At 39.6% G+C, this 288,358-nt stretch overlaps 2 protein-coding genes and 1 long non-coding RNA gene across 7 annotated transcripts; 1 reads left to right on the top strand and 2 right to left on the bottom strand.

Moving 5' to 3' along the window:
• Window positions 1-15,078: 15,078 nt before the first annotated feature.
• LOC138757538 (uncharacterized) lies at window positions 15,079-16,715 on the top strand. The gene is made up of 3 exons (XM_069925052.1): window positions 15,079-15,107; window positions 15,683-15,848; window positions 15,946-16,715. The coding sequence occupies exon 3, from the start codon at window positions 16,005-16,007 to the stop codon at window positions 16,623-16,625; it is 621 nt and encodes a 206-aa protein (XP_069781153.1). The 5' UTR covers window positions 15,079-15,107; window positions 15,683-15,848; window positions 15,946-16,004; the 3' UTR covers window positions 16,626-16,715.
• A 30,286-nt stretch (window positions 16,716-47,001) lies between these two features.
• On the bottom strand, window positions 47,002-49,066 carry LOC138756222 (uncharacterized). Its single transcript, XR_011352879.1, has 3 exons — window positions 48,890-49,066; window positions 48,452-48,694; window positions 47,002-48,034 (listed from the first exon to the last, which is right to left on the bottom strand). It is a non-coding gene; the product is annotated as an uncharacterized lncRNA (long non-coding RNA).
• A 33,304-nt stretch (window positions 49,067-82,370) lies between these two features.
• Window positions 82,371-238,723, bottom strand: dhx15 (DEAH (Asp-Glu-Ala-His) box helicase 15). Of its 5 annotated transcripts, none has more exons than XM_069925047.1 (14): window positions 238,686-238,723; window positions 204,358-204,727; window positions 200,258-200,451; window positions 194,411-194,570; window positions 191,989-192,207; window positions 164,760-164,927; window positions 128,270-128,356; window positions 121,573-121,722; window positions 120,619-120,727; window positions 118,969-119,160; window positions 117,628-117,750; window positions 98,916-99,106; window positions 90,923-91,092; window positions 82,371-83,043 (listed from the first exon to the last, which is right to left on the bottom strand). In XM_069925047.1, the coding sequence occupies exons 1-14, from the start codon at window positions 238,706-238,708 to the stop codon at window positions 82,926-82,928; spliced, it is 2,274 nt and encodes a 757-aa protein (XP_069781148.1). In that variant the 5' UTR covers window positions 238,709-238,723; the 3' UTR covers window positions 82,371-82,925. The 5 variants fall into 5 exon arrangements, with proteins under 5 accessions (XP_069781148.1, XP_069781147.1, XP_069781150.1 ...); XM_069925046.1 differs by lacking the exon at window positions 238,686-238,723 and adding an exon at window positions 238,131-238,403; XM_069925049.1 differs by lacking the exon at window positions 238,686-238,723 and adding an exon at window positions 237,793-237,959.
• Window positions 238,724-288,358: the final 49,635 nt, after the last annotated feature.

The following is a 288,358-nucleotide window of genomic DNA, read 5'->3' as shown; positions in this document are numbered from 1 at the left end:
AAAGTTGGCTATAAACCAAAAAAAATAGAATTTAGGCAAAATATTCATTTTGATAGGGTTACTTCAGCCCACTAAAGATGTGGACAAGGGTGACCACTGCGTTAAGTGCTGTTTCAACATGTTCTAACAGGGTAGGGAAATTTTCTTTCAAAAGACAATTAGGTTTTCTTGTAACTGTAAAACCTAAATAAGTATATTGATCTTTCACAACCTTAAAAGGAAAGTTAGCATATTCACAGGGAAATGTTTACTTTTATGCAAATTTAGTTTGTACCCTGAAAACTGACTAAATTGAGTAACATAGAAGGTAGGGAGGTCCCAGGACTTGATATAAAAAGCAAAAGATCATCGGTATAAAGGGAAACTTTATGTTGCACTCCCTCCCTCCAGATCCCGAAGATGTCCTCACAGCTTTGAAATGCAATTGGTAATGGCTCCACATCTAAACAAAAGACACCTTCAGGAACTTCACCTGAGGGTGAGTATAATATGTGTAATGATTTTTTTTTAAATAGTTTGATCCTCAGATAGTAAAATATTCTCCAATTTACAGGCCAAAATTTTAATATCAACATTTAATGAAGAAATTGGCCTGTAGGAGAAGCACTCTGTAGGATCTTTACCTTTCTTTGCAATAAGAGTAATACCAGCTTCATTTAATGATGCTGTAAGTTTCCCTTCCTTAAATGAATTAGACAACACAGAACTTAAGTAAGGTGAGAACAAAGAAGAAACTGATTTTAAAAATTCCGCAGGAAACCCGTAGGATGATTTTCCAGGTTGCAAAGAAGAGATAGCTGCAGTTATCTCTGTTTGTTATGTAGGTTCATCTCATCTAATTTTATTATCTGGAGAAAGTGTGGGAATATTTAAACAATTTTTAAAATTCCCATCGAACTATTATCATTTTGAAATTCAAAAGAATAAAGTCAGGAATAAAATTTCCTGAATGTGTCATTAACCTTGGAGTGATCTGGTACCATTAACATCCTCCATTTTAATTTGTATAATTTGCTGTCTTGCTTCAAATCCCCTCAACTGATTAGCTTACAATTTACCAGATTTATCACCAAAGTTGACATTCAATTGTATGTGTTGAAAGGAGATCAAATTTAGTTTGACATTCCACTCACTTTTTATATAGTTCTGGATTTCTAACTTGAGCATATTGATGACCCATTTCTTTAATTTTATGAACTAATTCCAAATGTTCTTTATTAACCCTTCTTTTCATATTCACAGTATAGGTGATAATTTTCCCCCTGAGGTAGCCTTACAATGCATCCCAGACAATCAGACTGAAGGTTTCTGAAAAACTATTTGTATTAAAGAAAAAAGGTTATCTGCTCCTCCATAAATTTCACAAAATCACTATCAGGCAGTAAAGTCAAATTGAAATGCCAGTGTCTATTTATTTTAGGAAAGTCAAGAAGGGTCATGAATAGTACAATGGGGGCATGATCAGATATCAGTATACAGTATATTCCTGTAATCACAAGAGTGAGTCAATGGAATTCATTGATTATCAATAAGAAAACAATCAATCGTAGGAAAAGTGTGACGAACATGTGAAAAGAAAGAATACTCTGCTATTTGGATAAAGAACATGCCATACATCAGAAATACCATAATTTGATAGGAAGGATTGAATAAATGAGGCAGACTTACTTACTACTGCAGGGTTGGAAGAATATCAATCCAACAGTTAAAATCTCTACCAAGCGCCAGAGAGTATGAATCCAGATCAGTAAGGAAGAAGAAAAAAGTTCAAAACACCCCATCGTCTAACATAACTGTTAGTAAGGCCACCAATTTATTATACAATTTCACTGAAACAATAATATAATGACTGTTAGTATCTGATATTACATTGTGGTGAACAAAAGGAATATTTTTGTTTATAAGAAATAAGGCCCCTCTTACTTTTGCCTGAAAAGTGGACTGAAAATGTTGTCCCCTCCACTGTGCCATGAGATGCGAACTATCAGGGCTATGAATAGGTGTTTCTTGTTTAAAAAAAAAGCAATCACTGTTTTAAGTTGCTTGAGATGATTTTTTAAAAATACTGTTTCTTTTAACAGGATGGTTCAACCCTCTAACATTCCATCTAGCAAAATTTTAAAAGCTACCCATTATCCATAGTTAGAGAAGTAGGATGAAAAACTCACATATTGCCAAAACTCCAGGTTCCAGTCTTAAAACAATAACAGGACATACCACAGATAATACATTGTTTTCAAAATACAAAGTCAGTTTGTGTAAATTCCTAACATAATAAGAACATTGAAAAAAACCATTCCCACCCTCCCTCTCACCTGAAAACCAGAGAGTTGCCAAAGACCGCAGCAAGAAACTCATCAAAATAAACATTTCTCACCCCAAAAAAACTTTCCTGTCCCACATAATAATATATTGGCTCCAATATTGATATTAAAACTAAACTCTACACTCCAAAAACATGCAATTTGGAGAGGAATACATCCTTATATTAAAAAAAAGCAACATTTAAAATTTCTTCTACAATTCTAAATAGTACATTTCAGAATAGAAGAATAAATTGCTACTTTGAAAAAAACTAAGTATAAACTTTCCCCAATGTTCTTCCCACAAAGACTGAATAAATACCAGAATTTAAAGCAAAGATAATACTCACAAAATAACAGCCCAAATGGGTATATTATCCCATAATGTGTTACCAAAACAGAGAGGACCAGACGGTCCTCATCACTAAATACTGTATGGCAAAACATATAAGGCTTCAAAATATTAATAGTCAAATAGCCTCAATCCTCAAGCAGACATTTATGATGGCTGTGAAGTGGAAGGAAAACTATTTACATAATACTGAGCTTCAACAACCGAACGCAGCTACTTCTTGTGTCCGCTGGAGAGTGTGATACGGAGTCGTTCCAGGTATAGCAGGGAAGGCTTAAACCCTCAGTTGTATAATTCCAATATTACTTTCCTGTACTCAGCTCACTTATTCATAACTTCAAGAGTATAATCTTTCACCACTCAGATCTGCTGACCATGATATTCCAAATTCCCTCTCCACCATACCTCTCAGATCAGAGTGTCCTTTATCTGATAATTATGTAAACGAATGATAAGCAAGCCCTGTCTCTGTCCCAGAGCTGGTTTAGGAACTAAAAAACGGTGAGCTCTATTGATCTCCAGCGGGGATGGGAGCATCTCCTTCCCAAAAACCTCAGATAACAAATAAGAGAAGAATTGGTAGGTTTCTCTCCTTCGATAGATTCTGCCAAGCCCAAGATACACAGATTTTAGTCTGCTCCGGCTCTCCAGGACAACAGCTTTAGTCATTAACTTCAAGTTATTTTCACGTAGGCTGGAGCAGACATCTTCAAATTCAATAACATGTTGGTTTAAGTATTCTGAAGTGAGCTGGCCGTGTTCCTCCACTGATGACAGGATTTGATCAACTTTAACTTCTAACAAACTAAAAAGAAGTTTTGAAGTAAGCAAACAGCACCTGTCTCTGTCAATCCTGTAGGGTAGAAATAGCCTCTAATGTTGGGCTAGCAGTTGCTTCTCTTTTTTTCCCCAGATTTTTCACTTCTTGAAGTCATTCTGAGGCTAACAAGAGTTAAAGAAGGGAAAGTAACACTTTGGTTGTAAACTGAAAAGGTAAGAAATGAAAAGAATAGAAAGTAGACAGGAGCTCTTGATAGTTGCGTCTTCACCATATCACAGCAGCCCAGAAGTCCCATATGTTTTAAAGGGTGGGAGGAAACCCAAGTACCAAGAGGAAACCACATAGACGTGGGGAGAATGTACAAACCCCTGACAGGCAGCGCCGGATTTGAATCCAGATCAATGCTGCTGTAACAGCATTCTGCTAACCACTATGGTAACCATTTAATGTATATTATAATCAGGTCAATGAAAACTATGCAGTATTTACCAAAAATCACTGCTTTTGCCCAGAGGTTTTCCACCAGTGTTACACATGACATAGTTATGATTTTTTTTTCCCCCACTTAGAAGCACTAGTAAACCAACAATGCAAAAATTGATAAAAATAGATAACTATTTCTTTAGATAAGAGGCCTTCTTAAAATCAATATTTTAAGATTCTTGGCATCATTTCATAAATAATTTGACTACAATAAAAAGATAGTATTTGTTTCAAAATATATTGGGGCAAATATAAACATTGTAAGAAATTGTCAGAAGACTGCCAGTGCTATTCTCTCCATTAATTTTAATGGGTCAATAGCCATGAGTTGTTTATAAATGATCAGATTGCTCTCTCCTCACGAACAGAAATTTGAGATTTAAAAGTTGTATTAAAAATTATGAGGGTTTAACAATAGATTTAGAGAAACATTTATCTATTACTGAGCAAATTGATAGCTAGCAGACTCAGATTTACGATAACCAAGAAAAAGACGAGGGATGCTGAGGAGAATTTTTTTTAATAGTAGGAAGCCTTTATGATCTTGTTGCCTGAAGGAATGATGATCGCCAATACAAAAATAACTTCAGAGATTATTATAAATACATTTAAAATATTGTACAATAGACAAAAGAAAAAGAACAACAAATGCCTTCTTCAGTGTCATCCAGCTCTACCATCTCCTGCAAAGTCCTGTATCCAAGCACCAATATTTGCATGTAAGAGAGTATTGTTCTCTAATCAATTTGGTATAATAATGTCACGTCTGTGTAAGATAAATTAAGTGAAGGCATGCAATCGAGACACAATTTTTTTTTTAAATATCAGATACATTAGTCATCACATCCAATTACAAGAGCCTGGGAAATTGGAAGCACTAGAATGGAGATAAACAATGATCTATAAATACAATTCTCAACTCTTGCCATTCATTTAATTTGTGAAAATAGCTGGTCATGGGAATGAACTGAACACTTCAAATTATAATTGCAGTAGGCAGTAAACTGAAATTGGAACAATAAATCACAAGAGTAAACTTGTGAAGCATCTTTGCAGAATACTTTAAATGATAAACACACAATATAATGTAAATATCATTTTGTACATTTATAATACTGTATACAAGTTTGGGAATGAAAGCCAATTTGCTCTACTATCTATTCAAGTATGAGAATGTTGATTTTAGCAGGAAAAATAAGATCACCTATTCAATGAGAGTAGAGAACCAAACAGAGGTGGAGAGGGTAAGCAAATTTGGGAGTCACTATCTCAGAGGATCATTCCTGAATCCAATAAACTAATGGTATTGTGAAGGAAGCACGCCAGCGCCTCTACTTCCTCAGGAGTTTGTGGGGGTTTGGTTTGACATCGGAAACTCTGGCAAATTTCTGCAGGAAAGTGTGCTGATTGGTTACATCACAGTCTGGTTTGGGGCAACAATATCCCTGAGCACAAAGTCCTCCAAAAGATCACAGGCAAAACTTTCCCCACCCTCGAGAACATTTACAATGAATATTGCTATTGGAAAGCAGCAGCAATCATCAACCAGAACATGCTATGTTCTCACTGCTGCCATCAGGAAAGAGGTATGAGCGCCACAAGATTTGTACTATAAAGATCAGGAACAGCTGCTACCCCTCCACCATCAGACTCCTCGACAAAACAACTCAATTAGGGACTCATTTAAGGACTCATACTATTGCAGTTTATTGATTTAATTATCTCTGTATTGCATAGTCAGTTTGTTTACATTTATTTATTTACATGTGTTCATTGAGTAGTTATTTTTGCATGACTAATAAGTGGTAATTCTGTCTCACACATGTATTTGATGTCATGCATGTACTCTGACAATAAATCTGAAATCTTGGCAATAAAAATGCATTATTTGTTAAAAGCAGCAAAACTAGTTGAAAATCCAAAGTATGGGATCGATTTTTGGAGGAACAGAGAATAAAAGCCTAAAAAAAAAGCGATCTTAAAATTAATACAAAAATTGATAAAATTGAACTTCAAGAAAAGTGAAGTCAAGTTTACTGATATCTGATTGCACAAGTACAGCCTGACGAAACAACATTCTCTGGTCCTTGGTGCAAAACACACAGACACACAACCAGCCATTACACACACACCGACAAACAATTCATATGCAGGACAAGTATTAATCTTTACAAATAAATAAATAAATAGATTGCTTCATTAATATGAGACCCTCAGATAGTTACTGTGAGCAGTTCATTTGGTCGTTCAGCATTCTCACTGCCCAAGGGAGGAGGAGGAAGAGAAAGAGGATAAGAGAAAACCTTCAAGTACTATCTACTGTACATTTCTGTTGCAAACTCAAAAAGGATACTGTAGGACTTGAGATATTGCAAATAAAATTTACAAATTGGTCAAAAAATATTCCATTCCAAACACTGATATTCTTTCAGCATCTTTCAGACGAAAGCAAAAATTGTACATTCATTAACAACCACCAATCATTCTAGCTTCTGTAATCAATATCTGATATCCATGTACCCCATTCAAGCATTTTGTAAGTCACACATCATCAGATTTAAAACTGGCACATCAGATCTTTGTAAAAGTATAATTATAATTTGTTATGAAACTTATTGCAAACAATAACTCTGTAAATATGTGATGTTTTAACTGATTTTGTACAGATGAATCCTGATGTGATTTCATACTTCCAACAATCATTGCTGTAATCTGCTTTCTCTTGGATCTTTCTCACTAAAACATCATATCCAGCTGTGGAACTGGGCTGGCAACCAGGAAAAAGCCTGTGCCAATGCAAACATTAGGAAATGCACAAAGGATTTGGATTATCTCTCACTCCAAATTTTTGTTCACTAAGTGACCTCCATTCAATATGTTCTCTGGAATTCTTGGTCATATAACATTATCCTACAACACTATAATACAACATAGCCATCAAAAATGCCACCTGCCTCAGTATATTTTAATGAGTTGACAGACTATCTGTACAAATTTATAATTATTACAGATAGACAATAAACACCATGTTTAATAAATTAAGGCAAAGGTGAGAAGCCTTCAGTTAAGCTTAAAATAGATTGTCACAGAATGATTTAATAACAAACCATTTATATTATAATTTGATAGAAAAATATTTAAATAGGATATTTAAATAAATATAATACTAGGAATTTAGTGTAGACAGATCCCTTTTAAAATAATTTTACAACACCAATAAAATAACTAAAATATCAAAATCTCACATCAGAATTAAATGCAAGTACTCTACTATTTGTTATGGCTTAAGAAAAATATTATAATTGCAATTTTCACTTGGTTTAATATCTTTAATTTAAATATTTTTAATTTATATGGTTCCTTCCATGACCTTCAGATGCCTAACAATAAAAACTTCAATTTATACAAAATCAAGCTTACTCTATTTATCGTCAAGCTACATAATCTTAGCAAGTACTTGGTCAAGGAAATAGAATCATCTTTTAAAAAAAAGAAAGGTAGAGGTGGAGGTTTTGCAAGGAAATTCTGGAGCAAAGAAGATGAGTGCCAATGGTAGAGATAATAAATGTTTTAAAAATTAAGGAGTACAAATATCTTAGAAGCAATATATATGAGAAGAGATCTTACAATTTGAGAGGAGCAAGACCAATGAAGGGTCAGAAAGCAAAGATAAAAATTTTCAAGTTAAGCCAATCCTTAACTGGGAATTAGTATGTGCATGCAAGCAGATAAAAGATAAGTCAATGGGGCTTAAAACAAAAGTAAATTAGGGCATGGACGACTTCAGGCTCTGTTGAGAGTAAATTTAAAAAAAACAACTAGGAAGTGTATCAGAACAAACTAATCTGGAGGTGGCTAAGGCATGAATGAGAGTTTTAGCTGAAGCATGGTAACATTATTAAGGTAGAATTAAAAGGGAAGGACCAAAATACAACCTGGGGCCAAGTATAATAGGCAATGGATTATCAGAGCTAGTTTAAAATATTTTCCAGAAAAAGATATACAGGGGCCAAAGTTCCTGGATTGTAGACGGAAAATATTAGTTGCAAAAGGTGCATGTGAAATTGAAGCCATATTTTTGAGTGATATTAGAGGAGCTTCACAAAAATAGAAAATCAGATGGGTCCAAGGATAGATCCCTTTACAATGCCAAAGATGATGGTATGGGAAGAGATGGCATTTGTTGAGGGTTGGTTTGATATAATCAGGCAGACAGAAGATAACAATATTAAGCTAATATAGGTGCCAGAAAAGGAAATCCATAACTAGTAAAATACATCTGAAATGCAGTCTCTGTTATACTTACAGAATAGATTCACAGAGAGCTGATAGCATGGAAGGAAGCCATTGATCCATTAAATCCATGCTGGTTGCATAAAGAGCAATTTAGCCACATCTCCAGTCCAAGCCAACTTCCCTGCCATCTCTCCTTTGCCTTGGAAATAGTTTCCATCCAGGAATTTATCAAATTTCCTATTGAATGCCACATGTAACATGATAAAGGAATAAAAATGACAGGTGCAAGAGCATATTTTATTGTATTTGTACATTGTTCTTGTCTATAAGACAATAAACTTTCATTCATTCATTCATTCAAGTCATGCATGGCATTCCAATAGCTAATTTGTACTCATCTAATTTGAGGCATAATGTTGTTTATAACCTAAAGAAATGTTACACCTCAGTTCAACAAATTTGTCCCCAGCAAGCAGTGCTCATTCAGTCCTACACTGGAATGGCGTCCACAGGTAGACATGGCACTGCTCTACTAGCAGAGCTGCTGTCTCACTCTGCCAGATACTGAGGTTTAAACTTGATTTTGATTGCTGTCTGTGCACATTCTCCCTGTAACTCCATTGGTTTCATATGGGCACCATTTTCATTCCACATCCCAAAGATATACAGATCAGTAGATTAATTGGCCACTGCTAATTATGGGTAAACAAAAGAATCTTGAGGGGCAGGGGGAAACAGGAGATGACAGAACAGGAATATTGGATTAATTCAAATCGGAGGTTAATAGTCAGTGCAGACGGTGAGCTGAATGAGTTGTTTCTGTGCTGTATCTCTCAGTGACTGCATGCTTCAGTCCTGGAAGAAGGCTTGAATTAAAACATTCTAATAGAAATGTACTGTGCCACTGTGTCAATACCTCATGAAGAAAGAATGTGTGTGAAACACCCTTAGTTCATTATTATACTCAGAAGGTACCAAGAAACATGATTGCAAAATACAAAGAAGGTGTGAAGTAAACGTATGGGTATTGGATGCGTATGCGTTTTACAGTGAATAACTGTAGACTCTGGTATAGCATGGCAAAGAATGGGCTGTAATGTTTTTACAAAGAGATGGGTTATTGTACATACCATATAGCTATGGATGTAGAAGCTGCTTAGATGTTTTTGAAAAACATCAAGCACAAACTTAGACATTTCCAACATTACCACTTCACCCACAATCATGTTATTCGTTGAATTATAGTTTTAAAACAGACAAACAGGGTATAATACAAATCAAATATTACTCCCAGAATGTCCACAAACTTCCAGTACAATAATATTTTAAAGTATTATTTGTTAGAACAGTGTGCATTCTTGGGAGACGAAGAGATAATCCGCTTGTTAATAAATGAGTCAAGATGGACATAGCCTTGGGATATTTTATTTTCTGGATACTGAAATGTCTTGAATCTTCTAACCTGACAATACAAGCCGATTTCCATCACTGTGCGATCAGGCCCGTGAGTAATCACCCGACTTTTTACAATATTATGCCAGTCTATATGGGTTTTTTTTAAATTTCGATGTCGCTACTATCAGCTACGTTAATGCTTTAATGATCAGCTTCTCATTCAGTGTCTGGCCTTCCGCAGCACCAATGGCAGTTCTCCACCTGCTGTCTTACAGTAAGAAAAAATTCAAACTCCTCAACCTTTGCTGGACTTCAGCTAATAATTTTCAGTTCAAATTTACACCCTGCCACCTTCTGTAAATTTACATCGTCTCTTTTCCGCATCTAAGTGCTTCCAATAACGCTTGACATTTCACGTTCCTGCACGCCGCCTTCTCTCCCACAAGCGCTGAGGACGCCAATCAAATATTGAAACAATTTAATTTCAACTCGACTGAAACCACGTTTGATCGCTATCATGGAGCGTGAAATGGATTCAATGACTCAGCCCTTCAGGCTGAAGTGTTAACCTCGGTGGTCGAGTTTATCGAAGTTCTGGCTCGATGGACAGTGTGAGAGAAGCCAATCTCTTCATGACAGCGCTTTCCGCTCCCGATGAGAGCCAGAATTAACAACATCCAACCGGTGCGTAAAATACTCCAGTAGTTCCAAAATAATAAGCGGTTAAAACTGCTTTTATTTCACTTCCGACGAGACTGAGCGACAGCAATGCCCTAAATTTTAACCTAAATTATCCACCAGTCCCTTTCAATTCCCCGTCTCCACATTCCCAATCAAGCAGCTCCTTTCTGTGTCAACGCTTGGAAATTCCCCAGGTTTATCCCGACATGACATCCCTGAGCGCTATGTAATTAGAACAATGACCGTCCACAGGGACAACGTTTCCTGGTTACATCAGGCAGTGGTTTGCCTGAGTGTGAAATGATCAGATGCTTCAAGCCCCGCCTCTCCTCTCGAGAGCAACACACGAAGTAACGTGGTTGGCTGAGAACTTTACATTATTGTTTCAACCTTTGGTTACAGCCCCGAATAATGAGGGGGTTCCCCCCCCCCCCCCCCGGTCTCGTGATATTTTATACAGGGCTTATTAGTCCTGTTGGAGTGTTCCTCTCTCGTTGAGCAGAGAGGTCTGCTGCTTGAAATAGACGATCGTGGAGTTCGAACCGAAGACTTGTCCGAGTCAGGACCATATTTTGCCCCACAGATCCTGGCGCCTCTATTCCTTGTGTTTAAATACATGAATGTTTTATTAACCTAGCCTGTTTCTCGATCGGTTGCTAATCAGTAACACTACACTGGCAACGGGAAGTTTCGTCTCGAGTCTCCTGGAGACGGTGACTCTCTGCTTTTCCATGAGATCAGCTCGGGGCCACACGGGGAATCTGCACCGATCATACTGTTGAGTTGTTAACCCAGCCAGCTCTGGGGGAGAACCTTCCCACGTTCCAGGGTTTGTGAATTTGAAATCACTCCAAACTGAAGCTACTGCACATGGAATGGTCACCTGCCAGCGTCCCCGATGCACTTTCCACAGTTCTCGACTACGCAGTTACTGTAACATATACTGTCCATGCATTATTCACATAAATAACACGTTTCCAATGTTGTTTGGGCAAAATAGCCATGGTAATGCACACATGATGAGCATTTCCACGGACAAGTTAATTTTGCTGCTAGGATGTAGGTGAACTAGGGTGCACTCCCCCTTTTTTTGCATTTTCTCATTTTCGGTCCCTGTGGAGGGGGGGGGGGGGGAAGAATGAACCCAACGGGCAGCAGCGGCACGTGAAGTGGAAAAAGCGAGCTCACCGAGCACTCCGGTCGCCCGCTTTATCTTCCCTTACCTGCTGAGGGAACGGGCTCTCCTTGATGTAGCTGAAGAGAAACGAGGAGAAGAGGAGGTCTTCGTTTAGTCCACAGCCCGCCATCCTCAATGGTCGATGGGATGGGGAGGAGGGAGATCGGGGATGAGCGCGGGAGCGAGCGCTCAGTCGCTGTCCGAGCCGCAGTCACGTGAACGAGCGCTTGCTCCCGGTCCAGAGTCCAGTTCGCGCGCCTTGACCCACGCCGCTGAACCGCGCCAAGCCGAGCCTCAGGCCACCTGTTGCACCCCCCACCCCCTCCCCCGTGCGAATCGCAGCTCGCTGTGCACCGCAGGCACACAGGCTCGGCTGCTGATTGGCTTTGCTGAGCGAAGCCCACCGGGCTCTTGCAACCCGCAGTCACGCACAGGCAGCAAGCGTGACACAAGTCTCCTCCGAGCGTGACACAAGTCCCGGGAGCGAGAGCCTGCTCCGAGGGGGGAGGGTTCAAATGCCGCCAAGTCAGAATCAGAGGTCGGCGATAAGAGGCTTCAAACCGTGCTCCGAAGCGCTAATGCAGCAAAATGACAATAGTGAGACTTTCTTTTCTCTCTCCCGTAATTTCTCCTCGGGGGAAATAAGGCAAAAGTGTCACGTGCGTGCGCGGTCCCGGCTTCCTGACAAGTCCAGCAGAGGGGGCTGGGAATTCCAGGTAGACCTGGTTTCAATTGGGCACCTATTCCTGTCACAGACCCTGGAGGTTCCTGGGTGGGAAAGCGTCAGGATTTATTTCCCTTGCCAGGTTGACGAGTGTGTCGTCTTCGCGCTGGTCACGAATCCAATGGTCAGAGGTGGGATTTAATCCCCGATTAAGTGCGGTCAGCTCCTGAGATCTCAGTTGTCCTTTTAACTTTCACTTTTAGTCCAGGGAGAATGTGCCCCCCCCCCCAATCGCACTTCCAACGATGCAGATCACCAGGACCGATTATTAAATGAATCAATTCCCTCCAGGGGCCATGTTTATACAGTGTATCGAAGATGATCACTTAATTCTCTGCGGAACTGCTTTCACAGTCTTCGCACGAGTCCAAACGGAGGGAGCCCGTGGTGGAGACGAAGCCGGTGGTTTAAAACGTGCCGAGCTCGCACTAAAATCGACGCTTTGATCCCAGCCGGCTGCAGGAAGTTTTCCAGATGAAGAACATCAGTGCCTTTAGCCTGAACCCATTCTTTGATGTCCCGAATGGACATTAAACTTGCGCTAGGCAGGCTGTACACTTGTAACCTCGGTCTTTTCCTTGATGGGAAATAACGTCCCCTTCCTCTGATTCGCCACTTGAACCTGACAGGGGGCTCCAGATCATTAACTCATTGCCCGGGCGAGTTAGGGAGCTGCCATGGGGTTTTAGTCCAAGGAATCTCACCATCCCGTTTCTCTCATCGAGCTCCCGAGAGGGTTCTTCCGACCAACACTTTCGCTCAGACCAGAGGTGGAGATTGTTTATAAAACGTTGAAAGTCCACACCCCTTTCTCTCAGTCGACAACCTGGTTTCCGAGAGCGGAGATCAAGCTGAAAAGGTGTCTGCTCGCAAGATGCTTTTTTAACGTCTCGCTCTCATGTAACGTCTTCCAAAAGATTTCCTCCGAGCTGCACAGGTTGATATAAAAAGCGTGTTTCCAGGTCATGTGAGGAGGATGAGCCGAGTGTCAATGCAGGTGCCGAATACGTAATGGAAACGTCTGAAACCTTGGAGAGTTCCGTTGCTATCGACCGATACTCTATCGTGCAGCCGACTAATGCGCGCAAATATTCCGCTGCGGTCTCCCTCAAAGGGTTCGAACAGCAGGAAAGCCATCCGAGGATCCGGTGAAAAGACGATTCCGAGTAATCCTACTTCGCAGAGTTCGTCTTCTGAGAGAGACCGGGGTGGGAGGGGAGTGGGGGGGTGGGGGGGGATTCGTTTGCTGAGCAGGCAGTAAAAGTTTAGGTTCGCAATAAATAAACACGCACGGTATTCAGTGGGATGGCCCCCACTTCACACAACCCAGCGAGTCCACTGTGGGAAAAGGCAACGCTGCTTTCTGGAGTTAACCGCAGAAGGCACTGCGTCCCATGCAAAGTCTGGCGGCAGCGGTTTAAACTCGTGCACGAAATAAGGAACACTTATTCCAATACATGCAGGGTCGGCGACAAAAACGTGATCTCTCTCTCTCTATTTACAGTAAGTCCTGCTTTAAATTTGCTCCATGTTTGCGGTGCTTAGATTTTTGCAGCGGCGACGTTTGTACCTTGTGTATTTTGGCTTCAGTTCAATACAGAGGCTTCGAAAAGTTTTGGGAAGCCAGCGATGTGAGTGGAAAATCACTTCCATTGCACATGGAACATTCAAAGCCTTTGCTCACATGGAACCTTGTGAGCATCAGGTTGTGTTTCGAAGTGTTTGTGCGCATGGGGGGGGGGGTCAGGTTGCGTCCCGAACTGCACTGCTTGCCGAGTTGACATCTGCTTTGGGTCATCATGAGATCCTCTGTGGGATCATGTGATTGATGCCGTTCTCCCCGCGCCGTGATGTATGGACGGAACTTTTGGAAGCGACGGTGTGCTGGATTTGGGTGTGGGATTCAGTGGTGCGTTTGCGCGGACATAACCCGAGTCAAGCGCGACGCAGACGTGTTCCTTTCTAAATATAAACTGCTTGTGATCCTGGAAATTGTGGGATTAGCTCATGAATGATGTTCTTGAAAGTCAGAGCGAGAAGCGGTTACATTTGAGAGATTTCGTCTGCGGTTACAGTCGTACTTTTTAATTTGCTCGACTAGCAAAAGGATAGTGTATTACCTAAAGTTCAAATAAAAGCTGAGTTCAACAGATGCAGTCGCATCATTCAATCACTTTTTTTTTAAGAGATTGATTAATCTTGTTTAGTGTTATTCTCTACGACGCTCTTATATCATCATGGTTTGGGCATCTAAAATTGTGTATTTTATGAATGCATTGGAGAGTTGCTAAGTGAGTCTAACTCAGTGGTTTTCAAACGGCCTCTCTAAACTTACACACCAATTTAAGCATTCCCAATGCCAACCGTGCCCTGTGATAAGTAAGGGATTACTTAAAGTGGTATGTGAGTGGGAAGTGAAGGTTGAGAACCACTGCTCCAGACCTAAATGTTACTGAAATAGTTTGCTTGAGAAAAATTGTCATTGGCCCATTTCCTTTGGAGTTATGAAACTGTGCACATAACAAGTCAACTAAATAGAATTAAAACAGTGGTTTTCAAAACTTTTTTTCTTTCCACCCACATGCCACTTTATGTAATCCATTACTAGTCATAGAGCACATATGGCATAGGGATTACTTAAAGTGGAATGTTTTGGAAACCACTGGTCTAACTAATCCTTGATAGCATGTTCTTCAGAGTGCCCTTTGTGTCTGGAGAAACACACCTCAGCAAAGCCAGACACCTCCACTGGGCCTGCACAGTCTGAAGCCCCTTTCACACTTGCAAGTGATCCCAGGAATCAAACACCATTCAGCCTTTAAAGTGGCAAATGTGAAACCAAAATCAGCTCAACACCAGCGTCAGATGACATCATCTCAGGCTGGGGATGTGAAATGGGCAATTGCTTTGTGGGATTGAAATGTCATCACTTCAGGGTCTGGGTGGAAGTGAGCTGCAGCCATGCTGGAGTGAAGGTAATCCAGACTCTCCTCTGAAGTTAGCAGGTGCATTGCCTGGACTTGTTAAGTGCTGTGAGTCATAAGATCAGAATTTATTTGGGTTAACTTTAAAGAAGGTCAAAACAGTGAAAAGGGTTAAAATAGAATAAAAATAATGGCTTCTGCAAACTGGGGTGGTAGGGAGGTGCAGCAGCTTCTAACACTAAGGTTGGAGGAGGCATCAGGTTATGAGTTAACGGGCACAATTAAGGATGGCTGATTTTATGAAGGAATGGTCACAAAGTTCAGGGAACTGGGTATAAAAGGAACAAGAGACAAGTTAGCAACAAATTAAAAACCCTCAGGTGGAGGATGCACCAGGTTATGGACCATAATGGGAGGAGTGGCTCAGTCCGCTGGGACTGGCCTTATTTTAATCTTGCTTATGACATCAGGTTCAAGCAAGCAAGCGACACCACTCACCCTTGTGGGCAACTTTCAGGCTTTGAGAGGGGCTGATGAACGATCCCCTCAACCCAGTATGCAATCTGAGGCAGATGAGGAGGGTGAGGTGCACAAACAGTATGCCCCTTGTGTCTCATCTCGAACAGACCCATCAACCACCACTGGTCCCTCATCTGGTCCCGGTGCCCTCCCCTCCTCCAGTACCTCAACCTCTACCACTGCCCCATCTCCTGTCACAACCTTGGCTGATCAGCAGCTGGCAACTGACCCGACTTCAACTGGTGATAACACCTCCTGCAGTATCAGGAGCTGGTAAGACTCATAATTAATCCGTTCAAAGAAAAATTTTGTTTGAAATAAAGGTGAGGGCATGGCATTTAATTCACATACTTGTCTCACCAATATCTAGGTGCAAGATGGAGGCTGAGATGCAAGAACCCCACGAAGCGGCAGGAGGTGACAAATGAGATGCGCGTGCTCTTAACTGAAATAGACCAGATGGACTATGAAAGAGAGCGAGACAGAAGGGAAAGGCATATTGAGACAATGCAGAGGCTGATGCAGGAGCATAGGATGGGACTGCAACAAGCGCACCAGGCTGAAAACCAAGGATTGGCACGCCTGATAACAGACATTCAACAGGAGATGCAGGCACAGATAGCAGTTATAAGTAGACTGGCTTCATCAATCAAAGTGATTGGGCAAGTCAAACCTTGGCCCTTCACCATTCAGTCTCTTTCTACCCTTGGAAGGCCTCCTGCATCCCCTGCCCACCAGCCTCCCCATTATTTCAACCAATCTCTGCCACCTGATGCCACATGCCTCTTTGCATACCCCTCCTGCTGTGCACCGCCATCAGCCGCCTCCCTCCTTCCATTCTCCTACCTCTTGCCGACCTACACAGCCTTTCCCTTCCCATGGCCATCTTCAGTGGTGCATCCAGCCTACATCCCAACCCTTATCAACCCCTCAGGTGAGGCACTCTCATCACCGGTAGGTGCTGAGGGTGTAGTCGATCAAGCCATTATTGGCCTTAATCTCAGTTCCTACATTCACCTGCTAATAGATGAGGATGAGAATGTTGAATAATCAGTTTACATCCTTCGTTCTTCACCGAAATTGTAAAGTTTACAATTCTGTAGTATGTTGAAGTCAAGTTGAAGGTCAATATGAATGAAGTTGGCAACTATGTGTTTTACAGATGTTAAAGTTTTATTCAAGAAAGTTTTTGCACTGCCTTTATTGCAATTGTTGTCCATGTTTACATTGATACATAAAGTTCCAATAGTTATTACACAGTTGTTATTTTAACATTCAGATGTAACAGTTGCACTATATTCAAGGACAAACAATACAATTTTATATACTTCTATAGGATTATACTCAGTCATTATCCTCATTTACACACAGGACTCTCATTATAGTCTCATGTATGGCCTGCAGACCATGGCCTGTGGCACCTCTGTAAGGGACACTTTCTGGAGGAAGGAGATCGGAGACCAGCCCACCGCCCTTCCAGGAAGTGCTCTTTGTTAAGCTCACAGATATTATGCAAGGCAAGCAGGCAACAACTACATCTGATAATAAAGGCAATATTAATATCTATTCACTTGGACAGGTATCTCCAGTGACCTTTGAGACGACCAAATGTATTCTCCACAATCATTCACAATGGGTAGGCAGGATCCCCAATCAAATGCGCAGGTATTTCCACATCATTCACATTTCTGGAGACCTGTGATACAATCAAATAGTGTGTGGGTAAGAAGGAGCAGAAGGGAACAGTGGCAAAGCTGGGGTTTAATCACACACTTCACAGGGTCACATTCACTTGTTAAGGTATCATAACACTGTCAGAAATCACTTGCATCACTAGGGATGCAGACCACCCACATCTTCAGCAATTATGTAAATAGGAGAGTTAACAAGAATGTGAGAATCATGGGTGCGACCTGGCCAGCCCGCATAGACATCAGTGAAGCTGCAAACACAGAGGGTGACAGCTGGAACCACTTAATGCTTGTATTTTCAAGCAAGGATAAATGCTCATGATGGAAATAATCAACTTTACCAGCAGTTGTGGTCAACAACAGCTTGCAGAATGATGGAATGCCATTCTTTTCGATTGTGGTAGGATGCTGGATCATCCTGTAGGGCAATGATGGGAATATGTGTACCATCTATGGTTCCGGCACACATTGGATACCCACCCCTTCTTTCAAATGCCTCGATGGTGTCTTGAAGAAGCTCCCCAATGGGCAGCCCAATGATATGTGGCATGAGGTACTTTTTCACCACTGCAGTTACCTGCCTCACTTCCTGAATACAGTGGAGATACCAACACCAAAAAGCACACTGATGGAATGATTCTCTCCAGGAGTGACATACCACCACAATGCTCGTGCAAGTCTGACCCGAAGTTCCAGAGGTCTTTGGCATTTTGTGTTCTTATGCCTTAGATATGGCCCCAGTATCCCAAAAGTGAAATCAAGTGTGGCACGAGACATTCGTAGATTCTTACACCACTGGGTATCATCATATTTTTCAAAACCTTGATCCAAGAATACAGGTCCATGAGATCTCTCCCCCTTCCAGATCCTTCTGTTATGCACCCGTTCAAGATACTTCATTAAAACCAAGCATTTTTTTACGATGGACTCTCATTTCAGCCACCCTCAAACATTTCACAGGTTATACTCAAGAGATCATTAAAAATATGGCACACGAGAGCAGGAGTTCCCTGGCCTGTAAGACCAGTCTCTCTTTGCACCAACTAGCAGATAAGACTTGATTGTATGGTGATGGATTCATATATCTCCTGGATGTCTGAGGCGATCTGTCCAAGGTCGGCCATTATATAGAATGAGATGACATCACTTCCATCTTTTGCATGCCGCATCATGCAAGGACTTCTGACTAAAGATAGAACAGACCAAACACCAGGGATAAACCCTTGCAAGTGTGAAAGCATCCAATGTCCCAGTTAGGAGTGGTCTAGTGCGAAAGGCCAAACCCCCATTCCTATCCTGGGACACTGAACAGCCGTTTCAGTGGGATGCAAACATGAAAAGGGCTTGACTGAGAAAACGAATGAAGATTAAAATCTTCAACAAGCCCCTTTCACACTTGCATCCCACTAAATCGAGTGCAGAGAAGATTTACTAGACTTCATAAACTGGGTTACAAGGAGAGGTTAAACAGGTTAGGACTTTATTCTCTGGAAAGTAGAAAAATGAAGGGATATGATAGATGTATTTAAAATTATGAAGGGAGGGCTTGTGGGGAGACATTTTGAGTTTGAGTGATGTGGGACTGGTACTAGTGAATTAATGTTTGGCCTGGAAGTCAGCCTGAAGAAAACTGAAGTCCTCCATCAGCCAGCTCCCCACCATGACTACCAGCCCCCCCACATCTCCATCGGGCACACAAAACTCAAAATGGTCAACCAGTTTACCTATCTCGGCTGCACCATTTCATCAGATGCAAGGATCGACAATGAGATAGACAACAGACTCGCCAAGGCAAATAGTGCCTTTGGAAGACTACACAAAAGAGTCTGGAAAAACAACCAACTGAAAAACCTCACAAAGATAAGCGTATACAGAGCCGTTGTCATACCCACACTCCTGTTCGGCTCCGAATCATGGGTCCTCTACCAGCATCACCTACGGCTCCTAGAACGCTTCCACCAGCGTTGTCTCCGCTCCATCCTCAACATCCATTGGAGCGCTTTCATCCCTAACGTCGAAGTACTCGAGATGGTAGAGGTCGACAGCATCGAGTCCACGCTGCTGAAGATCCAGCTGCGCTGGGTGGGTCACGTCTCCAGAATGGAGGACCATCGCCTTCCCAAGATCGTGTTATATGGCGAGCTCTCCACTGGCCACCGTGACAGAGGTGCACCAAAGAAAAGGTACAAGGACTGCCTAAAGAAATCTCTTGGTGCCTGCCACATTGACCACCGCCAGTGGGCTGATATCGCCTCAAACCGTGCATCTTGGCGCCTCACAGTTTGGCGGGCAGAAACCTCCTTTGAAGAAGACCGCAGAGCCCACCTCACTGACAAAAGGCAAAGGAGGAAAAACCCAACACCCAACCCCAACCAACCAATTTTCCCCTGCAGCCGCTGCAACCGTGTCTGCCTGTCCCGCATCGGACTTGTCAGCCACAAACGAGCCTGCAGCTGACGTGGACTTTTACCCCCTCCATAAATCTTCGTCCGCGAAGCCAAGCCAAAGAGAGAAGAGAATGCTTCCACTTGAAGCAGAACAGTAGGAAAAAAAACAGCCACCAGTTGCAACTGCAGACATTTTTAATTTGCCAATCTCCAGGTGTTCAAATAATTTCTCCTGCAGATCATTTAAGGTTAGAGGGAGAAGGAGGATTTTGTTGGAAAGGCTGATAATAAGGAAAATGATCTCTCTAATTATATTCATTGCTACTCAATTTTTCAGTTTAGGGTTGCATTTATCCGGATTATCATGCTTAATCACCTGTCTCCTACAAAATTATGAGCCTACGTTTCCTTGACTAAGACAGGTCTTTTAACTGAAAAGAAAACAAAATTAAGAAAGATATTTTGCAATAAAATGTTGGCATTGCAAGAAACTAATGCTGGCAAAATGATAGAGAACCATTGAATGGAAATGTACAAATATTTTGAATTTCATTTATGGATATTCTTTGAAGGAGTTCCCAGATCCCCAAGTGAAATGAAGTAATAATAGTTTTCTAATCTTGCCTGCCCTCATCAGGTCACTTAACAAGTTTTCCAGCAGAGCTCATTCATCTTGCATTTATGAGAGGTGGTTGCATAATGCCAAATCCCAGGGTCTTTAGCCATTAAGTTGTTCATCTCTGTGGAAATACAGCATTTATTTTTAATTTACCCTGTAATGGTTCACTTATTCTGACCTGAAATACTGCACCTTTTACTTAAGATGACTTAATGATATCAGTATTCAGTCTATTGTTTCATCTCAACAAAAATCTTCTGCATGATATGAAAGTAGCCTTTAATAAGCTTGGAAATAGAAATAATATTGTGTAATAAACATAAAACTTTGAGGGAAATATACTTGTTGATAAGCAAAAAAGTTCCATCACCTTCTTGATATGACATCTTGATGGTTACAAAATTATTGCAAGGTGAGTAACTTCCCACAGATCATACAAAGCCTAATCTGACCTTTTAGCACAGTGTGTGTGAGGTTATTCCAGGGACGCTTTTGGTTGCAAAAAAACTCCCACAATATTGTTTGAGGATTCACTAATTTGAATGCCAAAGGGCATTCAAGACTTTGGACTGTTTAATGTTGTAATGTTGTAAATGAGACATGGAAACAATTAAACATTTTATGCTACATGTGAACAGGGCAAATATCTATGTTTTTATTAAGCTAATTGGCTGAAGGATTTAGATTCATTATCTCAGGAAATATGAATGACTGAATAGGTGTAATCATTGGTAATATCCCCACCTTTGATCTTACAATCTAGGTGTTTGATCAGTGATTGGCACAGTGAAGGTCAGCTGAACTGTTTAGGCCCAGGAGACAGACCCAAGTTTTGGACTTAGTGAGTTGAATAATCATTCCATGGCATGCATTTTTGCATTTGCAGGAATCCAAAGCATGATTCTTAATTATCCAATGCATTTAAGATGAGGGTTTAAGGGAGATGTGCAGGGAATTTTTTTTTAATATACACAGATTGGTGGGTGCCTGAAATGGGCTACCGGAAGTACTGGTGGAAGAAGATACTATGGAAAGTGCTTAAGAGAGTTCTACGCAGACACATGAACATGAAGGGATAGTTATCGTGGCAACAGCTGAGTTTGTTTGATTCGGACATTATCTCTGGCACAGACATGGGCTGAAGTGCCTGTTCTAGTGCTGTAGTATTCTATAACACTAGACAACATTTTTTTCCCCAAAAAGATTTGCTTCCTGAAAAAAGGGGAGGGGAGTTATGATAGACAACTTCAAGCTGAACACAAGGATAATTTCAGAATTGTTGCATCACATAGGAAGTTGGAGAAACATTTGATTAACTTTTATTGAATTTGGCATGTTTAATTGCATAATGATGCTGACACGTTGCATTCAGTCAACTGACCTACAAATGTTTTGCCACTTATTTTCATTTGTATTCAGCATCTGATGCCTCTCAAGCCCAACAATAGTTGGCTAGCATTGATGGATCCAGTTGCTCTGATACTTCTTTTCCATATTCACAATATCTGGTGAAATCTTTCACCAGGTTCGTCACTGACTGCACTAAGATCAGCAGGGAAGAAGTCCAAATGTGAATGCAGAAAATGAATTTTCAATGACATGCTGCACTTTATGGTTGTATGCTTGAAGTAGACTTATTTTTCTGATTTCCTGTTATATTTTATGTCTAGAAACAGTACGTGATAGGAAATTTTTAAGGTGATTTTCAAGATCAGCAGTCCAAAATCCATAAAATTCACCTAAAAGTGTTCAGGAAGAAATATTTTTGTGGTCCAGTGTAATTAATTTTATTCAGCTGTGCAATTGCTTAAGAATATTAGGAATTAGAATAAGGCATCTGGGCTATCAAGCCCGCTCTGCCATTCATTAAGATAATGGCTGACCTGACCATAGAATCATCTCCACTTATACTCCACAACCTTTAATTCCCCTATTATTCAAAAATCTGTATGTGCCTTAAGTTAAATTAGTTTGGTAGCCTCTACTGCTTCCTTGGGCAGAGAATTCCATAGATTCCCATTCTCTGGGAGCAGCAGCTTCTCCTCATCTCTGTCTTAAATCCACTCCCCTAAATCTTGAGGTTATCTCCCCTCACTCTGGTATGTAGTTGAAACAAACTCTTTGCTAACTTCTTAATTTTATGAGTTTCTATCAGATCCCCCTCATCCTTTTAAACCCCAGGCTCCGAAATCTCTCAACTTAATCTAATCACCTTATTTCCAAACTCAAACTGCTAAACCTCCTCTATGCTCCCTCTAAAGCCAGTTTACCATTTTCAAGTAGGAAAATTAGAAATGCACCTCCTTGCTTTGAAAGGTAATCCCTCTTGCAACAAAGGCTAACATCTCATTTACCTGCTGCTTCTGTAAACTAGGTTTGCGATTCATGTATAAACACTCCCAGATTTATCTAATTAATAACACACTGCAATTTTTTTACCATTTAAATAATAGTCTGATTTACTATTTTTCCTTCCAAAGTGGATAACCTCACATTTATGGACGTCGCGTTCTATTTGTCCAAACCTTGCCCACTCACTTTACCCATCGATGTACATGTCCCTGCAGACTCTGTGTTCTCCACACAATTTGCTTTACCACTCAACGTTGTGTCATCAGCAAACATAGATAGGTTGCAAGCAACTTTATCATTTGGCACTCTTCTCGAGTACATCGGAAGCTTCTCCAGACATGTTATTCTATACTTCTTATCAAACCAGGTTTAAAAGAGTGAGTTGATAGGTCATGCATGGTGTTGCGGGTTGTGGTGGAATCCAATTCTGCTGCTGTTGATGCCCCACAATTCCTCACAGAGAATAACATAGATTTAGAGAGATTCTTATCTCACCCAAAATAGTCTCAAATTTCATGCATTTTTTTTAGATCACTTTACTGGAAGCAGAATGAAAGAAATGAAAATTACAATTTTCAAAACAGAGTAATAGCAGAAGCACTAGGTGTATAATGAGTGGAGACAAATCTTCACAATCCCTGCTATAAGACTCCCCATGAAGTCCAATAACAGGAACCAGTTTTCCTGAGATCTTAGAATGAGTGGAGACAAATCTTCACAATCCCTGCTATAAGACTCCCCATGAAGTCCAATAACAGGGACCAGTATTCCTGAGATCTTAGAATGAGTGGAGACAAATCTTCACAATCCCTGCTATAAGACTCCCCATGAAGTCCAATAACAGGGACCAGTATTCCTGAGATCTTAGAATCCTACTGAAATCCATAAAATGTGGATCACGTGTCTTGGAAGACAAAGGAGGAAGGACGAGAGGGGTGTGGAGGGTCATAGGCCAAGTGCGGGTCAATGAGACTAGGTAGAAGATGTTTGGCATGGCCTAGAAAGGCTGAACTGGCCTGTTACTGTGCTGTAATTGTTATATGGATTTAGTTTATTGACTTTAATTCAAAACCATTTTGGTTATTTCGTTATTTCCTTCTTAATTTTTTTATTTAGTGTCTTTGAATGGAAACATTTGTTAGAAGGATTTCAGAGGAGAATTTCTGCCAATGAGCAAGAGCAGAGAGCCTCATGTTGGGTCAAACATGCTGATTCTAAAACATGAGCCCAATTCAGATTGATCAAACCCAAGAAATTCCACATTGTGTACAAACCTCCATAAACTTCTTTCTCCCCTGGCTTTGATGCATTTTTAAAAGTTACAGTTTACCATCAAATTATTGTACTGTTTAGTACTTCCTCATGACAGTATTCATTCAAACCTGACCATTGGTATTTAGGAGTAACACAAGGATACTGAGCAGCAGTAAATTTTGTAGAATCTTAACCACTGGATGAGGGGATGTCAGAATGATCCCCGAGGATTCTTTTTGTATTTGACTTGTAGCATATTACTTCTGTGGCACCGCTAGGTATCTTGCGTTTAATGTGTTCCTTTGCCCATTTTAAATAAGGAATTAAAATTTACATGCAAGTAATGTGTCACATTTGCATCTGATTAAGTGAAATGTCACATTCATGAGTCGACCACAAATTACAATGAAGTAGGCACAGGACAAACCAAAAAGCAAGTTTGAAGAGCAGCAAACCAATTTGAAAAGCTGTGGACAAAAAAAAAAACGAACAACCAGTATACCATTGCCATATGTAAACATAAAATCTTGCAAATAATTTTGGAAAATTATTTGGACCAAAGTAAAAATTTGCAAAAAATTGCAAATAAGGTTCTTTCATTTACAGTATAAATCTCTTAAAGAGATTGCACGAATTACAAGGAATCAGTTAATCTTACCTAAAACACAATTTTTAATTTTCATCCCCATATCTAAAACTAGCTCAAGAAATTATAGTTAGTAAAATTTAATATTTTTTAATTAAAATTGGGTGAAGCAAAAATGTGAACTTTTACATTTTACTAATTTAATATTGGTTTAAAAAATGGTCAAAGAATTTATTGAGTAACAAAAATAATTGTAATTGACTATTCCTACCCATCTCCCTTTCACCTTCAGCTGTAACATTATCCATCATTCCATATCCTTCAATAACATCATCACTCATCTTCACTTTGCTGCACTATTACAATATATGGATTCCTTTGCTCTTCAAAATCTACTGATCAGACTTTGAGTACACCAATATATACAATACATCAAGATAGAGAATTCCAAAGATTCACAGTTCTAAAGTTTTATCATCACTGAGGCAAATGGATTTACAGTATTCTTATCTGAGCATGAACCACTTGTTCTAGATTTTCTAGCAGGAGTGGACAACATCTCAGCATCTATCATATCAAATGCTCAAGGAGATTTCCTCATATCCTTCTAAGACCCAAGGGCAGATATTTCAATGACCTCTCATTCTTCTGAACTCCAAAGGATATGGGCCCATTCTACATAGAGATGGCCCACACGTCCCAGGAATCAATTTTGTCAACATTCATTACAGTTCATGTACAGCAATTTTATCTTGCATGTTAAGAAAACCAAATCTCAACACAATATTTCAAGTGTGCCCTGTATAATAGCTGCAAATTTCCTTACTCCTACAGACCACTGGTCTTGCAAAATAGGCTAACCTACTATAATGTTCCGATTGCTTGCTTCAGTTGTCTATTAACTTTATGATTTCAGTTCAGGGTTGCTGAAATCCCCCAGAAAACTTCTCTTACCAAGGTGAATAATTTTGCATTATATCTCATTTACCATTCACTGAAACTGCATTCCTCCCTCTGTAGCTTCTTTGCACCTCTCTCTTAGCTACCTTGAAATGTGGCATCATAGCATCAGGTAACAAAGAAAGTATCATCCTGGAAGCAGAATCTCCAAAACAGAATCTCCCACAAGCCTCCACATTGAGCAGTTCCTGCCCTACCCATGATGGAATCTGCGCAACCAGCGTAAGACTTAACCACCTCAGAACTGAAGTGGAGGCAAGTCATCATTGATCAATACACAAAAAGAAAAAAAAATTAGACCTCATTGGAAATCTGATAATGATACTTACATTGGAATATAATCATGGAGTTAAACAAGATCCTCTAAGCACAGTCTTTAATACATTTTAATTGGTGAAATCCAAACACGTTATTTATAGCCACCTGCTGACCCATGTATTCATAATTTTCATTCTCTTTCCATGAACCAACCTACAATCCAATCAGGGCCAAAACCTTTTGAGTAACATCTTGTCAGGTATTTCCAATGATCCTTTGAAGATAGAGGATGTGAGTCTTTTTCCTGAACTATAAAGAAACACAATGACAGCAGATTTTTTTTTAATTAGACATACAGCATGGCAACAAGCCATTTTGGCCCATGAGCCCCATGCCACCCAATTTATGCCCAATTAACCTATACTCTCAGCAGGTTTCAAATGGTGGGAGGAAACTGGAGAACCCAGGAAAAACCCATGCAGACGCTGGGAGAACATACAAACTCTTTACAGACAGGATGGGATTTGAACCTCAGTCCTAATCGCTGGCACTGTAAAGATGTTGCACTAACCGCTACACTAACTGTGCCACTCAAGATGTTGTACTCTTGATCAGCAAGGAATTGCTTGAGGATAGAAATGGCAAGTCACCTTTCATATCTGGACGATTATTGAGACTAAAGAGAAAAAGTAGTATTATGCATATAAAGGGGGAAAGAACTGGGGGAGGGACAAATAGATAATAAGGTATAGGACAGAATGTATAAGAGATGGAAAGAGAGTTAGAAGAAGAGATCACTGGGGAGGGGGGGAAGAAGAAAAAGTATAGTAGGTAAAGAAGAGTTAGAAACAGTGCAACTAGATGGGGGTAGGGTTCACATTATTCATCTGCATAGATGTACCAGTGTGGCCTCCTTCGCATCAGTGAGACTAAATATTTGGGTGACCACTTACACAAACACCTTAATTTTGTTTATGAGCCTAAAGGTTAGTATAGAAGTTAGCACAACACTGTTACAGCACCAGCTACCCAAATTCAAAACCAGTACTGTCTGTAAATTCTCCACATGTCTGCATGGGTTTCCTTCCATCCCTCAAAAAAAAGGTACACGGGGATTGTACGTCAATTGCATGTAATTGGGTGGCACAGGCCCATGGGTTAGAAGGGCCTTTAGGAAAAAAAAACTAATTATTTGTAAATTTACTACTCACTGCTGCATGTACTGTGTGGAACTTCAGTTAATAGTATCCCAAATTCACCAGACTGCTAAGTTGAAGTGAATTGAAGTCACTTGATTTCTATTGCCCAATCAGCTCCCTGCTGATCTGAGCTTTTCAACTCCAACTGCCTGAGTCACCTGACTCCAATTGCCAGCTGTAGCCTTCAGATAATATCCCTGTTGAAGTCTGCTACAGACCTGTTACCATGCTGTATGTCTAAAATTAACTTTTTTTTTTACATTTATCACAGTAAGGATTTACATCTGAGTAGATATGCGATAATTTAACTTTAGGCATATGAACAAATTTGAATTGTAATAAACTATGATGGGCACATATTAATCATCTTAAAAATTAGATTCCAAACTTCCTCTATTAATGTAAGATTTAAATCCTGTTCCCAGGCATTTTTAATTCTAACTGGAGGGGCATATCTCAAACCCACCAGCTTATCATAAATAACAGATATTAAACTTGTGTGAGAATGTTGTAGCCTAAATAGCATGGCAACATTGTTCACATCAGGTGCTCAAGGAAAATCCGGTATCTGAGATTTAAGAGAATGGCTGATTTGCAAATATCTGAAACAGTGAGTATTTGGTAAATTGAAATTCTTAGAAAGCTGTTCAAATGATGCCAAACTATTATCAATGAAAAGATCTTTCAAATGTTCAATACCTAATCTAAATCAATCATGAAAAACAGGATCTTGTAAAGAAGGTTGAAAAAGACAATGGGATAAAATAGGACTTCAAAAAGAAAAACCATGAAGTCAAAAATATTTTCTAAATTGCACCCAAACTCTAACAGCCTGCTTGACAATAGGATTATTAATTGATTTATTTAAATCCTTACTGCAATAAATGTAGAAAAGGAGGTTTCTTTAATTCATATGTTCTGGACATGTTCTAGCCTTGAAAAATACTGGAGGGAGGTATTTCAAACTCTATCTTTAATTCTAAACATAAATTTAGAGCCTCATCCTCTGGCTGCTCATTTTTGTACAACTGGAGAAGATGATTTTCTTCCAACTCCAATAAAATGCCATATTCTGTCTTGCATCTCTCCTGGCTTGACGTGCAATTTTGTTTAGATGGAAGGATACAGCCCCGCCTGCTCATGCTCATGGTTGAGGGACATTATGTCCTGTTTAAATTTAGAAAAGATACATTATTTAATTAATAATTCAAATATAATGTTTCAAATGGACCATTCTTGAATTACTTTCATAATCTCTAGACATAATGTTATTTTAAATTTTTTATATTTGTCATTTTATTTCATGAACAAAGTACATATTTTCTTTAGTTATACATCTTGGGCTATGTGATAGGGTTTCAAATCACTCTATACATGAAAAAAGAATTCTTGATGTAATTTTGAATTATGGTTATACAGGTATGATCCTTTATCCAGAACCCTTGGGGGACAGTGGATTTTTCCAGATTTTGGAAAGCCAGATTTAAGCCCACCCAAATTGTGCTGCTATATCCACCTGCACCCACTTCCAGGTTGTTTCAGTCTCTATATACATAATATCATCACCCCTTTTCTCTTTAGTCTTGTTAAAGGGTCCACATCCAAAACTCCTTGACCATTTCTGCCCAGAGATTCTGTATGACCTGCTGAGTTCTTCCACAATCCTTTGGTTTGCCTCTTCCAGAACTACATTAGTATATTTGTTCAAAGTACACATTATTGCTGTTATATGAGGAGCTTTAAGATTTAGATTCAGTAACAATGAAGCAAGATTATAGTTCCAAGTCAGGTTAATGTGTTTCTTGGAGGAGAAATTGCAGATGATATGCAAATTGAAGCCAGAATGCTGCTGTGGTAGAAAGATGATGGATTCAATGCCAATCAAGTGGTCTGCTCTGCTGTGCATGGTGTTCAGCTTCTCGAATGTATCGGATTTGCTGTGTCCAGACAAGTAGAAATTATTGCACCCTATTCATGATTGCAGACAAATGGAAAGACTTAAAGAATCAGGAAATGAGATTCTAATTTTGTCTAGTAGATATTTTGCTGATCTGCATAATCCATTTGTTTCTTGTCATAATATCAGAAAATGCTGGAAATGTTCAGAAGGTCAGGCAGGATTTGTGGGAAAAAAAGTTAAAGTTTCAGATTAAAGAACATTCATTTTCAGCTAAGTAAAACACAAAAGTCTGGCGACCCTGTAATTGAAGTAAAACACAAAGCTTTTATTAACCTTGATGTTAGCTTATGTTGCCTAGGTTTCTTAATTTGATGAACGGCTCAAGCCCAAAACATTGGTCTCTTATCTTTATCTTTGTTACATAAAGGACACTGCTTGGTTTGCTGAGTTTCACCAGCATTTGCATTTTTAATTCATTTACAACTGAAGCATGAGATTTGTTTAATTCTGTTTATCTCGCCTGACCTGCTGAGTTATTCCAGGATTCTCTCCTTTTATTTCAGACCCAGCATCTTCAGGTTATCATTTTCAAGCTTCAAGCCATTTGAGATCTACAGGATATAGATGATGGGAGATTTGGCCAATGTGCTACAATTAGAAGTTAAATTTTTGGAAAATGATCATAACTTGTTATTTATGTGTCATAGATGTTAACTGGCTCTATTAGCCATTGAATTGGCACTATTAGCCTGTATGCAAACAATGTCCACTTAATTTTCTAAGTGGTTTCAAGTGAAATGAAACAATGTGGTCTTTAATGAATTTTCCATCTATTTCAGGGAGAGAAGTGATGAAGGAGTTGAAAATAGTTGGATGCAGGAAACTGCCTTGAGCAATTCCTGCAGTGATTTCCTGGTTGAAATGAATGCTCTCTGATGATCTCAATTATTTTTCTTTCTGCTAGTCTTTTGAGAGTTTAATCGTACTGCTGCCTTTGCATTGGGTCGAATCACTCTCACCTCACCCCAGGATTCAAATTCTCTGTCTAGGTTTGGTCAAGCTCTGTAATGGAGCGGAGAATTCCTGGTGAAACTCAAACTTAACATTGGTGTGAACATAGCACTTGAGAGCACTGTTGATGACACCTCCTGTCTTGCTGTTAATAATAGATAAGTGGGGAGTGGCGGATGTAATTAGCTATGATAGATTATTTTGTCTTTGGTGAATAGAAAAATATAGATAACTTTGAATATTATTACACAGATGAGCCAGTGTTGTAATTCTGCTGGAACAGTCTGACCAGTACAACCAGTTAGTTTGGAGCATAACTCTGAAGTTAGAATGGTGCTTAGTTCTTCAGCCTATGATGTATATTTATTTTGTCATCAGTCAGGACAGAGTAAAGTTGGGACTTAGTGTACAAAATGTTAGTGAGGCTGCACTCAGAGTACTGTGCCATTCTGGTTGTCTCACTCTGTGAACAATGTCATTAAACTGGAATGGATTCAGGAAAGGTTAATAAGGATGTTACTAGAACTGGAGGGCTTGAATTATAAGGAGATATTGGATAGGCTAGAGCTTTTTTCTCTGGAGCAAAGAAGGCTGTGGATGACTGTATAGAGATTCATAATAAGAGGCATAGATTAAATGAATATTCACAGAGTAGGGGAGTATAAAATTAAAGGGCATAGACTTAAGGTGAAGGTAGAATAATTTAAATGGGACCTGAAAGCAACCTTTTCCATACAAAGAGGATTAAGTCTGTGGAACAAATTGCCATCTGAAGTAGAGAGGGTACAATTACAATATTTAAAAGACATTTAGTCAAGTGCACAGATAGTCAATGTTTAGAGGGATATGGCCAAATGCAGACAAACGGGACAAGCTGAGGGAGACAACTTGGTTGGCAAGGACATAGTGGGTCAAAAGGCCTGTTTGCATAATTTTATTTTTTGATAACCTTGGAGTGAATTGCTTTGAAGGAGAACTGGTTTGTGTAATGAGGATTGTCCTGGCTGAAGACGGCTGACATTTTCTTCGGGGCTCAGATTCTGAGTTCCGCCATTGTTCACAGAGACTCCCCATCCTTCCCCATTTAATTTACTTACAATCATTCATGTCTGGATATGGCAGGACTGCAAAGTTTTTAATCTGGTCTGTTGATTGTGGAATTGGTTGTCTCCATTTACAGCATCCTACCTTCACTGTTTACCATGTATTTAGTCCTGCGTTTTATTATCACCAGGTTGGCACTTCATCTTTATTTCTGCCTGGTACTTCTCCTGACATGCTCATTTATGCTCATCTTTGAATCAGGCTTCACAGGAGTGGCAAAATAAGAGAAATACTGATCATGAATCACAGTTGTAGAATAACATTTTATGCTAATTGCCCACAGCAACATATTGATTTCCAGTTATGAGTTTCTGAATCCATTCTAAATACTATATATAGCATTTTGCACGATATAAGGAAGGATTTGTGATGAATCTACAGACAATTGCATCTGCAAGTGGATGGTTGGAATGGCCATGGTGAAGGGAGATAGCTTTAACAATACACATTAGCAATGATAAAGTGTTTCATTGAAAGTAAAATCAAATGATAAGTGAATATTAAATCACAATCAACCCAATGAAAATATAACTACTGTACTTTCAAGTAGCAAGAAAATGAGTGAATGGTGCCAAATTATTTTGAGAAATTAATTACTATTTAATTAATTAATTAATATTTCAATATGCATAAATAATGGGAAAAAAAGAAATAGAAACATTATCACCTTTTGAAGAGCCACTTTGACAATTAATTCACTTGACTGTTCCAGAAAGGTGAATCTTTCTCATTAATTTTAATGACCTCTTCTCAGGACACATTCATTTTCACACCAATAAAATTTATGAATGCTATAAACATGGTCTTTTTTGAATGGGCAAAACATTTCAGTGTCAGTAGGCCAAAGTTGAAACCGATAATGTTCAGGTTTTTTTTCTTATAGCAAAAAAGTGTTATGAAATTATTTGAGCTTGAAGAAATGTTCATGATGTTCAAGATTTCAAGTCCTTCATAAAATATGTTGAGATATTTACTAGATTGCATCTCTTGTTGCATTATGAAGCAATATGATGACAGGTGATTTATGACAGCATAAAACAATGTAATGATGGTACCACACTTTCTTGAGACAATATAGCAGTCTTTTCCAAAATGATACATAATAATTGTCATGGTTTAGATCCAACTATATTAGTATTCAACACATCCTTGAAAGCCAGCATTGTAATTTCAGCTGATATGGTCTCAATAAGATCATTTCACATTTCTGCATAAATATCATCTAATTTTAACCATTAACACATTACTGATGTTGTACTCAAAACCATATAAACTGCACCAGTAATCATGAAATTACTGGAATGTCATAAAGCCAAAATGGTTTACTAATATTATTTCAGTAGGGCTGATAAGTGGACTCCATATCAACCAAAATGGTTGACTGTAAGTTGGGATGAAGAATACATGGCAACTACCAGTGATTTGAACAAATAAAATGCCACCCCAATTTCTCTTGGACAGCTATTAGGGCAAATATTGCATCAATTAAATTGAACGGAGTGGGCTAGCTATTTAAGGCAAGCACATACTAGCTCACGCCTTGGGTAAAGCTCAATTATCTCTCATTAAGTACAAAACTATCATGGCCTCTAACTCCTACTGCAGGCATTTCCTGCCTGCTTGCTGAGCTGGACATCTTCTGGTTTCATTTTAAAATGTATGTGACAGCCTGACTGAATCTTGAATAAATTCAGTCTTTAATGTATTTTTTTTGATTTGAGGTACAGCTGAATCTTATTGTCCCATGTGCTGTTCCTAATTCTGGTGCCTCTAACAATTACTCATTATACTGTATCTGGGGAGTCTTCTGCTTTACTATTTTTGTGTGGTGCATCCAGTAGAGTCATGCAACAAAGCTGTCTGTGAATAATCATGTACATTTACAACTATCACCACTTACCTCAGGAACGGATAATTAGGAAATATTGTAAAAGAATGTAAAAGAATGTCAAACCAGAAGGTCAGACATTAAGGGAAGGGGCCTCTACTCTATATTTGTAGACTTACAAAGATTTGCTAGCCTTGCAGACAAAGATTCACATTTAGACAATAGAGTTGAGCAAAGTTTATTAAGTTGCTTGATATGTCTGGAAACAAAAACAAGATATGGCTCAACAAGATAAATACAGAATGACCAAAGTTGAGCAAAATTAACCTTTCGAAAGTTGCATGTCGAGAGAAACTACAAGGACAGATGTTAATGAAAAACAGGAACAATCCGCTGCAAGAAACCTGTGCAAATAACTTATGAAACTACACCTAAATGCTACCTAAATGCTGAATGAATTGAGTGAGGCTCAGTGCAGGGAATGAGTGACACTGTCTACTCATTCTTAGTACCCCTTACTCCTGCTAGTGTTATCAAGGCTGAATAAGTAAACCTTAACTGGTTCTGCTGTATTCTATTGTTTGACTTATTACAGCGTAGGCTGACTTCCACAATCTAGGAACAATTGATTCTATATATAGCAATACTTTCCATTTAAAGTATTTTAATGCCATAGGAGCTCTGTGATTAGTAAAGGATTGCTTAAGGTGGTATGTGGGTGGAAAGAAAACCACTGTTTTAATTGTACCTAATTGACTCATTATGTGCATGATTTCATAACTCTAAAGGAAATGGGCTAATGACAATTTTTCTCAAGCAAAATATTTCAGTAACAATTAGGTCTAGAGCAGTGATTCTCAACCTTCCCTTCCCACTCACATGCCACCTTAAGCAATCCCTTACTAATCACAAAGCACTGATAGCATAGTGTGAGTGGGAAGAAAAAGGTTGAGAACCACTGCTCTAGGCAATGTTTAGACACCCTATATCATATTATAAAGGAAGGACACAGTCTGTTTCTTCACAGTTGCTACAGTGGTTCTTGCTGAAGTGGAAAGATTAATTTTAAAAAAAGAATTAACCATGTAATAAAATGAACGACTACTTATTGCTCTCATCATCATATATGCTGGAATAACTTATTCTTTTAAGTGAAACACAGAAGTCTGACGATGCTAAGATTGTAGTAAAAACAGAGATTCTGGAGGAATTCAGCCAATCTCACTGCGTCCATAGGAGGTAAAGATAAAGGGCCTGAGCCCTTTATCAAGGTATGAGTTGAAAAAAAATGAGGCTGGCGTCTGTATAGAAGGCAGGGGAGAAGGGGAAGAATGGAAGGGGGAAAAGTACAGACCAACAGACAAAAGGTATTGACTGGATATCATAAGACAGGAGAGAGGAAAGGTGAGAATTGATTTTTGGCTCTGTGAAAGGAGACAGGGAAAAGGGAGGGGGGAAAGAGAGAGAGAAAAGACATGTGGAAAGATGGAGAGAGAGGTTCTAATAGAAACCAGAGAAGTCAATGTTAATGCCATCCAGTTGGGGAGTGCCCAAACAGGGTTACAGGTGCTCCTGTTGTGGGTCACATTGGTCTCTACATCAGAGAGACTGGACACCAACTGGGAGATCATTTCGTAGAGCACCTCGGCTCTGTCTGTTGCAATAGCATAGATCTCCCAGTGACCATCCATTTCAATTCCCTGTCCCATTCCTTTGCTGATCTGTCTGTCAGTGGTATTATGCACTGCCAGACTGAGACCACCCACAAATTGGAAGAGCACCATCTCATATTCTGTCTGGGCACCCACCAACTGGATAGCATTAATATCGACTTCTCCACTTTTCTTTTAAAAGTGTCTAAGTCAGCAGTTTACCTATCAATCAATATTGCTCACACAAGTGAAAATAGAAATTGTTGGAAATACTCAACAGATCAGACAGCATCAGTAAAGAGAAAAATACTTGATATTTTTTAAAAATCAGAACTCGTATAGACTTTGTCATATTTGCACTCCAGAACATTTGGAGCTAAGAATTGTTATCAATCTGATGAAACATCATTGATATAAAACATTGATTCTTGTTCATCTGTATTGAAGCGTTAATTAACACTGAAGAAAGGAAATTGACCTGAAACATTAACTCCACAAATGTTGTAGAATTACAGCTTTCCAACACCTGAAAGTTTCGGCTTTTCAATCCCTAATGCAAATATTATGATAGTTTCATTGATTTGGTTGAACCTTGTTGTGTACAAATTGCCTACTGTGATTTCTTTCCTCACAACAAAGTGCACTCCCGATGGAAGCTGCAGAGCATTTTGAGACATCCTGAAATTGTGAAAAGTAGGACACAAATGCAAAATTCTTTGAATGATTGAAGTTGCTCCTGTTCATTACACGGTGCTGGCATTGATGACCCATCACTTTATTTTCTCAAATCTATAAAATCATGTCCTTGTAGTGGATTTAGATTCTATCTTCTCACCTCTTGAAGTTTAGAATCACACTTGACTGATAGGAGGATGATCTCACTTTGATAATTGTATGAGTTTCTGTTGAAATAGGCTTCAACATTGCTAACCTCATCCCTCGTGGACACACAATGTAGCACTAATGCAGACACTGAATCAGCAAATGCACTCAGATAGGCTGATATGCATTACTGGTGTGGGAAATAGAAAGGTCTCATTGATGCTAAATAAATTGTTACTCTGAGATGGAATTTAAAACACATCGTTGAAGTAATGCAAAGTTAGTCAATATACATATGTATATATCTCAGCCAACTATTATAATGAATGCACTTATGTCCTTGGAAAGAGCTGGACCAATTAAAACCTTTGGCATAATCATGTTCATTTTCCTCTAAATTACAATCTACACCCCTACTTTTCACTATCCCAAGTATTGTGATTATTTAAATAATTTAAATTCCTTTTCCTATGTTGTAAACATACAAATAACTCCAATGTCATTAAAAATTGACAAGTATATTTGAAAAATAATTCCGTGCATAACACCATTGTGCTGGTTATAAAAAAACACCCCCATATTCTCCCATACAGTGCTGTCGGAGAACAGCAAAAATTATCAAGGTTCTACAACAGCCAGGGCATGCTCAGTTCTCATAGTTGTCATCAGGCGGGGGTACAGGTGCCACAGGATTTGTACCTCCAGGTTCAGGAATAGTTGCTACCCCTTTACCACTCCACTATCAGACTCCTGAAAAACAGACTCATTCAGAGCCTGAAACGTGAAAGTCTGCAGACACCGTGATTGCAGTCAAAACACAAAAGTGCTGGAGGAACTTAGCCAGTCTTGAAGCATCCATTGGAGGTAAAGATATACTGCATTACCTTCCTCAAGGTTTGAGACTCATTTAAGGACTCTTATTTTGCACATTATTTATTGCTGTATGTTTCTTTATTTGCACAGTTTGTTTACAGTTCTTTCTTCAAGTCCAGATCACAGTTACTGGTAATTAGAAATTCTGCCTGGCCTGCAGAAAAAGAATCTCAGGATTGTATGGTGAATGTCATGTATGTACTCAGACAATCAGTTTGAACTTGGAACTTTCACACCCACCTGGGTTTCCTCTCCCTTTGTTCACCTTTCCCACCCAGTTCTATCAACTGCTCATTCCCGCACACTCCCCCCCCTACAAAATCTAGTTCCAACTATCAGCCTTTGTCCAGCTCCTTGCGCTTCTTTTCACAGGGAATCTTTACTCTTCCTTGTAGTCCTGATGCAGGGTCCTGAATCAAAATGTCAAAAACCTCTTCCCTTCATTGATACTGCTTGACCCACTGAGTAGTTCCATTATTTTGTTTTTTATTCCAGGTTCAAGCATGTATGGCATCTTTTGTCTTCATCAAGAATTATCATGATGCGTTGAATCATTTGGATCTGTTTGCTGGTCTGGCCTTCCAGGGTGTCCGTGCCACTGTACTTGTATTGTCCAGGTTCATGCGGCCTAATAAGCTGATCCTTTGATCCAGTAAGGCAAATCAGACTCTGAGCAACAAGTGGAGTTCTGAGACTGTATTGCAAGCCTAACACTGGAATTCTCTAATTTCTTAGCTTGACGGCTGCAAAGGAAGGAAAAGACTTTACATCTGCTTACAGTCAGATGCATTTAAAAACAATTAAATGCATTTAAATTATATTGGAAAAAACTGATCCAATAAGTACAAACATTAAGATATGAACAAATAAAATTATCAAAGTTAAGTGTCTTTTCCCAGAGGATTAGATGACAGCTGTTACCGGTCTAAAGCTGACTGCCGAGCCCTTTGTTGAGGGAATCACCATCCTACCGTTAGACTCAATAGTGAAACAGCGATAGAGGTGAGAGTCTGATGGACTGGAATTTGGCCTTCAGAAAATTTTGTAATTGTGTGTTTGACCACACAACCACAAAGGTCAAGGACTTCCTCAGGCAGTTGGTGTTTCCTTTGGTATCACTGACGTATCTGGCAGTATGATTTGGCCCATTGTTCTTCAGAAACTATAAAGCTGCAGAATGAGCAATGAATATCCTGCTATATAGCCATTGAAGGTATTGAGTGACTATTATAAAATATTTTAACTTAGCCACTGATGCACACAATAAAAGGCAGAAGCTATGTCACCATTCAGACTTGGACTAGATGTGCATGTAGATTAAAATATAATTTTATTTTACTGAAATAGAATGGGAATTGAGTGGGTGAATGTGATTACTTCTATTTGCTCATATGCTGGCAACATCTGATTCAGACAAATGACCTGTTCCTGTGCAGTCATTTTCATGCATCCTGCTGCTTCTTGGATAATTGCCACCAATATGGTTCTGAAGTCAAGCACCACCATAGTTATTATTAAATGCAAATCCACATTTTATTAAGGCTATAATGTAGATCTGAAGATTCTTTCTTAGAACATAGAACACTACAGCACAGTACAGGCCCTTTGGCCCTCATGTTGTGCCAACCGATATATTCCTAATATAAAAGTGCTAAATCTTCCCTCCTCCATAACCCTCCATTTTTCCTCCATCCATGTGCCTGCCCAAGAGTCTCTTAAATGACCCTAATGTTTCAGTCTCCACCACCATCCCTAGCAAGGCATTCCAGGCACTCACAGCTCTCTGCATAAAAAAAAACATGCCCCTGATGTCTCCCCTAAACTTCCATCCCTTCACTTTGTATATACTGTATGTCCTCTGGTGTATGCTATTCCTGCCCTGGGAAACACGTGTTGGCTGTCTACCCTATCTATGCCTCTCATAATCTTGTAGACCTCTATTAAGTCTCCTCTCATGCTGCTATGTTCCAAAGAGAAAAGTGCCAGCTCTTCTAACCTTGCCTCATAAGACTTGTTTTCCAATTCAGACAACATCCTGGTAAATCTCCTCTGCACCCTCTTCATAGCTTCCACATCCTTTCTATAATGAGGTGACCAGAACTGAACACAATATTCTAAGTATGGTCTTACCAGAAATTTGTAGAGTTGTAACAGGACCTCTCTACTCCTGAACTCAATCCCTTTATTAATGAAGCCCAGCATCCCATAGGCCTTCTTAACTATCCTATCAACCTGGGGAGCGACCTTGAGGGATGTATGGATTTGAACCCCAAGGTCCCTGTCTTCATCCACACTCTTAAGTAACCAACCATTAACCATTACTCAGCTTTCAGGTTTGACCTTCCAAAATGCACTACATCACGCTTATCCAGATTGAACTCCATCTGTCACTTTTCCACCTATTTCTGCATTCTGTCTTTATCCTTTTATAAACTACAACAGCCTTCAGCTCCATACACACCTCCAACCTTCATGTCATCTGCACACTTACTGATCCATCCTTCTGTGTCTTCATCCAAGCCATTTATAAAAATCACGAAGAGCACGGGTCCCAGAACAAATCCTTGCGGCACACACTATGACTTTCTTCTAACAAGTCAATTTTTTATTCACGCAGTCAAGGTTCCACTGAACCCATGCCTCATGACTTTATGGAATCTCTCATTGGGGACCTTGTCAAATGCCTTACTAAAATCCATATAAATCACATCTACGACCCTACCCTCATCAATTTCTTTTGTTACGTCCTCAAAAAACTCATACTCATGTGGCATGACCTTCCCTTCACAAAGCCACGCTGACTATACTTGAGTAGACTGTACTTCTCCAAATGCTCATAGATACTATCCTTAAGAATCCTTCCCAATATTTTAAACACCATTGACATAAGACTCAGCAGTCTATAATTCCCAGAATTCTTTTTATTTTTTTTTAAACAAAGGGACTACATTTTCCATTCTCCAGTCCTCCAGCACCTCCCCTGTGCCCAAAGACGACTCAAAGATCATAGCTACTGCTCCAGCTATCTCTTCCCTCACTTCCCACAGCAACCTGGGGTATATCACATCTGGCCCCAGGGACTTATGAATCTTATCTTAAGAAGATCCAACACTTCCTCTTCCTTAATCTCCACATTGTCCAGCACACAAGCCTGTTCTATCTGGCCTCACCCTGATCAAGGTCCTTTTCTCTTGTGAACACTGAAGCAAAGTATTAATTTAGGACCTCCCCAACTTCATTCACCTCCAGGCACTTGTTGCCTTCTTTATTCTTTAGCAGCCCCACCTTCATTCTCACGATCCTTCTGTTCTTCACATATGTATAGAACGCCTTGGGGTTCTCCTTAATCCTACATACCAAGGCCTTCTCATGCCTTCTAAGCCCTTTCTTAAGCTCCTTCCTGGTTACCATATACTTCTCATGAGGCCTTCCTGTTTCCTTCTTCCTATATCTAACATGTGCTTCCTTCTTCCTCATGACTAGTTGCCTCACTTGTTTTGTCAGCCCCGTTTCCCTTTTCCCACCATCTTTTCCTTGTCCCAATGGGACAAACCTATCCTGAACCCAGCACGTGATCCCTAAACTTCCTCCACCTTACCTCTGTGCTTTCACCCTTGAACATCTGTTTCCAATTTACCTTTGCTAGTTCCTGCCTCATCCCTTTTTAATAAGCCCTTCCCTAACTAAACACTTTCTCATTTTGTCTGTTTTTATCCTTTTCATTTGCTATGCTGAAGCTAAGGGAGTTGTGGTCACTCTCACCACAATGCTCCCCCACTAAGAGGTCCACCACCCGACCAGATTCATTACACAGAACTAGATCCAGTATGACCTCCTCTCATTGGCCAGTCCATGTACTGTTTCAGGAATCCTTCTTGAACACACCTGACAAATTCAGCCCCATCGATCCCTCATGTAGTCAGGAGGTGCTAGGCAATATTTGAGAGGTTGAAATCACCCACAATTACAACCCTGCATTTCCTGCACCATTCCAAAATCTTCCTACTTATCTGCTCAGTTCCTGGGGGCTATTTGGGGGCCTATAGACTACTCCCAGCATAGTGATTGCTCCCTTCCTATTTCTGACTTCCACCTACACTGACACAGTGCACACTCCCTCTGCAGCATCCTCCCTTTCTATAGCCGTGATACTATCCCTGACCAATAATGCTACTTGCCCACCTCCCACCTTTTCTACCTCCCATCCTATTCCTTTCAAAACTCCTAAAGCCCAATACCTGTATCAGTCAATCCTGCCCTTCCTCCAGCCAAGTTTCTGTAAAGGCTTCAACATTGTACTGATCCATGTTCTAAATTCATCCCTTTTATTTCAACCCCACCCACCCCAAATTACTACCTTTATGTTTTGTCCCCTACCTGTCCTTCCTTACCAACTCAGAACAGATAGCATCATGCTTTTACACTTCTATCCTAATCTCTGCACGCAGATTCTGATTCCCCCCTCCCCCCCCCCCCCCCGCCAAAATAGTTTAAACCCATCCCAACAGCTCTAGCAAACCTTCCTGCCAGGATTTTGGTTCCCCTCCCATTCAGATGCAGCCCATCCTTTTTGTACAGGTCAGACCTATCCCAGAAGAGATCCCAATGATCCACAAATCTGAACCCCTGTTGCACTCTTCAACTACACATTCATCTGCCACCCTCTCTGGCACATGCCACAGGCAGCAATCTTATGATTACCACCCTTGAGGTCCTGCTTTTAAACTCTTTCCTATATTCCCTCTTCAGGACCTCATCCCTATTCCTATCTATGACATTGATCCCCATGTGAACCATGACATCTCGTTGCTCACCCTCCAGAATGCTGTGAAATCAATCAGAGACATCCCTGACCCTGGCACCTGGGAGGCAATATACCATCCGGGAGCCTTGACTTTGTTCACAAAACCTCCTATCTGCTCTCCTCACCAACCAGTCCCCAACTACCATAGCTCTCCTCCCCTCTTCCCTTCTGAGCCGAGGGGCCAGCATCTGTGCCCAAGATATGACCACCATGGCTTGTCCCTGGTAGATCAATACACAACAACAGTATCCAAAACAGTCTGCTTGTTGTTGAGGGGAACAGCCACAGTGGTGCTCTGCACTGTCTGCCTATTCCACTTCCCTTGCCTAACAGTCACCTAGTTACCTGCCTCCTGAATTTTGGGGGTGACTGTCTCCCAGAAGCTCCTTTCTATCACTGCCTCTGCCTCCTGAATGATCTGGAGTTCATCCTACTCCAGCTCTAGTTCCCTAACTTGGTCTCCCAATAGCTGCAGCTGGATGCACCTCTTGCAGGTGTAGTCATCAGGGACAATTGTCCTGTCCCAGATTTCCCACATCCTGCAATCAGAGCATTTCACTGGTTTCGCTGCTGTGTCCAATAACTCTTCCTAATTTAAATTCAAAGATCTTATCTTACTGGAATTAAGCTCGTCGTCAGCCTCTGTTCATCAAAGCCTCGTGAGCCAAAGCCTTTAAGTCCCACTCACACACTGGCCACTCCTCTTGAGCTACCCCTCTTTTTATTTGTCACTGCCCCTTAGGTTAATTACTTCTCTCTCCACTCACCGTTCTGTTTAACCCACAACTTGCCTTCCGTTTGCTTTATAAAGCCACTCACATCAAGCTAGATCCCCACACTCCCAGTGACTCTTGAGTCCCATGCTCCTCCTCCTTCAGTGACGGTCCCGAGATGTCTCCTTGTTGTTACAAATATCATTTACATGGCAAATTAGCTTCATCAAATGAAAACTGCACTCTATGCATTTGATGCCTTTCACAAAAAAATTACCTAATTTGTGAACATTTTTGTTCTGAATTGATCCAGGATTTTGAGGGTATAGTCATCTACCATGGTGAGATGACATGTTTTCATGATAGTTCCATTCTGTGCTTATAATACACTGGGAAGAGCCACGAATTATTACAGAGATTTTGTTTTAACTAGGGATACAGCATGGTAACAGGCTCTTCCTGGCCATGATTCATGCTGCCCATATACAACAATGAACCTACAAACCGTCTACATTTTGGAGGATGGCAGGAAACCTGAGCACCCAGAAGAAACCACACAGGTCACAGGAAGAACATAGAAACTCCTTACAAACAGTGCTGGGTCAAAAACTGGGTCACTGGCATTGTAATCTTTTTCTTTTTTTTCTTTTCTTCTCTTTGGCTTGGCTTCGTGGACGAAGATTTATGGAAGGGTAATGTCCACGTCAGCTGCAGGCTCGCTTGTGGCTGACAAGTCCGATGTGGGACAGGCAGACACGGTTGCAGCGGTTGCAAAGGAAAATTGGTTGGTTGGGGTTGGGTGTTGGGTTTTTCCTCCTTTGCCTTTTGTCAGTGAGGTGGGCTCTGCGGTCTTCTTCAAAGGAGGTTGCTGCCCGCCGAACAGTGAGGCGCCAAGATGCACGGTTTGAGGCGATATCAGCCCACTGGCGGTGGTCAATGTGGCAGGCACCAAGAGATTTCTTGTAATAGTGTTGCATTAACCAGAGCGACTATTCTTGAGAAGCAGGGGCATTGAAGTTAAGCTGAGGGAGGCATGGCAAGCTCTTGAAACACAGCCAGTATAATCAAATAATCTGCTTATAGTTATAAAGTACCAAGAGGGTTGATTAACAATGAAAACATCATCAGGTGACAAAACTTGCTCAACTTTGGCTGATCCCAAGAAAAATGTTAAAGCCCAACTTCAAACTATTTATGAGAAATTCTGCATGGGAAATTATCCTCAAATTTTGTTGCAGCGCATGAAGAATCCTATCAAGAACATTAATAAGACAGCTCTCATAAGAAAGCATTAAGCCTCTAGGTTGACTATTTAAGAAAACATGCTTAATATCAAGTCAATAAAATTAACCACTTTTTGTCTCATATTTTTCCTTATTTTATTCCTCAGGGCATTTACCAGTAGTTACAATTTTTAAAAGCATATCCTGGCACATGCTTCATTGTACAATTGTTGAATCCATCTTTTATAAACAAAGGACATAAAAATTAGGAGTAGACCACTCAAGAATTTATCTCTCTGCCTTTAATTTAACATTAATTACTGCTTCGAATATCTTTGTGAAAGTGAATCCTAAAGATCTACAAACCTTTGGTACATTTCCATCTTATCTCTTTCATAATTATTTTTAAACAGTTCCCCCTAATTCCAGATTTTTCAGCATAGCTCACCTTACCTATCTAATCAAGACCCTGAGGATCAATCATCCTTACTCCATCTTCTAAAGTCCAGCAGATACTGACATGTTATGTCCTTCATGGGTGAATCCTTACCCCTTCTACAGGTGCACCTCAGAGCTGTGTGCTCAGCCCACTCCAGTTCACACTAGTGACCCACGACTGCTTTGCAAGATCTATCTCCAACAGTGTTATCAAGTTTGCAGATGACACAAGAGTAGTTGGCCTCATCAGCAAGCACTGCAGAAAAGAGGTGGAAAATCTCATGAAATAGTGCAAAAGTAACAACCTAAGTCTCAATGAGGACAAGACAAAGGAGGATGATCATGTTCTTTAGGAGGACCTGGAACAACCACCCTCCATTATAGGGTAGTAGAAAGAGTGGAGAGCACCTTGAAGTTCACTTAACTTTTAACATCATCTCACTAGTCAGGAAGATGCAACACCCTCTCCCTCCCCCACAACTGAGATCATTGTCTGAAGAGGGCATGCAAATCCTTTCCACCCTGCACACAGCATCTTTTAGCTTCTCCTATCAGGAAAAGATACAGGTGTGTCAGAACCCGCACCACCAAGCTGAGGAAGACTTTCTTCCTCCAGGCAGTGAGAATGCTGAACTGCTCACACTCACCATCCGAGAATCTCATATTCACAAAACAATATTTATTTATTTGTATATAATCATATAACAATTACAGCACAGAAACTGTCAGTTCAGCCCTTCTAGTCCATGCCAGCCACCTTCTCCCACCTAGTCCCATTGACCTGCACCCATAGATGAAATACTTGTCCTGCATATGTCTGTGTGTTATCTCTAGTTGTGTGTCTGCATGTTTTGCACTGAGGACCAGAGAACACTGTTTCATCAAATTGTACTTGTATAATCAGATAACAATAAACTTAACTTGACTTCCATTCTAAGTATGGGTCTTCATTGAACAGTTTCCATTGCATTTACATGCTTCATTAAATAAAGAGATCAATAGCATACACAATACTGCAGATGTAGCCACTTCAAACAACCCAAGTACCTATAGCATAACCTCTATTGTTAATTTTATTAATAATTTGCAATATCTGTATCCCAGTCTTTTGCACATCATGTCCTACAACCCCCTTATCCCAGTCCATCGCTGACTTTTGAAATCCCTCAGCATTCAGGTAATATACATTTTTTTTGCTTCAAAAAGGACAATTGCAACTTTATCCACATAATTAACATGTAAAGTTTTGGCCTATACTTAATCCATCCATATTTACCCATATTTGACTTTCTATATATTTTAGTGTCATCAGCTAATTTCGCAACCATGCTTACAGTGGTTACAATCTGAGTCATCTATATAAATACTAAAATGTTGCAGCCTCAGCACTGACCTCTGACACGCAACCCACATCCCAGCAAACATAAAAGGACCCATTCATTTCCATTGTTTTCTATAGTCGACCAATCTTCTATTCACACTAATATGTTAGTTTCCACACTGTGAGCTTTTATTTTTCTCCAGAAATCTTTGGAGAAACATCTGATCAAAAGACCGAGATATGCAAGAACAGTACATTCGTTAGGAGTTTTTATACTCAAAACCCATGTATCACCTGCTCAAGTTTAAAATAAGGTGAATTTACCTTTTATGCTAACAACTGAAAATGCGGATCACATGGGGTGATTTGCGAGCCAGCTTTCGAAGCTGAAGGAGCAGACCGACCAGTGCAGTAGCACCACCCACCACTGTAAAGTGGTATAGGCCAGGAAGGGAAAGCGGCCTATACTCAAAATGGCGACTGAAGAGCAGGTACGAGCACTAGTGGAGATCTGTGCAAGCAGTCTTAGAACTCAGGCAGATCTTATGCACAATATAATCACCTTTTTTTGATCATGTAATGCCACAATCGTGTGAAGATTATATTTTTGCTTTCAGGAAAACGTTCCTGCAGAAGTTGTGGAGAAGCAGGCAGCAGTTTGAGGCAGAAAAGCGCGCCGGCCTGAGGCATATGATACTTCTTAGTCAAATCACTCTTGTATCCAATAGGACCATGTGCAGGCAAGACAGACCACAAGGGGCTGTGTTTTGGAGTCATGTCCTCAATGATTTTGATGATGATGAGTGGCGGAGACACTTTTATATGTCACCCAGTACCTTTGATTTTGTGCTGGAACTCATTGAGCATTACCTGAGGTGCAAGGGAATAAACTGGCAGTAGCCTCTGGAATCTCAATTTAGACTTGCTGTTGCTTTGTGGTGGTATGCCATCCCATGTAAATATCTTTCCATGAAGGGGCTGATGAAGGGTTTCACATACAAACGGCAGAGAACCTTTAACCAAGAATTAAGCATGGCAAGGATGGTGGTGGAAAATGTTTTTGGCTGTCTGAAAGGCCAATTCCTATGTGTAACCGCTCAAATGATTACGAAGTTAATGCTATAAAATGAATGTTAAAATAGATCTTGTCCACTCTGTCATCATAAGCTTATGAAGCAAAGAAAGGCATCAATCATGAAATGGTGTAGGCATGTGCCAGAAGTTTATTACTTTTTGACTTTCATGACACATGTATAGAGCAATAAAAATTTCAGTAAAAAGTCTAAAACAATAAAGAGTGCAAATTACAGACAAAGTGACGAATGACTTGTTTCTGCAATACCTTAATTCAATGCCCAAGTATGGAATAATCTTATATCAGTTCAGCAAGTGGAGGAGGGTGGAGGAGGAGGAGGAAAATGGATTAAACAACTCCGAGGCCTCATCCATCTGGATGTAGCTGCTATCAATTTGTGCCGATGTGAAATGATGGGGCCTCTGAGATGCAGGGGAGTGGTACAGAGCTTGGGGGGTTACATACTGTTGTGAGTAGGGTTGGCGCCAATGGGAAGGGTCATGGATGTGTGAGACCAGGTCTTGTAGCATCTTTTCCTCGAGGCCCTGGAGCATGGGGGTGAAACCAGCCTTGTGTTGCGCATACTGCACTCTACCAACCTGCCATGTCGTATCCTCCACCTCCTGCATTTTCGTAAGCATCTCCACCTCCTGCTTGGGGGAACCAGGATCCTCCATTATGCTTTGCAGAGTAGGTAGTTCCCCATATGGAATAGCAGAGGTCGAAACATGGCCATTCCAGACACCCCCTGCCACTCTTGTCGCTGTGATCAATCACTTTGTGCAATTTTTGTGGAGACTTTTTAACGTAGTTATAATCTGCCCTTTAGTAGATTGAAAGCCATGCTCACCAAGTCGAGTGGCCAGCCTCTCGAATTTTGGACCATCCTAACAGTTCCAGTGAATTGGCAATCAATTTCCTCCTGAGCCCTGAGGGCCAGAAGCTCACATGCCTCACCGTCACCAAAGTTAGCACACATTCTGGCTGAGACTTTATCGATGACCATTGATCCATATGTTCCTGAGCTCGTGATGGGTTCACTGCCGAGTGCGTAGGTGGGAACGTGGAACAAGTTGTACTAGCAAATCCTCCTTTGGACCTTTTATGGAGGTAAGTGGAGTGATTTAAAGGCAGAGGAAACCTGTCTTTAAGATTTTTTTAATTTTTTCACTATAAAAGAGCCTATTGATTCATGCAGCACATATTGATCAATATTGATAGGACTACAGAAAGGTTAGTTTGAGCTCTTGTATTTACAGGAGCTAAGAAATGTTTTATTCAAGATCAATAATGATTCTTACTACATCCCCAACTTTAAAAATCATTGAAAAACATTTTAAAGTTGACATATATTTAACTCTTCAATTATTGTTTAATTGATTCTGTTTCACATACATTTGTATGGTTTCCTTATTCAATGCATTATGTATACTTAAGCCATTGCTATTATTATAAGCTCCCATTTCATTTAGTGTGAATATTACTTTAAGGGCTAGTACTGGCTACAACCATTCACAGCTGTGGAGTGATTGGGTGGCAACAACTAGTACAGACTGTACCCAACTTCGCTACTTTGGAGAGGAGCAGGAACATTTGTTGCTTTATCCAGGAATACAGGTGGTGAGAGGGTAATGTGGGTGAAACACTGAAGACATTATTGACCACTAGCCATCTTATGGAACACTGAGGTGGCATGTCTCTGTGTGAAATGGACTATTTGGTTGATTCTCCCTGTCAAGGGAATTATTAAACCACTGTGACCAAAGGAAGTCACTTTGATTGACCCATACCTGGGTTTTGGAAGCATCGTGGAAGTCATTCGTTTAGTTTCCCCCTACACAAGGAAAGGGGGAGGAGTGACAACTGTTTGCACAAAAGGATCTTTTCTCTGGAAGAAACTCGACAAGGATTCATGAGTTTTTAGCAGTCCAGTCACTCAATCTCTCCCACCTCCTTCGTGATCACTTCTGTGCAATAGTTTAAAAGCCTGCATTTCGATAAGGGATTTCTAAGACTGAACTTTGGAATAACTTTCTAGAATTATGCCTAAGCTGTAATGGTTTGGGTATCCCTCCCTCCCACACACACACACACACACACACACACACACACACGCATTCGTGCTTAGTTGAGGTTGATTTGACTAATGTTAGAAGTTATTAATAAAAATAGTGTTTTAAAAAGACAAATATAACATTGCCTTTGTGAACTTCTATTGCTGCTGGCCTGTGACATAGCATTATATTACGTTTGAGCTGACAATAATGCTCAAATGAGTACAATCTTTGCCATTTATTCTTAAGTATTCTAAGTAACCAAGAGCTACACACTGCTTCACTTCATGGCATGGAAATTACTTTCTGTCTTCTTTTCAAGTCTTGTCACAATTCTGTAAAATACAATAGTTGTAGTTAGGGCACTGCCACAGATAGTTGAAACTGCAAATATTCAACCAAAAAGCCATGATTTCATCACAACTCTGCTTTAGTTCTATACCATTTCCTTCCTTAACTTTGAAGTTAAAAAAATTAGCTGTATGGCAGACTTAAAATACACCGTAACATTTATTTTGAGACTATGTATAATACCTATTTAAAATTATGGAATTAATCAATTTTGTAAGTGAACATACTTAATAAAAAGTAAAAATAACATTTATCTAAAACAGTTTTCATGCTTCTAGCATTTACTCTCTGTTTTGGTTGGCCAAATATTTGAAATAGCTGGAGATTCGTCAATGCTTTTCAAATTAATCAGAGATCACTATAGATATTTTGTTTGAATGATATGGAATTGACACACTTACCCTTGTTCAAAGCTGAGGTGGAGATTGGCAGAACTGAGAGAGCAATGCTGCTAGAATCTAAACATTATCATATACCAAGGCACTGCCAATGTCCCCAGTCTTTGTCCAGTTGTGCATTGAATCACTGGTGTGCTGGGTTATCTGGAGGTATTCAATTGGAGCTCCAGTTTGACAATGATTCTACCATTCTTGAAAAACTGAAAGTCAGAGAAAGGAGCCCTCAGGTAAGGATCTGAACGAGCCCTTTAAAATAATGTAGATGATGCAATTCATGGTTAATACAAAAGATTTTTTTTAAATTAAAATCTCTGATAGAGATCTTTAAAAAGTATTAAATGAATATAAATTATTAAAAACTAAATAAAATTATTAGAATGCAGGTGAATAATGTTACTAAAAAATAAATAAAAATGTTAATGGGATCACTCATATGCAAACCTCCTTGCTGTAAAGCTGAAGTGGATGCAAAGTGCCTCCTGATCCTTCCTTCAAGAAAAGATAAAGGATCCATTATTGTCACATAATACTACTTTAGAATGTAACATACATGAAATTCTTTTACGTTGTCTACTGTAAGGAAGACAGAGAGTCACCACTTTGTCCAGCGCCCTCACAGAAATGAGGCCATAGCGAGGAATAAACTCATGATCCCTGGTTTACAAGACCAGTGCTCGAACCAGAGTTTTCAGAGCCTCTCAAGTCACTGCTTTCTCATTGGGAAGTCCAGCAGTGATGCAGGCAATCATTTACATATTGAACCTGCCCACAATATTAACAGTTCAATCAGAATAAAATATAAAATCCAATATTTAGCAAAAACTTAATCCAAAATCACAATCTTGCCCAATACATATTCTGGAGCATTAACACAAGGCAACAAATGCAGGGCAGCATTTAGGCTTCAGGTGTCTAATTCATTCACTGGCAGCTACCAATTATTTTACTTTTCTATTCTCCTTTGGGTTTATTTGGTTTCCCATCAAATGAATCAAATAAATCCTTCATTCAAGACATTAACAAGAGATGGATGATATAAAATATGTGATATAGCTTACACAACCGTCCATTCCCTTGATGGTTGATAGAAAGATATCTTGATGGTTGAGATGCTGGTGTATGAATGACAGATAAACAAACTAATTAAATTTAATTTGGAAAACTTTGAATCTCGTCTTCAAAATAATTTCCTCATAATTATATTTTCCTGCAGTTAGTTATTTAGACTTGAATCATTGATTTAATTGGAAATTTTTACCATTTTAATATTCAGCAGCGTTGTAACTCACAGGTAAGAGATCCAGGTCTACAAAGATTTAATCAAGCTGAGTTCAGTGATGTAGAGCATTACTACTTTTCATCATTAATCAGAAGTTGTCATTTACAGCCATTCTATTTCCCTCGCAATAATTCATTGTCTCATTTATCCTGCCCATTTGATGACAAGAAGTGGAAGGAAACTTTATCAAAATTGTTTACTGAATTTAAATGTAACTATTCCAATGGGAATCTAATTGTCAGCTCATTTCATGTGAAATCAAAGAATTGTCATGGCCCAGAATGCAGCATTTGGCCCATCAAGTGATGTCAGCTCCTAATCAAGTAATCTCAACAGTCCCATTTCCTCAACGTTTCCCCATAAGCCTAGAAAATATTCAATTTCAAGCACCATCAAATTTTTTTCTAAGGGCTTCGATTAATTTTGTTTCCCCTAACATTACTGGCAGTAAATTCAAGATTCCAAGAACGCCTTTTCTTCACGTACCCTTTAAATCTTGCCCACAATTTTAAATGTGTCACCTTCAATCATCTGCTAATGGGAACAGCTATTTCACCCTATTTCAACCAATCAAGGTCTTGTACACATCTGGAAAATCTCCCTTAAATCTCTTTATTTCCTCATAAATTAATTCTCTCAACCTAGGATCCATTTAAATAAATTTTTCTGCATCTTCTTCACGACCTTTGCATACCTCTGAAAGTTGTGGCCAAAAATAGAGACAACATTCCAATAGCGGCCTTATCACTGCTTTTTTTCTTTCAGGTTCAACACATCTTCTCTGCTTTTTGTATTGTGTGCCTATTTGTGAATTCGAGGATCCCATGTGATTTACTGAGCCCTCGCTTAGCGTATCCTCCCACTTTCAGATTCCTTTGTATGCCTACATCAAGGTGCCCCTCTGCCTGTAAACTCTTTTTAAAAACCCCCACTAATTCATTTATATTCTCTCTTATTCTTTCTTCCAACATATATGAGAGTTTTCTGTCTTATACAAGTAAAATATGCAAATACATCAAAATTCTTACCTGCTCCAACTGCACAATTACATAAGATACACCAGCTATAATAGTATAGATTAAATTACTACAATATGCCAGGAGAGAAAAAGAGATCATAAATAATAAAAATATAGATATTTAAATAAATATTCTCATTTACAGTTCGTTCAAGAAAGAAAACTGATGCTCCAATAATGCAGACAGATTTTTTTGGTGGTCTCAGAATTGTTTATGTTTCAGGTTAGGTGAGTACGGGGCGGTTCAAGAGCCTGTTTACAAATGGGCAACAATTGTTCCTGAGCCAAGTCGTGTTGGACCTTAGGCTTCTGTACTTTCTGCCTGAGGTGTTCCAAGTACAGATTGTGCCCAGTGTGCTGACACTCTCTTATGATGCTGGCTGTCTTCTTAAGGAGTATTTCACTAAATGTCTCAAGTGGTTGGGAAGTTGGTGCCAGTGATTGATTTGGCTAGGTTTACCACTTTTTGCCACCTTTTGCATTTGAATTTCCCAATCTGACTGTGAGGCAGCTGGTTATGTACTTTCCACAGTACACCCATGGAAGTTTGATATCTGATGACATGTCAAATCTCCTCAGACTTCTTACAAAGTAGAGGCATTTGTGTTCCTTTGTCAAGGTTGCCTCAAAATACAGGCTCAAGGAGAGGGCCTTGGATACATGGACTCCCAGAAAATTGATTGCCACTGCCACCCTGCTAAAGACAGACAGATGCGTGCTCCCTTGGCCTCCCAGAAAATTGATCGCCACTGCCACCCTGCTAAAGACAGACAGATGCATGCTCCCTTGGCCTCCCTCCCTAAAGTCGATAATAAGCTCATTAGACTTGCTGATGTTGAGAGCAAGATAGCTGTTCTGGCACCACACAACCAGATTCTCGATCTCCATTCTATATCCTGATTCATCAGGACCTATTATTCAGCCAACAACATTGGTGTCATTAATTCATGGGCTGCATTGGAGCTGAACATAACAATCATAAGTCTAGAGAGTATAAAGCAGAGAATTAAGTACAAACCTTGTAGTACTGTGTGCTGGTGAGTGATGAAGGGGTGATGTTGCCAATCCAAATTGCCAATGAGCAACTCAAATTGCAAAGGGGTAAACAAAATCACATATTGCTGAGTTTGATTATTGGTTTTACTGGTATGGTGGTGTTAAAATATTGAGGTGTAGTCAAGGAACAACCAACCACCTGATGTAGGTGTTCTTGATCTAATCCAAATGGAAGGACAGTCAGATGGCACCCACTGTTCACCTGTTGTGACTGTAGGTGAATTGAAGAGGATCTGTTTATCTGGGACAGGAGTTATTTGATAATCAACCTCTGAAAGTTGACCAGGAGGATAAAAAAACTTGTCCTGGATATGTATTGTTTGCCTGTATGTGTGTTATGTCTGGTTGTGTGTCTGCATGTTTTGCACCAAGGACCAGAGAACACTATTTCATTGGGTTGTACTTACACAATCAGATGATAATAAACTTGACTTAAAGGACTTCATCATGGTGGACGTTAGTGCCACCAGCCAATAGCTGTTGAAACAGTTTATCAAATGAATGTGTATGACTTTTCTATCACTTGTCGTCCACCCAACCAGCCCATGTTTTCGTAAAGCATATTAATCTCCTCCTGTTTCTGGGAGCATATCTAAACTTGATGTCCACAAGTTGGTAAATGTTACCATGCACCACTTTCAGTAGGTCCCAGCAGTGACCCTTGGGAAATATCATCGTCAACCATTAACCACTCAGAAAAGTAACCATTTAGCACAGGGACAAAAGTCTCCTCATCCAAACAAAGGTACATTTCTATTTTTGGATAATAGTTACAGGCATTACAATGTAGCAGCTGTTCACAAATCAATCTAACTAAAGCAATAAGTTATAATTGATTAATACACCAAATAGATTTTTTTATAGAACAACTAACTCAAAAATCGGCGAGAATGGAACTGTTCATACAACAAAAACAACTCCACTGAAGGTGATTTCTTGTATTCCAATTTTCTTTTGGATAGATAGATTCAAGGGAAACCTAGATCAAAGTATTTTCACAATTTTCTTGATTTATTTTATTAGTTATGCTGTAAATAGTGAAAAATGGAAATGAAAAATTCTACTAGTTGAAAATATAGATTTCTGTATATTTAGCTCTGACAAGGGATGTGAATATCCATTAAATCAAGTAGAAGACATACCAGGGTTCTAAAAACATGTCAGAAAGAAGAGCAATTTCACAATATAAACTAAACCCTGCAGTTAGTTAACAAAAATGTCAATGTTTTGTATATGATGATACAGGGTACCATATTTAATCTGGCTGTTTTTGTTCAGTACACTCATTCAGGCACCCACCTAAATAATAGGACACATTTTTTAAAAATTGCAGATGATGTGCAGACAAATTGCAGAAAAGTAATATTTTCTTGTGATAATTCATACATTTGAGCAATTATCTTTGATTTTGTTAAGAAGACAGATTAAATTAAAGCAGTGTGAAACACAGAAGTCTGCAGATGCTGTGATTGTAGTAAAAATACAGAAAAATGTTGGAGGAACTTAGCATCAAAAGGAGGTAAAGATGTATTACTGACATTTCAGGCCTGACCCCTTCTTCATACCTTGATACATCTTTACCTATGGACGCTGCGAGACCAGCTGAGTTCCTCCAAGATTTCTAACTGTTTTTAAATTCAAGCAGACCCCAAAACAAATTTTACTGGAAACATTCAGCTGATGAGGCAGAAACTATGGCAAAGGAGAGAAACAGAAGTTCACGTTGAACCTTTGATCACAATCAGTTTCATTTCAGTTTTTTTGTTTTTAAGCTACACAACACTTTTTCTATATGTTTAAATCATGTAAGATATGCCATTAACATCTCTGTAGAGCTTTTCTTTAATTCAATGTTTAAGTTTGCTCGAAGCAGTTCATTGTTCAACCTGGAAACATGATTCATTTTGGTTTTCAGCCTACTGCAGACACAGCAAGTCTGGCACTGGGCGAGCAGATAACAATCCTGGGGAATGATCAAGAGTAACTTCAGAGACCTGGGATAAGATGAAGAGTAGAGTACTCAAGAGGAACCAATATCCTGGCAGGTAGATTTGCAAGAGCAACTGGGGAGAGTTTAAACTAGTTTGGCAAGTGGGTGGGAACCAAAGGGTGAGTGCAGAGATTAGATTAGAAGGTAGAAAGGATGATGCAATATGTTGTGCGTTTGTAAGTAAGGATAGGCAGGGGAGGAAGCATAAATGTAGTCTGTTGGAAGGTTTGAAATGTGTCTATTTCAATGCAAGGAGTATTAAGAAAAAAGGGGATGAATTAGAGCATGGATCAGGACATGGAATTGTGATTTGTGGCCATTACAGAGTCTTGGCTGATGGAAGTGTAGGATAGGTACTGGGGTTTAGGTGATTTAAATGGGAAGTAAAAGATGAGGGGGAGGTAAAAGGATTGCTGTCAGGGATAGTATCTCAGGTGTAGAAAGGGAGGGCACTATAGAGGGAGCGTCGACTGCAGTGGTTCTCAACCTTTTTCTTTCCACTCATATATCACTTTAAGTATTCCCTATGCCATCGGTGGCCTATGATTAGTAAGGTGGTATGTGGGTGATTAAAAAAAAATTTGAAAACCACTGTTTTAATTGGACCTAATTGATTTGTTATATGCACAGTTTCATAACTCCAAGGGAAATGGGCCAATGACAATTTTTCTCAATTTCATTTACAATTGGGTCAGAGCAATGATTCTCAACCTTCCCTTCCCACTTGCTAATCACAGAACACTTATAGCATGGTGATTATTTAAAGTGGTATGTAAGTGGAAAGAAAAAGGCTAAGAACCACTGGTCTATGGAGTCAGTGTGGTTGGAAATCAGAAATTGGAAGGGAGCAATCAGGACAGAGAGGTCCAAATCGCTGGCGCTGTAAAGGCATTGCGCTAACCGCTACATCAACCATGCTGGAAGATTGGAGAATGGCAAATGTGGTTCCCTTATTTTAAAAAAATAAGAGGGAATCTTGGGAATTATAGGCTAGCGAGTCTTAAATCAGTGGTGTGCAAACTATTGGAGGTGATTCGTAAGGACAGGATTTCTGAGCATTTGGAGAATATGGTCTTCTCAGGGATAGTCAGCATGGCTTTGTGAAGTGAAGGTCATGCCTCATGAACCTAATTGAGTATTTTTAGGTCACAAAATAAATTGATGAAGAGAGAACAGTAGATGTGGTGTTTCTGGATTTTAGCAAATCATTTGACAAGGTCCCCCATGAGTAGCTCGTTCAGAAAGTCTTGAGGCATTGGATCCATGGAACCTTGGCTGTGTCCATTCAGAGACTGTAGAAAGCAGAAAGCAGTAGTGAACAGAACTAGACCATAGAAGGGTAGAGAACTAGACCATAGAGGGTAGAGAAGTCTACAAGATACTGAGAGGCATAGATGATGTATAGGGCTAGTGCCTTTCTCCCCAGGGCAGGAGTAGCAAACAATTGAGAAGATCTGTACAAAATGAAGAGAGAAAAGATTAAGGGAGACATCAGGAGTAAGTTTTTTTTTAAAAGCTCAGAGATTGTGGGTGCCTAGAATGCCTTCCCAGAACTGGTGGTGGAGGCTGAAACATTAGGGGCATTTAAGAATCTATTAGACAGGCACATGGATGGAAGTAAAATAGAGCAATTTGAGGTTGGAAGAGTTTTTTTTTCTGTGAGAATATATAGGACGACGTAAAAATAGGCATTTTCACACCGCTGCAGCTGGATGACCTTCCTAGGATCCAGGTGAAGTCCCAGGCCTTTTACATCACGCCCTTATTTCCCTGCAAAATTGCCTAGTGGGCATTTGAGGGGGTCCCACCCACAGTGATGATGTTGTGAGTGATGAATTACTCACTCACAGAAAGTACCACTAGGAATTCCCTCACTACTCCAGGTCCACAGTCCTGTCACCTTATGAGATCTGTCGGTAAGTTTCTTATCTTAAAGCACAAGGGCTGCTAGAGGTAGATGTCCTCAACAGTACACTACGGACTTTATTTGTTAATGGGAACATCTTGGCTGCGCCCCCGGCTGTCTGTCATCCCACCCCTGGTCATCTGTTGCTTTCCCCTCCCTATCTAACTCCCAACGTGGCAGCAGGGGTGGAGTGCTGCCAGAGTTCACCAGAGTACCACCCCGGCAGCTCGGAGTGGTGGACGGGGGTGGGGAAAGAGACAGATAGCTGGGGGCTATCAAAATAATTGTTTCTCATTTTGGAGACGCATGAACGCAAGTGCTGAGGTCATTAAGCTTACCCGGGCAAGCCATTTGTCTCTTCACACTGCCAGAATGGGATCGGCTGGTGAACTTGGCTGGGCTCTGAGACTACCTAGGTCTTGGAGCCCAGTCGATTTTGACTAGCCCTGCCCGGTCTGACCTTTTCACATTGCGGGATTCCCAGGTAGGTAACAGGTCAAATTGCCTGGTTTACCTACTTGTTCATCATCGTGTGAAAAGGTGAGAATCATAGTGTGAGAACCAAAGGGCCTGTACTGTGCTGTAATGTTCTATATTCGATGTTCTAAGACAGAGAACCTGGCAGTGGGATCTATGGATGATCTAACCCATGGAAGGTCATTAAGAATAACCCAAATCCCCAAGAGCAAAACCCTTATTTTATAGTATGCACATGTTACACCAACCTGTCTACATTGTCTTTAAGGATGTTCAATGGTTTTGGAAGGTTAACCAAGTCCACTGTTGTTGCATTGCACTCCAAAAATTAATATGAATTGATCAGATTCAGTAGCACTCAGCTATAACTTAATTCCTTCATATTCAAATTGCATTGATGGTGATCTCGCAAAGGTGGTGCATAAATCTGGTTTGTGGAGAACTCTTTGATCATATCCACAGGATTATTTCCTGCTGGTTGGTTAAAAAGGTGTATAATTCCTTTGCCTGACTAATAAACCATCTTTTAGTGCCAAGATCAAGTTTCAAGCAGAACAACAGGATGGATTTCAGACAGTTTATTCAATCTACCTGCTCCTTTTAATTCATACAAAATTAACATTCAGCTTCATTTTTCTTACGTAACAGAAAACATGTTACACCATATTTTCATTAATATCAATGGAAGAAACAAAGTTTTCAAAAGGAATGTAGCTTGCTTCCTTTGAGTAAATTTTATTTGAATAAAATAAAGTGATAGAATTATAAACAAATTAACAAGTTATAAAACACATGCAATTAGGGTATTTATTGACCCCAGCAAAGCCTTCCATAGAGTCGCTGAAAATATGAAAATCTACACTCTCCAGTAGTTCAGTCTCAGTACGTAGTAAAGATATCCAGATTATTCCAATCACTCAAAACTGCAATTGCTTAAAACTGGCCAGATCTCAGAAACTGGACTTGCAGGAGATTCTTTGGCATCATGAGATGATTCTTACTCACTGACAAATACAAGTAATATCACTGAGTCATCAAAGTGCTTAGAGGTTTTCTCCCCAAGCTGACGTGCTGAACTAATTCTATCATTTTAATCCTCTCAACACTACTGACAGTCTGCACATTAAATATGTGCCAACTTCTGATTATAAAATATGAGAGTTCAAAAGTTGGAGACAATGCAAAAAGAAAAGTAGGTCTGAGTGATGAGGAAAGATTGGAAATGTGATTTTGAAAAACAGTAATAAAAGCTATAAAATGGAACCAAGATTGGAAATTTTATTGTAAGGGTAAATTCTAACATTGACACAAAGTAGGATAAAACACATTTCTATTGCACCATGGATTTGTATTGTAAGGGTAAATTCTAACATTGACACAAAGTAGGATAAAACACATTTCTATTGCACCATGGATTTGAAAACTCAAATCGCAAAAGAATAGATACTCAAGACCTTCTGGATGGATATATTTGTACAAATAATTGGCTTGCCTTGTTCATAACTAACTTGAATTTTGCAAACCTGATTTATGTCTATACTTTACAACAATTTCAGGTATGGAAAGAAATCTTTTGGATCAAACTTGGTAGGAAAATTCAACTACAAAGACAGATATATAATTTGGAAAAAAATGGAGTTGTGGGTGCATTGTATCTGAAATTATTGATTTTATCAAGGATCAAGTTTATTATCATTCATCGAGGAAGTAGGTGCACAAGTATAAAGGCATGTATGCTGTCACAGAGTACAAAGCAAAGTTGGACTGCAAAGCATGCATCAGTGCAACACTCTTTAATGAGCTAAACATGTTCTGTGCTCGATTTGCCCAGGAGGCCAGCAGGGAGGTGGCATCCACACCAACTGTTATATACACTCTTGCACCCATGGTTACTGCTGCTGAAGTCAGCTTGGCCTTCCAGAGAGTGAACTATGGAAATTGCCTGACCCAAATGGAGTCCCAAGATGTGGGCCGACATTATATGCAGATTTATTGGCGGGCATATACACAGCTATCTTTGATCCCTCCCTGCAACATGTCAAAGCTCCTATTTGTTTCAAGAATGTTGTCATCATACCAATAACAATAGAAGAGTATAATATTTGATATGAAGGTCAACTGACTGGTGGCTCCGACATCCACCATTATGAAGTGCTTTGAGTGGTTGGTCATGGCTCACATAAATTCTAGCCTACCAGCGAGCCTTGACACAGGTCATTTTGCCTCCTGTCCATGCAGATTAATAGTAGACACCATCTCACAGAGTTTCCACTCATCCGAGAAACACCTGGACACGAGGATCAACCATCGACTATGCACCACCTGGACTATGGTCCCCAGCAAACTCACCCCAAACATTGGGATATTGGCCTCAGTGCAGCCCTGCTGCTGCAATTGGATCCTTGACCTTCTGTTTAACAAGTCAATTGGTGAAGATGGGTAGCAACATCTCCTGCTCAATCATACTCAAAAGCAGCAATGCTTGAGAATGTACTATACTCCCTCCATCCCCATGACTGTTCCAAATCTGCTGGTATCAGAAAATGATGAGGTAGACTGCAGATGAGATTGGAAATCTTGTGTTATGGTGACAAGTTAACAATCTCTCCTCCAACGTCAATAAGGTGAAGGAGATGATCGTTGATATAAGAGGACTGAGATCACATCTTCTCCACATCAATGGGACTGAAGTGGAGTAAATAGCTTCAAGTTCATGGAAATAAACATTTCCAGTAACCTAACCTGGACCAGCTAATTCAAGAAAGTACAGAAATGCTTTCATTCTCTGCGAAGACTACAGAAGTTCAGCATGTTGACCTTGTGCCTCAACAACAACTTCTGGTGGACTACTGAAAGTATACTTGCTGGATGCATCACAGTGTGGCATAGGAACTCCTGTGCTCAAATTGGAAGAGGCTGCAGAAGGTAATGAATGCAGCTCAGAACATCAGGCAAACCTTCTTCTCCTCCATGGACTCCATTTACAAAGGGAGCCATCATACTGAAGGGCATATTATACTCTGGACACACTTCCTTTTTCTTCCTCCCATCAGGAAGAAGGCTCAAAAATGCAAAGTCAGGTATCAACAGATTTAAAGACAGGTTCTTCCCCATAGCCATCAAGCTCCTGAATGAACCCCACATCAGAATCAGAATTTATTGTCATGAAAAAGCCATGAAGTTCTGTGTTTTGAGGTAGCATCACAGAGCAAACATTCATAGTATAACTATCTTACAAGATTACTATAAATAAAAAAATAGTAGTATATGAAAAGTAAGGCAGATTATTCAGGAATCTGATGGCAGCGAGGAAGAAGCTGTCCTTGTACCATTGAGAGTATCAGTGCTTTCGTCCTGCCCCTGTTTTCCACTATTTATTTTTCCATTGCAACTCTTCTCTGTAATTATGCTTTTTCTCTTCTACAAGAGATGGCTGTGTTAATGCGAAGAGTTGACCAGTTAGATTATATGCAGAAAAACTCTCACTGTACAAGGTATCGTGTGACAAATAAATCTAAACAATTCAAAGATAACTTTAAAAATATCGCGATTTAAAAAATCCCTTCCATTGAGGCCAACAAAATTAGATTCCATTTATGGATGGGGTATTTCAATTTCAACCAACTGCATAAACAAAATCATCTGGTTTGTGCATTTATCTAGCCAATAGGAATTTCTCCTCATAAACATTTTCTTTGGATGCAAAGTTTGAGATTTTCAAAGTTTGAAAGAAGGCCATAGAATATCTCTTGCATTGTCATATAACTTAGTACCTCAATTGTCCTCAATTCTATAAATAACCTAAAATGTTCTGAGCAATAGCATTGCAAAGCTATCAAGGCATTCTCACCAATACAAATTAACAATGAGCAATCCAGATATCAGAGTTCACATTCCAATACAAAAACAGTGGAATTTAATTTCTGTTTATAATCTGAAAATGGACTTCTGCTGGTGGCCAGATGCTATGAAGTCGTGTAGTTGTGAGCTCCGTGTATTTTTCAAATATTTCCCAGCCTTACAATCTTTCTTAATTAACCAAACTCTCTGCAGCTTATCTTTACGTCGGCTTTCAAGAGTGGATTTTTTTTAGGTATTAATAGTTTTAAAGATCTTTTTATACAACATTTTAATTGGGGATGATATTTAAACTATCAAATAGACATTATTTCAGATACTATCAAATGTGACATTTTGTTTGCTCTAAGCTTTTAACATTTCCTACTCTTCCTGACCCAAATTTTATCAATGAAGAATTCAAGTTACAATTTACTCATAAAAGCATGATATCTGCTTTATATTATAAACTATTGAAAGCAATTTCTTTAAGTGGAATTAAAGCTGAATGGGAGAATGATCTGAATATCTCTATTTCTCAGAGGAAGAATTGACTTCAATTTTGGGCCTGATTTACGATTCATCATTGTGTGCTGGGCAGACTCTTATTCAATTCAAAGTGCTACATCATGTACTTTTCTCCAAAGTCAAACTTAAGCAGATTTATTCTGATATTAGTTCACTTTGTGACAAATGTAAAATATTTGATGCCTCTTTGTTATATATGTTTTGGACTTACCCTAATTTGCAAAAATACTGCAAAAATGTAGAACTTTTTCAACCATATTTAGGATCACTTTAGATCCATGTCCGGTAATTGCACTATTTGTTTTTTCTAAAGATATAAATATTATTTTATCTTCTAATCGAAGACAAGTTAGAGCACTTGCCACTTTATTAGCAAGAATAGGAATTCTGTTAAAATGGAAAGATGAGTTCCTTTTTAAATCTGGAGAAAATTAAGATTTATTTTGATAAGACCTGGGGCCCATTTCTAGCTCACTTCCACAATTTGACTAATTGGGTGAGATGATGAATGTCGCTGGGCCTGCTTGTTTGGATCCCCTGAGGACACTTGTGCAGATTTAACACTACATTCAATATGAATTTTAACTTTGATTGCTATGGGTTTAATTTTTTTTTCTTTTCATTTTTTCTTACTTATCTCTTATAATATTGTGTATTACCATTTATTGGATTTAGAATTAAGTGGTATTGCTAATGTAAGGTATGTTATTATTTGTAAAAATGCTTTTTTTGTTTTTTAAAAAAAATAATCTGGAAATGTAGGGGTAAAAAATGTCATCTTCTCTCAGAATACTGACCATGAAAATTACTGGATTAATGCAACAACTCACCCTTCATCATCTTTATTGAGTCTTGCCTACATGTTACTCCAAATGCACCTCATGTAGTTTATTCTCAAGTGCCCACTGCAGTGACACAGCAAGCTGGTCAGAAAATATAAGAGTGCACACCAGAACAGGCCCTTTGGCACACAATGCCTGCACTGACCATGATGCTAATTTAAACTGCACATTTCAAAACATATGAGGGTTAATTGGGCAACATGGGCTAAATTTAAATTTAATATATCTGGTGGCCAGATGCTATGAAGTCGTGTAGTTGTGAGCTCCGTGTATTTTTCAAATATTTCCCAGCCTTACAATCTTTCTTAATTAACCAAACTCTCTGCAGCTTATCTTTACGTCGGCTTTCAAGAGTGGATTTTTTTTAGGTATTAATAGTTTTAAAGATCTTTTTATACAACATTTTAATTGGGGATGATATTTAAACTATCAAATAGACATTATTTCAGATACTATCAAATGTGACATTTTGTTTGCTCTAAGCTTTTAACATCTGCAAGATGTATAACTCTCCATTCCCTGCTGTTCATATGTGTGTCTAATGCCTCTTAATGCTGCTCTTATTTGCATTCACCATTTTCTGTTGGCAGCATATTCCAGCCACCTACAATCTCTTAAAAAAAACTATGCCTCACAAATTTCCTTTAAACTTTCTCCCTCTTGCATTAGTTATGCCCTTTAGCATTTGCCATTTCCACCCTGGGAAAAGGCCAATGACCATTTAACTTGTCTGTGCTGCTCAACGTTATACACTTCACCCCATTAACCTCCAAGGAAAGCAATCCATGTTTGCCCAAACTTTCCTTATAACTAATACTCTCTAATTCAAGCAACATCCAAGCGAGAAACACAAAACCTGCAATCTTAAGCAGAGAACAGCTGGAAAAACGCAGCAGGTCACACAACACACATGTGTAGAAATGGTCAATCAAGGTTTTGGATAAAAAACTCTTATCAAGTCCAAGATGTTGAACTTACATTTGAATTTTTAGACAGGTAGAGGGAGAAACCATAAGGAAGGGCCAGGGAAAGAAAAGTTGGAGAGAGAAAAAAATTGAGCGAAGAAGGCATGGAATCAGTGGGGTGAGATGGTGAGAGGGTTACCTAAAATTAGAAAATTCAACATTCAGGCTGATAGGTTAAAGACTATGTGGGTGTAATATGATGTGTTGTTCCTCATGTTTATGTTTAACACAATCCCACTACCAGCCACTTCTTCCCCTCTCTATCTGCTTCTTGCAGGGACCAATCTCCCTCAGACTCCCTAATTTGCTCTTCCTCCAACTTTCCACTCCCTTAGACACTTCCTGTTGAAAGTGCAAATCTTATCCCTACATTTCCTCCCTCACCTCCATCCAGGCCATAAACAGACCTTCCAGGTGAGGCAAAGCTTCACATGTACGTCGACCAACCTAATCTACTGCTTTTGGTGTGCTCATTGTGGCCACCTCTATAATCAGCGAGACCAAACACAGATTGGGTGACACTTCCACTCTGTGGGTCTATACTTGAACTTGCTGAAGCCACCCATTTTAACCACGTTCAACCATCCATTTGACCTCCTCCATTGTCATAGTGAGGCTAAACACAAACTTGAGGAACAACACATCATATTCCACCAGACAGCCTTAAACCTAACAGCATGAACATTAAATTTTCTAAATTTAGGTAAACCCCACGTCCCCACCCCATCTGGTTCCATTGAACAAAAGTGCTGGGGAAACTCAGGTCACATGGCATCTATAGAAAGCAAAAGCCAGTTGTTGTTTCAGGGCCAAGCCTTTCTTCAAGAGTGCTGAAAATCAAGCAGACACTCAAATATGAAATTTGGAGGGGTGGGGGGGGGGAGGGGGAGAAGAGCATATGTTATCTTGTGCATATAGGGGGGAAGGGGAAGAAGAGAAAGAACCTGAGAAGTGATGAGTGAGAGGGTAAGAAAGATATCTCTGTCAGGAGAGGGGAAGGGCTTAGGGAGTTGGAGGGATGAGGGAAAGAGAAACCACAAGATGGGGTTAACAGAAATTGGAGAAACTGATATTTATGCCATCTGTTTGGCGATGGAAAATGAGGTATTGTTCCTCCAATTTATTGGTGGCCTCAACCTGACAGTACACAAGGCCATGGACAGACATAGCAGTGTGGCAATGGGGTGTGGAATTGAAGTGGGAAGTCATTGCTGTTGCAGCAGAGAGTGAAGGTGGTCAACAAAGCAATCCCCCAATCTGTGACATGCTCCCCGACGTGGAGTAGACTACCTTGGGAGAACCATCTGCACAAAATGAGCCTTTCAGATTCACAGTGTTGGGTCCCAGAATAGTGGTAAGGGAGGAGGTGTACGTGCAAGTGTAGCATTTCTTGGGGTCACATGAGCAAGAATCAGTGTGGGTAGTGTAAGGTAAAACATCATGAGATGGGAATGTGTAAGGAGTTACCCTGTACAGGGCTGTAACAAGAAGGGGAGGTGTCCTTGTACTCCTGTTAGGTAAAACATCATGAGATGGGAATGTGCAGGGCTGTAACAAGATGTGAATGCATCCTTGTACTTACAAGATAAGAGAGACATTGATGGATTGAGAGGCAGGAAGCTAGCAGGGAAAGGATAGCAACAGTTTTAGTCATTGGACAAGTAATGATATGATGATGTTCTAAGCACATATCCAAGGGTATAAAAAATCACCATTTTGCTGATAACGGCAGAATGCATTCTCCGACTAACATGGTTAGTCGCAAGTGTTACAATCCGGTAATAAAGAACAAAGAACCCTGATTTCGACTCAGCCTGGTGTTTGTCTCACTCATTCATGAACAAAGCAGACCTAACAGTAGTTAGTGGGACGGGATGAGATGGTAAGGGAGTCATGGAGGTAGCAATCCCAATGGAAAGCAGAGATGGTAGGGAAGGGAAAAATGTGTCTGGTGCTGGGATTCCATTGTAGGTGGCAAAAATTGCAGAGAATGAAGTGTTGGATGTAAAGACTGGTGGGGTGCTCAGTATGGATAAGGGGAACCCATGTGGAATCTGTGGGAGGAAGAGGCCAGGGCAGATTCGCAGGAGATTGAGAAGATGCAGGTAAAGGCTGAGTTAATATCAATAGAAAGGAATCCACAATATCTGAAGGAGGAAGACATTACAGATATCCTGGAATGGAAGATCATCATGAGAGCAGATGTGGCAGACTAAGGAATTGAGAGAAAGGAAGGGGCGAAATGTAATGCGACAAAAGGTGGGAGGGATGCAGTATCACTGGCTCTCCACTCAGCTCTGGATCACCTTAAAAATAGCTGCTCTTCACTGACTACAGCTCAGCCTTCAATAGCATTATTCCCTCAGTGCTGGTCAAGAAGCTAAAAACTCTAAGCCTCTGTACCCCCATCTGCAGCTAGACCCTTGACTTTCTCACCAGATGATCACAGTCAGTGTGAGTTGGAGACAACATCTCCTCCCTGATCATCAACACAGGCGCACCCCAAGGATGTGTGCTTAGCCCGCTGCTCTACTCATTATACACCCATGATGGTGTGGCCAGGCAGTTTGCTGATGACACTACAGTTGTCAGCAGAATTACAAACGGTAATGAGGAAGCATTCAGGAGGGAGATAGATCAGCTCGTTGAATGGTACAACGACAACAACCTTGTGCTCAACGTCAGCAAAACCCAGGAGATGATTGTGAACATCAGGAAGTCAGGGGAACACGACCCAGTCCCCTGAGAAGGTGGTGATGATCTCCCTTCATGAACAACTGCAGTTCTTCTGGTGAAGAACACCAAATTCCTGAGTGTCAACATCTCCAAGGATCTGTCCTGGAGCCTCCATGTTGATGCAATCACAAAGAAGGTTCGCCAGTGGCTATACTTTGTAAGGTGTCTGAGGAGATTCAGTATGTCACTGAAGAATCACATAACCTCTACAGGTATACTGTGGAGAGCATTCTGGCTGGTTGTATTATTGCCTGGTTTGGAGGCACCAACTCTCAGGACAAGAATAAACTCCAGAGGGGTGTTAACTCACCTGCGCCATTACAGGTATCAGACTTCACTCCATCAAGGACATCTACATGACGCGGTGTCTTAAAAAACCAGCCTCAAGCTTTAAAGACCCCCACCACGCAGCCCATGCCCTCTTTACTCTGCCCCCATCAAGTAAGAGGTACAGGAACCTAAAGATGAGCACTCAGTGGCACAAGGACAGCTTCTTCCCCGCTGCCATCAGGTTCCTGAATAATGAATGAACCAAAGTCACTGCCTTACTTTTTGTGCACCGTTATTTTTTTTATAGTAATGTTGTAAGATGGTCATAATATCAATGTTTGTTTGATGATGCTGCTGTGAAACATCAAATTTCCTGACTTGTTCATGACAATAAATTCTGATTCTAAGATGGAGACTGGTATAGGGAGAAACTATTATTAGGAAAGGGGAGGGAAAGAAAAGTTAGAGAGAAAAATATTGTGATGATAAATAAGAGATGGAAACAGTGGAATCAGATGGGGTTAAAAAAAAAAATTTGCAGATGCTGGAGTCTAGTTCAGTACATAAAAGTACTGAAGGAACTTAGGTCATGTAGCATCCATAGAAAGCAAAATGATTCCTGACTGAAGATCCCTTCTCCCACCTTAACCCTTCTTCCTCCTCCTCCTCTTGGACACCCTGTTCTGGCCTTTTGCCTAATCTGGGTAATTTTTTAAATTTCCAAATGCCACCGAGGCATCAACTATCTCAACTTTACTAATCCACACACCTATTCTAATCTTACCACCTCCATTTTCTCTGCACCAATCCCAACCTCACCATCAAACCCACAGACAAGGGTGCTGTTTTTGTTGCCTGGTGCACACTGATTTTTCTCTTAGAGGCCAGACAATAGGTCTGACACAGTGGTGGATTAACTACCACCCGGACCCCTAGGTTGAGCTTTAGTAAGGCCCCCTCAGGGTCGGCGTCATGGGCGGGGGGGTGGAGGGAGGGGGGTGGGCATTCACGGGTCATGTCCACCCACCCACCCACACCACTAAAGCAACTACCCATTTTATTATGTTTTGGATTCCTGTCTCAAATTTAATGTCTCCATCAATGCTTGAAGTTCACATTTCTTCATTATTCAACCACAAAGTGTTTTGCAATGCCAGATTAAAATTTAGAATTGTCGTGTTTGCTTTGTGACACGGTTTTATTTTTACTTTGTAGTTACACAATATTATACCCTGTACTACAGGGTCGCAAAGTAAGCGATCACACTGGTAATCAGCACGTTGTCAAGTCACAACTGATCAAAAACATAGGTTCTTCTGTTCACACACTGATTGGAATCGAGACATTTACTTTGGCCTCATATAACGTGCCACCTCTGTTCAATCTGATAATGCAGCTCAACATTAATTTTAGCAGACAATTTTGCTACCTTCATATAATGACAGGATTTTTTTTTCTTCAGAATTGGCAATTACAGCTTGTGCTGAGATAAAAACACCTATTGTTCATCTCCATGGAGGTGATCACCTACAGTTAGATGAAATGTTCCTTCAACAATTATGAAAGTATCTTGCAAAAAATTCCACTCTCTGCCCCATTATTACTTCATTTATGAACTTCAAATTAAAAAGCACAAATAATCGGATGAAAATTACATTTTATTAAAAGTCCATTGGAAATAGACTTCACTAAAGTCCACACTAATTTGTATGAATATTACCAATTTAGATTTTGTTTTGGTCTCAACATCACATTTGATCAGTGGTTGCTTTGTGACTGTCAAATATTGCTTCGTTTTTCAGCCTGCAACACATTGCCCTTAATTTAATTTCTGAGGAAGCCGACAGGGAACACCACATCAATAATCCACTGCCATTTCAGAGAATACATTCGCATAGCGCTTTCATTTGCATGCACAGAGAGGAGCTTGGTCATGTTCAAGTTCTTGGACCATGTATTAAGAGTGGATTTTATCTTATATTTATTTCAAAGAAGCACAATATAAGGCTAAATCAGATCAAACAATTATATTAACATTAGTTTTCCAGTACTCCCATGTCCCACCCCATGCAACTGTATTTGAATAGAAAATAAATTTCCTGAAGGGTATGGGTTATCGTTACAATTGTTGGAATTAACACCATAACAACAATTGGGGACATAGTTTCGGATAAAAGACAGGCATGCACGTTTCCCTGGTGATGGCATAGGCAGTGCGGTTCCAGGTGCATGGGGGATTATGGGTAATGAAGACAACCATTGATCCCGCATTGAGAAGCCGCCACCCTGCGAGGTGCTGGAGTAGCCCAGTGAGGTGCCAGAATGGTACTCTGGTGAACTCCAGCAGCACTGCACCCCTGGTTGTATCTCCTATTTCTATTGTTTTACAGACCCCCTTACCTTTCTGGCCTCTAGGCTTCAGCCTACTCAGTTAATCCACCACAGCTCAGACATCTCCTCTTAACCCTCGAACAGGACCTCACCAAGAAACATCAGGCCATCTGCACTGTCACCGACTTCGTCACAGCCTCTAACCTCATTGTTTCCCAATGCCACATTACTGGGTTCTAGCTCCTACACAAGATCCACAAACCCAACTGCTTGAGCAGCTCCACCGCTCTTGCCTCACCAAACTGGGACACTGCGCCTCAACTCCATTTTGTCCCCCTAGGTCCAATCATTTCCCACCTCTGTTTAGGACACCTCACTTGCTCTCCATTCCTTTATCATCTTTCAGTTCCCTGGGCTGGACTCTCATTTTCACCAGGGATGTCCAGTGAGCTGAAGAGTCTGTTTCAGCATTGTGCAAGTCTATGACAGAAAAGTGCAAAGGGAAGCAAAGATTATGTGAAGTGAGAAGAAAATTCAAGCACATTAAATTTGGAACCTGAACGTCATAAAGATGCATGTTCAAGAATGGATTTTCAGAAAGATAGCAAGTGCTATTTAATGTGTGCAAATAAGGTATCATGCAATCTGAATGGAACAACAAAGTAGGGGGTTGAGGAGATGGAATTTGGATCCTTCAAGCTCAGGTTCGCCGCTGAACAACAGGCTAAGCAGGTACAGAATTTGGAACGTGCCAAACGTGACAGCGAGATCCACAGTTAGTTGATTTCTCTGAAGGGACTTGCTCTTTTGCTTTTCGTTTTAATAGTCTTTGGCTTGGCTTCGCGGACGAAGATTTATGGAGGGGGTAAAAGTCCACGTCAGCTGCAGGCTCGTTTGTGGCTGACAAGTCCGATGCGGGACAGGCAGACACGGTTGCAGCGGCTGCAGGGGAAAATTGGTTGGTTGGGGTTGGGTGTTGGGTTTTTCCTCCTTTGCCTTTTGTCAGTGAGGTGGGCTCTGCGGTCTTCTTCAAAGGAGGCTGCTGCCCGCCAAACTGTGAGGCGCCAAGATGCACGGTTTGAGGCGATATCAGCCCACTGGCGGTGGTCAATGTGGCAGGCACCAAGAGATTTCTTTAGGCAGTCCTTGTACCTCTTCTTTGGTGCACCTCTGTCACGGTGGCCAGTGGAGAGCTCGCCATATAACACGATCTTGGGAAGGCGATGGTCCTCCATTCTGGAGACGTGACCCACCCAGCGCAGCTGGATCTTCAGCAGTGTGGACTCGATGCTGTCGACCTCTGCCATCTCGAGTACTTCGACGTTAGGGATGAAAGCGCTCCAATGGATGTTGAGGATGGAGCGGAGACAACACTAGTGGAAGCGTTCTAGGAGCCGTAGGTGATGCCGGTAGAGGACCCATGATTCGGAGCCGAACAGGAGTGATGAATTAGATGGTGCCTTTTTTTGCCATCACAAGGCAAAGGAAGAAGTTGAAGTGCCAGTTGATGAAATAGACAAAGACGATGTGGTCAAACAATAATCATGGCTTTTATTAGCAGAAACTCATGGTACAATAATGAAAGATAATAGATGCATATACACTCCAAGGGGAGTGTCCTTAACAGTAAACATAATGCACAGCCAATGTTAGTACAGCAAGGCTCGCCAGAGGGGAGACAGGCAACTTTCAGACATTCACCACAGAAGTTTTGGTATTTTGTGTAGCTGACAATAAGTAGAATCCTGTGAGTGAAAACTTGTGATCAGTGATGCTCCACAGGGGTTGGTGTTTCATGCATATAACAATGATGGATGTGAATGAAGGACACGATTAGTGAATTTGAGAAGACATGATATTTGCAGTTTAACAGAGAGAAACAAGAAATCTGCAGATGTTGGACAACTGGAGCAACACCCAAAGTGCTGGAGAATCTCCAGCAGTTTGGGCAGTTTCCTAACGAAGGGTTTTTGGCCCAAACTGTTGTTGATCCATTGCTTTCTGTGGAAGCTGTCTGACCTGCTGAGTTCCTCAAGCATTGTGTGTTGGTAAATTTGCAGCTTGTTAGCTTTTCGAGACTGGCCCTGGCAAGGAGGAAAGGCAGCATGGGAAGATTTAAAATGCAGGTAATAGCTGGTTGGTTTCACTTGAGACAGCCCCTATCAGCAAATAAAAGGTAGGCTATAGTGCAGTGATGAGCTGCTTGGTGGTAGAAGAGCTGCTGATTGTATTGCATGCTTTGGTCATCACTGTGCTTCAGTGAGGAAGACCAAGGTAAGTTTTATCTGAGGTCAGATAGTTTTCGCCACCCTCCCCACCCCCAGATGTGAGTCAGTGAAGTGGAATACTCCTCTTGGGGATTAACTCACATGAGGAAATTGGGGACAAGTCAAATGACCATCACAATCATATATGCAGGATATGTGTCTGGATGCATCTCCTCTCAGGCCACGTGGATTAACTGGAGCAGTAGTTGGACTCTCTGAATGTGCAGGAATCAGAGTGTCACAAACTGGAGTTTCTGGGAGGTCTTCAAACCACAGGTTCAGTAAGGTTGCTGGGTGACCACCAGGAGAGGACAGTCAAATACGTACTTAAACAAAGGAACAAGTGCTCCCTTATGAATATTGTTGTGGTCCAGGAGATAGGGTGGAGGATAGCCTGTTGGGAGGAAAATGGCAGCAGTGGCCAGATTAGTAGCACCATCACTGGCTGTGTTGTAAAGCAGGGTTGGTCAAAGACCAGATACGCAATAGTGATTGTGGACTCATTAATCAAGAGCATGGACAGATGTTTCTGTGGCCAAGATATGTTCTCTCCCTGGAGCCAGGGGTGAAGGATGCATCAGAGTGAGCTCAGGGCATTCTGAAAGGTGAGTATGGGCAGCCGTGGTCATGGTTCATATTGGTACCAATTATATCGGCAGGAAGAGAGAATCCTACAGCGTTTATTTCAGGAGCTCAGAAGTTAGGACAGGACCTCGTGCTGTAATCTTACAATTACTCTCTGTGCCATGAGCTAGCCAGACAAAGAATAGGAGGGAAGCAGTTTGATGCATGGCAAAGGGATGCTGCAGGAGGGATGGTTTCAGGTACTTGGACCATTGGCCTCTCTTCCATGGAAGAAGGGACCTGTATAAGTGGGATGGTCTGACCTGAATGGAAGGGGCAAAAATAATGTGACAGAAAAATGTGCTGTTGCTGCTCAGGAGCATTTAAGCCAATTTGGTCAGGAAGATGGGGCTCAAATCATCAGTAGAGCAGAGGGGAGCAGTTGAGACAAATTTAGATGTTAAAGTCTGTGTAAGAGCAAGGATTTGCACAGTAAATGGTCAGACCTTGGCTACAAGTACATTGGACCCTGAAAATGCCAACACAGGTAGATGTTAAGGTGAACAAGGCACTAGGTCAAATAGTGAAGTACGGGAGTTGGGATGTTATGTTACAACTGTAGAAAACATTTGGAAGGCCACATTCAGAATAATGTGTATATTTCTGTTCCAGGATACAAAAAGTGCTGGAAAAACTCAACAGGTCATGCAGCATTTGCAGAAAGCAAAAGGTAGTTTATGTTTCTGATCTGAGTCCACCTTCAGAAGTGTCAAACATCAGGCAGCCAACCAAATACCCAAATAAGGGGTGGGTGTGTGTGTTGGGGAGGAGCACAGATTTGTTGGGAATGACTGGATATAGGTGGGGGAAGGAGAGGAGCAGAGGTGCTAGGAGGAGATAGAGGGTTGATAAAAGGATGGGAAGGGGCTAGGAAGCTGAAGGGAGAGAGCGAGAGAGAGAGAGAGATGAAGAAAAGAGAGAGACCTGGGTGGGGGTTTTAAAAATAAATTGTGGGCGACATTCATGGTGTCTGGTTGGAGATTGCCTAGATAGAATACAAGGTATTATTTTGTCCTGCCAGTTTAAGAGTTTCCTTAACTTGGCAGTACGAGGCCAAGTTGATGTGGCAATGGGATTGTAGAATTGAAGTGGCTGGCCACTGGGAGGTCCTTGCTGTTGCCACAGACAGAGCGAAGGTGCCCCATGAAGCAATTACAATTTTCTTTGGTGATTATAAGAAAAATGTAATTAAACTGGAAAAGGGTGTAAAAAAAGAACATTGAATAGGATATTACTGGCATTGGAGGGTTTGAGTTACAAGGATATTCAGGATAAGACGGGATCTTTTTCTCCCTGCAGTGTCAGAAACCAAGGTGTGATCTTATAAAAGTGTACAAAATCCAGAAGAGCATAGATATGGTGAATAATTGCAGTATTTTTGTCAGGGTAGAGGAGTTCAAAATTAGAGGACATAGGTTAGAGGAGGGAAACATTTAAAAGGGATCCAAGAAGCAACTTCATCAACAGAGGATGGTAAGTATATGGAACAAGGTGCTAGAGGAGGCTGTAGATGCAGGTACAGTTAAACTAATGAAAAGATTTGGGAAGATACATGGATGGGAAATTGTTAGAAAGATTTAGGTCAAGCACAGGCAAATGGGACTTGCTCAGAGTCAACTTGGGTATCAGTGAATTGGGCTGAAAGATCTGTTTCCTTGCCATATGGCTCTGACTGAATATTGTTGCAGTTGTTCAAAGTCAGGAGGATAGCATTGGTTTACATAATACTGTCCAGCTGGCAAACCAGGCACAACCATGGTAGATGGAATTTAATCCTGACAAGTTTGAGGTAATGAGTTTTGGAACATCTAATAAGGGGAGGGCATACACTGAACAAATGGGTTCTGGGGAAATATTGAGGAACACAGGGACCTTGCTGCAGAATCCTTGAAGTGACAAGACAGATAAATGAGGTGGTGATGAAATCATATGGGATGCCAGCCTTCGTTATCTAAGATAGGATATGATTGCACTGAAGAGCGTGCAGTGATTTATCAGGAAATTATCTGGGGTTATTCAATTATGTGCGATTTAATAAGTTGGGTTTATTTACCTTGAAGCAGAGGCAACTGAGCTGGGGTGGGGTCAGTGGTATGCAGAACTATAAAGGGGCAGGTTAGATAGTAAAAATCTTTTCCCCTTGGTAGAGGTACCTGTCAAAAGAAGGTACAGGGCAAGAGGTTTAGAAGGAATCAGAAGAAGAATTTTTTCTCACCCAGTCAATGGTTGAAAAATGAAATTGACCACCTACAGGGTTATGGAGGAAGAGACTGTCACAATATATGACAATTTGAATTGCTACAGCACATAAGGCTACATGCCAACTGCTGGTAGGTGGGCTTAATTAGTTGGGCAATTGATGGTGCGCATAGAGCTATAGGCTGAAGGGCCTGGTCTGAACAAAATGATGACTTAATTAATATTGAAGATGAGGCCAATGAATAAAAAAGCATGGAAGGAAATCACTGATTAATTCTGAAGTGAGGCATTTCAAACAATTTTTGTACTGTATTATTTCTGGAAATATGGCCTTGAAGAGGAAACAGTTGATACTATTATTGAAGAACTTCAGAATCATTGATAGATTTTGAAGCCAGGATTGTTTCCCTTAATAGCGGGGGAAAATAAATCAGATTTTATTTAGCAAGCAGTTGGAAATTATTCCTCCAGCAATTAAAATGATAATTGAGGTTGTGAGTTTTAAAATAATTAGGAAAGGAAGTAGACGGAAAAATAAAATGACAGTATTTTCTGATGAGAGTTAAGATCAGAAAAGCACTACCCAAAACGGTAGTAGAAGCTGAAAATAATTGGTCACATACTTGGAGGACAAATTTGCAGAGTAATGGGGGAACAAACTCAACCGTGAGACTAAAATAAGCAACTATTTCAAGGATATGCCACAGGCAGTTGAATTTGTGTTGTAACATGATGAACGTAACATTTTTCATATAAATACATGTAGTTTTATCTTCAGAGCAGAACTGCAAACCTCTTCCACTCTTCCAATGGTATGTATATTAGGTAGCAGTAAAAAAAAATGTTGTCTCAGCTGCTCTCAATTAGACAAGCTTTCAAACCCTTGGCCAGTTGATCCAAAGGACTTTTTTGGCCTCACCTCAAAGATTTCACAATAAAGCCTCTCCTGGCTCAGATCTGAAAGTCCAGCCAAGAATACTGGCTGGATGTCTTGTAGTTAGCAAAACATTTTAAAAGCCCAAGTTTTATACAAAATGTAAAAGCAAAGTAAATAATCAGCAGACTGCCATGAAACACTAAGTGCTGCCTTGGAAATAAAGTAACAGCACAATCAAATGGAAGATAGATTAGTAGGGGAGGAGATGCAGCAGAGAACAAAAGTTTATATGCACAGTACAAATTTCAAGCCTCACCTTGAAATAGCAACTGTGGAAGGTCTGGGAGAAGCTCGCACAAGTGGGAAGATCAGAGGTACCAACCGGCTAAAGGACTTCACTCACTGGGAAGGAGGAGCAGCAGAGGAAATCCAGGAGTATTGTGGTTGGGTGGGGGGGTTACAAAAAGGCAAGTTGATAAGCTGCTGGTGAGCATAGAAATTGGGCATAGTCAACGTGTTGTAGGTGCAGCATGTAGGAGTTTGTGGAAAACAACTTGAAACAGAGCTTTTTACATTTGCAACAAGAGGCTGCAATAAATGAAAACCAAAAAAGCTGCAGATGGTGGAAATCTGAAATATAAACTGAAATACAGTATAGAGGTAGCAGGCCAGGCAGCAGTTGGAGAGGGATGATGGAAGAGAAAACAAAAATGATTAATCATTCAGATGCAGAAAGACTCATTAGTATAATCTAATAACCCTTCTGGAACAGAGATAAATATTCCAAGATGGATGCTCCCTTTGAAAAACGTAAGTGGAATTGGGAGGGGTTGCTTTGACAATAAAAATGGGTGCGAGGAAAAATGAGAAAAGTTCAGGTCGGGAAATACACGGCCAAGTTAATGATAAGAAAAAATAAAACATAGACTCCAAAGATATCTACCAACTAGTAAACAGTTATTTTAGATTTGGTCATGGACAATCAGGCAGGATTTAATTGTAATCTCATAGTATGAGATTCTTTGAAGAATCATAACGTGACAGGATTATACAACCAGTTTGAGTGACAAGAAACAACTCTGAAACTAAAATCATAAATTCTAGTACAGACAATTGGATAAATGAGCAAATGTCAAGAAATATTGCAAATTCCAAATAAATGTCATTAGAAATTCTATTTAAAAAACAATTAATTAACAACTTACTATGAAATTTAGAAGAGTACTAGACTGAATGATTTAAAGTTGCAAATAAAGAACATTGAACATTCCAGCTCAGTGCAGGCCCTTCAGCCCACCATGTTGTGCCAACTTGTAAAAACCTACTCAACAACCTCATTTTTCCCATCCTCGCAGCCATAACCAGTTTTTTTCTTACATCCATAGGCCCAAGTCTTTTGAATGTCCCTATTGTACCAATCTCCACTACCAACCCTGGCAATGCATTCCAGGCATCCACCACTCTGTGCAAAAAGTACTTACCTCCAACATTTCCCTTAAACTTTCTTTCATCTATTCACCTTAAACAGAGAACCTCTGATATTTGCTATTTTCACCGGTGATAATTATAGATATGTTTTTGAGAGATAAATTGGGGCAGGGTTTTTAGTGGTCACATGCAAACACTTTAAAACAGATCTCATTTAAAATACTGGAGCTCTGCTCATGCTAGATAGTCCAACTCCAAGAACCTTTGCAAAAGCTTTGGGGAGTGCCCAAGAGACTTATCTAATGCATTGTTGTTTACAAAAGGGCAATAGATGAAAGATCTTGTTGGAGCCGCAGATTATCTGGAGTGGAACTTGCTGTTCTAAGAGGATTGTGTGGTTTGGTAAGCAGAGAGAGAAAAACATGGATTTTTTTTCTCAGAGAGAAAGAGAGTGTGAGAGAGAAAGCTCAAGAATTCATTCTTTAGTGCTACAGTCAGCAGCAGCAGCTGGGACTGGAACAGGCCAAGCTGGCAAGCTTGTGGAAAAATCCCATATGGAAGATGGGTTGCGAGTTCTTAGTTCAGCCGAGTCAAGGCCATTGTGGTCCATACAAGGGGAGAGGACTGGCTGCCTAATGTTTCACTTGAAATAAGAGAAACAAAAAGGAACGCTGGTGACCTGAAAGAAAAGAGGTTATCATCTGGAAAACCCTGATGGGGCAAGTTTCTTCTGCAAGACACTGATGTGGTTGATTAAAAGGGATCAGTTTGTGTCCAGGAACAACAAATCTCTCTGAAAACCAACAAGAACCTTCCTGACTGGTAACCATTTACCTTTCAAGCACCAAAGCCTGGTGAACTCCATAAATGTTAAATTCTGTGCACAGCATAAGAATTGCCTGCAACCAGTGAACTTGGAGGAATGAGGTGAGATGGACTGTGAATTAAAGAACTAACTTACACACACATTACATACACGTGCGCTTAGAATTAGAAGGGGGTTAAGTTAGTTAAGTTAATAGTGATAAGTTAAAGTGTGATTCTGTTTTCATGTTTAATGATTATTAAAAGCAACTTTTGTTTCAAGCAACCATTTGTCTTGGTGAATATCCATTGCTGCATGGTTTATGGGTCCTCTGGGCTCGTAACATTTTTGGGGGCTCGTCCGAGATCCTAGCCGCTTGCTGCTACGTCCTCACGTCTCTCTCATCCAGGTACAATTTAATCTTATTTGGAACACACCTTTTAATTTCCTCAATTAATATCAATTCTCTCAATCTGTCAAAATCATTATTTATTCCTTTCGAGGCAGACCAACGGTCAAAACATACAGATTTTCCCAGAGCAAAATCCATATAAGATTGGTTCCATGTTTTTACCAAACTCCTGAAATTTTGTCTATATGCTTCTAGAACCAACTCATAAGCTTTCAAATCTGCTTGTTTAACAGTATCATAATTTGCTACTTGCTCGGCTGTCAAACTAGAATATGCAATTTACACTTTTACCTTCAATACACTTTGGATCATAAGAGGGCCATTTTTCTTTTGGCCATCTAAGTTCTCAGCAACTTTTTCAAAAAGCTAAACATATGTATGTATATCTCCCTCATCAAAAGGAGGAACCAGATTTACTTTTCTACCAGCTAAAAACCTCTCCCCAAGAGTTACAGCCTTAGTTCTCTTACCTCCCTCCATCTCAATTTTTTACTTCTCTAATTGAAACCATCTGTCCCTTTCAATCTTTTCTGCCATATTTTCTTTGTCTTTCATCATCCTCCCTCCATTTTTCAGCTATCTCTAACTCAAATGTCCTCCATTTTCTCTGCCTCATATATCCTGTTTTTCAGCCTTTTCTGCCTCTCTGCAACTCAAAGTTCCATTTCTCTCTTTCTTCCAACACCCTCCATTTCTCTTTCCTTTTAAACCCTCAGTTTCTCCAACTCCAATTCAACAGATCTATCCTCCGGAAAATTATCTAAGCCTTTCTCAACAAATTTTCCCTCACCTATATATTTCACTATAATCCTCTGTATTTGTATTTTCCTCATCCAATGCTCGACTTCAAATGCTTTAGAAATAACCATCAGTTCCTCTTTTCTCTTGCTCTGCAGTTGATGGTTGTAACAAAAATGTTTTTCCACACACAAGGTTTAAATTAGCTTAAAAAACCTCAATTAACTAATAAATCAAAACTCCAATTTTAATTCCTAAAGGACGATCCCCCAAAAAATGTTACGAGCCCAGAGGACCCATAAACCCAGCAAGAATAGATATTCACCAAGACAAATGGTTACTTAAATAAAAGTTGCTTTTAATTATCTTTAAACATGAAAACAGAATCACACTTTAACTTATCAATATTAACTTAACTAACCTAACCCTCTTCTAATTCTAAGTGCATGTGTAGGTAATGTGTGAGTAACACACCTCAGAGGAAAAAAGGTGCTGGCTGCCCACCCTATCTATGCCCCTGAATCTTGTATACCTCTATTACCATCTCTTATCCTTTGTCACACCAAAGAGAAAAACTCTAGCTCTGCCAACCTTGGTCCATTACGTATTTCCAATCCAGGCATCTTTCTAGATCTCCTCTGCGCCCTCCCCAAAATAGTACGAGCAGAGGATAGGAAGATTTCATTGAAATAACTGACAATGATACAAGAAAATAGAATTAAATCATCTGCAAATATAAAATCAAATTGGGATAATTGCTGCAAAGCATAAAGGAAGAGCTGCAAATTTAAAGTTGGCCCCTTAAAAGGGAGAATTGATAATAGGGAATTAGGAATGATATGTTCATGACAAATTCTGATTCTGCAAAGATGCTAAACAAATATTATGTGCAGTTTTACACGAAAAGCACAGAGAGATTAACCAGGGAACAAAGGAGTATCCAAAATAAAGCATGTAAATAAGTAAACTTAAAATAATCAAACTCACCAGAGAAAACTGATTGGTCAAAAGGTTCACATATCTCTAAAACCTGACTGCATTGGCTGCAAAGTTCATGGATACATTTGTTGAGATTTTCCAAAATCCTCTAAATTCTGGAAAGGTTTCAACAGTTCAAGAAACACCAATTTAAAAAAGGCAGAAAGGAAGGAAGCAGTTGTTGTCATATATATTCCCAGCAAAATATGCTGGCACATTAGAGTAAAAAGAACAAGGCACTAAATGGGTTCTGTGATGGTCCAATGAGCAAAGTACATAGAGGAGATTTAGTGAATGTAATAAGTACAGTATTCAATGTGTGGAAAAGTTTACTGCACAAGCATTCATAATGCTGATTAGCTCGATTGGCGTAGCGCAGTGGTTCTCAACCTTTTTCTTTCCACTCACATACCATTTTTAAGTATTCCCGATGGCCATTGGTTCTCTGCGATTAGTAAGGGATTACTTAAGGAAAAGTTTGAAAACCACTTTTAATCGTACCTAATTGACTTGTTATGTGCACTGTTTCATAACTCCAAAGGAAATGGGCCAATGACAATTTTTCTCAAGCAAAATATTTCAGTAACAATTGGGTCTAGAGCAGTGATTCTCAACCTTCCCTTCCCACTCTTACTAAGCCCTTACTAATCACAAAGTACCTATGGCATAGGGATAACTTAAAGTGGTATATGAATGGAAAGAGAAAGGTTGAGAACCACTGGCATAAGCAGTTAGTGCAACACATTTACAGTGTCTGCAATAGGGACCAAACCTGGGTTAAAATCCAATGCTGTCTGTAAGGAGTTCGTATTTTTCTTAATGTCCGCGTGGTTTCCTCCCACCCTTCAAAAATATACTGGGGGGTGGAGGTTAATGGGGGATAAATTGGATGGCAGAGTTGTAGAGACAAATTGGCCCATTACAGTGCTGTATAACTAATTTTTTTTTTAAAGCATGAGAGCAAATATGTTAATTAATACCAAGAATAAGATGAATGAGCCACTTTGGGATTGGGATGCTGTAGATGGAGTTCCTCAGGTTGCTGAGGCCTCAGGAATTTTCAATCAATATTAGTAAATTGGATGAAGGGAAAATGTATTACAGGTACACGATCCTTTATCCGGACATCTAAGCTCCAAAATCTGGCAAGGGGGTACCAGCGGTCGGGGGAGGCGACCGGGCGACTAGAAGGGGGTGGAGGTGGATACAGCAGCCAAATTCATGTGGGCTTACCGAAATCCGGAAAAATCTGAAATTTGGAACACACTGTCCCCCAAGGGTTCCGGATAAAGGATCGTGTACCTGTATAGCTGAAGCTGCTTTCAGGTGGCCAGAATACTCCAATGATAAGCTACCTAAAATACCCGAATGCGGCTGTTGGGAGCCCACCTGAAAGAGGAGAATCCTGACACGAGGAGTACTTACCCAACCCTTCTTCGGTTTCGAGCACTCCCCCAGGCAACTGAAAGCAAGCGGGACTACGGCCTGTCGACAGGAGCCGGCGTTTGCTCCGCAGCACCTCTCCCTGCTGCGGACCTTTCAGGTGCCAGAAGTGTCTCAGCGCTGCCACCTGAATGTTGTTTCACACACACCCATAGCCAGCTCCAGAGTTGCATTCTCCCAGCTATTCCACCTGAAAGTGGCTTAAATTTGTTTTCAATGTAGGCAAGAAAGTATTGAGGATAATAATCTATGAGGGAAAATACAGGATAAGTGAGTGGGCAAAGTAGACCAGGTACAGTAAAATGTGTATTAGTGAGGTTATTCACCTTGGCAGATGGAAAAGTTGAAAACTAAAAATGTGAAAGGTGTTTAAAAACTAAATGTTGGCACTCAGAATAATCTGGGTGCCCTTGCACAATAAATATTAATGTGAAAGGGAGTCATTAGGAAGACAAATTGAATGTTGGCCTTTATTGCAAGGGGCATTGAGTACAAAAATAGGGAAGTTTTACAACGTGCACTGTGCTTTGTGAACACATCTGAAATACAATTTTGATCCCCTTATTTAAGAATATGCTCATCTTAGAGTTAGTGCAAAGGTTGAGTCAATGTACTTGTAGGATGGGATAGATGTCTTGCAAGGAAATATGATGGATAAATTATAACGGGTAACAAAGAGATGGCAGAGGAACTAAATGAGTATTTTGCATCAGTCTTCACTGTGGAAGACAGTAGCCATATAGCTGATAGACGGAGGTCTCAGGGAATAGAATTAAGTACAGTCAAGATACCAGACAGAAAGTGCTTGGTAAGATAAATGGACTAAAGTTAGACAAGTCTCCCAGTCCAGATGAGGTGCACTCACGGGGTTCTGAAGGAGGTGGCTTTGGAAATTATGTAGGTATTGGAAATGATTTTCCAGAAATCAATATACTCTGGCATGGTTCCAGAGGACTGGAAGGTCGCAAATGTGGTTCTGCTATTTAGGAAAGAAGGGAAGCAGGAAAAAAAATTACAGGCCTATTAATTAGTCTGACTTCGGTAGTTGGAAAGTTATTGGAGTCGATCCTCAAGGACAAAGTTATGAAATACCTCGAGGTGCATAACATGTTAAGTCCAAGCCAACATGGTTCATGAAGGGAAGAATGTGCCTGACCAACCTATTGGAATTTTTTGACGTAATCTCAAGTAGGATGGACAATGGAGAGACTGGATGTTGTGTATTTGGATTTTCAAAAAGCCTTCAATAAAGTGCTGCATAAGAGGCTGCTTAATAAGACGAGAGCCCATGGAATTACAGGAAAGATATTAGATTGGGTTGAGCATTGGATGAAAGGCGGAAGGCAAAGAGTGGGAATAAAGGGATCCTGTTCTGGTTGGTTGCTGGTTACAAGTAGTGTTCTACAGGGGTCTATGTTGGGGCCACTTCTTTTTACAATGTATATTGATGATTTAGATTATGGATTAAATAGTTTGTGGCTAAATTTTCAGATGACACCAAGATGGGTGGAGGAGCTGGTAGTGTTGAAGAAACCAAAAGGTTGCAGAGACTTGGTCAGTTTAGGAGAATGGGCAAAGGAATGTACAGTTCTACATTTTGGGAGAGGAAATAAACAGGCAGATAAATATTTATGTGGGGAGAAAATTCAAAATTTGGAAGTGCATAGGTTTTGGGGGTGTCCACATGCAGGATACCCTAAATGTTAACCACCAGGTTGGATCGGCAGTAAAGGAAGTGAATGCTATGTTGGCATTCATTTCAAAGGGAATAGTTTAAGGAGGTGTTGATGAGGCTCTATGGGGAACAGGTGAGACCTCATTTGGAGTACATTGTGCAGATGTGGGCCCTTCATCTTAGAAGGGATGTCCTGATGTTGAAGATTTACCATGATTATTCCTGAAATTCATGGGCTATCATATGAGAAGCATTGAACTGTATTCATTGGAGTACAAAAGAATGAGAGGGGATCTCATAGAGACATTTTGAACGCTGAAAGGATTGGACAGAGGTGATGCGAATAAGATGTTTCCCTTGGTGGGTGAGTCCAGGACAAGGCAGTCTTAGAATTACAGGGTACCCATTTAAAACAGAGGAAAAATTTCTTTAGCCAGAGGGTTGTGGATTTGTGGTATTTGTTGCTACATACAGCTGTGGAGGCCCAAAAATTGGGGGAGTTTAAGGGGAAGATTGATACGTATCTAATTAGTCAGGGTATCAAGGCATATGGAGAAAAGGCTAGAACTTGGAACTAGATGAGAGAATAGTTTTAGCTCATGGTGGAGCAGACTCGATGGGTCAAATGGCCTACTTCTGTTCCTTTATTTTTTGATCTTGTGATGTGACACTGTAGACCAAGGAATCATCCATTTGTCAGAGGAGGAATTTCTCCCCAGAAGTTGTCTGTGCAGCCAATAGATCAAGAGTTTAATGGCCTCTGGGTGGAGTATGCACTATGAGCACCACAAGTTGTCTCTCACATTCTAAAGGTTTATTGGTCATTATAAATGGCTTCTGGTGTGCAATTGAGTGGTTAAATCAAGGGTGAGATAATGGGAACATAGGAAGAATGGGTTATTGGTGAAAAAGGCAAAATGAGCCAGCATAGAATCAATGGCCAAATGGCCTCCTTTATGACATAGGAAAACAAACATCCTTGTGCATATTTGAAACAGAAATGGGTTACTGACCTGTGGGGGGGGGAGATGATCAAGCAGCAAAGTTAAAGTCAAGGCATAAAATCAGTCAATTTTATTTGAATGGCACAGCAGGCTCAAGAAGCTGCAGAACCTTTTCCAGCTCTTATTTTTACTGTAGCTATGTACAGTTGTCTTTCCCTACAGTGGGCTAAAATTTATCAATTAATTTCCTTTAAAAAAAAATCACCTCCTCCAAAAAAATCACTATTTACACAAAAATCTTGTCATTATACCTTTATTTAAGTCAAAAATTTGTGTTGGGAAAATTCAGAAGTGCCTACATATGCAAATTTTCCATGTTCCTTGAATCGCTACAACTTTCTATTAAGAATGTCAACATGAGCAGAATCATGCAGTATGCGGTTGAGAAGCACATACTTTAATTGCCAACTCTGAATCACTATGAGAAATTCAGACAACGTCGTAATAATGATGAAACTTTAAAAATTAACAGTTACTGCATTATTCTGAAACTTTTGCCCACCCAACCCTTCAAAACCCAACAGGGTCTACGACAAAAGTTAACGTAACAATTAAAAAAAAGCCACATAACACCAGCAACATCCTATGTTGCTCAACAGAGTGTTACACAACCTGCCATAAACAAAGATTTTTAAAAAATAAAAGTGAGGAATTGTCCAGCCATTTGAAAGAAAACATCCAGAGGTTTTCTTCGATAGACGAATCAAATTTGTTATATTTGGGCAGAATATGAAGTCCACATTTCTTCAATATGAAATTTGCTTTCTTTTTGCCTCCTACATCAACATAACTTCAATATTGAGAATATTCTTTCGACTGAAGTTTGCCAATAATGCGTTCCAGTTGTCGTTTGGCTTCACACTGAGGAAAGTTGCCCATTTCATAATATTGAGGAGCTATCTTCACTAACCTATTAAAAAAAAACACATGTTACAATTCTTGATCACTTATACACCTGAACTTTTTTTTTATATAAGAATTTGAATTGATATTGAAAATTTTGCCATTTGATATAAATATGGAAGACATCCCCAAATTCTGCAATAGCTCCTTGCTATATTTATAGGAGGAAATGTACTAAAAAGCAACATGAGCAAACTATGGAAATAAATAAATAGGAATGCAATAAAATTGCTGGTGTAAAATAGCAGAGAAAAATAAAACACATTATTTTACAGAAAAGGCCTTAAACACATTTGAATTTTTTCCCCCATTGTGTAAAATTGTCTAAAAAGAGGGCAATTACATAATAAAAAGAGGGGCAGGTGTAGCCACAAGGTCAGCATATCTCTTCTGTTCAAGTTCTCTAAAACATTCAATTCCTTGATTTTAAATCTATCTGTACCGGCCCCTTATTTTGCAGCTATGTACCTTTGTTTCTTACTCTCCCACGAATGAAACATCTTAATGTACACAGTCATGCTCTTTTAGAATCTTGTGTATTTGAACTGGTACTCAAACATCAAGTAATTAATGAGTAGTGAGTCAAATTTATTGTCATATACCCAAGTTCAACATACAGATGCACCAAAATTCTTACATGCTGCATCCTAACTGGCACACAACATACACCTACTATAACAGAAAACAATAAATCACCACAATATGCCAAGACAGAAAAAGAGACAATAAAAGGATAGATCGATAGATTTATTATTTTATTCTGAATATAAAGTTTGAGTGAATTTCAATAAAGTGACTTCAATAGTGCAGATTTTTTTGGTGGTTCACACACCATGGACAAGCTTATGGTTAGGGTTCTACTGGAAGGTTCAATAGCTGTTGGACAAAAACAGTACTTTAGGTAAAATCAAGATGACGTTATGACCAGGGTGATGGGGTCCTTTCTAATGCTGGGTAACTGCCCGAGGCATTGCCTCACAATGATGTCTTCAATGGATGAGAAGTCAGGGTCATGGACTTGACTAGGTTTGTCACTTTCTGCAGTTTTCTGTGTTCCTGGGCACTTGAGTTACCAAACCAGAGCATAATGCAATCAATCAGTACACCTTTCCAAGGTTGAGAGTGTTTGATGACATACCAAATTTCCTCATACTTCTCAGAAAGTACCAGATCCAGAAAACCTGCCTCACTTTTTAAAAAATACATTAGCAAACACATCCATAGACTCAACCTGATTCAAAAATTACACCCTAAATTCTTTAAAATGGCTGATCAGAAAAAAAAATGCATTCTCCAGTTTTCATCACAGGGACACTCTGAATTATGAAGTTGAATTGGGGTTCATTCTGCCTAAACATTTTACAGACGGTCTATAACACAAGGATGTGGTCGGGCCTTGAGGAACTGAGTTACAGGGAAAGGTTAGGACTTTATTCCCTGGAGCATCAGAGAATAAAGGGAGATTTAATAGAGGTATGAAAATTCTGAATGGTATTATAAGTTGATTCTCCCACAGAGGTGAAGTGAGACAACAACTAGAAGACATGGGTTATGGGTAAAAGGTGGAATGTTTGTAGGGAACACAAGGGGCGACTGCTTCATGCAGAGAGTGGTGGGATTATGGATGAGTTGCCAGGCTCAATTTTGACATTTAATAAAAATTTGGATAGATATATGGATGGGAGGACTATGAAGGGCTATATGGTCCAGGTGGCAGAATAACAAGACACAGACGAGATGGGCCAAAAGTCCCGCTTCTGTGCTCTAGTGTTCTATGCTTCTGTATACACAGAAATCAGGGGTTTCAACCCACTGGTCAATGCTGATGGAGAACTTCTTTGAATCAAAGCACAATTTTTTGCTCCCTAGGAACTTAACCTTAAATACATCTACACTATTCATCTCAAGCCTTGCATTCCACGTACAAAACATTTGGGTAAACAAGTTTCCAGTTTTATTCTCGTCTACACTTCAAAATGCATTCTCTTCATTTATTTTGGCCAAAACTCTTGATGACATCTCATCAGATTATCTTGGAGTCTTTTCTAGAGTGCACAGTTTCTGACTGTTCAATCTTTCTGGTAAATGTTAACCTTTCAATTCTAGTTATTATCCTTGTTAATCTTTCTTGCATCATCTATGATGTTTCCATTTTATTATACAGAGATTGAACAGCGCACAGAATGAGATAGGGACTAATCAAGGTTTACCAACTTTTCAATTCAGTGTCTTAATCACAGAATGTAAAATAAATGAATGCAATAATTATTTTGTATATTTCATCTCCCCTGGATAAATTGGCAGAGCGGAAGAAAATGGGAATGACAGTTTTTTTGTGCATTTAGACCTCCTTTTTTTATCCAGTGTGCAAGAAATTTAACGAGAAATTAATTTAGAATTAAATAGATTTATAAATCTGGAGCGAATCAGATTTGATAGAGGTTTTGAGGCAATAGTGATGATTACTTAAGATTTAGAATAATGATTGAAAAATATAATCTAAATTTGAAGGTAATGAGAGAACTGGCAGGAAGCTAATACATTTCACATATTTAAAAATTGAGATGGAACAAGTCCAAAGAAATAAGCCCAGCGTATTTAAAAAAAATTCATTAATCTTAGTCATCATTTTTTCTGGTTTGTAGTCAGCATGCTATAAATTCTGCCACCTGTCCTCTCAGTCCACATGCTTTAAACAGAGTCATTAGTTGACCTCATGAAAATCAAACATACTACATTCATTGCATTAAACCTGTTTATTCCAATACTTTAAAAATGTTCATAGAGGTACCCACACTACATTTCCCTTTCAATATTTTTTGATATCTTTCCTGTAAAATTTTTGAATAAAATTTTTTACCTTCTCTCTCTCCATTATTAAAACCACCTCGTCTCTCGAAAGCCGGACAATTTCCACCTTCCATTTTTAAATACATAAACTGACGTGAAAACTTGGATCCTTCCCCTCAATCATCATTCTAAGTTTTACAAAATCGCCTGAAGTTCCTTCATTCTCCACTCCAAATCTAGCAACAATATCCATTTTTATTTCTCTCCCACACTAAAGGGTCCTGAAACACACCAAGAAAATTCTCTTATCTCTCTCTCCTCCTGCCAATTGATCCAGAGTAAATGAAATTGTCCAGATGATTATTCTAATTATTTTGTATTTTGAATACCTATCGAAAGAATATGCATGCAGAATCTGGTAAAAATGTGAAACTTGGGAGATTCAGGCAAATCAACAAGTACAAAGTCAACTACACATTTATTCAGTTACCCAAGAAAGGGGAAATGGCATTTATGGATGAATACTGACACAGCTGTACAATTATGCCCCCACCACCATAGCTGCTTTTGTCAAAGCTAGCATGGAAAGCAGGTGTTCCTCCCAAAACTGAAGTGAGAGATTGTGCTTTTAATTCAATTACAGAAAAGTTACAGAATGAAATAGTCCAATGAAGAATCTTCCTTTGATGAAGATATGAAGGTTGGAGGAATGGCAGATAGCGTTGAAGGTTGTCATAGGTTACAAAAGGATATAGACAGGATTCAGAGCAGAAAACTGGCAGATGGTGTTTAATCCAGATAAGTGTGGGGTAATGTATTTTGGAAGATCAAAGGCTGAGTACAGGGTTAATAGTTGGATACTTAAACAGTGTGGAGGAACAGGGGAACCTTGGGGTCATGGTTGCCTCGGAGATTGATAGGATTAAGTTCAAGAGTTCATGTTGAAACTCTATAAATCTCTGGTGAGACCATTGTGTTTAGTTCTGGTAACCTCATTACAGGAAGGATGTGGAAGCTATGGAGAGGGTACAGAGGAGATTTGCCTGGATTGGAAAATATGTATTATGAAGCAAGGTTAGCAGAGGTAGGACTTCTCTCTTTGGAGAGAAGGAGAATGAGAGATGACTTAATGGAGGTCTAAAAAATTCTGAGAGGCATTAATAAAGTAGACAGCCAGCGCCTTTTTCCTATGACAGGAGCAGCAAACACCTGAAGATACCTGTACAAAGTGAAAGAAGGAAGGATTATGAGAGACATCAGGGGCAAGGTTTTCTTTATTTATACACACACCCACACACAGGTAGTGGAGGCTGAAATAGTAGAGGTATTTAAGAGACACTTAGAACTGTTGCACGTTTCAAACTTGCCACCTAAAATACACATCTTGCAAACATAAAAGCAAGAGACCACAGGAAAAATATACCAAACTTAAGTCCTCAAACCTGCTGAACCATTCAATCCAATTATGGCTGATCTATTTGTCACTCCCATTTTTAATCAACATTCGTTCCACTTTCCCCTCATGTTCTTTCATCACAAAAGGTTTATCAACCTCTCATGATGGGGTAGGGGAGAATTAGGAAACAATTACCATTTCTATTACACTTCATAGGGGAAAAAATTAATTTCTTTGCTTCATTCTTAACCGATTTTGTTTTTTGATGTCCCTTTGTTTTGCATTCAGCCACAAGAAGCAATAGTCTCTACATCATTACTTTTGATTATTTTAAACAAATTAATTCGCTCAAAGTTTATGCAACCAATCCTCTAATACTATACATGGGATTAACAGAGAAGGGTTCCCATTGATCAGCATGGAGGAGTTGGGCCAAATGGATTGATTCTTTGCTATATAATTCTACGACTTCTACAATTATTGCCTTTTTAAAATTTCAATAAATCTATCCTGCCCCTCTTCTGCAGGTATAATATTTTCCAAGAGATGAAGTAACCAAAACCAAAGGCCATACTTCAGATGTTAGAGGCAGTGAAATTGCCATTATATCAGATCCTTCAAAACAAATAGAAACATAACTCCTTCTTTTAATGCCTTATGCATTCTTATATGAAATTATTTCATACCTTGTCCAAGTTTAGACATATTAAGCGATGACTGCAGAGTCCTACAATTGTACAACACTGTTATGAGCCACTTGGGTTATCATATCCATATTTGTCCATCTATACTAATCCCGTTTTCTTGCATTAATACCATTTCCTTCTGAACCTTGCCTATTTAAGTGTCTAAATGCCTCATAGTAATTATATCTTGATTCCACTACTTCCTATAACAACTGTTCCATTTAAATAAAAAAACAGCACCATTGTACCTCTCATCTTAAACCTATGCCTTCTTGTTGATTACTCTTCCCTATCCCATTTCTCTCAATCTTTCATTCTATCAACTGACTCCACAGCCGTCTTTGTTGGAAGGAAAACAAGCCCAGCCTATCCAAACTCCCCACAAATCAAGTCTTCCAATCCAAGAATTATTCTGGTAAATGTGCTCAGCACCATCCTGTAGTGTAGAGACCAGAACTGCTCAGAATACTCCAAATGCAGCCGAACCAACTTATTTTTCTAAGTCTGGAATAATAATGTTCCAACTCTTATATTCCATGTGCCAATACATGACAAACATGTCATATAATTTCACCCTATCCTCTTGAAATGCTCCATATGGCTAGTAAACAATAGCTCCTTAAATTACTTCTGACAAGCATCCTACTTCTAAGCTTCTGTTCAGATGTTTTATTTACACTTCTTTTCTCATCTCTTATTAGCTGTGGCATCCATTTAAATTCACTCTGTCCACCTGCCCTTTGTAAATGCCAAATGATTTCTACTTCAAGTATAATAAGACCAAGGTAATTAACCTGCTGTACATTCAGGATTCAAAATATAGTTTTAGCACTGTATCAACATTATATTCTACATCAAGCGTAAGTTGCAAAATGATTTGGTTCATCCTGCAAAGCAATCATACAAAGCCCAAAGTTATGATTTCTGCATTGCACTTTTAGAGGGTGATATTAAAATTTATACATGCATAGTTTTTGCTACCAAGGGAGGATGTCGAACAAGTCAACACATGCAAGAAAAACAAAATCCACCAAATCCAATTCACATTTTCTGGGCTCTGGAATACATGTTCAGGAAGATCAAAAGTCAACACTCAGCAACCATCAATAGTGCCACACAAGTTGAATATACAGAAGTAATTCAATTATTCTTCATTTAAATGTGATTTGTTATGCTACCTACTGTCTGATTATACAGGCTCCTCAACTCTTACTCTGTTACAATGACTACCACAATAGTGTTGCCTCTTGAACCCACAATTAACCACTTTGCACCCTGACCTCAAATTCACTTGGTCCATTTCTGGACACTCTACGACTTTCTTGATCTCTCGGTGTTCATTTCAGGAGACAATATGCAAACATCTATAAATTCACGAGCTTCCACAACTATCTTGACTACAGCTCTTCCCTCCCTGCCTCCTTTAAGGATTCTATTTTATTCCTTTCTTTCAATTCCACCACATCTACTTCCAGGACAAGGCCTTCCATTCTCAGACATCTAAGATATCCTCCTTCAAAAATAAAGGGGGCCTCCCAACTACATCCATTATCTCAGCCCGGTCTTGCACCTTGTGTATTTCCTACACATCTGACCTGGTCACTTCCACTACAAATCTAACAAGGACAGGGTACCCTTCATACCCACAAACCACCACAACAGATTCTGCATCCAACGCATTCTCCACAATTTCTACGAAAACTTCATTGGGATCTCTCCAGTAGACATATCCTCTCCTCCCCTTCCCGTTTTTCAGAGGGATTGCTCCATCCACTAGTCCCTCGTCGATTTAGCAGCCCCTTGATACCTATTATTGTGACTGCAATAAGTGCTACATTTGCACTCACATCACCTCCCTCAATCCCATTCGGGGCCTCAAACAGCCTTTCTAAATGAAGCAGCACTTCACTTGTGAACTTGTAGAAGTCGTTTACGATTGCATTGAGTAGGATTGCAGCCTCCTCAACATTGGGAAGTCTGAATGAAAACAGAGAGATGGTTTTGTTGAGCATCTTCTCCCAACCAACTGCAACAGCAAGAACTTTCCAGTGGCCAACCAGTTTAATTTCACACATCTTTGCCAGACTGTCATGTGAGCCCAATGCCTCATGTACAGTTAAATTGAGGCTATAAACTGGATGGATAATCCATCATATTCAGACTCGGCTGTCTCCAACCAGATGTCATCAATGTAGACCTCCAATTTCCATGAACCCCCCCCCCCTCCCCCGGACTCTCTATCTCTCCATATCCCTTCTTCCAGTTTCCGACCCATTTTTTCTTTTATCATAGCTATCCTTCTTAGCCCTCTATCCTCATCTCCCCCATCACCTCAGCCTCTTTCTCTTCTACATACCCACCTATATCTTTCACTTACCTGTTAGCCTGTGCTTTCCCCTTTACACTCCCTCCCCATTACCTTTAAATTCAGGTACCTGCCTGATTTTTGACATTACCAATGAAGTGCTCAGTTCCAAAAAGTCAACTGCCTTTTAAATCCTGTGGATGCTGTGTGACCAGTTGAGTTTCTCCAATACTTTTGTGCATTACACTAGACCCCAGCATCTGCAGATTTTCTAATTTACCTCCAGCCTACTTACAAGTATCAAAAATGGATTGCTTGAAAGACCATTTCAAGACAACAGCAATCATTACTGTCCTAGCTGTGAGCTGCGCCAACTGAAACGTTGGTGTAACATTATGCAAGAACTGTGCATCAAAGTGTTGGCTAACCACTTTAGCCCTATCTTTTGCCACATTAAATGCCTGCTATAGACTTTTGTCTTAACAAAATTGAAAGGTTGAGACCAAAAGTAATGAGATTACTCAACTGTGTTTGAAGCTAAGTAAATGTAATTATATTTGGTAATTCTTCATCTGCTGTAAATGATTTTAATTCATAAGTATACAAACTGAAATTGCAGACTGGACCTTCAAAATTAGAATATAACTATTATGCACAATTTATGGCAAACAGAGACAAATAGTTCAAAACTCATTTCTCAGTACATTACCATTCAGGTTTGATATCTGTACAGGTCCGGATGTAGTTTTTAGTGGTAAGTACAAATTCATTGTAGAGCACCCACTCAGGTTTATGGTCAAGGACAGTAGAAGGATGAAGCTGCACAACCTGGTTATCTTTCACTGTCAAATAATGGCCTGTGCGTTCTAAATGAGCCACCTAAAATGGAAGTGGTAGTCATAAAGTACCAATCAAGTCATCACAATACATTGCAATTGACATTTAGGGAGAGGGCAGACAGGGGCAAGAGGAGGAAAGAAACAGTAATCATTGCTTCAAATATTTCATTTTATGAAGTCAATAAAACTTGCCAAAGATAAGCCTAATGCTTTTAAGGTATTCCACTGCCTTGGTGTTCTATCATTTTTCTTTGCTTGTATGATGAAGCAAACATCTCGCCTATTACATTTTGGATGAAATGTGTGCCAACATGTTTTTTTTTTAAATTGAAGTATTCAAAAAAACCATGATCTGGAATGAAGCATCAATATTTCCAAAGTGGAGAAGGAAATTAAACATCAAAATGTCAAAGAGCAAAATTTAACACTAAAATGGAAGTAATCCATGTTAGAATATGTAATCACTTTCACACCAACAAATGGATCATTGAAACACATTAATGCTATTATCAAGCTGGGCACAAAGAAAACTTTCTTAAGGCACATAAGTATTAATTTGCAATGCTAGTCAACATTTTGAACAAATAAAATTTGCATTCTGAAGACCAATGATGCACGAAAAACCTTCTGCAGCAAAAAAAAACCTGCTGGAATAACTCAGCAGGTTGAACAACATCAGTGGAAAGAAGAATTGTTGACATTTTGGGTCGTAATTTTTCAAATCTTCCACAAGTCTTGATGCTATTCCCCTGATAGGTACTGCTCAATAGATTTTTTTTAATCAATCCATCGTCCTATTGTATTCGATATCTCCTCTATTCTTTCAATTGGGTTAAGTTTAAGTTGATAAAGATGAGTACAGGCATTAAAAAAAATTGTGATGCGGTATTAAAAAAAACACACTGAAGTCCTCAATCAGCACTAAATATAAAGAGCAAGTTTATGTCTGTTCTGATGGTTCAAACATGTGTAGAATCATTTCTATGTATTGCCAAAATTTTCCGAAAGGTCACATGAACATATTAGTGCACTGTAAAAAGCATCCCACTAAAATATCAGTATCTGTCATTCCACTGAAGAGCATGCCTCATAATAGAATAATCCACATTTATAATTCAGGGCTTTTTGATTTGTAATGTGATGTCACAAACTGATCAATTTCCATTACTCATTCCAGAACATATCCAGTGTTTGGCAACACAAAATTACTTATGAGTAGACAATTACCCTATTAAAACAGTCCCATTGATTTAAGGTCAAATAATTAAAAATCTTCACAGAACATACCGACCTGATTATATCAGTACTCTTTTAAGATGCATTCAATGGGCATTGCATGCTATTGTATTGTCAGAGATGTGACCCATAACTGATGACACATTTCACCCCCATTTCAAAGAGATCTTTTCAAAATGGCATTAGTTTGTTGAAACCAACAAAATGCTGTTCTGAAATTCTCAAATGATAAGCAATACCATTAGCATTTTCAACCTTGCACAATCTAATTCTGTCAACACCAGGTTTATTTTCTCATCTCAAATAAGAAAGTAAATATGTTGCTGAAGATAGTAAAACTTTAAAAAGTAACAAGCGATAAATGCCAAGATTGTTTCCTCTCCACAAATTAGCACCCTTGATTACCTTTCTACCTAATAGCATGTTGATCCTGGATAAAACTCAAATTGGTCAACATTACACATCTCAAAACATTCCCCTGGCACCACATCAGATTTTGGGCAATAAATTTGGTTTTCGGGACACAAATGTTATCAAGTCACACTGCCCTGTCATCCTGTCAACCACTAATGTTTATGGGATCACATGCCAATGCAAACAAATATCATTTCCAAACACCATGGGAAAAAAGATTTCATGCATGGAAACAAAACTAGAAAAACAAAATCTCCTTTGGGTGTGAAGCTTGAGCTGATTTTTTTTTTAAGACAAAAAAGTATGAAAAAATCATGTTTTAAAAAAGATAAGAAGCCAAAAGGAAGAAATCCTAAACACAATGGGACAGGCTTTCTGACTTACTAAGTGGAATGCCATGAGATACAAAACTGCAGCATTTCAATCAGGAAAGTAAATAGCAAGGTTTTGAAGAGAGTCTACGTTATAGAAAAGGAGATGCTGAAGCCTTAAAGGTAGATGAAGCTTTAAAGGTAGACGAATCCTTGGGACTTGATCAAAGGTGCCCTGGGATATCATAGGAAGCTAGGGAAGAAATTGCAGAAGCCCTGGCAGAGATATTTGCATCTTTGTTAGCTTTGGGTGAGGTACCAGTACACCAGAAGATGGCTAACGTTGTGTCTATTAAAAAAATGACTGCAAGAACAAACCAAAGAATCATTTGGCTGAACAGCTTATGTGAAGGGACGCAGGACAAAATGGCGAGTCTCTGTCTGCCTTACAGTAGACAAAAATAAAGAATTTCATGTATGTTGCATTTTAAATTCAGTATTAGCGACAATAATGGAACCTTTACAGCAGTGATTCGCAACCTTTTTCCACTCACATACCACTTTAACTAATCTCTATGCCATTGGTGCTCTGTGATTAGTAAGGGATTACTTAAGGTGGTAGGTGAGTGGGAAGGTTTAGAATCACTGCTCAAGATCCAATTGTTACTGAAATATTTTGGTTTTCAAACTTTTTCCTTTCCACTCACCTACCATGTTAAGCAATCCCTTACTAATCACAGAGCACCTATGGCATAGGGAATACTTAAAAGTAGTATGTGAGTGGAAAGAAAAAGGTTGAGAACCACTGCTTTACAGACTGTTGCAGGCAAGTTAAAAATCAAGGATCAGATTTATTGTCAGAATACATACATAACATCACATACAAACTGGAGATTCTGTTTCCTGCAGGCATGGTAGAATTTCTATTTATCGGTAGTGCAAAAAACTATACTAAAAAATATACAAGAGAAATGAAAAACATAAATAAAGTGCAAAGTAAGAGTTCTTCAATAAGGCTCTGATTGTTGTATAGGAGCCTGATGGTGGAGGGGTAGCAGCTGCTCCTGAAGCTGGTGGTACGAGTCATGACATCTACTCTTCTTTCCTGATGGCAGCACAGTGTGGATCCTTAATAATTGCTGCTGCTCTCTAATGGCAGTGTTTAATGTAGATTTTCTCGAAGCTGGGGAGAGTTTTTCCTGTGATGTACTGCATTGTGTCCACTACAGTTTGCAGGGCTTTCTGCTCAGCGATAATGGAGACCCCATAACAGGCCATGATGCAGCCAACAAGCACACTATCCACAACAATTTTGCAGATGTTTGTCCTGGTTTCGGTTGTCAAACTTCAGCAAACTCCTGAGGAAGTAGAGGCAGTGACGCGTTTTCTTCATGATGACGTGTGTCAAGTCCAGAAATGGTCCTCTGGGATAGTAACTCACAGGAATTTAAATTTGCTCATCCTTTCTACCTCTGATCCCACAATGATCACTGGATTGTATACCTCTGGTTTTCCCTTCTGCAAGTTCACAATCAACTCCTTGCTTTTGGTGACAATGAATATGAGGCTGTTGTTAGACCATTCAGCCAAGTTTTCAGCCTCCCTCATGTATGCTGATTCATGGCCCTCTTTTTATACAACCCACTACCATGGTGTTGTCAGCAAATTTGTCAATGGTGGTGTCATACTGCGCCTGTCATTGGTGCAAATTAAGTACGTAGCCCTGTGGTGCTCCAATGCTTATGGAGACATATTTAACAATCTTCACTGATTGAGGTCTGGAGGTGAGAAAATGAGGAGAGTACTGAGGCCCAGGTCTTGGGAGTTTGCTGATCAATTTCAAGGGGATGATGTTGTTGAATGCCAAACTATAGTCAATGAAGATGTATGCATCTTTGATGTCCAGGTGTTCCAGGACTTTTTATGAAGTCAGTAAGATGGCATCTGCCGTAAATTTATTGCTGTAGGAGGCAAATTGGAATGGATCCATGCCGTTAATCAGACAGGAGCTGATATACATCAACGCCAGCCTCTCCAAACATTTATTCACTGTGGATGTGAGCACTTGGTTGGTAGTCATTTAGGCAGGTTACCACACTCTTCCAGGGTACCAGTATATGATTGAGGCCTTTAGTACCACACCCTACCAGAGTGAGATGTTGAATAGATTGGCCATCACAGGTTTTTAGTACTTGGCCGGGTACTCCGTCCAGATGCTTTCCTTGGATTCACTCTCCTGAAGTCAGTACGTTGTCTTCAGATACTGACAGTAAAGGATCATCAGGGAACTTGGGGATGCACAGTGGTTTCTCCTTGTTCTGGTGGTCAAAAATCAGCATAGAAGGCATTTAATTAATCTGGGAGTGAAGTTTTGCTGTCTCCTCCTGAAGCAGATTTGATTTTGTAGCAGGTTATGTCATTTAGGCCTTGCCACTGCTGTCCTGTATCCTTCTGGATTCCATTCTTGTCTGGGATCTCCATTTCATCCAGGAGATGGCTTTTCCTAAGTCATATCTGCTCCTTGTGTAGTGTTCTGGATCGCTGGAATGCCTGTGATCTGGGTCTCAGCAAGGACTGGATTTCATTGGTTATCCAGGGCTTTTGGTTGGAGAAACCCCTGAATTATTTGAAGGGAACACACTTGTCCACAGCTGTTTTGATAAAGTGTGTCATGGCCCTGGTGTAATCTATCAGATCCTTAGCTGAGTTCTTGAACACTGCCTAATCCACCAACTCAAGTCCTGTAACTTCTTCAGCCTCCTGCGATCACTTTCTGACTGTTCTGATCTCTGGAGCCTCCCTTTTTTTTAGGCTCTGTCATTATGCAGGCAGAAGGAGCACCAACTTGCCAACACGTAGTCTCGGGAAAGAGAAACTGGATACATTAGGAAAGGCAAGGATCGATCAGAGATAGCCAACATGGATTTAGGAGTAGGAAATACTGTCTCATGTATTTGACATTATTTTGAAGAGGCGATCAAGAAGATTGATGAAGGAAGGGCACAAGCCATCAGCAATACAAACTTTAGCAAGACGTTTGATGAAGTCCTGCATGGTAAGCTGGTCTGTACGGAAGGGTACAACAGATGGCATCTAGGCTCCCCTGGCCAAATGGACACAGACTTGGCTTGATGGTAGGAGACAGTGGTTGGCAGTGGAGACTGTAACTCAGATTGGTGCCCTATGACCAGTGGTGTGCTGTAGGGATTAATGTTGGGCCCACTGCAGTTTATCATCTATTTCAACAATTTAGATGACAAATAGTTAGTATGGAGAGTAAGTTAGTGGATGACAAGAAAATTGGTGGTATAGTGAACAGTGAAGGCATCTGAGATTACAGGGCCAAAAAAATAGCAGATGGAATTTAATTCTGACAAGTGTGAAGTGTTTCACTTTGGTAGGTTAGACCAGCGCTGAAAATGCAGTAAATGGTAGAGCGCTGGACACAGATGAAGGTGGTGACATGGGTCACAGGTGGTGAAGTGGTTTGGCATGCTTGCTGTCAATTAGTGCACTGAACATCATATTACAATGGTACAGGACATTGATGAGATATCACTTCAAGTATTCAGTACAGTTTTGATTACCAAGCTAGAAAAAAAAAAGATATTGTTAAGCTGTAAAGGATTCAGAATAGATTCATGAGAATATTACTAGGACAGGTAGGCTCGAATTGCAAGGAGAGGCTGGATAGGGTGATACTCAGCTCTCTGGAGTGTAACAGGCTAGGGGGGGGGGGGGTTTACCACACACACACACACACACCCCTAACCCCCAAACAGTTGGGGAGTCTAAAATTAGAAGGCACAGATTTGAGGTAGGAGAAACAGATTTGAAACGGGTGCATGGTATGCGGAACACACTATCAACAAAAGCACTAAAGGCTGGGGCATTTGTAACTTTTGAAAGGCATTTGGATGGATACATGGACAAATACATGGACATACAGGCAAATATGACTAGCTTAGACAGCATGGACAACTTGAACTTAAGGGCATTTTCATGCTGCAGAACACCGAGGACTCGTTTTCATCATGCAATTAAAAGTTATTGGGGAAAAAAACTAGCGGCATGGTGCATTATTAACATATAATGATACTTTCATTTTCTATAAATGTAGCATTTCCAACATTTTCCTTAATTTTTAGCAATCTGTCACTTATTTATGAAGGCAAAGGAAGAAAAACCCAACACCCAACCCCAACCAACCAATTTTCCCTTGCAACCGCTGCAATCGTGTCTGCCTGTCCCGCATCGGACTTGTCAGCCACAAACGAGCCTGCAGCTGACGTGGACTTTTTACCCCCTCCATAAATCTTCGTCCGCGAAGCCAAGCCAAAGAGAATTTACTGGAACTTTGATACAAATTCAAGAGACTAAACTAAGAAATACAATTTCCTCAAAAAATTAGGAGATAAAATTTCTTAAGAATCTGTTTAAAATGATCTATGTAAAGAAAACCAGCTATTCTCAGTGGGGGGCCTCTGCCCCCATCTGGAAGCCACAGCACATTAAAGTGAAAGCCCCGTTTTATTTTCACCTCATGCAACATTAATTTTTTTAATGCAGTTGGTTGGTGAGAAGTATGAAAGAAAACAAAACATGACTGCTTCACAGGTAAGGCAGGCACACACTGCGCAGAGTCCTAAGGAAGCCATAGCCAAAAAAGGTTGAGAATGACCGAATTAGATCATACACTTTGATGATACATGCAAAACTGGAGTGTTTGGAACTTCCCCCTTGCTGTTCCCCTAGTGCAACGATTGTTAACAAAATGAATGACAACAACGGAAAGAGAGAAAAGTCACCTGTGAATAATGGGTTGGGGGCATTTGAGACTGCAGACCAGTCTTAAAGCTTCTCACAGCTACACAAACATCTTAAATTTCACCACCAACTTGGATTATCGAAACTCTTAATCTGGTGAAATATTAGGATACTCACAATTTAAATTTGTATATCAATTCAAAGCTCTCAGACGGCAGATGAATAAATATCAAGGTTGAACATGGGAATATTATTTTCCTTTAAAAATAATAGGGCATGCAGTTACTACAGGCACACAATCCTTAATCTAGACATCTAAAATCTGGAAAGCTCCAATAACTGGCATTTTTTTCCCCCTGGTACTGGTTCAGCAGAGGGTGGGGGGGGGGGGGGAGAGAAGAGAGAGAGAGAGAAAGTGAGAGAGATGGCAGCGCAACTCAGGTGGGCGAGGGGGAGAGAGACGCCAGCGCGAGAGGAAAGGAGTGGATATGGCAGCACAATTTGGGTGGGCTTAAATCTGGGGCAGCTTGCTTTTGTTCTGAAATCCAGAAAAATCCAAAATTTGGAACACACTGTCCCCCAAGGGTTCCAGATAAAGGATTGTGTACCTGTACTTCATTTAGGCATTTGAGACTGGGATCAAGAAACTCAAGAGTTAAATGATCTTTGTAAGTCTCAGAAGGCTGTTGAGAACAAGGCAGAGACCCACAAAATTTCAGCTGCTGGGATTTCTGCATAACAAGTGACTGCCATATTCAACCAAAATCTTAGAAAACACCCAAGCTTGAGAATCGGCTCACTCATTTTCCTTCTATATTTGCTGGTATCATCCACTTCTTCAACATTTTTTCTGCCTTTCAGTTTAATTCCACGCTTATTGATCTGTAACACTTTGATTTAGTTTCCTTTGACTCACTCCTATTCCTGTATTTTTTTGTTAATTTTTCTGATTACCCCTTTATTCATAACCCCCTTTTAAAGTGCCCTGTGAAAACCTCCAAGAGTAATCCACTTCTACTACACTTGACAAATAAACACATTGGCACATTACTTTAATTTGTACTCTCAGATTTAAAGCTGAAAATAAACGAGTATGTCATTCACAAACAAAGATCAGCAATAATTTTTACTGTACCTGCATAAAGTATCCAGAAACCAATGCCTTTCTTATGTTTATGTAATAATCTCGACTTGTGAATTCTGTACTCCTCCGAGGCAGGTTGAACCTGTCCATGATTCGTGACAGCTGTTGACGTACATTGTCAGCAGACATCAAGGATCTGTAGTTAATAAAGTTGTCATAGCACCACTGAACCGACTCATGATCTAGAAGTAAAAAGTGCATCAGGGTTAGTTTAAAAAAAAAATTTTTTTAAATAATTTGAATACATCTCTACAATAAAAAAAGATAATTTTATTGAAATGTCCCCACCAATGTAAAATTTGAGAGCCCATCCTGAATCTCAGTCCTGAAGACTATTTGATGATGTGAGGCATCAAGTAGAAAAGTATCTGATTCAAAAGAATCTGTTTTGGTCGCCTTCAGGCTGTTCTGACATCAGTTTTCAAAATGGCGTATTTACCAAATACAAAACACCCATTCAGTTAGAACGGTATAGGAGTGAGTACAACCCATGACATTGAATGGAAAAACTAGACACATTTATACACTGCTAATAATGACATCACATGCAATTCGAACAACAATTTTAGATTGTCTGACAGCAGCTGCAATATCCACCAGAAATAGTTTTAAAAAATTAACATTCTAGAATGTTCCCAACCCTTTGGAAGCCTTTCAAACTGTAAACCATTGGAAGCAACATGACTGCCACATTTAGCCCATTCTTGTTGTCACTACATTACATATTAAATTAAATATTATTTATTACATATATTAATTACAGCACATCTTTATTGAAATGTCGGTAAAGTCAATGAAAGGAATAATATTACTCAGAATTTAAAGCCACTGTTCTAGCTACTTTAATTTTGGCAGTTGATGCCTATTTCACTATGCCACCTGCATAATTTGTATTATCATATATTTTGGTGTACAAGTTGACCCCCCCCCCCCCCCGCCCCGTCCTATTTTCAGCCTCATTTTAAGGGTTTTATGGTATATCTGACATACAAGTTGACTCCGATTTTCGGGATGCTTGAGTTGCCTGTTGACCAGCGTATAAGTCGGCCCCCAAAGATCACGATGCCTGAGATGGGTCATTGAGCAGTGTATATGTCAACTCCCAAAGATCACGTGGATTGATCTGCTGGGCATTGCCTGGAGGTAATTACTATCATGGAGGGTCCATCAACACAATGCACCTCACAACCAAAGCATGAAGCAGTTTAAAATTGACAATATAACAATGGCCAAGAAAGCCAACTGTGCTGCCACAAGAAAACGATGTATATGAGAAGCTGGTAAGAGGTTGGAGGAAGAAAGAAGAAACTAACTTTAAGAAAATATATCAAAAAGGAAATGTTCTTTGAGAAAAGGAATAATTTGTTGGCCAGAATTGGAAAATCATGTCGCAGAATGGGTAGTGAACAGGGGCAAGATTGCTGCAGTCACCAAAAATAAAATAAAACATTTGCACTGCAGTGGGCAAAATCTCACCCAGACCTCAGCAAAGATTTTGAGGCTACAGTAGGCTTTGAACAAGAAAAATCTGGTATTACAACAAAAAACAAAAGTTGCTCAGAAAGTAGCAAAAGATCATGATCATAAGTTTTCACCAGTTTAATTATACATAACTGGCAGAAACACAAGTTTGCAGTGGCAAATATCGTAAACATGAATGAAACACCCATGACTTTTGACATGATAGGCAATAGAACAGTAGAATGGAAAGGTGTTAAAGCTGTGCAAACCAGAATTATAGGCCATGAAAGGACCAGGTTTTCTGTGATGCTATCGTGCATGACTGACGGGACGAAGACCTATGGCAATCTTCAAATGCAAAATTAATCCTAAAATAGAATTCCCTGCGAGCATTTTTATGAAAAATGATAAATGGATGAAAATGGTGCAAAACTATGGATAGACAATGTGTGGAACAAGTGGCCAGGTGATTTATGCAAAGAACAGTTTGCTGGTCTGGGATATGCTTTGTAGCCACTTAAATGAGAAGACTAAAAGTAGATTAGCACTACATAATACTTATCCTGGATGGTTTGACATCTATATTGCAACCTCTCAATGTCTGCTTGAACAAGCCATTCAAAGACCGTGTGAGTGAGGAATGTCTAGTCTAGTGCAGAAAAGTCATTTAGAAAAGGCAGGCAATGTGTGCTGCATCACTTGATGTGCGGTGTGACTTCCTGCTCAAGGCATGGGACCAAGTTAAAGTAAAAACTAATAAAATTGTTCAAAAAGTGCAGTATCTCTTGTGCAATTGATACTGAAAATAATTTGTTATGGGACACTGATGATGAAGTGGAAACCACCTCATCAGATGCAGACTGGGACCCAAATGATAACTGTTTAATCAGTGAGAGGATGGATGTGCTTGCCACCATCTTTGCTTCAGATGATGATAGTGAGAGGGATTTTGAAGGGTTCTAATTGTGTTATTTTCAATAAAAATCTCCACAGCATGTCCAATTAATTAATACCTACTTGTGAAGTCCTTATAAGCATTCTTCAAAGTTTTTGCAAAGGCACCCAGAACCTGGCCTGCCTGGCTTGAGCAGAACTCTTGGCATTTTGAGTGACATCTGTTTTGAAGATTTTTAACTGTGTGTGACCTACACTAAAAAAAACCTGCCACAATTTATCTCTTTTAAAAAATATCTATCTATAATATAAAATATAATCTGGCCAACCAACTCAGCAGAACCTTCCTGAATGGTAGAAATGAATACTGCACAGCACTCAAACCATCAGAAAGCTTACAGTGTCTCAATACTTGTTAGCCCAACCACTTAAAAATTTGCTTTAAAAGATTCCAAATCACTGTCATGTCTATTTATTGCCCACCTTCCATTTCAAGATTAGACAGTCAGAGACTGCAGGTAAGGATCCTTTGTTAATTCATGGATATTCATAGGAAGAAAGTTGTTTTATTGTGTTCCTATGCAGTTATTTTTATCTGGGGCACAAATATAATAAACATTAAAGGTCTAAATGAAAATCAAAACTCTAAAAGCATGAATTACAAATAGGTTGCACTGAACTGAACAGGTGATCATTGAGCAATTCAAATGCTAATGAACTATGAAATACAAGTGAACATAGCTGAATGCTAAATAAAACAAGGATTTAATCATAGATTGCTGAATGTCCTCAAATATGCAGGAAGACAAAATGGTTAACTTATGCGCACTTTCATCCTTGTGCATTTTATATGTTAAAGACATTATCTTTCAAACTTGTGTTGATATGCAACATCACCTACTTATTACCCAGAGGTAGGACCTGTTAACAGAATTGCATCTGATAGGAGCCCAATACACATTGGATTTGGACTGGATGGATATATTAATAAAGCTTTGGTTTGAATTGGGATAGAGTTGGGCTGTGCCATCTCAGCATTTCATCCAGTCCAGCATAATTCATTTGCTTAGTTGTTCCTACTATTTTGATCATTTTTGTTGCTTCTATCTGTGTGTGACCTACACTAAAAAATAAACCTGACACAATTTATCTCTTTTAAAAAATGGCATGTGTTAGCTCAGCTATTTCAAGCAATGATCTGGTTGGGCCACCAATTTGATCAGTTTGAAACTGTGGCTGGATCAATACTGGCCAATTTTTAACTTGTACATCTGTGCAGATGTTAAGAGTGTTACTTCATCTAGACCAGTGGTTTTCAACCTTTTTCTTTCCACTCACATACCACTTTGCTGGTGTAATCCCTCACTAATCTGAGCATCTATGGCATAGGGACCAGCACATGCTCTGTTCTCACTGATGCCATCAGGAAAAATATCAGTGTCACAAAACCCGCATCACTAGGTTCAGGAACAGCTGCTACCCCTCCAACATCAGACTCCTCAACAACAAATTTAGAGACTCATTCAAGGATTCTTACTTGTGCACTTGGTTGATTTTTTTTAAAATTCCCTCTGTATTACACAGCCAGTTTGTTTACATTTGTTATCTGTTTACAGTTCTTTACTTGTTGTGCAAGTTTTTTTTGCACTATCAGTAAGTGGAACTTCTGTCTCGCCTGCAGGAAAAAGAATCTCGCGGTTGTGTGTGATGTCATGTATGTACTGACAATAAATCTAAAAATTGAATTAAAATAACATGCAACATTTACAGCATTTGAAAAGATAGGATGCAGTTTAATATGCAACAACCAGTTTATTCTAAGGAGTGCAAAAGTTTCTGTGATCATTCTGCAAGGGATGGAAATGGCAACATTTGCTTTTTCTAATAGATGAATGAAATTAGGCATACTGCTGACAAGACCAACAGTTGTTACTGATCTTACTTACTCGGATTGAATGTCTTACTGAGCCTTTGCAGAAGTCAGTTAAATATCAATTTTATTGCTGGGGACTTGGTGATGCACGGAGGCTATATTGGGTAAGATGGCAGATGCATGTTAAAACTAAAGTCTGGGTGGGTCCCTTAGGAGCATAGAGTATATACTTTAAATGTATAGTTTATTTCTTTTAGAGGTTAATTCTACCTGCATGTTTCACCCCTCACATCATTGCTTACTCCTTTGTGATGAAAGGCATTGATTGGAAATGTTAACCCTGCTCTGTCTCCCTACTGCATGAACTCCAGAAATTTGCTCATGTAATACATTTCAGGGACACTTTCAGCACATAGATTTGAAAAAAATAATTAATCCAGATTAGCCTCTCAACTAATATAGACAACATTACATGAAATAATAATTTCAAAATATGTTTTTCAAATCATGTTGTACTACAATATCAATGGTGAAAGTTAGACCCTGAAGCAACACTAATCCATGTCAAAGAAAAAAAATGTACAACGTTACACTATGCTGGTGTTAAAATAAAATTGATGGGCAATAAATCAGCTCAAATTTTAAAAAATGCTATCTTTAATTTACCCATTTATGAAACAGAAATGAGTACATATTAAATGTTGCTGAAATGGAGAAAAATCACAAGATTACTTTTCTGAAGAATGACTTTCTATACAAGTATCTTACTCAGATATCTGTTTTTGGGTATCAACTATCTCACTACATTTATTAAGTACTTGGTTGATGGAATTGCAAGCCACAAATTCAAGTGTACCAATAACAATGATAAATGGTGTGGTAAACAGTGCAGATGAAAGTATGGAAATTGAAAGATATTAATAGAATTAAACAAATGAACAAAATTTCAGCAAATGTAGCAAGATGAAAAGACATCTACTTTGAACCAAAAAAAGTCACGTATTATTTAAATACAAAATCTGATGACAACTGTATTCAAGGAAGGTCTTGGATGACATTAAAATAGATAAACTGCCCACACTAGGGGATTTATAGATGAACTCGTAATTTTTTTGGGTCTACTGGATGATATTCCTGCTACACCCCAACATACTTATTCACTTTAAGATGTTACACAATGAGGTGATAAATTATTCCCTGGAAATGACCAAGAATACAATAGTAGAATTTCAAATTCTATTGGAGGCCAAGAAACCTGGGTCTGAAACATGAATCCTTAACTTGTTACAATAGTAAAAAGATTGAATTGGCAAAAGTGGACAAGTAAATAGATTAAAGGGCAAAATTGTACATCAACAGTAACAGGTATTTCAGGAGATACAGCCTGTATTAATTGATTATGAAATGATCAGATAACACTGTGACCTCAGGATTTGAGTGCTCAGCCAGTAGATTTCTGAACCATTAAATATTATTCTTATTAATAACTCAGCATTTTTTAAAAAATTCTAATATTCGTGTTTTACAGCAGTATAATACATTTTCCAAGAATTCAAACTACCAGATACAGGAAAACTGGAGTTTCCTCCAACTTCATTAATTCCAAAGGCATATTCTGGTGAAAAAGGAACCTTCAATGAGAAGGATACACCACCCATCACTTATTAAGAATGTCGGAGTGAAAGAATGTTGCACAGATGAGAAGGAGGCTTTAAGAAATCACCAGAGATAGAAAAAAAAGGAAGATAAAGTACAAGAATAAATTAGCTCATAACAAAAAGGTAAACGGTAAAAACCAATAGGGATTTAAAAGGAAAACAATAGATATACCACACATTGGTTCCCTATGACAAGAATGGCGAATTAATATTGGAAAACAGAAAGACTACATAATTTACTTTAATTTAGCCTTTACAAATCATGTATAACATTCCAATGAGCGATTATTAAAGAACTACAGGGAAGATTGAACTTAAAACAATCTTTAATCACTGGGGGAAAAATGTACCAGATAGTCTAATGGGGTTTAAAGACCAATCATCCACCAAAACAGAGAAAATTGGAAATATAAAAACAAAGGAGAAAGTATAGTGCAGTTAGTCTGGCATTCGAATTCATAATAAGGAAAGAGACATCAAGACATTTAGAAAAGTAGAAGACAATCAAGCAGAGTCAACATGGTTTTATGAAATGGTAATAGCGTTTGATAAATTTGCTAGATTTCATTGGGGATATAACAAAGCGGATAAACGAGAACCAATGACCGTGTATTTAGAAATCCTAAAGGGATCTGATAAGAATCCACAAAAAGTGTTATTGCGTAGGAATGTAAGGCAATAGGGTAATACATTTGTATGGATAAGGATCATCAGAAAATTGGGATAAAATAGAACATTCTAAAATTGACCATCAGTAACTAGTGCAGTGTTACATAAACCAATGAAGATGTTTCAATTATTTATTACTTCTATTGATAACTTGGTGGTAGGGATCAAGTATACTGTAATCAAGTTTGATGAAGATACAAAGACTGTTGGTTTGGAGGACAAGGGATGAGGATAAACTGAATGAATAGGAAAGTGGTTGATAAGAGTAAAACATGGAAAAATTTGAGCTTATCCACTTGGGAACAATGAAAAAGCAGATAATTACTTTAAATGCTCGACCTGGGGGTTCTGCTACATGAAAAAAAATGGCATGCAAATATAGCAAGAAATTAGGAATGCAAAATGATTTGTTCTTTGTTGCAAGTATAAAGTTTAGAAGTGGGAAAAGTTCTGGTGCAACTTTACTTAAGTGCTAGCAAGATCATATCCAGAGTATTGGCATCCATGTTTGAGGAAGCATATTGTTGAACTTGAGACAATAAATTGATTCCTGGGATGAAGGGGGATGAAAAAAGATGGTGCAGGTTCAGCATAACACATTATGCTGACAAACTTTGAGGTCATCTTATGGTAACAAAAATTCTGAGGGAGACTAACAAGGTGAATGGTGATATACATTTCCCGAAAATGGAAATTAAAATGGATGGGTGGGGGAAGGGTATGAAAGTGTGACAGAATAAAGGGCTTACTAATTTAAAAAGGAATGGCAAAGGAATTTTCTTCAAGGGCTGTGAATTCTCTACCAAGAGCTGCAGAGATAAATTGAATAAATATATTCAAGACGAAGATTTAAACTACAAGTTTAAGAATAGGCAAGCAAGAAAGTAACAGAGGCTATGATTAGATCAGCCACAAATTTGTTGAATGGTGGAGCAGGCTTGAGGAAACAAATGGCATACTCTTATTCCTTATGCTCCATATATGCTTTTAATGAATGATACTTGGGTTGCAAGGATTAAAGAAAGTGTGGAAAAACTAGTATTGTATTCCTGGAACTTATTCAAGATTCAGTTTATTATCATAGTAATAAAAGTGTTATATTACACAAAATTTCTTTTTCCCTGCTACAAGGAAGACAAATTTGCCGCCAGCAGGAATTGCCTAAGTGCCTCTCACAGTGAGAGAGACAGAGAGAAGCAAAAGAGGGCCCCTTCCTCTCCCCCCCTCCTCAATTCACCGAATGTCCATGGATTCACCTTCAGCACTTCTGCAGCCACAAAGAGTCCAGTCCAAACCACTGGGAACCTGAGTTCCAGATCAAAACCTCCAAAACGGTCAGGAACCCTTTACAGCCCTCAGCATCTCCTTGCATCCCAGTTCCGATACCAGGTACCCTTCTAGCCAGTTTTCCCCGGTCTCCAGCAGTCAACAGCCCAGTGCGAGTCTCCTGACAGCTGTCTCCAGCTTCCACGGGTTCCTTGCCTTGAGTTGTCAGCAACCCGCCACATGCACTGGTGCCTCAGCTACAGAGCCGCTGTAGTCACCATCCCCTCACAAGGTGTCCTCCGCTTCTCACTCTCAGTCAGTGCGTGATCTTCCCATCCTCTGGTGTGCTCCTCCACTCCTCCACTTCTCTGGAGTCTGCAACCCCTTGTGGCTGCTGCTGATTAGTACATGTCACCATTTTGGGCACCGTCTCCAATCACAGGACTTCAACTGAAACCACCGTCGGCTCCCTCAACGGACTGTTCAAAGCCCACGTGGAGCTGACAGCAGTCAACTGGGCGGCAGGACCCCGCGGGAGCGCTGCATCGCCACTCCCCATGGGTCCACAACAGCGGAAGCTGGCAAAGGGAACCCAAATTCTTTTTAAATATCAAGAGGGATTGCAAGGCTGAATAGATAGTGAGAAATTATTTCCTCTGGCTTGGTCGAATAAACAGGGGATTGAGTCTAAAAATAGTCAAGTCTTGTGAGTGTGATGTTTAAGAAACATTTCTGTAAATTGTGATGGGCGGCAGTAAAATGGCATTCTACAAATGAAAATCAACTGATTGACATAAAATTATACAACCATAACAGTACAGAGGACAGCAAATTAGAACACTGAGTTTATGTTGGTTCCAACTAAAGCAATCGAAAACAACCTATTCCCTCACTCTATAGCCATGAAAATTATTCTTGCTCAAATACCTATCCAATTCTGCTTTCCCTACTTTTACAGTTGGTGACTTACAGATATTAATTTCTGGGAATTAACTGTAAATCTGAGGCCAGCAGCCAACCATAGGCACTGAGAAACAAACATTGGTTTGTCAGACCATGAGATTCCAATTAATCTCCTGGTATAGAACATCTATCGCTCTCCTTCTGACAAGTAGGTAGTGACCATAATTCAACAGAGAGAGAAGAAATGCATCCCTGCCTGTATCTAAAAGCAGAATACAAATCTGGTAAAGACAGAGAAATTAAAGTGTGCTGAATAATCCCACAACCCAGTATCATTTAAAACAAATTGAAAAAAGTCGTACAAGCATTCTTAAATGACAATACTGTACACATGCAAGAGACAAGCTCAAACATCTTTAGCCAGGAAAACCAACTCAACTGTGGCCTCCTCCCAATGTTTCTGCCATCACAGCTACCAGCACTGGATTCAGCATTTGTTGGCAGTCTCTGCAACATCCTTGCCTTGCAGGTGAAGGAGCACTCCAAAACTCCCTGAACCTCTAGCTACCTTATTCCCAACATCTGCCCAAAAAGGAAACCTGCCCAAGTGTTTGCAATTCACAAAAAGCAGGAAAAATCCAATGCAGTAAATTGACACCCTCACCTCCCCTAGTACAAACTCAATCATCAACAAAATGATGGAAGGTAACCTTTGGTGATGCTACCAGAGCTTAGTTTAGATTCTGTCTGGACACTACCACTACCAACCTCGAGAATTAATTACACCAGGGCTTTCCTACTTTTTAAGCTCACAGAACTCTTTTGGGGAGTACTTGGAAATCAATTACAGCTTAAAAGACCTGGTATATACACAAGCATCGTAAGAAAGTAAATAAATTCACTATTCTCCACTTTAAAATAATTTGCAGCTGTTAATTGACAGGCGAGTAGGCGGGAGTCTACAATGGGATGGCACCTTCATCCGGTGATGATTGGCTGCACACGGTCAAGCAAGCCACTAGTTAACAGGCAAGGATGGGGACAACTCCCACTGATGGGCTGCAAGGCGGTGGTTATGTCACCCTCCATTACCAGTTGATTTGACAAGCATTGAATCCACAGGAGTAAGCTTTCTTGCCTTTTGTTTTGGCACCCCATTGCACTGCCTTTCTGACATTTCCTACTTTAAAAAAAACAAAGCTTAACAGAGGCCTGAGCAACTGGTCTTCACTTTCGCCTGGGCACGTCACTGTGTCTGCACTCAATAATGAATGCCCAGACTTTAGGTTACTCTATATCTCTGCCTCTGAAGTAATATTGCTCAATATTTTTCTTTTCATCTGTACTAACTCTGCAGTATGATAGTTATGCTCTTTTCTTTATAAAACATTGTTTTATTCTTTATTTTGATTCTTCCTACAGGGACATTTTGAAAGGAGACATGTTCTCCGCAGCTGATTGTTGAACTTGAATCAATTGATGACGTAATTCATTCCCTCGGCAATGCTAACATTCCACTCTCTGATGCTGTTGGTTAGTTCTCTGCAGTCCACTCCACTCAATCTGCCACACAAGATTAATGTCGTCCTCTCATTCCCCGGTTTGATCAAGTGCCATTAACATGCAACATTAACACTATTTTTTGTTCCATAGTTTCAGCCTGGCATGCAGCATGCTGACTCTATCGAGCTCTTTCTGCATATTTTGTTTTATTTTTCTAGAGACTTGTGGACAACCAACTGAGTCCTTTGCACCCATTTTCACCCACAGAACACATATCAATGTCTTAGTCAGATCTTCATCCAGACTTGGTCCATACCCCCCACCACCCCGCTCGAGTCTCACCGATGTCACAATAGGCCGCGGCTCAATGATTGGCTGTGCGGTTGGGGAGAAGAGACGTCACAACCCCCCCCCCCCATCATTCTGCCTACTAATTGTTCTGGAACCCCAATGCCAAAACCTTTGACGGACAGGTTAAGACCAGGCATTGATTGGAACAGGAGCAGGTATTATACAATTGAACGGCCAAGGTGAGTATGCCTCCCCCTCCCCCGTAGCTGCCATCTTGTCTCCCCCCCAACCAAATCAAAGAGAGAGATAAGAAGTAATTTAATTCTACTCCCTGTCATTCCTTCTGCAGAACCCAATTTTGCACATTATAGCATTGGTCAAAATATTGACAAGGGCTATTTTCAGCAGAAATCTGGTAAGTTATTAGCCTTATTAGCCAACTCAATTGAAAGGAATTTCAGCTTAAAAAAAATTAAAAGGGTACGTTTTCCCGATGATACAACTACTGATTACTTTAAATAAATGTTTTTAAGAATTCTATATTAAACTTTATTCCTCTGAGTTTGAATTTACCTACTCTTTCTCATGAAAACCAGGAAAGTTAGAGGAATTGCAAAAGCCAATTATCTTCTTTACAATCTCCGGGGCCTGATGGGTTTCTGGTTGAGCTTTATAAATTATTTTGTCAAGAACTTGCTCCACAATTAAGTTTACTATTGAATGAGTCATTTTAAGAAGCAAAGTTACCTCCTTCATTTAGTGAGACTTCAATTTCAGTGATCTTTAAAAAAAAAGGAAGGATCCAGAGGATTGTGCATCCTATAGATCTATCTCCTTTCTTTGATAAGACAAAGATCTTATCAAAGATCTTAGCTCAAAGATTAGAGAAAATTCTGCCTGGAATAATTAACATAGATCAAAGTGGATTGATGAAAAATAGATAGTCTAATTATAACATTCATAGAGTATTGAATATTATACACATTCCTTCCACTCATTCTAACAAATGCATTCTCTCTTTAGATGCTGAAAAGGCATTTGATAGGGTAGAATGGGAATATCTGTTTGCTCCCTTAGCAAAATTTAATTTTGGCCCAGTTTTTATTCAATAGATAAAAAATTTATATGCATGACTAATACTGTAGTTTCAATTCATACTAATTTCTAACTAAGTTTTTAAAAATTATATCGAAGTACGAGACAGGGTTGCCCTCTAAGCCCACTGCTTTTTGATCTAATAGTGGAACTGCTAGCTGTTGCTTTACATTCAAATGAAGATTTTAAGGGGTTATTTAGAGGGACAACACAAGAGTGAATTGTTACCATTGAAGAGCTCTCTTACTTTATACTCTAATTTCCCTTTCAAGACAGTGAAAGAACAATTTAGATATCTAGGTATCATGATAACGAAGAACATTAAAAACCTCTAAAGAAAATTTTGCTGCTTTATTTAATCAAACTAAGATAATATTATCCGGATGGTCACCACTTTCTCCAACTATAACCAGTTTTATTTATTCAGTCAAAATGAGTATCTTACCAAAATTTTTATATTTATTTCAGCCATTACCAATATTTATTCCTAAATCTTTTTTTATATATATTGGAATCATTTATTATGCCATATATACATGGCAAGGGAAGAAAATGCGATTAAATAAAATTCATCTTCAAAATATAAGAAATGACAGAGGTTTGTCATTAACCAATTTTATATTCTATTATTGGGAAATAAATACAAGAAATATGCCATTGTTGTTACAATTTGATAAAATAGATGACCACCCTAACTGGGTTGAAATGGAGTTGAAATCTTAAAAAATACTATTACGTGGGCAGTTTTCAGCTCATCCTTACCTTTTTCTATTTCAAAATTAAGAAAGAATTCAATACTGAGACAGAAACTTAGGTTCAATTCAGGAAATCGTTTTCATTTTTGGGATTTTTGTTCACTAGTCCAAGTCTGACTAATAATTTTTTCCAGCCCTCCATTTTAGATGCAGGTTATAAACAGTGGAATTGGTTAGGGATTAAAGCTTTTATTCAACAAAATTTTGCATCTTTATAACAATTGATGGCAGAATTTAATTTATCAAATAGACATTTTTTTTTAGGTATTACCAAATTAGACATTTTATTCGATCTAAACTTCCAGAACTTCCAAGTCTTCCTGATCTGAATTTCACAGACAAACTTTTTGAACTACATTTTGTACATAAAGGTATAATATCTACTTAATTTTATAAAACTTGAATAGGAGAATGATCTTAATTTATCCTTCTCACTGGAAGACTGGTTCACAATGCTAGGCCTTATCAATAATTCTCTATGTGCTAGACAGTTTGATTCAATTTAAAGTGGTACATAGAGTACACTTTTCTAAAGTTAATCTGTCTCAAATTTATCCTGATAGCAATCCGACTTCTGATAAATGTAAAATTTTTGAAGCCTTTTTGGTCATGTCCTAAATTAGGAAAATGTTGGATAGATATTTTTAAAACCTTTTCAGATATCTTAATGACCAATCTTGAACCCTATCTGTTAATAGCAATATTTGGTTTCTCCAAGAATAAGAATACAAGTTTAACAGCAGATCAAAGACAAGTTTTTAGCATTTTCTACATTGTTGACTAGAAGAGAAATCCTGTTGAAATGGAAAGATCATTTTCCACCTACTCATTTGCAATGGTTACAGAATATCGTCTCCTTTTTGAGTCTTGAGAAAATTAGACATAATGTCAGGAAAATTAAGGTCACATTTGATAAGACAAGGGGTCCATTTATGGTTTATTATCACAATTTGAATAATTAAGGTATATGGATGCAGTAGATTTGATGTTTTTCTGGATCTCTGGAGGTTGCTGCTCAATTCCAAGGCTGCTAATATTATTAATTTAATCTTGTTTAATAGGAGAGGTTAGAGCAACTGATTTTTTTTCCCCCATTTGGTTTTTTTCCCTCTTTTTTTTGGGGGGGGGGCAATAGTTATGGGTTGTCATTTCATGTACTATTAATGTACAAAGGAGGAAAAACCCAACTCCCAACCCCAACCAATCAATTCTCCCCTGCAACCGTGTCTGCCTGTCCCGCATTGGACTTGTCAGCCACAAACGAGCCTGCAGCTGACGTGGACATTTACCTCTCCATAAATCTTCGTTTGCGAAGCCAAGTCAAAGAAAAGAATGATAATGATAATCAATATAAAAATATATTTATATATATAAATATATATTGTATTTGGTTCTTTAGGAACCTATGACATATAGGTTTTTGATTAAACTCAATAAAAAATGTTTTAAACAGACAAGGGCTAAATTCTGGGGGGCAGCACGGTAATGTCTGATCCTTGTGTCAAGGTGGCATTCGATCAAGTACTATACAGCATCAAGAGGCAATGAAAAGCATGGGAAAAAAATATGCCCCCAACTGCTGTCATCACAATGAAAAACAGTTATGTATGTTGCAAAATCAACCTTTCCAAAACAATGACATAATTGTTCTTCAGGGCAGTGGCCAAGGCATTTTCAGCTGTTTCATCAACAATTTCATCCATTATAACATCACCCCTGTCCAAAGCCAGGGCACATTTGCTGACAATTGCAATGTTCAGTTCTATTCATAACTTCCCAGATGATGCAGCAGTTTCAAATCTATATGTAGCAAGATCATTACAGACCTTGACCAGCAAATGCCAAGCAACTCCCATACCAGGCACCAGGAGATTATAACTAATTTTTGGCACTTAGTAACATCACCAGATTACCTACTTTTTACAATTAGACAAAAACAAAGGAACTGAACCAGTATATCAAAGCTACTTTGGCAACAAGAGTAGATCAAATACTGAGTATTCTCTGATGAACTGCTCATTGCTGGCATTCCAAACTCATTCCATCATTCACATGAAAGTTTCATTGAAAAATCTTCATTGCCTGGATCAGTGCATCTCAAAGGACAAGACATGAATCACCACCCAAGATTAGGCAAACTATCTTAAATAACACCCAGTCCACTTCTCCCTCCATCATATTTGCCCATTCGCAAATCAAAGACTTTAAAAAATATATATTTAGAGACGCAGCATGGAGACAGGCCTTTCCGGCCAAGGAGCCCGAGCTGCCAAAACATGACCATGTGATAAACTAATCTACTAATCCTGTACATCTTTGGAATGTGGGAGAAAATCAAAGCACTGAGAGGAAACCAACACAGACACCGGAAGAATATACAAACTCCTAACAGACAGCCACGGATTTGAACACGGGTCTCTGGCGCTGTAGCAGTGTTGTGCAAAATGCTACACTAACCTTGCTATATTTAACCTCTCTAAAGGGGCTCTTCAACCTCTTCATAAGCTTATCCATTCAATCATGTGAATGGACCTCTCTAATGTTCCTTCATTGCTTTTGGGTCAAAGGAATTTCACGGCTGAAGACTGCAATGAGGTGATATGGTTCAATTTGTTTTTATTTTAAATGAAGTTGAAAAATGAATACCGACACCAACAAAAGTTTTGTTACAGAAATGAAATGAACAAAATGATATGCCTATATATAAACTAAATACTGAAAATGCACAATTTTAAACTGGAATTCATATTTTGGAATTTTGGGGGGTGGGGGAGAAAAAGAGAAGGATCCATGCAATGGGATTTAACAGTTACCTTTTAAAATTGATACCTTTGCAGCTAAAGTTTGGCCAGAACCCTACAAAAAAAACTTCAAGTTGTTTAATGCTCCGTAACTGCTACCTCAGCTAAAGAGCAATCTTAACATCTTTTATTTCAAATTTTCAGCATCTGCAGTGCTTTCCTTCAGTTCTCTACCCTTGTCCCTTTTCACTATTACTCTTTTAAATGCAACATTTCCAGCAATATCTTCTGACGTCAGGAATTTCCTCATTAAAACTGAATGATCCACCACAATCCAGATTTCCATGATTAAAATGCGTGCCTTTGGCATCAGTATCATAAGACTACATTAGCTACCGTTTGTATATTGACCTCATCATCATTCCTTCAAGCCGAATGATCCTTAAGCTATTCCATGGTCTGGAATTCCCTTACTAATGTTGCTCTTACATGTCCTGGTCCTTTGCTCAACCCTCCCAATGTCAGCTTCTCGAGTCACAATTTTATACGATTATATATGTAAAATTGTGAGAATGATAGTCAGACGAGGTTTTCTGGAGAAAGTTATATTTTCCATCTATTTATAAGTGAATGCACTGAGAAAAAAATCAGATACGATAGGCCCATCATCTGTATGGCCTTGTCCTGCTTCTATTCCTTAGGCCCCCAAGCTTCACAAAAAAATCTGCTTTCAGCAAATTACCGATGCCCTAGTTACCACAAAATTGAATTCACATTATAAATTAGAACACAGGAATGTTATGCTACTTGTAGATTTCTGCCCATTTAATGAGAATTCTAAGACAATGCTGAAAACAGATCTAAATTTATTAATGCCCTAGAGTTACAACACTATCCTCTAAAGCAAAGTTAAAGTAGAGAACTTGCAAATACAAGAGCTTTGGGTAGGTTGCAGAATTGTGTACAATTCTTGTAGTTCCTTAATGGATGCAGAGTTTTGAAAAGAATGCAGAAGATATTTACCAAGATGCTGCTAGGATTACAAGGTATGAGTGATAATAAGAAGCTGGACAAACTCAAATTGATTTCTCTGCGGTGGAGGAGGCTGAGGGGAGATTTTATAGAGCCTATAAGTGGCAATAGCTCGGGTAGACAGATTATTTTTACACCAGGGTAAAAATATCAAATACAGTAAAACCCCTGGTATAAGGCACCTACAAGGACTAGTAGATGCTGGATATGTGCATTTTCCGGTTGCTTAAGATTGTGTGTTGCATGCATTGGTGAACTAATGGTGAGGCTCACCAATTTTAAACTTCCGTATATTTTACCTATTTAAATTCCTCTAGGTTTTTGCCAGAATAACAAGGCTTTTACAGTACTAGAAGATGTACATTTAGGCTGAGAAGGGGGGAAAAGTTAAAAGGAGATGCACACGAATATTTTTCATCCAAAAAAATAGGTGCCTGGAATGAGCTGTCAGGGGAGTGGTAGAAGCAGATACGATAGGAACATTTAAGAGACTTTTAGACAGACACCTGAATATCCAGGATACGAATTGCACAGGCGGAAAAGATTTAGTTTGATTTGGCCTGGTGTTTGGTGTAGACGTGGGTCAAAGGGCCTGCACCCATGCAACCGATAGGCCTTTTCACATTGGCAAACTGCTAAATTGGCACATGAACCTATTTTGAAATACCAGTAGGGCCATTCACACTAGACCATTGTTTCTCAACTGGTGTTCCCCAGAACCCTAGGGTTCCGCAAGAGGTCGCAAGGGATTCCGCGAGAAACAGTGATAATGCATTTTTGTTTAATTTTATATTCATAATTTTACTGTACAAGGACAGCATATTGTTGGAAAATCCTTGATTATTATAATAAAGGCTTCAAACTCATTATTTAAAATTATAATAATCATAGGGAATGTATTTAGCAAAGCCTATATGGTGCCAGTGTGAAACCGCCTTCACTGGTAGTGGACAGGACCTGAACGTGGCAATGAGTTAATGTAATAGTTATCTGCTTTCGTTTTGTTTATGTGTTATATGCATGTGATATTGGTTACTTATGTTTACTTTTTGTGTGTTTAGATTTTTTTGGTGAATGAAAATCTCGGTGTGAGGTCTCAAACGAGCAGTATGAGTTTTTTGCATTGCCAATAAATTTGACAAAAAGGGGTCATTTTTTCCTTAAACAAGTTATCTGAAAAAATATAATGCTTACCACGTGAACTATGACAAAAAAATAAAAGAGATAGATATTAATAATGGTATATAATTTTTATGCAGGGGTTCCAGGAGACATGTAAACTATTTCAAGGGTTCCAATAAAAACAAGATCTGTGCGCCCTTTCACATTACCAACCCAGTATTGCGGAGCTAAGGGGAGCCCAACTTCCAGCGGTGACATCCTGAGTCACGTATTATATACTCCCAGGCAGTGAATGTTTTGTTCTGTAACATTACTCACACTTCAGTCCACCCCAACTCTCGTGGTGGTGGGGGGGGGGGTAGTGCATGAGTGCGCGCTGTGTTTTCCCATATTTCTTTACACACTGAGTGCTTATGTCTTATTAAATTGTACACATATTTTCTTGTGCTCGTTTATACATGGGGCACATATGTGTTTTATTCCTATGATTTTCCCATGCTCTTCTATTAAATGTTGTGTTCATAAAAGTAACATTTGATAGCTATCCCTTGTGTCCAGATTCATCTTTCACAGACCTGACATTTTCTCAGCACAACAATGACCGGTGCGGGGACCAACAGCATTACTGTCAGCATTACCCACCAATATCACCCTGATTTCAACCTGGCAAGCAAGACCAGGGGAATATTTTTAAACCATTTTTTGGGAGAAACAAATGGATCTAACATGTTGTCAAATACAATTTGAAGTGTAAAAGATGCACTGACCCAGAAAAATGCCGGCTTTGTTCGTTTCAGTGCGAACAACCAATGCCAGCATATCGGAGGCTCTTCATAACGAAAAACACATGAATGTTAAAACAAAACATTTTTTGCCCTTTCCATTCCTTGCCCCTTGAAGAACCTACAACGCAAGCAAGAACGTCATCAGCCCATCGCTAATGGGACTGGGCATACAGGGTCACCCTGGTCACATTGGAGCCAATTTGAAATGGATTTGCAATGATACATCCTCCTGAGGCAGTTCATTCCCGGGTACATTTGGAGACCCCATACTGGTTTGGGAGCATTCACACTGGTACATGAACCGGTAAATTACCAGTGTGAAAGGGACTGTACCTGTGCAACCATTGCTCCATCAAAATGTTTGCTGATTCTTCCATATGCATAATGAAATTATGTGGCAATTTGGATATGCATTGAAATGTTTGATGCTTCTAAAACAAGGAGCTCTGGGAACAATACGAGGGAGTCAATTTAGAAAAAAATGACCAAAAACAGTTTCATGGATGCACTGTCCTTAAATAATTTGTGCACAGAAGGCAGCTGCAAAACAACATTGATGAACAATTTTAAGGTGTGCCAACTTTTCAGAATTCATTAAAATTACTGCTTAGCAAATGCTTATCTATGGAAAGAAAAAGTAGTTTGGTTCACTCACTCTGCTTGAATGCATGGTAAACGTTGAGCAGGGTCAGGTGATCTCCATCTATATGTGCGAACCGCATCTTGGCTTCGTCAGCTGCTTTCTTAGCTTCCGTTGGGCGAACAAAACACTGTGGGACTAAACAATGTTGGTATGGGCCCAACACAGACGCCCATATGGATGAGTCACTCATTCACAGACACAGGAACAAGGCCTAGCTAGGTCAGTTCAGAGAGCATTGGGCAGGGCATGATGGGATATGGTCACCAACTGCATCTTGGATTGTCTACTACCTTGGCTTGGTACCAAACATCAACACCTACTCACATCTGCAAGACAAGAGTGTTTCAGAAGCTACACAATTACCAATTTTTAGTGAAAAAGGCGGTGCACAGGGCAATACAGAGCTATAATAATGTATTAAATGAATGCCTTCAGCAAGCATTTTCTGAACCTACCGAAAAAGTGATACGTAACTGCCAAACATTTAAAGTACGTGATGCTGTTAACAACAGATGACTTTAATCTCATCCTTGCATGCAGGTTAAACACCCAGTAAGAACAAAGGAAGCAAGGGTGAAATTGTGCCCTGCCCAGCTGCTCTGAATCTGATTTAATCTGCAGTTCCCTACTGTTGCCTTGCTAAATATCACTTACAAAATGTAATCAGGCTATTATTGGTTTTGTACAAGCCTTATACAGCAGAGAATCAGCATTAATGGAATACAAAACCAGAATTGCTAAGTAAGTGACCAAAGTTCAAGTTAAAATGAACTTTGCAGTGTTGTCCACATCCAAAGGGATTTCCTAAGACAACCACAAACCATGTTATTCTTGTATCTTAATTAAATACTTCAATCTAATTACTTAATCTAATGCCTGTTGCCTATATCCCCACTAGATTTTAGAATTTTTTTGTTTGCCTATACCACAGAAGTGCAAAATTACTCTATGGTAAAAATTCTAAGACAGGAGAACTTTTTGCCCACAAAACATTAAAATTTACTTCACTGAGGAATCTCAATATTCATCAACACCTCTCCTTCATTAAGCTCTTACACTCTTCTGGACATATACTTCAAAAAAGTGATTTACAGCCAGGGCAAATGGTTAAAAATGAATAAAAAATACCTGAAGCATCAAACCTGAAAAATTGTAATCACAATTGATTGTACTTGTAAATTCTCAAAGTAACTGAAAACTTCATCAGCACATTAAAATATACAATTATCATTGTTTTTGATGGCTATCCAAAGCATAATCTTCCAAAAGATCAATCTTAACTGGAAATATTTTTTAATAATTTGTTTCATTTAATTGCAAGTCACATTTTGACAATTTCATCCCTGCTATTACCTGACAACATTGCAGTGATGGAAAGAATCTCATTTGAACAGTTGTGTTCACAGCTGGCAATAACCATCTTGGCCAACTGTGGATCTAATGGGAATTCTGCCATCATGGACCCAAGCTCAGTCAGATCACCATCATCATTCAGTGCAGCCAGGTAATTCAAAAGTTCCAAGGCCCTCATGAGTGTCTCAGGTGCTGAAAAGTAATACACAATATTATTCAAGATAAAACCTCTGATAACATCACATTTCTCATCATTCTCAGTCTGTAATTTTTTTTTTAATGTGCACCTCAAAGTAGTCTTGGAATGAGGCAAGACATTTTATAACTAAATTACACCAACACTTTTATAGTGTTATGAACTCCAAACCATTCATGCACATGGAAATTATGCAGTACATCTGTCCAAAGCTATGCAGCAATCACTTGCAGGTGTTCTAACCTCTCAAGTCCAAATAATTATCTCAAAAGTAGCAGGGGAATTGTCAATGAGTTGCAAAGTCACAAATAATCATCACTTATAACAAAGAGAGCAAAACCTACTGTCAAATAATTTTTTTTATTGGGCAGGAAACAGCTTCACTTTTACATGAAAACACCTTGCTAGATTTTTCTTCACCATTTACAAAGCATACGGAAGCACGGTTACAATAGTGGTTAACAGCACCAGCAGACTGGGTTTGAATCTGGAGTTATCTATCAGGAATTTGTACATTCTCCCCGTGCCTGCGTGGGTTTCCTCCCACCCTCTAAAAACATATGGGATTTGCAGGTCAATTGGTATATTTGGGTTGCATGGGGTTGTGGAGGTCAGAAGGGCATGTTAGTGTGCTGTCTGTCAACATTTAAATGAACATTTCAACATTTTCAAAATTTGGTCAATCTGAAAAGCAAGCACTAAATTCCCAGTTTCCAAACAAATATCAATGCTTTTATCATTTTCCTGCAGCTTGTCTTGTTGGCCTGAAGTCCTGGCATGGTGGAAGAATTGTGTACCTTCAAGGAACCAAAAGGTTGAGGGACTATGTCCCTTCAGGGCTTCAACATGTTAATTTGTCTGTATCTTCTTAAAGAGATGAGACAGAGCCCAAATGACTATGCAGTCCCACAGACAGTGAGATTACTGAATGACTGCTAAAGCTCTGTGACTATTTATTAAGAATATTTATTTGTATATGTGTCGTGTGTTTATATATAGGTTGAATTGTGTGCAGGTTTTGCATGCACTGACCTGCACCATGGACCGGAGAACACAGGTTGTACTGGTACAACTGGATGACAAATAAACCTGAACTTGACATGCATGCAAAAGATTTCTACTGCTACTCAGGAGGTATGCGATGCAAGATGCAACTAAATTCTAATGTTATGAAAGTATTCCTCAGTCAAAAGAGAATGACCACAAATGGTACATTTCACCTTTTTTATGCTCATTAATGAGTTGATTAGGTGCGACAAAGGTGAACAGGATTTCAGTACCAGAAAGAAACACAAGATATCCCTTGCGCCTTCCAACAGGTCCAATGTATTTTTTAAAACCATTGCGGACAGAGCCAAACCAATTCTGAAGGATTCTGAACAATTATTTGATGAATAAGGGATAAAGTTGATTTACGTGTTTCCAAAAGCAAGAGCCCAAGGAGAGACACTTACCTGGTGGATCCATGAAGTCAAAATGTACCAAGTCATCAATGCCAAGTTTCTTCAGTTGAAGAACTACAGAACCCAGATTGGACCTCAAAATTTCAGGGTAAGTATTGTCCTGGATTTTTTTTCCAAAAATAAAAAGCAAACATCTCAAATAAAAATATTCTGAAAGGACAAATAGTATAAAATAAAAACTACTACATACTGACATTCCTTGCTTTCCATTCTATTAGCTGAACATACGAAAACAAAAATTTATGATGTAAAGCATCAAAAAACTTCAGCATTACTGATGCACGGAATGTCAGCATCAGGCTTAGAAAACAGCAACCATCAAAATGTTATTAACGAAAATTACCTATCTGGGAGGGCTGTCTTCACAAGCGTGAAGTAAAACAATATTATCTTAGGAACTCGATGATGGACATGGTCTTTTAACAATGACATACTGTAACCTTGCCTGAAATCAGTTTCGCTCACATTTTATAAAAGTACTCCAAATATAACTGACAGCAAATCTCTTTTCAGAGGAAAATAAAGTATAAAAAAGGCCCAGGAGCCAGAGAAGTGAAATACATGGATAATTTTTCAAACTTGAAAGAACCTAAAGAATTTGCATTGGTTTCAATATTTGGAAAACAGCAAGGACTGAACTAAGAATGAAGTTGCATCAAGCCAACTTCATCTGGCTGCCCAACATCATGAAAAATTAAGATTCAATGAAACTGAGAACATTTGACCCACCTCAAAAATTACTACAAATGTGACCTCAGTGCACCATCCTCGTTTGAGACAAGTTTTCAGTTCTGAAGTCTTGGGGTTCAATACCAAATCAAATGGAGAAACAAATTCAGCCTAATAGTCTACCAGCAGCTTGACTGGGCTGCCCAGGCAGGTGCAGGCTACCAGGGTTGCCCAGTCATGCTACTGATAAGTCTACTGGGTTCATTGAAAGCTCACCTGCATTTCGGTTTTGTAAGCCTTTTCGGTGTAAAGTCTAAAGCATTTTCCTGGTCTGGTACGACCAGCACGGCCAGCTCTTTGTTGTGCAGATGCTTTACTGATGGCAGTCACCAATAAAGATTCGACTCTGATCCTTGGGTTATATACCTATTAATAGTGGAAAGATCAGATAAATCATTCTACCAACTTCAACAAAAGCAACCTTTTGTTTGGAGAACTAGGAGTTCAAATGACAATTACATCTTGCTCTTCATGGAGTCACAATGAATGAGTTATATAAAGATAGTGTCTTGGAGAGATACAAATAACAAAGGAAGCATGCAAGTGATGTGAAAAAAGTTTTTAAAAAATTAGAAAAAACATTATGAAGCCCTTTCAAATTTACAATACCAGATTAACTCAAATAAACAATTAGTATTTACAATAGAATTAGATAATGTGACTAAGAAAACTATTAATGGATTGAATCAGAAACTAGCTGCATCAAAAATAGTAATGACAAAAGTAATGTCATGAAAGAGTGATAAATCCTCTGAAAAAGATGTTTTTTTAATCCCAGGATTTAAAATCATATGGTGTTGCAGACAGGTTTAACCCTAATCTTTGTAAATTTTCCCAATTTGAGAACTTTTCCTTTAGAATTATACACTGTGGCAGCCCGTCGCCACAGCAATCAAACTGGCGCTATAGGCGGCGAGCGCACCAAAAAGCCAGCAAACTGCACAGCAGCACTGGCCCTAGCAAGCGAACTGGCAGAAGAACGGCAAGGGCAGCTTAAGGGCCAGCGACCCCAAAATGGAGCTGGCCCCACTGTACAGCTAAGAGACAGGGACAGTGCGAGGGGAAGAAGGGATTGTCATGCAAGAAACCCACTTTGTTATGCAGGTTGTTGCATCAGTAAAAAGGGGGAAACGGCGGGAACGCGAGAGATACAAAAGTCAGGCTTGAGCCCCCAATAAAACACAGAGTTTAACCTGACTGCACTCGTGTGGGTCTTTCTTTCGAATAGTGCGCAGCTACAATTGGTGACCCCGACGGTTTGGACAGCATCTAAACCCAACGATGAGCGAGCCAGCAGCAGTTCACGCAGTTGCTCTCAAGCCGCCAACCTTCTAGATGAATCACCCACGCGTGTAGTTCAATCAGGCTGAGGCACAGTTTCAGATCCAGCAGATCACAGTAGAGTCCACCTGGTACTACCATGTGGTGAGTGCCCTGGACCAGGACAAGGCAAGCCAGAGCCAGGTGGCCAATTTCTTCCAGGAGCCCCCATCAGAAGGCACATGCACTGCCTTCAAGGACTTGCTAATCAAGAGCTCTCACGCCTGCCCCACCTAGAAGGACAGGGGGACAAGCCCCCGTCAGCTCTCATGAACGAGATGCTGGCTCTCCTGGGCAAACACGAGACCTGCATCATGTTTGAACAGACATTCCTGGAGCAACTGCCCGAGGATGTCCAAATGTTCCTGGCAGACGCAGACTTCAACGGCCCCGGAAAGTCATTGTGTGGAAACAGAAAAGAGAGTACTTGGCATCCGTGGGGCTCGCCGCTAAACCCCGGAGCCAGACCCGTGCAGACCCACTGAAGGAACAGCAGCCCCACAGAGGAAGTGATCCCAATGACCAGAGGTGCTTCCACCACCAGAGATGGGGTTCGGGAGCCTACCGGTGCAGGCAGCCATGCACGTTCCAGGGAAACGCCAGATCCAGCCACCGCTAATGGCCAAAACAGCTGGCGAACAAGGTAGCCTATTGTACATTTGGGATTGCTAGTCTGGACAGCGTTTTCTCATGGACACAGGAGCAGAGGTCAGCGTCCTGCCCCTTCAGGACAGAACACCAGGGACAGGCAATCGGGCCTCACACTGAATTCCACCAACAAAAGCACGATCCGGACCTATGGTATTCACAAGGTCCAACCGCAATTGGGAGGTAGCCTTTTCTTGTGGGTGTTCACGCTGGCCATAGTGGAACAGGGGTAGACTTCCTGTGTGCCCATAGCTTGCTCGTGGACCTCAAGGGTCGGAGACAGGTCCATGCCAGGATTTTCCAAACCATCCCCCTCAAAGACGCCAAGCTTCCAGTATTCCACCTGGACTCCGTGCAGCAATTTACAGAAGAATACGCCAGGGTCCTGGCTGAGTTCCCGGCAGAGCTCACCCCCCCAATTCACCAAGGTGATGTCCAGCATGGAGTACAGCACCATATCCTGACCCAGGGCCCGCCGCTCCATGCACAAGCAATACATCTCCCTCTGGAGAAGCTCCAGCTGGCGAAGGAGAAATTCAAGAAACTGGAAGAGTTTGGCATTGTACAGCGGTCAGACAACCCTGCATATGATGCCCAAAGCCACAACACCAAATCATTATCCCGTGCTGCACATCCAGGACTTTTTGCTAACCTGCATGGGACAAAGATCTTTTCCAAAAATGGACCTCGTGCAGGGATATCATCAGATCCCGGTACACCCTGATGATATCCCCAAGACCACCATCATCAACCCATTCGGCCAGTTAAAATTCCTACGAATGCCATTTGGGTAGAAGAACGCCGCACAGACCTTCTCGCGACAAATGGACATAAGAGGGCAGAGACCTGGATGACATCCTCGTGGTGAGCAAGAATCGACAAGAACACAACGCACCTCTGCAACCTCTACACTTGGCTGAGCGAGTTTGGACTGACAACCAACCCAGCCAAATGCCAGTTCGGATTGGTGGCCATCAACTTCCTGGGCCATAGGATAAAGGAACACCACTCCCCAGCAAGGTGGAAGCTACCCATAAGTTTCCTAGGCCCAGCACGACTAGGGGACTACACGAGTTTGTGGGGATGATCAACTTCTACCACAGGTTCATCCCCTAGAATGCCCAGATCATGCTGCCCTTGTTCACCTGGATGGCAGGCAAGGCAAAGGACATCACATGGGACAAGGAGTCACCAGAGGCCTTCATGAAGGACAAGGAAATCTTGGCAGGCGCCGCTCTTCTGGCACATTCCAGGGCAGACACTCCAACGGCCCTAACAGTGGATGCCTCAGGAACAGCAATCGGCGGAGTTCTGGAGAAGCAGATCAAAGAAAGTTGGCGGCCACTGGCTTTTTTTAAGAAAACATCTGGTACTTAGTCATCTGTCACTTAAGATACTTCCTCGAGGGCAGGTCTTTTATGGCCTTCACAGACCACAAGCCCCTGACTTTCACCTTAGCCAAGATCTCAGACTCCTGGTCAGCCCGCCAGCAACGTCACCTGTCTTACATCTCGGAATACACCACAGATGTAAGGCGTGTTTCTGGCAAGGACAATGTGGTGGTCAATGCACTGTCCAGACAAGAGTATCCACATGCTATCAAGGGGAGTGGACTTCGTAAAGCTGGTGGAGGTGTAGCAAGACGACAAGGAGATGCCCCAGTACAGGACAGCCCTATCGGGACTGCAGCTCAAGGACATCCCAGATAGCACAGTGCGACATGGCCACCAGCCAGGTTAGACCTATCATCCCGGCGACTTGGAGATGGCAGGTTTTTGATTCCATCCATGGGCTGGGCTCAACTGTCCAACAGGACCACGGTCTGGCTGGTGGCCAGCAAATACGTATGGCATGGATTGCAAAAACAGGTCAGGGGTGGGCAAAGGCGTGCATGCAGTGCCAAACAGTCAAGGTGATGTGCTGCTGCTGCAATTTGGAAAGGGGGGTGGGATGGCTGCTGTGAACATGGGGAGATTGGAAGAGTGGTTACTGCCACGATGTGCTACTGCCGCGAACGCTGCTCCGCTTTGCACTGATGATTCAATGCAAGAGCAATGGCCGTCTTCCTTACCCATAATTCCCCCACACCCTAGAACTGCTCTAGCCAGTACTTCCGGTGAATGCATGACACGTCACTCACCGCATCTTCGCTGGGGCAGGATTTCCCCTTAAAATTGCCAACCCGGCAATTTATCAGTTAGGTCTGGCTGCAATTTGAAAGGTGCATCCTGCACCCACGATCCAGTAATCAAACCCAGATCCCAGGAGTGCTACCTGGGTGCTTCAGTTTGAAGGCACTTACTGATTCTGCTGCTACCCACGAATGCTTGGGGAATCTAATTAACCTTCCAACCAGCAAATCTCTGGCAATGAAAAACTTCTGATAAAACTCTTACAGTCCCACAGTGACATACTTCAAAAGTGCTTCATTGGTTTACATTATGAAAAGGTACAATATAAAACAACATTTTTTTCTATCGGTGTGAAGACATAATGATGAGCAGACAGTTTTAAAATGATTTTCCAGACCCATCAATTTGAACGAGGGAATGGCAAGAAATCTGTATACTGGCCTTCATTTTATGACGATACTGATTTATGTTCTCAAGGTGACTAATTTTTACATTCACATAAACCTTCAAACTGCTTTCCCTATATCCATCAAAAACTCTGACCAAAATGAACTGTGCATCAAATTTAGTTTTAAAAATTAAAATACACAAATGCTGGAAATCTGAAATAAAAGCAGAAATCTTTGGAAACACCCAGCAGCATAATGGAAAAGAAAAAGTCAAATTTCCTTTAAAAGAACTGGGAAAGAAAACAAGTTTGTTTGAAGTCAGTTATTGAGAAAATGCAGTCAGAGCTATAGTATCCCAGCAAATCAAGCAGCATCAGGGGGGAGAAAAAAAACACAATCTTGAATAAACGTGATAATCTATTGCAGTTGGTTAGTTCTGGTGCAGAGAAAGCAAGTTACCAACAACTGACTGCATTATCGATAAACAAAAGAAGCAATGTGCCCAGGTTGACATGGTATTCCTCAAACTTATTTTGGTCCTCAGTGAAAAACCCAAACCCAAACAGACAGGTCTGAATGGGGTGAGATGGAAAATTTAAGTGATTATTCCAAAAGCTCTAATCTGAATTTAAGTGTCCCACAGCAATCCTTCACCAAAACCCAGAGATATTCCTTTGTCCTATCTATCTCTTCTAACTGTCTTTTACACTTTTCACTAGCTCAACTACTGCCTCTCTCTTAGTCCTGGTAAAGGGCATTTAGACTGCTGCTCTTGCATTTGTGCTGCCTGACCTGATGCGTTTCCATTTAAAATTTGAGTCTGATTTGGATCAGTGAGATGGATTCATTAAATGATCCATGTAATGAGGCAGAAATCTGGAATCCTGTGCATCTGCTGAGTAAATTCCAAGAGGGTGACCATCATGCAATCAACTTCACACCTGCCCCATTGCTATTTCTCACTGTACTACAATGGGAACAATATTCTATAACTTCTATATTGAGCATAACCTCATTCAGTTTAGTGGTCTATACAACCTGCTCCTAAAAATCATCTCAGGATTGGGAAAATGAAATCTTGGTTGGGTAGTTTTCCAATCCCATCACATCAGTATTCCTTCCCAGTTCACTTTCACTCTCCATCTACATCCAATCTGATCTGTTATCTAATGAAATTCAGCACAAGCCCGTGAAACAGCAGCTCTTCTGTTAACTGTGATCATGAGCCTTACAAATGCAACAAGAGTTCAACGATTCTGTTATTCTCACCAGCCTCATTCATTTATTTACTTTCAGCTTTAAAACCATTTTGTCTCACACCATCATTTGCACTCGCCTTTTAATTTTTCATCTCACAGATCTTTCTTTTTGTTTGATTTCCTTCTTTCTTTCTCCACTTTCTAAGACTTTTCTAACTTTCCTATTTTTGAGGAAAGGCCAAAAATCAAAAAATATTAGATCTGTCTCAACTTCTTGGCCAATTGCTGACTAATTGCAGCATTATTAAAGATTTGCATTATTTTCTTTACTTAATACAATAATGGACATTCAGTATGATATACACACAGAAATGATACGTTGACAAGATGCCCAACCCCATAAAGCCAAAACTGAGAGAAAAGCATAAAAAGTGAGGAAAACATAAAATATTAGCTCAATGAAGATAGTCATCATGTAAACAGGGAAGAGAAAAAAAAACACACGGGAAGGAACATCATGAAAATGGGTCAAAATCCATAAGAGGCATAGATAAGGGGAGAGGGAAGAGAGAGGGTGGGTTTAATCAAATACAGTTCATCTCCAATTATCCAAAATGGTCGGTACTGGGCCTACGTCAGATAAACATCTTTTTCGCATAACTGGTCATTTTTTTTTCCAAAAACAGCCAGGCAGCAACAGCAAATCACTTGTATCAATGTTTAAACAAGGGAAGGAGTTTTAAGCATTTAAATAATGTTTAATTCTCACCCAAAAAAAAAACACTGGCTGCACTGAGTCCTCCCCACCGTTGCCGCTGATCCCCAACACATCCCCACCACTGCTGCTGATCCTCAGGGAGGCTTCCTGGACTGGTGGAACACTCACTGGCAAGTCAGCAGGCTCCTATCTCCCCAGTCTCCAAAGCTCCCAACGCCTAAGTCCTGACTCCAAATCATCCCCTAGGCCTACCGTACGCACACAATGGGGAAGTAGGCTGAGGGGAGGGTTCAGAGTCAGCATTGGGAGTTCCACAGTGCTGAGGAGGGAAGGGTAGAGAATGCCACTGAGCCCAAGATCTCACTCCTGCCCGAGAGGCCACTTTCCTTGATGACACAGGGTCAAGGGATTAAAAATTTGGGATAAAATATTTTGGAGAATCCAATTTCTGATAATTGGGAGTTATACTGTACATGGCCATAAAAGTAAATAGATATAAATACTTACCTTCTGTTTGGCAAAGCCTGGATCGATCACAAATACAACACCATCAATAGTAAGCGAGGTTTCAGCAATGTTTGTGGACACAACAACCTAATTCAGAAAGTAAAAAGGAAAATGTAGTAAATATAACAGCAAACATCACACATTCAGCAAAATTATTGGCACAAGTTTAAAGCAGAAAACCCATTCTTCAAGCTTATACGACTGTGGTGAATGTCTGCCAAGCTGCCTGTCTCCCCTCTGGCGAGCCTTGCTGTACTAACATTGCTGTGCATTATCTCTACTGTTAAGGACACTCCCCTTGGATATAACTGTATATGCACCTATTGTCTTTCGTTATTGTACCATGAGTTTCTGCTAATAAAAGCCATGATTATTGTTTGACCACATCATCTTTGTCTACTTCATCAACTGGCACTAATTTTATTAGCAGAAATGGATGCAGCACTCAAGCCAGAGCGGCTGATAATCGACCAGTCTGCCCCAAGGCCCAGAGAAATGTTCAACCACTGGATTGCTTGTTTCAATTACTACATGGCTTGAAACAATGTGGTCGATGAGGCAATACAGTGGGGCCACCTGAACTCTCTGCTGGGTAAGGTCCCTTTCGCCGTAATGAAAGGAGCTACCACTCTGGCTATAGCCCAGGAACGTCTGACTGCTTTCTATGCAGCGCCACGGAATATGGTGCTTGCTCGACACCAGTTGCTGACTAGACGCCAGAAAACTGGGGAAAGTGATGCTGCCTATGCACTGGCTCTCGACTCACTGGAAAACAAATGTGATGTCAAGGCAGTCAATGTGAAACAACACTGCAATGCCTTGAAGCTGGATGCTTTTGTCAACAGGATTGACTCCAGTTACATCTGACAGAGGCTGCTGGAGACGGAGCCCTTAACCTACGACCGGGCAGTCACTCTAGCCAAAACACTGAGAAGTGCCATGCGATCCAGTGAAGTGCTAGAAACCGAAAAGGAAACATCCAGGAGTGCTGGAACCCCAAAGGAAAGAAAAGGGCGAACTCCAGAAAAATGCTACTTCTGTGATAAGAGCTGGCACCCCAGACAGAAGTGCCCGGCAGCTATTGTGGGAAACTTGGCCACTTCGTTAAAGTGTGTAAGGTGAAAAGTACTCCCACTGATAAGAAGAGAAGCACCAAGAAAATGTGTCCTGGAGCTGCAGAAATTGAAGACAACTGTGAAAAGGGGGATTCTTCAGACGAGCAGGCTGAATCGACTTCAAGTGACGGCAAAGTGAGATCCCGTGATTGCTCAATTGACTGTAAAGATTGGGGGATGTTATGAACTGGAACGGTTGACTATGAAGGGGGAGGTGAATGGTGAGACTCTTGATTGTCTCATAGACTCGGGGAGTACTGACAGCAACATCCACGAGAGAGTTGCCAGAGCCTTAAATTTGTGGAGATATCCAGCGAACCGAAAGATATCGATGGCTTGTAGTGAACTTACAAAAACTGTACGGGACAAGTGTAATGTTACGTTAAATTTGCAGGGACATTGCCTGGCTGATGTGTGACTCTTTATTATGCCGGAGCTCTGCGCCCCTGTGTTACTGGGGTTAGATATTTAATCTCAGATGAACAGTGTAGTGTTAAATTTCGGTGGGCCACTACCTACACTTACCATCCCCCGTGCTAGTTACTGCAGCCTGTCCGCATTAAAGATCAAAGCTCCTTCCCTTTTCAGTGATTTATCCCGAGTGTCAGCTGATTGCCACAAAGAGCCGTTCTTGCAGCAAAGAGGATCGTGAGTTTATCAAAGCGGAGACCCAATGCTTAAAGAGGGAGTAATTGAATCTAGTAAGAGTCCGTGGCAGGCCCAGATGGTAGTCGTGAAAAATCACACTAAGAGACGACTAGCTATTGACTACAGCCAGACAATCAACTGTTACACTAACCTGGATGCCTACCCCCTGCCACACATCAATGAAATGATTAATCAGAAAGCGCAATACAAAGTGTACTCCGCTATCGACCTCAAAGTAGCTTATCACCAAATCCCCATTAAGGGAACGGCATATACGGCTTTTGAGGCTGACGGGGGGTTATACCAGTTTAAAAGGCTACCTTTTGAGGTCACTAATGGTGTGTCCTTGTTTCAGAGGGAAATGGATGATTGTTAGGATGTACGAGTTACAAGGTACATTTCCCTATCTGGATAATGTCATTATTTGTGGGAAAACACAGGCTGAGCATGACAACAACTTAAAGAAATTTTTAACAGCAGCTAAAGAACTCAACCTTACATTTGACGGGGCAAATGTGTTTTCAACGCGACAGAGATACCCATTCTGGGCTACATTGTCCACAAGGGCGAAATCCGCCCCGACCCGGAAAGAATGGCCCCCCTTAAGAAGTTACCACCCCCCCGACTCAGCAGAAGCCCTTAAAAGGCGTATGGGATTCTTTTCCTTCTACTGCAAATGGGTTCGAGACTACGCCATGAAGGCACGGCCTCTGTTTGACACTAAATCTTTTCCTCTCTCTCAAATGGCTATGAAGGCTTTCGAGAGAATTAAAGCTGATATTGCCAAAGCTGCACTCTCGTCCACTGACCAGGATGTCCCATTCCAAGTGGAAACTGAATCCTCAGATTGTGCCTTGGCAGGAACCCTTAAAAGGGAAGACCTGTGGCATTCTTCTCCTGCACATTTCGTGGACCCGAACTTAAACGTCCTGCCATTGAAAAAAGAAGCCCAGGCTATTATTGAAGTTGTTCGCTACTGGAGACACTTTCTAACCTGCAGAAAATTTACTCTCGTCACTGATCAGAAATCTGTAGCCTACATGTTCAGTACTAAACACAAAAGTAAAATCAAGAATGATAAGATGGCACGCTGGCAAATAGAACTCTCAACTTATAATTATGAGATCCAGTACAGACCAGGCAGGTTAAATGATCCCTCTGACGCATTGTCAAGGTCTGTTGCTGGTGCTCAGCTGGAGGGGCTAAAAGAGATCCAGAGCAGATTGTGCCACCCAGGAGTCATGAGGTTCTTCCATTACATAAAGGCTAACAACCTTCCTTACTCTCTGGAAGAAGTCAGGAAACTGACTAAAAGCTGTCCCGTTTGCGCAGAATGCAAATTGCAATACTTCAACGCTCTGGAGGCCACTCTCATCAAGGCAACCTGACTTTTTGAGAGGATTAGCTTAGATTTTAAAGGACCGTTACCTTCCAACAACAATGTATGTTTCCTTACTGTAATTGACGAATATTCCAGGTTTCCCTTTGTGATACCCTGCCCTGACGTCTCGTCAGTGTCTGTCATCAAGTCACTTGACAGAATTTTCAGCATTTTTGGTTTTCCCAATTAATTCATACCGATTGGGGCTCAGCATTCACGACCGCTGAACTGCGGCGAGCCCTGCTACGGAAGGGGATTGCCACCAGCCATACCACGAGCTACAACCTGCAGGGCAATGGGCAGGTCAAAAGGGCTAATGCTACAATCTGAAAGACTGTTAATCTTGCTTTAAAAACACATGGTTACCCGGTGGCAAGAGGTGCTGCCTGAGGCGCTACATTTTATTCGGTCATTATTGAGTACTGCAACAAATCAAACACATCATGAACTTATGTTTGCCTTTCCTAGGAAATAAATGGACTGGCCAGCCTGTTTATCTGACCCTGGAACCGTGCTGCTGAAGAGCCATGCTCGGGCACATAAAACAGACCCCCTAGTCCAACCAGTTCAGCTACTGCATACCAATCCCAACTACGCTCATGTTAAATTCCAAGATGGGAGTACTGACACTGTACCCCTAAGAGATCTGACCTCGCCTGGTTCGCCCCTTCCTCACATCCCTACTCAGAGTGAGCCTGAGAGAGAGAATGGGAGATTGGGCTCAACCCCCCCCCCCTCCCCCCAGCCTATGACCCCAGCTTTCAGATGGCCATGCTGAGGCTCCACTGCCTCATGCTGGCGATTCTGGAGCGGGTTCAGAAGTCAGTCCTTACCACACTACAGACCCAAGAATTGTACCAGTTCCCAAGGTTGCAAAGGAGCCACCTGTCTTGAGAAGAAGCACCAGAATTCGTAAACAACCTGATAGGCTGACATATTCATAAAACATCTCGTTATATTTCGATTGCTTGCGAGATACTGTTAAAGAGTATTCTCAATGCCAAACATGGTATCCATGTATCGCTTGCTTCAGTCTTTCCTAGCAGCTGTCCTTTTGATTTTAACCCTTCTTCTGCCGGGGGGAGACTGCGATGAATGTCTGCCAAACTGCCTGTCTCCCCTCTGGCGAGCCTTGCTGTACATTGGCTGTGCATTATCTCTAGTGTTAAGGACACTCCCCTTGGGTATAACTGTGTATGCAACTATTGTCTTTCATTATTGTACCATGAGTTTCTGCTAATAAAAGCCATGGTTATTGTCTGACCACATTGTCTTTGTCTACTTCATCAACTGGCACCTCAGTGACTTTGCAGTAAATAATCAAAATTATACTTAATCACATCTACCAATTTAAAACAAAACTATGTTGCAACGGTGTTTGCAAATTTCTGATGGCGTTTTAGAGATTTTCCCCAATACATCACAGTATATTTACAAATCAGCGGAAGCAAACAGAAAAAAGACCAAGCACAGGACATATAGCGTGAGGGCCTTGGGATGTGCTGTTAAACAAAGAGACAAGTGTACAAGTACAGTACAACTTCGAAGGGACAAATTTTGTTGGAGGTTTGTGCTGGCCACGGTGGGTACAGTGATCCTGGGAGCCGACTTACTCACACGCAGAGCCTGCTGGTTGACCTAAAAGGCAAGCGCTTGGTACATGCCCACACTTTTCAAACTGTCCGTCTCGAATCATCCGGCATGTGCGATCCGGGGGGGGGGATTAACACTGCCAAAGACAAGTACACCCACATAGTAAATGATTTCCCCACCATCTTGTGGCCACAGTTAATCTCCGCCATGCCCTAACATGATGTCCGCCGTCATTTTTTGACCCAGGGTCCGTCCGCTCCACGCCAAGGCCAGGCGGCTACCGCCCGAGAAGCTGCAGTTGGCGAAGGAAGAGTTCTCCCGCCCGCAAAAACTGGGGATTGTCCGCAGGTCGGATAGCCCTTGGGCATACCCCCCCTGCACGTGGTCCCGCGGGCTGGCGCACATGTGGGGACTACCGCCATTTAAATGATGCGACCACACCGGACCAATACCCCATCCCGCGTATTCAAGACTTTACGGCCAACTTGCATGGCACCAAAATTTTCTCCAATGTCAATCTGGTACAGGGCTACCATCAAATCCCGGTCCACCCTGACGACATTGGTAAAATGGCCATCATCAACCCGTTCGAATTCCTGCGGATTCCGTTTAGCCTCAAAAATGCGGCCCAGACTTTCCAACGCCTAATGGACGCAGTGGGCAGAGACTTGGATTTTGTTTATCTCGACGATATCCTTATCATCAGTAGGGACCATACTGAACACAAAGCCCACCTCCGCACACTATCGCTCACCTGGCAGAATTCGGCCTCACTATCAACGTGGCCAAATATTAGTTTGGCAAAGAGTCCTTGCAGTTCCTGGGCCACACCATCACCGCAGGAGGGGGGTGGGGCCGCCTCATCACTGTAAAAGATCGCAGCCATACACCAGTTCCTGAAACCCAGCAACTTCAAGGGCCGACAGGAGTTTACCGGGGTGGTCAATTTCTACCATCGGTTCATCCCGGGGGCAACCTGAATCACGCCACCGTTTTGCATTAATCGCCACAAAAAACAAGACCATGGAGTGGACGAAGGAGGCCAAAGCAGCCTTCACCGCAACAAAAGACGACCAGGCGAGCACCACCCTACTGGCCCACCCGTGGTCCGACGCCCACAAAGCACTCTCAGTGGACGCATCAGCCATGGCCATCGGGGGTGTTTTGGAGCAATCGGTAGATGGCCAGTGGCGCCCACTTGCATTCTTCAGTATCTCTGCCCTCCTGAACTTAAGTACAGCACCTTCGACAGGGAGCTTCTGGCCCAGTACCTTTCCATCAGGCACTTCCGGTACTTCCTGGAGGGCAGACCGTTCATAGTGTTCACCGATCAAAAAGAATAGGGACCTATTGAAATGCTGCTCATTTCTACCTATTTCATATCTAAACTCAGATTACAAATTGATTTCTAAGGACCTGGCTAACAGGCTTGGCCAATACTTGCCGAAATTGATAAATCCAGACCAGAGCAACTTTATATTGAAACACTAGTCAGCTAACAACCTATGTAGCTTCTTCAATATTATCCATGATGCCAAGTCTAAGGCTGAACTAAGTGTTGCTGTGGCTCTGGATGCTGAGAAAGCCTTTGACAGGCTGGAATGGCCGTATATATTTAGAGTCTTGGATTTGAGCAACTGTTCATTAACTGGGTTAATACAGATCCAAAGCTAGGGTTGTCACTATCAGACAGATCTCAGCAACATTTCCTTTGAGCAGATTGAGACAACAGGCCTATGCCTCGTCTCTGGAATTTTTTGTCTTGGCTATTGAGCCCTTGACAGAGGCAATTAGACAAGACACAGAGATAAAAGGTTTTATGGTGTGTCAGACAGATCACAAAATTAATCTTATGGCAGACGATGTAATCCTATATTTAACAGATCTGATCAATTCCCTTACCTAATTAGATTCTATTGAAAGCTTTTGGCGAAGTTTCAGGATACAATTTTGATCATGGTGAGTGTCAGCAAACAAGTCCATTCAAATGGTCCTTGGGTGGCACCAGATAGCAGATGAAGATCTCCAGAATTTCCCGCTACTTAGTAAAATTGAACAAGACTTGAGAGTAAATGGATGAACATACTCATCACTCTAATTGTCAAGGACAACTGTGTGAAGATTATTATGTTGCCAAGATTGCAGTACTTTTTCCAGTCCTTGCCAATTCCACTACCCCTAACCCTTTTTCAAACCCTTAATAAGCACGTTGAGTAATTTATTTGGAACTGTTGGGTATGTAGAATACCCATGAATAGATTAACATGGGATTACAGGTTAGGAGGCATCCGATTGCCTAATATCAAAAAGTATTATTTGGCGGCCCAAATGAGATTCTTTTCTGAGATGGTCAATACCACCTCCTGGGTACAAATTGGATTCCACTCTCTGAAAGAGAAGGTATATAATGATTTTGTGTATAAATGGAATTTTAGAATTATATCCAGCAGAACAGACAATCCAATTTTAAAACACGGTTAAAATATGGTGTGAGACTTGTGAAGGCTCTGGACTGAAAAGAGGATTGTCATTGAAGACACCTTCAAGACAGAATGAACTTGTACCTACGATTTTGAACAATAAAATTGTGGGAGATATAGGGATATAACATCTGGAGGATTGTTATGAAAAAGGACTTTTCATGCCATTTGAACAGCTGAAGAAAAAATGTCTTGTCTAATGAGACCTTTTTTGTTACCTTCAGTTTGGATCCTTCCTTAAGGCAAATTTAGGCCCTGAAATTACTCTACCGGGATTCAGCGAAAAGGAGAACTACTCCATGAAGGACATATATATGCTTACTTCTAGAATGCACTTTCTATTGATGAGTGAGAGCCAAAAGCGAGGTTGGAACAAGTCTCGGGTGAGATGAAAGTCAGACCTAGACATAATTGGTGAACAACTCTAGTCAGACCTGTTTCAGGGAAGTTTGATGGCAACTATCAATGCCAGGTATAGATTGGTCATTATAATGTTCTCCATGAATTGTACTTCACCCCACAGAAAATACACCAATATAAACCAGAATTATCAGAAATTTGTTTAGGTGTGGTATAGAGGTTGGTTCCTTTTCACATTCTACCTACTTTGCATGAAGGTGAGATCCTTCTGGTATGACCTCTGTGATTCGCTAATTAAGATTACAGCAATCACCTTCCCAGTAGAACCAGAACTTTGTCTTTTGGGGAACTTTACCACAATTGGTAGATTACTAACTAATTCTCAAATTAAATTCACAGAAATTGCCTTATGTGTGGCCAGATATAGCTGTAACAATACAAGTCTGGCTCCCATCTACTCATGGATATATGGTCTTCAGAGATGAATAGCTACATCCTACTTGAAAAGGTTACACACAATCCCAGGAAGGGATAACACCTTCCTAAAAATCTGGCAGCCTTATTTAGAACATACAAATATCTCACTGGTGTCAATATAGTTACAATTGCTACTGGCTAGCCAGTAGACCTCTGTAAAGATTTTAATAATGTGGCATTATCATTTCTCCATATGTTTTATTATATGTATGTACTGACAATAGGATTTTTTGTCTTTTTCTTCATTCTTGTTTAATAGGATTTGTATAATGGGAACGGGCATAGAGGGTGGGATTTTTTTTGATGTCTTATATTTGGCATGATTGTAAAATATATTAAAATGAAAAATAAGATTGAAAAAAAAACATGCATCATCCTGATCTATCACTGCATCTCTTCACACTTTTGCAAAGGTCATTACCCAAAGATTCATTTAAAACAAGATTGAAAACTTTTCTTTGGAAGCAAAAATAATTCTTCTTTTCAAATTAGTTAAACCTCAGCAAGGCAATCAGAACAAAATTGTTCCCAACCATACCAGGGGACCCCAAACATAGTAGACCACCGACCTCCTTCAGGGACTACGTGATCCCTCATTGACCCCCAGGCATGGAATCCCGGCTCTTGATTGGGGGGCTGGGGGGGGGGGGGGGGGGGGGAGGGTGTTCTGCTTTTGAACCCTCTCTCCTCTCTCCAGTGTTACCTCTAGCTGGACATTAATTTATCCTCCATTTACCTGTTCAATGCAGCATACCAGGGTACCATATGATGAAGAGGAAATGTGATACCGACGCTCGAAATGCTGGCTGGCTCATGTGTGATGATAGTGAAATGTGATGATGATTCTTGAATTTCCAACTGGCGCATGCGCGATGAGTGGAAGCCAAGGTTTATGGCAGGTTAAACACCCCACCCCCCTACCCTGTACAGTACCGAGGGTGGGGGAAGGAAGGTGTGTAAGGTAATGGATGTTCTGGACCATGGCAGTTAAGTAACCCCACATCCAGAAAAAGAGGAGTGCTATTTTAAATCACTCCCCCCATGTTATTGAACCCCTGGGATTTATTGATCCCCTGGATGATCCCATCGACCACTTTGAAAAATCCTAAGCTATACCAACTTTTCCCCAAGGAAGGAAGGAAATACCAGACAGTTGCATCAATGGAATTTATTTGGCTACAACCAAAAAGAGTTTGCCCAAGAGAGAATTTGAAATCGCAAGGAAGGAGGCAACTAAATCAACCAAGAGTCACCACCTTTCATCTGAAAAAAAAAATGAGTTTGAGGCAACTTTATATGATCCAAAATAATCTGTTTTAATTTGCAAATTATCCAAAGATTTCAATATGGCTAGGCTGGAGAGACTGCTGTGGGGGAAAAAAAGGAACTAAATAACTTAGGTAAAATTGAACCATTGGGATCAGAGGGAAGTTTCCAGTAGCTAGTGACAGATAGGCATAAAAGAAGGGCATAACAGTTCTCTTCCCCCTTCCCTCTCCATTCACAGATTCATCCACCCTTCCCCTTTGTGGCTGGTGTGGCTTCCCTCCCTTATCTGCCTATTACCTCCTGCCTATGTGCCTCCCCAACCCCTCCCCCACCATTTTGACAAAGCACCTGTGTACATTTTGTCATATCTTGCTAAAAGGGATCGAGTCCAAAACTTTAGATATGTATCTTATCTTTTCTATATATAGAGTACTGTTTGAGGGGCCTGCCATCCTAATGAGCTGAGAAGAAATGTTTTGAAAGAGCTCTCCACAAAAATATTAAAAAGACAGTTTAAAAGCTCAAAAACCAGAATTTAATCATCAAAAATTGATGCAAAAGGTGTTAAACAACCAAGGCAACCAAAAACAAAAACCAAAGTAACAGCTCAGCCAGGAACATCGAGTGGAAGCTTGATGAGGAGTGACTCAGCAGGGGCCTTGGGACCAGCTAAAGCCAGCAGAGCTGGGGAGTCAGCCCAAAATATAGCTTCCATCCTGAACATGATAGAAACTTTATACAGTCATTTTATGAATATGGAATCACCGATGAGAGATGCATCAGAGAAGGTAACAGAAATTAAAGAAGTTGTGGAAGACTTAAATGAACAAATGACTCATTCAGAGGCTGAGCTGGACAAAAGACAGATTGAAGGCACTGGAAGAAAAAGCAAAAATATGAGACACAGAAAAGAAAATTCTGATGGACAAGATTGACCATATGGAAAATTTTAGTAGATGTAACAATGTAAGAATCATTGGACTGAGAGAAGGAATAGAGGGAAAAGATGCAGTGAGTTTCTTTTAAACATGGATCCCACAAATGCTGCGATAAAATAAGGTTAAATGCAAAGCTGCAAATTGAAAGGGCTCATCAGACCCTTGGACCCAGAAAAACTAGCGAACTGCGACCATGGCCAGCCATGGCAAGACACTGAAGTTACTGGGAAAGAGATGAGAATTGGGAGGAGCATATGAATATTCAAATAATAATAATGGCCCATTAGTGGTGGACAATGCAAAAGTAATGTTTTTCCAGACTTCAGCCTTGCCTTGGTCAAACAAAAAAAGGAATTTGATGAGGTAAAGAAACAATTGTGATCTAAAAACTTTAAATATGCAATGATTTATCCAAGGTGGATGTCTCAGAGATAAATTTTCAAGAATAAAGAAGTGGAAGAAAGTTTAAAGAAAGTTATGAAAAGATTCAAGTTGCCAGCTGAAAGGGTTGAAAAAAAATTAAAAACGGGACTAACTGAAAGACACATCTTATTTATACTAATAGTACTGAGCAGTCTTGTTTTCACTTTAAAAGAAAAAAACATTGCTTTATATGGAGAGCTCTGAAAAGACAGAAAGATGGTAAGGAAAGAAGCAAGGAGGGAACTCCAACTTCAGAGTGGGGGTGAGGGGGTGGACCAGGAGAGGATAAATTTTAAAAGATGGCTCCAAAGAGGGATTCTTCTTCAGAAGAGCCAGCAGGGTTTTTTTGCAGGTTTCCAGGTACTATTGTTCACGTCACCGTCAGAGCTAGGGATGCATGTGTGTTTTGTAAAGGGGAAATGCATGTGTTGGAAATGTCTTTTACTAGGGAAATGTTACAACAGTATTTAGAAAATTTGGAAGATATTATCATTATTATTATTAAATATTTGTGTGAAAAATCGTTTGGATAAAACACTAAAGTTTATTAGTCTTAATATTAATGGGATAAACAGGCCAGTGAAGAGGAAGCGGGTCTTGACATACTTAAAGAAATTAAAAGTGGATATAATCATTTTGCAGGAAATACATCTTACCAAATTAGAAAATGATAAATTAAAAAGAGGATGAGTGGGACAAGTAATATCATCTTCCTTTGGTTTAAAGGCAAGAGGGGTGACTATTCTAATTAATAAAAATAGACCAATATTAATACAAGATACCTCGATTGATCAAGCTGCAAGGTATGTAATGGCACACTGTAAAATTTATGGAGAAGCATGAATATTAATGAATATTTATGGCCCGAATTATGAGAATGAGGCCTTTATGAAGGACACCTTCATAAAACAGCAGAAGGACAACAAAATATAGCAGTTGGAGGAAACTTTAATTTATGCTTGGAGCCAACAATGCAAAAACCACAATTTCATACATGAAAGATCTAAATCTTATTGATGTATGGAGGCAATTAAATCCCAGAGAGACTACTCTTTTTACTCAAGGCTCCATAACCCACATACAAGGATAACTGCTCAGTTAAAAAGTAGAGTGGTAAAAACAATATCGAGCGAGGCTTCTATCAGACCATTCTCCATTAATATTAACTATAGTAACAATGGAAAAGCAAGAGAATGTATAAATATCGCGTCTCAATACTAGATTGCTTAAAAGAACAGACTTCTGTGAATTTATTAAGATACATATAGAAATATTTTGTGAAAGAAATCGGACGTTTCCTAATAAGTTTTCTGATTCGGGACACTTAAAGCATATTTAAGGGGACAAATTATATCCTATACAAAGAATCTTAAGAGGGAACATATGGCAGAAGTGAACAGTTTGGAGAAGGATATTAAAGAATTAGAAAAAAATCAAAGAACAGGACTACAATACGAATACAGGTTACTAGAAAATAAAAAGTTACGATATAATACAATACAAACATAGGACAGAAAGAGCTATATTAAAAACAAAACAACAATACTATGAGTTGGGTGAATGGGTGCAAAAAGTTTTAGCTTGGCAGATTAAAACCGAGGAGTCATCAAGAATGATAAATGCTATAAAAACAGAAACACTATTATACAAACAAAAAGAAATTAATGACATTTTTACACAATATTACATTAAACTATATAAATCAGAATTACTTGGAGAAGAGAACGAAATGGAAGAATTTTTGCTGAATGTTGAACTTCCAAGGCTGGAAGAGAGAGAGAAAGGATAGAATTAGATACTCCTTCACAAGGGAAGAAATTGAAAAGGCTCTTGGCACCCTACAGGCTAATAAATCAGAGATGATGGATTTCAACCTGAGTCTTATAGACAATTCAAAGAATTGTTAATGCCTCTTTTAATGGATGACCTGGACCAAGCTGTGAGAACACAGACCCTCCTGGAGTCATTCTCAACTGCGATTATTAGTTACCAAAAAATAGGGACCCACAAAAAAAAAACCATCATACAGACCAATATTGTTGTTAAATGCTTATTATAAGATACTAGTAAAAGCATTGGCTAATAGGTTAGGACAATACTTTCCAACGGTGATACATACAGACCAAGCAGGATTTGTTAAAGAAAGGCATTCCTCAAATAGTCTAGGAAGATTATTTGATACAATACACATGGCTAAATCTGAATGAAATCCAAATATTACAGTCTTCCTAGCTGCATAAAAAGCATTTGACTGTTTAGATTGGCCCTATTTATTTAAAACAATAAAAACATTTAATATAGGCAGAACTTTATAAATTGAAAAAAAACATTATACGAAGCTAAAATAATAACAAATAATCAACGTCGGCCATATTCCTCTTGAGTAGATCAAGTAGACAGGGATTCCCCCTGTCCCCAGCGCTTTTTATTTTAGTGACTGAACTGCTGGCAGAGATCAGAAGGGATCAGAATATAAGGGGTTTCAAAGTCAGGCAAGAAGAACACAAATTCAATCTATTTACTAATCATGTGCTATTGTAACTGGCAAAATCTTTCAAAAAATTATAAGTAGCACTAGAAAAAAATGGAAGAATATCAGGCTACAAAATAAATATGGATAAAAGTGAGATAATTTTGAATATGAAAGATATCAAAAAGGAAGTAAATTTAAATGGAAGACGGATGGAATAAAATATCTTGGAATAGCAACTGACAATAACTTGCAAAATCTGTACAAATTAAATTATGTTCCTCTTCTTGGGAAGAGGGAAAGAGACCAAGAGAAATGGAGAGATTTACCAATAACTTTGGTGGGGTTAACTGCATCAAAATGAAAGTGATGCCAAGATGCAATAGCATCTTCAATTGCTGCCTATCCGTCACCTAATTTTTTTTTTAAGCTACTAAAAACCCTATTAGACAGTTCCTATGGAATAATAAGGTACCAAGAATTGCATTGGAAAAACTGACATGAGACAACGGGCTGGGAGGACTTCTAGATTTCAAAAAAATATTACCTAGCTGCACAGACAAGATTTCTTGCAGCCTTCTCCATTGAAGACAACCCCCCTCCCCAATCTTGGGTTCAAATGGAAATGTACTCAATGAAGGATGGGGAAGCAAAGGACTTTATCTATAAATGGAGTTTCAAATCAGTAAAAAGATGGATAACCACATTCTAATTGATGTTATTAGAATGTGGCATAAAATTAATTCTTTCTTTGGCTTGGCTTCGCGGACGAAGGTTTATGGAGGGGGTAAAATGTCCACGTCAGCTGCAGGCTCGTTGGTGGCTGACAAGTCCGATGCGGGACAGGCAGACACGGTTGCAGCGGTTGCAGGGGAAAATTGGTTGGTTGGGGTTGGGTGTTGGGTTTTTCCTCCTTTGCCTTTTGTCAGTGAGGTGGGCTCTGCGGTCTTCTTCAAAGGAGGTTGCTGCCCGCCAAACTGTGAGGCGCCAATATGCACGGTGTGAGGCGATATCAGCCCACTGGCGGTGGTCAATGTGGCAGGCACCAAGAGATTTCTTTAGGCAGTCCTTGTACCTTTTCTTTGGTGCACCTCTGTCACGGTGGCCAGTGGAGAGCTCGTCATATAACACGATCTTGGGAAGGCGATGGTCCTCCATTCTGGAGACGTGACCCACCCAGCGCAGCTGGATCTTCAGCAGCGTGGACTCGATGCTGTCGACCTCTGCCATCTCGAGTACTTCGACGTTAGGGATGAAAGCGCTCCAATGAATGTTGAGGATGGAGCGGAGACAACGCTGGTGGGAAGCGTTCTAGGAGCCGTAGGTGATGCCGGTAGAGGACCCATGATTCGGAGCCGAACAGGAGTGTGGGTATGACAACGGCTCTATATACGCTTATCTTTGTGAGGTTTTTCAGTTGGTTGTTTTTCCAGACTCTTTTGTGTAGTCTTCCAAAGGCGCTATTTGCCTTGGCGAGTCTGTTGTCTATCTCGTGGTCGATCCTTGCATCTGATGAAATGGTGCAGCCGAGATAGGTAAACTGGTTGACCGTTTTGAGTTTTGTGTGCCCGATGGAGATGTGGGGGGGCTGGTAGTCATGGTGGGGAGCTGGCTGATGGAGGCATAAAATTAATTAATGTATAGGGAAAAAATAGTAGGGTATCAATAAAAGCACCATTATGTAAAAATGGGTTACTGCCTATGAACATGGGCAATAGAATATTAAATTCGTGGCAAGACAAAGGCAAAATATATATTAAGGACCGTTACACAGAAGGAACTCATGTCTTTTGAACAATTAAAACACAAATACAGAGTGGCCAATAGGACTTTCTTCTGTTTTCTCCAGCTTAGATCGTTCCTGAGAAAGATGGAGACCAACATTGGCCCCATCTGAAATTAGTGAAACTGAATGAATGATTTGGATGGGGAATACATCCAAATTTATAACAAAAATGTACTATGCTCTCCAGTGCAAAACCAGGGTTGCAGAGGTCATGGGAAAGATGGGAATTGGACTTGGGTGTGGCGATTCCAGAAAGAAGCTGGTCAGATTGGTGCAAGAAGAGCAAGACATCAATTATAATTGCAAAATTCTTGCCCCACATAAGTTACACAGATCAAAAGCTAAAATTTCAGAAATGTGTTTCAGATGTGGGACTGAGACAGGAATTTTTCTATGTGCCACGTGATCATGCATGAAATTGAGGCCATTTTGGCAAGAAATTGCAGAAAAATTAACCAGGATAACAAGAGTGGCCTTCGAGGACGACCCAGAGCCCTATCTATTTGGTAATTTCATGGAAATAAATGCCAAATTGACCAAATATCAAATCTCATTTATAAAAATAGCAATGGTGGTAGCAAAAAAAAATGTATCACAATCACCTGAAAGTCCGACTCCCCTCTACTTTAAAAAAAAATTATTTTTTTTTAAACACTATGAACCATATTGACCAAAATACACACATTTCCCTCTTGAATATACAGTGTCATTTTCTCCCCTTCCTTCCCTCCCTCCTTCCCCCACCCCCACCCACTCAACGTTCAACATATATGATACATTAAACCCATTAAACAATGTCACCACACAACGAAAATAAACAAGAAATTTGTGTCTTCTACTTTTACATACTGGGTCAGTTCATTTCGCCTTCCCCTCCTTCCGTCATTTTAGGTGGCGGATTTCTCTGTTGTTTTCCATGTATGGTTCCCAAATTTGTTCGAATACTGTGATGTTATTTCTTAAATTATATGTTATTTTTTCCAATGGAATACATTTATTCATTTCTATGTACCATTGCTGTATTCTCAGGCTATCTTCTAATTTCCAGGTTGACATGATACATTTTTTTGCGACAGCTAAGACTATCATAATAAATCTTTTTTGTGCTACATCCAAATCGACTCCAAGTTCTTTACTTCTTATATTACTTAGAAGAAAGATCTCTGGATTTTTTGGTATGTTGCTTTTTGTGATTTTATTTAATACCCAAAACTTTTCCACTTTCTCACATGCCCAAATTGCACGTACTGTGCTTCCCGTTTCCTCCTTACAGCGAAAACATCTGTCTGATACTGTTGGGTTCCATTTATTTAACTTTTGGGGCGTGATATATAGCCTGTGTAACCAATTATATTGCATCATGCGTAACCTTGTGCTTATTGTATTTCTCATAGTTCCAGAGCATAGCCTTTCCTATGTTTCATTCTTTATCTTTATGTTTAGATCTTGTTCCCACTTTTGTTTGGGTTTACAGCTTATTTCATCATTCTCTTTCTCTTGCAGTTTGATGTAAATGTTTGTTATAAATCTTTTAATTATCATTGTGTCTGTAATCATATATTCAAAGCTGTTTCCTTCTGGTAACCTCAGCCTGCTTCCCAATTTGTCCTTCAAGTAGATTTTCAGTTGGTGGTATGCAAACATTGTACCATGAGTTATACCATATTTGTCCTTCATTTGTTCAAAAGATAATAATTTATTTCCCTAAAAACAATTTTCTATTCTTTTGATCCCTTTTCTCTCCCATTCTCTAAAGGAAAGGTTATCTATTGTGAAAGGGATTAGTTGATTTTGCGTCAATATTAAGTTTGGTAGTTGATAATTTGTTTTATTCCTTTCTACGTGAATCTTCTTCCAAATGTTGAGCATATGGTGCAGTACTGGTGAATTCCTATGTTGCACCAGGTTTTCATCCCACTTATATATGTTCAGGTACCTTCTCCCCTATTTTATCTAGCTCTAATCTGGTCCAGTCTGGTTTTTCCCTTGTTTGATAAAAATCTGATAGGTATCTTAATTGTGCTGCTCTATAATAATTCTTAAAGTTTGGTAGCTGTAAGCCCCCTTGTTTGTACCATTCTGTTAATTTATCTATCCTTGGTTTCCCCCCTTTCCATAAGAATTTCCTTATTATTTTCTTTAGCTCCTTGAAGAATTTCTCTGTTAGGTGAATTGGTAACGATTGGAATAGGTATTGTTTCCTTGGGAAGATATTTATTTTAATGCAATTTACCCTTTCTATCAGTGTCAGTGGTAAATCTTTCCAATGTTCTAAGTCGTCTTGTAATTTCTTCATTAATGGCTGATAATTTAGTTTGTACAGATGGTCTAGATTATTATCTAGTTGTATACCTAGGTATTGGATTGCTTGTGTTTGCCATCAAAATGGTGATTCTTTCTTAAGCTTTGTGAAATCCGCATTATTCATTGGCATTGCTTCATTTTTATTTGCGTTACTCTTGCACCCCGATACTTCTCCATATTCCTTCAATTTCTTATGTAATTTTTTCATTGATAATTCTGGTTCTGTTAATAGCCAATAGACAAAATATAAAATCATTCTCTTTTATTTTTATCCCTCTTATTTTATTTTCTGTTCTTATCAGTTCTGCCAGTGGTTCTATAGCTCACGCGAACAGTGAGGGAGATAGTGGACATCCTTGCCTAGTTGACCTGCTTAATTTAAATTGGTTTGATATATATCCATTTACTGTCACCTTCGCCAATGGTCCCTTATATAATGCTTTAATCCAATTAATATTTTTCTCTGGTAGGTTGAACCTCTGTAGTACTTTGAATAAATAATTCCATTCTACTCTGTCAAAGTCTTTCTCTGCGTCTAAGGCAACTGCCACTGTTGGCGTCTTGTTTCCTTGTACTGCATGGATTAAGTTAATGAACTTACAGATATTGTCCGTTGTTCGTCTTTTTTTAATAAATCCAGTTTGATCTAGTTTTACTATTTTTGGTACACAGTCGGACTCCTCTCTACTTATAGCATGATGGACTGCGGAAATGAACAGCTGTATGACTTTTTAAAAAATCACATACAACTTAAAGAATAAATATGACAATTTGTAAAGGTCTGGCAGCCATACCTGGACCATATAGGTGCCCAGATACAGTAATAAAAAAGAACAAGGGTATAAAATAAATATATATATATATATATACACACACGCGCGCACACACACACCCCAAAATGTTGTTTTCCCAACTATACTCTATATACTTAAAATATATGTAAGCTCTGACAGTGAACAGATCTGTATGTATTGAAGGGAGAGAGCAATGGAGGGACTCTTGTTTTTGTTGGTTGTGTTTGTGAGAAAAAGTCTAATATATTATATATTTAAAATGTTACTATGTGTATTTTTTGGGAAAAAAATAAAATGTTCAAAAAGTAGAGTGTTTGACCTGCTTCTCCAGCATTGTGTTTTTACTTTAACCATGGTGTCCGCAGACTTGTGTATTTACTGTTGGGCAATCAGCTATTCCAGGACATTGCATTAAGTGTACTTCCTCATATTACCAACAGAGCAACCTCCAGGTCTTCAAATTTAATTTGTTGTGATAAGAATTGTTTTGTTTGCTGGGATTGCAATGCTCGGCTCAGAAGTTCATCAAGTAAAACATTCTGCGTTTTCAAGAAAACCTGTTTACTTTGTGGCAAGTAACATTCTTTCTACATACACATTTAGACAATGATAATCTCCAAAATGATAAAACTGCATCTTAGGATCACAACTACAAATGGAGTAGATACTCACAAGTCTAACAAGCTGTTGAGACGAGTTCATCCAACTCCAAAAGCAGTGAAGAATGCACTGCAGCAATGTGAGGATTCAGCATTAACAGTACTTACAACACTTGCCAAATTCACAACCCCATCACTATACAAAAGAATCAAGTCAGCAGTTCAGAAGCATATCCAAGTTCTGGAGAGGTTAAAAGAGCCAACCCTGTTGGTGATGCCCACATGGAAGAAAAGTCAATCAGTGCTAATAGGTTTTGGCCTCCACACTCAGTACAGCTCAATTGTCAACTTTGTAGGTGTTTGTTCCTCAGCAATGCTTGAACAGTTGTCAAAACTTAAAATGATAATTTTGTCAAAAACTTGCTGCAATTTTACATTCTATCCACTCTAGTCGATGCTCATTACAAAGAAATAGGTTGTGATATTTGAGTACGTTATTTCTTTAATGACTCACAGGCATGTCTGAATGAAAACTCACACACCACTGACATTTACAGCAATCTCGTCAAAACCATTCAACAGCTTATGAATATGCACCCAAACTTCAGTACTAAGACTATTTTTGCAATTATTTATCAGTACAAACCAGCTCCAATAATGTATCACATCTAAAGTAGACTAAATTTCTATTCAGTTAGGTTTATATATCTAATATTTTAGGTTTTCATTTAAACATCAAGGTGGCAAATTAAGCTGGCATAGATAGGGGGCATAGGAAAAAGTGCAGGATTGAAAAATATAATCACAGAATTTTATTCTGCTTGACAAACCTTCCATGCATCTAACCAGAAATTGGTACTATTTTAAAATCTAATTTATTCAAATATTCAATCACGAGAATAATCGGGTGACACGGTGGCATAATTGGTGTTAAACAATTAAACAGTTGAAATGAAAACTGCACACACTGATCAAAGTGAACAGGAAAGGTCAGCATCAGGTTAAAAACAATTTGTTTAATTTCATCAATGGAATGACAGAAGTTGGTTTTTCTATCCAAATTGACATTTTAAAGTAGGCAATCCATTCTCCTGCAGCAACCAACAGTTCAAGTAAATGAGGAAGAATTTGGGTAAAGCTTCATAATAGAGATATTTAAATGATACAAATCAATCAAATTTCATATACCTGCACACCACCACACCCCACCATCAAATTGAGTGCATGAAAGGGATGTAATTTTTGAAGCTATAAACTTAAAAAAACATTTGCAGTTGAGTTTTAGGGACAAATTTTACAACAAAGTGCAAACAATGAACTTTTGGAGGAAATCAGTTGGTCAGACAGCATCCATGAAAATTGAGACTGACCCAATGCATTGACCCTTTCTACTGCAGATGCTGCCTGACTGGAGTTCCTCCAGCAGCTCACTGTTTCCTCTGGATTCCAGCACCTGCAGTGTTTGCGATTCACACTGATTATGTTCCCAATTAAAGAAAGGGTAAGGTTGGGGAAATATCAAGTTGTAGATCATGAAAGCTCAGCACATTAAAAGACAGGAGTACAGATATTAAACCAGGAATCAGCTAAACAGAAACACACAAAAAATTGGCATTTAGAAAAAGTCAAAATGTCACACAACTCCAAACATTTTCTAAAAGATTGGCATCTTTTTCATTATTAGAAACCAAGAAGGTAATGTTAGTCTGGATTTGGAAGATGTTGCTATTAATGAGTAAAACACAAAACACAGGATACAATATGAAACAAGAGCCAGAGAAATATTGACTAGCAAATGGCTTAGCCCATTATAAAATGGAAACCTTTCCAAACTGGGATAAAATGAGGAAGCAAAAGCTTTCCCTTGATCAGTAAGTCAAGGACTTACATTTAAGATGTCTCCCAAGAGATTCAGAAGGAAAGTTTAAGAAAAATATTTTCACATGAAGAGCTCCATGGATTTTGAATTCTATCAAAAGTGGGATTAGAAACCCTCATCACATTTAAAAAACAATTGGGAAAGCATCGCATGCAACTATGATACTACAGAATGGGAGCTTTAAATTATTTTAATTATAATTTTTGAAGGCCTCTTCTTGTGCCATAAAATTTTACTAATTGGACAAAGGAAGTTCTCAGGTGTCAGTGTGCATCTGGCATACTTGGATATCAGTGGTATTTCTTGACACATTAAAGTTTTTAAAAAAAAATCAGCAACAATGAAGTTTAGGAGTCCCAAAAACATAACAGAAAACTTTAGTTCCTATCTCAAGCATAGAGGCAATTCAGCTTTATTTTTGATTGCAGACACGTTAACCAACAGATGCATATGTGCTGGCTGATATCATTATGAGTACACTAGTGCATTGTTAAAAACTGGGTTCACAATATCTTAGTAGAGTTAGGGAAATAATATTTACAGAAACTCAAGTACTATATTTTTAAAGGAAACTTTCGCTGGGAGTCATCATCCTTTTATTTCCTTTGCATAAAAATCAATATTCATAATTGCCCTTAAATGAAAAGGGGTGATTAATCAGTGTCCCAAAACAGAATTGAATGTGGATCAGTGGCTTCACAGTCCTTCAGAATTTTAGTTAATTAATTTAATTGAGGGTTTGGAAGCTCATTGTGGTCATTTGGACAGGTTCTAAAAAGAGCCAGGTCTACGAGGACCTATAGCTCGGTCAACCAAATTGAAGCAGCTGATGTATTTTAAAAGTTGGTCAGCAAGTGCCAAATGGGTGATCCCAGCAAAATCAAGGTAGTGACTCAATTTGTCATCAGTAGTAGAGCCTTATTTTAAATTTAGACAGACAGCACAGTGACAGGCCCTTTTGGCCCATGAGCCCATACCTCCCAGTTACACCCAATTAACTTACAATTAACCCCTGTACATTTTGAAGGGCTGGAGGAAACCAGAATACCCAAAGGAAGCCCATGCTGACACGGGGAGAACATACAAACTCCTTGAGGTGCTGGATTCAAACCCCAGTCGCTGGCACGAACCACTGTGCTAACCATCAAGATCCAGTGGCTGCATAAAGTATTAGAGGGAAAACCTTTTAATTAATTTTAAGGGTGAAGGAGGGGACAGCCTAAACCGATAACAAACTCAGTCAGAAGGAGAGATTATACAATTCTGCCAATACAGGTGGTCTGTTTAATGTTGAGGTTAGCACAACTCTATTACAGCAACATTGATGCAGGTTTGCAGGATGGCAGGATTGTCATACACAGATAGGTTAGAAAGACTTGGATTATATGCGATGGAGTACATGTTCCCAATGATGGGAGAGTCTAGGACTAGAGGACATAGTTTAAGAATACAGGGAAAGCCTTTTAAGACAGAAATTAGATTTTTTTTAAAACCCAGAAAGTTGTGGATCTGTGGAATGCAATGCCACAGCGGGTAGTGGGGGCGGATTCACTGGATAGATTTAAGAGCAAGGTTCTTGTGGGCAGGGGAGTTAAGGGTTATGGGGATAAGGCTGGGATTGGTTATTGAAAGAGAAAGATCAGCCATGATCCGATAAATGGCGGTTGCTGGCTCGACAGACCAATTGACCTACTCCAGCACCCAATGTTTATTGTTTGAATCCAGTGCTGTTTGTTAAGCAGTTTCTACATTTTCCCCATGTCTGTGTGGGTTTCCTCCAGGTGCTCCAGTTTCCTCCTACAATCCAAAGACTATAGGGTTAGTAGGTTAATTGGTCACATGGGTATATTTGGGCGGTGTGGACATGATGGGCCAGTTACTGTGGTACAGCTCCAAATTTAAAATTAAGGTTTTAATTTTCATGGGAAGAACAAAGAATGGTAGTTTTTCTTAAATAACAACAAACTAATAAATGCTGGTCTTTGTTCAGATATGGCTTGCAATGTATGCAAAATATTCAGGTGCAGAGCAATTAGTATAATGAGAGTTTGAGTGCAAAGCAAGGAAGTCTTTATAAAGTCTTATCAAGGAGGAGCTTGGAATTTTTAAAATGGTTTAAAAACAGAAATCTCACTTTGTTTTAGAGGGTAACTCACGTGAATAGGGTGGTGAAGAAGGCTTTTAGTATGCTGGCCTTTATCAATCATTGCATGGAATATAGGAGTTGGGAGGTGATGTTGAGATTGTATAAGACGTTGGTGCGGCCTAATTTGGAGTTCTGTGTGCAGTTCTGGTCGCCTAATTATAGGAAGGATATAAACAGAGTGGAGAGAGTGCAGAGAAGGTTTACCAGAATGTTACCTGGGTTTAAGCATCTGGAGTATGGGGAGAGATTGGACAGATTGGGTCTTTATTCTTTGGAGCATAGAAGGTTGAGAGGGGATTTGATAGAAGTATTATGAAAGGGATAGACAGAATGGATGTGGATAGACTATTTCCGTTAAGAGGAGGAAAGATTAAAACAAGAGGACATGAGTTAAGAATTAAGGGGCAGAGGTTTAGAGGTAACATGAGGGGGAACTTCTTTACTCAGAGAGTGGTAGCTGTGTGGAATCATCTTCCGGGAGAAATAGTGGCGGCGGAGTCAATTGTATTATTTAAGAAAAGGTTGGACAGGTATATGGATGAGAAGAAGATGGAGGGTTATGGGCATTGTGCAGGGAGGTGGGACTAGAAAGGGGTGTTTGGTTCGGTGCGGACTAGAAGGGCCTAATGGCCTGTTTCCGTGCTGTAATTGTTATGTTATAATCGTGAGGAGAGATGAGGAACCATCAACACAGACAGGTAGATAATCCTTTATCCAGAACCCTTGGGGAACAGGGTGTTACGAATTTCAGATTTTTCCGGATTTCGGAAAGCCCACCCAAATTGTGCTGCTGTATCCACCCCCACCCCCTTCCAGTCGCCCTGCCGTCTCCCCCAGCCCCCCTCGCCTGCCCAACTCGCACTGCCGGTCTCTCATCTGCCCAACTCATGCTGCCAGTCTCTGGGCTGCCCGACTCACGCTATCGCCTCTTTCCCCGCTTGCCGGATTTTGGAGCTTTCCAGATTTTAGATGTCCAGATAAAGGATCATGTACCTGTACTAGAATTCAGAAGAATGATCTCATTGAAACACAGATTGAGTGCTTGACAGAGTGGATTTCAGTAGATCATTTTGCCCTCCCACTCCACTTAGAAAGTTCGGATCCAAGGATAAAGAGTATGGATTTAATTAAGAGAAGTTTCCTCACTCAAAAGGTTGCAATTTTTAATTATTGAACTCCTACAATCCTCTGTAGTAACATATTGTAATGCAAAGATTTTTAATGATTTGATGTACTGTTCAGGCAGAAAATGAAATTGAGAACGTTGCTGGCAATCCTCAATGGTTGAGCAGGCTTAAAAAGTCACATGGTTTACCTCTGCTCATATTCCTATGTCCAAACTTTATTAGCTAAAACCCAGCAGCTTGAACTGGTGGGTGGGGGTAGGGGGGGTTGGGGTCAGGGGGATGGGTAAGAATTTACACCATGATATATTTCCATTGTAAAGCACAGATCAGTGAATTCACATTGGAAATATAAAAATAACTCCAGAATGTGGCCTGCCTAGACTGAAACAAGGACTTGTTATATCAGCTGATACATTTTGTGCTAATGTTTCATGTAATCTTCAAGAAGCAGCTATTTGTTTAATGGCACATCCAAGCAACAGCATTTAGTCAGAGATGCTGATTGCCTCGGTAAGTATTACAAATTTCTAGTTTAACTAAAAAAGACACCAAACTTCTCAAATAAGAATTGACCTGTGCTTTCTACAGGCAAGTGATATTTCAAGAGTTATTCTGAAGAGATATTTATGGTATGGTCAAGGTTCTTGATGTTTTCATCAATTTTGCATACATGGCAGCTTGCTTAGAAACAGCAATTACTGTGCAGCCGGCAGAACCCGATGCATGCACATCAATTCAGCAAGTTATGACCTTCAAAAGAAAATATTTCCTGCTTCATAAAGATAAGTGTTTTAAGTAACATTTCACCACTTTAAAGGCTGCTGTATCCTTGTGCCCCATTGATTAACCAGTCAGGTGAGCAGAAAATGGAGTCAATTTAAAGATGTAAAGCAATGCAGTTAGAGGATGCAAACAATTCAGTGGGATACAATAATTGAGATTAGAAATTTAGAGGAGGAAGGTGACTTTAGTACACATTCATAGGTTTCTGAAACTACCTGGATATTTGGGCAAGCTTACCTTGGAATCACAGGATATTTTCTTTTTCTGGCCAAGGTCAGGAATGCAAGATCAGGAAAGATACTTAACCAGTACCACAAAATGGATTTGTGCTCACAGTCATGGTCACAACACAGAAAAGATAGTACAGATGGTGCAGAAGAGATACATGGATGGAGCTAGCAACCCCTGGTGAATTTAAGTTATGAGGAAACATGAAAAATTATTGAATTGTTTTCTTTAGAACTTGAAGTATGTAAAATTAAAATAGTGGTTGTATAAATTAGTTATGGCCCATTTTCCTTATTAATTAAGAGACATACGATTTAAACTAAATGGAAAAAGCATTCAAAAGGAAAGCTGTGGAAGAGAAACCACTCGATTCAAAGACTGGTTAAGTCTGAAATTTACTGCCTGAAAGGATGGTGGTGGCTGTACTTGGATGAAGTACTATGTGTGCTACATCCATCTAAGTCAGTGGTTTTCAAATGTTTTCTTTCCACTCACATAGCACCTTAAGTAATCCCTATGCCATAGGTGCTTTATGATTAGTAAAGGATTACTTAAGGTGGCATGTGAGGGGGGGGGGGGGTAAAGGTTGAGAATCACTGCTCTAGACCCAATGTTACTGAAATATTTTGCTTGAGACAAATTGTAGTTGGCCCATTTCCTTTGGCATTATGAAACCATGCACATAACCAGTGAATTACCAGGTTGTAGTGCTAAACACAGCCAAGAGAGACTCAGCCACCACATTGAAAGTCGTTGATGACTGTTTTTATTCAAATTCAGTGCGCGCCCCTTTAAGGGGATCATGAGCTCAGTCGCCTCGTGCATTGCGATGTCATAATCGCTGCCCCAAGCGCGCGCTGGGCAGAAGACTTGAGGCAGGGAGAAACCCTGACAGCGCCATCTTCCTATGGCTGTCCCGCCACCTGGCGTTACACGCGGAGCCAGTTCGCCATGAGAGAGTGCGCCGCCACATGGTATGATTAAAATAGTGGTTTTCAAACTTTTTCTTTCAACTCACACATCACCTTAAGTAATCCCTCACTAATCGCAGAGCACCTATGTATCTAGGGATTATTAAAGGTGGTATGTGAGTGGAAAGAAAGTCTGAAAACCACAGATCTAGGTGATGTTATAACTTTAGGTTGGATGGTCTTTTTTTTGGGCAAAATGGGCCTCTCGTTCCCTTAATGCCATTAATTCTCGCATGGCTCTACCTAGCTAAAAAAATAAAAGCTTAAAAATTAATAGCCCACAAATAAATTAAAATTTAGAATGTACTATCAGTTTCAAGTGTTTGATAAACTGCAGTTATCTTAGCAACATGTCTTCATTTTACATCAGTAAGTCTGCCAGCTCATTAGAAATAGGGGAAGTTGCTGTATAACTGGCACAGGAATGGGGGGGAACCACAAGTGGATTAAATGTTTCAAGGAGCTGGCACAACCATGAGCTGAACAGCCTCCTCTGCATTGTACAACTCAGCTTGCAGAGCTTGTTCCTGAAAGATATGCCTCACTTTCACTTTATACATATACTGTGAACACATAAGAGTCTTATGGGAGTAGCTGCACTGACCTAGTTTACTTGAGTGTCAAGGAGCCATGCCTGGTACATACATGCATACAACCAGTCACAATGCCAAGCTGGAACATACAAGTTCAAAGCATATTACCAAAGCCAACTTTCGAAAAGTAAAACAAACTCAAATCCTGAAGCAGGGCCTCGACCCAAAATGTCAACCTCCTCTCTGTCACCATTGCTGCTGATCCGCTCATTTCCTCCAACAGCTCATTTTTCTCCCCCTCCTGATTACTGCATTTGCAGTCTTTTGCATCTCCAGCTAGTAAGAGTAAAGACCATAAGATGTAGGAGCAGAAATAGGCTATTCAGCCCATCAAATTGGCTCCACCAATTAATCCTGAGCTGCTCCATTTCCCTACTCAGCTCTGCTTCCCGGCCTTCTCTCCATAATCTTTAGTGCCTTTGCTGATCAAGAACCTGTTGATCTCTGACTGAAATACACCCAATGACCTGGCCTCCACAACCACCTGTGGCAACAAATTCAAGATTTACCACCCTCTATATGAAGAAATTCCTAAATGGATGCCCTTCAATCCTGAAGTGGTGCTTTTTGGTCTTTGGACTTTGGTTTCTGGACTTTTCTACCATGGGAAACAACCTTTCTACATCTACTTTGAAATATTTCTACACCTTTTAACATTATAAATGTTTCAGTGAGATTCCTACCTCATTCTCCTAAATTCCAACTAATACAGACCAAGAGCTAAAACCTAAAACCCAGGTCCTGACCAACCAGATGCCAACATAAGCACATTAGAATGAGGACAATGGCAGAAAGGATTTAAGTATAGATCTGTAGCACCCAATTTGACTTTTCAATCAATAGGTGAACAATGCTGTCTGAGAATCCAAGGTTCAATCCTTGGGAAACAAGTTATTTGAAATCCCTTCCTCAGTTTACAGAAAGGTAAAGTCATGGTTTCCAATTTTGGTTGCAACATTTATTGAAATACCGTCAAAAACAGGACCAGAGTTGACTGTAGTAAACAACCACAGAAGAGCAATCACAACTCAGGAGAATGAGCCAAGTTGACAGGGTAGAGGAAAATTACATTATTAGCCAGGAGCTGGGGGGGGAAAGCAGTTATTGGGTAAACCCACATCTAACATGTGGAAATCATTTAAAAGAGCAGCTTATCAAAAATCAGAAATAGCATATTTCAGTCTGGAAGAGAATGACAAGATGTTAAAATTTAGTCAAGAAAAAGGATGCATACATAAAATGGCAGCGATCCCGCTGATGCAGACCTAGGAGAGTGGGGAGCAGAGACAGCAATGCTCCGAAGAGTTCAATCTCCCGGAACAAGTTTTAAAGGGCACGTTAAAGGAGTCGATGATGTTTAATTTCAAAATCCTGCAACTGCAGAGGTCTATACTCAATAGCACCTGTGCTCAGTAGCAGCCATGAGGGTTTGCAGTCTTCAGGACAGCAGTGGACTGACCGACACAGGACACCAGAAACTGGGAGTACACCCAAGTTGAAAAGGAGAAGCAGAGGAAATAACCTAGTGGACCAGCGAGAGGCTGAGGGACCCACACAGGCTGCTGGTGACTTGCAGTCAGGGGACTCGTGCTGGCTGCTGGAGACTGGCTCATGGAAACCAGATATCGAAGCCGGCATTCAAGGTCGCTGAGGTTTCCTGATCACGTCGGAGGTTTGGATCTGGAGCTTGGGTTGCCGATGGATCAGAGTCTATGCAGCTTGCAGTGACTCTAAAGGGAATTTCTTTTGCTTCCTCTTAATGGTGAAAGAAAGCACATCAGAGCCTTTACTTCCTCTTGAGTTGGCAGGGATTTGGAATGACACCAGAAACCCTCACAAATTTCTACAAGAGAGGTGTGGTGAAAAGTGCACAGATCTGGTATGGAGACACCAATACCCCTAAGTGTAAAGCTCTCCAAAAGGTAGTGGACACAGTCCAGGACATCACAGCCAAAACCCTCTTCACTATGGAGAATATCCATAGGAAACACTGTCATCGAAGAGCAGCAGCAATCATCAAAGACCCACACCACCCAGCATACACTCTGATCTCGCTGCTGCCATCAGGAAAGAGGTATAGGTGCCACAAGTCTCGAACCACCAAGTTCAGGAACAGCTACTACCCCTCCACCATCAGATTCCTCAACAACCAACTCAACTAGAGACTCATTTAAGGACTCTTATTTGTGCACTTTATTTTATTTTTATTCTGTTTGTTATTTGTTTACAGTTCTTTAATTGTTCACGTTCACATGTATATGCTGTGTAGTTTTTTTTGCACAACCAATTAGTGATAATCCTTACATACCTGCAGGAAAAAAATCTCAGGGTTGTACTCTGACAATAAATTTGAATCTGAAGAATATGTACAGGTAACCCCGATTTTCAAAAATTCACTTTCTGCCACTTCGTTTTTATGAAGGACCTACATTAGTACTTGTTTTCGTTAACCAAAAAAAAATCTGAAAAGGATTTTCGCTTTTACGAAAAAAGGTGAAGTGCAAATAGCATTCAGCATTTGTTTTGTAGCAAGCTGTTATAGAGGCAGCAGCAAGAGTGGCACCGCCAAGCTCCTTTCCCGGGAACAACAATCAGCATCTTGGCATCAAGCCACCGTAACTTTTGAATTGTGTCTGTGAGCATTTGAGCATTACCTTGATTTATTTTGTGCAAGTCCTAAGCTATCAGAAAAGCTAAAGAGAGCTTGTAAGGGTGTTATGCTTAGCATAAAACTGGATGTAATTAAGCATTTCAATTGTGGTGAATGAAATAAAGACATTGTGCGTGCATTTATCTTGCCTGCATCCACCATTTATACTTCTAAAACACATAGAGAGAAAGAATCTTAAAAGCTGCCCAAGTTACTATTAGTTCTGCTAGTAGCAAAGTGTTCTCTTTTAATGTTTTATGTAATTTGGTAGGTTGGTTCTTTTTTGGGTTTGGGAATGCTCAAAAAATTTTCCCATGCAAATCAATGGTCATTGCTTCTTTACTTTACACCATTTCAGCTTATGAAAGGTTTCATAGGAGCACTACTTTCAGATCATGAGGGAAACGTAATTAAAAAGCAGGAACAAACAATCAGGAGGGCTAAAAGTGGACCATGAAAGGGCCTCGTCGAGTTGTATTAAGGAGGCTATCCCAAGGCATTTTATACATAGTACATTATCTACAATAGGGTAGCTTGGGCCACTCAAGAAAAAAGGAAGAAAATTATGCCTGAAGACAAAGGAATGGACGAGGTACTGAGCATCAGTATTCACCATGAAGAAAGATCTGGAGAATGGCGAGATTGATGGCAGCATTTCTCAACCTGTGGTCCACAGCAATGACCAACATTACTGATATAATCAAGTAATATACGAAACAAGGTTGCAAATTTTATAGTAAAAATTTTCAAGGAAACATAGAAAAATAGGTGCAGGAGTAGGCCATTTGGTCCATCAAACCTACACCGCCATTCAATATGATCATGGCTAAGCAGTACCCGGATCCTGTTTTTTCCCTATACCCCTTGATCCCCTTAGCCACAAGGGCCAAATCTAACCTACTCTTAAATATTGACAAAGAACCAGCCTCAACTACTTCCTGTGGCAAAGAATTCCACAGATCTACCACCCTCTAAGAGAAGAAATTTTTCCTCATCTCAGTCCTAAAAAACTTTTCCCTTATCCTTAAACTGTGACCCCTGGTTCTGGTTTTTCCTAGCATTGGAAACAACCTACCTACATCTAGTCTGTCTAATTCCTTAAGAATTTTATGTTTCTCAAAAATGTTTTTCCAACAGAAACAAAAATGAAAAACCCAAAGATATGGGATGGGGCTTAAACTAAAAGGATTAAGGATTACTTGCATTTGGAAAACCACGCGTTTCTTAAGGATAGGCAGCATCTTAGCAATTTGATTTTGAGTTTTAAGGAAGTGACAAAGTGGTGGATGAGGATAGGGCAATGGACGTCATCTCCAATGACTTTGGTAAAGCATTTGACAAGGTTCCTCATGGGAGGCTGGTTCACAACATTAAGACACATGAAATTTAGTGACCTAGAAGATTGGTTTCAATTTTGGCTGGTCATAAAAGACAGGGCAGCAGTGGAAGGCTGTTTCTCTGACTGGAAGTTTGTGACCACTCATGTTCTGCAGGGATCAACATTGGGATCAGTTTGTTATATCTATTTGGATGAAAACGTAGATGGGTTGACAAGTCTCAGACGTCCCAAAAATTTGTGGAGTTGTGGATGGTGAATATGGTTCTCAAAGGAAACAGCAGGATGTATAGGTAGAGAGAAATGGCAGATGGAATGTAATCCAGACAAGCGTGAGAAAGGAATGCATACAGTAAATGGTGGATCCTTGGAAGGGTAGATACACAGAAGGATCTTAGGGTGCAAGTCTATACACCCCTAAATGCAGCAGCACAAGGAGAAAATGTGGTGTCGACAACATACAGATTGTTTATCCAATCAAATGGAGAAAATGAGTACAAGAGTGGGGAAGTCATGGCAGCTACATAAAGCTTTGGTTAGGCCACATTTGGAGTATTGTGCACAGTTCGAGTGATCACAATACAGGAAGGAATGTTTGGGCTTTGTAGGTTGGTCAGAATGTTGTGTGGATTGGTAAGCATTAGTTAAAATGGAAATAAGCAAACTTTGATTATATTCTCTGGAGCAGAGGCTGAGGGGTAACCTGCAAGAAGCAGATAAAACTATGAGACATCGATGGGGGCAACAGTCAAAAGAAATTTATCCCAATGGTTGAAAGACACATGCTCAAGGGCACAGCATTGATTGAAGTGAGGGTAGGATGTTCAAGTTCAATTTCAATTTAAAAACCAGAGCAGTAAGTGCATGGCACATATTGTCAGGCAAAGCAGATAGGCAGACATCATGGCCAAACTCCTGCTCCAGTACTGCACTATTCCATGTTGACCTGTCAATGGCATCAACTGCACTTGGAACACTAGGAATTCAAAATTCACAGTCTAAAAATTGCTAAGTTGTAGAAAATGTAACATTAAATCATAATTCCATTCCACACACTCAACATTTTCCCAAATATGCCAAAAACAATTATAATCATTTTTTTATATGGAGGGCTGCATTTTAAATTTTTATTTACTTCTTAAATCCTTTAAAGTCAATGTCCTTGCTGAATATATAGATACACACATACTTTCTTCCTTTCTATTTCTTTAATTATTCTTTAGCACCCTTTTAAAACCATTCATAGACATGCAAAACAATTAACTGAAAACTACTTCCCCTCTGTGCTATCATTTTCAGAAATCAATTAGAAATAATATTTCATATTGCTGGGTATGTTACATAAATTTAGTTAAGATTTATAGATAATAACTATTAAATAATCAATAAGCTCTCAAATAAAATGTGCATTGTAAAAATATTTTTGATTAAATGTTGTGTGTATATAATATATATATATAATATATATAATATATAATATATATATATAATATATATATAATATATATATAATATATATAATATATATAATATATATATATATAATATATATATAATATATATATATAATATATATATATATATTCTTTTTTTTCTTTGGCTTGGCTTCGCGGACGAAGATTTATGGAGGGGGTAAAAAGTCCACGTCAGCTGCAGGCTCGTTTGTGGCTGACAAGTCCGATGCGGGACAGGCAGACACGATTGCAGCGGTTGCAAGGGAAAATTGGTTGGTTGGGGTTGGGTGTTGGGTTTTTCCTCCTTTGCCTTTTGTCAGTGAGGTGGGCTCTGCGGTCTTCTTCAAAGGAGGTTGCTGCCCGCCAAACTGTGAGGCGCCAATATGCACGGTTTGAGGCGTTATCAGCCCACTGGCGGTGGTCAATGTGGCAGGCACCAAGAGATTTCTTTAGGCAGTCCTTGTACCTTTTCTTTGGTGCACCTCTGTCACGGTGGCCAGTGGAGAGCTCGCCATATAACACGATCTTGGGAAGGCGATGGTCCTCCATTCTGGAGACGTGACCCATCCAGCGCAGCTGGATCTTCAGCAGCGTGGACTCGATGCTGTCGACCTCTGCCATCTCGAGTACTTCGACGTTAGGGGTGTAAGCGCTCCAATGGATGTTGAGGATGGAGCGGAGACAACGCTGGTGGAAGCGTTCTAGGAGCCGTAGGTGGTGCCGGTAGAGGACCCATGATTCGGAGCTGAACAGGAGTGTGGGTATGACAACGGCTCTGTATACGCTTATCTTTGTGAGGTTTTTCAGTTGGTTGTTTTTCCAGACTCTTTTGTGTAGTCTTCCAAAGGCGCTATTTGCCTTGGTGAGTCTGTATAAAATATATATATATATATACATACACATACATATATATATATATATATATATACACATACACACATACATATATATATATATATATACACATACACATATATATATATATATATATACACATACACACATACATATATATATACACATACACACATACATATATATATATACACACACACACACAGAACTGCATTTATTAGTCATTTATAGTCATCGACTAAATGAGTTGACACAAATTACGGAAAGAGACTAACCCAAAATGTTCCTGCGTCAAAAATCACAAGTGTTTCCTATATATACCACTTGACTAGCTAAAGTGAAAGAACGAAGATTCAGACCATATGGCTCAGCTGCTCACTGATTAAATATTCAAATATTCAGCAGGTCTGCCTTTTGCACATGGAGCTAATCTCTGGACCCCGTTATCAAAAATGCAAGCCAGTTATTCCACATTCACTCCCTTACTTTACTTTCCCAAAAGGACTTGCACATACATTTGTAAAAAGTTCCAACATTTACTCAAAAATTGATGAGAAATCTCAGACAAAGAAGAATGCTTAGTCTGCAATGAAGCGCAAACCTTTGTGTGAAATTGACAGCTATCAGTATTTAAGGATTTAACCTGCTGGAACTCCACATGCTTTAATGATAAACTTCTTTGATTTAAACCAAAAATGTTTTACTGCAGTCTAAGCAAATAGACACCACTGCTTTTTTCTGATATTTCAGTTATATTGAACCACTGATAAGTAATCAGGGATGGACACAAGTGGTCTTTTAATCAATCCAAAAATGAAGTCTTTTAGCTTGTGCTATTTTGCCACCCAATGCACCCGAGACTGCTGTCTTCACAAAAACTGTGTTTAACGGTGTTTAAAGCAGACCACATTTTCTATTATCCAATTAACAGAATATAGCATCTAACAACAATTTACAGCAATACATTCAATTAATAACAATAATAATTTTGGTTAGCCATCTTTACATTAATAAGGCCCACTGAAGGATGCACAAATCTTGCCACACAGGTAGGGTGGATTTTGTGAAATTTGAGCACCCACAGTCTATGCTTGGTTATGTTGTTAAGAGTCATGGTGCTGAGCATCTTCCTGGTTGCTGCTTCTCCATTTGAGTGCATGCTGGCATATTCTCCAAAATAATTGTGAATGTTGCCTTCTTCTCACTCCCACTGGAGGCGTTGATGATACTCATTTCCTTTGCCTCCTGCAAATCTTGTCACAATGGAGTTCTAACAAGGATGAGTTTCAGGAATCTGAAGTTGGTTGAGTACGCTACTGGCTTGATTGAAAGCTTAATGCCCAATCAAAGGATCTCCAAAAAGCCAAAGGCGGGAACAGCAATGGAAAATAACTTCAAAGTCAGTCTTCACTCAAAGTGATTCCTCCTTTTCACCATCTCATGGTGGACCTTTATAATCGGGAAGAAGCATTATGCAGCATAGCCAAATTAGTCGAAGTCCATTCTCACAAGACACTTCAGTGAATGTGCCAAGTGTGCAACAAGACAAATAAGGTTTGCGTACTGCAATTTAATGGCAGAAATTAGACTGAGTTTAGTTCTAGAATGGAAATCATATGAATTTCTCCACCCAAGAGATTTGTGGTGCTTCATTGATTACACAGAAGACCAAGCTTGATAAAGTATTATTTAAGGGTGGAACACAAGACAGTGAATGGTGCATTTCTACTTCTATTCATGCTTCAATGTATAGTTCACAGGATGAAAAACAAGCTCATTTTCAACAGCAAATACAATGCCTGCAAACACAAACAGCTTGCACGTTCAGAATACCCTACAAATTCAACCAAGCTGACAAACACTTATTAGCTGCTCCTTCAATATTGCAAATACCTATTCCCACACTACTACAATGAATTCTCATTGAATACTGGTCTGAAAATGAAATGAATTACTTCTTTTCTCAGGACAGCAAGCACCATCAATAACTGGATAAAACATATTGAAAGATTCGACTCTCATTCCACACTAATCCAGTGGTTTTCAAACTGCCCCCCTAAACTTACATTCCACTTTAAGCAATCCCTATGCCACAAGTCCTCTGTGATTAGTAAGGGATTGCTTAAGGTGGTATGTGAGTGGAAAGAAAAATCGTACCTTATTGACTCGTTATGTGCATGGTTTCATAACTCTGAAAGAAAGGAACCAATCACAATTTTTCTCAAGCAAAGTATTTCAGTAACAATTGGGTATACAGCAGTGGTTCTCAACCTTCCCTTCCTACTCACATACCACCTTAAGCAATCCCTTACTAATCACAGAGCATTTATGGTATAGGGATTACTTAAAATGGAATGTGAGTTCAGGGGACAGTTTCAAACTACTGTTCTAATCTCACTGCACACCGACCAACAATTGCACAGTACCCATCACATTCAATTCAGGCTGACCAAAATGCTCCACCGGGCCTCTATCTCAAATCAAGAAATCTATAAAATAATATTCCAACAGGCAATGAAAACATCAGGTCTATGAGCATCATGGAAGATATTAGTCACACCACATAGAAACATTGCAAAATAGCCAATCATCATGCCAAGCATAGTAACCCCAACCCTTCAATATTTTTACTGGGTAACATTACAGGGATAAGACCTAAACTGCAACTAGCTAAACATCAAACAGAATTTGTTAAAATTACGGTGACAGTGGCGAGAACATGTATAGCAGTTACATGGAAGTCTGATTCACATCTAGGTATGACACATTGGAATTCAGAAAGTTGTATTCCCCTAAAGAAAATTACTTACAACTTAAAAAATAAGTGCAACATATTTTTACAAGTTTGGCACCCATATTTACAATGTTCAGTTGTGTTCTTCCTAGCCCTCAAGACCTGCGTTGATCTCCGAAGAAAATTAAATAGAATATGAATTTATTATCTGTGGAGTGTGGGGCATTTTTCAACAATTCATTCTGCTTCTTTTCCTTATTATCTATTTCTCTATCTTTTTCTTGCTTTTCTTTCCATATCTATCTTTTTCTTTTGGTTTTTGTTGGGTGTGAGGGGAATGGGGTATAACCATCATGAAGTAAATACTTTTACTTTTGCACTTGTGTTTTTTAATTTTGTAATTGACTGCATGTACAGTCAAAAAATTTAAATAAACTATATTAAAAAAATAAATACTATTGGGGAATAAAGGGATAAATGAAGTTATTAGGAACATACAATTAAAAAGGGATTTTAGACCAAAAAGAAAACACAATCAATGCCTTTCAAGGTAAAGTGGATGAATTTTGAAAATAACAGTATAAACAGGGAGGGGTGTAGGTGATAAGTAAGACCAAGTGGTAAGCTTTTCAAGTGCAGTGAGCAGACTTTTTCCAATCCTTAATGATGTGAGATTTGATTTTGATGTTAATTTGGTGATTCACAAGACAGCGAAAAGAATCCGTTTTTGCCCAAGAGACGTGGAATTCCACAGCCAAGAGAAAATTACCACCGCAATGATGTTAGACCAATAATAAAAACAGAAAATGTTGGGGTATTTAACATCTAAGAAGAAAGAGAATTAATGTTCAGGAGGATGACCACTCATCAAAACCAAACATCTGTTGGAACTAGTTTGCTGGATTGTCCAAGGACTGAAAAAAACATCTAGCCACGTTTTTGGGAAACCCGCACATTCACAGACAGAACATGAAAACACTACACAGAGAACAGAGGTCAGGACTGAATGAGTTGCTGCCCCACCCCACATCATACTTCACATCATCTACATCCAACATCGGGAAAATGTGAAAATTCAAAACCCTAATGGCTCGTACCTTTCTTCCAATGGCTCCATTTTGTTTTTTCGGAGGTGGAGGCTCAAATATCCTTTGTTGCTGTTGAGGTGGAAGTGTGGAATAAAGTGGAATGATCTTGATGTCTCCAACTTCAGGTCCTAGATCATCAATTTCTCGTTTTATCCTTTTACATGCTTCATCAATTTCCTGCAAGAACAATAACAAATTTCAACATTATGTCTGAGAATATAAAGGATTTCCATCGCTTCCCCAAAGAAGAAAGGAAAATAATAACATAGCATTTAGATCCACAGGCACAAAATCTTGACATTACCAGTATATTACTGCAATCAAAGTTTCAATCTAGATTAATTGAAAATGAAAAGCAAATTTTAAATATTTTGCACAACTTGAATTATTGGAACTTTGTCTCCAAAAGATCTTAAATTAGTACATATACTGCAGATCATATTCTTTATCGTCTGTAAAATTATGAACTCCTGGATTCTTCCATTTAATAGCATTCCCCATTAATGGAAAATAAAATGGTTTAAAAACCCTCCGTTGGTAGTTGATACAGAACTTTATGCCAAACACTAAAAATATTACGTGTAAACATTTAAAGGAATCAAATTATAAAAATATTCCAATATTTACAAATCATTTAACAGGCTTACATGAGCTTATGTCTTGTTTTCCTGCTGCAGAATTAAACATTTTTAGCGACTGAATATAGCCATTGATAACAAAAAGGTTCCAAAAATCTTGTCCACCTTGAACAAAAGACAACTTTTAGGATTGTCAAAAGGTTATAGGCCAATAGCATACAGATCCTATTTGTGTGTTGTTTATCAATGCACATTTCAAGTATTTCAAGATCCATTAAGTATCTGGAATAAAGGATATTGTAGACAATAAATTACTCTTCAGGTACCATCATCATTGAATGAACAATCTGACTCCAAATTCACAGGAAGATCCCATTAGGCAATCATAACTAAAAATTTCATTTGCTTTGAGCTTTGAATGTTGTCAGAAAATGCTTCAAGGTTGAGAAGAAATCAAAATTTACAATTTAACACCCAATGTTGGAACAGTATCAACTTAGTCATATGGCCTTACAAAAGCTCCTGGAAAACCTTGAAGAATGCTCATTGCTCAGTAAACTCTTATCAGTGTTGAGAGCAAATCAAAAAATAAAAACACATTACTAATAAATGCAATTTAGGTTAATCGCTCAGTTATACATTTGTCATATTTAGAAGAGATTAGAATATAATTTAGCCAACTAACTTTGGAACAGTGGGCCTGGTGTACTACCTTAAATTGTTATAGTGAGTGTCTTGCACAAGATGATGAATGCACTCACTATTCCATGCAGTTTCAGAAAATAAATGTTGAAAATCCTATTCCCATAATTTTTAAATTCTATCTAGAGAACTATCCCTAGAATTTAAATGTAATTCATAATGGTCAGATACCACCCCATAATAAAGTTGAAAATTATAAATCATTCCCATCATAGTAGGTCCCCGGTCTTGAGGGAGCTTCAAAATGAAAGAATTCAAGAAGTTCCTGTAAATAATGAAAGTAGTGGTGTCTAGGTATTGTAAATTCGGTGGACAACTGTTCAAAAAGGGCAAGGTTTTAGTCAGTAAAAATATCTAAAAAGATTGGGTACCTAATTTGACCAATGTTTGGAAACCAATTATCTTGAATCTGTTTAAAAAAACCTAAAATAGGACTAATTAATAAGAATCGATGGTACCTAAATCGACACCAGATGCTCAATGTACATCTAACAACAAAATTATCACAATTGTGACAAATGTATAACTGAAGGTAGTCTTCTTTCTTTGGCTTGGCTTCGCGGACGAAGATTTATGGAGGGGGTAAAAAGTCCACGTCAGCTGCAGGCTCGTTTGTGGCTGACAAGTCCGATGCGGGACAGGCAGACACGGTTGCAGCGGCTGCAGGGAAAAATTGGTTGGTTGGGGTTGGGTGTTGGGTTTTTCCTCCTTTGCCTTTTGTCAGTGAGGTGGGCTCTGCGGTCTTCTCAAAGGAGGTTGCTGCCCGCCAAACTGTGAGGCGCCAAGATGCACGGTTTGAGGCGATATCAGCCCACTGGCGGTGGTCAATGTGGCAGGCACCAAGAGATTTCTTTAGGCAGTCCTTGTACCTTTTCTTTGGTGCACCTCTGTCACGGTGGCCAGTGGAGAGCTTGCCATATAACACGATCTTGGGAAGGCGATGGTCCTCCATTCTGGAGACATTCTGGTTATGTCCTTCTCTTTCAAATTTTTGCAAAGGGATATTTCGTACCTTCTCTTTAGTTCTTAATACAGTGAAACCCCATTATAACAGGATACAGGATAACGCTAAATCATGGTTTCACTCTTTCTTTTCTCTTTGGCTTGGCTTCGCGGAAGAAGATTTATGGAGGGGTAATGTCCACGTCAGCTGTAGGCTCATTTGTGGCTGACAAGTCCGATGCGGGACAGGCAGACACGGTTGCAAGGGAAAATTGGTTGGTTGGGGTTGGGTTTTTGTCTTTTGTCAGTGAGGTGGACTCTACGGTCTTCTTCAAAGGAGGTTGCTGCCCGCCAAACTGTGAGGCGCCAAGATGCACGGTTTGAGGCAATATCAGCCCAATGGCGGTGGTCAATGTGGCAGGCACCAAGAGATTTCTTTAGGCAGTCCTTGTACCTCTTCTTTGCTGCACCTCTGTCTCGGTGGCCAGTGGAGAGCTTGCCATATAACACGATCTTGGGAAGGCGATGGTCCTCCATTCTGGAGACGTGACCTACCCAGCGTAGTTGGATCTTCAGCAGCGTGGATTCGATGCTGTCGGCTCTGCCATCTCGAGTACTTCGATGTTGGAGATGAAGTCGCTCCAATAAATGTTGAGGATGGAGCGGAGACAACGCTGGTGGAAGCGTTCTAGGAGCCGTAGGTGATGCCGGTACAGGACCCATGATTCGTAGCCGAACAGGAGTGTGGGTATGACAACGGCTCTGTATACGCTAATCTTTGTGAGGTTTTTCAGTTGGTTGTTTTTCCAGACTCTTTTGTGTAGTCTTCCAAAGGCGCTATTTGCCTTGGCGAGTCTGTTGTCTATCTTGTTGTCGATCCTTGCATCCAATGAAATGGTGCAGCTGAGATAGGTAAACTGGTTGACCGTTTTGAGTGTGTACAAAATATACACACATTGACTGCAGCAACACTCACCACCCACCCACCCACCCCCCACCCCTCCCAGTGGTGCATAGCAACATTTACTTTTCCTCCATTTTATCAATGTGATGAATTCTCTAGCAAGATAAACATTACTGTTTAGACGTGCCACTTCTAAAAATTTGCTACACCACAGGGTGGCCATCTCTGGTACTGCATGTTTTAAAAGGGGCTAATTTAACATCCTATCTCAAAGAATAGAATGTGGACATTAAGGAGTTTAATGACTCATTGCGTTAGATCCAAATGCACGTAAAATTGGGGTATTAATTTGACTCCAAATCCTTCTCTCGCTCTCTTTTGAACAAGTGGGCCAAAAGGTTTGATATTGAATGCATTACAATCTCATCTAGTTGCCCTCCCCACCCTTATTGCTAGAAGGATCATATTGAGATGGAGAGATGCTGTCTCTCTCACTCGTACTCAATGGTTAACTGATATGATGGCATTGCTGACCTTGAAAAAAATTAGATGTTCCACTACTGAAATTAATCTTAATTTTGTTTCTTCATGGGGTTCTTTTCTCATTTTCAAAATTTATAATATTAACTATTTTCTGGCTTATGACCCCATTGGTTACCTTATTTTTTTTAATTATCAGTAATGTTCTGTCTGTGTTAAGAGTGGAGTTAGGCAAGTAGAATAGCAGTTTCGTGTTTTTTTAAAACTTTTTAATGTGACATAGGTTACAATACCATCTGTATTATTCTACGAGATTTGTTAATTTTCTATCTTATTCTCATGTACACCTGTAAAGTTTATACAATGAAACTAATAAAAAAATTGAAAGAGAAAGGGTTTGATTGTTCTGGATTGGCATACTAGTTTGACAAGAATGGCAGCTATAGAACTTGGGTACACAAATGCAAGAATACCACATAATGCTGCATTTAAGCTACTGGCCTATTTTCTCCTTACCTAAGATACATGCTTTCACGACAACTCAATATTGATTACAACTTATTGGTTTCATCTTAATTAATTCATTTCCCTGCTCAGGTATTCTGAATTTCCAGTCCAGCACAACATCCATTGCACAACCAAGCTGGCTGATAATCAAGATACTGCTAAACGAATGCAACAAAATTTAAGTGTGTCACTTCAGTAGCAAGAATGGGGCTGAAATAGCCTAGCTATCCCTTCCTGTGAGGTCATTATATTTAAATCCAACCAATGGGAAAATTTGAATGATGCTCAAAGCAATTTAAAAAAAAACAAGTATCAATAAAGCTGTTGGGTTGTCATAAAACCCAACTAATTCATAAATTTCCTTGGAGAAAAAATGAATAGTTGGACTTTTGGCAGGAACAATGTATTCCAGGAGCAAGACATTTAAATTACAAAATGTAAAATGTATGGAATACTTCAAAGTTTAAATTAAGCAGAGTTCTAACAATCTATTATTAGGACCTCTTCATAACTGCATCAAATTCCAGGCCATACGGGATACAAAATAGATCTCCAAGAGGTTTGCCTGTCTTTTACTAACCTTTGAACTACATTACATAAATTCAAACTTAAAAAAAGACAAAAAGCACCAATTAGCTTGTGGAGGTTTTATCATCTTTTGAATATCTACTCAAACCCAGGCAAAAATGATTTACAAGGTGCTGGAACTGTTCCAGGGAGTAAATGGGTGAAAAAAGAATATAGATTAGAAAAACAATTTTGACCTTTCAGCTGAAGTTAACTTGGCAAAGATAAAAAAAGTTGAGGATATTCACAATGAACAATTATTTATTTTGTAATTTAAAAAATAAGAGAATTTTTTTTTCCTCCACTCACAGGTTGCTTATGTCTGGAAGTTTCTAACCAAAAAGAAATTGGAAAACCCTCTTATTTGGGTGACATGCTTATGATGGGCAAGAGAAAACCTGTAAACATCCATGCTTCTACAAGGCTTAACTTTGTAAAATCTGCCAACCTCCCCGAAAGAAGCTCAGACAGAGAAGTCAACCAATTGCGTCCTGAGAACAATGGGTGTTTTCATGGAGGGGTGTCACTTCAAGGCTGGCTCCATCAGCAGAGAAAAATCTTTACAAGTTTATTTTTTAATGTTTCTGTTTCTTTCTTCTTCTTTGGCTTGGCTTCGCGGATGAAGATTTATGAAGGGGTAAATGTCCACGTCAGCTGCAGGCTCGATTATGGCTGACAAGTCCAATGCGGGACAGGCAGACACGGTTGCAGCGGCTGCAAGGGAAAATTGGTTGGTTGGGGTTGGGTGTTGGGTTTTACCTCCTTTGTCTTTTGTCAGTGAGGTGGGCTCTGCGGTCTTCTTCAAAGGAGGTTGCTGCCCGCCGAACTGTGAGGCGCCAAGATGCACGGTTTGAGGCGATATCAGCCCACTGGCGGTGGTCAATGTGGCAGGCACCAAGAGATTTCTTTAGGCAGTCCTTGTACCTCTTCTCTGGTGCACCTCTGTCACGGTGGCCAGTGGAGAGCTTGCCATATAACACGATCTTGGGAAGGCGATGGTCCTCCATTCTGGAGACGTGACATACCCAGCACAGATGGATCTTCAGCAGTGTGGATTCGATGCTGTCGGCCTCTGCCATCTCGAGTACTTCGATGTTAGGGATGAAAGCGCTCCAATGAATGTTGAGGATGGAGTGGAGACAACGCTGGTGGAAGCGTTCTAGGAGCCGTAGGTGAAGGCCTAAAAGCCTGGTCCAGCATCGCCTTCATGAAGAGAGGCACCTCACTGGGTCCACTGGTGCTGATGGAGCCAGGGGATACTGGTGCCGAAGAGCCTCCCATCGACATGATGTCATTCATACACACCAAGTGGGAATGAACCCTTTATCAGAAAAGGGCAACTGTAGAGCAAGTACTGAGAATTGTAGGACTGATGATAAGAATGTACCTCCAATATGTCACCTGCTGTTCACAAAGTCGGGTTTTAAAATTCGTGCTCCTGTGCCTCAGGCTGATGACATCATTGCAACATCATCAGTTTGCTCCTAGCCAGCCACTTTCAGCAGCACATTTATGGAATGAGGTGGGGTGTTCAGCTTCACCTGTGTGACCGGCCTCAGGAAGGATCGGATTTGACATCTTGGAGCCACACGCAAAGGATTTATGGAGGTAGGTTCAGCGACATAAGGGTGGAGAATACCTGCCTTTACAATTGGAATTTTTTTTCTCTATAAAAGGCTCTAATGGATGCTGGCATGAGTCACTGGGTTTAGTAAGTAAAATAATAAATAATAATGGGAAACCAAATAGAACCTGATCAATCAAAGTCAAATTTGAAAAATGCAGGACACTAAAAAGATAGCAATACACAAACATGTAAAGATTACAAATGATTCAAATATGTAATGAGTTTGGTCTGATTTCAAACAAATGAAAACATTTCATGATTGCGACATTGCTTTTTGTCTTGCTCCTTTATTTGACACCCAAAAATTAGTTTAAAATCAGTGTGAATTTATATGGCATATTAACCAGTATAAGATGAAATAACAGAGATATATAAATAATAACCAAGTAGACCTAATCACCAGACAAAATTCAAGCAACCACATTTCTCGTGTGATTGCAGATTCAATTTTTTTTTTCTTTGTCAGGACTGCAAATTTCCTCCCACACTCCAAAGACAAACGGATTAGTAAGTTAATTGACCACATAGGTGTAATTGGGCAGCATGGGCCAGGAGGGCCCGTTACCATGCTAGATTGCTAAACTTAAATTGGTGCAGTTAGAGAAGACAGTTACTCATTGTACAAGTATTACCTGAGAAATCAGCAAACCTGTACAGGTTCCATAAGTTAGGTATGTGGCATTTAAGATGCTATTTCAAATGTACCCATTTTGAAATTTGAATCGACACGTACAAACTCATTTCATTAAGTAAATTTCAGAAGATTTCATGACTTATTTAATAGAAACAGGCTTTGCAATTTAAGCAAGATCTGAGGTCTAAAGGTCTTAAGTTTTTCCTACACAGATGGTGGTGGCTATCTGGACCAAGAAAGTGGTGGAGCAGAAATAATTACAATGATTAAAAGGCATATAGAGGTATGACATAGATAGGTACTGTGATTAGCAAGGACAAAGTGAGTTAAAAGAGCTGGTTTCTATGCTGTATTATTACTGATTCTAGGAAGGTTTGATATTGAAAATTTTATTTAATTACTACTGTATAAACTCAGAACAACACTGCACTCTACAAGACCATTTGGCTCAGTTTTACAGTACAGCTACCAAATCAATTCCATTCCCTGGTAACCCGAAGCATTAACTTTTTTTCTCTCTCTAAACATAGCTAAAGCATAGAAAGAGCGTTTGGCAGCTCTTTAGTTGTATTCATTGGAGTATAGGAGAATGAGAGCATATCTCATAGAGGCTTTTTGTATTTTGAAAGGTTTAGATAGGGTGGATGCGGGTAAGATGTTTCTCTTGATGGGTGAATCGAGGCCAAGGAGTGATATTCTGAAAATTAGAGGTTATTCATATAAAACAGAGATTAAGAAGATCTTCTTTAGCCAGAGGGTTGTGGATCTGTGAAACTCATTGCCGCATAAGCAATGGAAGCCAGATCACTGAGAGTATTTAAACAAGAAATAGACAAATATCTCGTTAGTGAGGGAATCAAAGGATACGGGAAAAAGGCCAGAAATTGGAACAAAGAACAGTAGCTTAGTGTAGTTTTATGGAACAGACTCGATGGGCTGAGTGGCCTGCTTCTGTTCCTTTATCTTGTGATTCATTTGACACCCAATTGTGTATGACCTGTTTTTTTTTGTAAATTTTATTTGTTTAAAAATTTTTTGATACGTAATCGTAGCCAGATGCAAAATACAGTAATACAGTAAACAGATATTAGTATCAAATCTCTTATACATGAAGGTAGATAAAAACCCAGTCCCCTCCCCTAAACAAAACCCCAAGAAAAGAGAAAGAAGAAACGAAAATAAGAAAAAGCAGAGAAAAGAAAGATAAAGAAAGGTAGGAAAATAAGAATAGAAATCTGGTTGCCGAAGGCACCCCTGATCATATGGTTCTAATCATTTATATCTTTTTGTACTTCCAAAGAGGTTAATGACGTTCGAAGCTTAGAAAAAACATCTATTAATTAATTCCTTCAATTTGTAAGTACAGGTGCGAAATTTTCAAAAAATACATATTTATTTCTCAGATTATGTAATTTTCTCAAGAGGAACACAGTTATGCATTTTGCATTCCATTGCTCCTTACCTAGGTGGGTGTCCGATTTCCATGCTTTTGCTATACATTTCCTTGCTACTGCCAAGGGAATATTTACAAATTCTTTTTGATATATAGAAAACTTCAATTTTGGTTTTATCCCTTCAATATTACCTAATAAAAATAACATTGGATTTTGTGGGAATTTAATTCCTGTAAATGCATTCTAAAATTTCCAAATCTGATCAAAAAGATTTCACTTTAGAACAGGACCAAGTAGGGTGTAAAATAAAGTGCTGGTCACTTGACCACATCTAAAACACTGAAGTGATAAATCTGATTTCAATCTATTTAACTTCTGCTGTGTGAAAATTATACCAAACTAATCCACACTTAACATTTATAGTATTTGTCATACTGTCTTGGCACAGATCTGACCGATTTTGTTCATCTACGTTAATATTTAGATCCATCTCCTATTTCTGTCTGGACTTGCATATTGCCTGTTTGGAAGGCCCTTCTGCAATAAAATATACATACGGAGATAAATTTCTTAATATATTTACTACACATCAACATTTCTACATTACCACATTTCGGTAATAACATTGTTGGACCCAATTTATCTCTCAAGTAAGCTCTTAACTGATAACAACAAAAAAGTGTAGTATTTTGTATTCCATTTTTTTTAATTGTTCAAAAGACATTAAATTCCTTCCTTCGTAACAATCTGCTATATATTTAATTCCTTTTTGAGACAAAATATGTACAAACTGGTCATTCATTGAAAATGGAATAAGTTGATTTTGTATCAAAGGCAATTTAGGCAGGAGTGCACCTCAATCCAACTTCATCATTTACCTTATTCCAACAATTTAATCAAATGTTTCAAAAATGGTGCTTTTCTTGCCCCAGATATTAATTTTGATACCCATTTGTATACAAAATCTTCTGATATACTCTCTTCTATTTTTTTAAATTTCTATTTTTAATCCATGCTGGTTTTTATCCCTCATCAGAAAAAGCCCAAAAATCTCAACTGAGCTGCTTTATAATAGTTTTTAAAATTTGGTAATTGTAAACCTCCTAACTCAAACTTCCATTCAACTTGTCTAGAAAAACTCTTGACATCTTACCCTTCCAAAGAAAGTTTCTTATATATTCATTTAATTCTTGAAAAATTTTTTGTGGTATTATTATTGGTAGTGTTCGAAATAAATATTGTACTCTGGGAAATATATTCATTTTAACACACTACCCAATAATGTTATTGGAAATATCTTCCACTTATTCAAATCCTCTCCAATTTTCTTAAGGTACATAATTTATATTAATTATCTAACTTATTATCAACCTACATCCCTATATATTTTATTCCATTTGCCAGCCATTTAAATTGGGTATCTTGTTGATGCTGAGTATAATCCCCTATAGTAAGGGGCATAATTTTACTTTTATCACAATTTACTTAATAACCCGATACTTTCCCATATTTCTCCAATTTTAAATATAATTTAAATTACAATCTTAAATATAATTTAAATTACAAACCTATTGGTTCTGTCAAGTAGATCAAAACATCAGCAAATAAATTTATTTTATATTCTTCTTGATTAACTTTAAATCCTTTAATATCAGGATCAGACAATCAAAAACCTGCCTGAAAATTAGCTAAAATTTTTGGAATCATCTTGTAATTTGCATCTAATATTGAAATGTCTATATGATGATGGCTTTAGAGGGTCTCTTTTACCCTTTTTAATCAGAGTAGAAAAGATTCTGGAAGTGTACGAGTTACCACTACCTGATCTAACACTTCCACAAAAGGAGGAATCAGTACATCTTTAAATTCTTTATAAAATTCAAATGGGAAACCATCCTCTCCCAGAGATTTATTACTTTGTAATGAACTTGATGCTTCCATCTCCTCCATTGGGGTGAAAGGGGCATCCAGCTTAACTTACTTTTGTAACTTCAATAAGCTTATTTGTGACAACCTTTTATTTTATTATCATCTCCCTGCAACTCCCATTTATTTAACAGAATAAATTGTTTAAAAACTTCATTGATTTCCTGAGGTTTGTAGGTAATCACATTCAACTCTAATTGCATTAAATGTTCTTGAAACTTGTTCTGTTTTCAACTTCCAAGCGAGGACCTTATGAGCCCTTTCAGCTAACTCATGATATCTTTGCTTACAGTAGTTCTCATTATTGCTCTCTGTTCTAAATATTTGTAATGTATAATATTGGAGTTTTTTTATTTGCAATTCTTTTACTTTTTTTTCCCTGAGGCCTGTCTTTGCAAATCTTTTTCTAAACATTTTCTCTTTTTCCAATTGATCAAATTCTTTCATATAATCCTTCTTAATTTTAGAAGTATATAATTTGTCCTTTTAAATAAGCTTTCATTGCATCCCATAAATTTTTCATTAACGGAATTAGAATTAGTCTCAAAATACATTTGAATTTGTCTTCTAACAAAATCACAAAAATGTGGCCTTTTTTAATAACTTCAGATTTAAATCTCCATCTGTAAATTAATTCTTCTTTATCTAACATTGTAAGTGACATTAATGAATGATCAGATAAAATTATTGCTTTATAGTCAACTTGATTAATTCTACCTTGGAGATGTGACATCAGTGAAGAGTACTTTGAATTTTTATTCAACAAGCAATTAATCTTCAAGGTTTACTTGTTTTCACAGAATTCTCAAACAGATTCAAGTTTTAGATGCAATTCAAAATTTGAGTGTACCCATTACAGGTCGAGTAGCCCTTGTCCGAAATCCTCCAAAATCCTAAACATTTTTCATTCATGGTTCGATAAGTAGACATAGTTTGAAAAATCTACATTCAGCAATACCCTACTTGTGTCTGCTGTGTCCCGTTCTCCAATCAGGACGCAAGAAGTGCATTATTGAGCTGAGATTTTTCAAACTATGTCTATATCACCTAATTTGTGCATATATAATATAGTACAACTTAAATTATCCAAAATGGTCTGGATCGGGCCTATTTCAGATAACTGGTTATTTTTAAAAACATCCCAGTTGCAACAGTAAATCAACCTGAACAAAATAAGAACCAGTAATTTATAAATGGCGTGGGAATATAATTGCCGCATTGAAATAACTCTCACAATTTATAGCAGCCATGGGAAAGATGTGGTGGAATTTTATAGTGAGCATGGGACGATATAGCGACTGTAGGAATATAACAGCGGCACTGAAAAAACGCGCATAATTTATAGCAAGCATGGGATTGTTATAGCGAGCATGAGAATAGTGGTAAATGAAAGAACATGCACAATTTATAGAGGCCGTGGGAAAGACGCAATTTATAGTGAGTATGGGAATGTTATAGCCAGCATAGAATGTAATAGCAGCAATGAAAGAAACCACACAATTTATAGTAGGGAGTGGGAAAATTTTTATCTTGGGAATCTCTTTGTACTGAATGCCATGGTATTCTAGAAACAGGACATTCTAGCTAGGGCAATGTTAATTAGCCAGACCCATCCCCGAGGGAGGAGATTAACATATTAAGTCTCTGATTTGAGAAATTATTAAAATCCTACTCAACTCTGAAGCCTATCTTCAATCTATTTAATTGATTCCTCTCCAAAGCAGGCTATCATCTATATAATGGGCAATTGACACCTCTGGAGGAAGTTGACTGGGAGTTAATTATGGGAGATTAACTGTGGCAGATACTGGTAAGTGCTTTGTCTCATGTCCCATTTAAATCCAAATTTCTTTTGGCAGTCAGAATTTAGTATCCAACACCTGCACAATTTTTGTGTGTGCCCGTTATAATTTTTTTTTTTCACAATTTATGATTTTCTGCATGTTACATGTGTACGCACTGAGTGAAATGACTTTATTTGTATTGCAATGTATCTTTAGTTCTGAGTGAATGAGTACAATTTTTAAAAAAATGGTGTTCCAAAATCAGAATAAGAGGTACTCGATCTGTACAAAAAAAATCCTACAAATACTTTACCTATCTTCGAAAAGAGAAATAGGGTGAACTTGTCAGATTGAAGACACATCATCTGATCTGGCTGAACATGTCCTTCAAGGCTGCCAATGTGCCTTTTTTAATATAAAGAGAAAGATGCAAAGCATTTTCATTCCTATCTGGTCCCCCACACCGAACGATAATCAATCGATCAGTTCCAACAATCAACAACTCTTACACATTTTATCCAGTTTTTTAAATTAGTATTATATAGGAGCACGTCCACATAAAACAAGCCAAGAGAAAATTTCCTTGTTTGATCTCAAGCAAATTAGGGGCAGTATGGTTAGCACAACACAACAGCACCAGGGTTCAAGTCACACACTATCTGCAAGGACTCACCATGTCTGCGTGAGTTTCCTCCAGGTGCTCCAGTTGCCTCCCACCGTTCAAAACGTACCGAAGGTTGTAGGTTAATTGGGTGTCACGGGCTCGTGGGCCAAAATGGCCTGTTACCGTGCTGTATGACAATTATTTTTAAATTTAAAATTAAAGGGTCAATTTTATAAGCAATTTTCTTTCTGAAGTAAGCCATATCTTTTTTATAATATGGGGAATGCTCTTAATAATCCTTGCATTAATTTGCAACACCAAACAAAAATAAAGCCACGCTCAACTGTGGATAAATGAAGAAAATACTTATTTAAATAAGACAACCAGGAAATGTGTTTCAGAAATTTTGCTTAAGAACATTGGCCAGGAATTCCCATTTTCTTTCAAATAGCACGAGAAGTATTTTATGATTGCTGTATCCAAAAGACAGTACCGCAGCCCATATTTGAGCAACAGCTGATATTCTGTTAAGTTTCCAAAAGATAATTGAACCCACCATTTTAAATTCAAAAGATTTAACTACTATCAGTTCAATAAACAAATACAATATGCAATCTGATTCCAGAATATCTTTTGTAACTATCTGATTATCAACTCTGCTTTCATCTTGGGGTAGGTGTTAATTGGATTTACTTTATGATGCACATATACTGGAAGTAACTGTAAAGCAACAGGCACAGACTGGCCCATAACTACAAAGAGGCTTGAGTGAGGAGGACAAAAACCAGAAGCAGCTGAAATCAAGTTACTGTCCTGGACTGAGAACATTTAAATTCTACAATTTTAAATTTAGACAAACAGCACTGTGACAGGCCAATTCAGCCCTACAAGTCCATGCCACCCAATTTACATGCCATTAACCTAGACCCCAGTACATTTTTGAAGGGTGGGAGGGAAACCAGAGTCCCGGGACTCACAAAGAACGCACAAACTCCTTACAGTGCAGGATTCAAACTCAGGTTCAGTCTTGATCGCTGGTCCTATAAAGGCATTGCACTAACCACTACACCAACCATGCCGTTATATTGTTTCAACAGTGTTGGTCACAAAAATACCAATTATTAAATATAGTCTTGCAGGAATCAATGATCAATGCTGGGTAGAAAGTGTCATGTACCAGAAAGCAGCAAGAGAAACGAGTCTAGACAGTGTTATTTAAAATAATATTTTTAATTATTAATCAACAATGATATAATACCTGATCTAATTTATTTACACTGAATTAAACGCTTCTTCACTTATCTACCTCAACCCCAACCATTTCGCAAATATACTGGTGTGTTTTATTTTTTAATACAGGCAACTGGTGCTGCCTCCTTTTCTCTCTTTTTCTTCAACTCGGGACAATTTGCTATCATATGACCAGGCTTCTTACAATAGTCGTACAGGGGACCCAAAGATTTTTTTCTTTTCCTGATTTCCTTCATATTTACCCCTCGCACTACTTCTTGATTTGTTTTCTAACTTATGTGGATACTCCATATTACCCCTCTGGAACATTCTACTTGGCACAAATTCAACCCTCTGGAAAGCGCCAACTGGCACAAACTTAACCCTGTGGGTTAAAACATACTCAATAGATACTTCAGCAGATTCTTGTCAAGGTTTCCATTTCTTCCTCAAATGGTCTTTGCCTCTTGGCATCTTAAGTTTTTCTAATTCTCACTGCCATTATCTCTCAGCTTCCTCGGCCTCAAATCTCCTTTGCTTGTCTGCAAACCTAAGTCTTTCTATTCTAGCTTAACCTATTTCTCTCTCTCTCTAACTGCTAATCGAAGTTTTTCCAATTCTAGCTTAGCCTATTTTTATTCTCCCTCAAACTCTAAGTTTTTCCAAATTAAACTGCATTTGTTCTTTTGCTACAAACTTCCCTTTTATTGGATAATGGTCACCTATAATTCTCTGAATCTCTGCCTTCTTCATCGTTGCCTTTACCACCACGTTTCAACTTTTGTACGATACTCTTTTTTGACCCTTGCAAATCTGCAACGGTGGGTAATCCCAGAAATTTATCAATGCTCATCGCTGTTATCATTCCACATACAAGCCTTTAATTTGGCTTGAAAAAGATTCTAATCAAATTGAAAATTAATTGATCATTCGGCTCCCAATTTTGTTTCGCACAAGATAGTGGCAATAGAAATGAGCCCTGACGGTGTAATAATTAAAATAATATTTTTAATTATTAATCAACAATGATATAATACCTAATCTAATTTATTTACTCTTAACTAAACTTAACTAACTTTAACTCCAACTATGCACGAATATACTGGTGTGTGTGGAATACCCCAAATCACTACAACTCAAGACCCAATTTTCAAAAGGCAATTCCAAGTTCAGTTTCAGAAAATCCCAATGTTGACATGTAGGCTTGAAAATGATGCAACATGTGGGCTTTAAGCTGGTTGGGACAAATAAGCTGGATGGGACATACAGACCTTAGTTGGATGCAACACACAAGCTTTAGATGAAATTAGTTCATGAAGTGGTGAAAGAGACAGGGGTGGGGTGGTGATAATGTTGATTAATTCACAAAGCTCTTGTTGAGGTGCTTCCAATGAAATGCCTTTTTAGATGAGCGCCAACCAAAACTCCCCTCTTTGACATAGGGGACACTAAGTGAGTGATGCTCACAAAGCTTCCAGAATTCTTTCTGTGGGTCAGCTGAACTGAGCGACTCTTACTCTGGCCACTATCCAAGCGCTGTATTTCTTCTGCGAGTCGAACCTTTTCTGTTGAGTCAGCCAAACAAAAATGACCTTCACTTTGTTGGGTCACAAAGTGGTCTTCTCATTCCTCTACAACAGACAGGTAAAAATCAGACGGATTGCCTATATACTCATTCCTTATAACTAACAGGAGGAAATGTGTTCAGGATTGTTTTCTAAATCAGTTAGTAGAAGAACCGACTCGGGATGGTGTAATACTGGATCTCCTGTTAGGGAACGAGCTAGGTCAGGTAGCGGACATTAATGTTGGAGAACTAATTGGGTCTAGTGATCATAATTCTGTTAGTTTTAGGGTAGTTTTTAGGGAAGAGCAAGGAGAGGCCTAAAGTTGAGGTTCTGGATTGGAAAAGAGCAAATTTCGAAGGAATAAGAAGGGATTTGGGGAGTATTGAGTGGGACAGGATATTTTCAGGTAAGGATGTTAATGAAAAATGGAGGATATTCAAAAAAGAAATTTTGAGGGTACAGAGTAGTTATGTCCCAGTGTGGATCAAAGGAAAGGCTGGAAGTCATAGGGAGGCTTGGTTTTCGAGGAATATTGGAAATTTGGTTAGGAGAAAAAAGGAGGTGTACAAGAGGTATAAAGAGCAGGGAGCTGAGAAGTTGAAGGAGGACTATGTAAGGTAAAAACATCATGAGATGGGACCGGAGAAGGAGTCACCCAGTACTAAGGAGTAACAGAATGCAGATGTGACCTCGTACACTCAAGATAAGCTTTGCACTAACAAGAATGATGTGCAGCAGACTAAGAGAAGGATAACAACAGTTTATTCATTGGACAATGTAATGGTATGATAATTTACTAAGTATGTATCCTGAGGTATAAAAAAAACACCACTTGCTGATAACGGCAGAATGCGCCTTCTCCAACTAACACTGTTAGTTGCAAGTGTTACAATCCGGTAATAAAGAACAAAGAACCTTGATTTCGACTCAGTCTGGTGTTTGACTCACTCATTCATGAACAAAGCAGACCTAACAATTTGGTGACCCCGACGTGATGGGTGAGTGGACACTGGACGACGGTTTCTGTTTTTCTTGACAATCATCTCAGCCGGCTGATAAAAAGGTCCAGAGAAGCCTGTTTTAACAAAATTCTCTCTTTTAAAATCTTTATGATTGTCAGTAAGAACTGGAGATCGGACAAATTAGACGACCATAATTGAAGGTCGTCACCTGCCAGGATTGTAACACATAAGTGGTTACAGATAAAAGAAAAGTCCTTAAGGTGGTTGAGTGACATTTGATAAGTGCTTCGCCGACAAACTACTAGAGTTTAAAAAGTCTTTATTGTGTCGTTGCAAAGTCCAATAGAGTGAGAAGGTGGTCTATGAACAATTGGGGACCTGAGTTTTCTGCCCTAAACTGGTTATTAAGAGGAGAAATGTCCCACGTGAAGGTTGGGCTTTGAAAGAAAACAAAGGTTCAGGCTTATTGGTCTCAATTGTATATAAAGACCCACTTATAAATGTCCGGTAGGTATGATAATGTTTGTACACTTGAAAACTTAAGAATTTATTTCCCCAATTTGCCGTGGTGGAATACCACAGCGGACATTAGAGACCTTGAGACGACAAAAAGAGTACTCAGGGACGCCTGCCTGGTGAACAAGGATGACGACGAAAGGCTGCAAAAGTTGTGTCCGGATCAGGTAGGAGATATCAATGAAAAAGTTGACAGAATCTTAAGAGACACCCGGTTTATTCGAAGTATTTTTCATAAGTTAAATGAGGGTATTCCCAGCATCACCAAGGAGATGAAGTTACGTAAATTCATAGATTGGTACAGGGAAACTGGACAAAAATATAGCCCAAAAAATTTGGTTTCCTAGTTGTAATTTAACTTTCAGACCTCTTTCGGAAAACAGAGAGTGGAAGACGAGCAATCAGAGTATACAGGACAGTCTGAGGTCCACCGGAGGACCAGACTTAGAGACTGTTTCACTAAAAAATTTTTTTCATCCGGCCTGCAAAGAGACATTTTTAAAAGCGATTTTCGTTAACATAGATCCCCTAAACGGACAAGAACCTAAATTAAAAGAGGCATTAGGAAGTGACCCTGCAGCAATGGCTGCACAATTGTCTGCTAAGACCTTTGACCAAGTTATCAGGGAAATTAATCAGGAGTTAGGGAAGCGAAATACCAGTAATGTGGCATTGGAGAAACAAAAAATTCTCCGAAAATGTGTAGATCGCTGGAGGAAGATGGGGTGGTTACCCGGAAGCGCTGAGATGTTCCTGACAGGTGAGGGAAACAAAATTCTAAAGCGTAGGGTCTTAGATAAGATGGAAGAAACAAAACACAGAAGGGAAAGGAAAAGTGCCTGTTTCCAGTTTCCAGCCACGAAGTGTCCGGGTTTGCTCTCTCCCTCCCTCCTTTCACCCTCCCCCCTCTCTCTTCTCTCCCCCTCTCTCTCTTCTCCCCCCCTCCTCTCTCACCCACTCCCCCTCCCAATCCCAATCTGTGGCGGTGCTGCCCTGAAATCCCCAGGTGGGGCAGGGCAGAGAAATACAATGTGGTTTTAATTTTGTGCCCACAATTCCAGCTCCGCATCAAATGGGATCCTGTTCTATCCTCTCTCCCTCCCTCTTTCCCGCACCCCCACCATTGTGGGATCAGGGCAGACATTGTGGGCTGACGTGTAGCTCACTCGAGGTGGGAGGGAAGGAAGGAGTGATGGTTCCCAGTGGTGGGAGACCCAATCTGATCCAGACCAGTGATCACAGGATGAGAACCTTTTAAAGGTGTAACCATGAAACGAAAGTGTTAATCTGAAGACTTTTCTCCCAGTGGGGCCAGTGCAAGGAATTTTCTCTCTCTATCTCTCGTGCTCTGTGTATCTGCCTCTCTATCTCTTTCTCTCGCTATGCTCTCTCTCTCTCTCTCTCATAGTCTCTGGATGTATGTGATGATGTCATGTATGTACTCTGACAATAAATCCTCACCCATCACGGGACATCACCCAAACAGGACATAGAAAGGAAAATCTTTAATCGAGAGTCTGCACAAAAAAAGATGAGAGACAAGAAGATGCAGTACCGCAATGTCCTAGCTATATTCGAAGAATTTGGTCTCCCTGATAACGCACCTATTATGGCCCCTGTAGAAATAGCTTGTAGACCCCCGCCCTATGCATATGTGGAGTCACAAGATACCCCTGACACCCCAAAGATGTGAATGTGCTGGGGCAGATCAGTAAGGAACAAAAAGAATTAATGGTAGGTGTATTGAAAGAAATGGAAAAGATAACTCCAACACTGTCAGCAGAACTCAAAGCTGGAGGAACAGTAATAGGAATAAAGGACGAAAAGTGTAGTACAGATGAGGAAACGAGATACGACCCACCATGGGAGGAAAGTAGCATAAAAGAACTCAGAAGGGAGAAGAGTAGACATGCCCGCCTGGACATAGTTAGGACGAAAGAGAAAGACGTGAAACCACTAGACTATGACCGAAAAAATTATCTTAGAGGACAAGCAAGGGGTAGGGGTGGACACATTGATCGGCCCCAGAAAATTGGGGGATGGCAGAGTGATCAACAAGTCCAGGCACCCCAGTGTGATGACGATATTAGGGAAGGTGCTGAATTTGATTATTGACGGGGCCCTGGAGAATCAAAAATCACGCCTCCCTGGGAGCCACCGAAAATTTGGGGAACGGTAAATGGAGAAAAAATTGAATTTATGATTGAACAGGGGCAGCGGTTACGACCGTAATTAAACAGCCCCCAGGGAGCACATATTCGGGCAAAACATTATCTACAATAGGATTCTCCGGGATAAGGGAAACACAGCCCTATACAGATAACATCGACATGACATTTGGACGACAAAGGGTTAGAGCACCTGTCCTGGTTGTGCCAAGTTGCCCCATTAATTTATTGGCAAGGGACATTCTTACTAAACTGGGAATAACCATACAATGTTCTGAGAAGGGCCTTCGGTTAACATACCCAGGGGACACAATAGAAAGGGAAGGACAGTTTATAGTAATGACTCCAACCAATGCTTCAGAAGACTCTGTGGTTATTATTATCTGGAGTCGACTACTGTATGATGAACCAGGCCCGGGGTTGATTAAACAGTTTTTTGAGTGGAGGGCCAGTATTCCTCAGTATGGGGATTACCAATATCCACTGGATCCTATGCATGTAACATTAAACTATACCATCCACCCGGACCAGGAGTATGAGGGGAGGTGGGACTCTCTAAAAGAAGGGAAGACAGAAATTATACATTGTCCATTTATCTTTGGGAAAGGAGGGAATAGCTGCTATGGTTGTCATGACAGAAGAACAAATGGAGTGCTTCTGCTTAGGAGTAGAAAGTGTGCCACATGTAACCTTGGGAATTGCCAAAGATCACCACGCCCAACAGTTGGGTCCGATGGTGAAGGAAGCGATGGGGTGTGAATACAGGCAGACAGAAATCCTGGGATATTCCACCTCGGAGGGAGGGAAATTTATCAGACTGAATATTGAAGCATGGGACCGGGTAGTGAATGAGAAAGTAGAAAGAGACCGACCCATAAAAGGAGAAAATATTGATCACGGGGACTCAGTCAAATATCTTTCTGATCTGAGTCCACAAATGTGGACAATGCTGAGGGCCCTATAGGCATTCCTGTTGGTGGGTTGCCAAACAAGCCAACAGAGTAGTTCGGATCCATGCGGGGCCAAAGTTATTCTGAAGATAGATAAAGACAAGGATAGCACCTTCCAGTTTGATCTATGCTGCACTTCTATCTCTAATAACACAGGGCAGATGGGTCACTCACTAAGGGGCTGACAAAACTTAAGGCATTGGCGAAGGAATTAAAAGCCCAATCTGGAGTCTCTAACCCTGTTTTGTCCTGGTTACATGGAGTGTTTGGGAAATGGGGCACAATGTTGGGACAACTTTTCCTAGGATTGTTCATTTCTGTATCCATTTTTATCACTTGTGGCTGTTGTTGTATTCCATGCATTCGAACGCTGGTCACGAGGACCATTGAGAGAGCCTTTGCCAACCATGATGAGCTGCTTCCGAAATATCAAGCTATGCAGGCTGCGGAGCGGGACTATCTCACATCACAGGAGGCGTCAAAAGTTGCAGAGATCGATCTGGAGTCTGATGGAGAATGTGACGGGGAGGAGGGTTTATGAAATAACACGAATGTTATAACATTATAACATTGATTGTAACACAAACACTATGAAATAGATTGTAGACTATATGTTAACCTGGGTAATTACTAATATTTGGGCGGTTAGCTAGTTATTTGCTTGGGGGAAAATGGGAATGAAACTTGTAAACGGGCAATGGGATCGGGGAAACGGATGGGGGGTATACGCTAAAGAGGGTTGGGGGGAGCCCTCGCCCACCAGCCGAACAACCCCGTGAACAGAACCCGTATAGAGCTTGGCAATAGTAGGCGAACTAATGTAACATGGTGGTAGCGTAGTCAGGCCAAGATTGTCCTCTAAAGAGGACAAAGGAGGGATTGTAAGGTAAAAACATCATGAGATGGGACCGGAGAAGGAGTCACCCAGTACTAAGGAGTAACAGAATGCAGATGTGACCTTGTACACTCAAGATAAGCTTTGCACTAACAAGAATGATGTGCAGCAGACTAAGAGAAGGATAGCAACAGTTTATTCATTGGACAATGTAATGGTATGATAATTTACTAAGTACGTATCCTGAGGTATAAAAAAAACACCACTTGCTGATAACGGCAGAATGCGCCTTCTCCAACTAACACTGTTAGTTGTAGGTGTTACAATCCGGTAATAAAGAACAAAGAACCTTGATTTCGACTCAGTCTGGTGTCTGACTCACTCATTCATGAACAAAACAGACCTAACAACTACAAGGAGTGTAGAAGGAATCTTAAGAAAGAAATTAGAAAGGCCAAAAAAAGGCATGAAGAGGTTTCTATAAGAACATTAAAAGTAAAAGATTAGTGAGAGATAAAATTGGACCCCTTGTAGATAGCGAGGGTAGGCTGAGTGAGAAGTCTGAGGAAATGGGGGAAATTTTGAATGATTTCTTTGCCTCGGTATTCACTAGGGAAAAAAAATGTTGAACCAGTTGAAGTAAAGAAAAATAGTGGGGAGGTCATGAAGCATATAAGGATAACCAAGGAGGTAGTGATGGCTGTGTTAAAAAAGATAAAGGTGGATAAATCTCCCGGACCGGACAAAATATTCCCTAGGACACTCAGGGAGGCTAGTGGACAGTTAGTGGGGCCATTAACAGAGATATTTAGGATGTCACTGGTCACGGGGGTGGTACCAAAGGATTGGAGGGTGGCGCATGTGGTTCCTCTGTTTAAGAAAGGGTCCAAATGCAAACCTGGGAATTATAGGCCCGTAAGTCTGACGTCTGTGGTGGGCAAGTTGATGGAAAGTGTTCTGAGGGATGGTATTTACAAATATTTGGAGGTACAGGGATTGATAGGGAGTAATCAGCATGGTTTTGTCAGGGGTAGATCATGCTTGACAAACCTGATTGAGTTCTTCGAGGGGGTTACAAAAAAGGTTGATGAAGGGAAAGCTGTGGATGTTGTCTATTTGGACTTTAGTAAAGCTTTTGACAAAGTTCCCCACAGGAGGTTAAGAAAAAAGGTGGAGGCATTAGGTATAAATAAGGAGGTAGTGAAATGGATTCAGCAGTGGTTGGATGGGAGGTGTCAGAGAGTAGTGGTAGAAAATTGTTTGTCCAATTGGAGGCCAGTGACTAGTGGAGTTCCTCAGGGTTCGGTCCTGGGTCCACTATTATTTGCTATATATATTAACGATCTGGATGTAGGGGTGGAGAATTGGATAAGCAAGTTTGCGGATGACACAAAGATTGGTGGTGTTGTGGACAGTGAGGTAGATTACCGTAGATTAAAAGGTGATTTAGGAAGGCTGGAGGTGTGGGCTGAGAAATGGCTGATGGAATTTAATACAGATAAATGTGAGGTGCTACATTTTGGAAAGGCAAATTTAAATAGGTCATATACATTGAATGGTAGACAATTGAGGAGTGCAGAGCAACAAAGGGATTTAGGAGTTATGGTAAATAGTACCCTCAAGGCTGATACTCAGGTAGATGGTGTGGTGAAGAAGGCATTTGGAATGTTGGCCCTCATAAATCGGAGTATTGAATTCAAGAGTAGGGAGGTTATGATGAAATTGTACAAGGCATTGGTGAGGCCAAATTTGGAGTACTGTGTACAGTTTTGGTCACCAAATTATAGGAAAGATATAAACAAAATAGAGAGAGTACAGAGAAGGTTCACGAGAATGTTGACAGGATTTCAGGGTCTGAGTTACAGGGAAAGGTTGTGCAGACTGGGGCTTTTTTCTCTGGAGCGTAGAGATTGAGAGGGGACTTGATAGAGGTGTTTAAGATTTTAAAAAGGACAGACAGAGTAAATGTGGATAGGCTTTTTCAATTAAGAAAGGGGGAGATTCAAACTAGAGGACATGGTTTAAGATTGAAGGGGGAAAATTATAAGGGGAACACGAGGGGAAATTTCTTTACGCAGAGGGTGGTGGGGATGTGGAATGAGCTTCCGGCAGACGTGATCGAGGCGGGATCATTGGTTATATTTAAGGAAAGACTGGATCGTTACATGGATAGGAGGGGACTAGAGGGGTATGGACCGGGTGCTGGTCAGTGGGACTAGGAGGGTGGGGATTTGCTACGGCCTGGACTAGTAGGGCCGAACTGGCCTGTTCTGTGCTGTAAGTGGTTATATGGTTATATGGAAATCAAGCAGATTGTCCATAAGAACATAGGAGGCCAATCCAGCACAGTATTTCTTCTTCAGAGAGTTGTTTAGCTTTTGTGCTGTCTCCTTAAAATGGCCCCCAAGCCATTAATCTGTTGGTTACATGGCCTCTGTGCCTGGGTTTTAGGGACACCGCCTTGTTTCTCTTCAAACATATCCAATTTAGGAACGTGATGTCTTCAGCTTGCCAGATCAGTTTCACAGAAACTCCACAACTTGCAAGGTTTGTAAAATCTGTTCTCTTAAAGTGACAGTCCAACACAAAAATGAACTGAAAAATGGGAGCGTGTAACAAAAGGATGACAATTAATTTGAAGTCACTTAATAAAAGCCAAGTTCCAATTAGAAATGTTTGGCTCAGTAGTTTAAGAAAAAAGTTATTTTACCTGGAATATTAAGCTCTTCCCCAAGATCCAAAGACCCAGCTATTACAAATCCCAAAATACTTCAATAAAATGCTATTCTTTTAACATTGTATTAACCAGAACCAGCACGCTATAAAATTTCCAATTTTAAGCAAATCTCCCTCAAGAGGTCTTTCCTGAAAATGATTAATATTTGAAGATTAAATAGGACAAAATGACAATAACAGCTGCCGTGATGCTCTTGAAGGTTATCTTTGTTCTGACAAGTTACAATTAATAGGAGTCAATTTACACTGTACCTTCATGTCATCAATACCAAAAATAGAAAAATCTACTTTCCTACAGCTAAGCCACACTATATTATTGTCATGTTAGGCTTAGAAATTTAATATTTTGCCTAAGTAAACCAATAATTTGTGTTAATAGAATATTGATTATTAAAAAATATAATACAAATCTTAATGCAGTGCATTAAAAATCTGTTATAAATACTGAATGAAACATCCATCCTAGTTACCAATGTGCTGACTTGAAAACGAGTAGAAACTTGTTCTTTTGACACATCATAATTATGGAATGCTGGAAATGTATCAGGATTTGAAAGAAAGATCCAAGTCTGCATTCTGTAATAGTGATCTCAGCAGCTATAAAGATGTAGTCACTTAATGAATTATTTTAATAGTTGAAAATGCACCCATTTTCATCAAAATGGAAGGCTATAAATATGATAGCTACCATATTTCCTGGTTGAAACCATGCATGTCCATCTCCCTTCACACTGCAGTACTTTTATGGATGCAAAACTTGCATGAAAGGATGAAAGTTTACCAATATTTCCTCAAGAACACTCTTAATCTTGAAAATGCTATTGAGGTAAACTTTCACACACCACCTTCTGGCCAAATAAATAAATAAATAGAACGGAAGCTGCGCATCGAACCTAGGGACAGTAATTCAAGGGGGAAAAACATTAATACCTATCACTGAAGGTTTACAGAAAATTAATTATTTCAAACTCCCTTCTTGTTGCTTCTATTTAGAAAATATCTTGCATCCCAATTTACAACCTTTTGCTTTTAAAAATTGCGTGTACAACTTTGTAAAAACATTTCTAGTTCACATGAAACTCTACTTTTTGAAATACACTTTGACACTCATTATGGCCAATATTTTATTTATAGTAGTCACCAGAAAAGACAACTCTATTCCAACAAGCTTTCCAGTCGTCTCAATAGGACAACTACGTAGCATCCTGCAAAGAGAATATTCCTTGGCAATGGATTTCAGAACTGATTGTTCCATTCTTGGTGAACACAAGGAACAACGTGTGAATCCCGCATCTATCATGTGTTACCTCCGAAGGAAATAGCTAATCTTCACTTCAGGCGAAATTCCCATGGCAGTTGTGCCACATAAAATTTATTAACTATTTGAATGTAACCTTAGCACTTGAAGTTAATGAATAAAACAAAAATGTTCAATATGCGAGGCTAATACCCCTTTATAACTGTAATATAGGAAATTTCAGAAAATATATTCAGAATTCTAGTTTCTGACATGAGACCAGAGTTCAAATTCCACCATTACAGCCGTGGAATTTAAATTAATTTAGTTACCCAAATCATACTGTTTTATAAAATTCATCTCAAAAATTACTCTGCATCCATTAAAAAACATTTACCTCACTAATCTACATCAAGGAACACCTGTTAAGAGATCTGCCATCCTTATCCAGTACACCCATGCACCTCTGATGTGGTTAACTATTAAATACCCTCCCAATGCCCAATTCAAGAACAATTGTGGATGGGCAACTATCATTGGCTTCACAAGTGACATCCAGCCCTGTAAATATAAATTAACATAATGAAAAGGAAACTGCAGTTTCAATGGAGTTACAAATGCAAGGCATTTCAAATATTAACATTTAATCATATTCTCTGCTAAGTCATTATATTCCACAATATATCCTTTTTGAGCACTGACCCAAGTTTGCTGCTTTTAAAGAGTAATGTGCATATTTATGACAACTCTACAATGCGTCACTGATACATAATACTGACTCCATTACAATTCCAATGCAACTCCATTCCTGTTAAATGAATCATAAGGCATAGGAGCAGAATTAGGCCATTCAGCCCATCAATTCTGTTCCATCATTTGATCATGGCTTATATATTTTTCTTTCAATGCCATTCTCCTCCTTCTCCCTGGACCTTTGACACTAACCAAGAACATACCAACCTCTACTTTAAATATCATTGCCCTGATGTCATTGGTATTTCAAACCCCTGGCCTATTATTTGTCTATTCAATATCGTCTTGTCCATTTCTTCCCCTCAGTTATTTATACTCCCATTTTACTTCTTATTTTGACTCACAATACCATAGTTAATTTTCTTCATTACATCTCAATCTTGAATCTTCTTGAACAAGGGATCCTACCCCATGCCCTTTTCAGCATTTACTCAATCCCAAAAATGCTCCCAAATCCTGGTCTGTGCAAAGCAGCCACGTGGGTCACACTCTATTGGCCTTCCCACCCAACATATACCAGAGGGTTGGCGGCTGAGAGGAAGACAATCATAGTGTGCAAAATTACAATGGATCGAGATAAAGTACTTAAAGGGGACCTATTTCTATTAGCAGCATCACTTCTACCACTTCCTCTGGCAGTTCAATGGACTCAGCACCCTCTGCAAAGAAGTTGCTAGTTTCCTTTAAATCTTTCCTTTCTCATCTGAAGCCCATACCCTCTAGTTTTACAATCTCCTATCCTAGGAAAAAATACCATTGCCGTCCACCTCATCTCTGCTCTTCCTGATTTTATAAACCTCTACAAGATCATCCATCTACCTGCTTCATTCCAGAGAAACAAGCCCCAGCCTATCCACCCCTTATCTTAAGCCAGTCCCAGCAATTTAACTGTGAATCTTTTCTGCACTCTCAAATTTAATCACATTCTCCCTACAGCTAGGCAAACAGGAATTTCCTATATCAAATTCCAAGTTTAATCTCAGCATCTCGTACTGCTGAAACAAAATGACTCAACTCTTCCATTCAGTGCCCCATCCAATATAGCCCAGCGAGCCATACACTTCCTTCACCAGCCCATCATCTGAGTTGCTACTTTCAAGGAAGTATGTACTATTGGTCTCTGTTCTTCTACACACTTCAATGACCTGCCATTTACTATCCTGTCTTGGCTTAACATGAAAAATTGCGCAACTTCGCAATCGTCCAAGTGAAATTCCATTTGCTATTTACTTTCACCAGTTGATACAGATCTTGTAATCTTAAGATGACCTTCTTCATTGTGCACACTTCCAATGCTAGTGTGATCCGTAAACCTACTAATTATGCCACATACATGTGGATCCAAGTCATTAATACATGACACTGCAGGATACTACTGGTCAGAGGCTTTGCTTCTCAAAAAACCCTCCACGACCACCCTCTGCCTCCTTCCACCAAGCCAACTTTGTATCAATTGGCCAGCTCATCCTTTAATATGATGCCAAGTTTTGCTGGAAAAATTATTCAATTATTCTGGGGGAAAAAAGGGCCGACTGTTGCAAGTATCACTATATGATAAAATAAACACTAAAGCATTCAGCTACACTTAATGTTAGGATTCAATTTTGAACTGTAAAAATGAAAGTGATTCTTACCTCTTGACCTGTTAAGAAAAGAAGAACATCTCCTTCCTCTTCTTCACACATATGTATCTGGATAACTGTTCGAATTGCTGACTCTAGATAATCCCTCTCTGGTTCTGGAGTATAGAATATTTCTACGGGATGTGTACGACCAGGAATGGTAAGCAATGGGCAGCTATCAAAGTAGACCTGAAATTTGCCTGCATCAAGTGTGGCACTCATAATGATAATCTGTAAAAAAATTTTTTTTAAAAATTCACTTTGTACACAAGACCACCTCTGAATTTGCAAAAGTAAAACTCTAGAAGAACACAAATTCCATTGCAAATGCCATACTCCAAATTCAAACATTGCTAAGCATTAAAAAAAAATAACCTTTACAACTCTGGGTTTCCACTCCTTGTGGAATGAAACCTAACCATTTAGCATGAAGCAGAAATATTCATTGAATGTTAAACCTGCGTGCAAAATAGCAAACGGTACCAAATGACTACTTGTGAAATTGCAAAATCTACTAAACAGCAATTCTTCCTGCAAATAAGGGATTCTAATTAAATCTATAAGACCTAGTAAAACATTGAAATGGTGTATTTTCCCTTAAACAACTCATTTATAACAGCGTAGGCTTGTCAATGAAATAGGCTACTTACTCAAATATCTGTTAGATTGAATTGCATCTGGACTCTAGAACAGCTCTTTAATCCATTGCAATTACCGTAAAGAGTATAATGCGAAAAATTTTGTACTGAAATTTAAGCCCAAAGTAAGGGGGGATGTGGGGGGGGGGGGGGGTCGCACTATACACGAGGTTATCATTTAATTTTTTTTTCCTGTCAGTTTTAACGATAAGTAAGATTATCATTAGCCACCTACATTGACGCCAGGGCGCCGCGGGCGGGGGAGAGAGGCGCCAGGGCGCCGCGGGCGGGGGAGAGAGGCGCCAGGGCGCCGCGGGCGGGGGAGAGAGGCGCCAGGGCGCCGCGGGCGGGGGAGAGAGGCGCCAGCACGATGTAGGCAAAATGCGAGAGAGACACCAGCATGACATGGGCAGGCGAGGGATTTGTATTATATATGGGGGTAAAAATTTCCCTCTTTTTCCCCTCAATAACGGGAGGGTGGGGCCGTATTATACACGAAACACATTATATATGAATATTTACAGTATGTATCATTTAGATTTCCCTTTCATATTTATTGGTTCCAGTTATGTTATCTAGCTTTTTTTTGGTAAATTTATTCCTTGCCCATTTGATTCCTTAAAAAATTTCATTCTGGTTTAGTACCAAAGTTTGTACCAAATAGCTACAGCAAGCGATTTCAAGCTCAATGAACAGCTAAGCATACAGAGATGAAAGAACAAAACACTAGGATGATAAACCTCAAGCAAATTTATCTTCATTTTAATTTCAGTGCCATTTTTGCAACCCTGACTGCAATCAACATAGGGATTCAATTCCCCACATTCAAAGCACAGCTGCTGGCTGCTAATCTGATGAAGCCCAATGCAAGTTTTTTTTTAAAACCCCACAAGCTATAGCAAAGAGGCATCCACCTTGAAAAGGACACATTGCTCATTTGCATTCCTGCAAGCTCATTGTGCAGTCAAGGTTTACCTGTTGACAAGAAACTGCAAAAGGTTTGCCTACATCTCTAAATAATAACAAATTGTATGGTGATTGGGGAACATTTCAACAAATATGGTCATAATTTCATATTTCTTACAACTAAGGGATGCAGTCATTACCAAGTTTGCCCATTAGAGTCCAGTTGGTCCTACCACAGGTCCTCTTGAGGTTATACAGAATTTATTTAACTCATTATTTCATTTAGCTTGCCTATTTTAATAGAATTTCCAGTGCACTTTGAGTGGCATATACAAAAATCTGGAAGCAATCTGTTGATTTGTGCACTGAAGACAGTCATGGCTTCAGACTATTTCTTAACCAAGGCAGAAGACAGTCGTGGCTTCAGACTATTTCTTAAACAAGGCAGAAGACAGTCGTGGCAGCACTACAAATCAGAAGGCCAGACTTGAGGTGGGGATGCAAGCTGCAATAGTACCAAAGGAGGGTAGTACTATCACAAGCGCTATATTTCAGATGAGACAAAATCAAGGCAGTTTACCCTCTCAAGTGTACCTGATAGACCCAAGTACAGAAGGTCTTTGGATGTCCCGAGTATTATTTATCTCATTATCGAAACCAAGGCAAAAATTGTCTGAGGTACTTCACACCCTAGTTACAAAATGCAACTGTTATGTTTTGTTAAAGGGGACTTGTAAAGCATTACAAGATATCCTGAAATAAGTCAGGTCTTTCATTTATCAGGCTATCACAATTGTTTAAAAGTTTGCTGTTCTGAGCTTTGACTGCAAAGATTCTGATGTGCAGAATTACACCATCAGTTTCTCTATTCACAGCCAATAAATACTTACCTTCAAATCTGATCTCTGCTTCACAACTTCTTTTAATACACCCATAAGAATATCTGTGGCTAATGTACGCTCATGGGCCTCGTCAAGGATGATGACTCCATATCGCTCTAGTAGAGGGTCGTTCATAGCTTCTCGAAGCAACATACCATCAGTCATGTACCTAAAATCAAAGTATGTCACATTATTCCTGTGCATTAATGCATACAAAAATGAAAGCCACCAAGATAGGCCAACAGTTCAAAGTCATAGCTATGTGCCAAAATCAATATTAATGCATCATTTATAAAAAATTGTACGATATCTCAATTACCAAAATAGTCACTTGTCAGGCTCTGCAAATTATTCTTGCTCAATGATATTGTATAACTCGAGATTCAGAACTCATATTTTCCCTGCATAAAACTTTATTTTACATGTTAACTTGGTCTCAGCCCAAAAATAAAGTAATACTTAACTTGCACCTGCAACTAAGCCTAAAGTGTTCTGGAAATGGTTCTCCTTTATCCTCAGCAGAATGTTAGTGGACCGTTGATAAGCCATTGCTTCCAACAAAATACGGCCCCTACCTGACTTATGACCATCCGTACAGATGACTAAAAGTAAAATGCGTGTGTACAATAGTGACCGTCTCTCGGTTGCCATTCTGTAAGCTCACCAAAGATGACAAGCAAGGGGAAAAAACCATCCTCTGGCAAGAAGCAGAGGAAGACTCTTGATTTGGAATTGAAAATGACTTTATTTACGACTTCTACATGCAAAACAAATATACTTCCGAGTTGCATCCATCCAGGAGGGACGGACGCACTTCAGGGAATAGCTGCATAGGGCCAAATATTTACAACTTCACGTAAACAGTAGCTCATTGACAATGCACATTAGCATTGAGCTTACAAGGTCACATCCATACATCTTCAATTTTCATAAATACAGCAAACTTTATAACTCAGTTTCCTCCCAGAGACAAGAAAAAGTTATTTAAAATTCCATTCATGTAATAGAGAACAATTTACATAGTCATATTCTTTCAGTTGCAAAAGCACCTAACCTCCAAAAATCCATTCAGCTTTCTTCACTCTGGTATATGGAGAAATAACTGAGCAGGGATAGACCACTTGGCCCCACAAACCTGCTTCACCATTCAACAATGTCATGACTGATTTGCTCTTAATCTCAATTCTGCATTCCCATCTACCCATCGTAGTCTTGCATATCTTTGTTTATCATGTATCCACCTCAGCCTCAAGAATATTCAAAGACTGCTTTCACTACCCTATCAAGGCAAAGATCCAGATTCCTAAATCTGAGTAAACAAACAATGACACTTAAGTTTTAGATTCTCCAACAAGAAATGTCTTCTTCACATCTACCAAGCCTATTCACTTTTCCAAACTCAAGCAAAAAAGCTTGTGCAATCTTTCTTCACCAAGTAACATCACCTCAAACAACCCATTCCAGGTATTAGTCAATAAACCTTCTGTAAACTGATTCCAAACTACAACAACCTTCCAGAAATCATGAGATCAACAATGGACACAGTATTCCAAATATGATCTCACTCATGTCCTAAGGAACTGAAAGACAACTTCTATTCATTATTCCCCTGACAATAAAAAAATAATTCAGAGTTTCCCAATTAATTGCAGTATCCGCATGCTAGCCTTTTACCCCAAGACACACAGATCCTGCAATAATCTCTCTCCAATCAGATAACATTATTATTTTTCCAGGCCAAAACTGATTACCTCATAGCTATCCATATTATACTACATTTGGTAGATCTTTGTCCATTCATTTCTTCTATTAGCCCCTTGTAGCCTCATATTCTCTATAGAACTTAACTCGCTTACCCATCTCAGTGCCATGAGCAACTTTAGCAATCACGTTTATTAATTTATATCAAATGCACTGTGAAAGACCCAGTACCAATCAGAAAAAGGCTCATTTGTGTACACTTTTTCCAATAACCAAGAAATTTACAATATTACTGTTAATATTTTATTATTCATGATGCATTTAATATGTAATTACTCACATCACTTATCTACAGACAAAGAAACTCAACACAAGAATCACTTTTAGTCTGATTTCATCATTGCTTACATCAAAATATAAATATATTTTCCTTTGAAAGATCCCAGTTGAGAGATGTAAATTTTTTTCTAAATACAATCAACTTGATTAAAGGTGCAATCTTTCTAAATGTCACTTCAAGAAAGTCCTTCTGTTAAAACTTTGAACTTAAATTATTTAACAATGTCTTATTAATTATGTAGCTGACCATCATGCAAATTTTAATGCCTCTCATTCTAGTGAAACAAAGTGCCACAATCACTGAGACAAAAGTATGTTCTGTACTGTCTCATTGGCATTACAATATCAAAGTTGGCAACATGAAGGAAGCGACTCTGGGAATCCTTAACATTGACAGAGAGCCTTATGATGCCTCCTGATATCAGGTGAAACCTGTCATTGAAACACTCAGTCATAACTCATATCGGTAATCCTTTATTAGACAACAAGGAGTGGTGAAGTCACAAAATACAACTTGGTTTCCACTTTACACCATTAGTAATTTATTTTCAGCGGCAGTGAGAGCCACACCAATCACAAATGACAGCAACCCATGGATGTAGGTGGCAACAGAATATCCAACACAGCCAGCTTGTCCATGCCAATTAATGAATACGAATCTATTTATGGCAACATTGGTAGGTATGACCACTGATCTTGGTGACTCGCTAAGCCATTTCAAATATCGTAGCGTTGAAATTCAGAGCTACCAAGTACCTCAATACCATGAGAATTATATTCCATTACTTTGTAGCCTCTTGGCACAGCTATAATTAACCACTTACAGCACAGAACAAGCCAGTTTGGCCCTACTAATTCTAGCATTGCCAAATTCAACAGACAAATTATGATTCAACAAATATAAAAACTTGGCAGTTAATGTCTGACATATCTCATGGTGATACAGCTCAGGACTTCAAACACAGTAAACAGTAGAAGAAACAAACTACAGTCAAATCCAATGCATTCCACAACAGGACTGTAGAGTTTTTCATCTGGTCTACCAATCAGTAATCAACAGTGAACAAATTGATCCAAGGAAACAGCTCTTAAAAACAACCCCATCTTTGATTCTAGAAAGCTAACGTACAAATACAAACGTCAAGGATGAAGCAACAGGATATCCTGAGGCTACTAGCATCAATGAAGCCAGTCTTCAACCATTACAGTTCATGTTCAGCAGAGTGCCTTGGTCATGTTTTGCTTGTAGTAGCTGTTTGGATAAAGTTGTGTGAAACAGGAGGGGAGTCGCGTCATAGAGTAGTTGTGGGGTAGAAACAGCCCTCTCCAGAGAAAAGTTAAAAAAAGTGTGAAAAAGCAGAGCTCAATAAGCATAAAATACAGGAAGAGAAAGATAAAGTTACAGAGAAGAGACAGAAGATGGCACCCAAAAGATAAAAAGTAAGAATAACAGAGAAAAGGGAAGAAGGAAAATCACTGGAGAAGAAAGAAGAAGGCCTTACCTGCACTTCAGAGCAGAGAGCCACCGTGGAGAGGAGCAGCCGATCTCCGATGTTGGTGAGTCCCCAGAGGAGCGGTGTCCTCCCAACCGGCAGACTCCAAAAATGGCTCTCAGAGCCAAGAGATGCACAACTGCGCATGCACGAGTAAAAGAAAAGGTTAACGCCGATGCGAGGGGGACTCAGCTGCGGGGCAGCCAGCATCGGGGCGTTCGGCTGGGGGAAGTAAACAAGAAAGAAGAAGAGTGGTGAGAAAGAGAATAAAGGGCTGGAAGAGGGTGAGTGGCAACAGGGTGACCAACAAGGGTTCGACCTGCAGCAGGGGGCCCACAACAGGAGACACAGCAGTTGGAGCCCCATCAAGGATACAGAAGCAGCTCACCAGAGAAGGATGAAGATACAAAAATACAAAGAGAAGATGACACAGACATAGATACGGACACGGAAGAAGAGGAGGAAGACGACCAAGAATTTCAAAGGAAAGAAGAAGGTAAAATAGAAGGACAAAGTTTAGATAAAGCCTTTCTCAAAGAACAAAAAATTGTCACAAAAAATTAACGTATTGGAAAACTACAGTAGGCAAAACAACATAAAAATAGTTGGCCTGAAAGAAGGCAAAGAAGGGTCAGATATGAAGGAATTTATAAAGGATGGATCCCGAAGGTGCTGGGAACAACAGATTCAGAAATAGAAATCGAAAGGGCACATAGAGCGCTAGTACCAAAACCACCACCACCACATCAAAAGCCAAGATTCATATTGGTAAAAGTTCTAAGATATACGACAAGAGAAAACATACTGGAGCAAGCAAGAAAGAAGGTTAGAGAAGACAATAAGCCGTTGGAATATAAAGAGACAAAAAGTATTTTTTTACCCAGACATAAGCTTCAAACTTTTAAAGAAGAGGAAGGAATTCAACATGGCAAAAACAATCTTATGGAAGAAAGGGTACAACTTTATATTAAGACATCCAGCAGTACTCAAAGTATTAATTCCTGGAGAACGGAATAAACGGTTCTCGGACCCAAAGAAAGCCCAAGAATTTGCTGAACATTTGCAGAACAAGAGAAAGGAAGAGGAGGAGTGTCAAGAAGGATATACAAAAATATGTAAATGTATAAAGTAAAGATAATGTATATATAAAGATGGATAAGATAAAGGGAAGAAGGAAAAAAGAGAGCTTTGTTATAAGTATAGGAAAATAACGTTCTCGGGGGCAGAGGGGGGGGGGAAGAATAATGGTCACTGCGAAATCGGTTGACGCTTGCGAGTAAGTTCACAAACTGAATGGAAAGGGGAGTTGTGGTTGCCTTCAAGGGACAGGAGGCAATCCAAGGAGGGGAGGTTCATTTGGGGTTAAAGGGTTATTGCTTGTGGGGATTGTTGGGGTATTTCATGTCTTGAATGCATTGTCATATATTGAGATTAAAAAGGAAAACTTAAAAAACAGTAATGGAAAAAAGGGATGGAGGTGGTGAAGAGCAGGAAAAGAAGTGAAAATAAAGATACAAGATGGCCACGTTGGACCATATGACTAAACATTAATGGAATATATAACCAAGTTTAAGTGCATCTCACTGGAAAAAAAATGTCACTGAACATTTAAATATATTGGTTGATATGGTTCATAGTTCGATAAATAAAGAATTACAAAAAAGAGTTGTGTGAAACAGCAATGGCATCGCTGTTCGATGCCACTCAATGTTGGGGTGACTCTCTTTAAGTGCCTCCTGCTTAGTAAGAGTCACCCTAGTCAGAGGCTTTATCTGTAAATTTGTGGGAGGGGTGTTAATTATGTATGACATTGTTCAACTTTCGGCAGCTCCATGGAGATGGAGGAACCTGCAGAAGTAGCGATGGTTAAACGTTTTCAAACAATGTGACTGAAAATGAAGTAAAATACTTTAAGGGCAAACTTGCACGTCCAACAAAGTCTCAGCACTCGCCCACAGGGTCTATCCACTCAGTCTTATTCATTTGATTTATTTATTAATTTCCTCAATTTGTTTGCTGGTGTTTGAGTTTCCGGTTGATTGAATTCCGGATAATGGGGATTTTACTGCATAGTATTTTTGTCTTTTAAACTGTTAATTCTTAATGCAGGTATATTAGTTAGACATTGCAATAGCAAATGGAAAATATAATTATCTGGTCTCTACCGATCTTCATAGGTGCTGGAGGCCAGGAGTATTACTGTAATTGAGTAGTTAGTAATAGAACTACTTAATGTTCAAAAAAGAAATAGAATGTTGAGAATTACAACAAACCTGGCTTTGGGGAGGGGGTGGGGGGGGGGAAGGGAACAAAATTTACTTACTTCAGGCACGTTTTTGCACTGCTGCAGTCTTCAAATCTAATGGAATAGCCAACTTCCTGGCCTAGCATCACATCCATTTCATCAGCCACTCGCTGAGCTACGCTCATGGCAGCCACCCTCCTGGGTTGAGTACAGGCCACGCCACGTTTGGGCCCAACCACAGCTCGCACATAGTCAACGCACCACTGAGGGATCTGTAAATCCATTCAAGAAAAAGTCAACTGTTAAGAGCTTGAAACTATTGACTAATTTTCCATATTCAGGCAGAAGAGGCCAAATAAATTTCAGGAATTTAAAATAGTTTAAAGGTTAAAATGATGCCAGATTCACATGTACAGTAGATTGGACATGGGTTTTTACTTAGTCTCTATAGTGATTTGTAGAGTTACTGCATATTTAGCTAATGCTTTCATAAACTAGAGAAACAGTATTTGGAGTTGGAAAGAGCAAAATAAAATGGCTAAAAATAAGAAAAAGCATTTATTCTAGTTAAGCAAACTGAACTTAACAGAAATTTACAATGGCTCTTCAAACACAAACCTCAAGAGATTTGTACTTTATACATCAAGATCCATGAAACAATAAATCTTGATATGTGCTCTAAACACTTCCATACAAAAACACAACTGTTCTCTTGATCGCAAGTCATTCCATCATCTGAACACTAGTAACATCAATTGGCAACAGATTTTTCAGTTTGGAATCAAAAACACATAGTTGGGGAGATTTTTATAAGATTTAGAGTAGGTCATACGTACACAGATTTTAAAAAGATCTTATTTGAAAGACTGAAGAATTCACATTGCAGGATCTCTGGAGAATATAAGCATCTTTCACAAGAACGTATTAATTGAAATGCAGCATAAAATGCTTGACCATTGCCCTGCTGGAGTCATGCTGTCTATCAGTACCCTTTCTGCAAAGTACTCATAGAAAGGTCAATTCTGGATTGTTTACCTAGATAACAAAAGATGGGAGCAGAAGGAAGAACTCCTGTTTACTGGAGAAGGTGGGGGTTTTGCAAGACATGAGTCACATGCTCTCTTTGGAGTTTCAGTTTTAGAGTTAACAGCTCAGTCAGTCAGTGTGTGGGACACTGACAAGTAGCTGAAAAGTGCAATCCAGGGAAAACTGTTTGAAACTGATGAAAGCAAGTTCCAGAGCAGTAGATGGCTGGAAGTGCTATCTGTCTGATGTTTCTCTTGAAATAGAGGAAGGAATGGAACTCTGTGGTAGCTTGAAGAAAGAGGTTACCATCTAGAAGACCCTGATGGGGCAAGTTTCATCAGCAAGACCCTGAGGTGACTAGTGATGGTACCTCAGTTGTGGAAATCCTGGAGCAACAAATATCTCTCTGCAAACCTTCCTGAGCGGTAAACATTCATCTTTCAAGCACCAAGCCTGGTGAACTTTATACATGTTAAATTCTGTGCACAGTACGGTGATTGCCTGCAACCAGAGAACTTGGAAGAAGTGAGATGGAACTGAGAACCATAGAACTTTTCTTGAATTTACACACATTACAAACTCGTGCACTTAGAATTAGAAGGGGGTTAATTTTGGTTAGTTAAGTATAGAGTTAAGTTAATGTTTGATTCTATTTTCATGTTTGAAATTGATTAAAAATAACTTTTGTTTTGAAAGCCACTTGTCTTGGTGAATGTCTATTGCTGCTGGGTTTTGGGATCCTTTGCGCTCGTAACACCAGTCACAACAACATTAAATCTACAGTAGATTCCATCTTCTATGAGGAAAGGAGGCCAAGTAAGGAATAAGACTGAACAGTGAAATCAGATTTTATTTTCCTCTCTGTTAAATGCTGGTTTTCAAGACAGAAGCTGCAGTAAATTTGAGTACAAGTTTTAACAAGCTGCAGTTTTGAAATGCAGGCTTTATTATTTTTACTGGGGGTGGGGGGGGGGGAAAAATCACTAAATATTGATCATCTTCTACCAGGAAAAGATGCTCATGACCGAAGCTTTTCATGCAGTGTTTAATCTATGAAGTACACCAGTCTGAGGTCCACTAGTCTACGAATGGTAAAACTGACAGAAGTATAGCTATTAAAATGTATTTAATCTGAAATGAAGTGAAAACTGGAAGAAATAAAGAAACCCCTCATTTGTGAGGTGATGACATTGGAGAAATCCAATTTGAGCAAAATGGTGCTATGACAAAAAGTAGAAAATAGAAGCTAGCTGGAAATAATGTCGATCTACCAACACTTTCTGTTGGAATCAAATAACTAACCATAACAATTTTTGTCAACACAACAGCAGAAAATGGTCAAATCAAACTTGACTTCATTTCTTCCCCCTCCCCCCCCACCAAAAATCGGCAGCTGAGTGTTGGGGAAAATTAAAGGCCAATGAATACTCGTGCCTTGTCTATATAACTTTGAGTGCCCAGCTTCATTACCAGTAAATGCCAAAAAAGCATCCCAAATCAATGCACAAACCACTTATGAACTGAGTATCCAAGGGCATGAAGAACATAAAAGTTTTAGGACAAAGCAGCGTAAATGTGTGATCTGTACATAAACAAACCACACTTAATTACACAAAACTACAATGGGATTGATTGTTCATGATTTATTTATTACAACACCCTCTCAAAATTCACAGAATTCAAGGACAGCACAGCATTAATTCATAGAAAACCATTTCCTCCTTGCAGGTTCTTAATTACTGCACTAACACAAAAGCAGCTCGGCTGTAAACAAAGAGCAAATTAAAACTTGTAACTTTTCAAAACATTGGTCTAACAGCACACAGAATATAACGAGTGTGTGAATCTGTTGTCATACACTTAAGTCTCATGAATTGGTGCGAGAATAACAACCAGAGTCTCAACATAGACAAGACAAAGGAAATTATTGTAGATTTCAGGACCAGAGACAACTATCCTCCGCTACACATTAATAGCTCAATAGTGGAAAGAGCATCAAGTTCCACAGGGTCCACTTCAGAAGTGACCTATCCAGGACACAACATCTCCTTGCTTATCAGGAATACATAATAGTGTCTACACTTCCTTAGAAGGATGAGGCAGGCAAGACTACTAGCTGCCATTCTGTCAACTTGTACAGGAGCTCTATCAAAAGTGTCCTGGCAGGCTGCACCATCATGAGGTACAGTTTTTGTAAAGCATTGGATCAAAGGTTAATCCACAGGACCATAAAAGCAGCAGAGAGGATCACTGAGGTATCCCTCACCCCATCGATATGATTTACTGGAACTGTTTAAGGAGAGCTCTAAAAATCTACATGGACCCCTACCACCCCACACACAGCATCCTCCAGCTATTTCCGCCAGAATCACCAGGCTGAGGAACAGCCTCTTCCCATGAGCAGCGAGACTGCTGAATGACTGCTAAAACAACTCCCAGTTACTCAACTGTTAATATTTATTTTTGATATAATATGTATACAAAATAAATTTTGTGTATCTGTACAGTTTGTCTGTACATGTGATATTGTAGTGGGCTGAACAATCGTGCGGTTAGACAGGCTGATTCGGCGCCCCACTCAGTTGGCACAAGATGAACACAGGAGAACCCGCATTTGGCAACACTCGTTGCCTAGGTAATAGCGCCACTTCCTGATGACATAGTGCCGCGCAAGCAGCAACTCCACAACGCGCTGACGTCACTCCCACAGACTAACAGGTGACAGGAAGTGGCTCGTACCCTTAAAGCAGCATGCGAAATTCACAGAAAGTCAGTTACTGGTTCATCCTCGTGCATGTGCGGACCTATTTCATTTCAACAGCACTGCCATTAGCAGACGCTACATCTTTAAGTGTGTTTGCACTGTGGACTGAAGAACACAGTTTTGTCAGGTTGCACTGATAAATAAACTTAAACTACAATTTACAGATGCTCTGAAATTTTTACTTCCAGCAGCCACACAAGAAGGTATGGTAATAACAATAATGTTATGTTAAAGTACCACAATATACTATGAGATTGGGAGATAACAAATAAAAAGTTAGATAAATAATAAATGAAGAGTGCAGTGCCTCTGCTGGAGAGAGTAGAGGACATGTACCAGAATTAAATCTGGATTGGAGGACTTCAGTTACTAATTCAAAATTACCAACCTGTGTTGTTTTTCCAGAGCCAGTCTCACCAACAAGCACAAAGGACTGATGTTTAGTCAGGATGTCACTGAACCTTTCCTTGTAATCCCACACAGGCAACTGTAGTCTCTTTTTCAAGATCTCATAATAGCGAGGGGTGTGGGGCAAGTTGGTAAATGGATTGATAGCCTGTTGGTGAAGAGCTGGAGTTGTAATAAGAGGCATATTGCCTCCAGTAGTTAAAGTTGGATTTGACAAGTTCCTTGAATCTTTATCGCGATCCCGATCTCGATCACGGTCCCGATCCCGATCCCGGTCCCGGTCCCGGTCCCGGTCCCGATCCTTTGAACGTTCATAATCTTTGTCACGGTCTCGGTCTCTATCTTTTCGCCTGTTGGAAATAAAAAAATATTTTACTTCCAATAGAAGCTAACCCAACATTATTAATCTTTTAGATTTTCCTTTAGCTACTATATCTTTTGAGATTGCATTTGCAGCCCATTAACAAAGTATCATTGAACTTCAAATTTGTAGACAAGTATTTGGATTTGCCAATGAAGAATTATGTCCATTAAACAAGAAACTCAATACAGTGCAATACAATTTGCTCATGACTAAGTCTCATGTCCATCTGGAATTCTGTGACACAATTGGTGGGATTGGTGAATGAATTAAAATATGCTGGAAATATTCAAGTCAAGCAGTTTCTGTTGAAGAAATACAAAATTAAAATTTTAATTGACAACCTTTAACCAGAACTTAAAATTTAAAAAAAGATATTAGAATTAGACTGCACAGAAATGGGAGGGCTTAGGGTGGTGGTGGGGGGGGGGGGGGGGGGGGGGGTAGTAGGAGAAAGGATGGAGGGAAATTAAAGTGAGAGGTTGCCACATGGAAAGTTGGCAAGTTCAACAAAACAAAAATGCAGTATAAAAAAGAACATCTAGGGAAGGAACTGACAGTAGAATTTTTATTTGAAAATATTCAAAAGTTGACATGATCATAAGTCTAAACTGAATGCTCTGCTACAACTGTGTGAAAGACCAAGCACAATGTTCAGAACAGGAATGAAAATGAAAACCATTTAAAAAATCTGGTAATCCAAATCACGCAGACTCATGTTTAAAAAGTAATTGTCCATTCTGCATTAGTTCTTCTCAATGCAAAGGAAACCACACAAGCCTTTTTCACACTGCCTGACCAGTAGATTGGCCATTCAGTGAACCGGTTAAGGAAGCTATTTTTGCCTTTCACACTGGACCACTGTTAACCAGTTCTGTGTCCTTTCACACTCATCACAAGGCATCCCCAAGGATAGGGGATTCTATCCTCCACCAGTGACGTCTGAGTGACACATCAAGTGGTGGACCTGCTCTAAATCCTGATCAATGTATTATGATTTTGTATTTAAACAAAATTAATCATGCCTAACATAATTAAGCATTATGAACAGCACAGTATTAGCCCTTCAGCCCTGTTGTTGTGCTGACCTATATAAACTTAATAAATTTAAAATACCATGAAAAAGTTGTATAAAACACAGCCGGACAATTTATAAACACCGTGGGAAAGTCCTAGCAACATTAGCACACAAATTCTAAAGCGATGGCAGACCTGTCCTCCCATAATTCCATGCAGTAGAGAAAGGGCTGAATATGCATGGAGCACTCATGGAACACTCAGAGGGGATTCTCTGCCACGTGGAATTCTGGGGTGGCAGATCAACCATCTCTCTCCCACTGTGACTTTTCCACAGTCCTTTAGACATGTATAAAGGTTTATATAGGTTTTGCAGTTTCAATTGGGAAGTGCATTCTTGGGTCTGAAACACTGAAATTCAAGGCAGCAAAAGGGCAGAAATTGCATTGCTGACTTGTAAATTAATATGTTGGAAGGAAAAAGGCCCATCAAAATGAGAGGACCTGTACCCTACTGTGATATAATACAGGGTGGGATTAAAATAATATTTATTTGTTTCTCTCTCTTGTCTGCTTACCTCCCCCTGCCCTCAATGAATGTAGAGGTTGGCAAGATGAGTGATTTGATGGCTTTAACAGCAAAGAACCACCCTTTCACATCCCCCGATGACCCCATCCTGTCCATATCTGAGGATGACGTATGTGCTGCCTTCAGGAGAGTGAATCCAAGGAAAGCATCTGGCCCCGATGGAATACCTGGCAGAGTATTAAAAATCTGTGCTGACCAACTTACCAAGGTATTCACGGTTATCTTCAATATCCCACTCCAGCAGAACGTGGTACCCACCTGTTTCATACCTGTCCCCAAGAAGAGTGTAGTAACCTGCCTTAATGACTATCAACCAGTAGCATTTACATCTACAGTGATTAAATATTTTGAAAAGCTGGCAATGAAGCATATCAGCTCCTGTCTGAGCGGCGACAGGGATAAATTCCAGTTCGCCTATCATAGCAACAGGTCTACGGCAGATGCCATCTCACTGGCTCTATGCAAAATTCTGGAACACCTGGACAGCAAAGATGCATACATCAAAATGCTCTTTATCAACTACAGTTCAGCATTTAACACCATCATCCCCTCAAAACTGATCAGCAAACTCCAAGATCCGGGAATCAACACCCCAATGAGTATTTGGATCATAGATTTCCTCACCTCCAGACTACAATCAGTGAAGAACTTCTCCACAAACTCCATCAGCACTGGAGCACCACAGGGTTGTGTTCTTACCTGTCTGCTCTACTCTCCTTACACCTACGACTTTGTGGCTCAGTACAACACCACCATCTACAAATTTGCTGACGAAACCACGGTAGTGGTTGTATGAAGAAAGAGGAAAAGTCAGCACACAGGATGGAGATTGAAAACTTGGCTGAATGGTGTCACCAAAACTAAGGAGCTGATTGTTGTCGTCAGGAAAGCCAGAAGAATACAATCCAGTGATCAGTGGGGGAAATCAGAGGTGGAGAGGGTGAGCTAATTTAAGTTTTTGGGAGTCACTATCTCAGAGGATCTTTCCTGGACCCAACACACCAATGGCATCGTGAAGAAAGCACGACAATGCCTCTACTTCCTTGGAAGTTTGCGGAGGTTTAGAATGGCACCGAAACCCTGGAAAATTTCTAGAGGTGTGTTGGAAAGTGTGATGACTGGCTGCCCTCCAAAGGTAGTGGACACAACACAGCCCAGGACATCAAAGGCAAAATCATCCCCACTATTATCCATTTCTACAGGGAATGCTGCCATCAGTGAGCAACAGCAATCATTAAAGACCCTGACCACCCAGTACACATTCTGTTCTCGTGGCTGCCATCAGGAAAAGAGGTCTAGGTGCCACAAGACTCTCACCACCAGGTTCAAGAACAGCTGCTACCCCTCCACCATCAGAACCCTCAGCAACAACTCAATCAGGGACTCATTTAAGGACTCTTGTGCATTTTATTGATTTTCTTTTTGTTCTCTTTGTATTTCAGTTTGTTTACATTTGTTATCTGTCTACAGTTCTTTAGATTGTTTACATGTTTTATGCTGTGTACAATTTATTTTTTGCACTACCAATTAGTGTTAATTCTGCTGCACCCACAGGAAAAAGGAATCTCAGGGTTGTATGTGATGAAATCTATGTACTCTGACAATAAATGTGAATATCAAGAAGTAAACTAATCTTTCAGGATGGGTGGGAGGACAAAGGCAGAAACAGAAAATTAAATTAATTTATTTTTTTTAATTGTTAATTTTTTTTAATTTTAAATTTAATTTTTTTTTAAACAGGTCATTGCAGCCCACAAGCCCATACTGCCCAATTAATCTACAACCCCAGTACATTTCAAATGGTGGGATGAAACCAGAGCCCCCCCAGAGGAAACCCACACAAACGCAGGGAGAACGTACAAACTCCTTACAGACAGCACGGGATGTGGAAAGAATATAGTTAAGCTTGCTGTCAATCACAACAGAAGGCATATTCCAAGTGGAAGGAAAAGTTAACAGAAGCAATGACAACTTGGCATCATCAGAACAGACGAGACTAAAGAGAATCTGAGAGTGAAGAATTCTTTCCAGGGAGTGGAACACAGGCCTGAAACAATGGGTCTGGAAGCTAATAATGGACAACACTCCTGAGCCACTGCTGATAACCCAAGAGAGAGAAATGCAAGGGAAGTGACAGAGGTAGACTGTGTGGAATTAGAATAAAAGGGTGAAAATTAGCAAATTGATAATTTTCCAGTTTAAAGTGTGAGAGTATTTTGAGGTGGTTTGGGAGGAATTGCCAGAGTAGCTTGCACACACACATTTTAAAACAATTTTTGCAGGTCTTTTGCAGAGTGCTTTTTGCAGAAAGAGCAACAAAGTTGCAGAATACAGCTGGCCTGGGAGAGCATGTGATCTTTGCAGGCAGAGGAAAACAATTTTGCTCTCAGAAAGGGAGAGAGTGAAACAGAGAGAAGAGATACATAAATCAGTTCTAGAGGGACAAGCTGGCAAACTTTGGAAGGCTGCCTGATCAAAGGAGAAGATTGGCAGTCTGAAAGGTGACCTGAAAGAAAGAGGATCATCTGGAGAACCCTGAAGGGGGCAAGTTTCGTCAGCAAGACTGATTAAGAAGGAATCAGTTGTGGACGTCCTGGAATAGGAATTTCTCTCTGAAAACCAGCAAGAACCCTCCTGAGTGGCACCAAAGACTGGTGAACTTTGTTAATGCTAAATTCTATGCTCAGTACAAGAATTGCCTGCAACCAATGAGATTGGACTGTGATCCAAAGAACTTTTCTAATCTTAAATATTCATTACACACATGCGCTTAGTATTAGAGGGGGAATTAGTAGGTTAGGTAGGTTAAGTAATAAGTTTAATTCTGTTTTCTTGTTCAATTATAATTAAAAACTACTTTTAATTAAGTAACCCTGTGTTGTGGTGCTGGTTTTTGGGGTCCTCCGGATACCGTAACAAAAGGGAGAAAGCAGCATTAATACAGATCAAGGGGAGGACCCCAGTATGATAAGAACAAAATGATCCACACGTTCTAGAATGTGACAATAAAGATTCCTGAAGTAGCATCTTTCTACAGTACTCAGTTTTTGGGAGAATAAAAGCAGATAATGGATATACTCAGCAGGTCAGACAATTATGAAGAGAAAAAAATGGCAGCATCGATTTGCCAGGTTAATATTTCATATGGCCTGACGTGGTTCCGTTTCTGCTTTCTATTCAGATTTGAGGTAACATTAGTTTTTCCATTTAAATTATGAGAAAGTGAGTGTTAAGTTGCTGATGTTTAATGCAAAAGATGTCCACCTACTAGATAGCAGTGGTGATAACACACACTTCTGGACCCAGGGCTGTGGTGAAAGTGCATCAGAATTGATTGTTTCTGGATAAACAAGAAGTAAGCTAGACAATTGTCTTGTAGGTTCCTTATTTTAAGACAGTAAGCCCAAATGCAGACAATCCCAGAGGAAGACTTTAAATTTGAATTTAGACATACAGCACAGTAACAAGCCCTTTCGGCCCACAGGCCCGTGTCGCCCAATTACACCCTACAACCCTAGAACATTTTTGAAGGGTGAAAGGAAACCGGAGCATCCAGAGGAAACCCATGCAGGCACTGGGAGAATGTACAAACTCCATACAGACAGTGCCAGATTCAAACTCCAGTTGCTGGCTCTGTAACAGTTTTGCACTAACTGTTACGCCAACCATGTTGCCCCTATTTCTCCCATTTTAAGAACACCCCTAATTATTTGCAACTTTAGACAATGGATCCATTGTATTTGACATCTCCTCCTATTGCCCTGCAACCACCACCCCCCTACCCACACCAATCCATTGAATACAATATTAGATGCAGTTTTAACTCTGTCCCTTCACAAATGTAGACTGTGGCTAGCAAAGGAACAAAGATGGTAGAATTTTGAAGCAGGAGGAATGGAAGGGAAGATGGTGGGATTTCCTATGAAAATTATATTTATACTGAATTTGACATATTTTTGATTCCTCATATTGAAGGCTTTTTGCATATCTCCTGCATCTCTCAATGGCACCCAGTTTAATCTCATTTTGGCAAATGTAGAAACACATTTGGTTCCCTCATTTACAACTGGGGCCCCAAACATTCATCTCCATGGTACCAATGAGTCATACAGAAAAAAAAATCCATTAATCCTACTCTGTCAATTAATTTTCCATCCATTTAAGCACATTACCTCCAATCCCACATGCCTTAATTTTGTACAATACTCTTTTACATGGGATTTTATCAAAATTGATTGATTTAATCAACTTTCAGTGTGCCTTTAGATTCTGCAACACTAATTCCTTTTCATTGTTCAATTCCTTAGCATTGCTGGGAAAGTATGTGTCCATGAAGATTATATTTCCATGAAAACAGCACCAAAATTTTGTTGAATTGCTCTACAATTTCCATGTTCAACTTTATAAATTCTGTTTCTGACCATGAGGGACTGACATTTGTCTTCATTAGTCATGAAGATGTTTTTAAACAATGTTCTTTAATGCCCATCTCATACTCTTAATTAACCGCTTGTTTTACATTAGCTGAATTTTAAACTGAATCTTAATTCTCGAGCAAATCATTGCACAATCAATGAAAAACTTTATCATGTTATGGTCTGTCCTCCCTCAAGAACTCAATCAAGATTAATAACTAATCTCCTTTGCATTGCATGATTCCCAGTCAAGGATAGCCTATTCCTTTGCTGGCTCATTACCCAAAAGAATTTAGTAATCCAATATACACCCAAAGGATCAATTCCACCCCCCCCCCCCAAACAAAACTTGGGAACCTATTATCCATCATATTGAAGTCCTTTAACCAGAAAAATGGGAAACAAAACCAATGGAAAACATTTCTGCCAGCCTACATGCACTGGCCATATTCCCACCTTTCAAGTTATTAGGTGGTATATTCAAGCCATGTTGTTTAAATGGGTGTTTGATTGTTGCTTAGACCCAGAGGTCAAAGAGCCTATTTGCATGATGCACAACCCTAAGTTAACTGGGAAAGTATTAAAAAAATGTCAAGACATCTCAAGAACAGAATTTTGAATTGTCCTTAAGTTGTGGAGAGACCATCCTGAGAAGTTGCATCAGTACACAAGAAATAAGAGAAACTGGGCAAACAGCTCCTTAGGCCTGCCCTATCATTCAATATCATGGATGATTTTTGTCCTTCACCTCAATTCACTTACCTGACCAAACCCATCACCTTCAATTTCTGTCATCCAAAAATGTTCAAGCACAAATATACTAGACTTAGAATCCACAACCCTCCAAAGTAGCACACACCAAATGTTTTTCTCAAACCTTGCACCAATTTCAGTGGACAATGAGGCCTGTCTGAGATAACAAAAGATTTATGCTGTGCAGGATGACCCTGTAGTACTTTGCCATTTATAAACAATGCACCAATCTGCAAAGATATTTAAAACTAAAACCAGTGGATGAAGTCCATATCTGTTTTCTCTTCCCCTATTTATTCAACATCTTGGCCATGATTTTAATGTGACAATATTAGAAAGAACAAAATTCCAAACCACAGAAATCTAACTTTTCAAGTAAATGAAAATGTGTCAAGTCCAAGAAATCTTGTGATCCAAGATTACTCTGCAGAACTGGCTTCAAAATAAGGGACTGACCTATTCCTGTTGCTTTATCCAGATTTTACCAATGTGACAATTAGCAAAGCGGGAAATAAAAGTGATTCTGAGGCATTACCCTCCTGTTCACCAGTATCTCAGAAAGAGCATAAAATGAATATGCATCACAATTTGGCTCCAATATCATGAAGGTATAGTCATGGGGTTAGAAGTTGTTAAATACCTCAACCCGAAAGTCCAGAAACGTTGATGCCATGTTATGTTGAGAAAAAAAAAAGCATAAAAAGCTTGTGAAACACCTTTATCAGGCTTCTGGTTCAGAGATCAAGCAAAAACTACCAGAATGATCAAGCTGGATCCTTTGCAAATAAACACCATGCATGAATAATTATTGAAACATTCAAGCCTCAAATCAAAAAGTTAGTTACTTGACAAAAAACAGACAGCAATGGAGAATGTCCAAGGTCTCAAGCTCCCGGATGGATGCAAAACCTAATGATGATGGATTTATGCTTACAATTAAACAAGTCACTAGAAGAAAGGTTAGATCCAAATACACTTGGTTATAAAAAAACAGAAGTTAATCCAAAACAAATTAAAGAACAAATTGAAAAACAAGTGCACTTTGCCGCACCTCAAAAATAAACAATTCCTTTCTTCTAAGAGGGACCTCATTTCCTTCAGGAATCCTTCAAGAAGCTTGGCAGCAGTCTGAAGGAAAGCAAAGCACTTAAATATGGAAGAAACGAATGAGCCACTAGTCTAGCATATGGCAAGACTGCAGCTCTGAGGAAAGATGCAACTACAAAAAAAAGCATTTAAGTCAGATTTCATCCAGTATTATTCCTAAATTAGGAAAGGTCTTGCCTGGCAACACCTGGGCCAGTCGTAAGCTCCTTTATGGTTTAAAAATTATTTTACAACAGCTTTCAACTGCTCACCAATGTGTTTATCTAAATTTGTGTAATCTATATAACTCATCCCATTAACATCTTGAATCTTAGCAAACACAATTATGAATTCAATCAAGATCAGTTTCAGGTTAATAATGTAGCAATCTTCTAACTCCAGTTCACAGTACTTCTCTTTAGGCCAGTTTTGCATGGATACCAGGTTTTGCACACATTGGCAACTTGACAACAAAAGAATTGCATGGAACTTGACTTTCAAAAGCCCAAGTGAACTGCATACACTTTATACTTTACAAATGATGATGTACCAAAATGAATGATTATTTTCCACAATTGATGAAAATTCCCCTCTGATATGAAAACCTTAACTGACCAAGAAATTTCAAATTTTATACCAAATAGCCATTTCCAAAATCCAAAACTAGTTCCCATAAATGACCTTTCACAGGACACAACAGCTACATTATCCTGCACCAAGCCTTTGGACTACAATCTATGTTCTTTATTAACTGGTCACAAAAATTTCAGTACAAGGTCGGTTCAATGTTAAATTATGAAAAAATATTATTCCAAATAATAATAAAAAGATAATCCCGATACATTCAGCTTGTATCATCTATCGTTATTTATAATGGTCTACATTACTTTTGGTCAGTTGAAGTTCACATTTATTTTCACATTACACCTGATACAATAAGTTAATTTGGCAAGTAGTCCAGCAAGTCAACTCCAACATTACAGATCACACTAGTGCAGAGTGTATAGTGAAAAATACAACAGCAAAGGCAACACAGAGACACTACAGAGGGAGAGAAAGGACCATTGAACCTGTTGAAGCACAATCTCACATTACTGATCCTTCCAGAATAAATCCTAGGAACTACATATGGGAAACCATAACTGGATATATTCTAGAACAATACAGCACAGTACTGGCCCTTCAACTCATCCTGTGCTGACCTATGTAAACCTACTCCACAAAAATTTGGTTTTTTCCCTTTCGCAAACCACATCCACGTGCCAATTTGTCCTTTAAATGTTCCAATTGTACCAGCCTCCACCACCAACCCAGCATTGCATTTGAAGCACGAGTGCTCCCTGTGTAAAAAAAAATTGTACCTCTGATATCTCCTTTCTTCCACTCACCTTGGAACAGATGTCCTCTAGTAATTGCTATTGTCACCCCAGGAAACAGGTGCTGGCTGTCCAGCTTCTACAAGCTACTGACCTCATTTCTCATCCTGGTAAATCTCCTCTTCACTCTCTATCTAAAGCTTGCACACCTTCCTATAATGAGAGATCAGAACTGAATACCTCAAATGTGGTCTCACCAGTCTTAGACAGCTGCAACATTCCCCAAGGCTTTTGAACTCAATTCCCCCAACTAATGAAGGCCAACACACCATACGTCTTCTTAACCATGCTGTCAACTTGTGCAGCAGACTTTGAGGATCTAGGACCTGGACCCCAAGATCTCACTGTTTCTCCACACTGTTAAAAATCATGCTAATAACTATGCATCTCCAACTTCTTCACACTTATCTGGATTTAACTGTATCTGCACTTTTCCTCCCAACTCTGCATCCTGTCAAAATCCTATTGTAATCTACAACATCCTTCTACAGAAATTCACATTCTCCAGCTTTTATATCATCTGGAAACTAACTGTTCTTTTTGCTTTTTTTAAAACCTTGTCAATACTATTCTTCAACAAGGGAGGGAGGGAGGAGGGAGGGAGGGAGGAGGGAGGAGGGAGGGAGGGAGGGAGGGAGGGAGGGAGGGAGGGAGGAAAGCAAGAAGAAGAATAAAGAGAGAAACAGGGAGTGGGTGGGGAGACAAATGCTGAGTCTGACACTTGGTCTTCACAAAAATTACTATGAGGGTGATGAGAGTGTGCATATTGAGATATTAGAGGACAAGAATTGGCTGTTGAGAGATCAGAGGCAACAGCAAGGAAACTAAAATATTTTTTCTTCAGCAGTAGGCATTTTCACACCGCAGGCAAGCAGTGACCTTACTTTGTCCGGGAGAAATACACAGGAATTTAGGACCTCCTGGGCCTTTCACACCGCAGCCCAAATTCCTGGACATTTTCCCTCCACAGCAATGTAGGGAGAGTCCCGCCCCCAACCAATGATGCATTAAGCACTCACAGGAGTGTATTTCCCTCCTCCTCATCTGTATATCAGTCTCTTCGCCAGTGCTCCCTCCTGTCCTTCACTCGCCCCACCAACAAACTCCCTCCTTCCCCTCCCTGGTCAGTCGGTCACCTGCCCACTGAAGCTCCCCCCCCCCCCCCCCGCAAATGCAGGGTCGGTTGGCCACCAGCCAGACCCTTTCCAGGCCGTCTCGGTCGGATCCGGCCCGCCAGACCCCCCTTTCCCAGGTCCGGTTCGGTCGGCCGCCCGCCAGACCCCCTTTCCCAGGCCGGCCCGGTCGGTTCGAGCCTGCCCGCCAGACCCCCTTTCCCAGGCCGGTCCCGGGCGTTCGGTATTCGGTCGTCCCGCCGCCAGACCCCCCTTTCCCAGGCCCGGCCGGCCGCCCGCCAGACCCCCTTTCCCAGGCCGGCCGGTCGGCACTCGTCGGCCGCCTGCCAGACCCCCTTTTCCCAGGCCGGCCGGGTCGGTCGGGACCGCCCGCCAGACCCCCTTTCCCAGGCCGGGCCGGTCGGACGGCCGCCCCCGCCAGACCCCTTCCCCAGGCCGGCCGGCATCGGCCCGCCCGCCAGACCCCCTTCCCAGGCCCCGGTCCCGGCGCGCCGCTCCCCGCCAGACCCCCTTCCCAGACCTGCCGGTCGCTCCCGCGACCGCCAGACCCCCTTCCCAGGCCGGGCCGGGACACGCGACGCCGCCCGCCAGACCCTCTTCCCAGGTCGGTCGGAGTCGCTTCGCCGCCGCCACCAGATCCCCTTCCCACGTCAGTCGCACCGCCCACTCACCAAACACCCCCCCCCCCCCCCCTCGGTCAGTCAGTTGTCCACCCCTCCAAGTCAGTCAGTCACACCGCATACCACCTCCCCAAATCTGTCGGTCACCTGCGCTTCGGGTGAGCTTCAGCATGTCGCGACAGTGGAACAACGCTGATGAATGGCTGACTTAGTTTCCCATAAACCCTCCTGCAGCTGGAACCACTCTGGGAAATATAGCTGCAAAGGGATTATATTTAACGAGGACAACCATTCATCCCACAATGCGCTGCTGTTGCAACAGGCTGAAGTGGCCTTGTGTCTCTGGCAGAAAGTATCTTTTAATTTTAATCGCCTAAATGATGTAGCACACAAGTGCTGACATCACGAGGCTTCCCTGCTTGGCCATTCAGCTCTTCACACTGCAGAGGGAGTGTGGTCCAGAAAAATTTCCTGGTTCCGCCGACCAGTTTAAAATTCCTGGGCTGACCTTTTCACACCAAAGGTTCATAGGACGGTTCCCGGGAAAGTTTCCAAGGAATTTCCATTTTACAATGTGGTTTGAAAAGTACTAGTCAGTTCTCCAAGACTGCAAAGTACTGCTACTAGGCAGGTACACATATAAGGAAAGGAAGGATTAATGCATCAAAGATGACAGCATTACACAAAGAAAGTGCTAAAGGAACTTGGTGGGTCAGGCAGCATCTCTGGAAAGCCACAGATAATTGGTGTTTCCAGCCAAAAACTATTTGTCAAATGAAAGGTCAATGGACAGAAGGTGTATTTCACAGACAAGATAGGGTTGGAAGGAACATGAAGCAAGAATGAAAATAGCTCAGAGCTGTAATGGGAAGATTGGTGAGGGGGGGGAGGGGGGGGAAAGAAAGAAAAGAAAAATCACTGGTGAAAGACTGGGTCATGTTAAAAAGTTCTCTCTTTGGACTGGAAAATTAAGTGTTGCAGATATAGCTGATTAGATGGGCTGGATTCCTGTAACAAAGTCATCCAGGAGCTTCTTGCAGTCAGAACCTAACAGAAGAAGGGCTTAACAAGACAGTTTGCAGTGGCAAGTGTTAGGTCTGCTTTGTTCATGAATGAGTGAGACAAACACCAGGCTGAGTCGAAATCAGGGTTCTTTGTTCTTTATTACCGGATTGTAACACTTGCGACTAACCATGTTAGTCGGAGAATGCATTCTGCCGTTATCAGCAAAATGGTGATTTTTTATACCCTTGGATACATGCTTAGAACATCATCATATCATTACTTGTCCAATGACTAAAACTGTTGCTATCCTTTCCCTGCTAGCTTCCTGCCTCTCAATCCATCAATGTCTCTCTTATCTTGTAAGTACAAGGATGCATTTACATCTTGTTACAGCCCTGTACAGGGCAGGGTAACTCCTTACACATTCCCATCTCATGATGTTTTACCTTACACAAGTCAACATGGTCTTCACATTTTACAATAATCCTGGGATATTAATGAACAGTTTTGTCAGATAAGAATAGGAGCAAAGACTTTTATGTGGTTGGCCAAAGGCAAAATTCTCAGGTCAAACTGTTCCACTCAATTTCACCTGCTGACTTCAACCTGATCTCTTTATAAAATCTCAAACTAACTGATCACACAAAAATGAAATGTTTCAAAGAACTTCTAGTGCTACACACCAATGTAATTTTGATAGATGTATGCAATTAATTTGAAATTTTACCCCTTTGTGTTGGAACTCTGCTTCTATCAGAAAACAGTTTTTAGAAATGTCATACGATTCTAAATAAGTTTTTTTCTTCTTTAAAGTGACAGATACTTTGTACAAATGCGGTACAGGGCACAAAGAAATAGAGCTGCAATAACCAATTCTCACATGCAGTATATGTAAAAAGAGGCATAGTCAGAAGAAACTGAATTCAATAACAAAGGATATAACCAAAAAAAGTTCTACTCTCCCAATTAATCCAAATGAACAACTGAACTTTCATTACATACTGAACTTAATGAGAAATAAAGAAAGTTTCAACAAGTATGCAGTGAAACCTCAATAGTAACTATTACATTGGTGACAAATGCTGTCACATCACTTTCTGCACAACTTCCATTTCCCAGCTCTGCACTGGACTCAATCTCGCTCCAGATGGTCCAATGGCAAAATCTAAGCTAAATCCTCCCCAGCATTGAACGGAATTCCTTACCGCTAATATGCTTGTCGGATGAAATATTTTGTATCCCCAAAGCATCCTTAGTTAGTAAAATGTCACAGTGCTTCTATAGAGCATTTTCAGGAAAATGAATGGTGCAAGGCCAATTAGGGTTAATGGTCTGAAAGTCAAAGGAGAAGGGCAATAGATGAGATTCCAAATCACAAAATTTTGGGATCACCAAAATGTTAAATATAAATGAGTTTCAGAAGCAGAAATAGGTAGAAGTATGATGTGTGACCAAGAGCAAGATCAAAAAAAGGTATCAGTTAATACATCTTAAAAAATTACAGACTGTCTGGTAATCAGTTAATCATGTAGAATATTACCAAGCATAAATCCTCAGTAACTGTTCAACAATGTACTTTGAAATCTCAAGTCCATGAAAGTTTAAACACCAATTTCCTCTCTTCAAAGCAAATTTTCTTTATTATATCCATCTTTTTAACTTCTTCACTTACTTTCTCAAAAACTTGTAAAAAGCAACAAAATCTCTAAATGTTTTAGGCCAGAGAGAGTGAATCAAGTCCACAAGCCCAACATTGGACTCTGACATGAGCATATTAATTTAACATTGGTGTCTTGATCTCCTTCATTATCTCACGGATAAAATTTCCCTAACCTGTCAAAGCCAGTGCATCATTCAGAATTCCAACCCCAGTTTTAAGTACAGGAAACGAGCTTTCAAGGATGCGCCTTTCTGGAAAGGCGATTAAACATTTGAACGGTCACGTGATCGTTGAAACAGAAAATTTAGACTGCTAACTTTTCCCCACAGCAGTGATTCTCACTTACTTGGTTCTAACCCTCAGCTACAAGCAGTCAGTGCTCTGTGCAAATCCTACTTTCAAGTGCTGCCTTGGGCCAGTGTTCAGGCACTCAAATCTTTTGCCTTTTTTGCTACTGGGGCTGTCAGCATACCAGTGAACTCACATGGTTAGTTTAGCAGTTGGCACAGCATTATTACAGCACCAGTGACCCAGATTCCAATCCGGAGCCGTCTGTAAGAAATCTATGCTCTCCATGTGTGGGTTCCTTCCGGGTGGTCCAGTTTCTACCCACCCTCCAAAATCGTCAAGGATTGTAGGTTAATTGGTGTATTTGGGAAGCACTGGTGGGTTGACAGGAATGGCCTGTTACTGTGCAGTGTGTCCAAATTTAAATTGCAGGCTCAATTAAAAAGTAGTAGGAATTTCTCCAGGCTTCCTAGTTTACAGGATACAAATTTTGCCCTTTGATTCATGCCAAGTTTACAGGTATCCTGGTCAAATATATGGAGGGGAGGGGGGGGGAAAGAAGAGGTGGGGAGAGGGAAGGAGAAATAGTTTCTGGGAGAAAGATAAATTGAGTTTTAAAGTTAATTACATTTTTTTAAAAACTTTTTAAAATTACAAATGACAATCACAAAACAAAATTACAACAAACATCATTCACCAAGACGGTATCTATTCTGCACTGCCAAATTCCCAGTGCAGTAGTGCGCCCAAGAGGCAGAATGGCCCAAGAGGCAGAATGGCCCAAGAGGCAGAATGGCCCAAGAGGCAGAATGGCCCAAGAGGCAGAATGGCCCAAGAGGCAGAATGGCCCAAGAGGCAGAATGGCCCAAGAGGCAGAATGGCCCAAGAGGCAGAATGGCCCAAGAGGCAGAATGGCCCAAGAGGCAGAATGGCCCAAGAGGCAGAATGGCCCAAGAGGCAGAATGGCCCAAGAGGCAGAATGGCCCAAGAGGCAGAATGGCCCAAGAGGCAGAATGGCCCAAGAGGCAGAATGGCCCAAGAGGCAGAATGGCCCAAGAGGCAGAATGGCCCAAGAGGCAGAATGGCCCAAGAGGCAGAATGGCCCAAGAGGCAGAATGGCCCAAGAGGCAGAATGGCCCAAGAGGCAGAATGGCCCAAGAGGCAGAATGGCCCAAGAGGCAGAATGGCCCAAGAGGCAGAATGGCCCAAGAGGCAGAATGGCCCAAGAGGCAGAATGGCCCAAGAGGCAGAATGGCCCAAGAGGCAGAATGGCCCAAGAGGCAGAATGGCCCAAGAGGCAGAATGGCCCAAGAGGCAGAATGGCCCAAGAGGCAGAATGGCCCAAGAGGCAGAATGGCCCAAGAGGCAGAATGGCCCAAGAGGCAGAATGGCCCAAGAGGCAGAATGGCCCAAGAGGCAGAATGGCCCAAGAGGCAGAATGGCCCAAGAGGCAGAATGGCCCAAGAGGCAGAATGGCCCAAGAGGCAGAATGGCCCAAGAGGCAGAATGGCCCAAGAGGCAGAATGGCCCAAGAGGCAGAATGGCCCAAGAGGCAGAATGGCCCAAGAGGCAGAATGGCCCAAGAGGCAGAATGGCCCAAGAGGCAGAATGGCCCAAGAGGCAGAATGGCCCAAGAGGAGACAGCCAGCAATCTCAGAGACCACTTGATTGGCTTCACCAAAGCTTAATTTCCACATATCCATGAGAAAGAAGTTATTGTCACATGGGTTTCATCAGTGAGGAAATCAGGTCACCCACAGGTTAAGAAACATTGCCCAAGAGGATCCTTTACACTAAAATTACTAATTAACCTAATCTTATTGAACAATGCACAGCCTAGGAATATTTACTCCCAATGACAATGTTCCAAAAACACTGTTCCAAAAGAACTCAATGAACTATGATCAAATTTTGCTCAGTTGATTTTCCCAGTGTAAAAATTAATTCACCTCTGATTAATAACCATGTTACAAACATTTTATTCTTTATTAATTAATTCCCACTCCAATTCAGTTGCTGTGGTGTGGCAGAGGGATAGGGGAGGGAAAAAAAGGGGAAATGGAATGTACGTGAACCATTCTAATTATCCTTCTGCCTGATCCCATCATCTATTGCTGCCTATTAGTTGACAATTTACTGATTGGACTGCTATAAAATACTGCTGGTTGCTGACGGAAGTCTACACAAATGTTGCTGATATACACCTGCTTACTTCTCTAACGCTGACTGAATCCAAGCTTTAGCACCTGTTAAACCTACTCGATTCTGAATGTGGAGTACAACAAATAAACTTTAAATTTCCTGCATATTTTGCTAGGTTGCAAGATATGCTTTTAAAGTCATTTAAAATGAATGGCAGAAAGCCAGAAGAGAGAAAAAAAAATCAGCTTTGAAGTCTCCTAGAGAACAAGTTGAACAGTTAACAAGAGTGTGCGCAAATGGAAAGGGACCTTGAGCAAAAACAGAAAAGAGCAAGGGATTCAAAAATAAATTACATACAAAAAATGCAAGGAATAAAACTGAGGAATGAGGAAATAAAATGCTCAGTAAATCATACAAGTAGATGTTAAAGAAAATGACTTTTGCCAATTTTGTTCACTTAATCAGGTGATTCTTTTCCAATAATTACAGCACTACAAAATAATCATATATTATAATGTTATTGATGTTAAAATGTTAAGTTTACAGCAGCACAAAGTTAAAGAATTGAATGCCAAAGGAGTTATTTCATATAATCTCAATCACATTGATTCCTCAAAGCATTCGAGTCCCAGCAGTCAAGAACAGACTCTAGAACAGCATTTAATTGGTAACTAGGTGATTTTCACTGCTAACAAAAACACTTGATTGGTTAAAAGAGGTCAACATGTTGACTTTAGAAGGCCATACAGTTTAAATGAATAAATGCCTTTTACAATTCAGCTAACAGACACATTTTGTTATTGGAAATGAAAGAAGAGGGATTTGTGCTCAGAAAATGTATTCTCAGGAATGTTTTATTCTTTCATCCATTATTGGTGAATTTTTTCCGGACCGCATGAGAAACTCAAAAAGTAGTTCAACTTGGTCACAACTGAGGGGAAAAACAGCAGCAATAAATTAGACAATGAAAAACTGCTGTTTTGTTTGAAATTAAAAAATCTCTTTAGCATGAGGTTTCGAAGAGAGCTTAATGCATTCAATTCAGGACCAAATGAACTAATAGAGTTTTGAAGCGCAACGTAACAGTGTTATGCTGGAAACAGGAGACAATTTCCACAGAGCATGCTCACAGGTCCTTTTGGCCCACAAGTCCATGCCCCTCAACTACATCCAATTAAGGGTGGGAGGAAATCAGAGCACATGGAGAAAACCCATGCAGATACAGGGAGAATGTACAAACCCCTTACAGAAAACGCTGATTTCGAACCTGGGACACTGGCGCTGCAATAGTATTGCACTAACCATGGCGCCCTTCTACATCAGTGAGGCAATGAATAGATTATTTGAATATCACTGTTTCAAAGGTAGTCAGAATCCAGTACGATGGGCACATCTCCCCAAGAATTTGTTTTGCTGGAACTTTTCCATCGTACATACTAAAGGGGATCCCAGTTTCATAACCCATCTTAAAAAACAGAATGGTATCACTAGTGCAGGGATGCTGGGGTATCAGCAGGGATGTGCAATATTTTGGAATAGGAAATTAACACATTTCCAATGTGACTTATTGTTATGTTGTGACCAACACTCCTATCTAGTCTTGTAGTTCATTATATGATAGAGACACCATAAGCAGATACAAGATAAAGGTACCTGACCTTTCGTCCGGGATTCCGAACACTGGCAACCTCCAAAAACCGGCACTTTTTTTTTTGGTAGGTGACATCTGCTTATGAAATGTGCTTTTTACACTGCCAATACAGAATGGGAATTTCTCAGAAAATTCCACCACACTTGCAGGAATTAGAAACTAATTCCCATCCGGAACTTTTCCTGTCTAAGTCTATTGTCCGCAACAATATGCTAATGATTATGCCTGACCACCTCACTCCTATACCCCGCCATCCGCTCTTCCCATCCCCCCTCCCCCCATTTAACTTCCGATAAGGTAGCAGGGGCGCAGTGATGCCGAGCCCAGAGTTCACCAGAGCGTTGCAATGACTGGAGGCAACGGCTCAACACAGGACAATGACCTTCCTCATTATCCATAATCCCCCATCCAGCTGGAACCGCTCTGCCAGTGTCAGGGATACAGAGGGGTTCCAGCTGCGTGGGTAAGGAAGATGGTGATTGATCCTGCATTGAGCCAGCTGCCACCTGCTTCTCTCCTACCGGGTGCTTGGAATGAAGAGTAACCTTTTCACCAGAGAGTTTGCCCATGGGGGTGGGGAACTGAGTAGCGGGGGGTGGGTGATGGGGGGTCTGCCTCTGAAAACTGATTTTGCGCAACATTTTTAAAACTCAGTTATATTTGGAGAGTCCTCTATGGAAGAAGTCTTTAAAACGATTTCATTCTGACGTGATGTTTGAGCTGTAATGTGCATTTACTGTATTTGCACTGTTTAAGATGTCTGAGCCAGTTTTATTTTAAATTTTTTTTAAACTACTAGTGATATTATGGTCTTTATTAGTCTAAATTCACTTAACACCCCGCAGCCAATTTTGTGCAATTTTGAAACATCGCATTTGCTTAAAAGGATCGCCATTTTAAAATTATTCCAAAATCCAGAAGATTCCAAACAACAGCAGGTGTTCAGTTCCAACAATCCCAGATAGTTAGGCACCTGTGTACGAACAACCAGAACAAAGCAGCCTGGGAGTACATTTAAGCTGAAATCCACAGGGCATCCTCGGGACCTTGTGAGAAACTAGGGAAGAAATTGTGGAGGGCCAAGCTGAGATACTTACATCATGTTTTGCCTCAGGTGAAATTCCAAAATACCACAGAGTGGTTATTGTTGTAGTGTTATTGAAAAAGGACAGCAGAGACAAACCATGGATTTACAGGCCAATGTGCCTAACATCAGTAAAGGGACTATTGCTGGGATTTGGATAGGCAGGAACTGTTTCAAGGGAGTCAGCATAACTTTGTGCATGGGAGATAGCATCTCACAAATCAGATCGAGATTTCTGAAGAGTCAACGAAGAGGAATGATGAGAGTACAACGGTGGTCACTGTGTCTATAGACTTTAACAAGACCTTGACAAGGTCACACATAACTAGTTTGTCTGGAAGGTTAGTTCCAAGACAAGGTGACCAACTGAATTCAGAATAAACTTGTTGAAAGGAGTCAGAGGGTAATCACAGAGAGATACTTTTCAGAATGGAAGCATGTGTGCAGTGGTGTGCATGTGCTACAAGCTCTGGTGCTGGGTCCATTGTTGCTTGATTGATTTGGATGGCAATGTTATCAACAGGAGTAAATCTCCAATTCACTTCAAAATTGTTGGTGCAGTGGACAGTGAGGAAAGACACCCAAGCCACCAAACAGTGGCCAATGGAATTTAAGGTACAGCACTTTGCATGACAAAGCAGAGGAGAATTTGCATTCTTAACAGCAGAGGCCTGGGAATACAGGTGCATAGATCCTGAAAGAAGTGACCAAGATTGGTAGATTGTTGAAGATTGCAGCTGGCACACTTGCTTTCATTCAGCAGGTTACTGACTACAAAAGTTGGAACCTCTGTACATGGTGTTAGTGAGGCCACATTCAGCTGTAGGAAGGCGTGCAGATGAAATTCACCAGGATGTTGCCAGGTCTGAAGGACTCTATACAGAGAAGTTAAATGGTCAGGGTATTTATCCCTGGAGTGTAGGAAGCAGAAGGGTAGCCCAAATAATGTATACAAAAATCATGAGCCACATAACTAAAGTGAATGTTCAGTCTTTTTCTCCAAATAGTCAGATCTATACCCAGAGAACATACGTTGAAGGCAAGAGGAGACAAATTAAAGGGGAAACCTTGGGACAACTTCGACCTCAGAGGATGACCTGTAATCAGAAAAGGCTTCCAAAATAAACCCTGGAAGTGGGTAAAATCATGACATTCAGTCATTTGGATAGGAAGGGCTTGGAAGGGGAGGGAGCATGGCCATGCAGAGGATCTGAGCAGACGTGTTCTGAGAGAGCTCACCAGAAAAAGTATTAAAGACGTTTTGAAAGTTCAAAAATCAGAATTTCATTATCAAAAATGGATAAAATTAGTACTACATGACCAAGACAACCAAAAGTGAGAAGTGAAGAAACAGCAGCTCAGCAAGGAACATCAAGTGAAAACCTGATGAGTAGTACAGAAAGGGCCTTGTTCGGAACTGTTGAACCTAGCAGATCTTGGTGGTGGCGGGTGTCAGCCCAAGATATAGACAATATCCTGAACAAGATAGAAACTTTACGAGTAGTACTTTAGGAGTGTTGAATCAGCGCTGAGACATCGGAAATTAAAGAAAGCGTGGAAAACTTAATGGAACGAATGTCGCAAGTGGAGGCTGAGGTGGACAAAAGACACTGGAAGTAAAAGCAAAAACATGGGACACAGGTAGAAAAGGACTGATAGACAAGATCGATTCAACCATATGGAAAATTTCAGCAGATCTAATAATATATTATTGGACTGAGAGAAAGAACCAAGGAGAAAGACCTGGTGAGCTTTTTTGAAACATGGATCCCACAAATGCTGAGGCAAAACAAGCTAAATGCAAGGCTACAAATTGAAAGGGTGCACCGGACCCTCAGACCTAGAAGAACCGACAATCAACGACCATGACTTAATTTACCAGGAGTGGGATGTGATCTTGGGAGCAGCATACGAATACTCAAAAAAAAACAATGGCTCATTAATGGTGGACAATGAAAAAGTAATGTTTTTCCAGGACTTTAGCCCTGCCTTGGTCAAACAAAGAAAAGAATACAAGTACTGTTGGGGGGGGGGGGGAACACAGCAACAATGGCTGTACCTCTGGAACAGGGTCAGCCCCTGTGACTCAGAAGGGTAGGGAAAGGAAGAGGAGGGCAGTAGTCATAGAGGACTCTATAGTTAGGACAGATAGAAGATTCTGTGGACACAGTAACATGAACTGGATGGTGGCTTGCCTCCCTGGTGCCAGGGTCTAGGATGTTGCTGCTTGTGTCCAAGATAACCTAAAGTGGGAGAGAAATGAGCCAGAGGTCAGGGTACATGTAGGTACCAACAACGTAGGGAGGAAGGGAGAAGAGGTCCTGAAAAGTGAGTACAGGGAGTTAGGTAGGGAGCTGAAAAGGACAAAAGGGAGTAATCTCGGGATTACTGCCTGTGCCACGCAACAGTAAGCAGAAATAGAACATGGAGGATGAATGTGTGGCTGAAGGGATGGAGCAAGGGGCAGGGATTCAAGCTTCTGAATCACTGGGACCTTTTTTTTGGTGAAGGTGGGACCTGCACAGAAAGGACAGGTTGCACCAGGTTCCTGGCAGGGACATTTGCTAAGGCGACTCAAGAGACTAAACTAGAATGGTTGGGGGGAGGAGAAGGTTAGATTGCAAACAGAGAAAACTTGTAGACAAGAGTTTGGGGGTAGAAAGGCAGGTGATAGAAAAGGGAGATGCTCTGTATGAAGATAGAGGGGAGATGACAGAAAAAGAACACAATAGATAGTTTATAAAGATAGGGGCAAACAGAGTATGAAGTGAGAAATCTCTGAAATGCATATACTTTAATGCTAGGAGCATTGTAAGGAAGGTGAATGAGCGGAGGGTGTGGATAGACACTTGGCAGTATGTATTCTCCGCTAAGAATGCGCCTGCCATTAAGGTGGCAGCAGTAAAAGCGCAGCGCTGGCCATCTGAAAGGGACAGCTGCACGGGAGGCGCCTCGGAGCGCAATCCAGCTCCTATCTCTTTGGGTTTTCTGGACTGCAGCGGCCAGTGCGGGCTGTCCCCATACTAATCCCATTATATGAGGGACAGATTAATTTGTTGCTTTCCAAAGCAGGCAACGAACATCAAATGTTTGTTGATAATCTGCCCATAGCCACGCCAAACCTTGAGTGCTCAGAGAGGAATCAAACCAGCAGAGTTTGAACTAGCAGAGGCATCAGGAGAAATATATAATCACACAGGTCATGGTGGTGCAGAACAATTTACACATGAACCAGTTAGCAAAAAGACATCAGGGTGGCAAATAAAAACACAGGGAGTGGAATGTCCCCACACTGATCGCTCTGCCCCCTGGCGGGGGAGAAGAGGGCTGGGGCGGCCGGCGGGGGAGAAGAGGGCTGGGGCGGCCGGCGGGGGAGAAGAGGGCTGGGGCGGCCGGCGGGGGAGAAGAGGGCTGGGGCGGCCGGCGGGGGAGAAGAGGGCTGGGGCGGCCGGCGGGGGAGAAGAGGGCTGGGGCGGCCGGCGGGGGAGAAGAGGGCTGGGGCGGCCGGCGGGGGAGAAGAGGGCTGGGGCGGCCGGCGGGGGAGAAGAGGGCTGGGGCGGCCGGCGGGGGAGAAGAGGGCTGGGGCGGCCGGCGGGGGAGAAGAGGGCTGGGGCGGCCGGCGGGGGAGAAGAGGGCTGGGGCGGCCGGCGGGGGAGAAGAGGGCTGGGGCGGCCGGCGGGGGAGAAGAGGGCTGGGGCGGCCGGCGGGGGAGAAGAGGGCTGGGGCGGCCGGCGGGGGAGAAGAGGGCTGGGGCGGCCGGCGGGGGAGAAGAGGGCTGGGGCGGCCGGCGGGGGAGAAGAGGGCTGGGGCGGCCGGCGGGGGAGAAGAGGGCTGGGGCGGCCGGCGGGGGAGAAGAGGCCTGGGGCGGCCGGCGGGGGAGAAGAGGGCTGGGGCGGCCGGCGGGGGAGAAGAGGGCTGGGGCGGCCGGCGGGGGAGAAGAGGGTTGGGGCGGCCGGCGGGGGAGAAGAGGGCTGGGGCGGCCGGCGGGGGAGAAGAGGGCTGGGGCGGCCGCACATTGCAAAAATATACAGCTTTACAAGCAGGCAATTGGCCACTTGAAAGTGCCTATTCATAAACACATTTTAAAACAGATCTTATTTGAAAGACTGAAGAATTCACATTGCAAGATCTCTGGAGAATGTAAGCACCTTTCACAAGTTGATGTGAAATTGAACAGATGTCATAAAATGCTTGACCACTGTCTTGCTGGAGTCATGCTGTCTATCAGTACCCTTTCTGCAAAGTACTCATAGAAAGGTCTCTCCTGTATTTTGTTTATCTAACAACAGATGGGAGCAGAAGAGCTCCTGTTGTTTGCTGGAGAAGGTCTTTTGCAAGACACGAGTCATATGCTCTCTTTGGAGTTTCAGTTGGAAAAGAGAGTCGGTCGGTCGGTCAGACACTGACAAATAACTGAAAAGTGCAATCCAGAGAAAACTGTTTGAAACTGATGAAAGCAAGTTCCAGAGCAGTAGATGGCTGGAAGTGCTATCTGTCTGATGTTTCTCTTGAAATAGAGGAAGGAATGGAACTCTGTGGTAGCTTGAAGAAAAAGGTAGAAGACCCCGATGGGGCAAGATTCATCAGCGAGACATTGAGGTGACTCGCGGTGGTACCTCTGTGGTGGAAATCCTGGAGCAACAAATATCTCTCTCTGCAAACCCTACAAGAACCTTCCTGAGCGGTAAACATTTACCTTTCAAGCACCAAGCCTGGTGAACTTTATACATGTTAAATTCTGTGCACAGTATTGATTGTCTGCAACCAGAGAACTTGGAAGAAGGAGAAGTGAGATAGAACAGTGAACCAAAGAACTTTCCTTGAATTTACACACACGTGAGCTTAGAATTAGAAAGGGGTAATTTGGGTTAGTATAAAGTATAGAATAAGAATAGAGTTAAGTTAAATTTTGATTCCATTTTCATATTTGAAGTTGATTAAAAATAACTTTTGAAAGCCACGTCTTGATGAATGTCTATTGCTGCTGGGTTTTGGGGTTCTTTGGGCTTGTAACAGTAGTATGACAATGGAATAAGATAATATTAAAGACTGTTAGACAGAAGGAACTCGTATCCTTTGAACTAAAACAAATACAGAGTGGCCAATGAGACCAATTTTTTCTTTAGCTAAGATTGTTCCTAAGAGGAAGATAAAGACCAACATTGACCCCACCTAAAATAGTGAAATGAAACTGTGGCGGCCCGCAATTGCGGAGATCGGGCCAGCACATCGCACAGCAGCAGACGGAAACAGAGATCACTAAAGTGACTCCCAGGACAACGGATTGGCGGGGGTAGAAGCTGGGGCAGCATCAGACCAACAACCCTAAAATGGCGTTGGTCAAGCTGACCAGCTAACTCAGCAGAAACAGAGTGGGGAAGAAAGTCATTCATATGCATGGATGTTCCCACCCGCTATCATTATTCATATGAATGACTCAGTCAATCAGCAAAAATGGCAGGAACTTGAACAGTATAAAAGCAACCTTTCCAGCACTAATAAAGGAGTGAGCTTAACCTGCCACACTGTGTTTCTTTGTAGCGTTCAGCTACAGAACAAACTGTATGGATGAAGAAATACACCCAAATTTATAACAAAAATGTATTATGATCTCCAAAGTGAAAGGGCAAAACCAGGTTTACAGAGGTCAAGGGAAAGATGGGAGTCGGACTTGGGTGTAGCAATCTCAGAAAGAAGCTGGTCAGTATGTGTACGGATAGTATCAATAATAAATGCAAGATATGGAGTTCAGTATAATTTTCTCCACGAAAATTCAGGCGTGGGCCTGAAATAGGAACTTTTTTTCACATGCCATGTGGTAGTGTATAAGGGTGAGGCCATTTTGGCAATATATCACAGAAAAATTAAGCAGGACCACAGGAGTGGCCTTCGCTGACGACCCAGAGGTCTATCTAATAGGCAATTTTATTGAAATAAGCAACAAACAAGACTAAATATAACATCTCATTTCTAAAAATAGCAAAAAAATTGCATTGAGATCACTTGGAAGTCAGACTCCCTTCCACTTGATGGACTACGGAAATGACAGCTGCATATCAATGGGGAAAAAAAAACAATTTAAAGAATAAGAATTACTTTTGTAAAAATCTGGCAGCCAACCTGGACTACATACAATAAAAAGGAATGTAAATCCTAATATCATACATACCCAAAAGTAATTTCCCCAACTGTATTCTATGTACAGTACAACTCCAACTATTTGAAATGGTCGGGACGATGTCTATTTTGGATTTTTTTTTAATTTTTCGAAGAACCAGTCACTTTTTAAAAACAGCCCAGTAGCAAAAGCAAATCACTTGTAATAGTGTTTAAACAACAACCAACAACAGGGTAAGGATTTCTAAGCATTAAAATAATGTTTAATTCTCACCCAAAAAAATGCTGGCCACCACCAATTACTAACTCTTCCCCACAGAGACCCCACTCATGCCAGGAGCCCGAAGCCCACAGCTGCCGCTGCCTGGATCCTAAGGTCACCGCTCAGTTCAGATTCAAAACCTTTCAGGTAAATGAGGATCTCAGATTTGTTTCAGATATCCTCATTTTTCCAATTTTTAAAAATTTTTTGGATAACTGAGGATTTTGGAGAATCGGAGTTGTAATGTATTGAAGATATGTAAACTCTGACGATGTCCGGATGTATTTGTATAGAAGGGGGAAATGTTTTTGTTGCTATTTGTAAGAAAAGTTTAATGGGAAGAGTCTAGAATGCCAACTTGGTTAGCATGGACAAGTTGGGCCAAAGGGACTGTTCCGTGCTGTACAACTAAGTTGTATGAGGAATAAAAATAACAAAAGTAATTATTGGCAGAAAATACTAAGATTTTGCACAATCAAATAAAAATGTCAACTTAGACATACATTCCCAGTGAAAGCACACAAAGCAAAGAACTACCAACATTGCCTCAACAAGATCTTCCTAATCCATTGGCAAAAGAGCAAAGCAATGGCCGCAATCTTCTAGGCAAATGTCACCAGCATGGAGACTCTGATCATACAATCAACTTCAAGAGCTAGGTCACTTCATCCACATGCCTGACATCAAACTTGCATACAGTTTCGAAGTCCATTAATACAAGCATTCTCAGGGAGAGAAAGTGCTTCAAGGTCAACCTCCACATTTCCAATAAATTAAACGTGATATTCTCATCCTCTTATGAGAAGCCCCACTCCAAGACCACTCAAACTAGAAGAGTGGCACTAACAGAAGACTTCAATCTTTGTCATTAACATGCAAAAGTAAAACAGTTAAATAATCCAAATCTCCCCCACACCCAACCATCACCTATAAAAGGGTCATTACATTTGCTGCTACTCTATTTGAAAATCATTAACTTCATCGTCTCCATTTCAATTTAAAAAGTCCACTTTCAACTGGTACAATTTTGGTGTTAAAAATCATCTGCATAGGTTTCTTTTGTACATTATCCATGAAAAAGGATAGCAAGAGCTTCAAATTTCAATTTACTATAACATTTGACAGAAAGAAATTTCCTTCACTTTCCTACCAACAGGAACTGCAATAACAGTAATAATGTTTGTGACAGAGTATATAGAAATGTTTTTGGGAGATAAATTGGGAAAGGTTTGTGAGAGTAGGTTACACACAAACATTTTAAAAAAGATCTTATTTGAAATACTGGAGCTCTGCTAATGCTAGATACATCAGCTCCACATCTTTTTCAAGAGCCAAAGAGACTTCACGAATGGATTGTTGTTTAAAAAAGGCAACATATGAAATATCTTGTTGGGAGCCGCAAATTGTCTGGATTTGTTCTAAGAGGATCATGTGGTGTGTGTGTGAGAGAGAAGAGAGAAGCTGGGATTGGAACAGGACAAGCTGGCAAGCTCGTGGAAAGCCCCAATTTGGATAACGGCCTGGTCAAAGCCCTTGTGGTTCATGCAAGAGGACTGGCTGTCTAATGTTTCACTTAGAATAAGTGAAACAAAAAGGAACTCTGTGGTGACCTGAGGAAAGAGGTTATCATCTGGAAAACCCTGTAGGGGCAAGTTTCGTCAGCAAGTCTCTGAAGTGGCTGAAGGAAGTACATCAGTTGTGGATGTCCTGGAACAACAAATCTCTCTGAAAACCAACAAGAACCTTCCTGAGCAGTAACCATTTACCTTTCAAGCACCAAACCCTGGTGAACTTTATAAATGTTAAATTCTGTGCACAGTATAAGAATTGCCTGCAACCAATGAACTTGGAGGAATGAGAAGTGAGATTGGACTGTGAACCAAAGAAATTTTCTGAACTTACACACACACATTACATACACTTGTGCTTAGAATTAGAAGGGGGTTAAGTTAAGTAAGTAAGTCAATAGTGAAAAGTTAAAGTTTGATTCTATTTTCATGTGTAAAGATAATTAAAAGCAACTTTTGTTTAAGTAACCATTTGTCTAGGTGAATATCTATTGCTGCTGGGTTTTGGGGTCATCTGGGCTCGCAACATTTTATCTTGAAAGATTATGTTTTGTTGTAACAATCAAGGCTACATATGGTTCACATTTTGAAGTCACCTCTAAAAATGAAACCAAACTAAAAATAGTACAATGGAAACACAGATACACAAGAAGACACATTGATAAAGCCGAGTTCTTGTTGAATGATCAATGAAAAGTTCACAGGAAATTACTGTATTGATCACCAAGCTCCAGCACTGTTCTACCAATTGAGTAAAGTGAAGAATACTAAATTTCTCCAGTACAATGAAAATCATGAAAACCTTTCAATATGTTCCTGATAATTTGCCATTGTACAAATGAGGAGTCACACAGCTAATACATGTCTACTTTGTCCAGGATCAATAATTACCAATTATACCACCTTCTAAAAGTTACACAGAACAACTTCTTGACTACCTGGTCTTTGATAGTACAGGCACATGTTCCTTTATCCGGATATCTAAAATCTGGAAAGCGGGAAGAGAGGTGGCCAATGCTCGGGGGAGGAGGCCGAAGGACTGGAAGTGGGTGGGGATGGATACGGCAGGGCAATTAAGGTGGGCTTTCCAAAATTCGGAATACACTGTCTCCCAAGGGTTCCAGATAAAGGATCAAGTACCTGTACAACTCAAAGAAAACTAGACCAGATGTATAAGAGGGCAAACACTCATCTTCAGATGCACTTTCAGCAAGTGCAAGGACACCTCTATCCATAATGATTCAGATCTGTTTAACTATCTCCACCAATTCCCACAAGGTGTCTATGCCCAATTCTAAACTTGTCTAGTTCCTCTCCAAATCCTCATCATCCCAAACTAATCTCGTGTGCCAATAAAATTAGCCTCCATCTGCCTGCTTGCACATTTCCCTTAATAATCTCATGTTCTCAACATTTTTTCTTTCCACTCACTTACCATTTTAAGTAATCCCGAGCCATTGGTGCTCTGATTAATAAGGGATTGCTTAAGATAGTATGCGAGTGGGAAGGAAATCACTGCTCTAGACCCAATTGTTACTGAAATATTTTGCTTGAGAAAAATGATCATTGGCCCATTTCCTTTGGAGTTATGAAACCATGCTCTTAACGAATCAATTAGTTATGATTAAAATAGTGGTTTCAAACTTTCTTTCCACCTACAGATCACTTAAAGCAATCCCTTACTAATCATAGGGAATATTTAAAGTGGTATGTGAATGGAAATAAAATGTTTGAAAACCACTGTACTAGCTCCTTGAATCGTGGCCCAAACCACCATCACATTTGCCTTCATCCAGCCTCACTTCAAAATAATCACAATTCAACTTTCTGATTGCAAAATTACAGCTACTAAGTCAATGCAGTTTCATTCTCCCCAAAAGTGCTCACTTTCCATACTGGAAAACTTCAAATCAGATTTTTGCTTCACCAGACAGGAAACATCTTTATCAAAGTCACACCACATTTCACCAAAAGTTATGCCACAGGATGAACTCAGCCCATTTTGTCAATGCTAACGAAAAATTGGACTTTAAATTAATCCCATTTATTAGTGAATAACCTTGTAGGTTATTCCTCACTGACAAAAGGCAAAGGAGGAAAAACCCAACACCCAACCCCAACCAACCAATTTTCCCTTGCAACCGCTGCAATCGTGTCTGCCTGTCCCGCATCGGACTTGTCAGCCACAAACGAGCCTGCAGCTGACGTGGACTTTTTACCCCCTCCATAAATCTTCGTCCGCGAAGCCAAGCCAAAGAAGAAAGAAACCTTGTAGGTTATGCCCTCTGCAAAGGCTTACAAGTTGAATATGTTCATCATGCTTATAATTTGTTTAACTTTATACATATCAATCATATCTTGCTTTGTTTCCTTTGTTCCAAAAGTGCCACAACTGAGCCTTCCTCTTCTCGATCATAATTCTCCAGCACTGGCTTTATCCCTAAATTTCAGCCACTCCCCCACAGTAATACTGTATCACATCTTTCCTACAACCTGGTGACCAGAATGCTTCAAAGTACTCCAACTGTACCCAAAGTAGTATAACCAGTGATCTCGTTGCATCACTTCTCCAGCAACCTCAGATGGAATTTGCATATTCTCCCTGCAGTCACCTGGATTTCTCCTAGGTGCTATACATGCCAAAGACCTGCTGCTGTCTTAATGTTGATTAATTATTTTTAGAAAAAAAGATGATACATACAAGAGTGAGAGTAGGACTAAAGGGGTTGCTCTGTCAGGAGGTGTAGCAAAGACCGAATAGACAAAACAGACCCCTTCTGGCCAGTAAGCAGCTAAAGTTTTAATACAACTTCCCAATATTTGAGCTGTACCTCTGCAAGCCACATACCTTTCTAACAACTTTACCTAATTGTCCTCCCCATCTTTTCTTGTGATTTGGATAAATGAACATCCTTTTCATCCTGGCAGCCATTTTTGCCATAGGTGACCACACCATTGTGCATTTCAGTTCTTCCCAAACAATTCGCTGTATCCAAATCGTCCTTTGTCTGGCTGTAGCTGTATAGGTGTCCTTTGTCCCTATGAAGGTCTGCAAATCTATATCTTACCTACAAACATCATAAAAGCATTAACAATTTCTACTACATCACATTTTTCCAGTTGTCCAATGTTCAGGAAGAAATGTGCAAAAAACAAATCCCCAAAGTGCACAATGGCAACTTGGAAGTCATCATCCACTGCCCCTGTACTATTCAAATTTGTAAATCATAATGCACATGATGAATAGGTCAGCTAAGAAAGGGTTGAGGAGAAAGAGAAAAGGGACTTTCAAATAGCTATTGAGAAACCTGAAGATGCAAGCACCATTCACCAATGAACAGAATAGCCCAAATTAGTTCTTGTGCTTTAAATTTCTGTGTTCAGATGCAAATGGAAAAGAGTGGAATAGAATAGAAAGTTGGGGAGAAACCATGGGGGGGGGGGGGGGGGGGGGGGGGGGGGAACATACAGGTTAGACTGTCCAAACACCACATTCAATTTGTGAAGATCACCTTGTCAGTAGCCAGGAATTGTATAGCAGTAATGTGGAAGCCCAACTCCCAGCTAAATATTGCACGATGGAATAATGAAATTGTATTCCCTTTGGGAAAAAAATCACCTACAATTTATGGATAGGACACATTTGTTGATGTGTGGCAACTATATCTGAAGCACATAGATGCACACAGATACAACTCACAACCCCCTCCCCCCACCACTGAATAAGACAAAAGAAACAATCTGAATAGGGAATGTGGCGCAGATGACGGTGTTTTTGACCCTACCAGTTTTTATTTAACATCCAAGGTCCTCTAGCCTAGAGGAGGGTCATTGTTTTTGTCGTTATTTAAGTGGTTTTTGTATTTTTATATTTGTATAATTTAAGGGATAAAGAAGGGAAGGTGCAAGGAGGGGGAAAATAAGGACTCTGTAAATCATATTACAGGGAAAGAATGTAATATTTTGTTTTAATGGATTTGCAAGAGACTCTGGAAAATCAAAAAAAATATTCAAAAAAGTGGAGAAACCATGGACTTGAGTGTAGGAGGGCTTGAAGGGAGAGGAACAATGATAAGGGGAATTAATGAAAACAAGGTTATTGAATTTAAGTAGCCTCAAGATAATCCACCTGATCTAACACCAGAACAAGTGGAAGATACCAAATGGCCTCTGGGTCCTCGATTTCTTAAGATGTCATAAAACATTTACCAATTCAACTCTTTGACGGCTACAAATATCATCCCTAATATTCCTCAATGTTGGATATTATATTTAACCCTGAGATTAATCACAAACACATTCCTCTCCCAGACCAACTAGTTCAATCTCAAATATCATGTGTCTAAACTCCTACCCACTCTCACCAAACGCCGAGACCCTTTATCTGAACTCCACAATGTTAAAAGCTCTCCTGGCCAACTCCACCCTTAATCGAGTTCATCTGGAACTACACTGCCTAGATCCTATTATACCAAGACCCAGTCATCCAGCATCTGAGTTCACCAACCTCAAATGCACAGCAGCCATGCTTGTTTTAAAAGTACTCTATGGCTTTTTTCATGCCAACTCCTGGATATCACACCCAGCCTTATAAATTCTAAGATTGAACCAAGTCCTTAACACAGCCAAGTTCCAACCACTCTTGTTAAAAAAAATTGAGCTGTTCTTTAATATAACCCCCTTTCTTTTTCTTGAACCAACAAAAAAAAAATGCACCTATAACAATCACCCACACTCGCAGCCAATGCCTCTGGTCAAGGCCACTTTCAAATTTCTTTATTCCTCCTCATCCTTTCCCTCTTCTGTGATTAACCTCTAAACTTCAGTGAGGATTACAAAATAAAATTGATTTGCAAGTATGTGATCTGAAAAAGTATTTAACATTGGAATTGATTTACAAAAGAAACAAAAAAAAACAGAAGCCCATTTGACCCTGCTCTGGCTTATGGTTGCTTTCAGTGAAAAGTGTGCAAGGGTAGTCTGGTCCCTTTCAACATGAACATTTCCCAATCATCACTAATTAAAATTACTTGATCATTCTGATTTTTCACTAGTTGCAACTTCATATTGATACTACATCTGCTATGAATTTGCAACTTTATTTATCCTCAGTTTGATGGCTTCTCTACATCTATTTCTCAGCTTAAAATCTGATCCAGTTTCATACTGTCATCTTAAAAAAAACCTGTTTTCAAATCAATCTGGGTGTCCCATTTATACAATCTTTATATATTTCCTATTGTGCATGATTAGCCAACAATATACATAACTGTTTTTATCCCTCCCTCCTCTTTTCAAAATAGGTTGGTTACATTTGTCATTCTCAGATCTATCAGATTCCGGTTACCTCGCAGTATTCAGGGATGCTGATCATCAAATGCTGGGAAAACCCTGTCCTACATTTCTTCAGTGTCGATGAAGGGTTGGACCTTAAAACAGCAACCTTTTTGGCCCATTGCGTGTGCTTTGCTTGGAAATTTATCCACTTTCAGTATCATTTTTTGGACTAAGAATAATTTCCTCCATTTCTGATTTTTCTGTACTCGTTCTCAGTACTACCCGCGATCTGGTACATAAATTGAGTTCTCACGTAAAGACAGAACTTGGAAAATGAACTATTCTGCCATTCCTTTGTTTTGGAAAAAAAACCATAGCTGGGCTGGCATTTAGGCAAAATAACAAAAGCTCTGAAAACTGTCACAGTAACAAAGGAGCCAATTCCTAAACCAGCCAAACAGAAAATCAGGTTGATGGGTAAGATGGCCCATTTTGTCTGCTTTGCTTATGTTCCTACATGAAACAGTAATAGGCACCATTTTACTTACAATTATCAAGGCCTACCCAGCATTCATAGCACAAGATGGGGAGGGGGAAGAAAGAGACTATTTCTGTTGGAATAAATCTAAAAAATATTGATGCATTTCGTGTCATCCTCCCACTGTTGCTATATCTTATCCTTTGTAAAAAGGAGCAGGATTTATAGCCAGTCTGCGCCTCTTCCTAAGATGTTCAGGCACCTACACGAAAAGAATCAAACTTAAGAGAAATTAGTCACGTGTAGAAAACTTAAAGCGTGGTCCCGCCACCAAATCGAGAGCTTGGAGGGAGGGAGGACACCAAACTGTTGAACTTCTCCACCCAGGTTCTGGAGGAAGAGGAGAAGAGCCCGTGTGGCCTTGGAAACGTGGCCCAGCCATGTGGATAAGCAAGAGCGGGGACCGCTTCCCCATGAACCGCACACGTCGCGGCGGCTGGAGGCAGGGCAACAACCCGAAAGGGACTGACTGACCTGAAACGAGACATGGGCAGGCGACACGGTCTGGTCTCTTCGCAGGCCTCGGCCTCGCAGCCTCCTCCCGCTCCCGGCTCGCCGCACGAGTGCTCGCTGGCTCGGCCAGAGGAAGAAACGGGATCGCCGCGGCCACCCCCTTCCGCTCCGTTTCCTCGGGCCGTCCGCCCGCCCGCCCGCGCGCTGCCCCTCTCCAACCCCCACCCCTTTTGGGAAAAAAAACTTTTTGGCGGACAAGGCCCCGCTGCTTCAGCGTGGCCCGAAGCCGAGCGAGTGCATTCAAGGAAGCGGCTAGGATGCAGTCTGCCGTCGGCGCAGTACACCGCGGATTAACCTACCCGTCCGAGGTGACGCGCTTCTTACTGGACGAGTAATCGTCCCCCAGGTCCACGCGGTGCCGCTTCGACATGCCTCACTGTTCGAGAACGGTGACTCCGTCCCGCCGGTCTCTCCCCCTCTTGTTCCGTGTTCTCACAAGCTCGGCCTCGGGCAGCGCCTCCTTCGGTTAACTCGTTCGGCTCTGTCTCCGCCCTTCTTTCCCGTTCACTCTCGTGCTCCGGATATTAACGAGCAACACACACTCTCTCTCTCTCTCTCTCTCCCCCCCCCCCCCACCCCACCAACCCTCGCAGCCGCGACCAGCAACAGGCCCCAAAGCACGCCCGGCTTCCCAGCACTTCCACAAAATGGCGGCTCGCAGAGCAGCGGCGTCCCTCGTTCTCGTACGACCACGTTACAGGTCACACAATAAAGGTGGGAGCTTTTTTGGGTTGGGGGGGGCGGGCAGAGAATCGCTCTTGAAGGACACTTGCGATTTGTATTCCCAGCTTTCCACGACTCGATGCGGCCTGTACTGAGATGGGGTGAATTCCGCACAATCGTTATTTGTTTACCGTTTCTGGGAGCAAAATGTCATTCCCCTCTCGGGACATCTTCTCTGTGGTTTCAAGTCTTACCAAGACTGACCTTGGAACGAATTGCATGATCATCTTGTCATCCTGATACTGGATGCCATATGGTACTGTCAATGTTGAGTTCAAATGCAATATATTGTGGATGTCTGTGAAAAGAGGCAAGTTCTACTCACGAAACAGGAATAAGCCAAGTCAAATTTCAATTTGCAAGAAACTATAATTAGAAATAGTGTTATTCATTTGGAGTAATAAAATACTACTTCAGCTTTTACCTCACGATTAACCCGACCATGGACAATCAAGTACTCTATGAATCTATTTTCTGGTGGGCTCAAACACAGTGGGGAGCTTTTTTTTTAGCAGTGTATGGCACAATTTTTTTTAAAAATGGTGTAAAATTACCTGAAAATAGAATGAAAACAAGACCTATAATCTATTCCATTTTTATTCATTCAATTACCCCTCCTCTTTTTCACCAAAGCCCTGCACAAATTTTCCCTTCAAGTACTTGATAAAGTTTTCTTGATAAACTTGCAATTGAAACTGCTTCTGAATTCAGGTTACATATGAAAGGAGTAAATGTCTTGTAACTAAATCTAAATCCAAAATAAAACTGAAATTGTTGTAAATGTTGACCTGATATAACAGCATATTTGGAGAAGGCGACTTGCATGTCAGGACAATAAATGTGCGTTACGCAAAGTGTGAAGTAAGAACGATACACATACAGTTGAGTTGAGGTTGAAGACTGATTTATTGCTCTGCCAGCTCTGTTTATATTCACTCCCTGCCTCTGACGACAGGAGTGACACCATCACAGCACCGGCCTCCGACTCCCAGGCATTTCCGTTGTTGCCTACTATTTCCCACTGTGTGGGAGGTCACGTGGGCCAACAGCCCTGTGAGGCCCTCTTGATCGCTGCGTTCACCGACCATTTGGTGAGCCGGGTTGTGACTTGGTTCATGGGCGACTACATGATTTCCCACCCCCCCACCCCAGAACCAGCAAACAAAGTGACCATTGCCGCTTTGGGCGGCCTACATCTGCGTCACAGGGGCTGAGTCTTGACTGACTGGCTAATGTCTATATGGGTCGTTTTCAGGTGGTCGAGGGTGAAGGTTTCCCCTTGCCAGCAATGTCCAATACAAATGTCAACCCATTATGCCTGAGAACTCTGTACAGTCCCTTGTCTGGCCATTGGAAGGGTGCCTGGTGCGCTACCCTTCACACAAAAATGTATTCACAGATGTCCATTTCCGTGAGGAGGAAAGATTTGGGCTGGCCGTGCGGCGAGGGCTGTGGAGGGGCTAGGGTACGCAGTTTTTCCCTCAGTTGTTTTAGTCCAACAATGGGGGTTTCCGGATCCTTGGTGGCGGCCAAGAACTCCCCTGGGATTACCAAGGATCTGCTGTAGACCATTAAAGTCTTCTTTTGATGCAGTGCGTTTCCCAGAAGGACTCAAGGCAGTTCATCTGCCCATTTGGGCTCATTGACCAGGGCCATCACGGCTGCTTTTAAGTGTCTGCTCCACCAACCCATTTGCTTGCGGGTGAAATGCTGTGATATGGTGAAATTGGGTTCCCAACAGAATGGCTAGCACTGCTTAGAGCCCCAAGATAAACTGGGCTCCCCTGTCAGAGATGAGATGTTCTGGGACTCTGAACCTGGACACCCAGGTGTTGATTAGTGCCCTGGCGCAGGTCTCCATGGTCATGTTGGCCATCAGGACTGCATCCGGCCACCTCATGTAGTGGTCAACCAGAGTGAGAAGGTATGTCGCCCCATGGGAAACCAGTAGCAGCCCCACAATGTAGACGTGGCTGAACAAACACTGCTCTGGCTCAAAAGTCTAGGGAGGTGGTTTAGAGTGAGTTTGCACCTTGGACATCGGCAAAATGTGCAGGTCTTAGCCCAATGACTGACCTATTTCCGGAGCCCATGCCAGACAAACCTGCTGGCCACTGTCTTCACCGTAGTTCTGATGGCCGGAGGCGCCAAGTTGTGCACCATGTCAAAGACCTGCCATCTCCATGATGATGGGGCAGGGTTTGCAGCTGTCCCAGAGAAGTGTCTGGTTGCCAGGGGCAATGACAATATCTTCCAGAAAGCGCTGTCCTTTACGCCAGGATCTCAGGGTTGTCGTGATGTGCCCTGGCAAGAGCTGAATAGTCTATGCCCTGGGATAGGGACGGGAGAGAGCATCGGCCAAAACGTTACACTTGCCGACGATGTGTTGGATGTCTGTGGTGAATTTAGACACATAGGAAAGGTGCCTCTGCTGCCTGACTGACCATGGGTCAAACACTTTGTGGAAGGTGAAAGTCAGTGGTTTTTGGTCTGTGAAGACCTTGAATTATCTGCCTTCAGAAATTATCAGGTGCCTGACACCAGATACAGTACCAATAGCTCCTGGTCAAAGACGCTGTTATTTAAAGTCAGGTGGTTGGAGGTGCCTGCTTAAAAAAAAAGGCCAGGGGCTGCTTTAGCTGTTTGAGGACCCCTCCGGCCCGTGCTGGAGTGCAGTCGATGCCTCCGGCCTAGGGTGAACCAGAAGGGTGGCATTGGCCAGAGTGTCCTTTGCCTTCTGGAATGCCTCCATGGCCTCCCCTTTCCAGGCACTGTTTTTATTTTTCCCCATATGAGTACAAAGAGGGGGCACATGATCCGAGCTGCTGCCGGTATAAGAGACGTTAATCATACCAGTGAACTCATAGAGCCCCTTCATGGTGCAAGGTTTTGTAAACTGCCGAATAGCCTCTACCTTCACGGGCAGTGATTTCACCCTGTACCAGTCAATGTCATGCCCCAGGAAGTCAATTGTGTCCTACCCGAACTGACACTTGGCAGGATTGATGGTCAGCCTAAACTTCTCCAGGCAGGTGAATCATTTTCTGAGATGGGCCATGTGCTCGGAACGTTTATAGCTGGCAATAAGGATATCGTCCAGGTAGATGAATGCAAATGGGAGGACCCGGCCCATCGCGTCCATCAGCCGCTGAAAAGTCTGAGCAGCGTTCCTAAGCCTGAAGGGCATCCTCTTGAATTCATACAGGCCGAATGGGGTGATTATGGCGGTTTTGGACATTTCTTCCAAGAAACGTAAGCCTCAATATTCTGAATTGTATCTTATTCATCCAAATAAATCAAACATTCTTCATCATCTTCAATTCTTCACACTGTAGCCTGTCTTCTCCTGTAATAGGATTTGATGATAACTCCTGATTTAATCGACCTTTGAAAACATCCGTGCCCCTTGTAAGTTGGCGGTAAAGTCTTAGATGTGGGGCATGGAGTATCTGTCCAGTGTGGTGGCCTTGTTGAGGCGGTGGTAATCACCACACAGACTCCACCCTCCTGCTGTCTTTGGGATCACGTGCAGGGGAGAGACTCCGAGGCTGTCCAACCACAGCACTTATCCCCAACTCCTCCATTTTCTTAAGTTCCTCTTTGACGAGGACAAGTTTTTCAGGGGGAAAGTGCCGCACTCTGGCGTGGAGCGGGTGCCTTTAGTGAGAATGTGGTACCTTACCCATGCTTTGGTTCTGTGGAGAGAATTGTGGCGCCATGATTGCGGGGAATTCCGCCAAGCATCGTCGGATAGCGTGATGGAGTCGAGGTGGGGGACTAGAAGTTTGGCTTCTCCCAGGGGTATCGTTTGAAAAATTATGGCATGCACCAAACACCGCCCTTTTAAGTCTACCAGCAGGCAGTGGGTGTGCAAGAAATCGGCTCCCAGGAGTGGTTGTGCCACTGCTACGATAATAAAAGTCCACTTAAATCGGTGGCCAGCAAGTTGTAGGGGGCTGTTGCGGGTGCTGTAAGTTCATATAGAGGTGCTGTTCGCTGCTCTCAGTGCCGGCCCCAGCTTAGTGTTCTGGGTGTCATAGTCCATGGGGAGAATGACACATTTCGGCACTGGTGCCCACGAGGAACTACCTTCCTGACAGAGAGTCCCGCAAGTGGAGGAGGCTATCACTTCGGCCAACTGCCGAAGCCACTAACGACAGTTGGCCATGGCGTTTCCTGGAAACTGAGTGGGTGGCATCGACGGGTCCCCGCTCCCCATCATTGATGATAATAGCAATATGGCTGTGTAGGGGAGTCCACTTGCCTTTCTGTCTGCTGTGGTCTTGTTTCCGGGTGGGGTTGGGGCTTGGTGATCTGTTCTTCACTCTCCAGAGCATGTTCACCCGAGCTGTACTTTCCTTGGGTTGCTGAAGTCCTTGTCGGCAAGCAAGAATCGAATATCCTCGAGAAGCTGGCCAGAAAAATCTGCTCAAAGAGTAGGCAAGGCTTTTGCCCCTTGGCGAGTGTGAGCATGTCGTTCATGAGGGCAGATGAAGCCCTATCCCCCAAACTGTACCTGTGCAGCAGACGGGTGGCGAGCTCGTGCCGTGAAACCCCCAATTTGCGGGCCAGTAGTTCTCTGAGGTCACCCGTATTTGCCTTGCTCCAGAGGCTGTCATAGGAAATTGACGACCCTCGTTGCCATGTCCTGATAGTAGCGGGTGTCATTAATAGCGATCTGTCGAAGGTAGAACTGGGCCTTGGCCTGTTTGAATCACAGATGTGGCTGCAACACCCAGAACATTGGCAGCTTTAGCAAGACTGCTTGGAGAGCTGCTTGGTCCGTCATTTTCAGGTCCAACTGCTGGTTGGGCCTGTCAGGGTCATCAACGTAGCTTGCATACTACGCAAAGTGTGGAGTAAAAATCACACACACTGTTGAGATTGAAGACTGATTTATTGCTCTACCAGTTCTGTTTATATTCACTCCTTGCCTCTAACGACAGGAGTGACGTCATTGCAGCGCCGGCCTCCAACTGCCTGGCGTTCCCATCATTGCCCACTTTCACCGGCCGTGCAGGAGGTCATGAGGGATGGTGGCTGTTGGTCCCTGCGGAGCCCTTGTGATCGCCGTGTTTGCCAGCCATTTAATGAGCCAGGTTACAACTTGGTTCGCGAGCACTACAGTATCACAATTAGGAATAGTTACAGATAGACAGACTTTAAGAAGATGATTGGGTGGTTGAGATTTTAGGACAAAAGTATTGTGTGTGATCAGGAAGAATATAAATATTTGATGACATAGTAGGTGATTTATGCAACATAATAAAACTGTTCAAGTTGAGAGAATGCAGAATGGTTGTTTAAAATTACCAAAGGTAGTTTGTTAATGGTGTCTCATCTACTTGCTATTATCAGTGTTTTTGTATTTTATATTCAGATAATAACCTTAAATCAGCATTCTCAATCAACTACATTTCTGCAATTGGAAGCAGCGTATTTATGATATCAATGCAATTCAGGGATCAATATTTGGGTCATAGCTATTTAGAATCTTTGACTAATTAAACTAAAATTACATATTTCTAAATTTTGTCAATGATTCAAATCAAAGTATGTTTGTGAGAAAGGAAATGTATGTCGAGTTTTCAATAGATACAGACAAGCTAAATAAATGAACGAACATAATTGATGGAATGCATTTGGGAAAATGTGAGTTCATCCAGTTACTACACAAAACAATAAACTGGGATGATTGGGTAATGTTGAAAGGGACCTGGGTACAATCAGTTAAAATAGTATGTTGTTAAACAGGGACGTCTGCATTATGTTGTAAATAAAATAGTATGCTTGTCGTGACCCGCGCATGGAGATGCGGACCAGCTCAGAAAATAGCCAACGAAGGTGGTGACTGTGCAGACCTGGTGGTGACCAGGGCCCTCGTCTCAGGTGACCTCCTGCACGTCGGGAGAATGGGGAACTGTGGCGGGAATGCTGGTCAATTCCAGGCCGGCACTCTGATGACATGGGGTCCTGATGTCAACGTCTGGGGCCCATATAAATGGACAGCCAGTGCAATAAACCAGTCTCAACTTCTAGGCTTTGGTGTGCGTGTCATTCTTCTCCTCACCCGCGTAGTGCAAAAGCTACAAGTTGGCATTTATTATGAGGAATATGATAAAAAGTAGTACAACTGTCGTCTGTAATTATATAAGTATTTGGTGAAACCACATTTGGACTATGTCACACAACTTTAACTCCTGACTAGATAAAGCAATATACCGGTTCTGTACTTGCCATAGGGGGAGTTTAAAAAGAGATTCACCAAGCATATTCCTGGGAAGGTGTTTTTTTCCCAGTGAGGACAGATCTATCAGATTTGGATATCTACTTCCACAGTTTCCTCTGACATCTCGTTCCAGATGCAGACCATCGTCTGAGTGAAAAAGTTGCCTATCAGGTCTATCTTAAATATCTCCCTTCATCATAAACTTGTGCCCTTTAATTCTAGAATCATCTATCTTGGGGAAAAGACTATGAGCATTTACTTTAAAAGATCACCTCTCACTCTCATTCCCTTTCAGAAACAAATACCTGATCCATCAAACTTTTCCCTATAATTCAAGGCCTCTTGTCACAGCAACATGCCTGTAACACTCCAATACATCCTTTCCAACTTATTGATGTCCTCATGAGTGAATAACCAGAACTACCCAATAGTATGATCTCACCAATGCCTTGCACAGCTGAATCATGAGTTCCCAGCTTATGTATTCAGTACTGCCTATTGAAGGCTAGATTGACAAATGTCTTTTTCACCACTTTATCCACCTGAGTTGCCACTTTTAAGAAACTATGCACTAGTATCCCTACATTTCTCTCTTCTATGCTTTTCAAGGCCTTCTCATTTACTGTTTAAGTCCTCCCCTGGTTGAATTTCCAAAGTGTAGCACCTCATGTGTAAATATTAAATTCCATTTGTCACACCATCCCAACTGATCTGGATCTTGTAATCTGAGATATCCTTCCTTACTGTCAACTACACCACCAATTTTGGTGTAATCTGCAAAGTTACTAATCACATTAACTCCATTACCATCCAAATTGTTAATATAGTTAACACCTCAACAGTAGACCCAGCACCAACCCATGCTGAACACAAATAGTTACAAGCATGCAATCAGAATAGCATCTCTTTACTACCACCTTCTAATTCCTCCCACCAGTCGATTTTTAATCCCCTTAGATTCCATGTAATTTTACCTTCCAGATGAACCTGCCATGTGGGACCCTATCCAAAGTCTTGCCATCAGTCCTCTTCATTATCTTTGTAAAAAACTCAATTAGATTCATGCGACTTGATCTATCATGCATAAAGCCATGTTGACTAGCCTCACTAAATCCCTGCTTGTACAAATGCTGGTACACACTATGCCTCAGAATCCACTCCAGCAATTATCTGACTTCTGAAGTCAAGCTCACTGGCCTATAGTTCCCTGGCTTGTTCTTGCTGCCCTATTTAAATAATGACACAACATTCGCCATCCTCCAGTCTTCTGGCCCTGCACCCGAGGCCAAAGGTGATGTAAATATTTCACCAAGGGCCTTCACGATTTCTTCCCTGGCTTCACACATAGCGAGAGGATGTACTTCATCAGGCTCTGTGGATTTTTCTACCAAAATATGCTCCAAGGCCACACACATGGTCCAAGACATCGTCACTCATGGCTTCTAGATCTCCCTCACAGTAAAGATAAATGACAAATATTGATTTGAAATCTCTTTTCATTTTAAGATATTTTTATTGAAGTTTGCAACAATACAAGAAAAAGAAAAAAAACCATTGATTCAAAACTCCTACCATTATACAAGGTTGGGGAAAAAAACTAACATGGGTATCAAGTGATGACAACCTGGAAATAGACAGCACAGCATCAAAGCTTATAACAACCCTAAAACTTTAGATCAGTGGTTCTTAACCTTTTTCTTTCCACTCACATACCACTTTAAGTAATTCCTATGCCATCGATGCTCTGTGATTAATAAGGTATTGCTTAAGGTGGTATGTGAGTGGAAAGAAAAAGGTTAAGAACCACTGTACTAGAGTATTTCTTGTATATGCACTCATACACTTAAGACTCGGAGACGTGATGCTTTCTCATCCTTTATTTCCATTAGACTAACCTGGCTACAGATACACAGGGTTTTATATACTATATGATGTGGGCATCTGTAATGGAAGATTCTAACCTTGTTTTTTAATTTTGCAGCCTTTGCTTCTACAAGGCTGAGAACCTGCTTGTTTTTTAGAATCAGCAGACATAAGCTAAATTCCACCGAGGGGCCAGAGATGCAGTTATCTGACGAAAGGACATCTGTGTACCAAGAACATTTAATCTTCCTGCTTGTTTTGGTCACAGACTGTCAGAGGCCTAGCCTTGATGCAAAATAAACCATTGAATTCAATGTGATAAGCTGAAAATTATGAAATTCAATGAAGTGTGGGTAAACGGCGGGAGTAACTATGACTCTCATAATTCCCCGTTATGATGAGTCAGATAGAAGCGGGGAAACTCTGGAGATGGAAATCGGGATGATAGGGGGAAGAAGACAGAGACCCCCTAATATATGTCCCGAATGGAGGGCGCTGGAATTCAGCAAGTGGGCGGGCCTTGCATGCCAGGGTTCGGGCATTAATGAATTCCAAGGATACAATCTTCAACTCGTGGGTGAAGAAAAATAAGACCTGGAAGGGGCATCAAGTCATCAATGCCCTTCTACTTAAATGTGGGCTGTACCTGACAAGGTGTACCAGGAGCCACGGCAGGCCTTCTGCAATCAAGACCTGCAGAAGGTGTCGGACGTCCAATGGCACACATCTCAGGACGGTGCTTGAATTAAACGCCACATTAAGATTGTGGACGTGTTGAAGGATAAGGCCAAGAAGTATGGATGGACACCGTTCGTTGAACCATACCTCCATGCAGGTAATGGGTCGTTATGGAAGTCAGACCTCGTCTTGGTGAAAAATGGCAACGTCGCTGTTGTGGACATAACCATCTGGTATGAGGACAACAACAAATCCATTCAGAAAGCTTGGAAGGAGAAAGCTAACAAGTACCGACACCTGGACTCGGAGATAAAAGAGCTCACAGGTGGCCAGATCATCCAGTTCTTCAGTTTCGTGATTGGAGCCAGAGGACTTTGGGCCAAAGAAAACAACTCCCTGATGAGTTACCTGGGAATCCAGAAATTCCTGACATTTTCCAAATACGTCTGCGACATCACCATCCGACTTACCATCAGTCTGATGCAGATGTTTATGGACTGACAGGCCAAAACCAACTGGCCCAAACCGTTCCCTATGTAGGTAGGGACCCATTAACTTGTGTCTACATGAGACATGAAACCACGAAAAGTGCACAGCTGTTTAGCACCATGCTTCAAAATAGCTCAAACACTGTGACCAATCTAAAACGAAAAAATGAGAGGTTTTAGTTTACCCAAGACAGCATCATGATGTCCAGCAGGGGGTGGGCTTATACCCAATACTCTTCCCCCCTGTGCAGTAAATGCTGACTGGGCCCCTTCGAACTTGTAAGATTACATTAGGCCCAGGACTACAAGTGATAATTAGAATACATCTCATAAGTAATTATAATTATAAAAAGGGAAGTATTTAATAATAATAGGACACATAGTCCTTAAAGCGTTTAGGTGGTCTTCTTTCTCTTTTGGACTGCCTTGGCATAGTTTGTTGTGCCGGTCTTTGCTCAAGACCCATAGATAGTCGGGTTGGTGGTTGAGTCGGCGGTGACTGCATGCCTTTGTTGACCTTCAGTGGTGACTGCCCGTCTTCACTGCCCTCCTGGCTGTATGTCTCAGTTACTGGACTCCTCACTGTACTGCATGGCTCCGCAACCATCTCTGCCACCCCTCACTCGATCTGAGGGGTGGGATGGCCATGGCAGGTCTGGTTCCACCCCCTCCAGTTCATGAGGCTGTTCATGGACCTTAGTGTCAGTCAATGCTCGTAATTAGTCAATGTGTTGCTTCCACAATCTGTCCCCAACTCGAACAGAGTATGAGCAGGGGCTCAATTTTTGGAAGATTACTCTTACCATCCATGGATCTTTATATTGTCTATAATCTTGTACCAGAATTCTCTCGCACACTTCCAATGTCTAGATGAGGTCTGTGGTGATGCTTTTTTTTGCAATTGGAAACCCAGATCTGGATGAACTGTGGACAACCTGGTTTGCAGTTTGTGGCCAAACATTAGTTCTGCTGGGGTGTGTTTTGTGGTAGAATGTGGCGTGTTTCTGTATGCCAATCTGCTATTTTGTATGTCCAGGAGGCATTTAGAAGTTTCATGGTTTTCATTGCTTTTTTGAATGTTTGTACAAAACATTCTGCCTCCCCATTAGTACTTGGGTGATAGGGTGCGGTGTGACAGATTATGTTGAGTTTCTTTTGTATATAGATATGTTTTTGGGAGATAAATTGGGGCAGATTTTTTAGTGTAGGTTACATACAAACACTTCAAAACAGATCTCATTTAAAATAATGGAGCTCTGCTCACGCTAGACAGGCCGGCTCCGAGCTTTTGCCAAAACTTTGGAGAGTGCCTAAGAGACTTCACTAATGGACTGCTGTTTACAAAAAGAACTTGTCGGAGCCACAGGCTGTCTGGAATGGAACTTGCTGTTCTAAGAGGGTCATGTGGCTTTTCCAGCAGAGAGATAAAAACAGGTTTTTTCTCTGTGTGTGAGAGAGAGAGAGTTCTACAGTGCTACAGTCAGCAGCAGCAGCTGGGACTGGAACAGGACAAGCCGGAAAGCTTGTGGAAAAACCCCATTTGGAAGACTGGTTGTGAGTGCTTAGTACAACCTGGTCAAGGACCTTGTGGTTCATGCAAGAGGAGAGGATGGGCTGCCTAATGTTTCACTTGAAATAAGTGAAACAAAAAGGAACTCTGTGATTTCCTGAAAGAAATAAGTTATCATCTGGAAAAACCCGATGGGGGAAGTTTCTTCGGCAAGACACTGAAGTGGCTAGTTACAAGGAACCAGTTGTGGGTGTCCAGTGAACAACAAATCTCTCTCTGAAAAATGACAAGAACCTTCCTGAGTGGTAACCATTTACCTTTCAAGCACCAAAGCCTGGTGGACTTCATAATTGTTAAATTATGTGTACAGTATAGGAATTGCCTGCAATCAGTAAACTTAGAAGAATGAGAAGTGAGATTGGATTGTGAATCAAAGAACTTTTCTAAACTTACACACACACGTTACATACACATGCAATTAGAATTATAAGGGGGTTAAGTTAATAGTTATAAGTTAAAGTGTGATTCTGTTTTCATGTTTAAAGATAATTAAAAGCAACTTTTGTTTAAGTAACCATTTGACTTGGTGAATATCTATTGCTGCTGGGATTTGGGGTCCTCTGGGCTCATAATAGCGGACAAAATATGTCTGATATTGTTGTCGCGCATAAATTTTTAAAAATGTTCTGATGCAAATTGAGGCCCATTGTCTGTAACTAATTTGTGAGGCAATCTATAAGTGGCAAAGATAACTCGTAGACAGTCAATTGTGAGATCTGCTTTGGTATTTTTCTGCTGTGAAACTACTGGCCATTTGGAGTGTGCGTCCACAGCTATTAGGAAAGTCTCACCCATGAATGGCCCAGCGAAGTCTACATGAATCCGATGCCAGGGTTTGGATGGCCATTTCCATGGGTTAGCTTCGACTTGTGGCATTTCTGGTTCATTTGACTGACATACTTATATACTTTGGATTCTCTTACTTTTGTTTCAATGTCTCTGTCTATGGAGGGCCACCAGACCTGCATCCGGGCTGGTTCCTTCATCCGTACCATTCCCGGATGGTTGTGGTCTAGTTCTGATAACATGGTAGTTTGCCACTTGGCTGGAAAAATTGTACGGGTACCCCATAGTAAACATCCTTTTCTAACTGATAGTTCATGGCAGCGTGTGTGGTAAGGTTTTAGATCTTCTGGGATGACTTCAGATTCGGGCCACCCATTAAGGGTGAAGTATAGGATCTTGCTTAATGTTGCCTCTTTTCAGGTTTCCTTTCCAATCATCTGGGCAGTAATGGGCACTTGTTGAAGTTGTTCTTAGTTGATGGGTGCAGCCTCTGCTGTCCATTTAATAATTTCTTCTCATTGTTCTGTCTCAGGTAGCAGCATGCGTGATAAGGCATCTGCATGGCTGTTGAGTATTCCTGGTTTATGTTTTATATCATAGCTATACGCTGCAAGTAGCATGGCCCATCTTTGAAATCTGGCTGCAGCTAATATTCGTATACCTTTGTGTAGCCCCAAGATTAAACTAAGAGCCTTGTTGTCTGTGATCAGGGTGAATTTTTTTCCATAAAGATATTGATGGAATTTTTTACAGCAAAAATAATTGCCAATCCTTCTTTTTCTAGGTGGGCGTAATTGTGTTCGCTTGTGGTTAATGTTTGTGAAGCATACGCTACTGGTTGCTCACCTTTTTCTGTGATTTGGGACAGTACCGCTTCTTGGCTAGTGTAACTTATTTACTAGGGTCATAGTGGATCAGTGCCTTATTTCTTGACATTTGTATTTACTTTAGTTGATCGACTGTGTTTTTAGTTTCTGTGTTCCAATACCATATTTGATCTTTCTTGAGTAATTGGTTCAGTGGGCTGCATAGTGTATTAGAGATATGTTTTCGGTCGTGATTAACAAGTTCTAGGAAGGACTGTATTTCCAATTTTTTTGGTTGGGTATGGGGCCTTGCGAACAGCTTCTTTTCCTGCCGGATTCATTCGCACTCCCTCGTTGTCGATTGTAAACCCAAGTTATGTTACTGAGGGGTGCATGAAGACAGATTTGTCCGTTCTTTTTTTTTTTAATTTTTATTTTTCACACCATAAACCACATTGACCATGATACATACATTTTCCTTTTCAAATATATACAGTGTCATTTTCTCCCCCCTCCCTCCTCCCATGCCACCCTCCCTACCTCCCCCCCCATCCATTTAAAGTACAAAATCTAAGATACATTAAACCAGTCAAACAATGTTGTCATTCAATAAAAATAAACAAGAAATTCCACTGAGTCAATTCTTTTCATTTCCTTCTCCTTTCGTTAATTTAGGTGGTAAATGTCCCCGGTAGGTTTTCTCTATTGTGTTTCATGTATGGCTCCCATATTTGCTCAAATATTTCAATATTATTTCTTAAACTATATGTTATTTTTTCTAATGGAATACATTTATTCATTTCTATATACCATTGTTGTATTCTCAAATTATCTTCCAATTTCCAGGTTGACATAATACATTTTTTTTGCTACGGCTAGAGCTATCTTAACAAATCTTTTTTGTGCACCATCCAAATCAAGTCCAAATTCTTTGTTTTTTATGTTACTTAGGAGGAAGATCTCTGGATTTTTTGGTATATTGTTTTCTGTAATTTTATTTAATATCTGGTTTAGATCTTCCCAAAATTTTTCTACTTTCTCACATGTCCAGATTGCATGAATTGTTGTTCCCATTTCTTTTTTACATCGAAAACATCTATCAGATACTGTTGGGTCCCATTTATTTAACTTTTGAGGTGTAATGTATAGCCTGTGTATCCAGTTATATTGTATCCTACGTAACCTCGTATTTATTGTATTTCTCATCGTTCCAGAGCATAACTTCTCCCATGTTTCCTTTTTTATCTTTATATTTAAATCTTGTTCCCATTTTTGTTTAGTTTTACCATTTGTTTCCTCATTCTCTTTTTCTTGCAGTTTAATATACATATTTGTTATAAATCTTTTGATTATCATTGTATCTGTAATCACATATTCAAAGTTACTTCCCTCTGGTAACCTCAGACTGCTTCCTAATTTGTCCTTCAAGTAGGATCTCAATTGGTAATATGCCAGCACTGTATCTTGAGTTATATTGTATTTATCTTTCATTTGTTCAAAGGATAATAATCTATTTCCTAAAAAACAATTTTTATTCTTTTGATCCCTTTTTTCTCCCATTCTCTAAAGGAAAGGTTATCTATTGTAAAAGGGAGTAACTGATTTTGCATCATTATTAGTTTTGGTAATTGGTAATTTGTTTTATTCCTTTCTACATGAATTTTCTTCCAAATATTGAGCAGATGATGTAATACTGGAGAACTCCTACGTTGTACCAATTTTTCATCCCATTTATATAATATGTGTTCAGGTATCTTTTCCCCTATTTTATCTAGTTCTAATCTAGTCCAATCTGGCTTTTCCCTTGTTTGGTAAAAATCTGATAGGTATCTTAATTGTGCGGCTCTATAATAATTTTTAAAGTTTGGCAGTTGTAAGCCTCCTTGTTTATACCATTCTGTTAATTTATCTAGTGCTATCCTCAGTTTCCCCCCTTTCCATAAAAATTTCCTTATTATTTTCTTTAACTCCTTGAAGAATTTCTCTGTCAAGTGTATTGGCAATGCCTGAAATAGGTATAATATCCTTGGGAAAATGTTCATTTTAATACAGTTTATCCTTCCTATTAGTGTTAATGGTAAATCTTTCCAATGCTCTAAATCGCCCTGTAATTTTTTCATTAGTGGATAATAATTGAGTTTATATAGATGGCCGAGATTTTTATTTATTTGTATACCTAGGTATCTTATTGCTTGCATTTGCCATCTGAATGGTGATTCCTTCTTAAATTTTGAGAAATCCGCATTATTCATTGGCATTGCTTCACTTTTATTTACGTTAATCTTGTAACCCGACACTTCTCCATATTCCTTCAATTTCTCATATAATTCTTTTATTGATAGTTCTGGTTCTGTTAAGTATACTATAACATCATCCGCAAATAAACTGATTATATATTCCTTGTCTTTTATTTTTATCCCTTTTATATTATTTTCTGTTCTTATCAATTTTGCTAGTGGTTCTATAGCTAACGCGAACAATAAGGGTGATAATGGGCATCCCTGCCTTGTTGATCTGCTTAAGTTAAATTGCTTTGATATATATCCATTTACTGTCACTTTCGCCAATGGCCCCTTATATAATGCTTTAATCCAATTAATATACTTCTCTGGTAAACTGAATTTTTGCAATACTTTGAATAAATAATTCCATTCTACTCTGTCAAAGGCCTTCTCTGCGTCTAAAGCAACTGCTACTGTTGGCGCTTTACTCCCTTCTACTGCATGAATTAAGTTAATAAATTTACAAATATTGTCTGTTATGCGTCTTTTTTTTAATAAATCCAGTTTGGTCTAGATTTACCATTTTAGGTACATAATCTGCTAATCTGTTTGCTAATAGTTTAGCTATTATCTTATAATCTGTGTTAAGTAATGATATTGGTCTATATGACGCTGGTGCGAGTGGATCTTTCCCTTGTTTTGGTATTACTGTAATTATTGCTGTTTTACTTGAATCTGGTAAGCTTTGTGTTTTGTCAATCTGGTTGATTACTTCCAGGAGGGGAGGAATTAATAAATCTTTAAATGTTTTATAGAATTCTATTGGGAATCCATCCTCTCCTGGTGTTTTATTATTTGGTAGTTTTTTTATTATCTCTTGTATTTCTACTATTTCAAATGGTTCTGTTAATTTATTTTGTTCCTCTATTTGTAATTTTGGTAGTTCAATTTTAGTTAAAAATTAATCTATTTTGTCTTCTTTCCCTTCATTTTCAGTTTGGTATAATTGTTCATAGAATTCTCTAAAGTTTTCATTGATCTCCGTTGGATTATATGTGATTTGTTTATCTTTTTTCCTTGATGCCAATACCATTTTCTTAGCTTGTTCTGTCTTAAGCTGCCATGCTAGAATTTTGTGCGTTTTTTCCCCTAGTTCATAATATTTCTGTTTTGTCTTCATTATGTTCTTCTCCACCTTATATGTTTGTTGTGTTTCATATTTTATTTTTTTATCTGCCAATTCTCTTCTTTTAGTTGTATCTTCCTTCATTGCTAATTCTTTTTCTATATTTACTATTTCCCTTTCCAACTGCTCTGTTTCCTGATTATAGTCCTTCTTCATCTTGGTTACATAACTTATTATTTGCCCTCTAATGAACGTTTTCATTGCATCCCATAGTATAAACTTATCTTTCACTGATTCCGTATTTATTTCAAAGTACATTTTAATTTGTCTTTCAATGAATTCTCTAAAATCCTGCCTTTTAAGTAGCATGGAGTTTAATCTCCATCTATACATTCTTGGAGGGATGTCCTCTAACTCTATTGTCAATATCAAGGGTGAATGGTCCGATAATATTCTAGCTTTATATTCTGTTTTTGTTACTCTATCTTGCATACGAGCTGATAACAGAAATAGGTCTATTCTTGAGTATGTTTTATGTCTACCCGAATAATATGAATATTCCTTTTCCTTTGGGTGTTGTTTCCTCCATATATCCAAAAGTTGCATTTCTTGCATCGATTTAATTATAAATTTGGTTACTTTGTTCTTTCTGTTAATTTTTTTCCCAGTTTTATCCGTATTTGAATCCAAATTAAGGTTGAAAACCCCTCCTATTAATATGTTCCCTTGCGTATCTGCTATCTTCAAAAAAATATCTTGCATAAACTTTTGATCTTCTTTGTTAGGTGAATATACATTGAGTAGATTCCAAAACTCTGAATATATCTGACATTTTATCATTACATATCTCCCTGCTGGATCTATTATTTCCTCTTCTATTTTAATTGGCACATTTTTACTGATTAATATAGCTACTCCTCTTGCTTTTGAATTATACGACACTGCTGTTACATGTCCTACCCAATCTCTCTTTAATTTCTTGTGCTTCAATTCAGTTAAATGTGTTTCTTCCACCTCTATCTATTATTTCTTTTTTAAGTAAATTTAGCAGTTTCTTCCTTTTGATTTGGTTATGTATTCCGTTAATATTTAAAGTCATATAGTTCAACGTAGCCATTTCATACTTTGTTTATCTTCCCTTTCCGTTTCTCCATCATCACCTTTCCTTCTTATCCATTTCTGCTTTCTTGTTTTGAACACTTTATAAGACAACATTTCTAAAGCATCAAACATTTTCCTTATTCTCCTATTTAAAACTTCTTTAACCCCATTCTCCCCTCCCCCTCCTGAGTTGCCCTTTATCCCTTGTCGGGCAACCACATCTCCCATCTCCATTTGGATTTGCGAATTCACTCGCAAATGTCAACTGATTTTGCAGTGACCGTAACTCCTCCCCACCCAGCCCCCCTGGAAAAGATTTCAATTTTCATATGTAACAAAGGTCACTCTTTTAATTCCCTCCTTATTCCCTCTATTCCCTTTCATTCCCTTATTAATTCTTATCTATACTCTATATATTTTCCTCTAAATACAGATACATTCATGTATACACACATATACATACACATCTACATACATATTTATATATATATATATATATATATATATATATATAATATATATATATATATTTACCCATATACACACATACACATAGTTCGTGGTCATTTTTATTCTCATTACATGTCTTCATCTCTCTGCTTGTTTTGTAGTTGTTCTGCAAATTTTCGTGCTTCCTCTGGATCCGAGAATAGTCTGTTTTGTTGCCCTGGAATAACTATTTTAAGTACCGCTGGGTACTTAAATTTATATCCTTTTTTCCATAGGATCGTTTTTGCTGTATTGAACTCCTTCCTCTTCTTCAGGAGTTCAAAACTTATGTCTGGATAGAAAAAAAAATTTTGACCTTTGTATTCCAGTGGCTTTTGGTCTTCTCTTATTTTCTTCATTGCTTTCTCCAATATATTTTCTCTTGTTGTATATCTTAAAAATTTTACTAAAATGGATCTTGGTTTTTGCTGCGGTTTGTTTCGGGGCTAATGTTCTATGTACCCTCTCTATTTCCATTTCTTCCTGTAATTCTGGTCTTCCTAGGACCCTGGGGATCCAGTCTTTTATAAATTCTCTCATATTCTTGCCTTCTTCATTTCCTTAAGGCCCACTATCTTTATATTATTTCTTCTATTATAGTTTTCCATTATATCTATCTTCTGAGCTAACAGCTCATGTGCCTCTTTAACTTTTTTATTAGATTCTTCTAATTTCTCTTTTAAGTCCTCTACTTCCATTTCTACGATTATTTCTCATTTTTCCACATTATCCACTCTTTTTCCTATCTCTGATATGACCATTTCTATTTTATTCATTTTTTCTTCTGCATTCTTAATTCTTCTTTTTATCTCATTAAATTCTTGTAATTGCCATTCTTTCACTGATTCCATATATTCTTTTAAAAAAGATATATCCATTGTCTTGCCTTTCTCTTCTTCTTCCATTTCTTTCTGTTCTTCTTCTTCTTCCTGTGGGTTGACCATCTGTTGTTTCCTTGTTTTCTTTTTACCCTCTTCTTTCTTGTTGTCGTTATTTTCTGTGTTCTGTGTTCTGCACCTGCACCTGTTGCAGGTGTCTCTCTCAGCTGTGGAGATCGACTCCGCAGCTGTTGCCCCCTCCCGTCAGTGTGTTTTTTTTCTCCTCGCGCATGCGCGGTTGCACACTTTTACTCGGCTCTGCGAGCCATTTTTATAGTCCCGAGCCCGGGACTTCCACTGACCTGAGGGAGCGGGCTTCTCTCTCCGCGACGGGCCTCCTCGGACAGGTAAGGCCTTCACCTTCTTCTTCCGACGTTCTTTCTTCTTCTTTTCTTCCCGTTGTTTTCGACTTTTCTCTCTTTGCTGCCATAGTGGCCTGTTCTGTATATGGATTTTAGAGAATTCATTGAAACACAAATTAAAATGTACTTTGAAATAAATACGGAATCAGTGAAAGATAAGTTTATACTATGGGATGCAATGAAAACGTTCATTAGAGGGCAAATAAATTACATTTTAATCTTGTACCTTTGTGTTTTGTGCGTTTTTTTTAAATTTTTCCGGAGAGGGCTGGAATTCCCTGACCGGCCACTACTCCATCACGTGACTCCTCCTAGATTTGTCCGTTCTTAATCGTATATCTGCCTGGTGTAGTCTGGTTAAAACCTTTTCAAGGTTTTGTAAGTGTTCACTGTCGTTTCGGCCCATGATGATGATATAATTTCGGTCACACCCAACTGAGAGTCCATGTAGTAATTTGTCCATTGTTGCTTGAAAAATTGCAGGTGCAACTGAAATTCCATAAGGTGAATAGTCCCAGATGGGTATTGATTGTCACATATTTTCTTGATTTATTTTCCAATTCAATCTGTTGATATGCTTGTGACAAATCTATTTTGTGAATTTTTGCCCACCATTAAGTGTTTGGAATAATTTTTCTGCCTTGGGCATTGGGTATTTTGAGTGATGGATTGATGGTGATTTTGTAATCACTGCAAATGCGAATCTCACCATGTGCTTTTCATATGGGTACAATGGGCACTGCCCAGTCACTGTATTGTATTGGTTCTAATATGCCTTCATATAACCATATAACCACTTACAGCACAGAACAGGCCCGTTCGGCCCTACTAGTCCATGCCGTAGCAAATTCCCACCCTCCTAGTCCCACTGACCAGCACCTGGTCCATACCCCTCCAGTCCTCTCCTCTCCATGTAACTATCCAGTCTATCCTTAAATGTAACCAATGATCCCGCCTCGACCATGTCTGCCGGAAGCTCATTCCACATCCTTACCACCCTTTGCGTAAAGGAATTTCCCCATGTTCCCTTTATAATTTTCCCCCTTCAATCTTAAACCATGCCCTCTAGTTTGAATCTCCCCCACTCTTAATTGAAAAAGCCTATCCACATTTACTCTGTCTGTCCCTTTTAAAATCTTAAACACCTCTATCAAGTCCCCCCTCAATCTTCTACGCTCCAGAGAAAAAAGCCCCAGTCTGCACAACCTTTCCCTGTAACTCAAACCTTGAAATCCTGTCAACATTCTTGTGAACCTTCTCTGTACTCTCTCTATTTTGTTTATATATTTCCTATAATTTGGTGACCAAAACTGTACACAGTTCTCCAAATTTGGCCTCACCAATGCCTTGTACAATTTCATCATAACCTCCCTACTCTTGAATTCAATACTCCGATTTATGAAGGCCAACATTCCAAATGCCTTCTTCACCACACCATCTACCTGAGTATCAGCCTTGAGGGTACTATTTACCATCACTCCTAAATCCCTTTGTTGCTCTGCACATCTCAATAGCCTACCATTTAATGCATATGACCTATTTAGATTTGCCTTTCCAAAATGTAACACCTCACACTTATCTGTATCTGTATTATCTGTATTAAATTCCATCAGCCATTTCTCAGCCCACTCCTCCAGCCTCCATGTTTTAATCTGTTTAATTCAGCCTCAATTTTTCCTTTCATAGCTAATGGGACTGTTCTGGTTTTGAAGAATTTTGGTTCTGCATTATCTTTTAATTGCAGTTTGGTTTGAACACCTTTGATTTTCCCCAATTCTTGTTGGAAAACTACTGCGTGGTTGTTGAAGATCTAGTCGATTTCTGGCTGGGAGGTGTGCATGTGGTTTACATTTAGTATTGAACTGATTTCCAGCCAGTCCAGGGGAATGTGTTGTAGCCAGTTTCTTTCTAAGAGTGCTAGTCCCTGGGTACCTACGATGTAGAGAGAGAGAGAGTGTGTTTTAGGTTGCTGTTGTTTATATTTAACTTGGACCGTACTTTTTCCAAACACTTTGATTCTGTCTCCTGTAACAGATCTTAGAGTTATTTCAGTTGTTTTTTTTACTGGGAGGTGTGGTTGTAAGCGTTCCTTTACATTTTTTTCAGGAAAGGATGTAAATGAAAAATGGAGAATATTCAAAGAAGAAATTTTGAGAGTACAGAGTAGATATGACCCAATGAAGATCAAAGGAAAGGCTGGAAGTCAGAGAGAGCCTTGGTTTTCGAGGAATATTAGAAATTTGGTTAGAAGAAAGAGGGAGGTGTACAAGAGGTATAAACAGCAGGGTGATGAGAAATTGAAAGAAGACTACAAGGAGTGTAGAAAAAATCTTAAGAAAGAAATTAGGCCAAAAAGAGGCACGAAGAGGCTTTGGCAGGCAGAGTAAGAATAAATCCAAAGGGTTTCTATAGGTACATTAAAAGTAAAAGATTAGTGAGGGATAAAATTGGATCCCTTGTAGATAGGGAGGGTAGGCTATGTGAAAATGTCAGAGGAGATGTGGGAAATTTTAAATGATTTCTTTTTCTCGGTATTCACGAGGGAAAAAAATATTGTACCAGTTGAAGTAAAGAAAAGAATGGGGAGGTCATGAATCATATAAGGAGAACCGAGGAGGTAGTGATGGCAGTGTTAAAAAAGATAAAGGTGGACAAATCTTCGGGTCCGGACAATGTATTCCCAAGGACATTCAGGGAGACTAGTGTACAGATAGTGGGGCCATTAACAGAGATATTTAGGATGTCACTGATCACGAGGGTAGTGCCAGAGGATTGGAGGGTGGCTCATGTTGTTCCGCTGTTTAAGAAAGGGTCCAAATGTAAGCCAGGAAATTATAGACCTGTGAGTCTGACGTCTGTGGTGGGTAAGTTGATGGAAAGTGTTCTGAGGGATGGCATTTACAAATATTTGGAAGAACAGGGATTGATAGGTAGTAGTCAACATGGTTTTGTCGGAGTAGATCATACTTAACAAACCTTATAGAGTTTTTAGAGGGGGTTACAAAAAAGATTGATGAGGGAAGGATGTGGATGTTGTCTATTTAGACTTTAGTAAAGCTTTTGACAAAGTTCCCCACAGGAGGTTAGAAAAAAAGGTGGAGACATTAGGTATAAATAAGGAGGTAGTGCAAAGGATTCAACAATGGTTGGATGGGAGGTGTCAGAGAGTACTAGTAGAAAATTGTTTGTCAAATTGGAGGCCGGTGACTAGTGGAGTTCCTCAGGGATTGGTCCTGGGTCCACTATTTTTTGTTATATATATTAACGATCTGGAAGAAGGGGTGGTAAATTGGATAAGTAAGTTTGCAGATGGTTTACCTGGGTTTAAGCATCCAGAGTATAGGGAGAGATTGGACAGATTAGGTCTTTATTCTTTGGAGCGTAGAAGGTTGAGAGGGGATTTGAAAGAAGTATTTAAGATTATGAAAGGGATAGACAGAGTGGATGTGGATAGACTATTTCCGTTAAGAGGAGGAAAGATTAAAACAAGAGGACATGAGTTAAGAATTAAGGGGCAGAGGTTTAGAGGTAACATGAGGGGGAACTTCTTTACTCAGAGAGTGGTAGCTGTGTGGAATCATCTTCCGGGAGAAATAGTGGCGGCGGAGTCAATTGTATTATTTAAGAAAAGGTTGGACAGGTATATGGATGAGAAGAAGATGGAGGGTTATGGGCATTGTGCAGGGAGGTGGGACTAGAGAGGGGTGTTTGGTTCGGTGCGGACTAAAAGGGCCTAATGGCCTGTTTCCGTGCTGTAAATTGTTATGTTATTATGTTATGATAGAAAGATTGGTGGTATTGTGGAGAGTGAGGAAGATTACCATAGCTTAAAAAGAGATATAGGAAAGCTAGAGGAGTGGGCTGAGAAATGGCAGATGGAATTTAATATGGATAAGTGTGAAGTGTTGCATTTGGAAAGGCAAATCTAAATAGGTCATATGCAGTGAATGGTAGACAATTGAGGAGTGCAGATCAACAAAGGGATTTAGGAGTTATGGTAAATAGTACCCTCAAAGTTGATACTCAGGTAGATAGAGTGGTGAAGAAGGCATTTGGAATGTTGGCCTTCATAAATCGGAGTATTGAATTCAAGAGTTGGGATGTTATGATGAAATTGTATAAAGCATTGGTGAGGCCAAGTTTGGAATACTGTGTGAAGTTTTGGTCACCAAATTATAGGAAGGAAATAAACAAAATAGAGAGAGTGCAGAGAAGGTTCACGAGAATGTTGACAGGATGTCAGGGTTTGGGTTACAGAGAAAGGTTGAGCACCCTGGGGCTTTTTTCTCTGGAGCATAGAAGATTGAGGGGGGATTTGATGGAGGTGTTCAAGATTTTAAAAGGGACAGAGAGAGTCAACGTGGATAGGCTTTTTCAATTAAGAATGGGGGATATTCAAACCAGAGGCCATGGTTTGAGATTGCAGGGGGAAAATTATAAGGGGAACATGAGGGGAAATTTTTTCACGCTAAGGGTGGTTGGAATGTGGAATAAACTTCCGGCAGAGGTGGTTGAAGCAAGGACGTTATTTACATTTAAGGAAAGACTGGATAATTACATGGAGGGGAGAGGATTGGAGGGGTATGGACCAGGTGGTGGTCAGTGGGACTAGGAGGGTGGTGATTTGTTCCGGCATGGACTAGTAGGGCCAAACTGGCCTGTTCTGTATATGGTTATATGTAACAGAATTAGGGACACTGCCCCTATGTCTAACTCCATCTTCAGTGGGTGTGTGTTTATTTTTAGCTGTATAAAGATTGCTGTGTTTCCTCCATTTATTCCTCGGATATGTAATATCTCAGGATCTGAAATTTCAGGAGCCTGAAGGTCACGCATTGGGCTGTTATCATCATCGTTGCTAGGTTGCCTCTCTCTCTGCAATTGTTTTGAATTTAGCTGCCTGTTTATTTGCAGGCCACTTGCGCTTTAGAAGCAGACATTTAGCTTGGATATGTCCTTCTATTTTACATTGGTGGCATTTAGAATTTTTGAAGCAACAGTTTTCTGATTGGTGGTTGTATATCCCACAACGGAAGCATTGTTGGCAGGAAGACCTCCCAACTAGCAGGTCTAGTTGACCCACATCCAAGTTTTTATCTGCCATTTCAGAGCTGCAGGCAGTTCTGTATGCAATGTGTAATGTAAAGTCTTGATCCATTGCTAATAATTTTTGCCTTGCTTGGTGATTTGTCAGCTCCATCTCTAATCTGTCGTGCGGTGCCTGATTTAGAAACTGCTCGAAATGACGGTGCTCCGCCAATTTGTGCAATGATGCAAGGTATTCACTTACTCTTTCTCCTGGTCCTTGTCTCCTTTCATAGAATCGTTGCCTTTCGGCCATAACTGATGGTTTGGGGCCTAAATAGTTCCTTAGTGCTCTACAAAATTAGTTGATTGTCTTCATCCCTGGATCCTTCGGGGACAGCAAGGTTTTAAGGAGGTTGAATGTTTTGCTGTCCATTATACTGAGGAAGAGGGCACGTTTGGGGTTTACTGGACCTTCCACACTATTGTGGGCTAAGCAGTAATGGTTAAACCGTTCTACATAGTTATCCCAACTTTCTTATATTTCGTTGAATTCCCCAAACTTTCCTTTCACCATCTTGGTGTGCTTTCACCTTGATCTTTTGCCGGAAATTTGTTGTGTTATGAGCCCAGAGGGCTACAAATCCAGCAGCAATAGATATTCACCAAGACAAATGGTTACTTTTTCAAAAAACTTTATTTATTCATTAAAAATCAAATAATATATGACATATACAGCAATTAAACATGAACATGAACATTTTTTATATATATATATATATAAAAAAGAGAAAAAAAAGAAAATAAAACATCCCCCCTTCAGCCAACTCTGCTAAGTTGAGCCATAAAAAAACAAAAAAGAAAGAATATTAAAGAAAAAGTTAAATATACATATTAAAATCTTATCAATATAAATTGAAATGTAAATATTCTGAGAATAACAGCCACTTATTTAATAAAAAAATTATAATTATCATGCAAAACATACATATTTTTTCCATTATTAAACAATATTTCATCTCATTATGCGATCTATTAATATCAATCATATTTGTATCTTTCCACGTACTGGCAATACAGTTTTTTGCTACGGATAAACCTAAATATACAAAAGCAAGCTGAAACTTATCTAATCCCAAGCCTTTCAGAGGTTGCAAACTACCCAATAAAAATACTGTTGGATCTAAAACTATTTTAATCTTATACAGATATTCTAAAAATGATTGAATTTTCTTCCAAAAAGATTTTATATGTATACATGACCAAACAGCATGAAAAAATGTTCCAACCGTATCACCACATCTAAAACACAAATCTGATTCATTAAAACAATATTTTTTTTAATTTTTCAGGTGTCAAATATAATTGATGTAAAAAAATTGTAATTAATCATTGTATAACATGCATTTATCAATTTAGTTACACTATCATAACAAATATCTAACCAATCCTCTTCATAAAAAGTAAAACCAATATCGGCTTCCCATTTAATTTTAGATCTAACATAGGAACATAGGAAGTAGGAACAGGAGTAGGCCAAAAATGGCCCATCGAGCCTGCACTGCCATTCCATACCATCCTGTAATATTTGATACATAAATGAAATATAACCCTTCTCTGGTACCTTCATAAGAGAAGTCTCAAATTTAGTCATTTTAGGTAAAATCATATCTCTACCAAACATACATTTTACCAAAGATCGAATTTGATAATAAAGAAATAAAGAATTCTTATCAATACCAAAATAATAGGTAAATCTTTCCATTTAATCAAATCAGTTTAATTTTTTTCATTAACGGAGCATAATTTAATTTATATAAAGATTGATAATTAACATTCAAAATTATACCCAGATATTTAATTCGATCAGTCCACTTCAAATTAATAATATTCTTATAAACTGAATAATCTCCTTCAGTTACCGGTAATATTTCACTTTTTTTCCAATTAACTTTATATCCAGAAAGACATCCATATTGTATTAAACATGCCTTCAAATGCAAAAGTGACTGAGCTGGATTTGTTAAATACACCAATATGTCATCAGCAAATAAATTAATTTTATACACCTCATCTAACTCTTTCATACCTTGTATCTGTGTATTTTGTCTTATCAACTGTGCTAAAGGTTCAATCACTACCCAAACAAAGCTGGTGATAAAGGACAACCTTGACGAGTTGATCAAGTTAACTTAAAAGATTCTGAAATCAAACCATTTGTCAATACTCTAGCTACCGGTTTACTATATAGAGCCCTAATCCAACCAATAAAAGAAGGACCAAACAAAAATTTCTCCAAAAGTTTAAACAAAAAATTCCATTCAACTCTATCAAATGCTTTTTCTGCATCTAATGATATCACCATCGGATGATCCAAAGATTGTCAAAATCTATTAATCAAACTAATCACTCACAAAATATTATCTGAAGCATATCTATTCTTTATAAAACCTGTTTGATCAATATGAATCAACTTTGGTAAAAAATTAGCCAATCTATTCGCTAATACTTTAGCTATTATTTTATAATCTACATTTAACAACGAAATTGTTAAATTCAGTCTATATGAAGATACCTTCAAAGGATCTCTAACTTTTTTAGGAATTACTGTAATGAAAGCACTAGAACAAGACTCAGGTAAATCATAGTGTTCTCCAACTTGACATAATACATCCCCAAACACTATAGATAAATCATCATTAAAAAATTTATAAAATTCAACTGAAAATCCATCATCACCAGGTGATTTACCATTTGGCATTTCCAGCACGGCCATTTTAATTTCCGAATCAGTAAATGGTTCTTCTAACTCCTGTATATCTCCATCCTCTAATATCGGTAAATTCAACTGTGATTTTTAAAAAATCAATCGATCCAATTTCCTGTTTTCCTTCAGATGTATATAACTTTTTATAAAATGAATAAAATTCATCATTAATCTCATGAGGTTTATAAGTAATAAGAGAATTCCGTCTAACAGCATTAATTGTCCTCGATATCTGTTCTTTCTTTAATTGCCACACCAATACCTTGTGTGCTTTCTCTCCCCATTCGTAATACTGTTGTTTAGTCCTATTAATCACACATTCAAATTGATAAGATTGCAAGGTATTATATTTCAATTTCAGCCTAGATAATTCTATTTTCTGATCTTCTGTAGCATCTTTCTGAAATTCCTTTTCTAACTCATCGATCTGTTTCTCTAATTCAAGACTCTGATTTAATCGATTTTTAAAAATTTTATAAGTATAACTAATTACTTGTCCTCTCAAATAGGCTTTCATAGCATCCCATAATACAAACTTACTTTGAACAGATTTAGAATTTTCTTTCAAAAAAAATTTATTTGTTATTTTCAAAATATCAATAAATTCCATATTTTTAACAACATTGCATTAAATCTCCAATGATAAGCTATTTGAATTTTCTCAGAAGTTTCATATGTAAAATATAACAGTGATCTAAAATATAACAGAGATCTAAAATATAACTGAAATCACCCTACTTTTATATTTTGCTTGTTGTATTTTCCCTTGTAAATGTGCCGAAACTAAAAAGAAGTCAATTCCTGAAAACGATTCATGTCTAGATGAATAAAAGGAAAAATATTTCTCTGTAAGCTTAAGACGTCTCCAAATATCTGCTAAATTAAGATCTTTCATCAACGCTTGGACCTGAATTGCCATCTTGGATTTTTTAACTTTCTTCGGAGATTTATCTAATAAAGATTCCAAAATGCAATTAAAATCACCACCAACTAAAATATTATCATTAGCTTGACCCAAACATAAAAATGCATCTGAAATAAATATTTCATCATCTGCATTTGGGGCATAAATATTAAGTAAAGTCCAAAATTCACTAAAAATCTTACAATTCAATTTAAGAATACATACTGCCTTTGATTGTAATTCAAAAGATAAATTTTTATGTATCAAAATTGCTACATCTTTAGCTCTAGAATTAAATGAAGAAAAATATACATGCCCAACTCAATCCCTTTTTAATTTCACACTTTTCTTCACATTCAAATGTGCTTCTTGTAATAAGGCAATATCAATTTTCATTTTCTTAATATATGCCAAGACTCGCTTACATTTATTCGTACTATTTAATCCTCGAACATTAAAAGTAGCAAACCTCAACTTTGACATATCTACTATTATTACTAATTACGAATAATATCTTTATATAAAAATTCAAATCAATGTATATAGGCCCTCCAATTTTAAAAAAATCACAAATTAAAATTTAAGAAAAAAGTTTTAAAAAATAAAAATTAAAAAAAATCCACTCCCCCACAAAAAGGTAGTAATCCCCTAAACAAAAATTGGGTATGGATCACCCACCAGTGGCTGATGACTAGTAAAGAACTTAGTGCAATTCTCCCCCTCCCCAGCCAAACAATCAGTAACATCCAAGTATCATAATAACAAAAGAAAAAATAAAATAAGAAAATTCTTCTTTTCATCCAAAAGACTCCAATGTCAAAGATCCCATTTCGGAAGGAGGTGGACTCTTTCCATTCCCATTTTTCACATTTCTTCCATTTCTTCCATTTCCAGAACTACCAGGTTTTTCTTTAGGAGATAATAGTGGGCTACGTCTTTGTCCTCTTATATCTGGCAATGAGTCAGCAAAAATCACTGCTTCACAATCAGTTTCAAAAAACAGAAATTGATAGTCTCCGTAAAAGACCTTCAACACTGCAGGGTCATGAAAAGTAGACTTATAACCTTTATGCCACAAGACTTATTTAACTGGATTAAATCGAAGTCGACTTTGAATGACATCTTAACTCAGATCAGGATAAAAGAAGACTCTACTATTCTGAATCAATAATGGGGATTGTCGTCATCTTGCATTTTGTACTGCAAGTTGAAGTATTGCTTCTCTATCCATATAACTCAGACATCGAATTATTACCAGTCTCGGGGGTTGACCAGCTGAGGGTATTCTTCTTAAAGCTCTATGGGCTCTTTCCAGTGCCAATCCCCCAGAGAAAAATTCTTGCCCTAATATTTGCAGAATCCAGTTTTTAAAGAAACGAAGAGGGTCTTGTCCTTCTATACCTTCTGGCAAACCAACAATTTTCACATTATTCCTTCTGCTTTGATTTTCCAAATAATCTATTTTTCTTTTTAGTTCCTTCTCAGGATCTCCTAATTCTATGACTGATTTTTCCACCTTCAACACTTTTTCTGTGTTAGAAGTCACTTGTTGTTTACAGTGTGTGTGTGTGTGTGTGTGTGTGTGTGTGTGTGTGTCTCTCTCTCTCTCTCTCTCTCTCTCTCTCTCTCTCTCTCTCTCTCTTCCCCTCTGCTTGCAAAACCACATGACCCTCTCAGAACATCTCCAGACAATCTGCGGCTCCAACACAAGATCTGTTGTCCTTTTGTAAACAACAATCCATTAATGAAGTCTCTTGGGCACTCTCCAAAGCTCTTGCAAAGATTGTTAGCCCTTGACATGTCTTAGCATGGGGCAGAGCTCCAGTATTTTAAATAAGATCTGTTCTAAAGTGTTTGTATGTGACCTACTCTAACAAACCTTTCCCAATTTATCTCCCAAAAACATATCTATATACTGTCACAATTTGGGTTGTTAGGTAGTTGTTTTCTACCTTTCTTCTGTTGTTTTTCTTCTCACGGTTGGTGCATAGTGTATGTGTAGGGTTCATTTCATTCTTCATCGTCACTGTTGTGTATGTGCTCACACAATTAAGACTCGGAGACATGATGCTTTCTCATCCTTTACTTCTATTAGACTAAGCTGGCTACTGACACAAAAGGTTATTATGTGGGCATCATGATGTCCAGCCAAGGGTGGGTTTATACCCAACACTTCTGTTTCTGTTTTTATAGCATTTATCATTCTTGATAATTACTCTGTTTTAATCTGTCAAGCTAAAACTTTGTGCGCCCATTCAGCGAACTCATAGTATTGTTGTTTAGTTATTAGTTTTCTGTCCTATGTTTGTATTGTATTATATGTTAGCTTTTTATTCTCCAGTGATCTGTATTCTTCTTGTAGTCCTGTTCTTTGATTTTTTTCTAATTCTTTAATATCCTTCTCCAAACTGTTTACTTCTGCCATATGTTTCCTCTTAAGATTCTTTGTATAAGATATCATTTGACCCCTTAATTATGCTTTAAGCATGTCCCATAACTATTATTAGTAGATGCCAGATTTGTTTCACAAAATATTTCTATCTGTTTCTTTTTAGCAATGTAGTATTGAAACGCCAGCTGTATACATTCTCTTGGTTTTCCATTGTTGCTATAGTTAATATTAATGGAGAATAGTCTGATAGAAGCCTTGCTAGATATTCTGTTTTCATCATTCTACTTTTTAACTGGACAGACATTAAAAATTCATTAGTCCTTGTATACAAGTTGCGTACCCTTGAGTAAAAAGAGTAGTCTCTCTCTGTGGGATTTAATTGTCTCCATACATCAATAAGATTTAGATCTTTCATGTATGAAATTGTGGTTTTTGCTGCTTTCGCCTTTGTTATTGTTCTTCCCGATTTATCTAGTATTGGGTCCAAGCAGAAATTAAAGTTTACTCCAACTAATATATTTTGTCTTTCCTCTGCTGTTTTTATGAAGATGTCCCTCATAAAGGCTTCATCATCATAATTCTGGGGATAAATTTTCATAAATGTCCATGCTTCTCCATAAATTTTACAGTGTGCCATTTCATAACTTCTGGCTTGATTAATTGAGGTATCTTCTATGAAAACATGTATTTTTATTAATCAGAATAGCCACTCCTCTTGTCTTTGAACCAAAGAAAGATGATAATATTTGTCCCATCCATCTCCTTTTTTAATTTATCATGTTCCAATTTGGTAAGATGTATTTCCTGCAAAATGATTATATCCACTTTTAATTTCTTTAAGTATGCCAAGACCCTCTTCCTCTTCACTGGCCTGTTTATCCCATTAATATTAAAACAAATAAACTTTAGTGTATCCAAACCACTTTTCACACAAATATTGTATAATAATAATATCTTCCCAATTTTCTAAATACTGTCATAACATTTCCCTAGTAAAAGACATTTCCAACACATATATTTCCCCTTTAAGAAACACACACACATCCCTAGCTCTGGTGGTGATGCTAACAATAGCACCTGGAAGATCGCGAAGAAAGCCCGCAGGTTCTTTCAAAGAAGAAGAAGAACCCCCCCCCCTTTGTCACCATCTTTTCAAATTGCTCCTCTCCTGGCGCCATCTGCTCATCCATGTCAGAGTTCCCACCTTGCGGCTTTCCTTACCACCATTCTGTCTTTTCAGAGCTCACCATATAAACCAATGTTTTTTTTTAAACAGTGAAAACAAGATGGCTCAGTACTATTAATATAAATAAAAAGATACGTCTCTCAGTTAATCCCGTTTTGAAATGGTCTTTTCACTCCTTTCAGCTGGTGACTTTAATCTTTTCGTAACTTTCTTAAAAATTCTTTCACAACTTCTTTATTCTTGAAATTTCGTTGAGTACCTTCTGAGATGTCCACCCTCATTATGGCTGGATAAATCATTGAATATTTAAGATTGCAATTGTCTCTTTACCTCATCAAATTCCTTTCTTTGTTTGAACAAGGCAGGGTTGAAGTCCTGGAAAAACATTACTTTTGCATTGTCCACCACTAATGGCCCAAGATTGCATCTCTTTCCCAATAACTTAAAAGTCTTACAAAGTCTGGTCATGGTCACTGTTCACCAGTTTGTCTGAGTCCGAGGGGCTGATGAGCCATTTCAATTTGCAGCTTTGCATTTAACTTATTTTGTTGCAGTGTTTGTGGGATCCATGTTTGAAAGAAACTCACTGCATCTTTTCCCTCTATTCTCTCAGTCCAATGATTCTTACATTGTTACGTCTGCTAAAATTTTCCATATAGTCGATCTTTTCTGGGTCCCGTATTTTTGCTTTTTCTTCCAGTGCCTTCAATCTCTCTTTTGTTTTGTCAAGCTCAGCTTCTGAATTAATCATTCCTTCATTTAAGTCTTCCACAGCTTCTTTAATCTTCTTTACCTTTTCTGATATATCTCTCATTGGGGATTCCGTATTCGTAAAACAACTGCATAGAGTTTCCATCATGTTCAGGATGGAGGCTATTATTTTGGGCTGACTCCCCAGCTCTGCCTGCTTCAGCCAATTCCAAGGCCCCTGCTGAGTCACTCTTCATCCGGCTTCCACTTGATGTTCCTGGCTGAGCTGTTACTTCTTCAGTTTTTGTTTTAGGTTGCCTCGTTCATTTAGTACTAGTTTTATCCATTTTTTTAACAATAAACATTCTGGATTTTGACTTTTAAACTGTCTTTTTAATGTTTTTTTTGTGGAGAGCTCTTTCAAAACACTTCTGCTCAGCTCATTAGCATGGCCAATGATATTATACTTACATAAAACAAATTATTCATGATCAGATAGTTTCCTCGCCTGGAAGCTCAGGAAACCTGACAAGGTTAATTTTTTCAATTAAAAACTTAGTTTTAATCTATATAACTAAGTGGAAGAGATTTGGGGTATCGTGCATTAGACTGCTTTATAAATATCTTAATTTTAGGTCAGTCCAAGTGATTCTGTTGAACAAAGTTTAATCAATACAGTTATGTGCTGATTCTCTGATTTCATGATGGAACAGTTAATGTGCAACCATCCCAAAATTCCCATCACTCCTATGAGTGGTGAAAATAATTATTCATCACTTCAACTGCACAGCTAAACCCTGCATCAGCAATGTTCTGCTTCCATCCAAAGAATTTATGATCCCGCTGCCTAAGAAGGAATGCTTGATGTGGTTGAAACCACTAGCCAGTAATACCACAGGTGCCATATTCATTGCCCTACTATAAATACTGTTTTATTTTCCAAAGCTACTCAGTGCACTGGCTTTTAAATTAATAAAGAGAGAATCAACAATGATGAAGTTAGGCATTGGTGTTTAAAGGAACAGGGATTTATGACACAGTATAATTCAGTGTTCTCACAGAGATTAATAAGTTTTCAAATCTCCCATTGGTGTTATTGACCTCAGTAAACCTGCATTAACCACCAACTTTCCTGTCTCTCCATCTTATGTTTATTTAGCTGTTTCAAAACTAGATAGATATTTGAAAGATTTTCCAATTCTGTAATTCTTCCTCAGCGTCTGTGGCTTTCTGATATTTCTAGGCAATGGGTATGAATGATAAAGTGGAAAAACTTGAGTAGTCTGTATTTTTCAATTAAAACAGTTCTTCAAGGATCCTCATTGTTTTCTGTTGATTTGTTGTATGTCTTCTATAATATCTTTTCATCAAGATTGCCTAATCTCTTGTGATTAGGGTTGGTCCCAGAATTTTATAATTTTTTTCTTGTGCTTAAGGCACAGAAGATTGTTACTTACCACTTCATCGTTTCCTCCACGATATGATGAAAATTATTGAAATTATATCATTTATAAGTTTATATTTTTCAACACATAATTATTCCACCTCAGAAAAAAGATCAGTATCAGTGGTTTCCCATTTTGCAATCTATAAACTTAAGGTGGCTATAATTGTGGAAGACAACAACCAGACTGGTCCAAGGGATGGGTGGATATGTTAAACAAAAGGAGGTTGGATAGACACTAGGTCTTTATTGTCTAGAGTTCAGAAGAAAGAGAGTTGATCTAATTGAAAGAGTTCAAATTCTTACAGTAGGTATGACAGATGATGCCAGAAAGGTATTTCCCCAAGCTATTGAGTTTAGAAATAAATATATATTAGGGGGTAAGCCATTGAGATCAGAGGGTGAAGAATCTCTGCAATTCTCTATCCCTAACGATGATGGAGACAGATTTTTTTTGAATATTTTATTGATAATAAACACATAAAATTGTTTTCATACATCACAATGTTACAAAATTTTAGTTAGATATATGTTAGTTTTATATAGAAAAAAAGGAAAAAAAGACAACAATCTAACACCCTCCCAACCCCACTCCCCCAAACCACCCACCATCAGCCCCCCAAAAAAATTTAACTACAGAAAAAACTAAAAATACTATAATGGATATATATTGAAAAAAATAATGAATGTATGTATTGAGTTGAATTGCTCTTGGAAACACTTGAAGATCACAAAAACATTTTCACAATAAACATTATTTATTAAGGGAAGACCATTGAACTGGAGGAATCAAAGGAATTATTCATAATTTCAATCCTAATATTTGAAAATACAGGCTCCAATTCTGCAAGAAAATAGAATATTTACCTCTCAAATTATATATAATTTTTTTCTAATGGAATACAACTTTGCTATCTTCTTAATGAAACATTTGATTCCAAGTAACACTTACTCCCTAATTTAACAAATTTCAATTAGGAATCTGATAAATCTAATTTAGGAATTATATTCTCAAAATTCCCCATCAAAAACAGCTGAGGATTCAAAGGAAAAACAGCACCTGTTACATGTTGTAAAAATGTACCAATAGAAATCAAAACAGGCTTAACTTTTAAACAAGACCACATCTAAAACATTGATCTGATATATCCAATTTCCATTCATTCACTTTTTGAGATGTAAGGTATAATTATACTGAAGTAGTTTTAATTGTATTAGTCATTACATCCTTACATAAATTTTGCCAAATCTGCTGATCTATTGATATATTTAAATCATGTTCCCATCTTCCCTTAGATGTAAATAAACCTAATTTAGGCATTTTTCTTGTAAGTTCATATATACCAATTAAATAAATTTCTTAACATTTCCTTCAGTGACCAATTGTTCTAAATCAGTACAAGTTATTAATACCATCCCCGGTCCTAATATATCTCTCAAATAAGCTCTCAATTGAAAATAACAAAAAAAAGAGTATTACGCGGAATATCATATTTAGTTCTTAATTGATCAAATTGCATCAATCTACCACTCTCATAACAATCTCCTATTTTACAAATTCCTTTACAATACCATATATTTTAAAAAGGATTATCTTTTGAAACAGTTATAAGAGGATTAAGTAGTGGCATTTTTGGTGACAGAGAGCCTCCATTATTTTCTGAACTAATCTTATTCCAAATATTTATCAAATGTTTCAATAATGGGGCATCCCTGTCAGCAATCATTGACCTTGGTTCCCATTTATTAATAAATTATTCATCTATATCTTCTCCAAATTTATTCAACTCAATTTCTACCCATGCTTGTTTAATATTTCCATATAAAGAAGCAAGAAACCTAAATTGTGCTGTTTTGTAATAGTTCTTAAAATTAGCAAGTTGTAACCACCCTGCTCATTTTTCCATTGATACTCTTGCCATCTTACCTTTCCAAAGAAATTTCCTAACTTGTTTATTTAATTCCTGAAAAAAGATTCAGAGGAACAGAAATTGGTAAAGTTTGAAACAAATGTTGCATTCTCGGAAAGATTCATTTTAATACAATTAATTCTTCCAATTACAGTTATAGGTAAAGTAACCTATCTTTTCAAATCATCATTTATTTTCTTAAGTAATGGAATATAATTTAAATTTTATAAATTTTTATTTAAATACTTAATCCCATCATTAGCCTTCTAAATTGAATATCCCTTTGACATTGTGAATAATCACATTGTACTAATTCCATAACTTCATTTTTATCTCAATTAATTTTATAATGAGAAACTCTTCCATATTCTCTCAATTGATCATAAAGTCTAGATAATGACACTGTGGATGGATCAAATATGCTAATACATCATCCACGAACAAACTAATCTTATGTTCAACCTGATTAACCATAGAATCCTCTAATTGCTTATCTATATGAATCATTTGTGCAAGAGGGTCTATAGTCAATACAAACAAAGCTGGAGATAAAGGGCATCCTTGCCTACTTGATTTAGTTAGGTTAACTGGTTGAGATATCTGCCCATTAGTTATTACTTTAGCTTGAGGACTTAATCCAATTTATAAAATTAGATCCAAAGCTGAATTTACCTAAACTTTAAATAAAAAATCCCATTCTAATCCATAAAACACCTTTTCTATATCTAATGCTACCGTTACACTAAGATCATTTTTTTGTGCTAAATTGGTTATATTTAATAATCTTGCTACATTTTCAGAAGATTGCCTATTTTTGACAAAACCAGTTTGATCCATATTTATTAATTTAGGTAAACAATCATTAATTCTATTAGCTAATATCTTCACTATAATTTTATAATCAACATTCAACAACAAAATAGATAATTATAACTGTCAAAAAAGTCTCTGGAAGAACATGTAAACTGGAAGCTTGTTCTATTACTTGCACAAATAAAAGAATTATCAAGTGTTTAAACTCTATAAAATTCCGCAGGAAAACCATCTTCTCCTAGTGATTTATTATTCTATAGACAGTTAAGTACTTCTTTAACTTCACGTTCAGTAAATGGTCTATCAAGCTTATCCTCATCTAATTTAGTTAATTTAGGTAAAATTATTCATGACAAATAATTATCTATATTAATATCATCAAGTAATGATTCCAAAGAATATGATTTTTCATAAAATTCCCTAAAGGTTTCATTTATTTTGTGAGGTTTAAATGTCATATTATTGTTGTACTGTTTTATTGCATTGATTGTTCTTGAGACATGTTCTGCTTTTAATTGCCAAGCTAAAACTTTAAGTGCTCTCTCACCAAGTTCATATTATTTTTGTTTAAATCTAAGAATCAATTTTTCCATTCTCTAAATCAATATTGTATTGTTAATTAAAAGCCTATGCTTATCTTCTGTTGGTGATTTTTGAATATCTTTTTCCATTACAGTTATTTCCTTCTCCAATTTATCTGTCTCTCAAATAATCCTTCTTAATTTTCGAAGTTAAACTTATTATCTGACCTCTTAAATAAGCTTTCAATACATCCCAAATAACAAACTTATTATCCATTAATTGTAAATTAATATTACAAAATAATTAATTATGATATCTTACAAATTCACATAAATCTTTGCTTTTAAATAACATAAAATTTAATCTCCATCTATATACTGACTGTTGCTTTTCAGTAAATTCCATTACCATCAATAATGGGAAATGATGAGGAGTCACCTGATGGAGTAGTGGCTGGTAGGAGAATGCCAGCGCTCTCCAGAAAAGAAAAAAAAAGTGAAGTAAAAGCAAAACCCCAGATACACCGAACACAACAAATAAAAGATAAAGGTGTGGAGAAAAGAAAGAAAATGGCACCGAAGAAAGAAAAACCAAAAACAACGGGAAAAAAAAGAAAGAAGACACCGGAAGAGAAAGGAGAAGGCCTTACCTGCACGAAAAAGCAGGGACCCACCATGGAAAGAGGAGCCCACTCCCCGAGGTTAGTGGAGACCCCACAGGGTCATGACCTACCGACCGCGGGACTGAAAAAATGGCTCACTGAGCCAAACAGAGGTGCGCAATTGCGCACAGCAAGGACAAGGAGAACACCGACGGGAGGGGGGACCAGCTATGGAGTTAAACTATACAGCACGAACAGCTGAGAGATGCCTGACAGCAGGGCTCTCAGCTGGAAGAAAAAGAAAGCAATGGGAAAGGGAGGGATGAGAAAGAAAAACAGAAGCAGGAGGCCCAACAGATAACCAGCCCAGAAGAAGAGGACCAGCATCAAGAAACCTTGAAAAAAAAACTCACCAAACTGAGACAAGCAGCTCAACAAGAAAGTCAGAAAAGACACAGATACAAGGAAGAGAAAAAGAAGACACAAACCCAAGAGCAGACACAGAAGAAGAAGCACACCAAACTCTGAACAGAGGAATAGAAGGTAAAATGAATGGACAGTACATAGATTTTTTAAAATTTCAAGAAAAAATTTAAGCATTAAAAGAATTGTTGACACTAGAATTTAGTGAAATGAAAAATACAGAAGAAAAAGTGAGTAGAATAGAGCTAGTCATAACAGATGTAGGGAAAGGATTAGAAAATGTGGAAGAAGCCGTAATGTTGGTAGAAATGGAAGTGAACGACTTAAAACGAAAATTGGAAGGAAGTGACAAACAAGTTAAAGAAACACAAGAGTTGTTAGCTCAGAAGATGAATATAATGGAAAACTATAGTAGGCGAAACAATAGTGGGCCTAAAGGAAGATGAAGAAGGCAAAGAATTTTGGATCCCAAAATTCCTGGGAATGCCAGAAATGCAGGAAGGAATGGAAATAGAAAGGGCACACAGAACATTCGACCCGAAACCACAGTCACAACAGAAACCAAGATCCATTTAAGTAAAATTTCTGAGATACACAACAAGAGAAAATATATTGGAGAATGCAATGAATAAAATTAGAGAAGACAAAAAACCATTGGAGTACAAAAGTCAAAATAATTTTTACTACCCAGACATAAGTTTTGAGCTCCTAAAGAAGAGGAAGGAGTTTAACACAGCAAAATCAATCCTATGGAAAAAAGGCTATAAATATATGTTAAGATATCCAGCGGTGCTTAAAATAGTTATCCCGGGGGAGCAAAACAGACTGTTTTCGGATCCGGAGAAAGCATGAGAATTTGCAGAACGCCTGCAAGATGGAAAGGGAGATGAAGAGATGTATCAAGAACGAAAAATGATGACAAACTACATATAAAAATGTAAAAATAATGTATAAGTAAGAACTAAAGGAGGGAAGAAAAGGGAAGTAAGGGAGAAGGGGGGGGAAGAGGAGGGGGAAAAAAGAGAAGAAAAGAGGGTGAGGTTTGTGTTAATGTGAAGATAAAAGTCTTTTCTGGAGGGGGTTGGGTGGGAGAGAATAACAGTCACTGCGAAATCAGTTGACACGCGAACGGGTTTGCAGTCCGAATGGAGAGGGGAGTTGTGGTTGCCCAGCAAGGGACAAGGGGTGACTCAAAGAGGGCGGGGACACTTGGGGTTAAGGGAATTTTAGATGTGGGAGTGGTTGAAGTATTTTATGTTTTAGAAGTGTTGTCATACATTGAGTTCAAAAAAGGAAAACTGAGAAATGAAAATGGTGAAAAGGGGAAAGGTGGTGGTGAGGAAGCGGAAATGAGATGTAAACAGAGAATGAGATGGCCATGTTGAACTATATGACTATAAATATTAACAGAATAGATAACCAAATCAAAAGGAAGAGGCTATTAAATTTACTGAAAAAAGGAAAAATAGATAGAGCATTCATGCAGGAAACACATCTAACTGAAGTGGAACACAATAAATTAAGGAGAGACTGGGTAGGGCACGTAATGGCAGCATCATATAATTCAAAAGCCAGAGGTGTAGCTATATTAATCAATAAAAATGTACCAATCAAAATAGAGGAGGAAATAACAGATCCAGCAGGGACTTGTGTAATGATATATAAGTGTCAGATATATTCAGAACTCTGGAATTTGGTCAATATATATGCACCTAATAAAGTTTATGCAAGATATTTTTTTGGAAGATTGTAGATATGCAAGGGAATATATTGATAGGAGGGGACTTTAACCTTAATTTGGATTCAAAGATGGATAAAACTGGACAAAAGATGAGCAAAAAAAACAAAGTAGCCAAATTTATGGTTAAATCAATGCAGGAAATGCAACTTTTGGATATGGAGGAGGCAACACTCAAAGGAGAAGGACTACTCATATTATTCAAGTAGACATAAAACATACTCAAGGATTGACCTGTTCCTGTTGTCAGCCCATATCCAAGGGAGAGTTAGGAAAATGGAATATAAAGCTAGATTGTTATCTGATCACTCACCCCTGTTATTAGCAATAGAACTGGAGGACATCCCACCAACAACATATAGATGGAGATTAAACTCCATGCTACTTAAAAGAAGGGAATTTAGAGAATTTATTAAGCACCAAATTAAAATGTACTTTGAAATAACTGCGGAATCAGTGAAAGATAAATTTATATTATGGGATGCAATGAAAGTCTTCATCAGAGGGCAGATAATAAGTTATGTAACAAAGATGAAGAAGGTCTACAATTGGCAAATAGAACAGCTGGAAAGGGCAATAGTAAGTACTGAAAAAGAACTGGCAATAAAGGAAGATGCAACAAAAAGAAGAGAATTGGCGGACAAAAAAATAAAATACGAAACACTACAAACGTATAAGGTGGATAAGAACATCATGAAAATAAAGCAGAAGTATTATGAGCTATGAGAAAAAACACACAAAATACTAGCTTGGCAGCTTAAAACAGAACAAGCTCTCTTCTCTTTGGCTTGGCTTCGCGGACGAAGATTTATGGAGGGGGTAAAAAGTCCACGTCAGCTGCAGGCTCGTTTGTGGCTGACAAGTCCGATGCGGGACAGGCAGACACGGTTGCAGCGGTTGCAGGGGAAAATTGGTTGGTTGGGGTTGGGTGTTGGGTTTTTCCTCCTTTGCCTTTTGTCAGTGAGGTGGGCTCTGCAGTCTTCTTCAAAGGAGGTTGCTGCCCGCCAAACTGTGAGGCGCCAAGATGCACGGTTTGAGGCGTTATCAGCCCACTGGCGGTGGTCAATGTGGCAGGCACCAAGAGATTTCTTTAGGCAGTCCTTGTACCTTTTCTTTGGTGCACCTCTGTCACGGTGGCCAGTGGAGAGCTCGCCATATAACACGATCTTGGGAAGGCGATGGTCCTCCATTCTGGAGACGTGACCCATCCAGCGCAGCTGGATCTTCAGCACCGTGGACTCGATGCTGTCGACCTCTGCCATCTCGAGTACTTCGACGTTAGGGATGAAAGCACTCCAATGGATGTTGAGGATGGAGCGGAGACAACGCTGGTGGAAGCGTTCTAGGAGCCGTAGGTGGTGCCGGTACAGTATTAGCATCAAGGAAAAAGGACAAACAAATTACATATAACCCAACAGAGATCAATGAAAACTTCAAGGAATTCTACGAGCAATTATACTGAACTGAGAACGAAGGGAACTAAGACAAAATAGATGAGTTTTTAGCTAAAATTGAACTGCCAAAATTGCAAGAAGAGGAGCAAAACAAATTGATAAAACAATTTGAAATAGGGGAAATACAGGATATATTAAAAAAGCTACCGAACAATAAAATGCCATGAGAGAGGACGGACTCCCAATAGATTTCTATAAAACATTTAAAGAGTTATTAATTCCTCCTCTCCTGGAAGTAATGAACCAAATAGAAGAAAAACAAAACTTGCCAGATTCATGTAAAACAGAAATCATTACAGTAATACCAAAGACAGAGAAAGATCCACTAATGCCAGCATCATATAACTCAGATTATACGATAATAGCAAAACTATTAGCAAACAGATTGGCCGACTGTGTACCAAAAATAATAAAACTAGATCAAACTGGATTTATTAAGAAAAGACAAACAATGCCTGTAAGTTCATTAACTTAATCCATGCAGTGCAAGGAAATAAGATGCCAACAGTGACTGTTGCTTTAGACGCAGAGAAAGCCTTTGACAGGGTAGAATGGAATTATTTATTCAAAGTATTACAGAGGTTCAACCTACCAGATAAATATATTAATTGGATTAAAGCATTATATAAGGGACCAATGGTGAAGGTGACAGTAAATGTATATATAATCGAACCAATTTAAATTAAGCAGCTCAGCTAGGCACTATCTCCCTCACTGTTCACTTTAGCAATAGAACCATTGGCAGAACTAATAAGAACAGAAAATAAAATAAAAGGGATAAAAATAAAAGAGAAGGAATATAAAATCAGTTTATTTACAGATGACATCATAGTATACTTAACAAAACCAGAATTATCAATAAAAGAATTACATAAGAAATTGAAGGAATATGGAGAAATATTGGGGTACAAGATCAACGCAAATAAAAGTGAGGCAATGTCAATGAATAATGGGGATTACACATAGTTTAGAAAAGAATCACCATTTAAATGACAAACACAAGCAATCCGAATCCTAGGTATTAGACTAGATAATAATCTAGGCCATCTATACAAATTAAATTATCAGCCATTAATGAAGAAATTACAAGATGACTTAGAACATTGGAAAGATTTACCACTAACACTGATAGGAAGGGTAAATTGCATTAAAATGAATATCTTCCCAAGGATACATTACCTATTTTAATTGTTACCAATTCCATTAACAGAGAAATTCTTCAATGATCTAAAAAGAATAATAAGGAAATTCTTATGGAAAGGGGGGGAAACCGAGGATAGCGCTAGATAAATTAACAGAATGGAACAAACAAGGTGGTTTGCAGCTACCAAACTTTTAAAATTATTATAGAGCAGCACAATTAACATACCTATCAGATTTTTATCAAACAAGGGAAAAACCAGATTGGACCAAGATAGAGCTAGATAAAATTGGGGAGAAGGTTATAAGTGGGATGAAAAACTGGTGGAATATAAAAGTTCACCAATACTGTACCATCTACTCAACATTTGGAAGAAGATTCATATAGAATGGAAAAAAACAAATTACCAACTACCAAAATTATTATTGATGCAAAATCAACGAATCCCTTTCACAATAGATAACCTTTCCTTTAGAGAATGGGAGAGAGAAGGAATTAAAAGAATAGAAAATTGTTTTTTGGGAAATAATTTATGATCATTTGAACAAATGAAGTACAAATATGGAATAACTCATGGTACAATGTTTGCATACCACCAACTGAAAACCTACTTAAATGACAAATTGGGAAGTAGACTGAGATTACCAGAAGGAAACAGCTTTGAATATGTGATTACAGACACAATGATAATTAAAAGATTTATAACAAAAATGTACATCAAGCTGCAAGAGAAAGAAAATGATGAAATAAGCTATAAACCCAAACAAAAGTGGGAAAAAGATCTAAACATAAAGATAAAAAATGAAATATGTGAATAGCTATGCTCCGGAACTATGAGAGATATAATAAATACGAGGTTACACATGATACAATATAACTGGTTACACAGGCTATATATCACGCCCCAAAAGTTAAATAAATGGAATCCAACAGTATCAGATAGATGTTTTCGCTGTAAGAAGGAAACGGGAACAACAGTACATGCAATTTGGGCATGTGAGAAAGTGAAAAAAATTTGGGAAGTTCTAAATCAGATATGAAATAAAATCACAAAAAGCAACATACCAAAAAATCCAGAGATCTTTCTTCTAAGTAATATAAGAAGTAAAGAATTAGGCCTTAAAGTGGATGAAGCGCAAAAAAGATTTTTTATGATAGCCTTAGCTGTAGCAAAAAAATGTGTAATGTCAACTTGGAAATCAGAAGAGAGCATGAGATTGCAACAATGGTACATAGAAATGAATAAATGTATTCCATTGGAAAAAATAACCTATAATTTAAAAAATAAAGTTAAATTATTTGAACAAATTTAGGAATTGTACATGGAACACAACAGAGAGGGCCTACTGCGGACCTCCACTCCCTAAAATGATAGAATGAGAAGAAGATGAAATGAACTGACCCAGCGTATAAAATTAGATGACACAATTTTCTTGTTTATTTTCATTGTGTGATGACATTGTTTAATGGGTTATTGTATTGTATATGTTGAACGTTTAATGGGTTTGGAGGGGGTGGGAGGGAGGGAAAAAAGGGGAGAAAATTACACTGTGTATATTCAAGAAGGAAATGTTTGTGTGTATTTTGATTAATATGATTTATAGTGTGAATTTTTTTTTAATTAAAATATAAAGGGGAATAATCAGGAACTATTCTTGCTTTAAAATCAATGTTCAAGACTCTTAATTGATTTTGAGCCGAAAGTAAAAATTAATCAATTCTAGAATATGAATCAAACCTATTAGAATAAAAAGAATAATCTCTATCTCTAAGATGAACATTCCTCCATATATAAACTGTTTAACTCCTTCACCAATTGCAACATTGCTTTAGCTGCTTTAGACCTAACTAATGTATTCGAAGACCTATCTAAAAAAAGATCCAAACAAAATTTAAAATTACCTCCTATTAAAACATTCTCATTTGCATCAGCCAAATTTTAAAAAGTATCCTGTATAAATATTTCATTATCTAAATTAGGTGAATAAATATTCAAAAAAGAAATTATCTGACATTTCATCATTATATATATCTACCTGCAGGGTCCATAACAACATTATAAACTGTAATTGGCAAATTTTTCCTTATTAAAATTGCTACTATCCTAGCTTTAGAATTAAATGAAGAAAGAAATTACTTGACCTACCCAATCTCTTTTAACATTTAAATGTTCTTTTTTTTTCAGTTAAATGAGTTTCTTGAAAAAAAATAATATCCAACCCTAATTTCTTTATATAGGATAATAACTTTTTTCATTTTATTTTCCAATTAATCCCATTAATATTAAAACTAACAATTTTAATTGCTTTATTCATTTTTCCTTATTTTAAAATCCTTTTTTATTTCTCCCATCCAGTACGAATTCCCATACAATAATATGATCTCGAGCATTGCCACCTGAAATCGAAAAGATAAATATAACACACATATTAACTACTTAAAAAAAACCCAAAAATCCCCACCTAACAGGTGCGATAGCACTATCGCCCTCCACTTTACAGTTCATGGTAATACCACGAAAAAACACTTAAACCACCAAAAATCAACGTAAACACAACTCCTGACCCCACAGGAATAAAAATTAATTAATCAAAACATCAATTATCATCTAATAATGAAAAAAAAACAATAGTGTCGCATAACCCTCTCTTCTATCAAAATTATTCATTGCAGCAGATCAGTACCACCTGATAATTTAACATTAAGCAAATCCTGAACATACTCCTCAGCTTGAGCAAAATTTATTTAAAAAAAACATTTTGCTGACCTGGAACAAAGATTTTCAAAATACAAATTTATAACCCTTTTTAACAGGATTAAATTCTTTCCTCATTTTTGACAAAGATTGATTCAAATCTGGATAGAGGAAATTTTTTATCTCCTTTATAAATCAAATGTTCCTTAGCCCTTCTCATAGCCAACCCAAAAAGCCTCTCTCTATACTGATAATTCAAAAATCTAACCAGGATAGATCAAGGTCTCTGGTTCAAAGATGGCTTAGGTCTTAAAGCTCTATGGGCTCTTTCAATTAAAATCTTGTCTTCAAAATGTTCTTCTCCAAATATCTTCGAAATCTACACTTGAAAGAAATGAATGACTTCAGGTCCTTCTTTATCTTCAGATAGTGCCATTATTTAAAAATTGTTTCTTCTACTAAAATTCTCCAAAGTATCCATTTTATCCATCAATTTTTCATGCATTGAAATTAAACCAGTCATCGAGTCTTCACACATATTGGATCTTTCTTCAATACATTGCACATCATCTTGAAAATTTTCAACTTTATTTTTCAATTTATCCATTCTCTGCGTAACATTATTAATTACACTCAGAGCTTTATCTATTTTAACTGTCAGATCCTCTTTAACTTGTTTCAAATCCTCTGAGACTTTATCTATAGCTTCATTTAATGTCTTAAAATTATCTTTCAAGGTTTTATTAAGTTTAACTTGAAGCTCATGAATTTATAATTCAACCTTGCTTAGAAATCTTTTTCTTACCTTCCATTTGTTCTACTTCTGAACTTGATTCATCCTGTTCATTTTCAAAGTCTTCTGAACCTTCTTCCACTGGGCTAGATTCACCATCGTGCTCTAAAGTTGACAGGCCAGGCTGTTCCTTTAGGATTTGCTGGATTTTTTTTCATAGCCTGGTGTTCAGTCACACTGCGCATGCGCGACTTCTCGCGAAGCACTTTTAGATCTTCCACCATCACGATCTCCATGAGTTGACGCCAAAACAGCTCCGGAGGATATCCCTTCACCTGGATCTTCACCAGCCTGTTTCAGAGTCAAGGCTGGCCCAGCTTTTTTCTTTTTCTTATCTTCTGATCTTGTAGCTGTAGTTGATGTAGAGACTTTTTCGGCGATATGCTTAAAAAATAGTTAATCACTTTATACCTATTTTAATTTATAAAACTTTTCTAATTAGATATTTTTTTATTAAATCCCATGAGAGTCGTAAGACTGTATGTTGTCTCTCACGGCATCACAGACATCCCTCAAGACACAGATCTTTATTGCATTCAAAACAGATAGATAGATTTCTGGATATTAAATTCTGGACAGAAAATTGAGAGAAGAGTGAATGTAGTCACAATTGCTAAGGAGAAGGTGCTTGGGAAAGTGAAATATCTGAAGGTGAATAAGTCACCAAGACTAGATTGAGGTAGTTGAAGAGATTGTGGAGGTATTCGTTGTGATCTTTCAAGAACCACGAGAGCCAAGAACGGCTCCAAAGGATAATAAAACTGCAAATGTCACTCCACTCTTTAAAAAAGTGACAAGGCAAAAGACTGAAGTTATAGGCTGGTTAGTCTGACTTCAGTGATTGGTAAGATTTTAGAGTCTATTATTAAGGATGAAGTTTCAGAATACTTGAAATAACTTAATGAAATAGGCCTAAGTCATCATGGTTTCTGTAAAAACACAGAAATGCTGGAAGAAATCCTTCGCTAACTATCGTCATTTTTCGCCAAAACTCAGAGATAGACAAAGTCTCAAATATATCTCTGCAACCAAAATCGTCTTGAAGGTCAATGAGTTCGACTTGCAGACTTTAACAAGTAAGGTGTTTCTCACCAGTGCCAGTTCTTGGCTGATTTCTGGGAAGTAGTGCAGGATTTTTTCTCAGAGGCAGCTAAGATGCGAGACAACGTCTTTTGCAACATCAGCATCCATTCCATTAACAGCTACTGCTGAAAGAGTACATGCAAATTGCCTCTCTCAGCCTTGTGTTTCCGATTTTCAAGCTTTTGAATAAATCCATTGAGAGCATCAACAAATTGCCTTGCAGCCTGAGATTCAATTTTTCAATTTATCAAAATTATCCACAAGGTTAGTCAAAGTGAAATACCCAAAGCTTTTCACCAAAGCAGGATTGCAGTTCATACTTATTTTGCATCTTCAAGGACAACTGCAACTCTTGCAGTTTACACACTCGCACCACATTTCCTTTTGATAGCCAATGCACTTTGGTGTAGTGGGACAGGTTCTTATGCTCTGAATCCATATCTTCACACAATTGTTTGAGCAGCTGAGAGTTCAAAGCCCCACTTTTGTTCACAATTTTGAAGACCATGGATATTCTGAAGGGGAGGTAGAAAGTTTTTGAAGCAAGAGCTTGCCAATATAACTTGCAGTGAACAAGAACAACTTTTGGCGATTGATCTCATACAAGAGTTTGGAAGTCAATTTTCACTCTTAACATGGCACATGCATTTTTGGTGCACCCTCCTCATGGTTCACCCCTTTGTGGTCAAAAACTATGATACCTTTTCCATCATTTCCATGGCTCCGTAATTTGTCTCCAGTGAACAGCGAAATAGTATTTCTTCCTATAGTGGATTCCCTCTTCAAATACCAAACAAAGGCAAGAAGCTGGGAACAAGGGGAAACATCTGGGTTCATCCAGCTGAATTGGGAACAATCAAATGTAGCATCCTTGTTTCTGTAATCACCATTTTATTTTATATCATTAGATAAATCAGCAATCCTCCTTTGCACTGTAGAATTTGACAAGGGAATTTTTTTCAGCTTCATTTCATTTTCCACTCCAAGCACAATCCGAGCCACCTTCAGGGCACATCGCTTGATCAATATCTCTCCAACTGTGTGAGGTTTCTTTTGATGTGCCATGAGAAAGCTGACAACATAAGAATCTTCTATGAGACTGTGGTGCACTATCATCGAACAGAAGCAAAAGTCTGTTCTACAGGCTTTATTTGACATAAACTTCCACAGAGCTGGCTGTGACGAATGCTGTTGCAAGCTCTGAGATTGTCTTTGAAGGGCCAGCTCTGGCTTATATCCCAGAGGGTGATTGACAGCTGACTGGGTGGGGCTTGGTCCATACAGGTCGGCTGATTGACAGCCTGTACTCTTCTGCAGGTACAGAGGTCACCCCCTGCAGTAGGCCAGTGGTGTACCACCACAGAGACACCTTTCTTGCTGAAGAAATGTTTCATTTCCATCCAAGCGCTGATGCTTCAAGATCCCTTCCATTCACTTGAAAAAGTTCACATTTCCAGAGGAAATGAATATCCAAATTGTGATAAGCACATAAAAGAACTAGAAAAAGTACTCATTTGATTGCAATTTACGAAGGGGTTATCTTCTGAATAATTACCTACATAAATGGTCTGTTAGTTTATGTTTAATTTACTTCGATAGTGTCGGGATGTTTCATTGAACATTAAAGGTTATTCATTTGCTCACAATAGCCAAGTTAACTTGTATCATATCCTACAGTCATGCAACCTCATCCAGGGTAAATCTTCAATGAGAATTTTTGCAAAAATAATTTATATCCAATTTTGGAGGAGAAATATATCATGTGTCTTACCTTGTAAACTGGAACCTCTCGAATCTTGATTGAAGTGAAGAACAACAAACAGTAAGAAGACAGAAAACAATTTCTGAATCAAATTTTAATCTGTCTTGTGTGGAGGTCTAATAGGAACTGGGACTGAGGGCTGAGCGCCAAGTTGCTTATATTGAGAGATGGCCAGATGAGCTCAGTGGCCTCATTTTAAGGCTTAAACAGACATCCATTGATATTGGCCATTGCCACACTGGGGAAAGGCTTCTGGCTCTCCACCCTACCTATGCCTCTCATAACCTGATACACTTCTAAGTCGCCTCTCATCCTCCATTGATCTAAAGCAGAAGGTTTTCAACTTTTTATTTTCACTCATATACCACCTTAAGTAAACCCTATGCCATTGGTGTCTATGATTAGTAAGGAATTGCTTAAAGTGGTATATGGGTGGAAAGAAAAAGTTTGAAAGCCACTGTTTTAATCATACCTAGTTGACTCTATGTGCAGGGTTTCATAACTTCAAAGGAAAAGGGCCAATGACAATTTTTCTCAAGTGAAATATTTCAGTAACAATTGGGTCTACAGCAGTGATTCTCAACCTTCCCTTCCCACTTGCAAACCACCCTAAGCAATCCCTTACTAATCACAGAGCAGGGATTAGTTAAAGTGGTATGTGAGTGGAAAGAAAAAGGTTGAAAACCACTGCTCTAAAGGGAAAAATCCTAGGTCAGTCAACCTTTCTTCATGACATGTTCTCCAATCCAGGCAATATCTTGGTAAATCTCTGCCCCTCTCTAAAGCTTGCACGTCCTTCCAGTAATGAGGTGACCAGAAATTAACACAATATTCTAAGTGTGATCTAACAGTTTTATGGAGCTGTAACATTACCTTGGGCTCTTGAACTCAATCGCTCAACTAATGAAGGCCAGTACATCAGACACCTTCTTTTAACTGTCCTATTAACTTGCGCAGCAACCTTGAGCGATCAATGGACTTGGACCCTAAGATCTGTCGATTCTTCCACATTGTATCCCATCTTTAACCACATGCTTCACCTTCAAGTTCAACTTTCCACACTTTCAACACTCTAATTTCCCTATATATTTGCTCTTCCAATTCATGTTGACCATTTGGAGCCTAAAGTGATCAAAGTGATCCTTCCCTTCCTGTTTCTAAATTTTCTGGATGATCTCCCCAAAATATCATCTCTAAGCACTGTAGTAATGCCTTCAAATGCCCGAGTGAAAAAGGCAACCTCTTCCCCATTTACCTGCTCCTCTGTGGTGCATGTAGCATCTGCATCATGAAACATTAAGCTGCCAGTGTTGCCCTTCTCTCAATTATGTTTCCATTAAGGCTCTGATATCCCAGTCTCCCAAGCCAATCCACACCTTGAATTGGTCTGTCTTACCTGTTAGGCCGCTTGCATTGAAAAGAATCCAATTTAATCCAATGGGGGTATGCCGCATTGCCCACAAGATGAGCCAGCACGAGAGAGGTTTGTCCGAACAACCCAACTCCCACCACCACCTTCCCTCCCCTCCCAGCCCAACCCTAGCCCAAATGCTGTGACGCGATCGAGCAGCCTGGGCACAAATGTCATCGTTTGATTAGAGCAATAATGAGGCTGCAGAAAAATGTATTCTTTTTTATCTTTAATAAAACCAATTTGTCAATAACATTTGAAAAATCTAATTAAACTGAGGTTGATAAAAGGCTGTATACATTAGACATTGAAACATTCTCTTACATAACTGAGGTCAATAAGGGGCTGTAAACATTTAGACACTGCAACTTTCTCTTATAGAACTGAGGTTGGTAAAGGGCTGCAAACAGTGAACATCTGAAAAATTCTCGAACATATTTGAGGTAAATAAG

Source organism: Narcine bancroftii, chromosome 3, assembly GCF_036971445.1.
Source record: "Narcine bancroftii isolate sNarBan1 chromosome 3, sNarBan1.hap1, whole genome shotgun sequence".
NCBI lineage: Eukaryota > Metazoa > Chordata > Chondrichthyes > Torpediniformes > Narcinidae > Narcine > Narcine bancroftii.
This window is presented reverse-complemented; position numbering and strand designations above follow the sequence as displayed.

Excerpts from the sequence above, each read along its gene's own strand:
- dhx15 (XM_069925046.1), bottom strand. The coding sequence starts at position 238,201 with ATGTCGAAGCGGCACCGCGTGGACCTGGGGGACGATTACTCGTCCAGT. Across the intron at positions 128,357-164,759 it reads ATGGAGCCATTGGAAGAAAG|GTTGTTGTGTCCACAAACAT; the intron begins GTACGAGCCATT and ends TTTCTGAATTAG. Across the intron at positions 121,723-128,269 it reads CAGGCTTTGCCAAACAGAAG|GTATATAACCCAAGGATCAG; the intron begins GTAAGTATTTAT and ends CACTATTAATAG.
- LOC138757538 (XM_069925052.1), top strand. The coding sequence starts at position 16,005 with ATGCGCGTGCTCTTAACTGAAATAGACCAGATGGACTATGAAAGAGAG.